The sequence below is a fragment of the Mus musculus genome, chromosome 2 (assembly GCF_000001635.26).
Source record: "Mus musculus strain C57BL/6J chromosome 2, GRCm38.p6 C57BL/6J".
Taxonomy (NCBI): domain Eukaryota; kingdom Metazoa; phylum Chordata; class Mammalia; order Rodentia; family Muridae; genus Mus; species Mus musculus.
Genome location: NC_000068.7, coordinates 126,298,341 through 126,550,800, shown reverse-complemented (window position 1 = coordinate 126,550,800; position 252,460 = coordinate 126,298,341). Strand labels below are relative to the sequence as shown.

At 41.9% G+C, this 252,460-nt stretch overlaps 1 protein-coding gene, 1 long non-coding RNA gene and 1 pseudogene across 9 annotated transcripts; all 3 read left to right on the top strand.

The window, feature by feature from the left end:
- The first annotated feature begins 4,859 nt into the window (after window positions 1–4,859).
- On the top strand, window positions 4,860–29,600 carry Gm26697. 3 transcript variants are annotated; one of them, XR_003954058.1, is made up of 5 exons: window positions 4,860–5,433; window positions 5,825–5,995; window positions 6,858–7,073; window positions 8,374–8,575; window positions 20,039–20,935. It is a non-coding gene; the product is annotated as a predicted gene, 26697 (long non-coding RNA). The 3 variants fall into 3 exon arrangements; XR_866700.3 differs by lacking the exons at window positions 5,825–5,995; window positions 20,039–20,935 and adding an exon at window positions 28,707–29,600; XR_866699.3 differs by lacking the exon at window positions 5,825–5,995.
- Window positions 29,601–50,131: 20,531 nt separating this feature from the next.
- Window positions 50,132–229,828, top strand: Atp8b4 (ATPase, class I, type 8B, member 4). 6 transcript variants are annotated; one of them, XM_006499495.1, is made up of 29 exons: window positions 50,132–50,155; window positions 50,699–50,917; window positions 61,357–61,421; window positions 70,115–70,173; window positions 88,080–88,193; window positions 91,067–91,165; window positions 92,497–92,558; window positions 116,856–116,928; window positions 123,374–123,444; window positions 126,571–126,653; window positions 136,356–136,514; window positions 145,405–145,493; window positions 147,414–147,610; window positions 153,005–153,213; window positions 157,953–157,999; window positions 161,395–161,560; window positions 166,952–167,140; window positions 171,973–172,088; window positions 174,971–175,135; window positions 176,206–176,317; window positions 178,531–178,636; window positions 188,898–189,045; window positions 191,850–192,033; window positions 192,562–192,785; window positions 207,763–207,846; window positions 213,179–213,424; window positions 219,801–219,939; window positions 225,396–225,526; window positions 227,710–229,828. In XM_006499495.1, exons 3-29 carry the CDS (start codon window positions 61,391–61,393, stop codon window positions 227,989–227,991), a joined length of 3,585 nt encoding a protein of 1,194 aa, XP_006499558.1. In that variant the 5' UTR covers window positions 50,132–50,155; window positions 50,699–50,917; window positions 61,357–61,390; the 3' UTR covers window positions 227,992–229,828. The 6 variants fall into 6 exon arrangements, with proteins under 6 accessions (XP_006499558.1, NP_001346904.1, XP_006499561.1 ...); NM_001359975.1 differs by lacking the exons at window positions 50,132–50,155; window positions 50,699–50,917 and adding an exon at window positions 50,954–51,190; NM_001080944.3 differs by lacking the exons at window positions 50,132–50,155; window positions 50,699–50,917 and adding an exon at window positions 59,248–59,320.
- Window positions 158,176–159,027, top strand: Gm18332 (predicted gene, 18332; annotated as a pseudogene).
- Window positions 229,829–252,460: the final 22,632 nt, after the last annotated feature.

Sequence of the window (252,460 nt, the reverse complement as noted above, 5' to 3'; positions counted from 1 at the left end):
TGTTCCTCATAAGTCCAAGATGGTTGCCTTAACCCCTATGGGATGTGCTTTCCTGGATCAGTGTCAGAGAAACACAATCATTTTTTTTTTCTTAGAAGTTTTCGTTTAAAAATTTTCATGACTGGATTATGTGTTTATCCCAGAACCAGTCCTCTGTGGGTACTGGAGAAGAGAATTGCTGGTTGGTTTAATCTAACCAAAGCTCACCCATAGAGCTGGGTGTATCTCAAGTTTATCTAAAGCAGTGGTTCTCAACCTTCCTGATGCTGCGCCCGTTTAGAACCATTCCTCGTGCTGTGGTGACTCCCAACCATAAAATCATTCTCACTGCTACTTCATAACTGTAATTGTGCTACTGTTATGAATCAGAATGTTAATATCTGATATGCAGGATATCTGACATTTGACCCCACAAAGAGTCGAGACCCATGGATTGAGAACCACTGGTCCAGATCATCTGTTGGAAACTTTAAGGTACTATGGCAAGGGAAGACAGGCCTGGAGAGGGCCGGCTGAGGGGTTGAAAGTGTGTGTGAACCTGAGTTTGATTCCCAGCAGTTTGTCAGAAAGCTCATGACCGCCTGAAATTCCAGGATCTGGTACCTCTGGCTTCTGAGGGCTCCTCCATGCAAGGACACAGACACAGACCCTGGGACACACATAGACACACACACTGACAATATATATACCTTAAAATCTATGTTGGGGGAGACAAAGGGAAAAAAACTCAAAAGAAGAGTAGAGGAGAAAATGAACAAATCCTGGGCTTGGGGATCTTCAGCCCAGTGACTTTAACTTTGAGCCCGGAGTAACCTTTGCTCCCACTCCTAGTTAATTGTTCTTCCATTTAATCGTGTTATCACATTAAAATGCCATGAACTTCGTAGCTTTGAGTAAACAGAAATTAATTTCTCATAGTTTTGCAAAACTGCCAAGTCCAAGCTCCGTGTCTGAGGACAGGATGTTTTTCACAGATGCCACTGGAGTCTGTCCTTATTCGGGGTAGGGCCTGTCATGAGCTGCTTTGCAACCTGTTTTATCAGGACACCAATCGCATGAGGGAAGATTCTGTCCCAATAATCACCGTGTCCCAATAATCACCCTTTGGGGTTGGGTTCAGTTTGATTTGGGGTGGAGGAAGCCCAAACACTGACAGACTTCCTGACAAGGGTCTCTCCTCTCACGGCTCTGTGGTGCACTGCACTCGGTGATGTCAGTAGCCTCGCCCTGATCTCAGTCCTTTTCTTTTCTCCTTCTCCTTCTCCTTCTCCTTCTCCTTCTCCTTCTCCTTCTCCTTCTCCTTCTCCTTCTCCTTCTCCTTCTCCTTCTCCTCCTCCTCCTCCTCCTCCTCCTCCTCCTCCTCCTCCTCCTCCTCCTCCTTCTTTTTTTTTTGGCTTTTCGAGACAGGGTTTCTCTGTATAGCCCTGGCTGTCCTGGAACTCACTTTGTAGAGACCAGGCTGGCCTCGAACTCAGAAATCTGCCTGCCTCAGCCTCCCGAGTACTGGGATTAAAGGCGTGCGCCACCACGCCCGGCTTCTGTCCTTTTCTATACATGTCTTTAGCGACGTTTAGATTTGTCCGGCAGTCTAGACTATCCCTTGCATGAGCTGACTCTCTCCGAGTGTTATCAGTGTTTTAGTACATTGAAGGTCTACTCATGGTAACTCCATTAACGCATATTAATTGAGACTGCTTTATAAATAAAATATAACCGGCAGTGGACATTTAGCAGTGAACTCAGACTTAATTCCAGTGGCTTCTTTCAGAAGGACCTCTAACGAGTCTGATTTAGGTCCCATCACAGCGCCATGTGTATCCTTCTGCAGCCTACGCCTTACCTCTGTTCCTCTGGACTCCACCCCTCTTCATCTACTGCTTTCGTCAATGCTTAGATTTCTGCACTTCTCAGCCCAGGAGCGTTTTAAAAATAAATCTTGGGCCTCAAAAATAAAATAAGCAGCTTTAATTTTGTTTTTTGTTTGGTTAAGCCTTCCACTCCCTTCCCAAAGAGCATATTTTAATTATTATTTAGTAAACTACATTTCAGTAGTAAAATAAAATATACCTGTTCAGTACACTTAAAATGGTTATTTTATGTTATGTGTATATTGCCACAATAAATGTTAAAATTGATTATGTATTACACCAACATATAGAGCCCAGTGGTGTGTATGTCTAATCTTCCTCTAACTGTGCAGAAGGCAGAGGCACAGCTGGGAGCTCAAAGCCTGCTGAGTAACAGGAAGCTGCTATTTCAAGTACAGATGGGAGGAATTAAAGTAATTTTGAAGGTGGAAAAACACACGCGTTTTTGTCTTAGCATGCATACAGAAATTTTTAGAAAGAAATATTTTTTCTGTATACTGTCCATTCTGAAGTATAAATTTAATACTGAAATGTAATACAGAGCCCAATTTTGGGCTTTCCTTAACTCCCATGTCATGTCTGCCATGTTACAGAGGTTCTGCAGGGTCACCTCTTCAGTGAGCTTTTAGGAAGATGGGAATTAGGTTCCACCTCAACCATCCTTTCATGTCTATCAGTGCTCCTCACTTTTGTCATCAAGGTTGTAGACCCTATCAGAATTTTAATGCAGTTCTTCACAGAAATGGAAAAATCAACAAACAAACAAACTTTAACTGGATGTGGAAACACAAAAGACAGAATAGCCAAAATAACTGTAAACAACAACAACCCCAAAACCCAAACCAACCAAAGAAAATTCCCCAGTTGTCTGAGCTAACATGCTACTTGACTTTAAGTTATATTACAGAGCTGTAGCAATAAAAACAGCATGATGCTGGCATGAAAATAGACTCAGTGATCAGTGGAAGAGAACTGACGACCTACGTATAAGCCATGCCCATTCAGCTACTTGGTTTCTGACAGAGGCCAACAACACACACTGGAGAAAAGACAGAATCCTCAACAAATGGCGCAGATTGAACTGGGTAGCTACATGTAGAAGAATCCAATTAGGTCAGTCTCTCTCCTTCTACATAAAACTCAACTCCAAATGGTCCTCAAGAAAATCATGCACCCTGAATCAGACAGCACGTGAATATGCTTCAACCTGCAGACACACAAAGGACTCTCTGAACAGGATCCCAGTAGTGTGGGCCCTAAGACCAATGATTTACAAGTAAGATCACATGAAACTAAAATATTTTGTATAGAAAAAGACACCATCATTCAAATGAAGATGTAGGCAAAAGAATGGGGGGGGGGAGCGATTATCAGTTACATATTTAATTGAGGGCTACTATTTACATATATGAGGAACTTAAAAGCTTGAACATCAAGAAGACAAACAACCCAGTTTTGAAAAAGGATACAAAACTAAACAGTTCTCAAAAGATGAAATACAAATGGCTGAGAAATATTTTAAAAAATGTTTAACATCCTTAGCTGTCAGGGAGATAAATGCAACTTAAAGCTACTTTGAAATCTCATTTCACCCCAGTCAGGATGACTATTATCAAAATAAATAAAAAATAATAAATAAATAAATAAATAAAGCATGCTGGGATGCATGTGGGGAAAGGGGACACTTTTTCATTTTGGTGGGAGTGTAAATGGGTGCAGTCATTATGGAAACAAGTGCGGCTTAAAAAGCTAAAAATAAGCCTGGCTGTGGTGGCAGACACCTTTAATTCTAGCACTTGGGAGGCAGAGGCAGGCAGATCTCTGTGAATTCAAGGCCAGCCCAGTCTACAGATCAAGTTCCAGGTTAGCCTTGGTTACACAGAGAAACCCTGTCTCAAAAAACCAACCAGTTAACCAACCAACTAAGACTAACAAAAACAAAACAAAACAAAAACAAATCCCCCAAACAAAACAAAACAACAACTAAAAAGCTAAAAAGTAACCTACCATATAATGTAGCTATGCCACTCTTTAGGACCATGTATGCATGGTTCTAAAGAAACACTAGCTCATCCATGCTTGTTGAAACCTGTGACTAGATATGTCATATATTCAGGAGGAGAACTGACTACCATTACTTTGCTAAATGGACATAGTACACCGGCTTCTAATGACTTAGTATTATACTGATAAGTGAGTATGCCTCTCAACTTGCTCCAGAGAAACGTCCATCTTCAGTAAACTGTGATTAACACAGGGACCTAAAAATGGTCAAAGTGGAGCAAACAAGAGGCTCAGGGATCATTGCCAAAGAGGAAGAGGGAAGAGGGAAGAGGTGGGGGAGTACTGTAAGCAAACAGAGTTTTCTGTACACAACAGGGCAGTTGTACGCATGAATTCCCAGTAGTTGAGGCATCAGGCACAAGAACCACACAAGCTCAAGCTACACAAAATCCCAGCACTGAGTAGGAAAAGTTTTCTGACAAAATCCAATATCCCTTCATGTTAAAGGTTCTGAATAAACCTGGACTGAAAGGCACACATCTCAGCACAAAAAAGGCTGTACAGGACGAACCTACTGCCCATGTTCAGTGAAAATGTCAGTCTTTCCACTAAAATCAGGAACAAAGCCAAAGGTGTCCACTTTTTCCACTCTCAGTCAGTTTAGTCTTTGAAGTCTTACCAAGAGCAACAAGACAAGAGAAACAAAACAAACAGGAAAGAAAGAAATCAAAACTGCTAGGTGTAGATGAGATGATCCTGTATATAGGAGACCTCAAAAAATTCTACTAGAAAACTCATGGAACTAATAAACATTTTCAGCAAAGAGGCAGGATACACAATCATCTTACAAGGATCAATACACATTTTATATATCAGTGATAAGCATACTGAGAAAGAAATCATAAAAATTATTCATAAGGACCTAAAAAACAAAGACACAATGTAGCAAAATCACTAAAAAAAAAACAAAAAACAAAAAACAAAACAAAACAAAAACCCCAAAGCAAAAACAAACAAACAAACAAACAAGAGTCAAACCGAGCCACCCTTAAATAACCCCAACCAAGGGCAGGAAAGGTGTTTTTACAAGAACTTCAAGACATTGAAGAAAGAAATTACAGTGAACAGTGGATGGTGGAAAGATTTCCTATGCTTGTAGACTGGAAGAATTAGTATCATAGCTTACCAAAAGCAATCTTCAAATTCCATGTAGTGCCTATCAAAAGTCCAGTGACATTCTTCACATTATTGAATAAATAATCTTTTTCGAGAAAGTCATCTTAAAAATGGTCCTACGTTAATTTTAGGTAAACATAATACAATAAGGCTCCTTGGGGCTTTATTAACCTGGGTGTTCTTTGCCCTTCTTCTTTGGTGACCTCTGTCCCCATTCCCTAGTTGAAATTCCTCCCCCGCTTTTTTTTCTGTTTACCCTTCACATCACCTGAACTCTGACATTCGCACCCCACTGCTCGCTGCAATCCCTTTATACTTTCCTGGTTCCTGTGGTTCTCCATATTGTAGTCACATCTGAGGACCTAGAGCTAGTGGCTGCCAGCAAGTAAGAACATGCAATGTTTGTCTTTATGGGTCTGTGTTACCTCACTTGGTATAACATTTTCTAATTTCATCCATTTACCTGCAAATGTTGTTTCTCTTTAGAGTTTAATACCATTCCATTAGGCTATTTGCCATTTCTTAGCTATCATGAGCAGAGCAGCAGTGGCCATGACTGAGTGAGTGTCTGTAGAGTAGGAAGCTGAGTTTTGAGCATACGCTAAGGAGTTACTCAGCTGGATCTTGTGGTAGATTTATTTTTAGTTTTTGAGGATTCTCCATACTGATCTTCACAATAATACAAGTGTATGTCTGTACATACATGTCTAAGATATAGTTTGTATGTGTGTGTGTGTGTGTCTGTCTGTCTGTCTGTCTTTCTCTCTCTCTTAAAGGAAGTCATGCTACTTGGGCTGGTAATCCTTCCCACAAGAACCACAGACTAACAGAAATCCCAGAACCAGGCATGAGAAACCTCCCTCAAATAGTTGGTCAGAGTAGCCCAAGTGACTCTCCAAACAGTGCAGACCATTGCTATTGCCCCTGCGGCCTCTCCAAAGTTGAAGGTGAGTGCCTGTTGCTGAAGACACCTCACACTTAAGACAAGGACCCAGTAGCTGGATTTAACCTGAAAGATCCCCTTCTGCAGTCTAGCTTCCATGGCAGCAGAGAATACTATAACATTACCAAGGGAGGGAAGCAATTAATTGTCCTGCTCAGCATTGGTGACACCTATGGGCCACGACAATGGCCAGCCCAGCGTGACAAGTGCAATAGGTGTCACTCACATGTTGGTGGCTGCTGAGTCCTGCACAGCTTGGTCCTGGAAACTTGATTGGGGTGACCAGAGACCAAAGAAAGGACAGACACACGTACAGGAAAGCTGGGGTCAGGTGGGCTGTGATCACTCGGATGGAAGGGCACCAACTACAAAACAACCAGCACCTGAGTGTGTTTACTATGTACAGCTAGCTCACGGGGAGGGGCAGCTAGTCTCCAGAGGAGGCCTCTATGGGTGAGCAGTCTCAGGCTGTAAACATCTGGGAGGAAGAAGTTGTAATCCATGCTTTCTGGACATGCTCTCAACATTTGCATATGGAGAAGCCTTCGCCAGTTAGTTCCCTTGAGTCTGAAGCATTGGTCCTTTCAATAATACACACTTACGTAGGACTTCATACGTTCCTTATGCATTCACCTGAGACTTCCTCAGCTCCTTACACGTGGTTGCCAACAGCTGTCTAATTGGACGTAGGGTCCCTCACAGGGAGGGAAATCAGTCTTATTACCTGACGCTTAGCTAACTTCCCAGGGCTAGATAGGTCATGGATCTTATAAAAGAATCTACTACCTCCACTTGGCTAGACCAGAATGATTCCTTACGATATGCTCAGTCTTATCCTTACACCCTCGTATATCCCTATACCACAGGTAAATGTAGCTACCACGTCTATCAAAGAAGCTTCTCTTTACAGCGAATGGAAAGCACAACTGGACATAAGGCAGAGATCAGTGGTTGGTGGGGGCCAAACGGCTACATCCGCAGCACGGCACCTGCATCTTTGACTCAGGGGACATAGCAGAGGAGATCTGAAAGATTGAAAGAGCTGGAACATCAGGGAGTCTGCTGAAAGACTATCTTTTCAGGTATGGCTACAGAAGCAAGACCTAAACCATGATAACATTAATAGACATGCTAACACAGAAGGGGGGAAAATCACACAGGGTCTCATCCCTAGACAGAGAACTACAGTTAACTAATGAAAACATAGTCGCAAAACCCCAAAACGGACTCACCAGGTTATATTATATATTTCTGCACATGTACACATGTCTATAATAATTGTAATAATAACAGCAATGAAGGCTATCAATTTGAGAGTGAGAGGGACATGGAAGGAGCTGGAGGGAGAAGAGGCAAGAGGGAAAGTGATGTAACTACACTTTAATTAAATGTATAAAACATTAATATGGAAGCACAAGAGTTTCCAAACCAATCTTGAGCAAACAAATACTGCTGGAGTTAGTAGCATACTTGATTTCAATTTAAAGTACAGAGCCACATATTGTAGCAACAACTGCATGGTCCTGGCACAAAAACCAGACATGTAGATCAGTGGAACAGGAGAAAGGACTCAGATTCAAGGCCATGGACTGAATCCACATGATTTTTAACAAGTAAGCAAAAGCAAAAGCAAAACCAAAAACCAAAAGAAAAAGAGAACAACAGCAACAACAATAACCACCACAACAAACAAACCACACTGGAAAAGAGGCAGAGTCTTTAACAAATGCTGCTGGTCAAATGGATAGCTTCATGTATAAGATTGAAACTAGATCCACATCTCTCACCCTGCACAAAAATTTACTCCAGATAGATCAAATGTCTTAAACCTAAAGCCTTACATTCTGAAACTGCTGTAGGAGACACCAAGGAAAATGATTCAAGACCTAGGCAGAGGCAAGGAGCACCTGCATGGGGCGTTGCACTCAACAAATGGTTCTCATGGAAACAGCTTATACTCAGCAAAGGAGGCAGATGCAATGGCAGAGGTGGCCCACGGAAGGAGAGAGTATTCACCAGTTATCTATGTAAGACGTGGTTATTATTCAGAATATGCATAAGAAGCCTAAATACCGAGAAAACAAGAAGTCTGATTTTAAAAAATGGATTAAAAGAACTTAATGGAAAATCCCCAATGGAGAATTAACAACTCCCATAAACATTTGGAAGTTTTCAATATCTTTAACCACCAGGGGAATGCAAGGTAAAAGTACTTTGAGGTTCTGTCTCACTTGAGTTAGGACAGATCACCAAGTAAACAAATGGCCATAATGCTGGCGTGAATGTGGGAGACGCAGAACCCTCATCCGCTCTTGGTAGGAGCATAAATTGGTGCATCCACTATGGAGATCTTTATGGAGTTCTTTCTTTCTTTTTTTCCAGAATGCTGAAAATAAAACTCCTATGTGACTCAGCTGTTCTGCCCCCATGAACATACCCAAGGAACTCCACATCCTACAGAGATATTTATTTACGGTTACTACTGCACTATTCACAAACCACAAGGAAATGGAAGCAGCTTAGATGCCCATACACAGTGAAAACGTAGTCCATATCCACAATGGGATTTTATTCAGCTATAAAGGTAAGGCAGCTATGAAGCTAGCAGGCTAAGTGGATGGAACTAGAAAGTATTTTAAGAGAGGAAGCTGCTTCAGAGAGACAGAGCCCACATGTTCTCTCTCACACATGATCCCTGGCTTCTAGTTTTTACACATGTGCGTTGCGTGGGAAGGAGTGTGTGTACGGACAAGAAACTAGAAAAAGGCCGTATGTGTATGTGTGTGTGTGTGTGTGTGTGTGTGTGTGTGTGTGTGTGTGTGAGAGAGAGAGAGAGAGAGAGAGAGAAGACACTAGAAAAAGACTCTCTCTCTCTCTCTGTGTAAGAGAGAGAAAAGACACTAAAAAAGACAGAGAGAGAGAGAGAGAGAGAGAGAGAGAAGAGGAGGAGAGAGAGGGGGGCTCTTTAAACAGGGGTTGCAGAACATAAGCACATGTTGGTGAAGAAATACTGGGGGTGCAAAAGTCTAAGTCAGGAGAGGGGCAAGAAAATGGAAGAGAGGCAGTGATGGGGAGGGTCAGCCATAACAATGTGTGAAAAAGCCATCAGGAAACCTGATACTTGATAAGCTGATTCACAACACTTTCAAGGGTGGTGCCCTGTGCATAGGGATAAAACTGCTCCCAGAAGCCATCGGCTATGAAACGAAAATCCCAGTGCCAGAAGTGAACGACCACTCTAAGAGCTGTTGGTCAGGGAGGTTGTCTGAGGCTGTCAAAACAAGACAGGCAATGAGGGGATGCTGTAGGTTGCCCAGCAGAACTAGAGAATGAAATCCTATTGCTGAAAACACCATTATGTTGTGGCTCTCGGTTACGGAGAAAGGCAATTGCAGCAAGCTTGAAAGCTTCTCAGAGTGCCAGAAGATGCTACACAGGCCGCTGAGGGAAACCCACCAAACACAGGCGCATACAACTGTGGGTCTTGTGTGCAACAGTACTGACTAGTCAGGGATGATAGGAGCCATAGCAGCAAGTCTGTTAGGAAGTAACCAACTGCTTGCTGATTGGATGTAGGCTTGCTCTGGTACTTAAATCCAGTCAGAGCTCATGGCTGTAGAGGTCATAGACTCTATGAGAGAAGCCACTGTTTTGATAAATGAACCTGATATGCCCATCAAATTGCTGTCCTCATGATCATGTTTATGCCCATAGAGAGTGCTGTGGTTAGCTTTGATGGAGACGTTTCTTTAAAAAATAAAATATTAAGATGGCTTTCTATTTATTTATTTTACTCTGTGTGTGTGTGTGTGTGTGTGTGTGCGCACATGTGGGGGGCAGGGTGTGCCAAGTTGTGAGTGTGAATGAAGGTCAGAGGACTGTGAGAGGTGGTTCTTGCCTTCCACCATTTGGACTCCAGAAATGGAACTTAGGTTGTTGGGGTTGACGCAAATGCCTTCACCTTCTGAACCTTCTCGCCAGCCTGAGAAGGTCCTTTTTGGCAGTAGGCAGTGGGTGGAGACTCATAACTGCTCAACACATTAAGAACAAGTGACTGTTGGAAGCTCAGCTGTAAATAGAAAATCTGCATTACCCCCTCCAAGGCCTGTGGAATGTTGCAGACAGGGCAGAAAGGACGTGAGAGCTGGCAGAAATAAGGAAGGGCTGGAGTCCATCATGTGGACTTCTAGGCATGGCACGGATGAGGGATTCTGAAACTTCCTGAATCTGTGATCACCTGCATGGGTCCTGTCAGGCTGTCGGGGTGTGTCATGGCACCCCACCTCTCTCTGAGGGTTTGTAGGTAGTTAATGGTTGATGTAAGGGTGAGATAGATTTTCTTTGGTGCTGGAATCACTGATTCCATATCCGAGTTCCTGTAAACCAACCCTCACCTATGATCAGTAAGCATCATTAAGAAACTCATCAGGCCATTAAAAAAAAGACATGGAGGGCTGGAGAGAGAGATGGCTCAGCAGTTAAGGACACTGGCTGCTCTTGCAGAGGTCCTGAGTTCAATTCCCAGCAACCACACAGTGGTTCACAACCATCTGTAATGGGATACAGATGGTATCTTCTTGTATGTCTGAAGATAGCTACAGTGTACTCATAAAAATAAAATCTTAGAAATAAAAAAGACATGGAAATAGAAGAGAGTTAGGTTAGGAAGGGAATTAATGAGAGTGGGAGGGGTTAAGAGAGGGCGAGGGGTGAATGTGCTTGATATATTCCAGGCACTTGTATGAAAAGGTCACACTGAAGCCTACTACTATGCATAATTAATATATGCTAATAACATTTAAAAGTAGTCATGGTTTGGGTGGATGTATTCTGGTCTCCTACAGCTGTTTTTTTTTGGGGGGGGTGACAGGGGTGGAATATTCTTAGTGCTTCAGTACTTTGCTTCCCTTATTAAATTAGTTTATGATTACCTACTATATTTAAAAAAAAAAAAAACGGGCTGGTGAGATGGCTCAGTGGGTAAGAGCACCCAACTGCTATTCCTAAGGTCCGAAGTTCAAATCCCAGCAACCACATAGTGGCTCACAACCACCCGTAATGAGATCTGACTCCCTCTTCTGGAGTGTCCGAAGACAGCTACAGTGTACTTACATGTAATAAATAAATAAATAAATAAATAAATAAATAAATAAATAAATAAAACTTACATGTAATAAATAAATAAATAAATAAATAAATAAAACCCAACAACAACCAGGATTTGGGAGTTCAATGGCAACGACAGTAGCTCAGATGAGCCTGAGAGACCCATAGAGGCTCTGAGGGGATGCGTGGATTTGGAGGATGCAGAACCTGCAGTTTCTCCCACATAGCTGAAAACAGCAGGTCTCATGGGAAGATGTGTTTAAAACATGGTCTCATGAAATTGGAAGGAAAGATGTCAGAACAGAGCCACACTTAGAGCAGAGCAATGAAACTAAAAACCAAGAGACAGGTTGGGAGCGAGGTTTCAGTAGGCCAAAGAACATTTGGTTGCTGAGTGGGGCAGGACCCTGCCCATAGCAATGAGCCGCTGCTGTAGCTGGTGCTGCTAGCCCTGATGTTGGGGGTGGGTGGGTGAGGTGGGGTTTGGGGCATGACTGGGGCTGCCTGCAATAAGTACGGTAGTCCATGGTCATACCTGGGGAGCTAGTGTAGAAAGCCGGAGGAGCATTAATTGCAGAGAGGTGTGCAGTGTCCTGGAGCTGGCACAGATCCCTCCTCCAGATGCTCAGCCACTTCACAAGATCATCCCCTTTTTGGGCAGCAGAAACCTTGAACCAGACCAATGACTTACTGCAATAAGTATTTGCATGTAAAGCTGTTTGGGAACACACACACACACACACACACACACACACACCCCTCACACATACACACACACCCCACACACATACACACACACCCCACACACATACACACACACACACCCCACACACACACAGTTTGCAAGCCTCTTTGATGAATAAATGTGCAATGGAAAGGTGGGAAAGATGGCAGAAAGGAGCGGCACATAGGTGGTGGCAGTGACAGGTGTGTGAACTAGGCTGGGAAGGACTCGGCCTATTGTCGCCAAGTAAGGCTCAGTAGGGCAGGCAGGATATAGTATGCAGCAGCCTGGAGCTCGCATAGGGTCTGCCCTGCAACACTTGCTGCCCAGCTGCACGATTGCCTTGGCTCTGAGCAATGGCAGGATGTCTGAGATGGAGAACCATTCATTTTCTGGATTAGGTCTCCTCTGAAGACCTCCATGGCCCGCGCTGGCACCAGAGACCATGTTGACATCTGTGGCCTGTGCTTTGACTGACTGTTATGGTCAAGGAAACTCCTATTGCAGTGATGCCAGTGGCTGCAGACTCATAGTTGAGAATGAGAGACATTGAAGGCTTCTGTTACATTCCCCACTCCTCACAAAAGAAACGGTATAGCTAGGAAGCCATTGAAGAGAGTCCTTAAAAATTGTGATAGGGTTGCAGAAGTGTAGCTCTTCACAGTTGATGGTTTCTGGCAGGGGTTGGGGTGGGAATGGAGAAGAACTCAGTTATCTTTAAGGGGCTAGTCACTGGGAGTATGACCATGCTCCAGTGTATATGGGCAACACAAATTGGACTTTGTGTATTTTTTTTTTCTTTTTGGTGGGGGATGCACAATGGTTGGAGGGTGGACCTGGGAAAATTGCAAAGGAAATTGGGCGTGAGCAGAGTGTAGTGTGTGAAATTCCCAGATAATCAATAAAAACATGTAGACAAAAACCCTAGGATTTAAACTTGGTCCATTTTTTTCTATTTATTCCACTAAGATTTTTTTTTTTATCATATATAGATATTTACTTGAACTTTATTCTATTTAGGTATTTTCACATTTGTTTTTGTCCCTAGTTACATAGTACCTCAAACAGGGTCAATTGGAAAAGCAGGAGGCTTATTTTGGTTCAAAGTTCTGGTCAAAGGGTGTAGAGTCATTAAGGGTAATGTTCTTTTTGCTGGAAGAGCCCAGGGTATCATCACATGCCAGGAAACAGGGATTGCACTTCTGCATCTTGTCTCTCACCCATTCTCATTAAAACCATCAGGAGCTAATCTGGGACTGTATTCTGATGACATTGCCTTAGGCTAAAGACTCCACTCTACACACCATAGTCTCTACCTCCTTAATACCTTACACTGGAAATTAAATTCTCCTTTAAGGTAGACAAAACTTATTCAAACCATAAGCATGTAATATAGAGCTTGTTCCATATTCCCTCACCTCTTTCAATTGAGAATTTTATTTAATTTCATTTGTTTAGATTTGTGTTGGAATCAATGCATTTTTCTTCTTATTGAATTATTACTTTAAATGTGTACCATGAATCCTTATATGTAGGGTGTCAGCTATTTTTGCAACTATTCTTTTCACTCAATTCAAGTTTACACATGATCTTTTATATTAAAAGTAAGTTTTGTTTAAGGAAGGAAGCTTTGAGCTTTCCTGGTCATACTTTCTTCAGACGCCAATGGAGGTCATGAGGAAGATCACCAGGGATCTCAGTGCAATTACAGTTTAGGGGTGAGCAGGCAGAAATGTGGCCCTCTGTCCTATCCAATAAAGCTCTGAAATTCGCAAAAAAAAAAAAAAAAAAAAAAAAAAGTAAGTTTCTAGCCAGGTGTGGGAGTGTACACTTAGCACTTTGGAGGCTGGGGCAGGTGGATCTCTGTGAGTTCAACGTCAAACTTAGTGTACAAAGTAAGTTCTATGCCTGCCATCTGGACTACACAGTGAGACCCCATTTAAACAAAGCAAAGCAAACCAAAAACGTCTCTAGGCAGAATGATTTTTTTTAACAGAATCTCACTACAAATGTCTCTGTGCACAGAGGGCAGCGGGCAGCTTGAGTGAGTCAGTTCTCTTTTTTCATCGTGTGTATCTTGGGGCCCAAATTCAGGTCTTGTGGCAAAGGCCTTTGCTCACTGAGCTCCCTTGCTGCTCCTAAATTCTATTTTTAATATGAATTTGTTTTAAAGTTGATAATTATCGGTTAGTTTTTTTCCCCAAGTCTCAGTGGGCATTTTCTATGTGTGCGTTTGGTTTCCCCTCTCTAGTTCCATAAATTTTTCTTGAAATACTTTTTGTGTTGCACGCATATAAACATGTGCACATGTCTGAGTGTACACACACAGAGGCCAGGATAAGATGTCATTGTCTCCCTCTACTGCTTTCTACCTCATCTCCCTGAGACAGGGTATATTAGTCAGGGTTATCTGGAGTGGCAAACTTATAGAACAAATCTCTCTATATATAATATATGACATATTACATAATATATATTGTATATGACAAATATACAAAGGGAATTTATTAGAATGGCTTACAGGCCGTCATCCAGCTTATTCAACAATGGCAGGCTATGGATGGAAACTCCAAGAATCCAGAAGTTTCTCAGCCCATCAGCTGGATGTCTCAGCTGGTCTTCAGTAGATGCTGGAATTCTGAAGAAATAGTTTCTAATTTAAGGGGAGGAATGGACTTGCTAGCAGGGAGAAAGCAAGAAAGCAAGGAACAAAAGCTTCCTTCTTCCATTCCCTTATTTGGCTTCCAGCAGAAGGCATGGCCCAGATTAAAGGTGTGTCTCCCTGCCTCAGGATCTGGATTTAAGCTGTGTGTGACTTCTTACCTCGAAGGTTCAGACTAGAAGTGGATTTACCCACTTCTCTCACAGGTGTGCACTCCATTTCTGGATTGTAGTTCCTGCCAGATGTGGTCAAGCTGACAAAAATAGCCATCCCACAGTCTCTCACTGGAATGGAAGCTCCCTGTTCCAGGCAGACTGGCTGGCCAGGGAACTTGTAGGATCCTCTTGTCTTCTTAGCCTACGATGCTGGGGTGACGGACACACAGCCAAATCCATTACATTTCTCCATGACTTCTGGGATTCAAACTTGGGTCCTCAGGTTTGCAGGTTAGAACTCCCACCTACTGACGTCTCCAGAGCCTCTCAGATACATTTTAAAGCATGTAATTCTTCATCATGCAGATTTTCTTCTTCATGGGTATCAATAATATGAATGCTTAATCCATCTTTTCTGCCTATTTCTTGATTCAAACATATTCTCTGTGGGTCCCTTTTCTCTTTCTTTACCCCATATTCATTTGTTTGAAATTTTGGTTTTAATACCTATATTAGAATTTCATTTTATAAACCCAGTTTTTGTTAAAACAATTTGCTTCTTGAACTCATTATTTTTAATTACTATTATTGCTGAAACTAAGAAACTCCTCTGCATAGCTGTTTCCTACCACATGAGTGGTCTGAATCCATGCCAGAGATTCTTCAAGGCTTAGGGGAGCTGGTGTGCACCCCACACTTCTAATATTAACATTGTAGTAGGAAAACAGGTCTAGTTCTGGTCTCAGGAGACAGAGAGGTCAGCCTTTTAAGATCAGCCTCCAGTAGTGATGCTAGGAGCTCTTCTGTCCTCAGGACCAGAGCTTGCCTCCTCATCTCTACTGTGTTTCACTCTGCTGACATGACCCAGACTGTAATAGAGACTAAATGGATACCAGGGCAGACCTAACCAATTAATCACAACATCCTCTCATTCTCCCTCCAAGCACGTGTCGGAATTATGATTACAGTTCTTGGCATTTCATCAACCTAACTTCTAATAGTGGCTCTGTCTATCAACTACATTGTACTGACCCAAGCTTTAAAAACAGCACACTATTTGTTATTCATTTGTTTTGGCTGGGCTGCACTCAAAACTAAGGCCTTCCCCATAGTAGGCAAGAACTCCATTATGGCTCCTATGCTATTTTAAAATTAATTTTATTTATTTACATTCCAGCCACTGCCCCCTTACCCCCGTCCCACAGTTCCTCACCCCATTTCCCCTCTCCCTTGCCTCTGAGAGGGTGTTTCCTCTTCTGCCTCTGTGTATTCCCTTTCTCTGGGACCTCAAGTCTCTCGAGGATTAGGCACATCTTCTCCCACTGAAGCCAGACCAGGCAGTCCTCTGCTATATATGTGCCAGGGGCCTTGGACTAGCCCGTGTATGCTCCCTGGTTGGTAGCTCAGTCTCTAGGATCTCTCAGGGGTCCGGGTTAGTTTGAAAGATCCTGACAGAATGTAAAAGGTCACGGAACCCTGAAATTGGCAAAATAGATTTCACTGTTAGTAGAACTAGCTTCACTGATTGAGAAAAATAGAGGTGCACAATGCTCTGGCTGCTCCTCAAACCTGTGTGTCTGCCAATGTTCTGACCGTTCCTTGAACCCAGGTGTGTGCCCACTGATGCACCTCACTGCCAGTGTTTGTGATATTGGTTGCTGCGATAGAGTCGGAAAATCTCCCCAGCAACCACAGTCAGGGCCAATCTGGAGTTGCTGCACCTTCATTAGACTCCTTCCTTGTTTCCCTCCCATATCCATTTCTTGAGGAATCAATCATTTTAGAATAGACATTGTTTAGATTTGGAAATCCCCTACTCCCCTCTTTTCCTTTTCCCCTTAAGGACCTATAAGAACTGGGACCCCTTTTCCCTCAGGGTCTACTCCTCTACCCCTGTGTGGGATATGAGTCATCCCCAGAGCTCTGGCTTTCCCTGAATAAAGCCTCGTGTGATTTGCATCAAGCTTGGTTTCTTGTGAGTTCTTGGGGGTCTGCTATTATCTTGAGGCCCGAGTGAGGGATTCCTCATGGAGTCTTTCAAGTTGAGACTGATGATCTTCCTATGGGGCCATTCTCCCCTTCAGCTCCTAAGAGGAGAGGTTCTCTTTCTGAGACCCATGGTAAAATATTTATGGATGAAGTGATATTGGTCACTTGAGAGAAAATTGTAAATTATGATATTTTTGTCCCATGCAATTTCAGTACATATCATTCAAATACAAGAGCATTATTGAATTACAGTTATAGCACTTGAGGAAGCTGAAATTGATGTACTTTTGATACTAAATTTAGCATACATCATTGCTCACATTCCTACTTATGCCAGTGATGTTTGTCTTTGTGCTTGCTACAGAAGAATACTTGAGACTGCATAGGTTATAAAGAACTAAACCTAATTTTTAACATTGCTCCTGAAGCTTGGGAGTCTAAGACAAGGTTCTGACAGTTGGATAAGGGCGGGGTCCTCTAGGAAGGAATGATGGATGCGCTGCCTATCTATATATTATAAATAAATAAATTCTGGGGAGAGGACACAGTCCACTTAAAAAACCAATAATAAAACCAATCAGAGTATATGTGAAATTTAACCAACACACACGTCTTCTGTCCTTAATCAAGAAGTCTTTATTTTTTTGACTCTCATAACATTGATATTTTTGGAGCCCAGGCCAGTTATTTTGTGGAATGTTCTTTAATTTTTGTTTGATATTAGACTGAGTTTTGGAGTTTAGCAGAACACCACAGAGGAAGCACTTTCCAGGTCTTCTATTGTGAGGTGCCTGCTCCCACATTGTCTGGTACTCAATGTGTCTCAACACATTGTTGGCTCAGATTCACTGGGAAGGTCCACTGTTCTCTGTGATTTCTATGTATTTCTGTGAAAATGGTGTTTCAGGTTATATACATATTCTTTTAAAGAGGGCTGTGTGTGTACAGGTGTTCGTGCGTGTGTGTGTGTGTGTGTGTGTGTGTGTGTGTGTGGTATGTGTGAGTGCAGGGGTGGCTATGTCATGGGACACATGTGGAGATCAGAGGACAACCTCGGGTGTCCCTCTCCACCTTCCACTGTGTGTTGCTATAGACACTAGGCTAGCTGGCCCACATGGTTTGGAGAGTCTTCACCTAGGTGCACTGGGATTGTGTGCCTTCTGGAGATTTGAACTCCGGTCCTCATGAGTGTCTGAGACAAGCGAATTTACTCACTGAGTCATGTTCTCAGTCTCACAAATTTTCTTTTGTAGACTAACTTTCCTAAGTGATTTTAGCTCCTTGTGATGATCCTTGCAAAGGTCAATTACTAGGCATTTTAAGGAAGTTACTGTTTGCTTAAAATGGTTTTTTGTATGTATATGTGTGTGTGGGTATGTGTGTGTGTCTTGTGTGTGTGTGGTATATCTGTGGCATGTGGATGAGCAGACATGGCAGAGAGCCTTTGGGGGACAGAGGGGAGGCGAGAGGGAATGAGTAGTAGGCCCAGAGCAGGAGTGGCGTCAAGGCATGTCCAAACCCTGAAAATCTCGATCTGAAATTGGCAGTAGCAGGATTGCTCCCCGATGCCCACTGACTGTGCCCCTGTGCACATAGCACATAGCTCTGTAACCCGTTTGCCTACTGGAGGAGGTCATGGTAGCCTGGTAGCTAGGTTAAATTTCTCCCCTTATAAGGTCATGTCCAGAAGCACCTGGAATTCCTTCTTACACAAGCAAGGCACCCTCAGTGCCCTGGCCCCAGCTAGTGATGTACGGTCACCCCCCAAAGGTTTAAATAGCCTTTGTTCTCCACATTAAATTGAGCTGTCTCACTGAAGCTGCCTCCCCGTTGTGCTCACAGTTTCTCAGCCCCTAGCTGGTCCCACCTTGCTTCCCCTCCCAATATTCACCAGTTGTGATCGCCAGGGCTATATAGGTGGGGAAGCAGAGCTTGAAGGGCAGACAGGAAGACACTGTTGTCTTGTTCTAGCACTCCCTGTCTTCTTCCCTTGGGGCAGAGGCTCCTGCCAAGCCTGGAGCTGGGCTGGACACCAGCAAGGCCCAGATCTTCATGTTCCCACTGCACTCCCAGCCCTGGGGTTACAGGAGTGCATGGCTATGCTGGGCTTTTATGCATGATTTGAACTCAGGCCTTTGAGCTTGCATAGCCAGTGTTCTTACCTAGTGAGTCATTGCCCCAGCCACAATTAGTGTATTTCTTCCACCCCTCCCGCCTGTACTCATTGAATCCTTTCTTTGTATTTTTAAGTACATATCTCTTACTTATGAGTATGCGTGTGTGTCTGTGTACATGAAGTGCTTGAGCCTGTGGAGGCCAGAGATGGGCACCAGATGCTCTGGAACTGGAGTTGCAGGTCACTATGAGCCACCCACTGTGGTGCCAGCAACCAAACTTAGGCTCTCTGTACTGGCTTTTAATTGCAGAGCTATCTCTCTGAGCCATTTCTCCAATGTTGCTTTTCCCTTTGCTAAATGACTGGTATTGACTTATGAATCTTTAAAAACATAGAATAGTAGAATGTTTTTTGAGGTGTCAGGGATCCAATCAAGGGCCTTACATAGGCAGACGCTTGACTATGGGACTGTGTCTTTTTAAAATTTTTTTATTAGATATTTTCTTTATTTACATTTCAAATGTTACCCCTTTCCTGGTCTCCCCCATCCCTCCCACCCCCCACCCCCTTGCTCACCAACCCATCCACTACCACTTCCTGGTCCTGGCATTCTCCTATACTGGGGCATAGAACCTTTACAGAACCAAGGGTTTCTCCTCCTATTGATGACCAACTAGGCCACCCTCTACTACATATATAGCTAGAGCCACAAGTTCCACCATGTGTTTACTTTGGTTGGTGGTTTAGACCCAGGGAGCTCTGAGGATACTGGTTAATTCATATTGTTGTTCCTCTTATGAGTCTGCAAACCCCTTCAGCTCCTTGGGTACTTTCTCTAGCTCCTTCATTGGGGACCCTGTGCTCCATCCAATGGATGGCTGAGCATCCACTTCTGTATTTGTCAGGCACTGGCAAGCCTCTCAGGAAACAGCTATATCAGATTCCTGTCAGCAAGCTCTTGTTGGCATCCACAATAGTGTCTGGGTTTGGTGGTTGTATATGGAATGGATCCCTAGGTGGGGCAGTCTCTGGATGGTCATTCCTTTAGTCTCTGCTTCACAGTTTGTCTCTGTAATACCTTCCATGAGTATTTTGCTCCCTCTTCTAAGAAGGATTGAAATATCACGCTTTGGTCTTCCTTCTTGAGTTTCATGTGTTTTGCTCCAGCTTTCTCTTATTGATCTTGGTTGCCTTCAGTGTTCTTTGTCAGGTTCTCTGTTTTTTGACCACAGTCTTATTTCCTGAAACTAAATATGTTCTAGTACATCTTATACTTCCCCTTCCTAACCCTGCAGCCAATTCCTTCTCCAAGGGACCCTGTACTGCTGCTTCTACAGACTCTAGACACCTGGGTTGGTGACCTTAGCTGCTCGTTGTACCCCCTAACCAAGGAAGGGGAAGTGTTTGTGTGGACCCCAGATCACCAAAAAGCCTTAAAAAAAAAGGCCCTACTAACGGCCAGCCTTTGCCTAACCTAACCAAGCCTTTCACTCTTTATGTGGAAAAGAGATCAAGAAAAGCCAGAGGAGTCCTTACTCAGACTTTGGGACTTTAAAAAAGGCCAGTGGCTTACCTATCCAAGAAGTTACACCCTGTTGTCAGTGGGTGGTTTTCTTGCCTGAAAGCTATTGCTGCCATAACACTGCTTGTCAAGGATGCTGATAAGCTCACTCTGGGACAGCAAAGAACTGTAGTGGCACCTCACACTCTTAAAAGCATTATCTGAAAGCCCCCTGACTGATGGATGACGACCAACGCTCCTGTGACACATCAGAACTTTTTGTTGACTGAACGAGTGACCTTCGCTTCATTCCACCTGCTGTCCCACTGTGTGAGACCGCACCTACTCATCACTGCGCTGACATTCTGGCAGAAGAAATGATCTGAAGGATCAGATCAGCCTTAGCCTGAGGGCAGTAGCCTCACGGTTAAAGGTAAGCAGAAGGCAGGGACAGCAGTATGGTGGTGAACAGAAAGCAAGTGATCTAGGCCAGCAGCCTCCCTAAAGAGACGTTGGCCCAGAAAGCTGAACTTGTGACTTTAAGACAAGCTCTATAAATGGCAAAAGAAAAGTCTACACTGACAGCAGATATGCTTTTGCCACTGTATAGAGCAATATACAGACAAAGAGGGCTGTTGACCTCTGCAGAGAAAGACCTAAGATGCTGTGGCTAAAAAAAAAAAAAAAAAAATCAGGTGGCAGATCTAACCGCCAAACAGGTGGCCCAAGGAGCAATGATCCTGGCAGTCAAGGAGCCTAAAGATTATTATGACATCAGAGAGACCAGCTTTAGATACACCACTGAGCACTATCAAGTTATGGACATTGCTTGACCCACCTGGGGGCCAAGAAATTCAAAGGTGTGGTTAGGTCCTTTGACTACAATGTTACAGGACTCTCTGACTTGGCAGAAGAAATAGTCAAAAGCTGCAAGGCCTGTGCTATGATGAGGTAAAATTTCTAAAAGAAATCTTCCCAAGGTAATGGACCTGCCTTTGTTGCCCAGGTAAATCAGGGACTGGCCAAGATATTGGAGAATGATTAGAAGTTACATTGTGCATGCAGGCCCCAAAGCTCAGGACAGGTAGAAAAAATGAATAGAACCATTAAGGGACCCTTACCAAATTAACAGCGGAGACCGGCACTAATGATTAGATAGCTCTCCTACCCTTTATGCTCTTCAGGGATAGAAACACCCCTGGACAGTTTAGACTGACCCCCCTATAAATTATTCTACAGGGGGCCCCCCTCCACTGGTAAAAATAGCCTCTGTACATAGTGCTGACATGCTGCTTTCCCAGCCTTTGTTCTCTAGGCTCAAGGTGCTCCAGTGAGTGAGACAGCGAGCGAAAAAGCAGCTCCAGAAGGCCTACTCAAGAGAAGAAGACCTGCTACATTAGACGTCTCCACCAGAAAACCTTGAGACTCTGGTAGAAAGGCCCTTATCTTGTACTCTTGACCACCCTACTTTCTACCTTTATGGGACCCCTTTTGATTTTGCTTCTGCTTTTAATTATAGGTCCATGTGTGTTAAATAGGCAAGTCACCTTTATTAGAACAAAGATTAGTGCAGTGCGGCTTTTAGTTTTAAGACCATGCCCTAAAGGATCAAGTATGTCAGGGAAAAGATAGTGTCTAGTTCTAAGATTAGAACTACTAACAAGAATAAGGGGGGAATGAAAGAGTAATAAACTCAGTGCTCCAAGGTATGCTAATCATAAAACAGATAGCGACATTCCTCCACCCACTCGCTTCCTGGGTTCAAAGAGTGTTAATTCAAAGAAAGTCACCCTGACCCACCCTGACCATTGCTAGAACCTGCAATGCAAATGTGCTATCGTTAGGGGTCCTTAGAAACTGTCTTGAGAAATAACCCTCACAATTACCAGGTATTCCTTGTGACATTTGTGACTTTACATTTCCTTGTGACTCTTAACTGGTATTTTTGGTATTTTCCAACAAGGCCCTCCCCACTTCCTTGAGTTGTGGTTTCTTCCTTTAAATACCCCCTTACTCAGCTACTTGGGGTGCCACAGTCCTCTACCCCTGTGTGGTGTATGACCGTGGGCCCGAGAGTGCTCTTGAATAAAAATCCTCTTGCAGTTTGCAGCAAGACCGTTTCTCGTTGGTGATTTTGGGGTGTCGCCTCTCCTGAGTCAGAACGTGGGGGAGTCCTCACGTTGTGGGTCTTTCAGTACCTGTCTATTAGACTCTGGTGTTTAGACATGGTATAAACATGCTAGAATGCGAGGCAGCTTTTAGAATGGGACGGTCACTGTGCTCAGTTCCTTCAAGGGACAAAGCTAGGAAATACAACATTTCTTATCACCTCGCCTAACACCACTGGAGTTGTTTTGTCCTCTATTCCATACCTTAAAAACCAAAACAGCCATCCCTTTTGGGAAGCCTGAAGCATGCTTGTATTTGTGTACTTGGCGTCTGAGAGTGCACAAGGTAGTTTCCAGGGATTCTTTATCAATAGTAACACTAGCAGCACACTCACCTTATCAGGTAACGTTGCAGGTCATTACGAGCCCCAAACCAAATATTTCCTTACAATATTGTGCCTAGGATATGCTCCGGGGTGGGCAGTTCAAAGCCTCACACTCAAATATTACATCCACTAAAGGTTTCCTGTGTCCTGAGGAACTACATTCCTCATGTGAGCCACTGGTGTGGGATGCTTTTAGATCCACGAGCTCTTGTGGGGTTTATTTTTGAATGCTATTTTTACTAATGATAGGAGAAATTCACACAGTGCATTTTGATAACGTTCAGTCCTTCCCCGGATCCTCTCATGTCTACTCTTACCTCCTTACTTCCCCTACGTTGAGGTTTCCTCTTTGTGTGTATGTGTGCGTGCGTGTGTGAGTGTGGTCAGTGTCTCAGGAGTCACACTGCTGAAGACGACCAGTTCTTCCTCTTCCCAGCAGCCATCCAATGGCAATGGCTCCTCAGTAGGTGGTGGCGGCTCATACTTACCTCTCCTCCCCGCTCAGATTTATCCAGTCTGGACTGGTGCCAGTCATTAGCACCACTGTCCTGCTCTCTATGAGTCCATATGTGCAGCTGCCCTGCTGTGTCCAGAAAACACTGTATCCTTGAACTTACCCACCACCTCTGGAGCTCGCCTTTTTTCTTTCCCCCTTTCCTTGTGGGAAGAGGTGTGGTATGAACATCCCATTTAGAGCTGAGCATTCCACAGCCTCTTATTCTCTGCACTCGTTGAGGGTTTGTACTAATTTCTGACTATTGCAAGGAAAGGCTTCTCTGATGAGGGCTGAGAGATCCTTCTATCCATGGATACAGTGGTAAGTCACCAGGAATCATTCGAATACTCTGCCCTTTCAGCAGAATAATAGAAGTAGCTTCTTGCCTAGGGCCTATGATCTGTCTAGCCACAGGCCCTTGGCACCTTTAATTGGGTTCCAGCTCATAGGACAGGCCTTTAGAAAGTGGTTGGCTACCATGGGAGTTTTGTTGAGCATGTCCACTGCTGCTCTGTTCACAACAGCTAGGAAATGAAAATAACCTAAATGTCCTTCAACAGATGGATAGATAATGAAAATGTGGCAATATGCACATTATGGAATAATATTCAGCTGTAAAGAAATCGGAAACAGTGAACCTTGCAGGCACGTGAATGGGACTGGAAGAGATCATCCTGATGAGCTAGTAACCCAGACCCAAATAGACAGATGTCAGAAAGACAGACAGATGTCACATGTTCCCTTGCAGAGGCTCCTAGTTTTGAATCCTTGCGTGTGAGTACATATCCTGGAGTCACTGCAGAAACCAGGGAGACGCAAAGGGACCCATGCTGGGTGGGGAGGTGGTGGGGCAACAAGGAGGGGAACAGCAGTGTAAGTGACCTGATGGGGGAGCAGGGAAAGCAGGGTGGCTGGGGATCTAATGAGGGTTGGGAAAGAAACATTCAGAAGGAAGGAGGAGTGTAAATGAACAGCAAGGATGTTTGAAAATGTCATAAGGAATCATACTATTGGCTATTTACTTAAAAGGAAAGAAATCCATAATACATGTAAGTTTGTGTATGAATAGGCATGTATAGTTTAAATTAGATTCTCTCGCCTGGGCTGATGGTGATTCCTCCAAGAGCCAAAGACTACCTAAGGAAAACCCCAACACCTGGCATGAGGAGCCATTCTTTAAGTTGTTGGTCAGGAATGCCTGAGAGACTCCCAAAACATTACCCGCTGGTGCTCTTGCCTCTGGTTGTCTCCCAGAGGTGGAAAGTAAGTCCCTTTTGTTGAAGACACCATGAACCTCTGTGGGGAGCGGGTGTGGCTGTAGTCCCAAGATGGTGCCCGGGACTGCAGCCAAGTCTTATGACTTGCACCTGACTTCCTCATACACCTGAAAATAAGCCACGTCCATCGTGAGAGCTGTGCAGGAGCACTATGACGCAAGATCAGGCCATTTGACAAAGGCCAATGAACTGAGATTACGCGGACTGGGCTGATTGGGCGTGGTTGAGGGGTTGCGATTGCGATTGGGGGCTAGAGAGAGATTCCTGCTTGCATGTTGAAAGGTTCCTGAATAAACTGCTTTGAGAAGAATGCTGTGTCGTCGCTCTTTTCTGCTGGTCGGAGACAGAAGCGACAAACCTCAGACAGGGCCCTGAGTGGCCCCGAGTCCCCAAGCTTGAACTGGTCTGAATACCTTTCCCTTAAGAACTAGCTTTTAAGCTACCAGAAGGCACCATGCAAGTTTCCAAAGAAGAAAAGCAACCAAAAGTCCTAATGGAGCTCTGATGCCTCTGAACCACATCAACTACAAGCATAGCACAATACCCACGAGGACGCAGTCATGGCGTGAGTGCCTTGGCAGGCAGCAACAGCTCTCCAGTTGGACTTAAAGACTGCTCAACAAGAGGAAAGTCATGCCTGACACTAGCAACCTTGCCAGCAACCCAGATCATGGATCCTGGAGGAGAGCCTGCAACCACACTTTACCAAACCAGCACGGTTCCTAACTACACTTTAAATATTTGTCCTTACATCCACAGGGAACTGTACTCCCCACTCCTCTTCAAGGGAACTTCTCTTTCAAGATCATCACAGAAAACCACAGCCAATCAAGATGCAGCCACGGCTCCGTAAATGGAAGAGCAGAAAGATTATAAGAGCCGGAAGTGCAGGGAATTTGCTCTGTCACTGTTTTCTAGGAATGTTAGAAACTACACTTGTGACTTCTCACCAATATGACGGTCCTAACCTGAGCTGAACAAGGACAACAGCAATAGACATGCTAATGTGGTTTGCTGGGAAGACCAGAGGCCTCGATACTATGCCAAGGACTACAGACTTGCCATAGAATGCTGAGAATGGGAAAAGCGGTCTTCCACAGGGAAGAGCACACCAATTGTTATTCAATCAAAGGAAAACATACATACTAGTAGCATTATACAGACTGAGCAGGGTGTAGTTAGGTATTTAGGAGTATACATGTATATTACATGTATATACACATATGCAACAATGTGTAGCAACAATGAATGATAAAAGAGGCCATGGATTTGAATGAGAGCAAGAGGGATGTATGGGGGCGGAGCTAGAGGCGGGAAGGGAAAGGGGGAAGTAATGTAGTTATACTATAATCTCTAAAAAGGGAAACAATTAAAATTATAAGTTGCTATAGGGAAAAATAGGCTAGGGATCTAAACAGAGTTTTTCCAAAGAAAATATAAAGATCACTAAGAAGGACCTCAAAAAATGTTGAACACCTTTAGCAATTAGGGAATTTCAAACTCAAACAACTTTGAGATTTTATCTCACCCCAGATAGCACAACTGACAGGAAATGCTGCCCAGGTGAGGGGAAGAGGACCTGGCATTCACTGTTGTGCAAACACAAACACAAACACAAACACTCTGAAAGTCAGTATGGAGAATCCTAAAAAAAATGAAAAACAAATCTGTTGTGGGAAATACTTAAAAAAAAAAACAACCAAACAACCAAACGGCCCATCTTGAGCTATACCCAGCTACTCTCTGCCTGCGGTCTCTCTGCCTCTAGGCTAGCCCCATGGGGCAGTCTGGTCTTCCCAGCTCCAGTTCTGGTTCAGTTCACTTACCTCAGAACTGCTTGTACCTTCTCAGCCATCCACCCCCTGCAGCTAGTTGTCACAAGTCCCCTTAACCCAGTAAATCAAAACTCTATGTCCTCATAATTAATCAGTCAGCTTTATATATATCAATAAATTCTCAATCCACAAGATGCCCACACAATAATTTCAGAGACAATTGATAATGATACAAGCTGCCCCCCTAGATTAGACAAGTTATCCCAATTATTCTACCCTTTTATGATACTCATAGCTACCTGTGGCTGTTTAAAGCTACGCGGAATCTGGATTGTCTTCCTCTCCCTCCATCTTCCTTCCTTTTCATACCTGTCCCCTTTCTGTTGCTAAAAATCCTTACCTGCCTTCTTTTTCCACTGCCCAATCACAGGCTTCTTGTTGTATATTTAAATTAATTGGGGGAAAATTCTGCTATGCAAATCTACTGTATGACCAGTATATGCCCAAAGGATTCAGCATGCTAGTCCACAGACACTTGCTTAGCCATGTTCACTGCTGCTCTGTGCACACTAGCTGGAGGATGGGAACAATCTGCATGCCTGTCGTCATGGATGGGAGTGAAAATGTGGTAACATACACAATGGTATACTATTCCTTCTACAGAAAAAGGAAATCTTGAAACTTGCCGCAGACCCTCTGGGTCTCTTTGCCTGCGTGGATCCTCTGGGGCAGGTGGGCAAAGCATCAGAGAGTGACAGACAGACCAACACTTGAGATTGTGTAGAATCTGAATGTATTGTGTCAGGTCGAGCATTAAACTTTTTATACCAAAGAAATAACAAGAAACCAGGCAAAATACAATCCACCAACTTACAGTGACGCAATACTAAAGGAATGTATACATCAAAAGAAGGTGGGGACCAGGCTGCTGTCGCAAAAGAAGGAAGCCAGGTGTAAACTAGTCTATTGTTAATCCCACCACCAGGGGTTCTGCACTAACAGACCTTATCATGAATATTGCAATACCCCAACACCCTATTTCCTGGGTCTACAGAAGAATATGCCAACTTGCTTTTAATGTGAAACTCACTATACCTAGCTGTAGAGAAGATCTCTGTCTCAGTGGGATTCCCTAGCTCTATTATTCCCTTGTTTGGGTGACAATTGCTACTGTCCTTGGTAAATATTTTGCAGACCAGTTCTGAGCTACTGGCTCTGTCTTTTGTAATGCTTAATTAGTAACTGAATAGGTAACTTCCTTTCTGGACCTTGGAACAATGGGGAGACGTAACTATAACAGAATTTAATCTTAAAAGGCATTTATAATAAAATATTAAAAGAGAGCTCATAGATCCATACACCAGACAACGTGGGAATAGGGTATGAGTATGTGGGTAAATGATAATGCCAAAACTCCAGGAGGTGAGTTTCTGTGAAACTCTTTGCCTCTTGAGTGGCTTTTAGGCTTCTCAGCCTGTCAAGCGGACTTCACTGGAGTGTGTGTGTGGCAGAAACTTTCAGGTAAATGGACAGACCCAGAAAAGACTATATTGACCCAGAAAGTCACATGTTCCCACTCTCCCGTGCTCCCAGTCCTCAGACATGAATGCAACACAGAATAATCACAGAGACTGGGGAAGTATAAAGGGAGCGCGTGGGAGTATGAGGGACAACAGACTATAGGGGATATGAAGGGGATATGGAAAATCGGGACAGGGGTGCCAATGGGGGCCACTACAGAAGAAGGAGGAGGAAAAGGCGGCATGCTTTACGCTGTAGTTGTTTGATAACGCCCCAAGGACTCATATTTTTTTATGTGCACCTAAATCATAGATATTTAAATGAAGTTATGCTACTTGGGTTGACAGTGTTCATCACAAGAACCATAGAATAACAACCCCCTCCCCCGTACCCTCTTTTAAGATATGCACAGGACTCCCAAAACAATACAGATTATCAGTGATGCCTCCAGGGCCTGAGGGTAGGCCTTTACTGCTGAAGACGTTAGTTACATCCGTAGGACATAGGACAAGCATGCTTTGAGCTGGATCTAACTGAAAGCCTCCTTCCTGTAACCTGGCTTGCATAGCACCAGAAGTTCTTTTGTGAGCGGCCAAGGGAAGGAAACAATTAGTCCTACCACCCCGCCGTGATGATGCGGAAGGAGCCTGGAAAATAGCCAGCATGACAAGCTAGGTATAAGGGAGCAATAAGGGCACTCACACGTTGGTGGCAACCAACAGCTGCCTAATAGGACTTTATGCCGACTTGACAGGAAGGAAATCATGTCTGGTACTGGAACTAGGCCAGGTTCCTGGGGCTAGTGAGGTCACGGACTTTAGAAGAGAATCTAGTACCACCAGTTTACTAGACCAGCATAATTCCTAACTATGTTTTAAATGTTATCTTTGTGCCCACAGATAAGCGCCTTCCAATCCTATTCAAAGAAGCTTCTCTTTACACCAATGCGGACCGTTACAGAGCACCACAGCTGGACATAAGAGGGAGACAATGGTTCCCGGGAACCCGAGTGCCCGTGGGCAGAGCATCATCACAGCTCCTGCATCTCTGGCCCAGGAAACACAGAGGAAGAGGTGGTGGGAAGACTACCAGGAAGTCTGCCATGAGACTGTCTCTCATAGAAATGGCTGCACAAACAGGACCAGAACAACGGGCAGTATCAGGTGAAATGGTAACGTGGAAGCCGGTAATCTCATGCCGTTCATTTCCTAGGCAAAGACCCACAGACAATAATTGCTAAGAGAGTGAAAATTAGCTTCTCCCTGAGACGATCCCCCGGAGATAGCCACCCCGAAGTCACACCCTCACAATCAACACACACAGCCGCAGCAGACTGTACTTACATATCTGCATGTCTCAATAGTCATCAAAGAAAAAGAGGCTGTCCATTTGAGAGCAAGGGAGGGGACAGTGAAAGGGTTGGAGGCAGGGGACGCGGGAGGGGTTGGAGAGAGGTTAGGAAAAGCAGGGAGTGATGCAATTACCCTTTGATTAAAATGGATTAAACTTAATATAGTAAAGTAATTCTACCCTCTGCCTGTCAGGGCACACTGTGTACCTTTTCCTGAAACTCACCAAACCCATTCGTTTCTGCATAAACGTCTTATATTTCCTCTTTGCAAGAACAATCACTTAAGCACATTTTATTATTTTTTTCTCATTTTTATTTTGTTGTGCAAAAAAATATTTTCATTCTGAATTCCTTTTATTTGTGTTTCTAACAACCAGTTTTGGCTGGATAGGAATGTTTGTTGGTTTTTTGATGAGAGAATAAAGTTAAAAATTTCAAAGTAGCCTCCAATGACTGATAAAATTTTTTTCCATTTTTTTTGTTTTGCATATACTACATCAAAAAGGAGGGAAAATATATAAGAAAGAAAAAGAAGGAAAAAGTCTGAAGCACGTTAGCCTTAAGCTGCATTTATTCCTATAGTCCACTAGATGGCAGTAACACTCCGATAATAGCGTTCCTGTGGGTCTGAAAAAACCGTGTGCCCGATGATCTGCTTGGAAAGATACAGCATAATTGGGACAGTATTCCTCCAGGCAGAAATCTTCTAAAAACATGTACTCGTCAGTGGTAAAGATTTAACTGTAAATTATTTTCATTCCCCAGTAACCTATTATTATAGTTAAAAAAAAGATTGCCGATGAATAAATTTATTATTGATTTGTGATTGATAGACTTTTAAATCTGGTAAGATGCTACCAACAGCAGAAGTTACAGAATAAGATTCACCAAGACACCCTTTTATACTTAAGATCTCAGTTAAAATATCTTATCTTCTCATTTTTACTTCAACAATAATCCTGTTATTGAAAACTAGTGGAAGGGGGCTGGAGAGATGCTTTAGCGGTTAAGAGCACTGACTGTTCTTCCAGAAGTCCTGAGTTCAATTCCCAGCAACCACATGGTGGCTCACAACCATCTGTAATTGGATCTGATGCCCTCTTCTGGTGTTTCTGAAGACAGCAACAGTGTACCCACATATATAAAATAAATACATCTAAAAAAAATCATTCCAACTGAAACCACAGTTGCACAACCTCTTCGCTGCCTCTTGTGGCCCTGCTAGACACAGGTCCCAAGGCCTTCTGTCCGCAAGCTCACGTCAGCAACAAGCAGGACCCACAATTCATCTTGCCTCATAAATGGCTTTTCTGAGGTTCCAGGGAGCCACTTACTGCCTGCAAGTTTCATGACACCCTAGGTCCCCTGTTCTTCATCCTGAAATTTTGTGCAGTGCCTTGTGTCACCTGCTTGGGTTCCCTGGGATGAGATGGGATGGGACATTTAGAACCCCAACCGGAAGAAATGCCAACACGGTTCCAAGAGACGACTTAAGATACACCATTTATTAGCACACGTGATGTGTTCGGAACCTTGTTTCCTTGGGTGTGAGTGAGGGCAGTCCTGGAAGGCTGCCAGGAGTGAGTGAGGGCAGTCCTGGAAGGCTGCCAGGAGTGAGTGAGCTTTGGAGGTAGAGCAGAAGATGTGGTGGTTGGAAAGATTGAACACCACTGATAGGACGAGAGCCGAAACAGCTCGCAACATTTGGGTATTCTCTGGGGCAATATCACCCATCTGAGGGCAAGTACTAAAATTATAGTTAAATAGCAAAGATGGATGTGTGTATTATGTCTTAAAAATCAACCCAATTTTGCTGAATGTGAAAAACCCGATTTCAACCCCCAAATTAGAAAATGTTCAGCGAAAGAATGGTTGTCTCATTGAGATCTATAGAATGTGGAGTTAGGCAAGTGTTTGGTGTGAGTGACTACACTGATTTAGTTGTTTGGTGTCTCTATTTATGAGTTCACTATAATAGTTATTATTTTCCTTTTCTTGAAAATATATTTTTTCTGACATAATATATTGTGATTATGGTCTCCCCTCTGTTTATTCCTCCCGGTTCCTTCCCACCTCCTCTCCAATCCATATTCATAAATTTATTTTCTTTTGGCTTCCTTTGTATACTTAGGACTCAATTTAATCTGACTCTTGACTCTCTGGTTTTCATCCATTTGTACCAATGACAATGGTGATGGTAACGGGAAATTCAGGAAGACTCTGGTGTTTTCCATGCTCGGATGAATAGTAAATAGAATGCAAAAAAATGAAACCACAACACACATAAGACAACCCTCCTAAGAGATAACACTGTTAGACTAGACTCATTAAACTTTCCATGAAACAAAAAACCTTAGCGTAACTGAAAGCCGTGTGGAGAGGAATTATCATCTACTCAATGAGATTAAAATCACGACAGCACTCACATTCTTTTCTTGGTTTTCTTAGTCCACTCCTAGGAGTGAAGATACAGGAAGATAGCAGGACATAGAGATGTATGGGCCCATGCCAGTAATTCTCTTTCTCTTATGACCATTAAACATATGTATATATCACTAGCTCTGGAATGTATATTTTTGCTTCAGACATGAAGCTCAACGGTATGGATCCTGTTAACTATCTAATAAGTCTTAGATGCCTTATAGAAATGTCAAAAGTCGTAGCATAAAACCCATCATTCTTTCTATCCCATGGCCACCATTCTTTCAGTCTTCCTAGCAAATTAAATAACAGAACGCATGCTAGGCATGGTGGGGCACACTTAACCCCAGCACTCAGAAAGCAGAGGCAGGCAGATCTCAGGCCAGCCTTATCTGCAGAGTGAGTTTCATTCCAGCCAGAGTGAGTCTCTCTCTCTCTCTCTCTCTCATATGTATTGTATATATGATATATATGAAAAATGTATCTTTAGCACATATACAATTTATTCTATACATGGAAATGCAGACTCATATTAGGTCATATCTTTAGACCTTGTCCTTGCCTGAGCTCCCAGCTGTCTGATTCGGTATGAAATGCCCTTCCAAAGACTCATATAGTATCAATGCAACAGTGTTTAGAGATGCAGTATTGTTACGTGGTTAGAGCTTGAGGCTCCAACTTTATCAGTGAACTCCCCACTGTTGAATTCTTGGTAGGGCACGCTCTAGAAGGGTATAGTGTGTATCTGACTCATCCTCTTTAGCCTCCTTCTCCTCTCCATCCCCCTCCCTTCATCCGTCCCTTCCTTCCTTCCTTTCACAGTTAGATAGTATACAATTTATAAAATATAATATAAATTTATTGAAAGCAGATTCTTCTCTCATACAATATACCCCAACTCAGTTTTCCTTCTCTCCACTCCTCCACCTCACCACACCTACCCTCCTCCCCAGTCCACCCTCCCTCCATCTCCCATCAGAACCGAGCAGGCCTCTGATTACCATCTAGGACAAAACAAAGCACAATAAGGCAAGGCAAGAGGCCTCACACTGAAGCTGGACAAGGCAACTGAACAGGAGGAAGGTCTCAAGAGCAGGTAGAAGAGTTAGAGGCACACAGGAGTCCCACAAACACCAAGGTAATAGCTACAACATATGCACAGAAGACCTGGTACAGACCATTGTAGGCCTGTGTTTGCTGCTTCAGTCTCTGTGAGCATGTATGAACCCTGCTTAGTTGATTCAATGGGCCATCTTCTCCTGGTGTCCTCTGTGCCCTCTAACTCTTAGAACACTTCCTTTCCATCTTCCACTGGAGTCTCTGAACTCCTGGGGGAGCGAGACCTCCAATTTAGACTCTGACTGCATAATTCCTGGCTGTGCATCTCTGCATCTGCTCCCATCTGCTGCAGCCAGAGGGAGCCTCTCGGTGACAGCTGGACAGGCACTGATCCATGAGTATAACAGAATATCATTAGGAGTCATTTCATTGATTATTATTTTTTGGACCAGTCATGCTTGCTTCTACACTAGGTCTCCGGGCTATGCAGTCTCCAGTTTCTAGCTGTGCCAAGCAGTGGCTTGGCTTCTCTCTTGTGGAGTGGGCCTGAAGTTAAATCAGACATTAGATAGTCACTCCCACAAGCTCTGCACCACCATCACCACATCATGTCGTGCAGTCAGGACAGACTGTTGTTTAAAGGTTTTGTGGCTGCTGTCCACGTTTCTCTTTCAGTAGGCTGCATAGTACCCTTCTTCATCAAAGATAGAACGTAGGGGTGAAGGCTCGACGCAGGTTCTACCTCTCCATGTTTCCTGAGCTGTTTGGATGTTGCCCTCAGCAATGGTGTCTGATTGTCAGGTTTGGGAGAGCAACCTTCTGTCCTAGCATCAGCCAAGGTTGTTTGGAGATCACCACGGGACCCCCTTGGTCAACAACAACTCAACTGAATGGAACTCAGTTCTACCTTTGGAAGCCTTGTCTGGCTATAAGAAGTGGCCATTTGAACCTCTGTGTCCCACATTACTAGGAGACCTCACTAGGACCCCCACACTAGGACCCCCACACTAGGACCTCTACAGATTCTGCTGTTCTAGGTTTCCACCCTCCCAACCCCCCTCAATTCCAGCTTTCTCTCTGCATTTTCTCCTTCCATCCTGTCTCTCTCTCTACCTGGTTCCCTCATCTCTGTCCCTGCTTGCCCCTAGCCCTCCCATAAAATCTATTCTATTTCCCCTTTGCTGAGAGATCAATGCATCTCCCCCAGAACCTTCTTTACCTAACCTCCCTGGGTCTACAGATTGTAGCTTGGTTATCATTTACTTAATGACTAATATCCCAATATCCGCTTATAATTGGATACATACTGTATTTATCTTTCTGGGATACATAACATACTTATCTTTCTAGGTATGGGTTAGCTTACTCAGGATGATTTTTTGCTAGTTCCCTCCATTTGCCTGCAGATTTCATGATATCATTTTTAAAAAACAGCTGAGTACTACTTCTTTGTGTAAATAAACATTTTCTTCATCCATTCATCTGTTGAGGGACATCCATCCTACCAAAGGACACTTGCTCAACTGTGTTCATTACAGTTTTATTCATAGTAGCCAGAAACTAGAAACAACCCATGTCTTTCAACAGAAGACTAGATAAGAAAAAATGTGATACTTTTACACAATGAAGTATTACTTAGCTGTTAAAAAAATGCAATCATGAAATTTTCAGGCAAATGGGTGGAACTAGAAAAACTAGAAAACTTCCTTAACAGAACACCAATAGCACAGGCACTAAGATCAACAATTAATAAATGAGACCTCATGAAACTGAAACGCTTCTGTATGGGAAAGGCCACTGACAATAGGACAAAATAACAGCCTACAGAATGGAAAGAGGCCTTCACTAACTCCACGTCTGATAGAGGGCTAATAGTCAAAATATTTTAAAAACTCAAAAAACTAGACATTAACAAACCAAACATCCAATTCTCTGGTTTTCTTTAAGGGATTTATTCATTTTCTTCACTTGTTTGTGTTTTCCTGGGTTTCTTTAAGGGGTTTCTTTATTTCCTCTTTAAGGACCCCTATCATCTTCATATAATTGGTTTTAAGGTTTTTTCCTTGTCCTTCAGCTATGTTGTAATATTCAGGGCTTTCTGTGGTAGGATAGCTGGGCTGTAGTGGAGATATATTGTCCTGGATGTTATTGATTGTGTTCTTATGGTGGCATCTGGGTTTGGGATGATTATAGGTCTAGGTGCTGCTGATTTCTGGATTGTTCTTTGTTGGATGGGCGTTTTGTTATTTAGTTTCTGTTTCCTTTCTGGATTTTCAGAGAGTATGTTGGCCATGTGTTGCCTGATTCAATGACCTGTTTGGCGAATGTGTTCACAGGGAATGCCTGCTGGTGTTGGAGTCTGGGATGCAGCAACAAATGGGAGGGAGGCCAGGCAGGGATGGTCAGGGGAATCCACAGGAGACCTGGGCAGGAGGAAAGGGAGGCCTCAGCTGATGATCTGTTCATCACTAGGGAGGAGCTTGAGAGACTGGTTCTGGGGGAACTGAGAGAGCTGAGAAGGTCTGTAGGCAGACTACCTGATCTGGCATGTGTGGCCTATGGTTGAGCAGTAGGTGAGGCCTGCGACATAACAATTAAGTAGTGGGGGAGAGAGGCCAGGAGAAGGTGGTCTGTAGGATCCACAGGGAATATGGGAGGGGAGGTTGTAGCTGGGGTTCTGTGACACTGCTAGGGAGGAGTCTGAGGAATGAACTCTGAGGGAATGGAGACAGTTTACATCCTTTTTAATTGAGTCAAAGAGGACTCAAATGCAGATGTGAAAGAAGTCGTGTGAGTAAATACTGAAACTGGATGCCTCTGCTGCCTACATGATTCAGTACCCCATAGAGTCATTCTGATACACCAGACAGATGCATCTACCTTACAGATTTGTGCATCTGTGGCTCAGGAAACATTGAGGAAGTTGGGGCGGGCGGGGGGGGGGGCAGAGGGCTTGTAGTAGCCAGAATACAAGGAAGTCTGCTGTGAAGTAGTCGTCTTTAGAAATGATTGCATAAGGAAGACCAGAACAATTGTAATGACAATGGGCATGCAATATGGAAGGGGTAAAAGCTCGTGGGTAGAAATCCCTAGGTAAAGAACACAGCCAATTATCGACAGCTGGGAAAAGCAGAATTTGCCTTTCCCAAGGGTGAGCTCCTCTATTGATTGTCCAATGTAGAGTAGTCAACCTTGAAACCATATACATATAAACAGTGAAAAAGGAGTCATCTATCTATCTCTCTATCTATACAAGAATAAGAAATTGCTATGCAATTGATCTTAACTCACTACTATAGGATATAAGATCAACAAATAGGATCTTATGAAATTCAAAACCTGCACAGCAAAATGAACTGTCAACACAGTGAGTCTTTGACAGCTATACATCTGTTAGAGGATCAGTGTCTAGAATATACAAAGAACTAAAACAACACCACCAACAAACAAATGACCAGGAAAACAAACCAATTAAAAATGGGCAATAAAACTAAACAGAAACTTCTCAAGAGAAGAAAATAAATGGCCAGAAATGACTGATCTTTTCATCCTTCTCCTTGGTATCTATGTGATTTAAAGGTACACAGAAAACATGTGGCCAGTGCTCAAAATCTGAGGTTTCCACACATCACTCCTTCCTACACTCCTCACTGTCATAGCAAGTTCATGGAAAGCCACAAAAGCTTTGAAAGACAGGAGAATTACAGGGCAATCTTGTGTATAATCATTTTTAAAAAAATTTGTTATTGGTTATTTTATTTATTGACATTTCAAATGTTATCTCTCTTCACAGTTTCTCCTCCACAGCCCCCCTCTCCCTGACTCTATGAGGTTGCTCCACCACCTGTTCACCTACTCCTGCCTCAGCACCCTAGCATTCCCCTATCCTGGGTCATCAAGCCTCTACAGGACCATGGGGCTCCCCTCTCAGTGATGCCCGATAAGGCCGTCCTCTGTTACATATGCAGCTGAAGCCATGGGGCCCCCATGTGTACTCTTTGGTTGGTGGTTTAGTCCCTGGGAGCTCTGGGGGTCTGGTTGATTGATATTGTTGTTCTTCCTATAGGGTTGCAAAACCCTTCAGCTCCTTTAGTCCTTACCAGAGCTTCTCCATTGGGGTCCCCACACTCAGTTCAGTGTTTGGTTGCATGCATTTGCATCTGTCTTGGTCAGGCTCTGGCAGAGCCTCTCAGGGGACAGCTATATCAAGCTCCTGTCAGAAAGCATTTCTTGATATCAGCTGTAGTGTCTAGATTTGGTGTTTACACATGGAATGGATCTCTAGGTGGGGCAGTGTCTGGATGGCTTTTCCTTTAGTTTTTGCTTCACTCTTTGCCCCTGAATTTTTTTTTACAGGAAGAATTTCTGGATTAATATTTTTGAGATGGGTGGGTGGCCTCATCTTTCAACTGGGATCCATGTCTATCCACTGGGCATGGTCTCTACAGGTTCTATCTCCCCTTTGTTGGGTATTTCATCTAATGTCCCCCCTGTTGGGTCCTGGGAATCTCTTGGGTTCCTGGCATTTGGGACTTTCTAGTGGCTACACCCAGGTCCCCCTCTCCCACTGCTACTCTTCTCCTTTCAAATTCCTGATCCTCTGTGCTTATCCCCATCTTCTCCTGTATCTGAACTGCCCCCCTTTCCTGTCCTCTCTTCTCTCCCTCTCAGATCCCTCTCTCCCTCTACTTCCCCCTTCTGAGTAGGACCATAGCATCCACACTTTGGTGTGGTCTTCTTTCTTCTTGGGTTTCCTTTGATGAGTATGTAGTGTCCTTCCCCATCTTTTTTGATAACTTTTGAGTCCATTGATGTTGAGAAATATTAAGGGCCAATGATTGTTGCTCCCTGTTATTTTTGTTGTTAGAGGTAAAATTATGTTTGTGTGGTTCTTTCCTTTTGGGTTTGTTGTGATATTAGTTTCTTGCTTTTTTCTTGGGTGTAGTTACCCTCCTTGTGTTGGAGTTTTCCATCTATTATCCTCCGTAGGACTGGATTTGTGAAAAGATATTGTTTAAATTTGGTTTTGTCATGGAATATCTTGGTTTCTCCATCCATGGTAATTGAGAGTTTTGCTGGGTATAGTAGCCTGGACTGGCATTTGTGTTCTCTTAGGGTCTGTATGACATCTGCCCAAGATCTTCTGGTTTTTAGAGTCTCTGTTGAGAAGTTTGCTGTAATTCTGATGGGTCTCCCTTTATATGTTACTTGACCTTTTCCTCTTACTGCTTTTAATATTCTTTGTTCAGTGCATTTGGTGTTTTTGTTATGTGACAGGAGTAATTTCTTTTCTGGTCCCATCTATTTGATGTTCTGTAGACTTCTTGTATGTTTATGGGCGTCTCTTTCTTTACGTTAGGGAAGTTTTCTTCTATAATTTTGTTGAAGATGTTTGCTGGCCTTTTGAGTTGGGAATCTTCATTCTCTTCTATACCTATTATCCTTAGGTTCAGTCTTTTCATTGTGTCCTGGATTTCTTGAATGTTTTGAGTTAGGAGCTTTTTGCCTTTTGTATTTTCTTTGACTGTTGTGTCTTCTATGGTATCTTCTATGCCTGAGATTCTCTCTTTTATCTCTTGTATTTTGTTGGTGATGCTTGCGTCTATGACTCCTGATCTCTTTCCTAGGGTTTCTATCTCCAGGGTTGTCTCACTTTGTGATTTCTTTATTGTTTCTATTTCCATTTTTTAGATCCTGGATTGTTTTGTTCAATTCTGTCACCTGTTTGATTGTGTTTTCCTATATTTCTTTAAGGGATTTTTGTGTTTCCTCTTTAAGGGCTTCTAGCTAGTATTTCTTTAAGAGAGTTATTTATATTCTTCTAAAAGTCCTCTATCATCATCATGAGATGTGATTTTAAATCAGAATCTTGCTTTTCTGGTGTGTTGGGGTATCCAGGGCTTGCTGTGGTGGGAGAACTGGGTTCCGATGATGCCAAGTAGGCTTGGTTGTTGTTGCTTATGCACTTGTGCTTGCCTCTTACCATCTGGTTATCTCTGGTGTTAGTTGGGCTTTCTGTCTCTGATTGGAGCTTGTCCCGCCTGTGAGTCTGTGAGCCTGTGAGCCTGTGAGTCTGTGATCTTAGGTGTGTCAGCATTCCTGGGAGAATAGCTTCTCTGGGCAGGATTGGGGTGTGGAGAGCTGTGGCACAAGGTTAGCTCTGGGAGCAGATGGAAACCTTGTGTATATGTTTTAATTGCTGTTCTATTGCTATGAAGAGACAATATGACCAAAGGACCTCTCTTCCTTACACTGTCAGAGAGTTAGTCCAGTATCTTCATGGCAGGCAGGCATGGTGCTGGAGAGGTAGCTGAGAGCTTATTTCTGATCAGAAAGTTACAGGTAGAGAAGGTGTGGGAAAACTTTGTTAATTAAGGGTGAAGTGTACTTAACCCAACTTCTGGGGCTCTACATGTAATGGCGGACTTCCTTTATTAGCAGAGCTTCTTCTCTGACCTTGTCTGAGAAACTCAAAAATCCTACACATATGCTGCTACTTGAGGATGTCATGTATCCTCAATTAGATTACAGGATTAATTTCTTTTTTCCTGATAAGAACCTGTTCAGCCAGCACCTAAGATTCCTGGAATGCTTCTCTGCTAATGAGGCATTTGGTATCCTATGCCCTCAACCAATGACCTTTGTTTATCCTGGTTGTTCCTACCCTCAGTCCCCCAAAACTTTATAATCCTTGAATCACCCAAAGTAGTGATTCCCAGTGTGGTCATTCACCATGTGTACTCTCAGGGCTTCCAACCTTACCCCACCCCAACCCCTGTTCATTGTCTCTGCTCCCAGTGCCCTCATGGACTGTATTGGCTGAAGATCCACAAGAGTAGGGAGACCCACAGAGAGAGAGCCAGACTGGGCTTGGCATGGCTTTTGAAACTGCAAAGCCACTCCCAGTGAAATACCTACTCCAACAAAACCTCCCAATCTTTCCAAACATTTCCACTGATTGGGGATCAAGCATTCAAACTTATGAACCTATGGGAACCATTCATGCTGCAGACCCTCTGGGCCCCTTTGTCTGCGTGGAACAGGTCTCTAGTCTCGGGTGGACAAAGCATAGGATGAGTGACAAACAGACGCACACAGGAGAGGTCGTGTGGAATCTGAATGTATTTTTCAAATCGAGCATCAGACTTTTTATGCAGAAGACAATAAGGAAGTTGGGTGACATATTCGCAAGGTACAAATGAGGTAACCGGAATCTTACATAAAACAGAGGAATGCAAACACAAAAGGTCTTAATGGGAATCACCCCGGGTAGAATTCATTGATAACAACTGGGATAAACAAGGGCTCCACCTAAGATTCACTAATCTTAGAAGCCAGGGTCAAGGGCTTCGTGCCCTTGCCATAGTTCCTATTTTAGTCTATTGTATAGTCCACCTTCCCCTTAGGCCATTGTAAATACATGTTTATGGGTGTTATTTCAGTATAGTTCTAAGTATCTATTCTGGTTTCTCCTTTGGTCTGAAACTTCCTTCTTCCTAGTGATGGTAAATTCCTGTCTAAGGGACTGACCTAGCTTTTATTCAAAGTGATAGTGTAATACCAGAGGCTATTCTGAATGTCACTGTCTAGCTCACGGGCGTTCTAGGACTGTTGGAACACTGGTGGAAGGCTTTAGCTATGTCAGAATTCAATCTTAAAAGGCACTTATAATAGGAAAATACTGAAAGAGAGCACGTGGATCCATACACTAGACTAACTTGGGAATGGAGAATTAAGAGAACGCCAGACTCCAGGAGGAGAGCTTCCTTGGAACTCTTTTTGCCTCACGAACAGCTTTTAAGCATCCCTGCCTGACAGGCTGACTTGACCGGAGTACCGTGGCACATACACATTCAAACCACCATGGTATGTAATCACTGTCCAGAGCAAGTGAACATTACTGAAACACCAGAATGGCTTCTATAAATCCTGAGGTAAGTGAAGAGAGAGGTAGACCTATTTACCTGTACTCCAGGATGGAGTAGGTGTTGCCAAAGCAATCAACAGGGTCAGAGTGTCCAGCAGCTGCTCCTTGTGTGCACTGAAACATCACACTTGCATCAATAGTTAGGAATTGGAGCTCTACATTCAGGGCTGGATTAAATAACATGGCTCCACCTTGCACTGGAAACAAATGTCTGAGGATTAAGGAGTTTAATTTTATTTTTTATTGGTGAGAATTTAACATTTGCTTAGAGTCCCTTTGAAGCTACATCTTCATTCCTTCAACAGGGCAGAACACTTCCTGACTGGATAGGAGGATTCCTTTCCTTCTGGGGCTCTGCCCCAAGGGCACTGAGATTCATAACAGTTTTATGTTTGTCAGATTTCAATTATGAAAACCTAAGAAAATGTGTCTAAAAGGCTGTAGACTCCTTGCTTAGTGGAAAACATCTGTTCATTTTGTTGCCAGGTAAAGTCCCTGTGAGAATCCTGGCACTTGATTTCTAGTTTACTCCTATGTTTCTTTGAACCTTAAAGATGGTCTAGAGCATCCCTAATGAGCTTGTGACAGGTCAGTTGAAGCAGGATTCCCAGACTTTTCCTACTCAAATCAGATCCCATTCATCTGAGAAATTTTATACAGCTCCAGGCATGCTGGTATACAAAATAGTTATACAAACCAAATATTCACTGATAAAAAATTGTAAAGAAGCTTAATTTAAAAACAATTATTTCATATACCATTTACTAAAGGCAAACTTGTTTATCATATGATATACTTTTCTTTTTTTAAGATTTTATTTTACGTATATGAGTACACTATAGCTGTCTTCAGACACACCAGAAGAGGGCATCAATGGTTGTGAGCCACCACGTGGTTGCTGGGAATTGAACTCAGGACCTCAGGAAGAAGAGTCAGTGCTCTTAACTGCTGAGTCATTTTTTCAGCCCCCCCATGATATACTTTTCTATTGCCGTGATAAAACATCACGCCAACTTATAGAAGAGTTTGCAGTTTCAGAGGGTTAGAGTCCATAATGGTGGAGTGAAGACACAGTGGCAGGAACAGGAACCTGAGGGCTCACATCTTGAACAGCAAGCAAAAAACAGTGAACCAGAACTGGCAAAGTCTTCAAACGGCCTCAGCCCACACCCAGGGACATACTTCCAACCAGGCCACACCTCCTAAACATTCCAAACTACACCATCAGTATTGGGGACCAAATATTTACTCGCTTGAGTCTCTGGGAGACATTTCCCACACATAGGCATCAGTGTTACTTTTGTACAAAGAATAAAGCTTAGCTGGATTCAAATGCTAAGAACAAGTGTTGAACGCTCAGCACTAAGCGGGGTATTCACATCATCCCCTTCAGGGCTCCTGGAAAAGAGGATGGACAGAATGCAAGAGCCAAACGATAGGGAGGAGAGAACCATGAAATACTGTCTCACGGGCACGATGAACTCTCAACACCTACTGTTGCTTTCAAGAGGCCTGCCTAGGGCTGGTGAGATGGCTCAGTGGGTAAGAGCACCCGACTGCTCTTCCGAAGGTCAGGAGTTCAAATCCCAGCAACCACGTGGTGGCTCACAACCATCCATAACAAGATCTGACTCCCTCTTCTGGAGTGTCTGAGGACAGCTACAGTGTATTTACATATAATAAATAAATAAATATTAAAAAAAAAGAGGCCTGCCTAAGATGGAGGCAGCCAACATTCAGTAATAGATGTTGAAAGAGGTCACAGGGCCCCAGCCAAGGAAATGAATGTCAATTGAGCACGGTTGGAGGAGAGGAAGCCATTATCTTCAGTTATGTGGCAGTTGGTGAGTTACTTAAGCTCTAGTGGTTAGCTTCACATCCATGTTCATCTAAGGAATCCTGGTTGAGCCCAGTATTTGATTTTAGTTGCAGTGTGAAGCCAATGTTAAAACTAAACATAAAAATGGCATGGGAACTTGGTGGAAGGAGGGATGAGCTGGTGGCTTATGGGAGGAGGATTAGAGAAGACAGAAGGATGGCTGTGACTAGAATATTATGTACATATATGAAATGTCAAAGTAAATTAATGAAAAATCAAAATTTAGCTGCATGCTTGATATGTAGAACATTTTAGATCTTATAAACACCTGACTGGTATTTTAATTTTATAATTATTATTGCTTATAATACTGCCTCAAATAAATATGTAATAGAAAATGGCAAAATTACTTTTATGGTCACTTTAGACATTGCTGGACATTCTGCCCTAATTCTAAGTAAAAATGTTGATTTTTTAAAAATGATACTCAACAGCATTTTAATAAGCACTTACTATTTAGTGTGTGTGTGTGTGTGTGTGTGTGTGTGTGTGTGTGTATGCATGTGCTTGTGCACATGTGGAGGTCACTTCTCTCCTCCCACCTTGCAGGTCTGGGGAGTATGCTCAGATTGTCGGGCATGGTTGCAAGCCCTACCTCAGAGGGTTCAGTGTCTGTCCATCATGGTCTTGAATCATAGCATCATGCAGCAGGCATAGTGCAGGAGCACGGAGCCGTGAGGCCACTTCTCCATTCATACATGGGAAGCAGAGAGAGCTACATGGTGTGTATCACTGAGGAGGAAATAAGAACTAGCCATGATCATTTTTTTCTTGGAAACTAACATGACCCTCTTTGTCATAGTTTGAATATAAAGTGTACCCCAAAGGCACATCGTACGCTGAGGGTGTAGTCTGCAGCTGGGGGACCCAATCTCTGAGAAGAGATTGGATCATGGGGGCTCTACCTTTACTAATGGATTAATTCACTGAGAGTTTTGTGATTTGATGACATTATAGAATGTGGTAGAAGCTTCCAGAGGCTGGAGAAAGTAGCTCACTGAGCACACCATTGGAGCTGTATCACATTTTAGACCCTTTCCCCTGCCTCTCTGCTTCCTAGATGCCATGAGGTAAGCAGTCTATTCTAGCCCATGGTCAAACTAACATGATATTCTGCTTTACCATAGGCCCAGGAACAGTGCTAACTCATATATATCTTCAGCTTACACATTTTATGAACACTGTCACCCTCAGATCTCCTTTAGGTCCTGGCCCAGGTTACACTTTGAACAATTTAGGGAGAGGCAGGAGACTGCAAATCTGGCCACTTAGGCAGATGGGAGATTTTCATAGCAATATTGTGTATTGTCATTGTTTTTACTGCACCTGTTGTTCTTTTTCAAATAGTTACTGCCTGGGGTTACCTTGCACATCTTGCAGAATTATGCTTTTTTCAAGAAGAGAACTGGGGGCTCTATGGCAAGTCAGGTCTTAACATTGGTTGTAACCCTGTGACCGACTGCAGGAGCTATCTGTTAGACACATGTTTTTTTCTTATTCTTTCTTTCTTTCTTTCTTTCTTTCTTTCTTTCTTTCTTTCTTTCTTTCTTTCTTTCTTTCTTTCTTTCTCTCTCTCTCTCTCTCTCTCTCTCTCTCTCTCTCTCTCTCTCTCTCTCTCTCTCCCTTCCTTCCTTCCTTCCTTCCTTCCTTCCTTCCTTCCTTCCTTCCTTTGTCTCTCTCCCTCTCTTTCTTCACTCACTTTACATCACAGTGCCCCCACCCTGTTTTGTCTCCTTTGTTATGGGAATGAAGCCTAATGGTCAGTGAATCTTGATAAATGAGAATATACCATCCTATCTAGCATCCTAGCACGCTAAATTTTGCTTAGCTCTAGCAGGCGTGGTCAGCACAGTACTTACTGTTCACGTGTTTTGAAGGCAGCACCTTTGGCTAAAGTCTACTTTCTGTGACTTCATGTGTCCTAAATACTTTACAGTCTCAATTCTATTACTTTGAATTCTTCTACATCAGATACAGAACTCAGTTTGGAAAATTGTGAAGAATGTATAGAATGTCTGGGAGATATGTTCTGATAGCAGTTTTTCTTTTGAAACTGAAGTTAACCTTGTTCTTTTCCAGTGCCATGTGATAGCGTGGGGATTCTTCATACCTAGTTGTCCTGCAAGACAGGCCAAAGGGCCCAGAGGGAAAGAGAAGAGCTTTGTTAAAATTATCTGACTCTGGTCCTCTTTCTGGGATCACAGCCTGCTGAAGAGAAACTAGTTTCTCTCTCTCTCTCTCTCTCTCCCCCTCTCTCTCTCTCTCTTAAAAGGGTGTCTGACTCCCCCTGTCTCAGATGGCATGGACTCTCAGAGCCTCAAACTGATCCTTCTTGGATCCACTTTCCCATCTTTATTTTCTGGCAAATGCTGCTATGGCTGGAAGGAATTCTTTTTATTTTATTTTATTTTATTTTATTTTATTTTATTTTATTTTATTTTTGTAAACCTTTTATTGATTCTTTCATACCATGCACCTCAATTTCACTCTTCGCCCTGTCCCCTTTTCCCATTGTATCTACCCTCTGCCCTTGCAACCTCCTCTCCAAAATAAATAAAATAAAATAAAATAAGAATAAAAAAAATCTTGTTATGGAAGCTGCAGTGTGTCATAGTGTGTCCCACAGTGTACCCTTCTGTCCACATGTCTTTACTTGCAAATGTTCATCGCAACGAGTCATTGGTCCATGTTAAGGCCTCTGGCTTCTGCTACACTATCTATATTGGATCTTTACAGGGCCTCCTCCCAGATATCTTGTTGTTGCACTGTGTCATGGAGATCCTGCAGCTTTGGATCTGCAGGAAGACCAATTCTTTCATGAGCTCTGACAGTTTGTAGATGAGGTAGATATTGAGGTGGGCCAACTCAAAGCCTTGAATCTGGCCTGGGAGGCAGCTGAATTGGTCAGCCTGCCAGCAACCATGAACTCACACCATCAGGGTGAGTTCTCCAGCCCTGTCCCAGCTAGCTTACCCAATCCAACAGCTTGCAACAGGCAAGGTCAGCTCTCCTGCTCTTATGCCTTTGGGGCCAGCTCAGCCTCGACTTCACTACCAGGACCTTGGCAACAGCCCAGGCTGGGAACTAACCAGAGCCTCCTCATATCTGCCACTGTAGTGGCACCAGTGGCAGGTGCTTTGGTGGCTTTCTTTGGGCCACAATGGGTCTGTGTGGCTGGGTCAGGTGCTTGGCTGTCTGTTTTCCTTTGGGATCAGGGCAGGCGCTGGAGCGCCTTTCTTTGGGCTGCCCCACAGTGTGGTTGGGGTGAGTGCTTGGGTGTCTTTCTTCCAACCTCCCCCTGGAAGGAATTCTTATGATGTCAATTCGTAAAATTCTAGGCTCAAATTCTTTCCTGTACACGTATATTCAAAGAAGACACTGTTCGCCCTGACTGGCAGATATACCATATTGGGAATTGCTTCTCTGTCTGGTGCCAACAATCTTATTTTAGAATCCAGTTTTGGCTACAGAGTGGATGACTTTACCAGTTGTCTAGCCGTCTCATTTACAGCTGTGGCCTCTGGTTTTGGAACACAGAATGCACATAAAGGGGCAAGTTAAATTCCAGTCTCCTGGCTCTCGTGAGTGGTTTGTGTAACAAGAAGCTCTAGCTTCATCTTCTGTTTGCTGCTCATACACTGAGGAGATCAAAGCCCTCGAGAAAGGACCAGATTGCTTTGTGAGGGATTTTAAGCATCCAGAAATGCTAATATATATTTAAAAATTTAAATCATATTATATCAATCTCTATGTAGTGACAGATTTATATTATTTTTAGATTCATTTTAATTTCTGCAGTTTTAATAGAATAGGAAACACTTAGGTCCCTAAGTCTAGATTCCTTTTTTTTAAAAAAAGATTTATTTATTTATTTTTTATATAAAAGCACACTGTAACTGTCTTCAGATGCACCAGAAGAGGGCGTTAGATCTCATTACGGGTGGTTGTGAGCCAGCATGTGGTTGCTGGGATTTGAACTCAGGACCTTCAGAAGAGCAGTCGGTGCTCTTAACCACTGAGCTACTTCTCCAGCCCCTAAGTCTAGATTCTTACTATAGACTTAGCTGTGAAAGAGATGTCCCATACTTACGTTCTCCTATTTTTTTTTCTAAATCGAGTAATAAGTAAAATTCAGCTGTGCATCCTTTCATAGAAGGTGGAAAAATCCCATATAAGAAATCATACTGCTGCCGGGCGGTGGTAATGGACGCCTTTAATCCCAGCACTTGGGAGGCAGAGGCAGGCGGATTTCTGGGTTTGAGGCCAGCCTGGTCTACAGAGTGAGTTCCAGGATAGCTAGGGCTATTCAGAGAAACCCTGTCTTGAAAAAAAAAAAAAAACCAAAAACAAAAAATCATACTGCTAGTAACTGGTCAGTTTATATTGGCCAATGTAAGGAAACCTATTGTGTTTCACAAAAGATTAACCCACCAATGGGAACTGATTGTTAAGGGAACTGGATGATAATTTGAGTGTGGTGGCTTGAATGAGAATGGCCCCTAGAGGCTGACATGTTTGGATGTGTGGTTGCCAGTTGTTGGAACTGTTTGGGAATGTTTAGGAGGTGTGGTCTTGTTGGAGGAGGAGGTCCCTGGGAGCTGACACTGAGGTTTTAAAAAGCTATTCCTTCTCCAGTGTGCTTTCTCTGCCGCATGCCTGTGGATCAGATGTGAGCTCTAGCACCATGCTTGCCTGCCCACCTCCATGCTTCCCACCATGATGGCCATGGACTTGCCCTCTGAAACCCCAATTCACTTTTTCCTGTGGGTTGCTTTTGTCATGGTGTCAGCAATGAACAGTAACTAAGACAGTGAACTGTGGTCCAGCAGCCCACACCAGATCACACACAAAAGTGAAGAAGGCTAGACTTTCGAGCTTAAAAAAATTAGATTTTTAGATATTGAAATGGTTATTGTTGTCGGGTGGTGGTGGCGCACACTTTTAATCCCAGCACTTGGGAGGCAGAGGCAGGCAGATTTCTGAGTTGGAGGGCTACACAGAGAAACCCTGTCTTGAAAAAACAAAACAAAACAAAAGGTTATTGTTATGTGTGACTTCAAAGATCTGATGTATCTGTTTCTGAATGGGATGGTGAACTGGTTTCAATACAAGAGAAGTTTATGTGTAGGACAAGGAAATGAGTTGTGTAGGAGAGGAGGGGGGGATGAAGTGGGGTGAGAAGAGAGGTGGGGGTTTGTGGGTAGGGAGGAGGTGGTCAGGTGCGCAGAGAGGATGGGGTCTGTGGGTAGGGAGAATGGAGTGGGTGGGCAGAGAGAATGGGGTCTGTGGGCAGAGAGGGGCTGGTGGTGGGTCTGTGAACAGCAGTTTTCTGGAGTACAGGAAGAAAATAATAAAACTTGCTTATTCTTATTAATCCCACTTTCCCTTCTCCATCCCTCCCTTCCTTTTTTCCCTTTCTTCTTCTGCTCTTCCCCCTTCTCTCTCTCTCCACTCTTGTTCCTGCTCTCTTTCATTTTTATTTTTCACTAAGGTCTTGCTATGAAAGCCATGTTGGGCTCAAATCTGCAGCCCTTTTATTTCAGTGTCTGTGTGCTGGGCCTGCAACATGTCCCGTCTCTCTGGCTGACCTCACCCCCTTGCTGGTGCTACTTTATATGGACAAGAGATGAAAGGCGACCTCCCGGGAACCTTGGTCTTAGAGCTGGGGAGGCATTTAGTTGGATCAGGATGTAAAAGCAGGAGCTGTGGGATAGCTCATAGCACAGAAGCCTTCCTTCTCTTCTGATAACGCTCATGTGGCAGTCACGGAGAAGGTTCGGGAGACAGTAGAGGCGACTTGTCACATAGGAATAATTAGTTATGTGACAGGCGCTGGGTGATTTGTGGCTTATTTCCCTTCACTTCACAGCACATGAAATTTACATACTAAATCAATCTTTAATTCATGTTACTTATTTGTGGTACATTTCACATCAGCTTAATGTTGACACAAATTTTGAAAAAAAAAGAAAAAAAACCGTTATATTGTTCTCAGCCTTACCACCATGGTGCTGTCAAGTGATGGGCATGGCCACACAGTTTACACCTCAGCCATCCTCTTCCTGTGGTGCTAAGGCCGCTGCTGCTTCCCTTGTCTCTTCTGGTAACTGTAATTACTGAACTTACAATATTGGCCAGTATTGGGTTTGAAAGTGGTACAGAGGCTATGCTCAACCTACTTTTCATTGTAAAGTGTTTCTCATTTTAATCCCTTTAAAGAGATTACTTCTTTCCCTAAGTTGTTTCTGGTCTTCTGTGGTATACAAAGGACAACCATGGGTCTTTTTTTCTAGGTGTCTGAGTTGTGGAATGTGTAAGAGGGAGGGATCATGATTTTTGTCTATCTGGCTTGCCGTAAAAGCCAGGGAGCCCAGGATGATGCTATTAAAGGATGGTGGAGTTGAAGCACTAGGGTATCACAAGGGACCAGCTTGCTCTGGTTGTTCAGACAGGATTAAGCATGCTTGGTTCCAGCGCTTAGCTGGCAACTCTGATGCAACTTCTGGGAACATTCTCCAATGACTTCAAGCATGTTAGAAAGGAACTACACCCTTCTTTAAGAAAAACAAAACAAAACAGAACACTAGGTTTGAAGACACTGCACATTTCACAACCAGAACCTGGAGGAGTTAAGCTGGAGCCGACTTGGAAGCCTCCTCCCCGGGGACCAGCTCTTGTATCTAAAGATGCTGCACAGGCTGCCAAGGGAGAGAAGCAATTAATAGTCCCACCTGACTTATAAAGCCTAGGGGCCACAACAGTGACCAGCATGGCAGAAAGAGCCAGTGGTGCAATGGTGACCCTTACATCTTGGGCATAAACAATAGCAATCTAATTGGACTTAAGAACCTCAGTAGGAGGTAATTCAGCCTGGTACTGGAAACCAGTGTAAACCTGTGGCTAGTGAGGTCACAGACCCCAGAGGAGAACCTGCTGCTACCATTTCCCCAAACCAGCATCATTCCTAAGTGCATTCTAAAACTTTAACCTTACACACACAGATAAGTGTAGCTTCCATCTCCCATCAAAACACTTCTTTTTGCAGTAGATGGACATCATCACAGAAATCCACAGCTGGTCAAAATGCAGAGAACTGAATGTGGGGTGCCCGACCTCACTTGAGACATCTATAGTACAACCATCACACCTAAGACTCTGGGAACATCTCAAAAGAGGGGATGAAAAAATCGATAGAGCCGGAGGACCAGGACATATATATGCTGCGAGGCTGTGTCATTTATACACGACAGGGGAGCTGTACCCACGAAATCTTGACAGTATGGCTGCCTAAACAAGACCCACGCAACGACAACAGCAGCTGACATGTCAATGTGGAGGGGAAAAAATCTCACCGTACCCTGCCCCTAGATAAAGAGCTACAGACAATTAATGGCTGATGAGAGATGAAGACTCTATCTGCTCCAGGGACCTGCTCCCTGATAGCTTATCTAATCCCAGGTGGTCAGTCCTAAACACAAACACATATGAGCAACACTGAATAGACTCAGCAGGTTGTATTTAAACACACATACCACACACACCAATGATAATCGATAATAATTAAGGAAGAAGAGATCACGAACTTGAGAAGGAGGGGGGGGCGTAGGAGGAGCTGAAGAGGAAGGAAAGGGCTGGGTGAAATGATGTAATACAGTACCCACGTGCGCAAGTCACAAAAATATGTGCAGAAAAGAGAGCCGCAAACTACCAGGTATGCTGGCACACACACTTTTAATCCCTGCACCCAGGAAGCAGAGGCAGGTGGATCTCTGGGAGCTGGAGGTCAGCCTGGTTTGTATAGCAAGTTCCAGGCTAGCTAGGGGCTATCTGGTGGTGGTGGTGGGGAAAGCATCACAAACTGAAATATTTTGTTTTCATTTAATCCCACTCAATGAACTGGAATCCCTCAAAAACTGATCCCAAACTGAAAAATTAAAAATCTATTTCCCATGAAATCGACGAAAGGGTTAACCCTGGCATCCTCTGCTTTGACATTAAGTAAGGATGTTGGGAAAGAAGTGTTGCATTGAGCACTAAAGGCTGCTTGTGCCTGCTTAGCTTTCATTCCTGAGAGAGCCCAGTTCCCTCTGTGATGTCTCCCCATTGCCGATCGTTTAATCTCTGGGAAAACAGGTGGCATCTCCAAAGATGCTTGCTTATCCTTCTCAGTCCAGGACAGCTAGAAGGTTGGCAAGTAGGTGCTGTAGCCAGCTGGCTTTTCTTGTGTTGATCACCTCTACCTTGATTTCCACAGAAGAAGCCATCCTCCGGGAACACTCTCTTGGGAGTCCCCTTTTGTTCAGCCTGGCTGTGGTAGCAGGTTACAGTAGGAGGAGATGCTCCTCAGGGCTCTCAGACTCTTTCCAAGGAGTGCCTGCCCCTCCTCCGGCTGGGGAAGCTGCTTTCTTGATGTGACAGCATCCTTTCCTGAGGACTGTTGATTCTGGTTGCCACCCAGCAACTTCCGGTTGTGGTAAGTGGTCAAGGGTATGTGTGCGTTCGTGTGTATGTGTGTGTGTGTGAGCACGCTCGCACCAGCGTTTTGCTTTTTTTTTTTTTTTTTTTCTGGGAGTAGAACTTTTCTAGGATGGCCCCCTAGAGAGTCATTTTGTTTTTTTGTAGTTACTGGAGCTTCCAGTCCAGCGCTGCTTTTGCGTGGGTGTGCTTACCCAGTGGATACTTGTTCGGTCTAGCTGCCTTGCTGGGAAACCCCGTTTCTCAGGGCGAAAGTTAGGTCCAGGTTGAGGTGAGTTGGTGGGACCATTCCCCGGCGAAGGAGACAGACCATGTGGTGTTTGCTCGGGACTTGATGACATTTTCTTTCTTTCAAATTCCTCTTTTGGTTTGCCGTTTCTATCTGTATGGTTGGGCTTTCGTAAATATGTATTGTTTGCTTTGTCCTAAAAATAATTTTGGGGGAAATCAGTTGAGGATAGGAGATAGGACATTTTCTTTTCATTGTGTTTGAGATTCAGGTTTTTATTCTGTGAATCTCACGTGTCAAGTGCTGGATGGGAGCCTAGTAAAGGGCACCTTGGTTTTAGAGTGTTGGGTAGCAGGTTTCTTCTGCACAGCCCGGGGTCTCCTTTATTGTGTGGTTAATTCATGCTTCAGATGTACGGTTCGCACTGGCCTGTGTTTCTGAGGCTCGAGGGATACATTTTCAGTGCTAAGGTTTGTTTGAGGAGAAAATTTGATCCTTCGGCTGTTTTGTACAAAGACATGAGAGAGTTTCAGGTCTCAGGTTAATGACAATCTGCTTGAGGAAGAAACTGGTGAGAAATGCTATTTGGGGATTGAAATGTTTTGAGAAAAGGATGAGGAAATAGAGAGATTCATGTGGGGTACACATGCCTACGCCTACAAACCGGCCCTTCTCTCTGATGTGGCTACAAGCAAACTGGAGATGAAAACTCAGGGAGATTTTGCTTGGGCTTATTTACTAACGCATTTCGTATTGTTTGATATTGTATAAATGAATCTTTAAAAATAGACCAAGTGATATTTTCTAACCTTTGGGAGATTGTGTGTGAGTGTGTGCTTGTACACAGGAGTGTTTTGTTCATGCACAATCAAACACGTTTTCATTAGTAGACAATACTTGAAATAAAACATCTTTTTCTTTTAACCTCCCTCCCCACCCTCCACTCTTGAGACAGAATCTTCCTGTGTAGCCTCAGGTGGCCTGGAACTTGCTGTGGACCAAGCTGGCCTTGAACTCACAGAAATTCACCTGCCCTGCCCAGTGCTTAGGCCACCCTCCCTCCCTTTCTCCCTCCCTCCCTCCTCCTCTTCCTCCCTCTCCCCCTCCCTCCCTCCCTCCCTCTCTCCTTCCCTTCCACTCTCCCTCCCTCCCTTTTCTCCTCTAGTCTCAGCTTCTGAAATCAAATGTACCTTCCAGACACTCCAGTGTAACACGTTGCTTCTGTTTAAGGGTGTCTCCTGGAAGGCTAGCAGAGAGAACAGCAGCTTCGTAGTTATGGTAAATATTTTACATGTCGGTAAATACATTTGTAAGTGAGTATTAGACATTCTGAGGGCTCTGCTTTTCCAGAAACACGTTTCTTCCTTACTCTGGGCCCCTTCCCTTTCCCCGATTTACTCTCTAGACTGCGGTTTCCTGAGGTCTCTCCTGTGCCACGCCCTTCCCGAACCGGTCTTTTAAGGGTGAATCCTCCCTTCACTCTGTCATTGCTCTTGAACCGGCTCATTCTCCTCAGCTCCTGGTCTTTCTTTCCTCTGGTTCTTCCATTCACCCCCGGGGCTTCAGCTCTTGCTCATACGCCTACCGTTCCACGCCTACACATTTGTCCATTCTATTTGGCTTTGAAGATGGTGGAGAGGCTAATGTAATCAGATTGGATTTATCACCGTCCTTTTCTGTTTCTGTTTCTGCCATTCCATGTCCTCCTCTTCCTTGACTGCTGCCATCATAGTCAATGTCATCTCCATTCCCCTAGTGTTCAGGGGCCTAGTCGTCACCTGGGCCCTCTTGGTTCTGACCCCAACATAAGGATCACACAGACGACAGTGGCGAGTTAGCCACAGAGACACTGCATGTAACTCTGCTTTATGAGTGCCGTTGTCCTCAAGACTCTTTCCGTGTGCCCTGTGCTGTGACAGTAATCTTTCAAGCACTTGGGCATGGGCTGGACAGGTGAAGACGCAGGTTCAGTTTCCAGCACCCACAGGACAGTTTACAACCATCTGACATTCCAGTTCCAGGGACTCTCATCCCCTTTTCTGGCCTCCATAGATATCAGGCAGGAACGGGTGCACATGCATACATGCATGGAAATACTCACACACAAAATTAAAAAAATATACTAAAAATGAATAAAAATGTAGACAGCAGACTGGCACAGGGAGACTGAGAGAACAATGGCAGTGGGCGAGGTGAGCGGAGTTTAATCAGTCAGCTCATATAGATCTTCCCTGTCTCTCTTACTGGCAGGGTTAACCACAGGTTCTCGACCATGCAATACTGTGTCATTTCATCTATAAACTGGGGACAATGATGGCTCCTTCTTTAGAGTTCTGGTGAAGACTGAATGAGATAACACAAGCTGAGGGTTCAGCCTTGGATCCAGTGTGTGTGTGTGTGTGTGTGTGTGTGTGTGTGATATCACAAAGCGGTCTGCTTATATTATATTAAGCGTGTAGCCATTACCAAACCATAAGATGGTAAATCCTCTCTCCCTCCTGTTGTTCACCTCCTGCCAGTGTTCTCTCCCCGCCCGCCCACCAGCTTCTGCTTCCCTTTCGTTCCTCTCCTGTCCTGTCCTGTCTTGCTGCCTTTCTCTGCACAGCTTTCCTGCGTCTCCTCTCTCTTCCACACAAGCCTCCCTGCCTCTGTCATCTTCCTTCCTCTTATTGGTTCCCTATTTGGAGTTCGTCTCCCCACATTTGATCCTGCTAACCCCTAACCCCTGTTCTCCTTCCTCCATTTTTGAACTCGGCCTGTCAGCACGGGCTGGTCAGGAGAGACAAGGATGGATTCCTTTTGAAGCTCACAGACTGGGGAAAGAAGAGGTGGACACACAGACGGATCTTGGGAATAGTGAATACAGAGATGGTGGAGATGAAAAATAGAGATAAATATTATATAAGAGAATAACTTACTGTTGAGACATGGTGATTAGACAGTTACTTACACATTTGACTGCGCTAGACATCACTTCACACACACACACACACACACACACACACACACACACACACACAGAGGAGAGCACAAAGGGTTCACTTCTGTGTTTGTACACTGTGTGACATCTATGTGCACCACGATTGTGGATAGCTGCCACTGAAACCGAATGTGATGGATACATCACCTATACCTTCCGCCCTCTCTCACACTCAGCTGAACTCACGCAGGGCAGAAGCCTGGTTTTTCCCTTTCTCTTTCTGGTTTCATTTCCCATGGTTAAGATTCATTAGAATCGCCCTTGTTCAGAGCGTTAGAGGCTCCAAGGGCCTGCCCTTGAACTTGGCAGATAAGGTAGACTACAGCTTGATGGCCAGGTCTCCATGTCCATGGGAAACAGGATTAATGAGAGCTTTGCTTCTCAGCTCTGGGAGCCTGGGGGCCGAGGGAAACGACGATCGAGAAAGAACAGGCATCTCCCTAGCCTTCCAACTTCAGGCCTCAACGCTTTGGGTCTCAAGGTTCACCCAAGCACACATCTGGGAAGCAACCAACCTAAGGAGCAATAGGAAGAGAACCTAGGGAACAAGTAGTGGAGACTGAGAGATGTGTAAGAAGAGGGGAGGGGAGGGGGGTGTAAGGAGGAGAGGGTGAGCTAGAGAGGAGGAAGTGGGAGGGGCACTCATCTTTGGAGAGCCCTGCCTGTTAACAATGCAATAGCTGGAGGAAGCCATTACGTGTTATCGAATCAGATTGAATCTTCAGAACCCAGGCTGCTCAAAGCAACATCTGTTTCTTTAGCTCACCTAGGTTGGTCAGTACCAAGGCTTAGAGAGACTCACCTTAGGTTCAATAGTCAGGAACTCTCTATACAGGATTAAACTTCCCCTCTATACAGGAGGGAAAGCAGGAGTTCCAGACATCAGAGGACAAGCTTCTAATCACCCCTGCTTCCAGGTCCTGAGCAGCTTGGCAGTCCTATGGCCAGAAAAGACCTTTTTGTCTTGTGGACTTTGGACAGCACTTTAATAGAACACCAGAAACAGATATATCTTTCTGAGGCAGACAAACACTAGTTCAGGACATGTATGACACATAGTAAGAATGACAGTTTATTAGCGTAAAAACGTGTAAAACAAGAGGGTCAGATGTTCACTTCAGCACGCCGGTGTGTTCTTTCCCCGAAGGCTTCTGTGGGAAAGCAATTTATTACCAGCAGGTTGCTTGGTGAGTGTGGAATTGGAGCAGGGGGAATTGCCTGTAATAACCTAATTGCTGAATAGACTCTAATCATTAGAGGGAATTTCCAGTTTAATCCTTAGCTTAAGGCACAGAGTCACCCATGCCCAGCTGTGACCACTTTCGTCCTGAGGAGAGACCTCCTTGCCAAATAGCTATATGGGCAAGGGTCCTTTTTCCACCCAGCTGCGTTCCTAGATGTCTTGTTTAGTTATTATTTCAGCCATGAACTATTTATTTTCTCTGTATCAGTTGGCATCCTCCTTTGATTTTTTGTTTGTCTGTTTTTGCATTTATTTATTTGTTTGTTTGTTTGTTTGTTTTTCCTAGACAGGGTTTCTCTGTGTAGCCTTGGCTGTCCTGGAACTCACTCTGTAGACCAGGCTGGCCTTGAACTCAGAAATCCACCTGCCTCTGCCTCCCAACTACTGGGATTAAAGGCGTGCTCCATCACTGCCCAGTTTATGTATGTATGTATGTATGTATGTATGTATGTATGTATGTATGTATGTATGTATTTTTAAAGGAAGGTTATTTTTGTGAGTTTTTTTTTTTAGGTTTTCAAAACCTAAACTTGAAATGGAAAACCGAGATGGGGGGGAGGGTGAGGGGGAAAGGGTTAGAGGCACAGCTTAGTGTAAAACAACCAACCAGCCAACCATGTGTGTCAAGGAAAGAAAATCCTTTTTGACACATAATTGTGTTTTTTTTTTAAAGATTTATTTTATTATTTTATGTAAATACACTGTAGCTGTCTTCACACACTCCAGAAGAGGGAGTCAGATCTTGTTACGGATGGTTGTGAGCCACCATGTGGTTGCTGGGATTTGAACTCTGGACCTTTGGAAGAACAGTCGGGTGCTCTTACCCACTGAGCCATCTCACCAGCCCAATTGTGTTTTTTTAATGTACTTATTTAATTTTAAATGAATATATACACACATATGTGTGTGTACATGTTAACTTTCTTCTGTATTTTCACACTCCCCTTTCATTCACCCATATATGAGTGTGTGTGTTTGCATACCTATATTTACCTGCTGATATCAGTCTTCTATGATCTCTCTCTTATTTATGTATTTGAATTATCTGTCTATATCAGTCTTCTATCTACCTTTGTATGTCGATTAATCATCTATATATCATCTATTTAAAGATCATCTCCTTGTCTATTGATAGCTATTGGGGTATTTATTTGTATCAATCTCTCTATCTGCCATCTATTTATCTATCATATTTATGCTATTAGAACTTTTACAGGAGGGAACCACTGATCTTTGCATGAGGTGAAGCCAAGGGTAAGATATGATTTATCCTATAGTAAAAGACATTTTACCATTTTATATGATTTGGGGTAGTTTTAAAAAGGGTATTTTGGAGAGTTGAACATGCAAGACTGAAAATGCCCAGACCTGGCTCAATGGCTTGCTGGATAAAGCACTTGCTGTGTAGCAGAGACCATGAGTATGGAGGCTCAGAGCTTGCAGAAAGCCTGGTGTGGTAGCATGCATTGGTAATACCAGTGTTCCTATGGGAAGGCAGGAAGTGACGGCAGTAGACTCTCTGAAAGTGTGTATGCTAGGTAGTCTGGTTTATGCAGTAGTGGATAAGAGATCCTGTGTCATTCAAGATGGAAGGCCAGCTCTAACATTAGAGGTTGCCTTCTGACATCCACATGTGCACCGTGGTACACTCTCACACTCATGTGTCTGAACACACACACACACACACACACACACATTTAAAAAAGCATGAGGGTATTTCATCTCTTTTGATGGCCCGGTCCTCCTATATACCGCTATCTCCTATCTCCTAAACACCCTAACCCAGGCGAGGAAGAGCATCAAAGGATGAGCACATTTTGGTGAGGAATAGGAAGAGTATTTATAGGAATTATTATATAGTATTAAAGGGAGTTTCATTTTCTTCAAGTTTGACTGACGTCTGCTGCACTGGCTGCAGTCTTCCATAGACTACGCCTGCTTGGGCAGTGTTCCAAGGGAAGGATTGGATTGGTGGAGATGGGCTTAAACGTGGATTCTTTCTGGCTTTGTTATAATTCTGTTTTAGAGATTAAAGCCCTCAAGTCAGGAACGACTGAGGAAAAAGTTTCTAGAAATCATTCGGTAGTTTAATTCCCACAGCAAGGGTGATGTCACATTCTGAGTTATGGAGCAGAGAGTATTTTTATAAAAGTAAAAATGCTTAGAGTTGAAATGGATATATTCACTATCTTCAAGATAAACGACTCGGAGACACTTTGGAAGGAGACAGTGAGAAGCTGAGAGTGAAAGTAGAAGGCTGTCAGGGAATGAAGAAAGTGCGTTCCTTTAAGCCTCATCTATGGGCAATCTTGCAAGTGAGAAGAACTTTCAGGAAGATGTAAAATAAGAGAAGAGGAAAGCTGTCCACATGCATGTGGTCCACGTGCTCTGCAGTCCACAGATGCTTTTAGCTCCATCCTTAACAATGGTTATCAGTTAGCACCACTCTCTCAGCATCTAATGAACCAGTAAAACAGAACCTGTCAGATTAGTCCCCAGGGACAATTCTCTTGTCTTAACAAGTTGGCTTAGACACCTTGATTAGTCGTTTTCTTCTGGCCAGATGGGGCACCAGATGTCATCCTCACGTTCTGTGTTCTCCCTCCTGACGCCATCCAACGTCTGCTCTGGCTCCTTTTGGTACCTGCCTCATGAAACAAAGAAGTAATTATGAAAAGGCTGTATGTGGTGGAAATATCTGTAATCCTAGCAACCAGGAAGCTGAGGCAGGGGGATTGCTGTGAGTTTGAGGCTAGTCTAGGATATATGGCAAGTGACAGACCTTCAGATCCTGTATCAAAACAGACAGACAGACAAACAAACAAACAAATAAACCAGAAAAAAAGTCCTGTGGGTGAGGACTGATTTGCCTATGTATTTTTTCAGAGGAAAGACTAACATAAAGAAATTTCTTTGTATTCTAAAAGCATTCTTTGATTGCTTCTGGGGTAGAGATAGTCGTTGACTTTAGCTGTGTACCCATCAGTGAGACCACCAGGCTGAAACAGATAGTTCCAAACCCATGGCTACACAAGTGCTCCTGGCTAAAATCAGAGAGTCTCCAAACAAAAAGAGGCATGACTGTGGGATTCAGGAGGGGAGCATGGTAGGAGTGAGCAGGAGATAGGGAAGGCTGTGGTGACCAAATGCACTACTTATGTGCTTATAATTGTCAAAGAACAAATTTAACTGACAAGAACACTCCTCCTGACAATCTCCTTTTAGCTGGAGGGCCCGAGGTTCTCCTCTAAGTTCTGGCTACTCTTCCCTTCTTTCCCATGCTCTTCAACTTGCTATGACATCAAATGTGCACTTATCCTGCTTGGTCCTAATCTGCTTTCAGGGTGTTTAGGAGATAGCCATATATGAAGGGACAGGGGCGGGCAAGAGAAATGAAATACTCCCAACCCTCAGGAGCCTCAAACAGATGATAGATCAAAGCCACTCTGGTGCTTGAGCCCTAGAAAGAATAATTGCTAAAAGGGGAGGGCCCTTCAGCATGTGTAGGTCCATGCTCCATTTCTTAGGGAAATAGAAAGCTTCGTTCATTCATGTTCAATAAACACACAGAATAGCACTGTGAGCCAGGCATGTGTCAGATATCAGGAACAAAACCATGGGCCAGATGAGGAGGTTCCCATGCCACTGAAGCTTGGGAAGTAATGAGAAGGCCAATGTAGTCCACAAATACAGTCTAGAGTGCCATCGACTCCGAGAGGAACAGTACCAGGGTTTGTGGGACACATAGGAAGTGGCTTGTGGAGGAAGTGCCATATGAGTTAATATGTGAGTTGAAGAGGGTGGGGCCGTGGTTACATGGCTATACTTATAGGGAAGATGACTCATGAAGGTCCCCAGATGGAAAAGAGTTAAGCTGAGCATTTCTGAAGTGCAGACACGAGGAGTGAACAGAGGATTGTGGAAAGTGAGGGAAGGAGGGAGAAACCAGGTAAGACCCATGAGCAGAAACAAGATGGTAGAGGTCTTAGCTGATGTGTTAAATCTTTCTTTCCTGAGGCTGATGTGAGGACTTCTGGGTTTCTTAGCAGGGTTATGACCTGATGCCATTCCACTTTAACGAGGATGTCTGTAGTTTTGATGTGGACACTGGTCTATAGCTTCCCAGGTCTGGACCAAGACAGGCCTATGAGCATAAGCACAGAGGAAGAATGGTGTGTGGTCAGCTGTAAGGTCCTAGATGATACCCACCGCCTAGGCAGGGATGCGGGCAGAGAGGAGGCTTTGGAGAGATGGTCTGGGCAGTCTTGGAACTGATAGCATGGAAGGTGTACAGGAGGGAACAGGGGGGTTTCTAATGTGTTATAATTACTCCTGATTCTAGTAGCACATGGCAACAATGACCAATCTTTGTGCTTAGACTCATCAGTTTTATTAATCTGGGCACTAGGAACGCCTAGATTCCTACTCTCAGCACCTCTTTTTTTGTCAGGCACCCCCCCCCCCCGGGAGGTAACAGGGAGACAAATGGATGGTTTCTGGCATTTTGGACACCAAGAGATCGGTATTAGAACCTTGGGGATTGATGCACTTCCCTTTAAACATCTTTTTTTTTTGTAACTGCTAAGCCAAACGTACTATTCTTCCCCTTATTTGGTGTCCGTGCGGCTGACCACACGGTACTTCTTTCAGTACACTCCATATGTTCTGCATGTAACTTCTCTGGGCAGGAAGCAGATACATCATTTCTGTTTCTAACCAACAGAATGCCGCCGATTCCATACGCCTGCTTGCTCTGCCACTTGTTTGCAATGCTTCATGTGCTCATTTCCACAGGTTGTGAATGTTGTGTGTAATCTGTTTGTGCATTGGCTCACTTTAGATCTTTGATAGGGTTTATCTCATAAAAAATTAGGCCACACACAGGAAAAAAAAGATAATAATGGTATTATTTTAGTGTGTTGGGTAGCAACTAAGAGAAGAACATATATATAGATAGGTGAGTAGAAAATTTTGGGTTGTGGTGAGTTGCAGCCTGGTTAGCAATTCCCAATTCCTAGTGTTTGTGATAAGTTAGAAAAGTTGATTAAAATTGTTTGCCAAATCCAGTGCACACATATGTGCTTATCAGGGGTTGCCATAAAGCCTTCACTGAGAAGTTCAAAAATTTCACTATGATGTAACATAGTCTGCTAAGAAAAACTGACAATAGACAAGTTAGCAGGGATGAGAAAACACTATGAGTTGTTGGTGACCAGCCAGTAATAATTCTGGATTCCAAGATGAAGACGCAAAGACAGATGCTGAGTCAACAATCCATTTTTGTGGGCTGTTTCACTGAAGCAGAGGGTGCCATATAGCCATTTGATTGGACAGAAATGGTCTGAGCCAACAAAAGATGATGTAGTAGAGGATGCCCACAAAATCTATCTGTCCAGATTCTTCTTGGCTCTCATTTGTGACATTTTCCCCCATTGGGGCATGGAACTGGACGCTTTAAGCAGTGGCATAGGGGGAATCTTAGGACCTATAATCCAAAAATATGTCAGAGAATTTCTTCTTGGACAGTGCTATGCAGCACTATGGTGGGGATGTTTAGGGAGAGCAATTTAGCTTTCATGGCTACATTTGAGGGAAAGGGTCTCTGGGTTCTCTGACCATCCCTAAGGAGGAGGAATTCTCACTTCTGAGACTTCTTTGAGCAGCAGGAAAGAGGAAAGGAAGGAGGTCAGAGGCAAGTGTTGCTTCGAGGCCTTCACTTTGAAGTATGTTTTTTTTCTGAATCCCAATATATTTGTAATACAAACATGCATTTTTTATGGCACAGAATTATTATTATCTGGTTTGATTTAAGTATTTTAATGTAGACTTATTGTTCTTTATTATGTCGCAACTTGTCATCTAAATTTGTGTAGAAAGACCATTGAGGAGGGTTAATATAAAGGTACTGAGCATCTTTCAAATACTAATCTCTCTCTCTCTCTCTCTCTCTCTCTCTCTCTCTCTCTCTCTCTTTCTCTCTCATAGGCTGACACCCATGACGTGGTGAAAACTCAGGGTGATGATGTTCTGCAATAAGAAGAAGCTACTTGGTAAGGCTTGAATTCTTTAGATGACACAAAACAATAGGAACTGTAATCTTATTTTATAATGGACGTTTGATTCATTCCGAAAACACACACACTGATTGGAAGTTAAAAAAGCTTCCACAATTGAGTATACCCGTGTACCTCTTGAGGGCTTATGAAACAAAATTCAGAAGTTTCTAACATCTCACTAAGTTCCTTTGTGTGTTGCTGTGGTTGCTCTCTGGGAATTCCCAGCCACCTTCTGATCTCTGTCAATTTTCTTAACTGTGGCTGCTTCCAACAAGACCTGGTGTTGCAAGCCTTTGTTATGTTAAGACCGTGGTCCAAAATCCAGGTCTAATTCTATCAATATTTGAAACAATTTCTGTGTACACATGAATGTAGACATGGAAAAAATGGGCAAAACTTTATACATTAAAATGAGGATGTGGGGGGAGAAAGAGAGGGTGGCAGGGAGACTAGTGCTTCATTGGGAGGGAAAGCACATCTAGAGTACTGGACTTGGTGAAGGAGGCCTGTACCTGCTGTCTCTCTGTTCTTGTACCTGGGTGGATCCACCAATAGTTTCTTAGTCACCTTTGCAGAATAGCATTCACCATCTCCACCCTCCCAACTGCCAAGCCTTTGTCATTGGTGAGGCAGGCTCATGCTTCAAATCTGACCTCACTGCATCATCTCCCTCTAGCTTTGCTTCCTTATGTGTAAAGCGAGGCTGGGAATGGCACGTACTTAATAGCATTGTTTTGAGGACTCCTGAAATAATGCCTGTGAAATACCCTAATTGTATCGAGATTTTAGCAAGTGCTCAAATCAGCTCTTGTTATTACTGTTATAGCAAACATTAAGTCTCCAGTCATGAATCATGTATAGAAAACAACATAACAGGGGCTAAAGATTGTATTTGTAATTTATAGTATCTAGTCCAGGTATACCAGAAGGATAAATTTGCTGTGAAGCTATAGCAGCCATAGAGGGAATAAAACTTCCAGTAAATTGAATTTTTTGACTCTTTGGGCTGGATGGACACATTTGCATTGGCTTATCAAAGAGAAAAACAAACCCCAACCCTTTAGCACCTGTTTGAATCACCTTACTTGCTTTTCAAACTCTTTTGTGAGGACACACACACACACACACACACACACACACACAATTGTGGGAAGATTTCTTTTTCTGGCTTTAATTCTCTTTACTTATCTATTTAAACGCCAGTTGATCCCAGAAGCCACCAGTCACTGCTGCAACCCAACAGGAGCACTCTGCTTGGGGCACATCTCTCAGTTGTATCAGGCTGTGTCCCCGAGTCAAATCAGAAACTCTGGAGGTTGGGCTCACTGATTTAAAGCTCTACCGCTCACCATCCTTCTCTGTGTTTAGATTAGGTTTCCAACCAACAAGATTTTGTTGAAAGAAAAAAAATTAAGGAAGAGAAAGGCTTAAGTGATTGATTTAGTTTGAGGGAATATTGTGAAAGTACCTCCCTAGAACTCCCCAAACCTAACAATCTCACCGCTTAAATAGATACTTCATGATTGGAGACATTCTTTGGTCTTTGGATGCACTCCAAACTAACGTAAGAATCTCAGCCTATGTTGTCAAGGTTTTACACAGGGTCCCCAGGTTCTCCGTGGTATGTCATTATTTAATGACTTCAGCAGAATACAACTAAGTGTCTGAACAATGTCTTGAAAATCACGTTGGCCAGAGGAAGAACGCACTGTAGGTAACTGACGGACTGTCGTGTTTATTCCATCTGTGTGCACTTGAGGGTCCTAGAAGGACCTCCCACTTCTCCATCTTATGATTGGTCTGAATGGTGTTCCTGCTCCCCTTAGAGCCTAAGGCTGAGTGTTTAAGATCTGCTCACAGACAAACTGGTTAAAAAGAGAGGTCTAACTGTCTTGCTTACTTTTGCTGGCTGGAAGTGAGAGAGAAGGAGTCTGTAAAAGAGCCCAGATTAGGAAGATAGTAACCATGGCCTTCAAGGACTGGCAGCAGGGTTGATGATCGATCATTAGCCAATTTTCACTGGAAATGTTTAGAAAATTACTTCAAGGCCATCTTGGGCGACAGTGATAGCAGCATTTGGATGACTCTCTTTTACCTCTTTTGTTTTTATTTATTAAAAAAAAAGACTTCTTGTATGCATTTTTTCTTGAGAATTTCATACATGCGTATAAAGGACTTTTGAGATAATTTTCTGTTTAAAGGTGCACCCCACACTTCCTAGTTTAATGATCACCACACAAAGGCAATGCTTTGCTGAGAAGTCATAGTTAAGGAAAGGCTCCGAGCTAAAGTGGGCTTTTAGCAGCTGCAGGCCCAGCCCTTGTCTCAGCGCCTTGGCTTACCTTTTCCCACCTGAGGGCTTTTTTGTCTTTTTAATTTTTTTCCCCTAATCTGACTCTCGTTTTATGGGTCCTAAAATCTTATGTACATGAAGTAGCATCTTAATTGTAGTTAAGCAGTCCAGGCAAATAGTGTTCTAGAGGTCCCTCCCCCAGACTGTATTGTGCCTTCAGTGATTGACACTGTGTCTGGATGCTTTGAAGTGTGTCTTCCCACTTCTACTTCCAAGCATAGCCAAAGTATTCTTTTTGAAACTGGGAGTGGATTTAATAAATTATTAGCCTCATCAGATAATTACTTTTTGGGGTTAGGGTGGGATTGGGAACTATACGCTAGCTATCCCTTGTCGAGGTTGAGTGTGCCATAATTTTCACTCATTTCTAGGGCCACTTCTGATCCTTATTTGGTCACCATGGAGAGTGAAACACACACAGGGTGCAGAGATAAGGGCTCTTCCAGCACTGCATTGCTAATCTATTTGTTTGAGGAAAACATCACATATTATTAGTTTTTGCAACTTTGGGGGAGTGAAGATTATTTTATTTTACTTTATTTTTGTTGTTGTTCTTTGTTTTAAACATATATACATATAATTTTTACATATGTACACATGCCACTGTGCATGTGAGAAGGCCGCAGGATATGTATATATACATATATGTATATCTTTATATGTGTGTGTGTATGTGTGCATGTATGTTTGCGTATGCTTGGTGCCTGTGGAGATCAGAAGAGAGCATTAGATCTCCTGGAACTGGAGTTACACATGGCTCTGTTTAGCAATATTACTGCTGTGAATTAAACCCAGGTCCTCTGCGAGAACAGCAAGTGCTCTTAACCACTAGTTATCTTTCCTGCACCAGAGAGTGAAGACTATTTCTGTCATCTACATGGAGTAGGACTTTGAAAGCATTCCCCATTTTTATATTCTGCAGTGGGTTCAGAACCAAGTCTAAGAGAATTCGTCCTCTTCTGTGGTACCTTCTGGAATCACTAAGATACTTCTGTCACCTGCCTCTGTTACTTTTCTCAATGGCCACAAAACATACAAACCTAGTTATCAGCTTGACGTGTGTCATGTGGGTCTTACATTCAGCCAGCAGCATGGCAAAGCAGCTCACTAGCTGTTTTCTAGGATGGCCAATTCCAAGTGCAGGTCACGTAGTGTTCAGCGTAAGTGAAGTTGAGCAAAAACAGCTGGGGTGATTGTTTGAAGAACACCCAGCTCACTTATTCATCTGAATACCCCAAGTACATTCCTTGATTTAGTTGGAGGAGCAGAAAATGAGGGCAAACGTCCTTCTGGGTCGTTTGGGATGTTATCCTATGAGCTGTTATGAAACATCTCTAAAAGCTTCACCCTCATGTTATTTATGTCAAACAATCAGTTCTTTATAAGGCGTTATTAGAAATTAATGTCTGAGTCATGAACTATTTTGCTTTTCACGAGAAGTGTGTTTTTTGGTGGTTGTTATTAGCAGACTGTAAATAAAAATCAATCGTGGGGCTGGTGAGATGTCTCAGTGGGAAACGTGCTTGCAGCACAGGCCTGGTGACCTGAGCTTGGTCCCTGGTACCACATAAACCTATGAACAGAGAGCTGTCTGCACAAAGTTGTCCTGTGGCCATCTCACGTGCACTGTGGCCTGTGTACACAGACACGTGCACATACACACACCATATGCAATAATAAATAAAGCTGAAAAGACCACAGACAATTTGACTGTAGAGCTGGGGGCTCACCTTGAGCAGGCACTTGGGTCATGGCTTTGATTGGCCACCAACTTTGCTTCTGTACCTTCTATACACCACATTGCTATTGAATTTTAAGCTGTTATTATTATTATTATTTCTTTTGCTACACCTTCTTAAGCGATTGGCTTGGAGATGATCTTTTATAGAGATCAGCAAGCCTATTTTTCTGAGTTCTGATTGGAATCTGGTGGGCCTTTTACTTTGAGGACTAACATCTTACTCTGGGCCAGATAAAGTCCTGCGTGATATGGCTGTTTTGGCTGGAATCCTGTAGAGATGGGACACACTCAGGTCTCAAGAGAACAGCATTGGAAAGATGAAAGTGAAAACTAGTTAAGAACAGATCAGGGAGAGAGAGTCAGTCAGTTGGGAGGCAATGCCATACGTGTAGTACAATGGATTTGAGTTCAACTGTAAGCTCCTGCAGTGCAGTGCAAGTCGGCAGAAGCAACTGAAGCCAAAGAATAAGATGGGACCAGAAGATTGGAACAACTGACAGTTAGTTTGAGGTCAAGCAGTAAAATTCAGTGAAAAGCTGAGAGAAGCCAGATCGAATCTGTCCGCTTGGAGAAGAATTGGAGTCAGAACAGTTGAGTGAACCAGCTAGGTAGAGTTCAGGAAGAAAAGATATGCTTATTCAGCAGTAAGCCTCTGCGATGACAATTACATTAGGAGAATAAAAGTTGATTTTTCACGTTGAAAAAAAAAGTCCTGCATGTTTGATCCTTTCCTTTTGTTTATTCGGTTATACTCCCTTCTTGGTTTTCTTTTCTTTTCTTTTCTTTTCTTTTCTTTTCTTTTCTTTTCTTTTCTTTTCTTTTCTTTTCTTTTCTTTTCTCTTCTCTTCTCTTCTCTTCTCTTCTCTTCTCTTCTTTCTTTCTTTCTTTTATAATTTCCTTCATCTTACAGTTTGGATATACATTTAAATCAAGTTTTTTCAATTTTATCTGTTCTAGTTCATTCACTAAATGTATATTCCAGGGGGCTGGAGAGATGGGTCAACACTTGTTGTTCTTGTAGAGGACCTGGATTTGATCCCTCGCTCCCTTGCTCCCACATGGTGGCTCACAACTGTAACTCCAATTCTAGAGGACCTGATGCCATCTTCTGACCTCTGTAAGCTTCTGTGTGAGGATGATACACATAAACTCACATCAGCCACACACACACACACACACACACACACACACACACACACACACACACACACACTCCAGTTCCAGAGCACCCGATGCCCTGTTCCAGCCTTTGCAGGCTTCAGCATGCAGACGGTACACACAAACTCACACTCGTACACACACATACATATAAAAGAGTCAAGATTTTTCCAGGTACTTTATCTTCTTTTCTTTCTCTCTCTCTCTTTTTTCATTGTTCATATTGTCCTGCTTCTGTTTCATTGATACCATGCATTCCTACATATATTTAAGACACTCAGTAGAATTAAAAAGAAAGTTTAACCTATTCTCCCACCTGCCCCAGTATCTTCTTCTCTTCCCCTTGGAACATGCCTTTGAAGTGGTAATACAATTTATCATTCAAACCTGGATCCTTTCTGCTAGTGCTGAAGTTGTACCTGGGACCTTATGCGTACTGGGTGAGCTCTCTACTGTTGGGTTACATTCCAGCTCCAAGCAGAGATATTTTTGAGAACGAAAACAAACATGCAAACATGTTGCATGCAAAACGGCATTGTCGCCCTGTTTATAACACACTCCCAACCCTTGTATCTCTGTCAGGATCTGAGTTTGCCCTTGGCCTCCGTGGGAGGAAAGCTCTTCTAATGTGATTGGCTAGAGTTGCTTCTATTTTTTTTTCTCTAGTCATACCGACTCCTTTCACTTTCTAGTTTATTATCTAAGCTTTCTTCAAAATTAATGGCCTTCTCCCAACAATACTTTTCCTCTTCCACACATATTTTCTGTAACTTCACTGGGACAAGGGAAGGCATCTGCTTTAAGTCTTTTATTAACACATGCTGACCTACTCCCTTTGGAGCCAGAAAAATTTGGTGATTCATTAAAAATTTGGTGTGGGGTGCTTCTGTAAATCCTATATTCCCTGGTGACCAAACTCTTTTTATCACTGAAACCATACCTGGAAACAGGAAACATTCAGGTTTAAATCATTGCATGTCAGAGAAGACACTCCCAGCGGGAATTCTTACAGGGTATTTGTGTCTAGCTTCCTCTTCCAGGATAGGACTGCCCTGTTGTATACCATAGCAACATATAGAAGAAAGCTAATTTTTGCAAAGATAATTGAGGCCTAGTGTAGCCAAGCTAAGGGCAGAGACCTGTAAAGATTTAGAGTCAAAGCCAGAATGTTTTAGAGTTTAATGAAAAGATACCAAAATCTTCTGCCAGAATCAATTCATGAAAACTTAGTTGGTAAAGACAATAATCACCAAAAAATTGTAGACACAATGATTAAGACTCAAGCCCAAGGACTTAGAAGCAAATGGAGGGCTTCCTGGATCTAATCAGGTCTTATGGTGTGTGGGCAACATCTGATTGTTTAGGGAGAGCTGGTGGGAATCTATTAGAATACAACTATAGAAGACATATATGGCTCAGCCAGTGAAGGTGGCCTGAGTTTGAATCCTGGACCCATGTAGAGGTAGGAGGCGAGAGTACACAGAAGTGTCCTTGGACCTCCATACTCAGGCTGTGGCAATGCAGATGTCTCCCCATACCATACGGTCACATGCAGAATATTAACCAGATTGAAAACATTTTAGAATGTGGCTATCTATAATTCTAGGTGGATAACTCCTTGGTTTGTAGGGTTAAGGTTGTGGTGTTGGAATAAGTACAGTTTGGCGCTCTTGGATGTGGACCACACAAATGTGGACTCTGAAGATGACAGTTCCCTGGTTGTGTATCATCTAAGCCAGGGCCAATTAAAATTTAAATGAGTATGTATAATTTTTGACTTGGAGCTGAAGCCTCTAAGTCTCCTGTAGTGTGTTGATGGCCCAGGTCAACTTTTGCCGTTTGTAAAGAGCCCTTTGTACACCCTCACAATACTACTACTTTTTTTTTTGGAAAGAAGTGTTTTCTTTTTTCCTTTTTCTCTTCCTCCCCCCTCTTTTTTTTTTTTTTTTTTTGTGTTAAGGTAGCATTGCACAAATGAATCACCTCAATATTTTAAGCCTCACTCTCCAAGTACTACTTTGGCTTTTGTCTTTTTTTGTTTGTTGTGGGACAATTGAGAAAATGAAATGGCCAAGCCTTTAGAGCCAGGAGTGAAGTTTCTCTTAGGTGATTGGTTGCTTGTAAAGCTGCTTCCCAGTGACAAGAAGGCACACTCAGGGGTTGTGAACTGATCCCATCAGTCCAGTCTTGCTCTTTATCAGCAGCTAGAAGACGCAGGCTGGACGGCAGGAACAACTACACAAACTTGACTTTCCAGGCAAGAAGAGAACCATACAGGTGGATGTTAGATGAACAGTGCACCTCACAAGTGACTTAGTTAGTCATATCTATATGACTTTATTTGGCTATGCTGTATTTTGTGGTTTTGTGTGTGTGTGTTGAAAGTAATTTTCAAGGTATGTTGGCTTTTAGTGAATCTTTCTCTTCTAGAAATGACATGACTCCTTAAGAGAAAGGGTTATAGACTTCGATTTTTAAAAACCTTCTTTTAATAAACCAGAAACTTCCACTTCAAAGGGTCTTTGTGGAGCTGAATTGATGTACACTAGAGAAATAAAATGTTTTGTTTTATGGATTTTATTAAAGAGGAAATGCAAAATATTGTAGCTTCTCATTTTGAGATAAAAATGTGTGTGTGCATTCTTAGGTGTTTGTATGTGTGGTATGTGTGCATTCTTTTGTGTACGGGTGTGCAAGCACATGCATTCATGTATATGTGCATTCTTGTGTGTTTGTATAGTATGTTTGCATTCTTTTGTGTGTGTGCAAGCATGTGTACTCATGTGTGTCTGTATGTGTGTGTGACCATTCTTGTGTGTAAATGCAAGCACACAATGCCACAGTACCCATGTAGTGGTCAAAGGGCAATGTCCTTTTGTTTTCGCCCTGTTTGAGGCAGGCTTGCTGTGATTTTTCTCTGCATACACCAGGCTAGCCAGGCTGAGAGCTTCCATGGATTCCCTTGTCCCCGCCTCCATCTCCCTGCAGGGGTTTTGAGATTGTAGAGACCTGTGTGGTGCATCCAGCTTTCACATGGGTTTGGGTCACTCAGGTCCTCCTGATTTTTTTCCAAGACAGAGTTTCTCTGTATAGTCCTGGCTGTCCTGGAACTCACTTTGTAGACCAGGCTGGCCTCGAACTCAGAAATCCACTTGCCTCTGCCTCCTGTGTGCTGGGATTAAAGGTGTGCGCCACCACACCCGGCTCCCTCCTGATTTTAAAAGTCCTGTTACCCAGGGAAACATTTCCCCAGACCCATTTAGAACTTTCTAACTGGTTTGCAACATTCAGGTTGAACAGAAACCTACGCCCTCCAATTCAAAAGAGAAGAACTCAACAGAAACCAAAGTGACTCTAGTTATGTCACTTTTACAAGTTATACCTGTTTCTATGGGTTTAACATTAAAATTCATACCTTATTTTTCTTTCTTTTAGAAGTGGAGCGGGTGGTGAAAGCCAATGACCGTGACTACAATGAGAAGTTCCAGTATGCGGTGAGTACACAGCACAGCATGTCGGGGGCAGCCTTGTTCAGGGCCAGCAGTGGGATTCCTGCCTTCAGAGAGCCTTACAGCAATGAAAAGCTTTCCTTGTTGGCCCATCTTACAGGTGCTGGCTGTACTGTGTGCTTGCACACATATTTCTCCTCTGCTTTAACAACTCCGTGTGCAGGGGAAGGTGATAAAATACATTCTTTCTCAAGAACTTATGCTTAGCTCATTTTGATGTCCACTTAGGTAGTAGAATGTGCTGGAAAAGCCTGAGCATAGGCTATGAAAGTATTGGTCGATGAGAAAGTGAGAGTCAAGGCTGAGGATCGATGGGATGAGTTTGAGGATTTTCTTGAAGCAATTTTTGGGAAATGTGGAAAACATATGCGGGATGAGATTCCTAAGTGCTGAATGACTGAGTTTATGAAGCAAATAGTGAGATCCATTAGTTCAAGTGTTCAAGTGTTCACGGAGGCGTTGCCTGTGGAGGGAGGGTTTTGGTCAAGGAACACTAGTATTTCATTTCTATTGGCAGATCATTGGCAGAGTATTTAAATGCACCAGCACTGCAGTTTGGTGCTGTGGCACACTTAGCAGAGGTCCCCAACAGCTCTTCTTTTATCCTGTGTGGTAGTCATATAGATCTGTAATCTAAATTTGACTCTCTGTGTAGGTTTCCACACACAGAATCTGGAACTTGTTTCTATGACTGCTTTCTTTCTGTGAAAGAATGTACTGAGGCTCTGACTTTATTCATCAGTTTTGTAAGTGGAATCAAAGCAGCTTTGCCTTGGGGAAGGATCCCTCTTTCAAGATGATGGCTATGCTTCTTAGAAAGGAAGGGCAGGGTGACCTCAGGCGATGAATGTCACTCTGTGCAGTGACATATGGACACCAGCAGACTTAACCCTGTACCCTCACATCCCTGCTTTAGGTAATCCTGTATCTGTAGAGGATAGCTCCTTAAAGCCTTGACCATAAGATCCCAGTCTGCTTGTCTGTCTATCTGTCTGTCTGTCTGTGTAGGTCAGAGGACAGCTTGTGAGAACTTGCTCTCTCTTTCCACCTTGTGGTTCTCTGGGTAGAACTCAAGTTGTTAGGCCTTGTGGCAGGTACCTTTATCTACTGAACTATCCAGCCAGGCCATAGGTATATATTTTTAGATTTCGGGGAAAATCTGTAAATATATATATATATATATATATATATATATATATATATATATATATATATATATATGGATAACTATGTATTTAAGTACCTACCTACACTCAATTATTTCAATGTATAACAAGTACTTTTACTCCATGAGTATAAGCAAAATCTTATTTTATAAGATTATACAGCTTTCTTCTCTGGTATTTTTTCTGTAACCTATGAGGTATTTCAATCATAATTATATGGAAGATAACATTACCCTCTTGAGCCTACCACCCAGGCAGAGTAAGCATTAACAATTTGCCATACATGTTTGAGGTCTGTCCTTTAAAACCAATAGTATATTAATGATGTAGAAATGATATGAACAAAGCTACAAATGTGTGGCTATGTTTTTTGTTGGTTTCCTGCTAGCACCAAGGTGTTATAACGGTAACCTGGGGCCTGAGCAGAGTCTACATGGCTGCCCTGTTTTGGACTGAACATGTATCAAGAAGCAAAATCCATTAAGCCCTCAGAGCTAAGGACAACAGAAGCTTAGAGTGAGAAGCTGCCAGTGTGGGTTATAGAGATTCATTTCTAGTGGGCAGTGGACAAGCTCAGAGGGACTTGAGGTGTCTGGCCTTTACTGGCCTCTCTAGCAGAATGTGAGCTGTAGCTCTCTCAGTCTCATTAGGGCTAATTAAAGGCAATGACCTCATAGAGCTACTGTGAGGACTAAGGCATGAAAGGACACAGTGACTGTTCGTCTCTGTACATGTAGGATTTGAACCTATGACTTTTTACTAACTGGAATACCCTTTTAGCTAGGCAACTCCCTTAGGTGTTTGCCCAGTCTTACCCAGCTTTAATGGAAGTGGATTTGGAGGATCCCAGGAAAAAAGAACATATTTATTGGAGTGATATTCCCACCAAAACACTGAGAAGAAAACAGAGTAAACTCAGTCCTCTTATGGGAAAGATGATAGGAGAAATAAGAGTTCTCAAATGTGGTGGAAAGAGCACTTGAGGCTAAGACGGGAACTAGTGTGAACCTTTTCTCCCAGGACTAGCTTGTGAGCTGATTGGTTCCTCTGAGAATCATGTATTTCATCTACATATTGTGAGGAATTTTCTGTTAGGGTTGCTTACTTAAGGATTAAATTAGATCACTTCAACAAAATATTCGATAATAGGAACAATTCTATCACAGTGTTTCTCAACCTTCCTAATGCTGGGACCCTTTAATATGGTTCCTCATGCTGTGGTGACACCCAGTTCTGAAATTATTTTCATTACTACTTCATAACTGTAATTTTGCTACTGTTATGAATTGTAAATATCTGCATTTTCTAATGGTTTTGGGCGACCAACATCAAAGAGTCGTTCAACCCCCCAAAGGGGTCTTGACCCACAGGGTGAGGGCTGCTGATCTATCGGATGCTTCTTGTGGGCCAGCCTTAGTTATAGATTTTTCTCTTAAACCTAATGGAGCTGTGGACGGGTTCCACAGTGAGTTTGGGAGTTCCTGTAGGGCAGTGATGCTATCACAGTGGTGCTAAGAAAACACGGAGAAACTCATTAGGCCTGTGAAGCACTCACAGTAGATATCATGTTCCCTGATGTAAGACCGTGAGATGCCTTAAGTCTCATGACAAACCGTGAACACGATGCAGTTGTGGAGAAGGGAGGGTGTCACACGACAAGAGCTCAGTGGCTGTGGTAGTGGAGTTTCCTCCTTGGATGAGCCAATTTGAAAGAATGCCAACCCAGTGAGGTACTTGCCAGCTTCCTGTTCTGTGCAAGGCATCAGCAAAGGCAGGACATTTTCCATCAGCCTCCCTGTGGATCGTGATAGACACTCAGTGGATAGTGAAGGCAAGGATGGTAGCCATGACTGCTTAACACTCACGGTGCTTCCCAACTAAAGGCTGTGGACCTGCACATATTACTAAACTACCATACTCACACATGTGATCTCCTGACAGCAAGTACTTTCGTCGTCTTGTTTTATGTGAGAAGACATCGAGGTACGGAATAGTCCATGTCAGTGACCTTCTCAAACGTACATAGAACAAATCTGTTGGTACTGCTGTGAGGTGATTAGCATATATTTCAGTCTTCCAGAGCATCCACTCAGATGAAGGAAATGGAGCAGTGTCTACTAACCCATCGCAACCAAGAAATTTGATGGTGGGAAGGCTGAGACTGCATAAGGCTGGTTTCCACAGTCTATGATTTTGTGTATGATTAATATGTCTTTCTTTTGAAAAGTCCTAGAAAACAAACAAACAAACAGAAAAACAAGTGTAATAAAACAAAACAAAAATCAACCTCTCTCCCCAACCAAACTTGCCCATTCTCCACCTCCTCCCTTCCTGTCATGGACCCCGTGGAAACTGGTGATTTGTTTTTATTTTATTTTATTAAAAAGTAAGGCTAACTATTTCATTTTTATTTCAATTCAGGCTCTGATAATGTTAATGTTGGCAAGTTAAAAACTTGTTTTTGGAAGGTGCTGGGAATTGAAGTTGGGACTGGGCTTATGCTAGGCAGTACTCTACTACTGAGCTATGGCCACAAGTGACCTTATTTTTGTACTCTAAAGATGAAGAAAGGTAGAGAACTATAGATTTTTCAAAACAAGTCCATACAATGTGCCTGTGTTTCTCTGAGACCAATTAGCTCAGGAATAAAATGTCTTGTGGATATATAGATGATTTATTGTACTTTTAAAATAGAGATAAAAATAAATTCTAAGTTCAGTATTCCTAGAGTGCCTGCTCTCCACCTAGCAACATGGACATTTGCTGCTTTACTTTACAAAGAAGATCTGAGACAGTGTCCAAACTGAACACAAAGCTCAAAGGGATTAGGAATATGTGAGGATATGGGTGCTGGCTTCTTAAATGACTGCAAAACACATGTGCAAGGGAGCTGTTGGCTTATGATAGCGGTGTGTTCTAGGCCAGTGGGATTATCCAGCAAGGGAGTACAGAGTCTGCTTCCCAACTTCAAGGAGCGCATACATCTACACAGAAAGAGAAGACCAGCACACCAGAATAAGCCAATAGTGAGAATGGAGAGGAGAGGCTAAATTCTAATTGTGTTATGGGGTCTATTACATCAGGGAGAGGAGAACGCAATGTTAGCGAACATTTTGGAGGAAGTTTTGATAGAGTAAATGGGAAATGATCTCAGTCTCATGTGCTTATTTGGACTCTCAGTGTTGGGAAGGACAACACTGAGCAAGGGTCAAGTGTGCCATGTGAAGTCACTGCAGTCCAGGCAGGCGAGATGAAGCTGCGTGAAGAAGAGTGTCACGCTGGGCATGTGATGCACGCCCATTGTTCCAGACCTCTAGGGCTGAGGCAGAATTTCTGCAAAGGCAAGGCAGGCCCTGTAGTTTGTATATGGGTGACAGACTCCTAGTAGCTGGGGAGCCACCAAATAAAATAGAGTTATTCGTGGCCTACAGATTAAATAAACTGCAGCTTAGTGCTGAGCAGAACCCTGGTGTGGCAAGAGTTGTAGATTTAGAACTTTGTTGTACTTAGGAGGAGATGTGCGATATTGAAAGAAAAGGGGAAGTTGTGGTGATGGCTGGCTGTGCAGCGAGGGGCAGACACTTGGGGCTGATGAGACAGAAGGAAGGAGGGAGCCTGCGGAGGGGAGGGGAGCAATGACTGAGGAGAACAGGGAAGAGTAAGGTGGAAGTTTAGGGAAGGGAGCAGCTCAGGAAATGGGTGGCTAATTGGTTCTAAAGGTGGGCTCCAAGGGGACTGAGAGCTACGGGGAAACCCTGTTGATCACGACCAGCTGGAAGACCTTAAGAAAGTGATTTTAATCTTCCTCCTCTTTGACAATCCATCAGGCTATACATGGCATGCAAAATATTATTTCCAAATTATGGTGCCTTACTTTCAAACTCATCACTGACCTTAGGATATATTCTATATTACCCAGCCATAGACTGTCATTGTCTAGCAGTGTCCTCTACATCTTAGGAATGTAGGAAACTTTGTATGAGGTCAGACTTTAAACATGGAGGTGCAACTTTACAGGATTAGATGCACAGATTACTATAAACTTGGCATGTTAAATGCCAACAAATGTTAACAACATTGCAATGAATATAAAATCATACAAACCTTATATACACAGGAAGTATCACAGGCTCGATTCACTGCATGATAAGATTGGAGAGGTTCTGATGGTCAACATCATGCACCTAGCGTGTAGTTGCTGTACTAAACACAAACTTGGTTGCATTGGTAAAGATCTTGAAGGCAAACATGCAACGGTCACATTCTTCCAACTATCTAGCACATCTCTCAAAGAACACATAATAACACAGAAAAATCATTCTTCAACCCTCCTAATGCTGTGACCCTTTAATACAACTCCTCATATTATGGTGACCTCCAACTGCAAAATTATTTTTGTTGCCTCTTCATAACTGTAGTTTTGCTACTGTTACGAATCATAATGCAAATATCTGTGTTTTCAGATGGTCTTAGGTGACCACTGTGAAAGGGTTGTTTGACCTCCCAAAGGGGTCTCTACCTACAGGTCAAGAACTACTGATGTAGAGGTTCATAGTCTAATTGAACTTTGTGACCTGGTCCAAGACTCTGACAGAACTTGACCAGTGCAGTTAAGTCACACCTGTAGGGAATGCTACTCTTATGATTAGCAACTACATTTGGGTTCTACTTGCTCAAGACTGCCTCAGCAGCCACTGCAATGTGTCCCGTATAAAGAAGATATCTGGTTCCTCCCACGGATAGTCATTGGGAAGTTGTACCCAGGGACTGTATTGAATTGTGATAATGCAGCAGGATGATATTGTGTGGGTTGGGAGACATCCTGCTGTGTTAGCCATGAATCACCCCTTTTGTAAAGTAATGTTTTTGACTTTAAGTTACTTCACTTTATACGTCCAAGTGTCAATGTAGAAGGGTTCCTGTCATTGTTGTGACTGGATAAATAAATACCCGAAAGAAACAACCTAAGAAAAGAAAGCTTTCTTTTGGGCCATAGTTTTAGAAATCTTAAAATATTTTCTGTGAGATAATATACAGTTGGAATTAGAAGAATTAGGATAGGTGATCCCCGATGGTAGGATTTCAGAGTCCTGTTAGAGGTTGGCTGCTTCCGGATGGATTTCAGTTAAGACTTAACAACTGAAAAGACGCAAGAGGAAGAAAGGTAACCGCCCCAGTGAAGAGAACCACAAATTCAGTTTTCTTTGTAGTCACTGCCCTTATGAAACAGGGCAAAACCATCATGTGAAAAAAGTGGGGCAACTTAGCAACAATTTTGAAGCTAACGGGAAAACCACTCTCTCCAACCGTCACCAAGTGGTTTTTCATCATGTTTTGCAGTTTTATCAGCTCAAACAATATGGTTCTATGATCAGATTGCTAAAATCACAGTAACTGTCATATCTTATATTTTGTAGGTTGAAGATCAATCAAAATATTCATGCAAAAATCTGGTATCTAATTCAGTATCTAATCAGTAACTAATTAGGAAACCAATGCTTAGATTTTGTTGTATTGTTCATGTGACTATGTTTCTTCTTTGTAAATATTTATGATAAAATATTTTGAAATATGTTTAAGTAGTGGAATGGTTAAACCAAGTGCATTCACATATACCTTGTTTATTATACATACTGGTTTGTGGAGAGAACCGCTGAAAATATACTTCTAAAAAGTTGTCATTTTTGTTTTTTGAGACAAGATCTTACTGTGTAGCTCAGATTGGCCTGGAACTCACTATGGAGACTAGGTTGGTCTGAAATTCACAACAATCCTCTTGTCTTAGCTTTCTAGTACTGAGCATATAGTTATGAGTCAGTCTCCTCCCCGCCCCCCGAATAATCCATTTTTTCATAGACAAAATAAGCTATTTAGGAATTAAAGTTCAGTTTTAATACTTCACAGATGAGCTGGTTCAGAACTAATTGAGTGTTTATGTGTCTTTGTGTGACATTACTGTTAATGACATAGTAGTTGAAAGGGTTAGTGCGGAGCACTCCCCAAAACATTCTGGCTCGATGAGTGGGACGTTCTTTGAGGAATCAAGCTCAGTGTAGCAAATGTGTAGACTGGCAATTTAAATCTGTAGCTGCTAACCCCAGGAAAGGTGTCTCCAGTGGCTCTGGTTTCACATCTCTTCCTGGTTGTGAGCTTAGGAGTCCAGCTGTAGCTGGTCAGGTGCCATGGAGATATGTAGGAGAGGTGACATCAATTCGCGTCAATTACCAGAAAGTACAGAGGCAGAGGATTGTTTTGAAGCCGTGTTTCTGTGTTTGGTTATGTGCATTTGTGTGTGGGCATGTTCACATGGGTGCAAGTGCCTGCAGAGGCCAGACAGAGTGATTGGATCCCTCTGGCCGGAGTGAGAGGAGCTGTGAGCTGCTCTGCCAGGTCCTGGGAACAGAGCTCAGATCCTCTGTGAGAACAGCACACCATCAGAACGGCTGAGCCATCTCCCCAGACCCAGAAGATTGTTTTCTATAAGTGACAGGAAAAGCCTGACAGGCCTCTCCAGTGCTGCCAACTTAGCTCATGTTCACTGAATCTTAGTGGGGAGTTATTTTCTAAACCTTTCCCAGCTAGCTAGCCTAAAGAATTCTAATTCTAACTCTAGAATTTATGATTTATAGAAGTGTGTTTATAACCTTCTAGAGGAAGGGGAGCCACTAACCCTAAACACTTTGCAGTCTTTGGATAATGCGACTAATCGATGTGTATTCACTCCAGGAGCTATCTTGATTTATAAGGATGTTTTCACACAAGTATATAACACACATTGACTGTGTTTCCTGCCAGGTTTCCTACCTTTTCCTCTCTCCATGTTAGCCTCTTTCCTTCCCCGACAGGGTCACTTCTACTTTCATGACATAAAAATAATTTTGTATGTCTATATAAAATGTAGGAATCACAAATGATAGAAAATATACAATATTTGTCTGAGTCTTAATTCATGAAATGTGATAATCTCCAGTTGTATCCATTTTCCTGGAAACAACATATGTTCTTCTGAGATGAGGTCTCACTAGAGAGCCTTGGCTGGCCTAGAACTCACTATTTATATCTGGCTGGTCTAGAATTCAGTATGTAGACCAGGCTACCCCGGAGTTCACTATGTAGGCTAGGCTGGTCTTGAGCTTTCAGCAGTCCTGTCTCTGATGACAGGTGTCTGCCATCACGCCCAGCAGGAGAGTTTCATTACTCTCTGTCAATCGAGGCAAATACATATTTGTTTGCTTTATTCTCCTCTCTTCTTGATACTTTCCATTTTGCCTTTTGTTTGGAAGCCAAAGCAGAACAAATATTTCTCCTAGTTCATATGACAATCTTCTGATACCTGTGAGTGAATGGCCAAACCCGAGTCCCAGAATAAGCACCTGAAATTCCATCTCTTTTCAAAGAGCTTCTGTCTTTTTTTCTGTGACTGCTTGTGGTAGAATGTTCCAGAGTCAAGCACAGTATTCTAGACACTGTTTGACTAGTTTGATGTGGAAGAGGAAGTGTTACTGCAGTGGATTTATTAATGAGGAGGAGAGAGTGGCAGTCTTTTGGAGATAGTTGACAGTAACCTCCCACTTCTACTAATAGTGACAGGGATTGACACTCTGTCATTAAGTCCCTTTTGCTATTGTGTCCTGTGCAGGTTTACCGAGCACGACTTCCGGGTCTCTATCAATAGCTACACTATGGACCAGTTGAATCAGCAACTCTGTGGGTGGGGTCTAGGCATTTTTAAAAGTGCCAGGATTCTAATGACCAATCAGGGTTAGTGATCACTGGTCTAGGACTGGGGAGATGGACTAGTGGAGAAAGTCCTTGCCACACACACAGAGCACTAGAGTTCAGATCCTTAGCACTCAAAAAAAAAAAAAAATTGCAGGCACGCCTGGTGGCTGGCCTGTAGTCCCAGGGCTTGGGAGTTACAGACGGAGTATCCATGGAACATGCTGCTAGCTAGACTAGCCAGATCGGTGATCTCTGGGTTCAAGTAAGAGACCTTGCCTCAATATATAAGTTGGGGAGCAATGAGAAAAGACACCCAATGTTGAACTCTAACCTCCACATCATAGACACACATGCATGCATGTTTGTTCACACACAGGCACCTATACACACATGGACAGACATATATATGATGTATACCACACACATATGCATAAACAGGAATCCCTGATCTAAGTGAGGATTAACACTATTTTTTAGACATAAGTGCTTCCCTTTTCAGCACTAGAGAGTTCCTTACAGATCGTTCTTGGCCCATGGATAATTTCATCTTGTTTACTTACAAATTTTAATTTCTATAACTTACTGAGTTTGTCTACGTCCTGACATTTGTATAATTATATTGTACTACTATTGTATTTTTTTGTCATACCAAGAAATGCTTTTAGAAAATAAACATTTACTGAAGTTGGCCTGGGTGCATAGGTTTATAATCCCAGGAGGGTGAGCCTGAGGAGTAGTTAAGAGTTAAAAGCTTAGAGGCAGACTGCTTGCATGGGCCACCATTCCAGAATGAGAAAACCTCTAACAAAAGGCAGAGCTGAGCCCAGAGACCTCCGTGTTTCACCTCCTCACTGCCTAAGAGGCACTGTCTAATTTGCAAGGCCACTGGTGATCCTTACTGGGAGTGACACAGAGCACATGCTACTGGGTTCACACAATGCCTCCAGCATTGATTCTAGGTCTATTATTTATTAATTTTACACATAATGAGTATTTTGTCTGCATTTATATCTGTGCATCACGTGTGCCAGTGCCTGAGGAGGCCGGAGGTGTCAGAATTACTGAAGCTGTAGTTAGAGCAGGTTGTGAGCCTCCATGTGGGTGCTGGGAATCAAACCCAGATCCTCAGCAAGAGCAAGTGCCCTTATCCACTGTGCCGTCTCTCCAGCCCCCTCCAGCATCGATTCTAAACACAGCTGAAACCTCAATGGATTCTTCCTCGTGTGTGTGTGTGTGTGTGTGTGTGTGTGTGTCTGGATGAACTTTGCTTTCTAACTCTTACCACAGTTACAGTAAGTTGGGCAAAAGACAGAGAAGGCGAGCAAATACACCAGAGGAGATGAAGGAGGGAAGATGAGATGAGAAAGGTTTGGCTACTGTAGCCAGTACAGTATCCCATTTGCTCAGTCATTTAGGAGGCACTGGGCTGGATCTGGTTGCTCTGATCCTGAAGTGAATTTGTGCACTGGTTGTTATTTATAGTGGGCTCCCGGTGATACTTGGCTGGATGACTAGATTTCTCCTCTCCTCTCCTCTCCTCTCCTCTCCTCTCCTCTCCTCTCCTCTCCTCTCCTCTCCTCTCCTCTCCTCTCCTCTCCTCTCCTCTCCTCTCCTCTCCTCCCCTCCCCTCCCCTCCCCTCCCCTCCCCTCCCCTCCCCTCCCCTCCCCTCCCCTCCCCTCCCCTCCCCTCCCCTCCCCTCCCCTCCCCTCCCCTCCCCTCCCCTCCTCTTCTTTTTTTCTTCTCCTTTCTCTCTCTCTCATTCTCTCTCTCTCTCCCTCCCTCACCCCCCCCCCCCCATCTTTAGATGGTTTCTCTGTGTAGCCCTGCCTGTATTGGAACTAGCTCTTTAGATCAGGCAGGCGCCACCAAGCCTGGCTTGGATGGTCATCTATTAAATAAATAAATCAGTCCCCATGGTTCTTGGTTATGGAGCCTGGTATGTGGACTTCGGTTCATGTCTTACAGTATCCATCAGAGCAGCCTCCACATAGACTCCAAGAAGACATGGTCTGCTCAGCACTCACACCAGGTTCCTACTGTGTCTCTTATTGAATCTCTGAGCTAGCGCCTGACTTTTCATGCATGCCATTAGGCAATCTTATTGTCAGGCCTGAAGCAAGGTTAGGGCAGTGTCTTATCTAGCCTCAAAATTTGGTGAAAATTCATTAAACCTGTGCATGCCATGAACACAAAATATTGAAGAATGACATTTTATTTATAAATTATAATAATTTATAAATTATTTTAATGATACAAAAAAAACCCTTTAAAGTCCTCTGACTCCCTCCCCTCACCAACCTAGATACTTTTCTGTTCTAATTTCTGACCCAGTCCTCTGTTTATCCCCTTCTTCCCTGCACTTCTTTGCCAGGCAAAGTACACCCAACAAATAGGATATTGCCTAATCCTGCCTGTGAGGGGGCCTTGGACAGAAAGACCAGGGTTGTTACAGGATCAGGAAGAACCGGAGTGGAGCCACAGAGTTCTGGGGGCTTCCTTCTAATGCCCAGCTCCAACCTTTGAGGGCATCGCTTGAGGCTCTGTTATTTATGTAGAAGCCCGAGGTGAGAAGAGTCCTAGGAAGGATTATTGCTTCGAGTGCCCTTCCTTGTTAACCTGACTCCTCCACTGTGCCTTTGTTATTCTCTTCAATGCTGAGATCCTGAAGTTTGGCCCAGTTTCCAGACTGCACAGCAGTGTGCGCAGGATCTGTTTGGTTCTAATAAAAATCAACTTCGTGTGGACTTTATGCTCCCAAACCTCTCTGGAGTTAGGAAGATGAGCCCAACTGAGCTAGCTTTAACATCAACCCGATGCAGGGCCTGCTTTGCTCCCAGAAGGCTCTGAAGCTCTGAGATGGACTGTGGCCAAAGCCAAGGGCCTGTCCCTAGTTGAGGCTGGATATGTCAGCAGGAGGCACAAAAACACCCTGGCAAAGCAGAAGCAAGAGTCAGCAGACCAGTAGCAAAGCTCCCAGAAAGGGTCCCTGAAGCCCAGTCTTACTTTACTCTTTCTTGTCTTTTGAACCCCGCCCCTTTATAAATCAGTGGGAATTTGAAGTACTTTTTCAAACGTCACAAAAGAGAAGTTAACATTGCGTTTGGAACTATCTAAAATGTTTTAAGTGTCTATGCACCTGGACAGACAAACAAAAGAAGTAGTGTGATTAAATTAACCTCAGAGGAGAATGTAATCTGTTCCCCTGGTAATTGTCCAAATTAGTCTTTTGTCGATAAATCATTATTCATAGGACATTACTAGTTCTAGTATAGGCTTTCAGATGCTGAAACACTAAACTGATGCCTGAGGGTGGAAAAGGGAAGGTAGTTGTCATGGCTGTCTGGCAGCTTGGGAAGGGCTCTTCTTGACACTGCTTGGATGGGAAATGATCTCCCAAGCAGCGTGATGACACTGGATTCAGGCTGAAAGTGACGGCTCGGGCTGATTGAATTAATGTGAACCTTTCGCTGCACTGCACAGATCAGAGGATCCTTTCCCAAGAGGCAGTCTGGGGATTCCATATTTCTGATTCACCTGCACAAACACAGTGTTTTAACATGGGACTCTATGAAGTGTCCTGTTTGGCCTCAGCCCTCAAAACAGCTCTCAGCCTTGGTTTCTATTTCCTCATTTGTAAAAAAACGGTGTGGAGACACTCTGGCTCCCTAGATGGTCTGAGGATCATACACTGTGCTTGGCACATGGCAGGCGGCAACACCTCTCATCTGTGGTGAAACTGTCACCCTGAGAGCCAGCCGTGCTCTTCCATCCTTCCTGTGGTCTTTGTCTTTGATCTCAATAGAGATTGCCCAACACAATCCCCATTTGTGAAATGAAACTGAAACTCCAGGTATACCCATACACAGATAACAGGTATTCTTTGCTGTAGATACAATACGTGTGTATGGACAGACACACACACACAAGTATACATGTGTATGTATCACATAATCCTACATATATGCACATATGTGTATACATGTAAAAATACTTGTATGTATATATTATCCTTACCATAGACATACATCTATAGTAAAGAAAATCTGCATTAAGCATGAGTTATCTCAACTTTAAGCTTTTAGCTAAAATACACCTAAATTTTTTCTTTTTTCTATTTTTTTTTGTTGTTAACACAAGGGATTCTTTTGCGTACAGTCTCATCAGGTTAATCTTTCAAAATAATATATTTTTATTAATTCTTTGAGAATTTCTCTAATGTATTTTGACCATATTCACCCCTCACCCTTAGTGACTTGAGGTCCTGTTAACTAGGAGAGTCGTGTGAGAAGGCTCCCTAAGGTGAACCTTCTGTGCTGGCTGCCAACGTTTGCACAGCAGGGGTCACTTCATTAAATAATGTCACCAGTTTACAAGTTTCTTTTCTGTTTATTCCTGCCTTTCTCCCCCACAGATAGAACGCAGCCTTACTCTGTGTATAGATTTCTGTCTATATTGTAGTCTAGGCGGCCCTTTACAAACAGGAGCTGAAGAGTGAGTGACTGTTAGGGGTGGCGTTCCCACAGCTCCTTCTCCCTACAAAAGGACATTTTGCTCGCAGCCTGGACCCTGGCTGAGGAGAATGCTGTGATGCTGCTGGTAGCCACCATCTCTAACTCCCTCTCCACACAGCCCCTTCTGCAGCGTGTGTCAGTGCATTCTCACTCTCCATCTTCCCATTCTGAGCCCGGAGGAATCGCACCAGGCAACATTTGACTACCATGGAGGAGCTTTGGTATCAGAGAGGCAGGTGCCACCAGACCTGACTGTGCAGCCATGTGCCCCACCGTGCATCCTTTGGAGAAGCCTTGCGTAAATGTGGGTGTTTCACATATTTCCTGAGTGGTACAATTGTCTTCTGGCCACTTCCTCCTTTCTGAAAAGCAGTCTGTGGGTGGGCACAGCTCTTTGCTTTTAATTCCACAGTTTAGAGATTCTTGTTCCCTTGGCGGGGTTCTTTATTTCCCTGGAATGTAGAGTGGATCATAGCAACACGACACATGAGTTTTCCTGTAGCAAGAAGAGGTAGACATTTGTATAGTTGTCATGACATACAAGTGTCTCATCAGACGAAGAAAGCGGTCTCCATAATGTTGAAATCATGGGACTCTTACAAAAGCTCCCGGGGGTTGGCTTGTGGCATTCACAGAAACACACAGTGTTTCCGACAACCCCTGAGCTATGGAGGGCTACACTCCATGATGCAGGTTACACTCTGTGATGCAGTCAGTGTGTTAGGCATGAGCAGACATAAAGTCATGCCTTACACGGAACAGGAATGAACCTCGAATGTATTAGTAATGCTTATGTTTGATGTTAGGTTGGAGGAAAAAAAACCCCTCAAACTAACTTAGACCGTAGCAAATGTGAACACAGTGTGGTGAAAAAGCAGGTGGGGGATAGTGGAGCCTCGGGGAAGGCCTGCTCTAGTTGCTCTCTCTCTTTTTAGATTTTATTTCTTTCCTGTCAGGGTCTCAATACAAGGCTTCAAACTCACTAAAGTTCCAGACTGACTGGAACTTTCCACCTTCTTGCCTCCACCTCCTGAGTGCTGAGAACGTGGGTCCCACCATACTCAGCTGAGAATGTGGGCATGTCCCACTGCACTCACTGCTGAGAACCTGGGCATGGGCCTCCATACTCATGTCCAGTATATATCTATATATACACACACACCACACACACACACACACACACACACACACACACACACACACACACACAGACACACACACACACACACACACACACACACACACACACACACACACACACACACCACACACACCCTAGCCCTGGTTTAAGTGAATCTGAGCCTGACCCGGAAGTTGTAGATGGGAGTTGAACTCTTCATGATGGAGCATGTGTTGGAGGTGATTGAGAAAAGAGTCAAAAGTACCTGCTGCGTACAGGATTGGGTTTGGAGTATAAAAAGCGTGTGCGTGCATGCGTATATGTGTGTGTGTGTGTGTTTGTGCATGGTGCATTTATGATGTGTGCGATGCATATATATGTGTATATAGACAACACACACACATATTGCTGAGATGTCACACATTAGTTTTGCTTCTGGCTGAATTGGCCCCTCTGTTGTGCTGTGGCATTTGGGCTGAGGCCTTAATGTATGGATGTAGCCATCCAGGGCTTTCTCTTTCCCATTCGTACTGCACAGGAAGTGTTTGAGATAGTCCTGGTTCACCATGAGCAACGAGCAGAAGCAGACTCAGGTTAGAAGAGTAGCAGGAACAAGAAATACACACTTGCTGGGTGAAGTCATAGACTAGAGTTTTTCTTGTTGTGTCAGAATTTGTTCCATCTAGTACATTGTATTCAGGAATCCCTTTGGGGTTATTTCAGGAACCTCTCATGAAATCCCATGCTTGTATAAATATATTGACTTAGCAAAATACTTGTAGTTCAAGGTCTTATCTCCATGATGGTCCTCTAAATATGTGTGAGCTGTTTCCAGGGAACCCCCAAGGAAGGTCCCCAAGGCTTTGGTGTCAGTTTAGCAGCACTTGCTGTGGGTTTTTTATTTTATTTTTTTATTTTATTGGCTCTGTTACGTTCAGCAATATAGTTATATGGCATGTAAGAATCCCATTGTCACAGCCTTCCAGGTTGCTGGCATTTTCTTCAGAGGCATTACCTGTCTGTGAAGAGCTTTCTAGTATCACTTTATTCCTCTGCTGGAGTGGCCAGTAGTGAACGGATAAAGGCTCCTGGTCACTGAGCTCCTGTTTGAAGCTGAAAAGAGGGTCTAGTTATCCACTCTATCTGCATTGCTCCTCGACAGGGGCAGTGGGATTGCTCTCACAGGGGACTGCCAGGGGGCTCTGAGGAAGTCGTAATTGTACACCAAGCCAACAGCCACTAGGACTGGAACTGAGGCTCCATGAGGGAAGAGGGAGATATACTGTTATCTTCAGTAAGAAGGTAGCAGAAGGCTGGGGATGGGGAGTGAGGCAAATGAGAGCTGATTACTCTGTAGAGTCAGGGACACTGCTTGTGCTGGAAAGCAGCAGCAGCAGCAGCAGCAGCAGCAGCAGCACAGAGGTGAAGGGGGTGGAGGCTCCACGTGCAGAGTCCCCATCTGGCAGCTATGGAACCTTGTGTAAAATATTCTCTTTGAACCTTGGTTTTTCCTGTAATGGAATGGAATAACTAGTACCCATTTCACAAGAATGTTCTAAGGATAGAACAAGTTACCAAAGGTCAAGTTCTTAGAACTCATGGCAAGTGCTTGGTAAATATTAGCTGTCACCACCACCACCACCACCACCACCACCATTCACAGTTATTCTCTATACCACCAACTTGCTTAAACCTCTCATCACAGCCAATAAAACACCCCTCATCCTTACTCTATTGATTCTGTATTTCATCAAGTCTTATTATCTCAATCTTGTTATGTTATCTTTGTGAGCGAGATAAGCCTCAGGGGAACATAGATAAATAGATTTATGAGTGATTAAATAAAACATTCATTGTATCTTCAAAGAGTCATACAGAAATAAATATAACATTGAATATCTAGTATATAGAGAGTATGTGTGTACATATACACATGTGTGCGATATACCTTTATTTACTTACTTATTTTTGAGGCAGGGACTCTCACAGGCTGTAGCTTGACAAGTAGGCTAGGCTGGCTGTCCAGTGATTACAAGTGCACCTTTCTCCCCACCCCCATTTCTATACATGGGCTCTGAGGGTGGAAGTTAAACCTTTGTGTTGCAAGGCAAACGCTTTAATAACTGAACTGTTCCTCAGACCCCTGCATTTCCTATAACAACAGAATAGAGAGCTTACACCAATCTGTAGAAAGGCCATTGGCTGTGCACCAGGCTTTATTATTTCAGTAATATTTTCTTTTCCCATGGTCTTGTCCTTTTAAATGTATTTGTCTTTATCCTTATAAGAATACATAAATCACATGTATTTGAAATTTTCTGATGGCACAAAGAAGGAATCATAAGTTAACATGATAGTTTAAGGACACATGAAAGACTTTTCATATTAGTATTAAAAGTAAATACTTAGGGAAGAAAGCCATATAGTGGTAGCTCCTTTACAAATGACCTAATGGTCATTTCAGGTGATTAAAACTCAACATGGAAACACAGTGAGGTGCGGTTTCCAAAATGCTAGTGAAATGCTAGGGTGACTTAATAGAAGAGTCCAGAATACATGACAGCTAAGTCCAGTTCTTGAGCCATGCCTGTGCTTAGTATTTGGATGTAGGCACTGTGTCTTAACACAGATGTAGAGAAGCTGGGATGGATTCTGAAGAGGGTGGCCAGGAAGGAATTGCTATAAAAGGTCATGGAGAATCTTTGAGGTTTGGGGTTGTGGGTCAGAGACAGAAAGTGTAGTGTGTTCTGTGAACAGCCTTCAAATATTGGAATACATCACCGGGAAAGGCTTGGTCTAAGAACCCTGAGGGACAAGTCTTGGCACAGAGCAAGAGATTACAGTGAGGTAAAATTACTTTTTCTTTGTCATAAAGATTGTTTCTGGTAATTCCTTTCCAAAGTAAGGACAGGCTGCCTTGTAAGCAGTGGGTTTCCCACCCCAGAAGATCTCTTGACGTAGAAATCCCTTGTCATTTTCCCAAATGGATCATACTTTGGGGAGGTAGACCAGACTGATCATCATCTATGTGCTCCAACATGAGCTCAGGGATCCTCAAGCAGCAGAGTGGGTGCTTCTGCAATGTCTACCAAAGACTGGGCAAGAGGAGAAACATCTCAGAAGCCAACCTGTGTGTGATAAGCCGTGACTCTGTGGGTCATACGACACTCAGTCTTTTTTTTTTTTTCGCCTAGTATTAAGACAATGTTATCTTGGGAAATGGAAAGGTGTTGGGGCATGGAGCTTTGGACTTCCTAGACAACTAACTGTTCTATCTTGTTCTGGCATGATCTGTGCTCAGCTTTGTCTGTGTAAATGTTATAATGGACAATGCCTCCCTGCAAGTTAACATGATGTTATTTATTTTTCAGGACAATCGTATCCATACGTCCAAGTACAACGTTCTCACATTTTTGCCAATTAATTTATTTGAGCAGTTACAAAGAGTGGCAAATGCCTACTTTCTTTTCCTTCTGATACTACAGGTAATCTTTAAGCTGTATTTCTTCATTAGCTATTTTTTGAAAGTATTATATAATTCCAAAACACATGTTAATTTACTTAGTTAAATTGTTCATGATTGTATAAGACTAATATTACTAGATTTTTTGTGTTATTACTACTTTTTTCTCTTAAAAACAAGGCAGGGCTGAGAATAGGTAAACCAAAAACTGCATTTTTATTGACTTAAGACACCTAGGTCATTTTAATATGTACCTTTATTTGAACTATGTAAGAGCCTCAATTTTGTTTGAATCATATAGAGGTCTGATAATTGCTACTCATGGCCTTCTTCCTTTCCTTCTCCTTCTCCTACATTGGCGGAGTGGGGTTTCACTCCTAAGACTATAAAGTTGTGGAACTGACTTTGTCAAATTTCCCTTTAATCTAAGAACAATGATACATTGTGTGCATTTATAAAGGAAATGATGTTTGATACATCATTTCACTGTAGTGTAACTATTTTTCAATCATTCAAAGGGTTTATTAGTAGTCTGTTTAACTAAAATTGGGCCTAAATGGAATTTCAACTTTCATCAGTGTTTTGGGAAGAAAAGGGCATATATCAAGAAAGAGTCAAAACCACCACAATAGTTCATATTAGCCAGTGACTTATTTCATTTTTGTTTTGTATGATATAATTAGATAGAATTGGTAGATCCAGGTTAGGTTGTGTGCTGTGTTTAAGAGCTATGAAGATGACTCTAACATGTGAGATCTAGGTGAAGTGCTGTGTATGATCTTGAGTTGAATACTGTATGTGTTAATATTTTGATTGTAAATAAAAGAGATCTATATTAGCTTCAGCAGAAGATGAATGTATTCCAAGATGTAACTGAATTCGCAGACAGTAGCCACTGCAGTAAGATATGACTTTTCTGTCTCTGTTTTCTTCCACATTGTCAGGTCCTACCTATCTGGCAGTTTAGCCAGCTTCACAAGTCCTCCAACTCCTATGAAGAATGAGAGAGGGAGAGGGAGAGGGAGAGGGATCGAGGAGAGAATCACTTTTTTGTTGCTATTAGCTCTGATTGCAGCTGTCTCCTAAGTCAGTCACTGTTGGTCAAGGATTTCCTGCAGTTATTTTCTTGAGCAGATGTCAAGACACTGGCCAGGATGAAGTCAATGCAATAAACCTAAAAGAACTGAAATTAGAGGGTTTGAAATATCCCTAAGAAAAAAGATATATTTAAAAATAACTGTATATTTCTTGTGCAAACAAAACAAAACAAAACAAAAAACAAAAAAACAAAAAACAAAACCAAAAATCAGATTAGACCATATCAGACCAGACCAGACCATACTAGATGAAACTGACCAACCAAAAACACTTAATGAATGAACAAATTGCTCTTCATGAAAGGAAATATAGCCCAGGGTCTCTCCTTCCAGTGTCAGAAAATTGCTTTTGGCTTCTTGATGAGGCCTTTCACAGCATGTCAGAATTTGGAATTTATTTTTCTAATGACATCCTTACTTAGAGTCTCAGGCTTTTGTTCATACAATTTAATATTTGGAAGGGACAGTTGAGATGCTCTGTTTAGTATTTTATTGATGAATGTCTGGGAGCTGTGAAGGGGAGATGATGTGTAAAGCGATAGATCAGCAATCGGGGAGCAATAGTGGGGTCTTCTGCTACTCACCCAGTGTTTCTCTAGGAACCTTTTGCTTTGTTTTTGTATTGTGTCTCTTTAAGTTATTTTTATTTGAACTAGCATGTAATGATATTCATATTTATGAGCTATAGTACAATTCAGATTATGCATACAGTATGTAATGGTCAAGTTAGGGTAATTAGCTTTCTACATCCTTAGGCATTGATCATTACTTTGTGTTGGGGAGCCTTGACCGTGTATCTTCAGGTTGCTTATTTGATCTGTAGTCACCAAATGTGTTGTAGGATGCTGAAACTTACGTCTATTAACACTCAGGTTTTTTTTTTTTTCTTTTTTGAGGTTTAAGGAAGTGCACAGAATCTATTATATACAATCGATTTAGGTTTGAATTATTTGTCAGGCTTGATCCACCCCCCCACCCCCGCCCATGAGAGTCTCTACTGGACTGCTCTCTGCCTGACAGTCCTGAAGCAGATTCCCAGTGAATCCGATTTGATTAAAAAACAAACCAAAACACACTTGTCTAATAGGGTCATGTGCTTGTTACTAAGTCTGCCTTAGGTAGAGGCACACAGGGATAGTGTGGGAGTCAAAGAGACCCAGGTACATATTTTAGCAGTCTTTGTGCTTGCTAGGATTTTCAATGCCTTATATGCTTCAGTTATAAAACTGGGATAGGGAAATAAGGACATGATATTAGTTCTGACTCATTCACAATGTATTCTGTGCACAGTCAGGAAAGCATTACTAATGTGAATACATAGCCCATGAGTTTGTTCAAATCATTCTAGCATAGAAACTAACTCAAAATTTCAGAGCATCCAGTGATTTAAGATGCAGATACCCGCTAGCCCCTTTCTAAGGTAGATGATCAATGGCTCTCTGGCAAGTGTTATGAAGAGAGATTGGTAACTTCCTAAAGACTGAGATGAGAAGCTGAGGCACCAGTGACAATGCCACAGCCAGCTGAAAGATGTGTGTTGGAGAAAGAGCTCAAGGAGCCCGTTTTTAAGTTTTTATTTTTAATTTTAATCAGTTTGAAAGTTGGCATAAAGGTATTTCTCAATGTGTTTTGCAATTGAATGCATGTAATTGAATCATCTTAGCTAGTTTACTTTTGTACGAATAGCCGATCATAATCTCATTTATTTCTATAAGTCTTATACAATTAATTGACAAAGTTTGGAAGATGATGTACTTCTAATTTAAAAAATCTTAAACGATGGAAAATGTTGCTTCAGCTCATTCCAGAAATCTCTTCCCTGACATGGTTCACCACCATTGTGCCACTGGTCCTGGTGATCTCGATGACGGCTGTCAAGGATGCCACCGACGACTATGTGAGTATTCATGCCTGAGAAGGCTTGGTGTTTCCCTTTAATTGTATTTCTACCTTTTCAGAAACAGAGACCTAGCCAGTGGGGCTAAAGAATAGTCAAGGGTGAGACAGAGAGGAAGGCTTGTAATTAATTTATGTGATGCTCCTTCACAGTTGTTGTATGCATAATTTTTAATAAATCTATAATTTGATGTGAGCCATCTAAAACTGGCCATACACAAGTGTATAATGCACTTGCTTAATGTGGTATGTGTTCGTCCCCTAATGAAGTGCTTAATGAGTTTCAAGGTACACACTGACACTGTGACATCCAGGGTGAAAAAAAGAGAGCCTGACACAACTATGATGTATGTGTATGTGTGTTTTTGTATGTGTATGTATGCATGCATGTATCTATGTATACACATATATTTTGAAATACAAAAGGGAAATCACTTATTCTTCTGATTATGTCTATGAACTAAAGCTTCATGCCTCCGACATCACACCAGTTCATCTGAGGGTGTGCACTAACATGCTGAGATACCTTTGTCCCTGAGTAAGCTTATTGTCTCTTTGATACATGTGTCTCTAATTTGGGCTCTTGTTATTGGACCTTGACAGCTCATATAGAAGCTCTTATCTGAATGGCTTCTAGTTTCAGAGCCTAAAGGGAAGCTCTTCATATTTGCATTTTTCCTAGAGATAGAAGATGGTTGCTTTGCTGGAGCATATGAAGCAATATGAAGCATTATATAGTCTGACCACTTGGTCATAAAACATAAACCCTTGGCCAAGTGTGACTCAGCATTTCATTCTTATTTCTGTTTTAAGTGAGTGGTGTTTCATAATATCACTGTTAACAATTAGGATTTCTGAAGAATAAAATATATGTTGTTAAAAGTAATTTCTCGGTTTTTAAAACCACAGTGCAGACTGATCCGCTATAGCAAGTGCAGAGTGCCCCTGTGAGGGATAGAACTTGCAGTTCCTGGTGGAAGTTCTCAAAACTGTGTGGGTTTTCTCTGGACTACAAGGCAAATGGCGTGCTGTGTTCTTAGAAGCAAGTAGAAATGTGTAAGGATTAGAGTTGTGGGTCTAGCGTGCAGCATATGTGTGCATATGAGTGCACACACAGAGAGAAGATTCCGGTGGTGATGTGTGTGCCAGGATGAGATGTAGGGAGGTGAGCATTGATTACGTGTATGGGACTCTGCTCCAGGTAAGTGCAAGCTGTGCTCATATTTGGACAGTAACATTGTCTAAATAGACTAACTCGAAATATGCCCAGTGCTGCTGTTAGGATTGATGAAGTGTGACTTAAGATAGGTCTCTCTTAAATTTTTTTTTCAGTTCCGTCACAAGAGTGATAATCAAGTGAATAACCGGCAGTCTAAGGTGCTCATCAATAGCAAGTAAGAAATCCGTTCTCTGGCCTGCCTGCCTGCCTGCCTGCCTGCCTGCCTGCCTGCCTGCCTGCCTGCCTTCCTTCCTTCCTTCCTTCCTTCCTTCCTTCCTTCCTTCCTTCCTTCCTTCCTTCCTCCCACCGTTCCTCTGTTCCTCCGTTCCTCCCTCCCTCCCTCCCTCCTTCTTCCCTTCCTCCCTGCTTCCCTCCTTCTTTTCTTTTTTCTTTTTAAAGATTTATTTTATATATAGTGTTCTGCCTGCATATATGCCTGCAGGCCAGAAGAGGGCACCAGATCCCATTATAGATGGTCATGAGCCACCATGTGGTTTCTGGGAATTGAACTCAGGACCTCTGGAAGAGCAGTCAGTGCTCTTAACCTCTGAGCCATGTCTCTAGCCCTCTTTGGATTTTTAAATGATTGGTGGCTTTCTATTTTAATTATATGAATATTTCTGTCCTTTAACTTATTGGAAATTGAAGTATATCTTGATCATCGTTTCATGAGTCTTTTTCACACCTAGCAAATTCTTTGGGAGTTTCTTTTGTGGAACACAGACATGTATTTGATATTATAGTACCAAGAAAGTAGCAATGATAGGTTTTTATATGCCTCCTATAGTTGATTTAGAATACATTATCCATAGTCACATGGATTTCCCTCGTATTTAATTTCATGCATTGATAAATACCATCCATGGAAGCAGAACTAACATCAGCAGTGACTTCAGACACGAGTATGTTTACCCAAAGAACAGGGAAAACACTAGAGAATTGGGAAGGAAAACTCCAAGCTCCTTTCCAATGTTTCTTTTTATCTTACTTACTTTTTTGTATGGACCACTTTCCATATCTTTTAAATTTTTAATGAATTTCCTAGCTTATGAAGTAATAGGTTCCGTGTTTTTAGACATGTATCATTTGTGTGATTCTCCATCTTCCTTGCCCCCTTTCCACTGCACCCTCTCACCTCCAGCATCCTCCTGGTCCAAATGTTCTACCGCCTTCCCCAGTATCCTCTTTTAAAGGTTCTCTATTTTTCCAGCCTCATGGGCTCCTTTCTCATTTTGTGGGCTCTAGTCCAATTTACTCCCATCTTGACACACACATTTAAGAGTTATAGGCTAGGATCCACATATGAGGGAGAATATACAGATTTGTCTTAGCCTGGGTAAATAGAATGTCCCGCTGAGAGGTGCCTCAGCGGTTAAGAGCATTTGTTCTTGAAAATGAGTTCCCAGAACTCACAACTGGCAACTCACAACTGCCTGTAACTTTAGCTCTCAGGGAATCAGATGCCTCTGACCTCCAAGGACACCTGCATTCATATGCACACACACATAATTAAGAATAATAAAACAATTATTAAAAAGAATGTGTCTAGGGTTGGAGAAATAGCTCAGTGGTTAAGAGCACTTTTCATTGCAGAGAACCTAAGGTTCAATTCCCAGTTAATTCCAAGGGATCCAGTGCCTTCCACATGTACCAGGTACACACATATGTGTACAGACATACATGTGCACAGAGCAAAACACTCTGACACACAGAATAAAGTGAATATTGAAAAAAACACAAAGAAAATGGTTTCCATTTCCAACCTTTTTGCCTGCAAATCACATAATTCTATTTTTCTTCTAGGTGATATGAAATTCCATGTGTATATGTACCTGTCTTAGTTAGGGTTTCCATTGCTGTGAAGAGACACCATGACCAAGGCAACTCCTATAAAGGACAACATTTACTTGGGGCTGGCTTACAGTTCCAGAGGTCCAGTCTATTATCATCATGGTGGGAAGCATGGCAGTGTGCAGGCAGACATGGTGTTGGAAGAGCTGAGAGTTCCACATCTTGATCCAAAGGCAGCCAGGAGGAGGCTCGCTCCTACACTGGGCAGGGTTTGATCACTCCCTCAAAGCGCGCCTACACAGTGACACTCTTCCTCCACAAGAGCACACGGTATTCCAACAAGGCCACACCTATTCTAACAAGACCACACTCCTCTAGTGCCACTTCTCATGGGTCAAGCATATTCAAAGCACTACAGTACCCCATTGTCATTGATCATTGATGATGATCATGGATATATAGAGTGATTTCATTTCTTAGCTCTTGTGAATTTAGCAGTATTAAACATGCCTGTGCAGATATCTCTGTGGTAGCACACAGAGACCTTGGATATATGCCTGAGTGTGACAGCCACGTCCTACAGAAGCTCTATTTTCAGCCTTCTGCAAAGCCACAACATGTTTTCCCTAGTGATTGCACTAGTTCACACTCCCATCTACAGTGAGCGAGAGTTCGAAACCTGCATCCTCATTGGCATCTGTGGTCATCTATTTTCTCCATGGAGGCCATTCTGACTGGGGTGAGATGGAATCTCAAGGTAGTTTAATTTTGCTTTATTCTGATGGCTGGAGATATGATACACTTTTAAAAGTGTCTACTGGCTGTTTGCATTCTTCTTTTAAAAAAGCATTTCTTCAGAACAGTGACCCATTTATTGATTAATAGGATTTTTGGCATTTAATTTATAACATATATGCAATTATTTGCATATTCATGACATTTACCCCCTTTCTGAGGCAGAGATCACAGGGATTCCCCCCACTCTGTAGGCTTTCTGCTTGTTCCATTGGCAGTTACTTTCTGTTTTACAGGAACATTTTAATTTCATGTTTGCTATTTGTCTGTCGGTTCTTGGGACTGTTTCCTGTGCTATCGGTGTTCTATTCAGAAGTTTGTTGCTTATGTCTGTGTCTCTAAATGTTTCCTCTGTGCCTTGCTTTAGTGGTTTCAGTGTTCTTGGCTTTAAGTTATTTAAGAATAGAATAAATATTGAAAAAAAAACCCAAAGAAAATGCTTTCCATTTCCAACTATTTTCATGCAAATGTCATTTTTCTTCTGGGCTAAATGAAATTCCATTGTTCATATGGACCCCATTGTCATGGTTCATTGATCCAATTTCAAATGATCATTTTTGTGCATGGTGAAACATATGGTTCTCTTTTCGTTCTTCAGGTGGATATCCAGCTTTGACAACATTATTAAAAGGCTGTCTTTTTTTTCCCCCCAGTGAATGTTTTTGGTTCCTTTGTTAAAAATTGAAGTGAGCATAGCTGCATGGGTTATCTATGGTTCTTTTATTATTATGTCCCATTAGTTTACATAGGTGTATTTATGCTGCTAACATCACACTGTCTTTATTACTATGGATCTGTATTTGAGGTCAAGTAGTGGGATGCCTCTGGTGTGTTCTTTCTGCTTAGAAGTGCTTTGGATAAATGTTTCTCCATATGAAATTTGGATTTTTTTTAGGTCTGTGAAGAATGTCACTGTGACACTAGTGGATCAGTAGATTCCTTTTGGTGGGATAGTTATTTTCCCAGTAGGAATCTTGAAAATCCAGGCCATGGGAGTGTTTCCATTGTCTTGTGTCTTCTACAGTTTTATCTGCCAGTACCATAAGGTTTATCTTTAGCTCTATCCCTGTATACTTTTGAGTTATCATGAATGGATATTTTTCCTGATATTTTTTCAAGAAGTCTGTTGTCAATGCATATAAAAACTATTGATTATTTCATATTGACTTTGTATCCTGCTAATTTACTGAAACTATCAGCTTCAAGAGTTCTTTGATGGAGTTCAGTGGATTCTTTGAAGTATAGAATTATATTGTCTGTCAAATGGATAATTTGACTTCTTCATTTTCAGTTTTTACTCTCTTTATATTTTTTTCTTGCCTGAATAAGACTGAAAAGAAAGAGCACCCTTGTCCTGTGCCAGTGTTTAAAGGATTGGTGTGATGCTGGCCAGAGGCTTGCCATATGTAGTCTTTAGTATGCTGAGCTGTCTTCTGCATAATTTTGGTTTTGTCGGGGCTTTTCTCCCCCTCCTCCAGGCAAGGTTTTTCTGTGTAGCCCTGGCTGTCCTGGAACTTGCTTTGTAGACCAAGCTGGCCTTGAACTCAGATCTGGCTGACTCTGTCTCTTGAGTGCTGGGATTGAAGGTGTGCACCACCACTGCGCTGCAGTCATCAGAGATTTCTTATCAAGAAGGTTGTTTAACTTTGTCAAATGCCTTTGCTGCATCTATGAAGAAGATCACATAATTTCTGTCTTAAGTCTGTTAATATGGTATATTACGCTTTATTGATTTGCTATGTTGAACCTATCTTGTATTCTTGGGACAAAATTATCTTGCTTATGATGAGTACTCTTCTTAGCGCACCCTTGAATTCAATTTATGAGCATTTTGCTGAGGTTCCTGTCCACTAGAGAGATTGGTCTGCAGCTTTCTTTCTTTGTCTGGTTTTGGCATCAGAGTTATAATTGTTTCATAGGATACATTTGATTGTGTTCCTTCTCTATCCTATAGGAAAGTTCGAGAAGTGTTAGTATTAAATCTTTCTTTTATATATATATATTTTTTTAATTAGGTATTTTCCTCATTTACATTTCCAATGCTATCCCAAAAGTCCCCCATACCCTTCCCCCCACTCCCCTATCCATCCACTCCCACTTTTTGGCCCTGGCGTTCCCCTGTACTGGGGCATATAAAGTTTGCACAACCAATGGGACTCTCTTTCCAGTGATGACTGACTAGGGCATCTTTTGATACATATGCAGCTAGAGTCAAGAGCTCCAGGGTACTGGTTAGTTCATATTGTTGTTCCACCTATAGGGTTGCAGATCCCTTTAGCTCCTTGGGTACTTTCTCTAGCTCCTCCATTGGGGGCCCTGTGATCCATCCAATAGCTGACTGTGAGCATCCACTTCTGTGTTTGCTAGGCCCTGGCATAGTCTCACAAGAGACAGCTATATCAGGGTCCTTTCAGCATTGAAAAATTTGTAGAATTCAGCAGTGAATCCATCCAACCCAATGTATGATAGCGTTTACGGGACCCAGTCTTATGCAGGTCTTGTGCAGATAAAGACAGCTGCAGGGAGTTCATAAGTGCAATGACTACGTCCCTTCCAGAAGACATCTTTGTGGTGCACATTTTCCCTATCCCCTGGCTCTGACACTCTTTCTGCCCCTCCTCTGTGATGTTTCCTGATAGGCGCTTACACTTTGTAGTTGAGAATCTGCAACAACAATAAAACCCCACACTACTGGGCTTAGTGTGTTGGTTGCTGGTACACACTGAGCATGTCTCTCTGTGCCTTCTAAATGGAAGAGTGGGACTCTCGATCCATGGGAGGATTAATGCTCCCTACACTGAGCTACGCCATCTTACTTTGATTGGAATGGAGACTTTTGGTTTACACACTGGAGAAGACAGTGGGATCACATATTGTGGTCACACCATTGTGATTGCAGCATGTAAAAAGATCTTGCATATTTGAAAGAAAAACTTGAGGAGAAGAATCTTTCTGGTTTTCAAAAGCAATGTCAATGAGACATTCTTTCATAGATTTAACAATGAATTCAGAAGTAAAGAAATGGGAATAGTTTGGAGTGCTATTTGGATTCAGTGAAAGCACAAAAATAAAATTCATCTTTACCTCATGTTGCTAATTCACAATAAAAATATTTCAGAAAGTTTCACTCTCAAAAAATTAATTGCACTTTTCAAACCATCTTGGCTTGGCCCTTTCTTGGGCAGTTTCCCTTTGCCGGCTTTGTAGACAGGAGGATTTGCTTGCCAAAGGGCTGACTTCTGTACACAGGCTGCAAAGTTGTTATAGTTATTATAACAATTTTCCATCATAGCCAATGACTATGCTGCATAGATAGAATTTTTAAGGGTTGAGTTTCTAAAGGGCAACTATTTCCCCAAATGAGGTGCATCTTGATATAATAGGGTGTTGTAACGCTTTCAAAGTCTGCACATGGAGTTTTTAGTAGTAGACCTATTTTCCTTTAAGGTTTATATAACACAGAGAACTGTGAAAGATCCTTCAAAGCGCCTCTCACACAATATTGAATCCAGGTTTGGTAAAGGAGGTTGACACCACACACCCCTCAGCAAACAAGGTGGGAATCCAGCTCTTTCCCCCTCACAGTTGTCCTCTGGCCTTTTACTCTCCCTTGTCCTCCAGTGTCTGGTGCACAGTGTGTCTGGCCCCATTGTCTTTCCTCAGCATCTGGGGCTCATCATGTGTGTCTCCCCATTGCCCCTCAGTAAGGCTCGAATTGTTCTTGGCTCCAATTGGATCCCATTCCTGTTGTAACCTGATTCTCTTATTATAGACAACAATGGGACTTACTCATGCAGCAGGCCCTATTGTATCTCTCCTTTATAAAAAGTATTAGATTGAGGGTTCAGAAAACCCAAGCCAAAACTCCAGAGATCTTGGGGGGTGGTGAGACTATTAACTTTAGAAATGTAGTCTTGTTTCAATCCAAGCTCAAAGATTGTCTATACTGAAAAGATGTTTTTTGATAGTATTTGGTTGATTGCTCACTTGCATCAAGGCTTCTTCCTAAAAGTTTCTACTATTGGATCGTTCTGCCTTCAGGTCCCTGAGATATGCTTAGTGGGTTAATTTTCTCCATGAATTTTAAATTAGCAGATGAATGGTCTATTATGGATAGAAATGTTGGAATGTTAAGCTTATGAATGAAACACTGAAGTTACTTTTGACCTTGCTTTCTAGATCCAAGTTAATTTATATTTGACACATTCTGTTGTTTTGTGTCCCTTGTCTTTGCCTTTTCTGTTCTATTCCTCTGTGCAACGGTCTTTTCAGATACAATTGTGATTGTATTACTATATTCTACCATGCTGGCAGCCTTTCTAACCTCCAACCTACAGAACTTATGGGTGTGGTCTTATTTAGAATAAAATTGTTTACTTTTGCAGGTATAATTTAGATGTTGAGGTAAGATGACCCTGGATCAGGGTATATACTAGACTCAACCACAGATATCTTGAGATAGAGAAAAGAGGGCAATATGGGGGCGGAGGGAGAGGGACAGGGGAGGAGGAGGAGGAGGAGGAGGAGGAGGAGGAGGAGGAGGAGGAGGAGGAGGAGGAGGAGGAGGGAGCAGGTAGCAGGCATTCGACCTACCTAGCCCCACAAGAAGGGACTCAAGGGCTACTGGAAGCTAGCAGGGAAAGCAGACAGACCTACCCCCTTTTCCTGAGGGATTCCATTCTTGCGCACACCCTGCTAACAGACCATCCTACTCCTTTAAGCCATGTATTCGGAGTGATTCGTTCCCTCAGTCCAGAGAACACTTAAAGCAGGCCAGTGACTTCTAAATTAGACCTAAAGACAAAAGAAGCTTGGAAATGTCCTCGCTGTTGAGATGAGTCGCAGGTGCAATTGACCAGTTACTAAAATAAGGAAGTGCGGGGAGATCCCAGGAGACGGGAACTGAATGTTGCTGGGGGAACGGAATGGACTCCAAAGGACGGAGGAAGAATTGTGCTCCATGCCAGATGGGCAAACTACCAGGTCTGCCTGGCTCTAGACGCTGGCATGGAGGGTAGAGATGGCCCGCGGGGCCTGCACAGACCTTGCCTTCCGAGCAAGGCGTTTTGAATTGGCTGGTTGACAGTTTGTGTTCGCCCCTGGCCCCATCTGGTGTCCTTGTCCCTCCCAGGCATGTGTGTTCAGATTGGCCTCCCCTTCACACTGCTAAATTTAAGGCTTCATTTAGAATCAAATGCTCTCCTGGCCGGCTGCCTGAGGAGTCACATGTGGAATGCTGAGGCACTTAGGCAGGGGGATGAGGCCCTTGCTTTGGGAGAGGGGGTCTGGAAACCATATGAACTGTAAATAGTTTTAGAATATAAAAAATATTAAGTCTTCTGCCAGAAGGAAAGAATTGTTCCCCACTCCCCCTTCCTTGACTTAGTTATTAAGTGTCTGTTGGAAATTACTGGCCCTGATCGCACAGTCTGTTTACTGTCTCTATCAGCCGACAAGGGGCGTCAACTCTTTAAACACTTGCACAGTAGAACTAGGATCTGAGATCATAGAGCCCACACTTAAACTGCTACGTGCCTGATTTTGGAAGGAAATTTGCTTTCTTCCATATAATTTTTCCCACTGAAAGTTTAATGAAACAAATAATACAATATATATGTAAAGATATAAGAAAAAGACAAATTAAAACTAGAAAACAGGACGTGCACTCTTTTTTCCTGTGCCCCAGGATACACAGGTTCTAAGCTGCTTCTGGCCCCAGGGACAGCTCAGTGAGCGTCCTATTTTCTTGGTTGTCATTTTGCTTTTACACCCAACCCTTCATTACAGAGGGAAATTCCAAAAGGCTTTTATTTTCCTTGTGCGTTAGTTCCCTTGGCTGAGGGGCTGCCCTCTTTCTGCTCTCAGCCTGGCAGGGGCAGCCTCTCTTTCTGTTTTGGAGACTAGCTGCTGATTCTTCAATCTTCGCTTTCTTCTTCCTTTCTCTCCGGACTGCAGCATGTCTCTTCTTGCATCTCCTTTTAAGGACGAAGACCAGGGAACTTTGGAGTTGAGAGACAATGAAGGAAAATAGTATTCAACAATCATGGCAGAGAACATTTGAGAACAGTGGCTATTTAAAACTGCAGATTTGAGTGTTTTTGTTTTTCTTTTAAACTTTATTTATTGTAATTTTTTATTTCTAGAAATTAGAATATAACTCCATCAATCTCCCCCTTCCTGTTTCTCCCTCCAATCCCTCCCAGGTACCCACCTATTCTCTCTCAAAGTTATGGCCCCCTTTTCTTTAATTGACTTTAATTTTTAATTAAATTTTATTTTATTTAAAAATTTTATTTATTTTATTAAATATTTTAAGTTTTCTTTATTTTTTAAAAAGATTTTTATTTATTATTATACTTAAGTACACTGTAGCTGTCTTCAGATACACCAGAAGAGGGCATCAGATCTCATTATGAGTGGTTGTGAGACACCACGTGGTTGCTGGGATTTGAACTCAGGACCTTTGGAAGAGCAGTCAGTGCTCTTACCCACTGAGCCATCTCACTAGCCCTTAAGTTTTCTTTAATTTAAATGTAATATATATCATATATGTGTATCATATATTCATATATATATGTATATGCACACACATATGTATTTACCAAATATATAAATATAACCTAATCAGTGCATATAATGTTACTTGTATGTATATCATTTTGGGACTATCTAGTGTTGAATAATCGATAGGGAAACTCTTCCTTGGGAAAGACTTTCTCTTTCTCTTAGGATCTCTTAGTTGCCTATAGCCCCATGTCTAGGGTTGGGGCCCATGAGATTCCTCCCTTCCATGTTAGCATGTTGGCATTGTCTCCATTTAGGCAGTATGTTGTTGAGGCTTCACGGTGTAGCTTCCATGACATTTTTAGGAGACACAGTCTGACATCTGACTTCCTGTTTCTCTGGTTGTTGCAATCTTTCTGGCCCATCTTCAGCCTCTCATTTCCTGAGCCTTAGGTGGGAATGTTGTATTGGAGATGTATCTATTGGGACTGGGCTCTACAACTCTGCATTTTGATTGGTTGTGGTTTCCATATTGGTCTTTATCAGTTACAAAGAGTCGTTTCCTTGATGGGAGATGAGAGCTACACTGATTGTGGGTATAAGGACAAATGTTTAGAATATAGTTGAGGATTATGCTGGCTTAGTAAGGTGGTGGCTATCAGTTGGGGCAGGTGGCACACAGTCACTTGCTTCCAGCATTTTGATCAACTGTTTGTTTGCTGGCTTGTTTCCATTCTTTAATGGATTCTGTTGCAAAGCGAAGTCTCTTTAAGGAAGAACAGAGGCATTATTAAAATTTATTACTGAATTCATTTCCAGGAAGTTTATGTGAACTCACTCTCATGTCTGAACTGATGAATGCTGTTTTCCAACAGCATCACTGTGACTTTGAGTATCAGCTTCTTAAACATCTGGCTGTTGAGTGTGGAGACCCACCTTGCACACCCCATTTCTTTCTTTGTTTTTTTCAAATTTTAGTTTTATTGCATTATGATGAGAAAAGATACATAATTTCAATTTATCTGAACATTTAACAACACATTTTGAGTAAATAGATTGACATCACATTCTTCTTTCCCTTTTGTACCCCAACTCCTTCCTGAGAGCCTCCCCTCTTCAAAACCTGCAATACCTTTCATTTTATCATACTCTTTAAAATTTATAAAGTATTTTAACAATAAAAATGAGTATTATGAAAGTTGTTTGATATAAAACAACAATCAATTGAACAGTCTTATGTAGATGCTTGTCTACAGCAATACTGAAAATACACACATTTTCTCAATATAAATTTTAAATAACTTCAAATATATTAACTGTATGATATTTTAAAATAATATATCTTTATTAGTTTTTTAAATGAACATAAATAGATAAAGTCTTTTTATTTGTTTGCTTGTTTTGTTTTTAGTAGAGCTTAAAATCTTGGCTCTTACTGTGGTACAAACACAAAATAAGAACACTTTTTGGACATTGGAGTTCATTGTAATAAAGCTGTACTTAAAGGATTTTACCTCCATAGTAGATAAGCTAAGAGCTGACCGTTCTGCTGCTCCAAGGAATGAATTGTAGGCATGAGTTTTGGATACAGATTTCCTGCTGTGGTCAAAGCTATTTGACTTGAGTGATTGTTGTCATTCTCAGCCCGCAGGGAACAGGTTACATTCATTTAAGAAATGGGCACACCCAATTTCTAGTGATTGTGTTTTCGAACACATTTATTAGCTCTTATTTATTATTTTTTTTGTGTTACTTGCCTATTTATACTCATCATTTAATACTGACCTGTATTTCTTTCTATTCTGCTAGGAAATATATTTTAAATGTTGTCTTCTAAAGGAATTCCTCCAGTGGGAAGCAATGCTGGACACTAGGATGTCACCTTGGGAATGGACACTGCTCCCATTAGCATCCTCCTTATTTCCTTTCCACAAAATAGTACAGATAAAATATATTTCTATTTTAAAACTTTCCCACCCACTTGTACTGGCTAGTTTTGTGTCAACTTGACACAGCTGGAGTTATCACAGAGAAAGGAGCTTCAGTCGAGGAAATGCCTCCATGAGATCCAACTGTAAGGCATTTTCTCAATTAGTGATCAAGGGGGAAAGGCCCCTTGTGGGTGGGACCATCTCTGGGCTGGTAGTCTTGGGTTCTATAAGAGAGCAGGCTGAGCAAGCCAGGTGAGGCAAGCCAGTAAAGAACATCCCTCCATGGCCTGTGCATCAGCTCCTGCTTCCTGACCTGCTTGAGTTCCAGTCCTGGCTTCCTTGGTGATGAACAGCAGTATGGAAGTGTAAGCCGAATAAACCCTTTCCTCCCCAACTTGTTTCTTGGTCATGATGTTTGTGCAGGAATAGAAACCCTGACTAAGACAAATTGGTACTGGGAGTGGGGTATTCCTGTGACAACCTGACCATGTTTTGGGGAGGACTGTGGAAGGACTTTGGAACCTTGGGCTAGAAGATCGGTGTTAAGTGCTCTGTCGGATGTTGTGTAGGAGCTTGGAAGATGATGTTGAGAATACTGCAGAAGATGGAGCTCTGGTGTGTGAAATTTCAGAGGGAAAATTAAAGACTTTTTTCAGGGCCATTCCTGTTTTGATTGTGAAGATTCTGTAGTTCTGGTTAGCTGGGGCTGAAGAATCAGCTGTGATTAACAAGATACCAGTACTACTAAAGCAAAAACTTTGCATTACTGGGACTATTGATGCTGGTTAGCTGGAGCTAAGAAATTAGCGGTGATTAAGAAGAGACCAGCATCATTGAGGTGACATCTTCTGGGAAGTGTTTTCTGAGAGCACAGTGGCTGCGTTCCAGATATAGCCAAAGTTGTACCTTGTGCTGTGGCTGGACTTGGTAATGTGTAAGGGTCACCCAGGTGGTACTGGTTTTGAAGACATGAAGGAGTTGAGCAGAGCAGCTGAGGCTTGGCACTGTGAGAGGCCATGGAAGGCCATTGGTGAAAGTGCAGCCTCAGTTGCAATTGATGGCCCAGGACTGAAGGGGTCATGCAGTGTTTTGGAGATGCCAGTACCATGAGATGACCACCAAGAGCAGCAGCAGCAGTGGAGTACAGGCATCTGGAGCCTAGAGGATGACGTGTGTGCTACAAAGGGCATGGCTGGAGAAGTGACCCAAGCCCTTGGAGGAGCCCAGATTGTGAGTTGGATCCCAGACATTGGATGGTTGGAGATTGACTTTTGCTTTTGATTGTGACTGTGCCCTGATATTTACCCTCTTGAAGGAAGAAACTGTTTTAGTGGAGCCCACAGTTAAGAGACTTTTAATTGTAAAAAGACTTTGGATTTTAAAAGAGATGGATATTTTAAAGAGACTGAAATTTTAAGAATATGTAAAGACTGTGGGACTTTTAAAGTTATTTAGATCTTGGGGATGAATAAGATTGTAAGGGTTGAGGCTTACTAGTGATGTTTTTGTGTGTCAAGTTGACAAGGGGTCAATTGTACTGGCTAGTTTTGTGTCAACTTGACACAGCTGGAGTTATCACAGAGAAAGGAGCTTCAGTCGAGGAAATGCCTCCATGAGATCCAACTGTAAGGCATTTTCTCAATTAGTGATCAAGGGGGAAAGGCCCCTTGTGGGTGGGACTATCTCTGGGCTGGTAGTCTTGGGTTCTATAAGAGAGCAGGCTGAGCAAGCCAGGTGAGGCAAGCCAGTAAAGAACATCCCTCCATGGCCTGTGCATCAGCTCCTGCTTCCTGACCTGCTTGAGTTCCAGTCCTGGCTTCCTTGGTGATGAACAGCAGTATGGAAGTGTAAGCCGAATAAACCCTTTCCTCCCCAACTTGTTTCTTGGTCATGATGTTTGTGCAGGAATAGAAACCCTGACTAAGACACCACTCTTTGCCACTGAAAGCCTCTGGCTGGTGTAGTCTTTGTAGGACCACCTCTGGCCACACCAGAACACTGGCCTTTACATAACTACAGCGTGATCTCTCTTTCTAGCCCTCCATCCACAGGGGTTCCCTCATGTACCACCCTAGGTAGACATCTTCCCAGTGCAGTTCTAGGCAGGTAGAATGGTCACTAGAGTCTTTGTGTGATGCTGTGGCAACGGCCAGTGCTGCCACAGCTCACACGCACATGGTGAAGTCAGTCTTCTTCCGCATTCCTTCTTGTCAGCCTCTTCAGATCTGGCTGATACCACGTTGGGTTTCTCCCTGGCTGGGGTCAAGCTCGGCCAATAGTGAGTGCTCTGTATTTGTGGAATTCAGTAAAATACACTTACTTTTTTCAGCTATCAGGGTGCATTCAGAGACAGATTATCTCACAGGCACCGGAGACTGAGAAGAATTGTAATCTATCTTGTAGGAGATACAGCTTGACTCTCTGAAGTGAATTCTTTATTTTAAAAACCAAACAAACAAACAATGCTTTTATTCTCTAACCTGGTATGGTTTGTGTTTTAACCATCCACCCTGCCCCTCACTTCTTGCTCTTCCTTGTATTATCTCTGTTATAATGTCACAGGGTCTTGCCAGCAAGAATAGTTATATGAAACTATTTCTCACCTTTACTCCAGAGCTAAATAAGTACACGACATGCATGTCTACATACATAGCTACTTCACTTAAATCTCTACTCAGCAAGTATCTCCCAAACTCACAGGATGCTAGGCGTGGTTCTATATGTTAAGAATATAGAAACAAGAAACCAGACACAGCCTTAGCTGTGTAAATTTCCAGAGGGAAAGACAGTTTAATGGTTTAATGTAATTTCAGGTTTCCTATGCCCAGTGGGAGGCGCCACACCCATGCACATGTGGTCAGCACCAATTGGACTTAGGGCATTAGTTACTGGGTTGAATGCCCTGGGAGGGAGTTGGAAGTAGATCACTAGTGCAGTGAATATAATGGCCTCTTGCTAGAAGTAGGATTTGTCCCAGATTGGAAATGATCTGGGTGATCGTAAGGTCTCCATCAAGGTGGGGAAACTGGGATAAAATGGAGTTCTGAGAGACAAACAAAAGCCAGCTATTGTGTTTATATTTTAGACAGGGTCTTGTTCTATAGCCCAGGCTGATCTTGAGTTCACTATGTAACCTAGGCTGGACTCAAACTTGTGGTTATCCTCCTGCTTTAGTATCCCAAGTGGTGGCACTACAGGCCTGAGCCACTGTGCTCAGTCAAGAGCCAATTCTTATAGGAAAGAGTGAAGAATGCCAATTTCAGTTGTATGTTATATGTCAGGAGAGGCCATGGAGGCTTTTCACAGGAAAATTGTAGGTATAATACAGAAATTTCTCTGGTTGCAGCATAGATACTGGACACAAGAGGAAGATAAGTTATGTCCAGGTGAGATGGCAATGTCATAGACTTTGGTTGTGTCAGTGAAGGCTTTAAGCATAAGTAGGTTTGTCTGTCTATCTATCAATCTATCTAATTATCTATCATCTATTATTGATATATCACCTATCCTCTATTTACCTATCATCTATCTTTCTATATATCGATTAATCATCTTTTCCATGTTTCAAAAACCAACCAATAAATCTATAAAGCATCTATTTATGTATATTTTATTTACCTGTCAATTAACTATACTTATCAATTATCTCTATCATCATCATCACCATCTATTTTTCTTTGTTGGGGTTTCAAACACACAGACACATAAATAGAACAGTACAGTGAATCTTTACCTATATATTACCTCTTGATAGCTGTCATCAACTTCTTGATATTTTGTGTTTATCCTCATGTTTTATGATTTTTTAAAAAATCCTTTTCCTTCATCTATCTATCTATCTATCTATCTATCTATCTATCTATCTATCTATCTATCTATCTAATGTAAGTACACTGTAGCTGTTTTCAGACACAATAGGAAGAGGGCATCGGATCTCATTGCAGATGGTTATGAGCCACCATGTGGTTGCTGGGAATTGAACTCAGGACCTCTGGAAGAGCAGTCAGTGATCTTATCTGCTGAACCATCTCTCCAGCCCACATTTTGTGTTTTTTAATGATTTAATTATGTATGTATGTGCGTGTTTGAATAAGTATATGCATATGTGTGTGTATGTATATATGGGTATGCCAGAAAAGGGCATTGGATCCCTCAGTACTGTAGTTAGACCTGTAAAAATATATTTATATTTATTTAAATATTTTAATTTATTCAGATTATTTTAATTATTTATTTAAAATATTTTTAAAAATATATTTACCCATGATTCTATATACTTACCAAACTAGCAGTAATTCTATATATCATCTAATACTCATACTTTTAGACATGTTTTAAAGGTAATAATGAAAGGATACAGTATTTGTTTGGATGTGCATGAGCATCCAGTGTGTGTGATCAGGAGTTCATAGCTCATTGCTGAAGCCCTGAGATGAGAAATGAGGGGAAGAAACATGCTGTGGTGATGTTAGTGGCTGCTTCATCATTTTTTCCCCAAGACTGTGAAACCAGAGGTCTGTTGAGAAATTCATTCATTCTGTAGAGGTGAAGAATGCTGGAAGTTACTAAGGGTTCAAAGCCAAATATAAAGTTGAAAGCATCTGAGCACCTAGGGTAACAGTGAGGGAGTCCAAAATTCAAAGAAGATAGGAAGAGCCCACTAAGGATCTCTGTGTGTGTTAGTCATCTTCTATTGTTGTGATAGAATACAGGAGAAAAGAAAATTAAAAGACAGAAAGGGTTATTTTAGTCCAAGGTCAGTTGACTCCATTGTTTTGGGACCTGGAGTGAGGTTCAGACAATCTTGACAGGGTACATGCAGGATGAGACTGATCACTTTGTCACTGAGAAGCAAAAGTAGGGCAAGGGTTATGGTCTGGATCCTAATTGTCTCCTCAAGATGCTCCCTCAGTGGTCTAGCTTACTCTTATAAGGTCTCATGAATCAATTTCCTCACTTCTCAGTGGTACCACAGGCTGTGGCCAACCCTTTAACAGTGGGTCTTTGGTGACTGCTTTGAAAGCACAGCAGTATAACTAGTAAGTAAAATAAAGCTAAGGGCAGTCAACTGTGATGAATAAGACAGACATGGGGACTGACCACACAGTGTCACTAGAGAGTCTGTGATTGGACTGGGGACACATTCCCCATGGGAGGAAACCCAGGTGGCCAGCACGCACACACAGGGAGCACAAATGGCCCTTTCAAAGACTTAAGATAGAAATCAGCTTGTTGTCCTTATGATGAAGTGCCCCGTGACAATAAACACAGTCACAGCTATTAGTTAATGGTTGTTCAGTGGCAAATTCAAGTGTATGTTTTGTGATCCTGCAACATGCACGCTTTTTAGTTCAATTTTACATAATTTCTGTCAAAAGTAGGAAGCCAATACTTTATCCTTGCAAAGTTTAAGAAATAAAAAAAAATTCCAGCTTCTAATCCACATTAAACAGAATTTCCTATTTTCAGGTAATCAAGATGGCCCCTGTGATGTTACCCTCTGCAGGCGGAGGCCTTTAGTGACGTTTTCTAGTTTTTGTTTAAATGATTTGTTATGATTTGTTGTCCATACCCTGGAGACATGAGCTTGAACTCTGTTTCTTCTCATAACAGAGGTGCTGAGGATACAAAGCGGATGGTCCAGTGGGAGGGAGAATTATCTAGAGATCACCAGCCATGTGATTTATCTCGGCAGTGCTGAGAGAAATGCCAATGATGTAATGGTTGAAGGCTCAGGGAAAAAGATATTTTACTTATGACCATAAGTAAATCCTGATTGAAGTCATGGTTCTGAGAAGACAAGTCTGGAGGGATCAGAATAATAAAGACCAGGCATATGCTTTTCCGATGAGCTCACTGTACATGGGGGCAGGACACTTGGAATATCTTGAGGACTGAAAGTTAATATATCCCTTATTAGACAGTCCCTCGGCTCTATCAATTTTTCTCGCTGGGCTACTGATGACAAACGCGTGGCAAACACTTTACTAGTGAAGTCATTGTTTGAAAGTGCAGGTACTCTTCATTGCGGGCTGGAAGAGTATCCATGCTTTCCAGGTATTAGAAGACAAAGATGATTTACTTGTGTCTGTTTAGGAACCAGATTTATATTTCCCACTATTTCCTAGGTTATTTGGTGAATATAGTTGTTGCTAATAGCCCTTGTAGCCCTGGTACTCAGCATGATGTCTAGCTTACAGTGATTATTCTGGCCATAGAAGGGTGGTCTTGAATTCATTAATGGAGGATGACATCACATGTAGTCTTGGTGGTCACTACTCAAAAATTTCACCCATATGTTATCCTGTTTCTGAGGAGTTAACAGGATAGGCATCACAGTTTATTTTAAAGTGGATTAATTTTTTTCTTAGAAACTAAACTAAACTTAGAACTAAATCTGACTGTAGATCTAATAAGTGGCAGGGCTCATAATCTCTTGGGGTTACTTTTACTTAGGCTTTGTTTTAAGAAATTAAAGGTGTTGTTTCCAGAAACGTTAGGTCCCAAGAGCAGAGCAAACCATATCAGACCACCGAGCGGTGCTTTGTATCATCACTGCTGGGATTTCACATTTCTACTTAACACTTTTCATATATAAATCTATAATATATAATCTGCTTGTCTGATAGCTCTCAAAAATTTAGTTAAGACTGTTATCAGAGGTAATAGAAAATGCAATACCGGTCCTTTATCCTGGAATTACAACATTCAGAGCTCTTTCCCGAGAGATGTGTCAATCACTTCTTGTTCGCTGATGCCTGTGGCTGTGCTGTCAAAGGATTCTGTCTGAGCAGCTCTGCTTTGTCTGGTCAGTCTAGGGCATTTCCCTCAGTGTTAACGCATGCTAGTAAAGACAATAATATTCCTCTGAAATGAGTTTGATTTCCTTATGGCCTTATTATGGATTAATCGGATTTATGGAAGGTAGAGGGGCTCTGGAAATATTGATTCAGAGAAGTTTCTTTTGTATAACATTTGGTAGCTTTATTATTCAGGCAGAACTAATAAGTGAAGGCATCCGCTGGCTTCCAAAAGGTAAGGCTTGATATTGTCTGCATGCTTCTGCCTCTGAATAGTACCCAGTAGGACTCAAGAACCAGGCAGGACATCTACGTGGCTGGTTGCTCTTCTCAGCAATGTGTTAAACCATCTGCACCATAGCACTACAACTTTTACTTTTCTCTGCTTTTCCTTTCCTCCATCCTTGGTAAACTCAGTGGGAAAGCCCTTCAGCTGCTGACCATGGTGACCCGCTCATGTGGTTTTCGCCACGGTGTGGCTAAGAAAAGGGGACAAAAAGGAGGGATGTATCCGTTTTCTTCAAAAGAAGTAGATTGCAAAGATACGAGTGTCAGGTTCATTCTCAGCGTTATGAGGCCTCACACATCAGTATAATTATAGTGGCTTGAGGCAGGCCAAGCTATCCATTTTATTCTAGCTCATCTCTGACAGTGCTGGGGTTGAAAAGAATCAGAGCCGTCTGCTATCTAGTGAGCATCTATGTCAGGAGACCATGGCTGCATGATATCCTCCGACCAGATGGTGTTGAATACTGGGACTGTGCACCATCACCTTGCTTAAATCCTTCCAGCTTTTCAGGGCCCACTCTCCTTTTAAGCAGGTAGGATATGCTTAACACAGAAAGAAAAGTAAATAAATGGATGCAGAGTTATATGGTATGACTTTTATAGCCAAAGTTGGGTTCTAGGTGAAGCCTTGTCACTTACATGTAATCCAAAGAAAGCTTTCATGGGGCTAGAGAGATGGGCCAGGGGTTAAGAGCATTGGCTGCCCTTCTTGAGGACCTGGGTTTAATTTCCAGAACCTACGTGATGGCTCACAACCACCTGTGACTCCAGTTCCAGGGGACCCAGTGCCCTTCTTTGGCCTCCTTGGCCATTGTATAAATGTAGTACACAGATATACATGCAGCCTGAACACCTACACACATAAAGTAAATCAAAAGAAGGATTTATTATTTGTTTTGCAACAAATTGACCTATAAATGTCAACTTATGTAATAATGAGAAACCAAGCTGTTTGACTGGGTACAGGGTGGATATGAAGCATTGCCATCTCTCTGGTTCCCTGAGTTTCCATTCACCAGTGGCAACTGCTCAAGCGTCTCTGGAATGCCTTCATGGAGGCTTTCAAGGCTTGAGTGATGGCTAGTTTTTATTAAATTAATATAAACTAGCATCCCCTGGAAGGAGGGAAGAACTGTTTTCATCAGACTGGTGTGTGGGTGAGTCTGCGGGAACATCTTATTGATTAATGATTGATATGGGAGGGCCCATCCTATTGTGGGCAGTGCCATATCTAGACAGGTGGTCCTGGGTTATATAAAAAAGCTGGCTGAACAAGCCTTGGGGGTCCACCCAGGACCAGCATTCTCCCAGTGGTCTTTGTTTTAGTTCATGCCTTTAGTGAAGGAAGTGTAAGATAAAACAAATCCTTTTCTCCCCAAGTGTTTGGTCATGGTGTTTATCATAGCAATAGAATCAAACTGGAAGTATGTTAAAATATGTGTGTAAGCAATGACCAGCATGGCAGATAACCCTAAGGGTACAGAAGTGACATATATACCTTGGCAGGAACCAACAGCTCTCTAGGTCCTGCTCAACAAAAGGAAAATTGTCTCTAGCACTAGAAACCTGCCAGCTACCCAGGACTAGTGAAGCCATGGATCCTGGAGGAGACTTACAACCACCACTTTATTAAACCACCACAGGCCTTAAATATACTGTAATACTTGTCCATATACCCACAGAGAAGTGTAGTCTTCACTCCTCCTCAAGGAAATTTCTCTTCGCAAAAAATGGAGACCATTACAGAAAACCACAGTCAAATGCCCAGTTGAGAGCCCAAGGCAATGGAAATATCTATAATACAACTTTCCCACCTAAGGCTCAGGGAACACTGAAGAAGAGAGGAGTTGTTTGTAAGAGCCAGGAGATTAGGTCGTCTGCTGTGAGACTGTGTCTCCTAGGAATGTGAGACCCATAAAGTCTCACCAACATGGCTGCCTAAACAGGAGCTAAACAAGGATGTCACTCATAGACATGCTAACACGGACAGGGGAAAGCTCACACAGCCTCATTGGTACATGAAGAACTGCAGGCTACTAAGGAATACCAGAGTAGGAAATGCTGTCTTCCCAGAGAAGAGCACAGCAACTGCTTATCCAAAACCAAGTGCTCAGTCCCGAAAAACATACATGTGAGTAATGCTACACAGTCTGAGCATACATGTGAGCAATGCTAACATAACATACATATGAGTAGTGCTAACATAACATACATGTGAGTAATGCTACACAGTCTGAGCAGGCTTTATTTAGGAAAATGTATGCATGTACATATACACATACATATACTACATATGCATATATATATATGCGTGTAATAACAATTATGGAAAAGAGAGATTATGAATTTGAAAGAGAACAAGGAAGGGGGTCTATTTGGAGGAAATAAAAGGAAGGGAGAAATAATATAGCAAAATCTCAAAGAAGAAAAGAAAATTTAAAAAGAAAAGCTTGTGTAGGAACACCCTTGTCTCAACACCTGGATCCTACCACATAGGTGTGGGTCTAGACACACCTCTTTTAGCCTAACAATGGAAATGAGATCCTGTTTCATGTCAGTGCATACAGACCCATCATCATCTTCTTTTGGTTACATTATTCTTCTGAATATGCATGTAGTACAGTTAATTCTGCTGAATACATATAATCTGTGATAAGTAAGCATTCCATGGTAATATTTGTAGTTTCTAACTGGTTTCTGTAAGTAATGCTGCAATGAACCCCCTTGTATACTCATGTTTAAACTCCCATATAATCAGCTCCTTAAAGAGGGATGCCTATATCAAAGTGTATGGGCATCTGAATTTTATATAGATATTTCAAATAGAGTAAATATTCTAACTTCTGTGAACCCCAGGGTCCTGTATGATCTGAGTGGAAGCAGGATCCAGCTCATGCATGGTCATGAGGATTAAGGGAGATAAGATAAATATTAATAGTCTTACTACATGAGACAAATCTAGATGTAAAACTATTTACATTCAAATAGACTAATAAGCTGTAAAGTTTAGTATCCTGCATCCCAAGTATCACAAAGGATGTGCTTACACATAAAATAATTTGCTGTATCTGAAGCTCAAATGCAATGGAGTGTCATTTGTATTTTATCTATGACTCCCCACGTGAAAGAATCTGTGCTCAGGGGTGCAATAAGTAGGTACTAAAAAAATGTGGATTGCTAGAATTCATGTTGTATGTTTAGGGAAATGGTAATATTTAATAAATGTTCTTTTTAGAAATATTGGTTTTTTTTATTCCTTAATTTAGTTAGCAGTCATTCAAGAAGATATATTGAATGGCATCTGACCTAGGCAGTTGCTTAAGTTCCGATGATACAGTGCTGAATAAAAGTGTCTCTGATCAGGAGATATGTCTGTATTTCCTAGTGCTGGCATATGCTGCATACTAACGGAACCAAGCTTAGTGTGAGAGGGCTGATCGGCTAATTAAGGGAGAACAATTACATTTTCCTTCTCTAGTATTCTTTTTCTCCTCGGCAAATCCCCCCTCTTCTGCCCTGGAGTTAGTATCACTAATGGGAAACCGGAAGCATTCTTTTGGTCCCTTTTACCATCGAAACTTCTGCCCTTTAGCTTCAGTCATGGGTCGGAGTCTTGCTTATGGGAAACTCTGGAGCCAAGAGTGCGGTGCAGTACTGCTGGATGCTATTTCAATCTTAGGCTTGAAAACCCATGGAGTTTCCAGCTAAGTCTCCAGCCCTCAGCATACTGTGTCTTTGCCAGAGAAAGTAAGTACAGACCAAGTCATAACAGGTTTTGGGAGAAGTTGCCATCACCCCCTTTAGTTAAACTCTACTCCCCATGTTCTGAAGGGTGGGGTGTCCTGAGTGGTTCCCTACACCTTGTCTACTTGTTATGGTTCTTAAATGCCACCTGTTTCATGGGATCTTCTGGATCTAAATGTTGTGACTTTTTTTTTTTTAATTTTGGATTATTTTTGGATTATTTTACTAAGGTAAAGGAGATGTTATTATCCCATCTGTTTTAGAAACATCTGGTTCAAGGAAGACCTAACTAGATCGTATCTAAGTATATGGTGATTGGGAGAATGGAGCCAAATCTTGAATTCTGAGAATCTCAGAGCAATTAAGTCAACTTATTTCAGAAAACTAATAGGTTACAACTCCTATGCATTTGGAAGGGAACAACTAGGTTGAACAATGTCAACTCCTTGGGGTTGTGTTGTTTTCACAGTGCACAGGCTATCTGGTGTCTCCTCAGCAGAGCCCGGATGCAGGATCCCTTGAGACAGGAGCCTGGGCACCTCTGCAACATGCACACAGTCACAGCCGGGAGCACCAGTACCCACTGCTTCAGCTGCCACACGAGCTGAAATCTCACAAATCCATCAATACTTTGAGGATGATCTTTTAAGCAAATCTCTTCCCTAAGCTGCAGGGGACATTGCATTGCTCTCGGTAGTGGTGGCAGCAGAAAGGACAAAGAAAAGAGCTGGGTTCAGAACACAGTAATTTTGACCGTTTGTGAGTGTCCATTGATTTTTGCTTATTTGGTAGCAATGACCCTTAGTGTATATTGGATACATGTCCAAGTTTCTATCTGAGTAATGTTGTATGTATTTTGTAAGATAGAATAAAAACAACAACAACAACAACAACAACAAGACAATGTGCAAAGCCCTACACTTCCGTTGGCACTATACACATTGATTCTTGCGTAGCAGCTTAAATAGAGGATGCATGAAGACCTCTCACAAAGCCCACGGTTTTCCAATGACCCCAGGCACCTTATCTGCAAAAACTCTAATAGCAAGCATGGAGTTGCGTTTTTCCCCATCTAAAGAAGTCTACTTTGTGTTTCTTCATAAGACTCTAAGTCTATCCCAGTCTTACGTTATAAGGGGTATGCTCTCTTCTTGTTGGGGCTCTGCCACTTGTCTGGCAGAAGTGTCTGCTAGTTCGTGGTGTAGGTTGTTTCAGAGGGAGTTGGGTGAGGCTATGCTCTCAGGGGGAGGTAGCACTTACAGTTTCCTGTGGATTCTTACAGAGGGTATAGCATAGAAGTAGGAGGTGTAGAATTTCAAAACAAAACTTAAGGTCGTCTTAGCTTCCCAAAACAGACTTTCGATAGGGACCCCAGAACATTTCAGTAGCAATGTAATAACCATAAGCTACAGAAGGAGTCCTTCCCCACTCCATCATATCTCCAGAAGACAGTCCCTGAGAGATGCCACTGATGTCCAAGGGAGGTGTTCCCAGGAGAAATAACAATACCCGGTACCTTAAAGAGGAAGACAAGTGAGGGTCACAAGCCTTCCTGTTTTCTCAGCACACTGAGCTAGACAGAACACTGAAAAGTATGGTACTGAAAAAAAACATCAAATTTTGGCTAGAGATAAAAATGCTGCAGCTGAGAAACTTCCAGAACAACATGTACTTGGATCTGCATTAAAGAACAGTTCTTTGAGCCTTTTAGCCAAATGACCCAGCAGGGTTGATAGTGTGAGGCAGATTTCACAGATGTATAAATATTTAAATCTATTTTCCATCCTATAAAGCAAGTAGATGGGGCTAGTTTTGAAAAGCCTCACAGCAGAATTCACCTGGCTGCCTTGACTTACTGGGGACACCTATCTTGCTCTAGCATCCTTCGTCTCAAAGGAGGGGTTTCTAAGAAGCAGGATGAGAACTATCAGTGTTGAAAGCAAAGCTGGTTTACATTTCATGGAGTTTATGAAGGCAGGGTCCATCCGTTGTCACAGTATCCAGCCGCTGGTCATCTGTTTCTGTAAGGCCTGTCTGGCCCTGGGCAACCCTGACTCACTTGTAACTCCGCGGCTAGACCCAATAGCGCAATCGCCTTTCATCGCAACCCTTTCTGATCTTGCTGGAGAGTGGGCATGGGATACCATTACAAACACAACCTTCAAAGAAAGCTTGCAGCTTGTTGATCTCTGAGCTGCTGGCTTAGCCTGTCAGATGCCACCCCAGTCACATGGCTTCTGAGAGAGAGTCGTGCTGTTCCGGTACTTACTAGCTGAGAGACCGAGGAGGACGTAGCTAGCTGGGTCTTTTGAGAGACCACAGCGGCTGTATAAAAGTGGCATCGAGTTGGGATCATGGCATTTCACAGACCCTCAGCCAAGAGTTCGGCATCTTGACCTTTGTCTACCTGTGTCACTGCTCACTGAAAATCTACAGACAAATCATTTTACGTCTCTAACACCCACACTCTTTGTTGGTTGTGAATTCATCCTTTAATTTCCCGTCTTCTCAAAGTCTCACCTGATTCTTCTAGTCTGTCATGTGCTTATGGTTATTTCTCTTGACTCTACTTTTTATTCTACTCCACTAGTGAGCAAAATATTTCTGTTCTCTTCTCAGACTGCAGAATGAAAAATGGATGAATGTTAAAGTTGGAGACATCATTAAATTAGAAAACAACCAATTTGTCGCTGTGAGTATTCAAATTATATGACTTGATCATAGATTAGAATAACACACATTGAAGCACTGGCAAATTTAGTAAACCCACAAGATTCTAGAGTAACCAAGGAGGGATCACCATTATATATTAGTACAAATTCTTAGTTATAGATACTTTAAAAGAGTGACTTTTGGTGACACAGTGACTTGGATAGTGCAGAGAGGTTCTTTCTTTCTGCTCTCTGAAAAAACTCCCAGAAACGCAGAAACAATCTAAGTCAATGTGTGAGTTATTTTTATAAATAAGAGTTTAAAAAATGTTGAGTACCCTAAAAAAGGTTTTCATACATTTAGAATGTTATTTCTTAGTGCTGCAATTAGTGTTTTTAAACTGCACCACATTTGAAGAAAGCACACTAAAGGTAAATATATGTTATGATTCTAAATTGAAAAAATGTGAATTAGTGAGTTTTTGAACATCAAATGCATTATAATTTATATTTGTAAACAACTAATGTTGTGGTTTCTTAAAAATCAATTCAGCCATTGAAATGTAAACAGGGAACCACAGTTCAAGTTAAATTTAAGGTGATACAAATGTTGCAGATCAGAAACTAAAAATTCAAATTATTATAGTGATTTTTATGTATTAGGTCATTTATGAAAATTTTTGTGTTGTATGCTGAATCAAGTTGTATTCTTTATTAAATTTGAGATATTTTATGATGGAAAAATATGGCCCTAAAATCTCTTTAAAAGAACAACAACCCAGTTGGGAGTGCTTGACATTCAACCTCAGAATCGCCCTTCTACTGCCGTACCATCTATGTGCTCCAAGTGCAGAGGAGCATGCGCAAAGAGCATGCGTGAAGGAGCTTCCGGGTAGACAAACCATTTGCAGATGAGTTCACACTTCAAGTGGCTAATTCTCTGGCAACCCTAAGATTTTGGAAATTAGCCGGGAACCCAAACAAAACTAAGCAAGATGTTGTCAGGACACCCAAAGCAGGTCTCAAAGTGCCTGTGTGGTTTGGGCCCCTTGGAGACTCGGGATGGTCTGCCAGGTTCTCATTTATAATCAATTTACTTTTATTTCATGTGACTTAAATGACACGTCTGGCTTATTTTCCACTCATTAAAGATTAGGAACATGACAGTAGGAGGTAGCACCTGTCAAAGAACACCCTGTGTAGGTGAGAATGAGGTAGATTGTTAAAGGACCTGGCCGGAAGTCAAATGTCTGTTTACTGTCGGCAGTGCCTTCTGTGAAATAAGTCCCAGGAGGCAACTATAAGAATGCGTTTTGAATTCTAATTGTTCTAAATTCAAATGCCTGGTATGTGGTTCCCACATTGGACACAACAGATATCAGGGTACCAAGGCTCACAATCCTCTCATCTTTCTGATGGAGGGATGGCACCAAACCCACACTCTCAATACCTTAGAGCCCTTCACTCTCTTCCCGCTCTGGCAAAGTACAAGCAAGACTCTTTGGTCCACAGTCCCAAAGCTCAGGCTCTGACTGTGTCATCAGTGAAGAGTTAACGAAACCTTCCCGTTATCCTCTGCCCGACTCCTGCTTTTTGGTTCAAGAGAAGAAAAGGATCCACAAATCCTCAGAGGCACCACAGTGCCTCTTAATCAAGAAGCACTTCATGCAAGGTTTCTATGTGCAGCTACTCCACACTAGGAATAGTTTCCGAGGCAAGCAAAGCTTTTTCACATGAAGGGCTGTGATTGGCAGAGAGGACTGGTGTGGTTCCCTGCTGCCTGGAGGCAGGACCTGCCCGTGGGCCTTATGTCCCTATAGAGACAGTCACAGATCTCTAGAAAAGACCCATTTAGGACTTTTTATTCTGGAGTAGGCCTTAGGAAGCCCACGTATGAAGATAATGACCACAGGCTAAGACTATGCCACATACCAATATTACAATCCACTTGCTATGGGTTAACTAGCTTACTGCTCATCTTGACCCAGTGAGGACAGTTTATGGACTGTTTCATTATTTCCACCTCGTAGACGGTAAGACAAAGGCAGACTCTCTTCAAATAGCTTGCTAGTGGAGAGCCAAGAGTTGAATCAGGAGCTCTCACTCTGACCCTAACTCCTCAAGCGCTATAGTCTGTTTTTCTCAGAACAGTTGCTTTTAGTCGGGGTTCCTGAATAGGAAACTCCAGGCCTGGCAATTGGAAATCAAACGATTTGTTGTGTCTTCGTTTTAGTGCATCTCTATCTGTTCAAAGTTAGAACTTTCAATCCATTTATACCTGTTTATCAGTAAATTCTGGACAAGAACTAACACACCTCCTTGTCTCACCCTTCCTCCCTCCCTTCCATCTTCCCCCTCTAACTCCTTCCCCCGCTTCTGTTAATTCAAGAGCACAGAATTTGGAGCTGAATTCTAGACCTCCAAATGTTGTAATTCATGTCACAATGAGGTCAGCATGCATTAGGAGAACCTCACAAGCTTGCTGGAAACACATTAGAGTTCTCTGTTACCAACCACCCTTTTCTCATTCTTTTATAAACAAGTTTTTTTTTCCTGTGTGTGTGTGTGTGTATGCATGTGTGTGTGCACACATATGAATGCAGGTGTGCTTGGCTATGCTGGTGGATGCGCTGGAGACACGGAGGAGACACCAAGTGTCCTCTTCTATTCTTCTCTTTCTTCCCTTGAGACACGGTCTTTCACTGGACCCGAGCCTGCCGTCGTTCAGCGAGGCTGCTGGTGTGCACGTCTCAGTGGTCTGCAGCATTGGGACTACAGGGTACTTGGTCCGACCTGGATTCATGGCTGCTAGAGATCTGAACTCAGGTCCTCATGGTTGCAATGCCAGAATTCCTAGGCACTGTTCTTAGACTCTTGTTTTATTTTCAATCATTTTTTTAATTGAAAAATTTGATCACAAAAGCCAAGCAAAACAAAATGATATAACCAGTGCTTAGTGAATGATTTTTCAACATACCCTTGCTTGGTCTGAAATTTTAAAGTTTGAGTTAGTATGTTATCTGTAATCACACCCCCTTTCACTTATGACTTCATTGTGAGCTTTGACCCATGATACACTAGTTTTTAGAATTGGTATGTTGTTCTGAGAGTAAGGATAATGTGCATGACAGCCAAGACGAAGAGCTCTGCAGTCTAGAAAGTCCTGGGAGCTCCCAAAGCGATGCTCACAATCGCCCCACAAATGCATCTTTCCCTCTGTTATGGCTCTGGTATCCCAGCACTCACACACCTGGATGTTCTGAACAGCAGCAGACAAAACAGACATACCGAGCAAAGCATGTCTGAGAAACATTTCTGTTTCTCACAGATGTCATCCTAGAACCCAGGGGCCACCACAGCAGAGTACTAGTCTTGATCAGGGCGGTGGCATTTTTCTAGTCCCACAACTTAATCCTGGAGCATTTTCAAGGATGATGCCAACACTCTAGTCTCAGGCTCTTCAAGTGGGTTGTTGACACTCACCATGACCTCTGATGGCCTCTGCTGGATATAGGGGAGTCCCTTTCCCTTTTCCCTCACAGATTTGCATAGGCAATGAATTGATTAAGTTATGAGAGTGTTTTTTATAAGTTCTTAAGAAATTTCATGGCTGTGGATTGATACTATTCCTCAGTGTTTTCTTTTCTTCTTTAACTTAACGAACATTTACACCCAATGAACCCTGGAGACAATGTATTTGGCTCTGAGGCCTCAAAGATATCCAGTAGATTATTCTCAAGTTTCTTCGGATGGGAATACTGCCTTTAAGCTTCCACTGGGTATCTGCTCGGGTTTTTCTCTTGCCCAGGAAGGCTGGGGGAAAGGTGTTTGTGTTGGAGCATGCTGCATGCTGCTTCCTATGTGGAGTCATAGCTGAATCCTTCCACCAATAACTGATAAAAGAAAAGACTAGGGGATAATGGAAGGTGGCGTTGGCCTGGTCCAGCTAGGCATCTGGACAATCACACTTTCTCTCCCTGTTGTATGTCTCTGCTATGGCCTCTCGGTAGTTTGCTCACACTACTAGCCCACCACCTCTGACAAAAGCTTGACCAAGGACTAGCAAGGCTATTGCTATAATTCTTTGCCCGTTCCCTTTCAGGATTATTGCAGAGTGCCTTAGAAAGTCTAACTCTAACTGTGTGCTAGATGCCTTTCACAACTTACTCTGCTGGATGGACACCATCAATCTTGTTCTCCCACACACACTCTTTAATGATAACTAAAAAAAGCCTCCAAGGAAGATGTTAGCAGTAGGGAAGAGAAGAGGGTGTGAGTGAGGAGAGGAATGGTCAGCGATATCAAAGGTGACATGAGAGGGTTTAGGAAGAGGTAGGAGGGTAGGTTTCCAGGGAGACAGAGTAGGGAAAGTTAGACAGGAGGGTTAAGGTACTCCCGTGTTCCAGTCTAAGTTGGGTGAGTGCTGGTTAAGAGACCTTAGCCACTAGGTGGCAGTGGAACCTTAGTCGCTTGTCTGAGGTTGAGGTGGCTCTGCCCCTGGTTTACTGCAGAGGAAGCATTAAACACAGCCAGATTCAATATTGAACAGTGACATTGCATTACCATCTACACAGAGCTCTGAGGAAAAGCTACACCAGATACCAACAGGCATCTTTATCCATGCACCATAAAGAGTTCTAATTATGCATTATTACAATAAGGAATTTTAGCTTGTGTTTAAAGTTATCTTTCTATCCTTAAGATGATAGCCGTAGCTCCAAAGGGCATTCACCTTTACCGCTAGCATGCCGTCTGCCAGGACATGGTGAAACTGGAACATATGACCGGAGATCAAGGCGAATCTACCCCCCAGCACAGATTCTTTTTTTTTTTTTGGGTCAGGATTAGGTGAGCGTTAGTGTAAGAGTGGGCCCCAGATGGACATATTCTCTGAGGGGGTTTGCATGGAACACACCGAGGGGCTCACAAAGCAGTTTCTGCCTTGACTGGCTTCTGTGGTGATTCCTTCAGAGCTGAGAGAGTCACCAGGATGCAGGGGCGTTTGTTCCTCTGGGAGCTATCATGGAGCCTTCATTTAAACAACTCTCATTGTCCCCCCCGCCCCCCGTTTTTGATAATTTAAACAACCCAGACAATTAACTGAGTGGGTTGATTTTGAACTTAAAATCTAAGACTTGAAGATAAAGCCATTATAATGTCTTTCTAAATAAAAGATTTTAGAGACTTGGACTGTCAACCTTTCAGATACACGTAGAGGTTTGTTAGGCTAAAGTTTCATAAGTTGCTGAAACTTAGGTCAGTTCTTTTTAGATGAATCCTCCAGAATTACATTTATTTTTAAATAAGAATTTTAATTTGAGAAAAAAACAAAACCAGCCAGAATTCTAAAAGTGAACTGTGATGTATTTTCTTCCTCCCCCTTTTGACATCTTTAGATGTTTTATTCAGTAAAATGTAGCAGAATTTTGGATCTTATTTTAGTATTTTTTGGAGTCTAACTGGGACATATTACCTTCAAAACTTGGTTTTATAGCACTGGTCACCACTGCTCTTTTTTTGTTTTGTTTTGTTTTCCCAATATAACATTTCTATTGATTCCCTGGAAATTTCACATCACGCACACTGATCAAACTCATTTCTCAGTCCTTCCACCCTTATGATCTCCCTTCAGGGAGGTAAAATAAAAAAAGTAAAAATAAAAATGAATAGAACCCCCTTAAGCCCAATTTGCGTTATCTGTGAACTCACTGGAGCATGGTCAAACTGTGACACCTGCCTCTCAAATAGGACTGAGCCCTTCCCGGCCGCACTCACGCCAGCCGTCAGCTGTGGAGAGTTATGCTTCAATGTCACCATCCACTTGCAAGAGTTCATTTTGGTGGCTTCCTGTCTAGGAGATGGCTCAGTCATTAAAGCCTAGGCTCACAACCAAAACTGGGTTGAAGTCTTTTCTAAAGCGTCATTTTCCAGAGCACCCTCTGCGCTCTTTGAGTGGGCCCCACTTTCTCTTGTCTCTCTCGTGTTTTACTCTTTCCCATTGCTGTGTGGGCCCCGCTTTCTCTCGTGTTTTACTCTTCCATCGCTTCCTCATCTCTTCGCCTTGCGTCCATGTTGCTCTTGTTTACTTTCATTTCTTCTTTTCTTTGGTTTTCCTTCTGTTTTATCCGCGCGTTCTCACCCTCTTGACTCCTTTCCTGCTTTAAGCGGCTCAGACACCAGCACACAAGGAGGGTTAATTCGCTCATTTATTGGAAAATGATCTCTGTTTTTCATAAGAAATTATTAAATCCAGAAAAATAGAATTCATATATGACTTTCGAAACTGGCAACCCAGATCACTAGTAGTTTGCACGTTGCCAGGAGACCTGCTCATACCCTGATGGTCCCAAAGCATGGGCACACAGAGTGGGAGGTGGTGCCTCCCTCCTCAGTGTTGCCAGGGCTATGAAGGAGGGGTGATGCATGGAGGAGAGGTTTCAACAACCCTGATTCTTACCTGTCCCTCTGTATTGGTTTCTCAACCAGGCTGACCTGCTGCTCCTGTCGAGCAGTGAGCCACACGGTCTCTGTTATGTTGAAACAGCTGAGCTTGACGGGTAAGTACTAAACCAGAGCGGCTGCTTAGGCTGTTTAACCTAAACGTCCTGAGCGACCAGAGGTGCATCTTCTGCATTTCCTTGTAAAACATAGAAGTCTACGTTGTAAAGTCCTTTGTTGTTTACTTGGCAGTAATTCTGAATTTTCCTCCTGAATTTATTTGGAAAACCCTGACTTGTCTCTTCAGCGTATTTTCTTTCAGAAACGCTCGGCTCAGTATGTGAACATGAATAATTTTACACCAGTACACTGCGGTGATGTTCCTTTTGGGGATTTTGTTTGTTTAAATTTAATTTTCTAAGGAAAATGAGAGAGTGGGAGTAAAGGCTACTGAGAAGAAAGATGGAGACTGTTTCAAAAGGCAACAAACACACACACACACACACACACACACACGCGCGCGCGCGCGCGCGCACACACCCCTCAGAGAGATGACTATGATGCTGCTTTGACACTGGCTTTGAGAGTCCAGCCACCAACCTCTTAGCTGTTCTGTTTTAGAGGATCCCATTATCTGGCTGACACCATTGACTGCTCACACTGTATAGGCACCATCTACCTGTATGCACACAGCTCACACTGTATAGGCACAGTCTATCTGTATGTGCACAGCTCACGCTGTATAGGCACAGTCTATCTGTATGTGCACAGCTCACACTGTATAGGCACCTTCTATCTGTATGTGCACAGCTCACATTGTGTAGATACCATTTATCTGTTTATGTGCAACTCAGGTGATTCGTTATGCAGTCCTGATGTAGGTACTGTGTGAGACCTACATACAGACCATGAAGCCAAGGCTCAGACAGATAGGTAACTTCCTCAAGTTGATAAAGAATAAAGGCAGGACTCAACTGGGCAACATAGAGCACACAGTTTTATCAAGTGTTTCCCAAGTTGTTGCCATGTGGAGATACTGGAGTAGCTCATCTTGTAAAACCCAGGTTTGGGAAGGACAGGTTTAGACACAGATAAAGCAGTGTTAAGAGGAAAAGCAGCAGCACTGAAACCATTCATACACTTGAAAAGAGAGCTAGCCTCAAATCAATTGTCCACTCTCTCTTGAGAACCTAGAAAATAGCAAAATAAATTAAATGCAAGCAAGAGCAAAATTCTACAAACCTGACACAAACTCGGCCAAGTAAAACAGTAGAACATGGTTGATCCTTTGAAAACATCAATTAATCTGCAAACCTCAAGCAAGGCAGACAGAGAGAAGGAAGGGAAGAGACAGATGAGCGATATCATTAACAAATGGGGAGTCAACAATATACCCCCCAAAATGCCAGCTGGATCATGAGAAATTGCTATAATCAGCTGAACACACGTACATTTGACAACATAGATGAAATGGACCATTCCTCAAAAAATACAGACCATGCACTCACTATGAAACAAATTACTAAAATAGCTTTATAGCTAGTAAGGAAATTAAATTCATATGTAAGAAGTGAAACTAAACATTTTAGGCAAAAAAGGGAGAAAGACTTTGAGGTTTGGGCTACTCAAAGAATTGTTAGATCTGACATAAGAAGAGTTAGTATAGAGAGTGGGGACTTAGCTCAGTGGTAGAGTGCTCGCTTAAGCAGCAAGTACAAGGTTGGTTTCTCTAGAGATAAGGGGCAGGGAGGAAGGAGGGGGGGGGGGACACTGGATATCATCAAATTATCTTTTTAATTAGTGAAAAGCCCTAAGAGGAAATAGTAATGAGTTACTAACATGTAGAAACTATTTGCAAGGTATCTACCTGAATCACCATGACTATATACAGATGCTTTACAAAGTTAAAAAAAAAAAACAAAAAACCAATCCTGTTAGGAAATAGGCATTTTGTAACACTTCAATAAACATTTGACCAAGAGGACACACAGTGGGCAAACAAGCACATGAAAAGTTACCCAATATCATTAGTGACATAAAAATGAATACCACAATGCTCTGTTACCACAGATCTGTCAGATCCATGAGCACCAGCAACAGTGACATTTCCCAAGCTGGCAGAGATTTGTCTGGGAGGAGTCGCTCTCATGTTACCGGAGGGAACATAAAGTGCGATGCTCATTCTGGAAAAATAATTTGTTGGTTTCTTAAAAAAAAAAAAAAAAAAAAAACAGACATAAAAGTACCACACAACTCAGCAATTTCAAACTAGCAAACCGGACTTCTTTCTATTCAGAGAAATGAAAACTTAACATTTCCATAAGCTGTATAGTGAATACTTACGGCACATGCTTTTCTTACATCACAAAGGAACAATTCAGAAGTCTTTCAAATGAATGGTCAAGCAAATTGGCGCATAGTGGGATACTGCTCAGTAACAAAAAGAAACGACTTATTAATAGACGCAATGACTAGGCTGGCTGATTCTTCAGAGGATTGTGCCAAGTAAAACCAGCTAATCCTAAAGGTCACGTGGTTTCATGGAAAAAAATTAACATTTGTTGAAGAAGGGATGAGGGGAGAATTCTGAGGAAGCTGGCATGATGCTCTCTTTAACTCGACATAGAAGAGACGGCCATATGGTCACCGATGGCCAATGGCATCTGCTATCTAACGGATGTGTGGTCCTGTTCAAAGAAGAGCAGCTCTTTGTGATCTGCCCAGCTTGTTAGTTGTGCCAACAACCCACAAGGGCTCCTTGAATTGATACTCTAAGAAGAAAGAAGGCTGCATTCTTTTCTTCATTAAAATCTCAGTTACTGTAAAGGTAGCCATGGCTGTCCTTTGCAAACAAAACTCCATAGAGAGCAGACGCTGGAGTGATACAGACCTCCATTTGGCAATGGTGTTCCTAGTACCAGTGTGTTTTATAGCTCGTATGGTATGTGTGAGTAGGTTCCAATGAGACTGTATTTCTTATGTTCTGTGTTCGTTTGAACATAAACTCGAAGCAGATCCCTGTGTTGCTACACAGATGCACCATGGATAGAATGCCAGCTCCAGATCTGGAGGCGCTGCCCACTTGCTTTGCTGAGATGGTATCGGGGGTGTGAGAGACATTCAAAGCCACGTGCTGTGGGTCTCCTCATTTAGGTTTTGTGTTTATTGCCCCTACATGGTTGCTTTAGTAGGTGATTGTTGGATTGTTTCATAGAAGGGTTCATGTCATGTCTCTCATTTCACAGGGAAACAAACCTGAAGGTTCGTCAGGCACTACCTGTCACCTCAGAACTTGGAGCAGACATTAGCAGTCTTGCAGAGTTTGATGGTAAGTGCTTTGAATGGACAGAAGAAAAATCTGAGATCCTGTGGTAGTTTGTGTGGCCTTGTTGGAGGAAATGTGCCCCTTTGGATGTGGGCATTGCCACCCTTCTCTTCACTCCCTGGAAGCCAGTCTTCTCCTATTAGCCTTCTTCTTGGCTACTGCTGCACTATGCCTGCTAGTATACTGCCATGCTTGGATGATAATGGACTGAATCTCTGAATCTGTAAGCCAGCTACAATTAAATGTTCACCTTTATAAGAGTTGCCTTGGCCATGGTATCTGTTCACGTAATGAAACCGGTTCAAACTAAGACAGAGACCATTTATGCTTCCTTCCCTTCCCTTCCCTTCCCTTCCCTTCCCTTCCCTTCCCTTCCCTTCCCTTCCCTTCCCTTCCCTTCCCTTCCCTTCCCTTCCCTTCCCTTCCCTTCCCTTCCCTTCCCTTCCTTTCACTTAGTAAGAGAATGTAAAATTCTTCAAGCACTGATATCTGTCATTTAAGCTCATGTTAAAGGCAAGCATGGCTTTATCAAGCCCCCACCTAGCACCTCCTCATGCCTCCTTTTGTGGGTCCCATTCCCTCCTGCCCACAGTGCCCTTCCTTTGGGCCTTCTCTTGTGGGTCCCATCCCTTCCTGCCCACAGTGCCCTTCCTTTGGTAGTCGTTTGCCTCCTGGATCTCAGCGCAGATTTTCTGAGGGTAAACAGGTTGGCATTTTAGTTCTAGCCCTAGGTCTGGCCTTTCATCCAATGGCTCTGTAACAAAACCCAGAACTTAGACAATGACTCCTAAAGACAGAGCTCCTAAAGTTTGCATAGTGACATAATGTCTTGAAACATTATCACCAAGTTATAGTCAGCCATTAGTTGCCATATATTTTAGACAATGGTTTTATCGTCATTACCACCAGCACCAGCACCACCAGCACCAGCACCACCTCCATCATCACTGCATTGAACCCAGGCCCACCTCTTCAGCAGGTTATTGTGTCTACATGCTTCTGGCTGTATCTTGTGCTAACATTATTTTAAGGTTCACTGTAGGTCTCTAGGTCCTACCTCCTCTAGATAGCTGCATTTCTTTGTGGTCATGATACCTTTAAAAGTAAAAAAAAAAGAGGCACCAGTTGTAGAGTTTTGCACATCATGCAAAACTGAGGGAGACTGAGGCTTTTCTGCCATCCCTCAAAAGTCTTTTGCATTACCAAGTTGCAAGTTTGGTTTTGGATATCATTATTTTCCCATATAGGTTGGCTTGACTTTCTGGAGTCTTATATGAACTTAAGACTACCCTGCTGAGGTGATTTCTTTGGAGTTTACTGAGAAATAATAAAGAGAAATGGTCTTGGAAATGCACCTTGAGTTAAAGGTCAGGAAGTTCATATGCATCTTCTCCAATACACATTTCAGAATGTATACACATTTCAGAATGTATACACATTTCAGAATGTATAGGGTCTGTGCTTGGCATTTGCTTGTAAATTCTGCCTGGATTATGTTAACGTTTTAATCTCTCTTAATGACTGTTACTGTAATAAATGTTTATAGGAAAATACTCTTCCAAATTAAGATTTAATCTAGAGGAGTAGCCAGGAAACTTTGAATAGCCCAAGAAATATTTTGATTATAATTAAACAAATTACAAATTTTCTAATGATGTAATTTTTTTCAATGAGATGTTACTGTTATGTAAATCCAAGGAAAGTAAATTGTATTCACAAATCAAAATTCTTCTTAAAATACTGTGTTGACTCTTTATGGAGCCCTAAAGAGGCAATATAAATATAACTTGCCATTACTCAATTCTTCCGTGGCAGAACTGTACCTTTATATCTTCACCAGCCTATAATGAGGCACAAATCTGCCTCTTCAGGTTGGAGGCCACATCTCCTCTTTCCACTGACTTCCTAACTCTGCTTCTCAGGATCTGTGTATTGTACCTGACAACTACTCAGGCCAGAGACCATGCTTCTCTTGCCTCCTGCACTTTAAGCCTACTATCTTTAGACCCATGCCTGTCACCCAGGCACATCCTCTCTGCAAACTCAAATAAGTACCTGCAATGATGAAGTCAGAAGTCACAGCATGACTTCACCTAGCTAGGATCACCTCAGCTGCCTCACAAGCAAATCAGGCCTGAGTAACCCCCACTAAACTTCAAACCTCACCCAGCTGCTCCAGAACCAGCCAAGCTTCAGTCCCAGCAAGCAGAGTCTTAGATACCCACTCAATACAGCGCCATCAGAGACCCACACCCAAGGCTGCAGCTGATGAAAGATGTGCAAACCAACGTAAAAACCAAGATTAGGCTGAGAAGTGACTCAACGGGTAAAGTGCTTGCTGCATGAACTTGACTGAGTGTTAGATCCCCAGAACCCACATAAAATTCAGATGGCAGTGGTGGCCCACCTCAAGCCCAGCATATAGGAAGCAGAGACAAGGGATTCTGTGAGCAAGCTGGCCAGCTAGACAAGCAAAGATGGTGAGCTTAAGGTTCAGCGAGGGACTTTGCCCACAAACATATACCTGCACAGATGCGAGCACACATACATTCACACACAGTACACATACATGGTCCCAAATGAAAGCTATCTGGACAAAACTCGAGAAAAATAATTGAAAAAAATATATTCCAAGAATGTCATAGAGGGCATGAACAAATTCCTGTAGGGATTTAAAGAAAGACAGTGATAAGGAGGTGAATGGATTCCAGAAGTATACACACAGACAGATGCTAAAATCAGGAAGTCAATACAGTATATGAGGATAAAATTCAGCGAAGAGATAGAATTGCTGGAGAAAGCTCAAAATGAAATTAAGCTGGGAATGAATTCCACAGAGAGTGCAGTGGGAGGTTCATGAAGGCATGGTAAGGAGGAGGGACATCAGGCCCCAGCCTATCACTGGAGTTGGAGTATTCAAACAGCGAAAGTGAATGCTTAGCACCTGGAAGTCGGCAGAACAACACAGCCTATCACCATCACTCTTGGCAGACTATTGCCATCACTGTTGGCTGACTATTCCATCACTGTTGGCTGACTATCCCCATCACTGTTGGTTGACTATCCCATCACTGTTGGCTGACTATCCCTATCACTGTTGGCTGACTATCCCCATCACTGTTGGCTGATTATCCCCATCACTGTTGGCTGACTATCCCCATCACTGTTGGCTGATTATCCCCATCACTGTTGGTTGACTATCCCATCACTATTGGTTGACTATCCCATCACTGTTGGTTGATTGTCACCATTGCTCTTGGTTTCTTACCAGAACCAGACAGTAAAACTCTAGAGCTGAAGACACCATGTATCTGTTTATAAAACACAGAACAATAAAGCTGGAATTGAGCAGGAAGTTTCCTCTCTTTGGCTCATGTTCAAAGCACTAGAAGGTACCAGAAGGTGTTGGAAGGTGCTATGAAGCATTTTGGGGAAGACAAATCGCCAATGATCTTACCCAGCTGTAGATTATGTATACAGCAATACTTACCTGTGCATAAACACATGCCCACTGGTATGAGAGTATTCTGAGGGTTATCAACCACTTTTGGATGAATATGAGATCTGCTTCATTGGAAGGAATTCATGCTTGGTAGTATAAACTTGGCTAAAAGCTAGGGAGGTCATTGGCTGTACAGTGACTCAGCCACTGAAGCTTTGGTAAATTGGACATGTAGTTAAACCACCTTCTGCAGTGGGCGACTGTCAAAATTGAGATTTGGAACAGATATTTACCAGTTTATGTCCATTCATTCTTTTGTTCATTTATTTGTTTGGCAAATGTATATTTCATACAATGCTAAAGAGTCTGTGGGCTCGTCCCAAAGAGGCCTTTAATTAGGTGATTGCTAATGTACTCAGGCCCGGAACATGATGTTGATATAGGAACAAGCACTCACTGTATATTATAAGTTATCTTTTCAAATACATGCAGCCTTTGATGCATTTGTGAGACTGGCATATGTGTATGTAGGCAGATATGTGTGTGTGTGTGTGTGTGTGTGTGTGTGTGTGTGTGCGCGCGTGTGTACATATGTAGGTATGTGAGCAGATGAGTGTGCTTTTGTGTTTGTGTGTGCGTTGGGTGTCTTTCTCTATTGCTCTTGTTTGTTTGAGGAGAGTCTCTTACTGAGCCTACCCAATGAATCACATGAGCTGGTCTCTGCTTCCCAATAGTGGGATTACATGGTCACATGCTTCCATGCCTGTTTTTTTTTTTTAAACTTGGGTGTCAGACATCCTAACTCAGATCTACATTCTTGTGCAGCGAGTGCTTTAACCTTTGAACCATCTCCCCAACTTCATCTTGCTAGCCCCTGAAGGAAAAATTATCACTAACTTTAATTTGTACATAGGGAACCTGAGACTCAGGTAGATAGAATATTGCCTATGTCATGTGACTATTAAGTAGAGGAGTCAGAATGCAAACCAAAAGCTGATGGAAAATCCTGTTCTAAGAAAGAACACAAAACCATGGGCTCTAAACTACAACCTGGAACAGCATTAGACACAGAGGGCAGTGTATCACAGCTTAGCTTATGAGGGGACAGAAATGTTTAAAAGTAAGGTAAGCTGATTATGAGAAATCAAACTATCTCTATGTTTATTTCAAAATTATCAAAGTTCTCAGTGCCTTAGAATTTCGTCAGGATAAAGAATTTAGAGGTACTGTCCAAACACAGAGTAGGAGCAGGTTTTGGTAGATTTTCTGTTTATTTGAAAAGTTCCCATGCAAATAAATATTTTATCCATTTTAAATATCTGAAAAAATAATATGTAGTCTGTTGAACTTTATAAGAAAATATGTAATTTGATCTAATAATACTATAGTAATAAAGCATTTTAGTTTGACTCGGCTTTTCATGGTGTCTTATGGGAACCAAACAACATTTATAAACAAATACATGGAAATATTTGTTAATTGCATATTTGTAAACCAGATGTTTTTACACCTTGGGGGAAATCCCCTAATATACATGTGCTTGAATGTGTTCAAGAATCTTTTGTATATTGTTACTGACTGAACTGTGGTCTGTGTTTCGCAACTAGTGACTGTTAATACCATTTCTAAACCAGAGAAGGGTTGACTCTTTCGTTAGGAATCTTTGTGTATTTTGTGGTCTTTTCTGTAAAGAACAGCATGTGTGTAATTCAAACAAAGAAAAATGACATCTCTTGTTGGTTAAAATACACAAATAAGTAAATAACTGAGTTAATAAATACATGGGCTTGGTTAACACTTTGTGACTTTACAAAACTTACCTGAAAACTCTTCCAGTCAAGTGGACAGAAGTCCAGTCCTACACAACATAGCTTATACATGGGCCCATGGATCTCATTAACAGACATGAAGGACAATTTCCTTTTGACTGGTGGTACTAATATGGCCGTTGTGGTGTTAATGTTGGATGGCTTCTCAGTGTTGAGAAGGTTGTACAGGGGCTTGGCGTCCAAGAACTCAAATAGAATCATTTGGCTTTAGAGACTGTCTTTTTAAGGGAAAAGGTTATGACTGTCTTTTTAAGGGAAAAGGTTATTTCATTCATCAGCCTAACAGTAGTGGGTAATCGCCTAAATATTGAGAATTTCTTGGCTAGGGAAACTCTTGACCAGCAATAATGGCACCCTATCCAGTGTGCAGCCTGACCTGTGGAAGAGTTGCAGTGGACAATCAAGAGACATCACTAATAATATGCAGAAAAAGTAAAGCTAATTAGTTTTGGAAAATCTTGGGATATTTTGTACTAAAAATTTTTATTGGTAAACTCCATATTTCCTCTTTGAGTAAATAGTTTGAGAGACTTAACAAATTGGTAGTTAAGCAGTAATCCAGCAGGCTGAATTTGGAATTTAAAAATGCCAAGGAAAGTTCAAAATAAGAACTTGTAGATTTTGCTCAGTATAGGTTTCCCTGTGCCGTTATAGTGGATGAACTATAATCGATGTCTTTTCTTTAGAGGGGCAAATGAGATTAACTATTTTGATTATGATTACACTTTATGATTGAGGCTGCCCCCAACAACGTTTTATCATTTCCAGCTAAGATGACTATGTGAGAAATGATCCTGTTTCCCCCGAATGGCTTTCTCATACTTTGCAGCCATTTCCCATATCTTCCTCGGATGGAACTAAAAAGAAGAAAGCAGGACCCCAGGGCAGCCTCTCTTGGGTCTTAGGCTTTGTTGGTGGAAAATATTTTTGCTGGTTTCTGATAAGGTCACTGCCTGTTTTCATCATTCTACCTGGCTTATGTTACAGTTGGGTAATACTATTTGGTATTCAAATCCCAATTTCATGATTCCTGTCAAAATATACCTACCTTTTAATTTATCATAGATTTACTGTCCTCTCTCAGCCTCTTTCCTTTTGAAAGAAAATTATGCATCTGAGTATTTTATTTGCATGTATATAATGTATATACCATGCACGTATCTGGTGCTCTTATATGTAGAAGAAGGAATCAGATCCCCTGACACTGGAGTTAAAGCTGCCATGAGGGGCAGGAAACCGATATGTGTTCTCTGTAAGAGCAGCAAATGCTCTTAGCTACTGATTATCTGCCCAGCCCCTACAACTCCTTCCTTGAAACCGTTTTTGCTTGTATGTTTGTTTTTTTTCCGAGACGGGGTTTCTCTTTGTAGTCCTGGCTGTCCTGGAACCAAACCATTTTTTTTAAAAAAAACTATGTCTCCAATAATGTTTCCAATAAATATTTTTAGATTTTATTACATAGACAGTGCGGTAAGTTGTGGGAATGTGTGGAGATGAGTATAGTGTTTCCCACAAAGGAAACTGGTCAACCCTTTGGAAAGAGAGGAAGAGAAATGGGAACTTTCATATTTTATGCCAATAGAACTAAGAAATGGGGAGCAGCATTTCCTTTTTTCGTCGGGTAAAAAAAAATAGTTTGGCTTTGTTCCCAATGTTTCATTGTGATGGGCCCCTGTGTTTAGAACTTGGAGAGTGGGGCCATACTCTTAGAAAGCTGTGCTGGGATTTGGCCTCCAGAGGCTCGTGTTAAACTTGGCCCTATAGTCCCTGTACAGAAAGGCACCCTCAGCCTAAAACCAGATGAGAGCAAGTCTTCTTGCTGGATGTAGTGAGCCAAAATGTTCAAGGTTGAATTTACCTCCTTGTCAGCCTTTGCTCATGACCATGAAAATGATCAAACAGACCTGGCTCTTTATATTGTTATTGGCAAGGACATGTATCATGTTGTTTTTTTTGTTCAAAGTACATTTTTTTTTTGAACAGTGGCCAAATTTAAAGTTTGGGAAATTGAGTCTTGGGTGAAGAAACTGGAATAGACTTCAAGGGCTTCTGTCAGCCTGTTATTTGTGCAGGTTTTGTTGGTGAGACCTCCTCAATTCAAGGCTACGTGAAACTCGGAAATAAAAGTTATTGGTCAAGGAAAAGATGATCACAAAATCTGAGAATTTAGAAAAAGCCTCTGGGGCCACAGCAGAGTTTTCCAAATGACTCGAATCAGTTCACATCAGTTTTAATTTACTTTTAAATGAACAAATAAGCTATAACGAGAGCTAACCACAATTTAGCTACTTGGTCATAAAGAAACCTTGTGCAGGTTGTTTGTCTCTTTGAAATCCAGGCTAACAGGCTTTCATTTAGTATTGGAAATCTGGGAGGGCCCAGAGAATGACCAAATAGAGGCACTTTAGGCCAACTCTTTGCTAATTGGGAAATGGTAGGGGGGGGGGCGTAGAGAGGGTTTCCCTTTGGTGTCTTTGAAATAGGAACAGCCTGGCTGGTCGGGAGTGGTCAGGCCACTTGAATTATAGCTGCATCTCCGTCTATGAACTCCAAAAGGAGAGCAGTATTCTAGGAAGGACAGACATTACAGGAAGTCTCTTCAGTATCAGAAGGTGGCTTGGGGAGAGGGTGGGGCCCTGTCTGCTATGTTTCAGCTCTTAAGTCTCAGTGCCCAGAAGGCACAGTGCCCAGATCAGTGTTACTGTGTGGGGTGGGACTTTAGGATGTGTGGCCTAGTGGGAGGTCATTCGCCACGTGTGTCCTTGAAGGGCACTTACTGTAGGAGAAACTGCTTTCCACACACTCCTTCCATAATGTGCCACCACAGACTTCAAGTATCTGGATCAATTGATTCTAAACAGAAGTCTCCAGAGCTGTGAGCCCAAACCACTTTTGACTTATTTCTTTATTTGAGATTGTCAGGTTCTTAGTACAGCAAAAAAGAAAAAAAAAAAAAAAAAAAAAAAAAAAAGCTGACCTAGATTCCATTTTGGCTTCCCTGGTCTCCTCGACCAATGCTGAAGGTTGACTCCCACCCCCACACCCCCTTTCTTATTTTCCAAACTACCATTTTGGCTTCTGGTTTTAAAATGCACTTTGTGACTTGTGAGACAGTAAACTCGCAAGATGCTCGGTGATCTTACCTCTGATTCTGACCTGAGCTGGGTGTTTCCACCCTCTCTCCTCTTTCCTCTTTCCCTGTCTCTTTTCCTTTTTCCCTCTGTCCTTTCCCAGCATCCCATTGTTCTGTAGCTTTGCAGTCATCACTTCTAAAAAAGTAGCCCATTTGTTTGCAAATGTATTTAATCTAATACATCTTTAAGTTACATCTTGTGAAGGGTCCATGAAAATCATTTGTTTCCCCTTTCTGTCCAGACAACCCAACCCTGAATGTGCCTGCTCTGCTTGAAATAATTAATAGAGTGAACCAGTTCATTGATTTGGAATGAGCATTCCCTTTCTTGGGGTTATAAAAACAAGCAAACACAACAACAACAACAAACGCCCCAACGCTATCCAAAAGTCCCCCATATCCTCCCTCCCACTCCCCTACCCACCCATTCCCACTTTTTGGCCCTGGCATTCCCCTGTACTGGGGCATATAAAGTTTGCAAGACCAATGGGCCTCTCTTTCCACTGATGGCCGACTAGGCCATCTTTTGATACATATGCAGCTAGAGTCAAGAGCTCCGGGGTACTGGTTAGTTCATAATGTTGTTCCACCTATAGGGTTGCAGATCTCTTTAGCTCCTTGGGTACTTTCTCTAGCTCCTCCATTGGGGGCCCTGTGATCCATTCAATAGCTGACTGTGAGCATTCAAAGGAACATATTTTGGCTAGGTTGAGCAAGCTATGTGGTGTCTTTGAGAGTCCACAGAACTCTGAATCAAGTCAACCCAAGAGGCCTAGGGCCCTTGGAAGGAGTCTCCACTTCGGGAATAAATGAGTCTGTTTCCTTAGCGTGTGGTTGCTAGGATCCCAAGTCCTTACTGTGAACATAGAAAAGTGTTTAACTTTTGTCATGAAGCTGAAACTGTGGCATCGCAACCCTTTCGGCAGTTCACAGAACAGCGAGAAAAAAAGTGGACATCGACCATTTTATACTTGTGAAAGGTCATTTTGGTATATCCTAAGAGTAAAGATGAGTACTTTTAAAGATTTTTAAGGGAAAAAGGTCTCACACACATTGTAGGCTCTGTTCTTATCTGGTCAGTATAGAGAATCTTGCTTCAAAATATTTGATGTATTTTATGATTTTTTTTTTTTGCATGTTGTAGCTTATTTTCCTCCACCACAGTCTTGCATGTGTAACAGCATGTTTTCTGAAAGAGAAGGACAATCAATGCCTTGCATATCAACAGCAGGGTAGTAAATAGCATGGTGGGCTTCTGAAGTGAGCTCACAGTGGGTCTGACGGGGCTGCTTATTTTCCAGGGATCGTCAGGTGTGAGGCGCCTAACAACAAGTTAGACAGATTCTCGGGGGTCCTCTCTTGGAAGGACAGCAAGCATGCCCTCAGCAACCAGAAGATAATCCTGAGAGGCTGCGTCCTGAGGAACACCAGCTGGTGCTTTGGAATGGTTCTTTTTGCAGGTACAGTGTATAGACTCGGGCTATCTCTGTGCCATCCCTTCCCACCAAGTCCCTGGTTCTCTATGGATGTGAATGTGCACTGAGTTTTTAATGAGTGCTGAGCCTTGGCTCCTGAGGTGATGCCAGCGTGTGGTACTCCCAGAGGAGACAGCAGTACTCTGAGTGTAATCCATGTGGTCCCAGTGTGTGGGAACCAGTGACATGTGGAATTCATTCGTAAGGAGGCTGAAGCCTTCAGTCTCTGATGGTATCTGCACACCCACTCTTCTGTTTCTTTTTCTTTCACCCCATCATAGAAGCCTTGTCTGCCAGTCTATATAATCAATGTGCCCTTAAAAGTGAAGATCAATATGAAAGAAAGCCCCTCTTTCTGTTGCAGGCCATATTGCTTGTCATTTGAGAAGGTCAAGTGGCTCATTTGAGAAAGTTTTCTTGGAAAGCAATCATTTCTGTTTGTCACCAGAACAGATGAGTCTGAAGGCTGCACTTAATGGGGCTAGGAGGGATGGAGGGAGGGAGAAAGGGAGAGAGGGAGGAAGGAAGGTGGGAGGGAGGCAGGTAGGAAGAGAAATTCTCCCACTCTTTCTTCCCCTCTATTTTTTCTTTTTGTTTATTCTTTTCTCATACAATACATCTGGACCACAGCCTTCCCTCTGTCCACTCCTCCCAGTTCCTCCCGAACCTCCCTTCCTCCCAGGTCCATTATTCTCAGTTTCCCTTCAGAAAGGAGCAGGCTTCCCAGGGATACCAACTGAACACAGCATAACAAGATACAATAAGACTAGACACAAATCCTCACATCAAGGCTGGACAGGGCAACTTGGTAGGAGGAAAAGGGTCCCAGAACAGACAAAAGAGTCAGAAATATCCCTGCTCCCACCACTAGCAGTCCCACAAAACGTCAAGCTAAGCAACCATAACATATATCAGAGGACCTAGTGCTGGCCCATGGAGGCTCTGTGATTACTAGTCCAGTCTCTATGAGCCCTGCTTAGTTGATTCTGTAGGCTGTGTTCTCCTGGTGTCCTTGGCCCCTCTGGCTCCAACAATCCTTCCTCCCCCTCTTTTGTGGGGGTTTCCCAAGCTCTACTAATGTTTGGCTGTGGGTCTCTGCATCTTCTTTGATCAGCTGCCAGAGGAAGTCCCCATGTTTATTGGGTTAGGCACTGATCTATAAGTATAGGGAATATTACTAGGAATCATTTCATTTTTTTAAAATTTTGCCAGTTGTGTTTGGTTCTATCTAGCTTCCTGGCCATCCAGGAAGTGTCTGGGATAGTCTCTCTCTCATGGCATGGGCCTCAAGTCAGACTAGTCATTGTCTGGCCACTCCCACAAGCTCTGAACCACCATTGCCCCATCACATCTTGCCAGCAGGACAGGTTGTAAATCAAAAGTTTTGTGGCTGGGTTGGTGTCCCAATTCTACCACTGGAAGTCTTGCCTGGTTACAGAAATGATGGGTTCAGGCTCCTATCTTCCATTACTAAGAGTCCTTGCTAGGGTCATCCTGTTAGGTTTCTGGAAATTTCCACTGTACTAGGCTTCCACATTATACCCCTAATGTCCCCCTCCCCAATTTCAGTCATCTTTCCCCATCTGATCCCTCCTGCTCCCAGTCCATCTATTCTATTTCCTTGTCCCAGGAAGAGCCACTCATCTCCCTTAGAGCCCTCCTTGGTATTTAGCCTCCCTGGGGTCTGTGTAGTGTAGTGTAGTGTAGTGTAGTGTAGTGTAGTGTAGTGTAGTATGATTTTCCTTTATTTAACAGCTAATATCCACTTATAACAGAGTATGTATCTGTTTTGCTGGGTCTGGGTTACCTCACTCAGGATGAGTTCTAGTTCCATCCACGTGTCTGCAAATATCATGATGACTTTTTTTTTTTAACATCTGAATAGTACTCCATTGTATAAACGAACCATATTTTCTATTCTTTGGTTGAGGGATGCCACTGTTGTTTCCAGGTTTTGGCTATTATGAATAAAGCCACTATGAACATAGTTGAGTAGTGTCCTTGTGTTCTACTCACAGGTTCATTTTCTAGCCTTTGATTAGAAAACAAATTCTGCTTATTGTGATAAAATGTGCTTTATGTCTGCTGATTATATGTGTAACTGAAACTAAATTGTTTTTCTTAACTGACTTTCTTTAACAACAACAACAATAACAACATCAATAGCAAAAATGCTCATTAAAGGCTAAATGTATTCTGAAACTAGAACACGTCTTCCTAGTTGCTGCTAAATACCGTCAGCTGTGGGTCTGAGCATTGCTTTTGCTCTCAGGCATTGTTGTGTGTAAAGACCCAGCAAATCTCTAGAAATGAAGCAGAATCAGGCTTTTTGTCTGAGGTTGAACCTCGTAAACCATGATTCTTTTATCAGATGCTTTTTTTCTTTTTATAATATTTATTTACTTTTACTTAGTTCACTTTACATCCTGCTTGCTTCCCCCCTCCCGGTCACTCCTTCCCACAATCCTTCCCCTATCCCTTCTTTCCTTCTCCTCTGAGCAGGTGGGGCCCTCCTGGGTATCGCCCCACCGTGGCACATCAAGTCTCTGTGAGAACGGGCACATCCTCTCTCACTGAGGTCAGACAAGGCAGCCCATCTAGAAGAGCATATCCCACTTACAGGCAGCAGCTTTTGGGACAACCACTGCTCCAGTTGTTTAGGAACCACATGAAAACTAAGCTGCACATCTGCTACATATGTGCAGGGAGGCCTGGCAAAGGACACTGTGTCAATAGGACAAAATGACAGCCTATGGGTTGGGAAAAAAACTTTACCAACTCTACATCTGATAGAGGTTTAATACCCAAAATTTACAAAGTTCTCAAGAAGCTAGACACCAACAACCCATACAACCCAATTAAAAAATAGGACACAGAACTAAACAGAATACTCAACAGGGAATCTTGAATGGCTGAGAAGCACTTAAAGAAATGTTTAAAGTCCTTAGTCATCAGGGAAATGCAAATCAAAATAACTCTGAGATTCCATCTTTTATCCATAAGAATGACTAAGATCAAAACCTCAAGAGACAGCACACGCTGTCGAGGATGTGAAGCAAAGGGAACATTCCTCCTCCATTGCTGGTGGGAGTGCAAACTTGTACAATCACTTTGGAAATCAATTTGGCCATTTCTCAGAAACAGGGAATAGTTCTGCTTTAAGACCCAGCTATACTCTTGGGTATATATCCAAAAGATGCTCTACCATCCCACAAGGACTCTTGCTCCACTATGTTCATAGCAGCTTTATTTGTAATAGCCAGGTGCTTTTTGCATTGGTGAGGTAGATAAGTCTATGGTTATTTATGTCATAGTTTCTTCTGTCTTGCAGAGAAGTAAAAAGGCGAGCTTACTCATACATTTCCTCTACTTTCTGTTAAAGAGCATGGAGATCTCAAAATGGTCTCCCCATCTGAAAGGTCTTTTGGGAAACATTCTCTTGTTCAATCCCTGTTATCACTGACGTGGGGACACCTCATCCCAGGGATGGGCTGTCATTCAAAAGCTCATTGCATTTGTATAATGTTGATCTGAGTGACTAGCACAAGACTTTGAATCATATATGCTAGGACAGCTGTGGAGAGCCACCTCTGAAGGTTAAGATCTCCTTCATAAGATCGTCTCTGGAGAAATCCTCTTCTATTAATGGAAGGAGGTGTGTTGAGTAGAAGTTTCTAGAGTAGGGGTCAGGCAGATGTGGGTTCAGGTTGTTTAGATGCCCCAGGTTCTAATCCTAGGTATAAGACTTTCTATGCTCTTCCCTCTGTGGTAGCATAGGATAATCATGAGCACACTAGAATATATTGCTCAGGTACAATGATGATGGGTGTGGAAGAGGATGCTTGACGGTATTTTTCCCATGCCCACTTCTCGATTCTTTTATCCACAGTTCAGAGAACACTGACCACTCTATAGGCTGAGCTAGGAAAACTCGACTATTCTCTGTATTTGGGGAGGAGAGAGTGAGCTCTCTATTCTTTTATGATATGTCCTGGGTGTTCACTTTTAGGGGACCTTGGTCAGGTGGACATTTGTAAAGCCTGCATTGGCTTTAGTTAATAGAGAGCTTAACTAGAATACTGGCAAGCAGAGGAATTCAGAGTTGTTTTTGTCCATGTCAATGCTGAATAGATGGGTTTCATGAGTACCCAAGTCTTAAGACATTGGGACAAGAAACAAGTTCTAGTTGGTTCTTAGATCTTGTGAAAACTGAATCAAAAATTAATTATTAATCCTTCTTATTTTTTCTTGTTTTTTTTTTTTTGAGACAGGGTCTCTCTGTGTAGCCCTGGCTGTCCTGGAACTCACTCTGTAGATCAGGCTGGCCTCGAACTCAGAAATCCACCTGCCTTTGCCTCCCAAGAGCTGGGATTAAAGGCGTGTGCCACCACTGCCTGGTCCTTCTCTTATTTTTAAATGCTACTTGTCTACATTGATAGGAGGCATGGAGATAGAGTTCAGAGGCATGGTTCCCTTTACAAACCTCTCATTCCTAAGTTGAACCCATATGGACACCTGGCCATGCTTCTCTGGTGGGTCTCTTTTGTGCTCAAGATGAGGTCAAAGCTTGTTTCTGAGGTAAGGGGCCATACTCACTCAAGGAGTCTGTAGGGTCCGAAGCCATCTTGGTGCAGATAAAGTCTCTGTGCTCACTGTCATTCATTTGCCCCATAGGTCTTATCTCCTCACTTTCCAGCCTTCTCTTTGCTTTGCCGGCTGGTACCTGTGGTTGAATATAAAGCCATGATATTATGGCTTCCCTTAATTTTTTTTGTCTTGATGAGTCATGAAAGAAATTAAAAGGAGACAAATTATTAAATCCTAAGTATTTATTCACCAAATATACATCTCTATGTAGTTGTTTCAGATTGGTTGGGCCCTTCCACATAAGATCACTCTTGCTGTAAAGGCTGTAAACCTATTGTTCCTACCTTTAGGATCCAATAATAACTCTCCTTTCCCTGTATCATTGCTGGCTTAGGTGGAGAAACAGTTTGATAGCTATTGAACCTGCCTTGCTGTATTAGTCTTCTGCTTCCAATGTGCCCCTCCTCATATGTTGTAGAATTTCTACATAAATTCTTCTATAATTGTTTTTGTTCGGTGATTTCTGTTAGGATCCTGAATGAGGTACAGTATTGAATATGCATTGGTTTATTGTCTCATATAGTTTATAAGTAATAATTCAGAGTGAGAGCTTTAGAGTTAGATATATTGAGATTAAGTTCTATCTCTGGGCTTAGAGAATGTATAGAATGTATAGAATGAGAATTTGCAGGAAAGTTAAATTCCTTAGGCCTGTTTCATTATTGGTGAGCTGAAGATTATTGTATCTAATTTATTGCCCAATAAGCACTAGCTGACTCTGCCTTCTCCAGGGATGAGCCCCCTGCATGCATATATATATAATGTTTGTGTGTGTGTGTATAGATGAAGACACAATGAATTTGAGAGGGAGTGGCAGAGGACACACGAGGAGTTGGGAAGGAGGAGAGGTAGAAATGATGTAAATACAATATACTTCTAAGACATCCTTAAAATAAAATAAAAGTACATTTGCACAATGCCCAAAATATAACAAATGCTAAATTTACTAGATATTTAATTATTTACTGAATGCCAAGCACTTGCTAGGTACTCTTCATTTCCTAGTGCAATGTTCATTGATTAGGGATTAACTGTAGGAAAAAGCCAAATACATTCTCTTTATTCATGTAGCTTTCGGTCTTGTATAATAGACATTATTTGATATTATTGATATGTTGATCCCAAATAATCATGGTGGTGGTTCTATAATCTGAAACACAGGCGAGTGCTGATCAAATGAATGTGTACTCACTACAGAGTTAAAATGGAGGAATGTGATTAAACACGAACTTTAGGGAAGGCTTTCTGAGCTGAGATATAAAGACCAATATAAATAAAGCGAGGAGCTAGGAAAGTAGAAGAAAGTAGAGCATACAAGGAAAACAGAGAGCTAGTACCCCAAAGGCAAACTGTGGGCCAATGTGTGGTGTAAGTGAGGTCAGAAAACCTCCAGAGCTCTGATGGCGAGCAGAAAGCACAGGAGATGCTCCCGGGAGTGTGATGGGAGGTTCAGGAGCAGCCGGGCAGTGTAGACCTTGAAGTTTATGTGTAAAAGTTTAGTCTTTATCCCAAGCCCTTTAGGGAACCCAGCAAGAATGTTTAAGAGGAAGAATAAATAATTAATATTTAAAATACATATATGGGGAGCATAGAGTATTGCCTATGGTATTTGTAATGCTTGTAAATGGACAGTAGGTCCTTAAATGAGTGCACCATTGGGGTGGGAGGTGCAGAGGAATGCTGACTAGTATTCAGGACAGAGCAGATGCAGGGAGGCGAGGGTACCAGGCATTTTTGTCATTTATTTATTTATCTATTTATTTATTAATTTTATACTCCAGATTTCATTACTTACCCCGTCTCCACAAGAATGTCTCTACCCCCCCAGCCCCCACCCTACCAGACCTCTAAACTCCCTGTCTCTTGAGGGTTAGGTGCATCTTCTCTGAACCCAGACCTGGCAGTCCTCTACTGTATGTGTGTTGGGGGACTCATATCAGCTGGTGTATCCTGCTTGGTTGGTGGTCCTGTGTCTGAGGGATCTCTGGGGTCCAGGATAATTGAGACTGCTGGTCCTCCTACAGGATTGTCCTCCTCCTCAGCTTCTTCCAGCTTTTCCCTAATTCAACCACAGGGATCAGCAGCTTCTGTCCATTGGTTGGGTGCAAATATCTGCCTCTGACTCTTTCAGCTGCTTATTGGGTCTTCTGGAGTATGGTCATGATAGGTCCCTTTTTGTGAGCACTCCATATCCTCAGTAATAGTGTCAGGCCTTGGGGACTCCTCTTGAGCTGGATCCCACTTTGGGCCTGTCACTAGACCTTGTTTTCCTCAGGTTCCTCTCCATTTCCATCCCTGCAGTTCTTTCAAACAGGGACAATTATGGGTCAAAGTTTTGACTATGGGATGGCAACCCCCTCTCTCACTTGATGCTCTGTCTTCCTGCTGGAGGTGGGCTCTATAAATTCCCTCTCCCTACTGTCTGGCATTTCATCTAAGGTCCCTCCCTTTGAGTCCTGAGAGTCTCTCACCTCCCAGGTCTCTGTTGCATTCTAGAGGGTCCCCCCCAACCTTCTATCTCCTGAGGTTGCATATTTCCATTCTTTCTGCTGTCCCTCAGGGCTTCAGTCCTTTTCCCTCACCCAATAACAGATCAGGTTCCCCTCTCCCTCCCACAACCCCCATCCACTTTCCCTCCCAGGCCCCTCCTTCCCCACTTGTGATTTCTTTCTTTTCCCTCCCAAGTGGGATTGAGGTGTCCTCACTTGGGCCCTTCAGCTTGTTGATCTTTTTGAGTTTTGTGGACTGTATCTTGTGTATTCTGTACTTTTTTTTTTGGATAATAACCACTTATTAGTGAGTACATACGATGCATGTCCTTTTGGGTATGAGTTACCTCACTCAGGATGATATTTTCCTGGTCCATCCATTTGCCTGCAAAGCTAAAGATGTCCTCATTCTTAATAGCGAGTAGTATTCCATTATGAAAATGAACCACATTTTCTGTATCCATTCTTCTGGTGTGGGACATCTGGTTGTTTCCTGCTTCTGGCTATCACAAATAAGGCTGCTATGAACATAGTGGAACATGTGCCCTTATGGCATGATGGGGCATCTTTTGGGTATATTCCCGAGAGTGGTATTGCTGGGTCTTCAGGTAGATCTATTTTCAATTATCTGAGGAACCTCCAGATTGATTTCCAGAGTGGTTGTGCCACTTTGCTATCCTACCAGCAAAGGAAGAGTGTTCCTCTTTCTCCACATCCTGGCCAACATGTGCTGTCACCACTGAGTTTATGATCTTAGCTATTCTAATTGGTGTAAGGTGGAATCTCAGGGTTGTTTTGATTTGCATTTCTCTGATCACTAAGGATTCTAAACATTTCTTTAGGTGGTTCTCAGTCTAGATTCCTCTTCTTGTGAATTCTCGGTTTAGTTCTATATCCCATTTTTTGATTGGGTTGTTTGATTTTTTTTTTTTTTTGGTGGTTAGCTTCTTGAATTCTTTATATATCTTGAATATTAGCCCTCTATCAGATGTGGAGTTAGTGAAGTTTTTTTTTTTTTTTCCCCAATCTGTAGGTTGCCAATTTGTCTTATTGACTGTGTCCTGTGCCTTATAGAAGCTTTCCAGTTTCATGAGGTCCCATTTATCAATTGTTGATCTTAGAGCATGAACCACTGGAGTTCTGCTTAGGAAATTTCCCGTGATCCCAATGAGATCAAGGCTCTTTCCTGCTTTCTCTTCTATTAGATTCAGTGTATCCGGTTTTATGTTGAGGTCCTTCATTCAATTTGACTTGAGCTTTTGAAAGGTGACAAATATGGGTCTATTTTCATTTTTCTCCATACAGACAGCCAGTTAGACCAGCACCATTGACTGAAGATGCTTTATTTTCCACTGTATATATTTTGGCATCTTTGTCAAAGATCAAGTGTCCATAACTGTGTGGTTTCAATATGAAGTGACTTTCTTTATGTCTGCTCTCTAGTTTGGGTTTAAATTATATTTTGTCAGACATTAGAGCAGTAACAACTGGTTGTTTTTTATAGGTTCCTTTCGACTGGAAAACACTTTCCATTCTTTAACCCTAATGTAGTTTCTGCCCTTTGTGATCAGGTGTGTTTCTGGAAGGTAGCAAATAGATCTTTCCTTCTTTTTGAGTAAGTATACTAGCCTGTGCCTTTTGATTGGGGGAATTTATAACTTTAATAGTTATTATTGGGAGATACGTATTGATTCCTGCCATTAGATTGATTTTGTTTCAGAAATGTTACTCTTTTACAGGTCCAGACACTAAACTAATGCAGAACAGTGGTAAGACAAAGTTTAAAAGGACAAGCATTGACAGACTGATGAATACCCTAGTCCTCTGGGTAAGTTTCTGTCAGGATAATGAGTACTCTTGTGCTGTGGACGAATCATTAAGAGGTTGACAAGTACTCTATGACTATGGGTGAGTCCATGACAGGTTGATGCATAGTCTAGTGCTACGGCTAAATCATTGATAGGTTGATGAGTACGTTAAAGATATGAGTGGATCACTGACAGGTTGACTAGTACTCTAGTTCTCTTGGTGAGAATAGTATATTTGTCTATCTGCCTGTCTTATCTGTCTGTCTGTCTGTCTGTATTTATGTATGTATTTTATCTGTCTGTCTGCCTGTCACTTATCATCTATCATCTGTCAATCACAGCATAAAGTCACTGGTGGTACCCTTGGTTTTTTGTGGTAGTAAATAAGATGATCCCCTAAGGACTTTTAAGTAGGGTATTTAATGCCAAACATCATTAATTTTAGTGGTTTAAAGTAATTCCATTCAATTAATTTGTAGCACTAACTATTAAAAGAAGAAGACACTATGATATAGATACAAATTGATAGTGTATGGGGGACACATGGTTCAAGTTTTCTCTTATACCTAGTTTTTCTAATAAACCTTCAGTAAGTTTTTTTCAACTTCCTCTTCATATTCTCCTACTCCGTTTATGATAGTGAAGAAGCAAATAGTTGTAGATATCAGGAAGTCTTGCTTGGAGAAAAAAATGTACACATTCCTACTCTGTAGAGCCTTTTCTGCCTCTAGAGTGGCTCCTGTGAGCTCCTGATACAGAAGCAGAACAAGTCACCACAAATTCGTTCCCAAGACACTGCCTTTAGGTCCCTCATCTGTGACGCTGTGGGTTTGGACTCGGTACTGATGACTTCATTGTCTCTCTGATGTACTTCCAAAATGTTTGCTTTTCTAATTCTGGTAGAGATGGTGCTGTTAAAATCTGGTATACATTTTCACCTTGCCTCCCACTTATTTCAAGTATTTCAAAAAAACAAAGTATCTACATCATGAGATGTTTTGGCTCCTCCCCACTCCCCTTTCTTTTCTCTCTTTCTGTCCGTATGTAAGGATTTGCAGACATATCTATAGCTAAGAATTCTGACAGGCATGAGATGGTGAAGGGAAGCATCAGTCAGTGTATTAGTGGCTTATCTTGTTGCTGTTGTCAAATGCCCAACAAAAACAATTTAAAGGAAGAAAAATTTGGTTTGTCATACAGTTCTGGGGATGTAGTCAGTCCTGGCAGTGACTGCGTGGCTGCAGGAGCAGGAGGCAGCTGATCACATTGCACCCACAGTAAGAACCCTGAGAGAGATGGATGCTGCTCAGGTGGCTTTCTCCTTTAAATACTCTGGGAACACCTGCTGGGGTGTTGCTGCCCCCTGTAGGTGGGTCTTCCCACTTCAGTTAATCCAGTCTAGACAATCCCTTACAGACTTGCCTGTAAGCTTGTTTCCATGGTGATTCTAAAGTCCATCAAACTGTCAACTATGGTGAACCATTACAGTACATTGTAGCTGGACCACAGATGTAAACTGGGCTTTCCAGGGCACTGAGGTCTCACAGTCTTCTGACTTCAAGCATTGAAATATGTGATTTGTCACAGAGTAAGGGTATGACGATAACTGGGAGACAGGGTCAGCCTAAACATGGTCTTTTCTGTGCTTACCCTTTTATTTTGTTTTTAATCTGTGGATAATGGCTGCATCTGCCTCAGAGAGAGTTAGTGAGAGAATTAAGTGAGAAGTGGATGTCAGATATCTAGCCATACCTTGGCCATAAAATGCTAACTTTTATTCATATGCCTGGTTGTAAGTAAGAAAGGGTTTGTATAACTTGATTTTCAAACGACAATTTCTTATGGGAAATGGACTTGTAGTTAGTCACTTGTATTGACGTGACTAATTTGGGATTCATATTAACCTTAACCAAATTTCTATACTTCTATTGTTATTTCAGATTTTTGGGTTTCTGGTATGCTTGGGAATTATTCTTGCAGTAGGAAGTTCAATCTTGGAGAGTGAAGTTGGGGACCAGTTCAGAACTCCCCCCTTCTGGAGAGAAGGCGAGAAGAGCTTCTTGTTCTCTGGATTCTTAACATTCTGGTCATATGTCATCATTCTCAACACGCTTGTGCCCATTTCATTATATGTGAGGTGAGCTGCGGTTTACACTGGGATGACGTCATTTAGTTGCTCACCCTGTGTGTGATCTGCTAAATCTGTTAGCAATAAGGCAACTTGGCTCTTCAATGCTGTTTAACGTGTACATTTTCATATCACAACAAATGCATTTTATTTTCTTCTTGATTAGTATGGTTTCTTAGAGATGTGTTTCTTTGGAACATATAAACTGAGCTATAAACTCATGGAATATGATCAGTAAAATTGAGTTGGTTTAAGGTAAGAAAAAGAAAAACCCAGGATGTCTTGAGATGTGGCCTTCCAGCCATTGGTCTGCCTCAGATACTTGGATGCAGGTGCTGTCCTACCACTCACTACTCCTGTAACATTGGGAAAATCACCTCACCATTAACTTCTTAAGCTTCTTCACTTTAAAAAAGTGGGCAAAATATAAGTCCTATCTCATAGGATTATCTGAGGACTCAATGAATGTCTGGCATACTCTAAAGCTTAATGAGTAGCAGTCTCCCTTATTTTTGGCAGCATCATAAATAAATACAGAAAGGACCCAAAGTAAGGTAGGTGATAGTACCTGGCTATTGTAGGTAACTATGGTTCTTAATTCCCACTATTCTGGTGTACAGTTTCTAGATCTAGTTTCACAGAGTGATATTAAAATGGTCTGTCATTGTCTGTATCAACCTTCAACTTTGTGTGTGTGTGTATGTGTGTGTGTTCTCTTTTCCTCTCTGTGAGTGAATATTTGTTCTTTTGTTCTTTCTGTGTGTTCTCTTTCTCCAAACATAAGTATGTTTTCTTCTCTCTGTACCCATTTCTCTTTTTTCATACATGTATGTGTGTGACAGAGTGTGCTCCACAAGGTTTAGGTAAGTCTACCTGAGACATTCTCTATCCCAATCCTACCAAGACTGAGTCAGTCCCCAAGATCCTGGAGCGAGGACAGGCTTGGCTGTGTGTGTTTTTTTTTTTTTTAATGCTTGCCATCAATACTAACAATATACAAAGCCACCAGCCCTGACTCTCCTCTAATTATGACTAACTTCTCTTTTCTCTTTCCAAAAACTAAGCCACAGTGAAACAAAGAAAGTTAATGAACAAAATTCACTCTTGTTTTGGATAGTGGTAAGGAAACTGAAATGTCAAGTTGTGGGAAATTGACTTGAAGTAGGGACATGTGGCCACAACACCACAAATTGCTCCGGGCAGTCTGGAGCTGTGGGCAGCCTGGACTCTGTGTAATCTGTATTCTACTGGCTCATCTTCAGTACTGAGAGTCTCTTATGCTTGAATCCCATTATAAAGCCTGCAATAAATGCCATTCTTTGCCAGAAAAGCCATGATCAACTTTGTTGATTTCTGGATTCCTTTCTATTAAAAAAATAGCACCCACCTTTGATCCATGTGTACATTAATCATTTATATCTGATCTCAGTACAGTGCTTCATTGCTTAAAACTAGTCTTTTATGCATTGCTTTTTATTATTTCAAAATCGCTCTCTGCCATTCTATAATCTGACATGAATATGAGGACTTGCCACATTCCATAGATGGCTATGTTTCCTTTCTTTTTTTAATGTCTTGCATGAGCCACTAAACACACTTTATCTTACTTATGTATCCCCCAAATCTTCTGAAGTAGCTCTTGCTGAAATGGGGAGTTGATTCGTTCATGGATTACATAGCTCATTAGATCAGAATGAAGATCTAAATCTGCACTGCCTGACATTTGCACCTTGTTTCTCCCCTGGCTCTAAACTGTGTGATTTGGGACCGGTGAGGATAAAAAACTGGGGTTTTCCTCTCTCTGAATAACTGATCTTGATCTCAACTTGAGGGGAAAGCATTTCAAGAAATTTCAGGCTGTTTGGTCCTAAGTGCTCAAACACTCTGATACAGGAACACGTGTGTCTATGATGAAGACTGAAGCCCCCGACCCAAGCCCCCATTAGGCTTTTGGATAAGGTACAATACATAAACTAATGCCATATGGTGAAAGTCATGATTTGCTTTGAACAGTTAAAAGTTCCAGGTGAGCAGAGACATTTATTCTTATATTTTCATGCTGTCAGTGTGTTTATGCACTTAGAAAGATCCAGCCACAGGTTATGTGTGTATGTGTACTTGTGTGCGTGCATGTGTGTGTATGTCTCTCTATGTGTGTGTGTGCATGTGTGTGTGTGTGCCTGTGTATGTCTCTTTGTGTGTGTGTGTGTGTGTGTGTGTGTGTGTGTGTGTGTGAAAGAAAGGGCTGCATGTAGTACGGCCACTCCCCTAAACCCTCTCTTTCTAAGCAAAAAGGAGATCTATCTTCTTTATAGGCTATTTTTAGGCTCAGGAACATAAATGCATTTTGCAGATTCCCATTGGCTTGTAGTGCATCATGGGAGAATAAAAAAGACTGCTACAAACCTGCTTTGAATTTACAAGGAGCTACCAGGTTTGCAGACAATTCAAAGCTTTGAGTGATTTTTGCAGAGTGGCCCTCCTTTCAGGGCCAATATGTCTTCCAGGATCCTCAGGAGATGCTCAGGACTGCTGGTCATACTGAACATTACATGTCCATTTCTCCTGTTTTATGCATAAATATTTATAATGAAGTTTAACTTACAAATCAGGCACAGTAATAGATTAACAATAAAGTGAACAAATGTAAAAATTATAATCGCATAGTACAGTAAAAGTTATATAACATGGCTTTCTTGTTTCAAGGTATTACATTGTTCTGTGTGTACCCTTGTGTCTTAGTCAGGGTTTCTATTCCTGCACAAACATCATGACCAAGAAGCAAGCTGGGGAGGAAAGGGTTTATTTAGCTTACACTTCCATACTGCTATTCATCACCAAAGGAAGTCAGGACTGGAACTCAAACAGGTCAGGAAGCAGGAGCTGATGCAGAGGCTATGGAGGGATGTTATTTACTGGCTTGCTTCCCCTGGCTTGCTCAGCTTGCTTTCTTATAGAACCCAAGACTACCTACCAGCTCATGGATGGCACTACCCACAATGGGCCTTCCCCACTTGATCACTAATTGAGAAAGTGCCTTACAGCTGTATCTCATGGAGGCATTTTCTCAACTGAAGCTCCTTTCTCTGTGATAACTCCAGCTTGTGTCAAGTTGACACAAAACCAACCAGTATACCCTGCTTTGATATATGATGATATAATGTCAGAAGGATAGGATGAAGTGTGGTTGATGACTTAAGCATTGTGATAACATTACCTGGACACAGACACTTCAGTGCCCTACTAATAGATCTGGTAGCTAAGATGGCTGCTATGTGGATAGTGTATGCTGAGGAATGTATCAGCTAAGGGTCTATCACATCTCAGGTGTGGTAGATCCAGGCAGAGCAGGATAGGATGGGGTAACAGTTCACCCTTTGGGAGCATTACACAACTTAAAGCAAAAATTGTTTAATTTTGGAATTTTCCATCAAATATGTTTTGGATACAGTTAATTGTGGGTAACTGAAACTATAGGAAGTGAACCTTCAGTAAGGGGAGATTATTGCGTAATACCATAGTGAAGGCCAGGTTTGCATTGCCTGTAACAGATGCTGGGATTCTGGTTATTGTGTGTGTGTGTGTGTGTGTGTGTGTGTGTGTGTGTGTGTGTGTGTGTGAGTTGGGTTAGTCACTTAATCTTGCAAGCCATAATTTCCTAATTGGTGAAGTTAGAGACTAGAGGGCTAGAACCTACTCACTTGACACGGTCTGCCTGTTTAGGACAGGTTGGATGATGGGTCTGAACTGTTATTAGTCCTAACACCTCCCCATGTAAAGGAATAAGGAAACAGTAAGCTACTCTGCAAAAACCCGAGCCAGAGTGGCTAGTTAGGGATGCAGGGAGAGGGGCAGAAAAGTAAAACACACATTAAAATATATAAACACATGCAGAATTAAGATCTGTTCATCTTTCTCTCATAGGGTTTTATGTTAGTCATTGTGTGGTTTTAGTTTAGGGGAAACTCAGAGATGACCTGGTCTCATGTTACTCTGAGAGGGAAGTATTGTGCCCAGCCTTTAGAACTAGATGCACAGCATTCAGAATTCTCACACACCATCTAGCCCTCTTCCTGTAAAGATAAGAAATCCTACTCAGATCAGAAATAAATTGTAGGTCGGTGCTATTATTGGTGCAATTTTATGTTCTTTCAAATGCTCTTATTAATATACAAAGACATGAATTGAAGTTCAATGAGTAAAGACAGGACTAATTAAACTAAAACAAACCAATTCAGAAAAAAATCATGCATACAAGTGATTATAAACCTAGGCATCCAAAATGATATACACCCCTGATAGAATTCAGCTAAGTATCTGATAATGTGAGACACACACACACACATACACACACACACACACACACACACACACACACACACACACACACACAGGACTTTAAAGTTTTTTTTTTTTAGATCAGCAATAATTAAAAAACCTAGCCTATCAATAACAAACATGATGTCCAGGAACAAATCTGTCCTGCTGTGGTATGGAACTATATAAAAATAAAGCAAAACTGAATATGTTACAATATAATACCTTTAAAATGGGATTTCTGGGAAAAAACCATATTCTTATCATTGAGGCTGCCCTTAATTTTATGAAATACAGTTTTTTTCCAAGCAGTTAATACAATAGAAGCCTAAGAAAATCCCTTAATAAATTTCTATGAAAACTGATACCTCACATTGCAATAATCTTTTGGGCACCCCATTTGGCATCATAGATGACAGACATTTGGACTTAGTCCTTTGGCCACAGACTTCCCCTTTCTGGAGTTTGAATGTATAATCCATTACTGCACAAAGACTGCACTCTTCCTAGTAGACGGACAGTGACAAACTGTTTTTAGCCAGGATTGATCACGGTTTGTTTACTGCTTAGTGGAGACTTATTGCTGACTTCTTTTGAAAGTAAAACCAGATCAATGTCTCAGGACACATTTCTTCCAACTAGATATATGCCAAATATCTTCCAACTAGATATATGCCAAATATCTTCCAACTAGATATATGCCAAATATCTTCCAACTAGATATATGCCAAATATCTTCAGTAAGGAACCATTTACTCTGCGATGCAGATTGAGTTTCAAGTGAATGTGCCACAGAAAACACTCTACTGGGCTTTTTTAATAGAGAGAACCGCAGGCCCTTGCCTGAGGCTTTCTGATGAGCCAGCCATATCACTTTATGATGCTGAAAGGAAATACCTTGGGCACCAAGGTTTATGGGCAGATTTTCAGTGGAGGCATTTCTGAAGATTGCTAGGACCTAAGGACAAAGCACTTATATATTTTTGTTTTTAAAAGTCTTGAGGATTTTGGCAAAGCTTTGCGTGTTCATGTATTGACAGGTTCTCTCTGTCCTTTCTTCTTCTCTTTCATGTTAATGGACCACAGTGTGGAAGTAATCCGTCTGGGACACAGTTATTTTATAAACTGGGACCGGAAGATGTATTATGCTTCGAAAGCAATGCCTGCTGAAGCCCGGACGACCACTCTAAATGAGGAACTGGGCCAGATCGAATATATCTTCTCTGACAAAACAGGAACTCTCACCCAAAACATCATGACTTTTAAAAAATGTTCCATTAATGGAAGAGTCTACGGTAAGGGAATAGTTTCTCTTAATGATACCAAATAAATAAGTAAATAAGTAAATAAATAAATAAAAAAACATCATTCAAAACTAATATCCCCTTGCCCCCCCTTACCAAACCATCATGGCTTTCTTGTTAAGCATTGCTATGATACTTGACAGATAATGGACACCCATAAACTAGTTATTGCACACATTTGAAAGAATCTGATGAAACTTAGCATCTGTTGCCATCCATGGTAGACTGTTCCCTTTGATACCCTGTTCTGTGGATTTGTTCTGTAACTGCTCTGGAGGCCAAATTCCCTGGTTGTGCCCTAGGCAGTGTGATTTATCTTGTTAAGCCAATGTCTTTTGCTTCCTCCTCTATTCCCTGTGGGATCAATGTTAATATATGTGTTTTTGAGGATTTAGTATTTCCTGAAATGCACATTTCCTAGGGCACCTTCACCACTAATTTCCCCTTTGGATTCTTCTGTATGGATAAAGAATTTGTATTTGGGGATCCAAGCATCCTTTTTGCTCCTGGTCCATCTCAAGCTGGCATTGCCTAGCTAGCAGACAATTTCTTCTGTAGAAAACAGGGAGGCCTGGTGGGACCTTTGGGATAGTCCTCTGGATCTCTTACCTTAATTCACGGAGGTTATTCATTTTGCCAAGGAGTTCCAAGAGAAGGTAACTTTTCTTTGTCTCCTAATGAAAAGGAAACTTTATCCCTTGTCAAATAATTTAAAGCAGGATTTGACTTTGAAGGAAAATAAGGGATTGAAAAAGTCACTATGCCATGCTGACCTCCCTCTCATTGAATCCTATCACCATCACCCACCCATGCAGCAATGATGCCCTCAGCTCTCCTGTATCACTAACTATCCTGCCTTCTTTGGTAGTGGACATGGTGACTTCCGGCCTGAGCTTTCTTGTATGTCTTACATCCATGTCATGCCTACTAGAACCATTACTTAAAATTTATGGACATTATTTTTTTAGTCTAACAATACTTCCTTGACCTAAATAGTGGTGTAAGTAAAAATATTTTGAACATTGGGGGGATATTTTGAAATTTAGAGATCCATTTGATTCATTTTAACCCAGTGATATGATTTCTAAGAAGCAGTCTGAAGTTATTAGACATGTGGACAAATAACCATTTGTTTGGATGTTTGTTGTGGGCTACTTTTGGAGAAAACTTCTTGATATCTTCAGGTAGAGATTTCAAGATCTTTGTAAATTTGCATATTTTAAAAACCATATGAAGGCTAGTAATTTTCCTCATAGACTATAGGAAAGGAACAGAAAGGGTTAAGTATCCTCTTTTGGTCCTAATTTATATATGCATTATAATTTCTATCATATTTATACCCATAAAACATACTTCTTGCACACAACAATACTTTTCAGAAGTGCTCTTTTGGGTACAGCTTAACTTGATTTGAGTCATAGATCTGGACTTTGGGAAATGTTGACTTTTCACTCTGACCTATTGACTTAGTTTACCATGGTTGTGATGAAACACCATCACCGAAGCAACTGAGGGAAGAAAGCATTTATTGGCTTACATTTCAAGATTACTGCTTATCATCAAAGGGAGTCAGAACCTGGAAGTTTCTGCTTACTGGCTTGCTCTTCATGGTTTCTCAGCATGCATTTTATAGAACTCAGGACCACCAGCTCAGGGATGGCACCACCCACAACTTGGTGGGCCTTCCCACATTAATTACTAATTTAAAAAAATGCCTCACAGCCTTGCTTAGAGACCAATCTTATGGAGGCATTTTCTCAGTTGATGTTCCCTCATCTCAGATGCCTCCAGTGTGTGTCAAATTGACATAAAACTATCCAACACACCTATCTACATCTTGTTTCTGTAATCAGAATTATTACATCCTTAGACTTTTAATGTTTCTTCTGTTTCATCTCTAGCCCTGCAATGGGCTCTCTTTTGGGGGAGGAGGGGGCTTGTTAATACAAAGACAAAGTTCTTTCTCTTCTTTCCATCATTTAATTAGAATGAATGCATTTGTGGTCATGATAGGACCATGACCATGTAACTCTGAGATTTATATTTTAGGAGGTTGGCTAGGATCATTACAATCTCAAGGACTCCTCCTGCACAGCACATGAAAAGCATTCATAACTTAGACCTGCACTCCAGAAAAAACACAAACAAATGTTAAATACTGTAACATGTGAAAGAAAAGACATGGGTATAGATTCCCATCATGCTGACTTCTTATAATATAGTCCTCCACTTCTAACTCTGCTCTTCAGCTCATCCATAAAACTTGAATGAAAGTCTTACTGGTACAAGCTTGTAAGTAATCCCGTCTGGTTCATGTTGATGCAAATACTTTGCTACTGTAAAAAGGGAATCCTAGTCAATAGTATCAACCCTTCAAATACAAAGGGAAGTTTAGAAAAATACCCAGATTTCCAAATCCTTCCCAGACTGTGCCAGCTGGGAAACAGCTGTTCAAACATGGGAGCCTGTGAGTGACATGCCACACTCAAACCACAGCATTCAGCCTTTGCTTCCTACACTATGGTCATTTCATGATCCACAGTGTGTTTCATGGAACTTCAAAACTTCCTATAATTTTCAGCACTCGTAGTGTGCTTCAGGAGTCCAAAGTCTCTTTAAAGACTCAAGGTAATCTTGTAACTGTGACACCCTGCAAAACAAAGTATGATTATATACTTCCAACATACAGCAACAGAGAGCAAACATGTGCCCTCTTTGGCAGCATGCATAGCATCTTCATATATTATATTAGCTAGTTCTCAAGGAGGAGGTTTCCAGATCAGTTCCAGTGTCTGACATATCTTCAGCAAGTAGGGTTTTGCTTTCATGTTCTAGGAGGTAACCAAGGGCAATGACAATCTATTGTCTCACTAATCTCTTGGACTCACCCTGACCACCAGATCAAAAGGAGGTTTTTCCCATGGGAAGTTCTTTCTTTCTTTCTTTCTTTCTTTCTTTCTTTCTTTCTTTCTTTCTTTCTTTCTTTCTTTCTTTCTTTCTTCCTTCCTTCCTTCCTTCCTTCCTTCCTTCCTTCCTTCCTCTCTCTCTCTCTCTCCCTCTCTCTCTCTCTCTCCCTCCCTCCCTCCCTCTCTCTCTCTCTCTCTTTAAAAGAATTATTTATTTATTTTATGTATATGAGTACACTGTAGCTGTCTTCAGACATACCAGAAGAGGGCATCAGATCCCATTACAGATGGTTGTGAGCCACCATGTGTCTGGGAATTGAACTCAGGACCTCTAGAAGAGCTGTCAGTGCTCTCAACTGCTGAGCCATCTCTCCATCTCAAGCACTGGGGGTTTTGTTAGTCTATGGCTCTTATAGGAAGCACTATCATCTAGTGGTGCCTGTCTTGATTTTGTTTGCTCATTTGTTATTGGTTCTTTAGGAATTTTGTGCACTGCATTTTGATAATGTACATCCTCTCCCCTGACTCCTCCTAGATTCATGTCAGCTTCCCTGCCCACCTGTTTGGTGTCTTCCCTCCATCTTTGCCTGTCAAGTGTAGCTTATGCTGCCCATATGCTTTTGGATGTGTGATCTTTACTAGAGGATAGTATACTTACAAGAGGCTGCACCCATAAAGAAAATGGACTCTCCCTCCCTCTGCCAATAGCTTCTTAGCGGGGACTGTGACTTTGTGTCCATCTCTCCCCGTCCCCCACACACTGGCATTTTGCACGGCCTGAGACTGTACAGGTCTTATGCATGGTGTCTCAACTGCTGTGATATGTGCCTTTCTGTATCCAGAGAACAGTTTCTTTGTAGTCATCCACTTCTTATGACTCTTAGAGTCTTTCTATCCCCTTATCTGACATGATCCCTGAACCTTGGAGGGATGGGATGTGATATATATGCTCCATTTAGCATTCCACAACCTCTTATTCTCTGTTCCTTAATCAGTTGTGGGTCTGTGTTAACCACCTCTACTGCAGAACAATGTTTCACTGATGGGGGTTGATTGATGCGCTAAGCTGGGGCCACATGTCTCACCATTTTTATTTTTTAATGTCTACTTATTTACCTTTATCTTAAGCATAAGCACCCCTCTAATTAATAGCAATTTATAGGGCTATACATATTGTGCCAGTATTTGAATTTATATTCTATCTAGTAATAATGCTTCAGGAAAGAGTACACTAATTGGCACTGAATATATATAGATTAGATAGATATAGATATAGATATAGATATAGATATAGATATAGATATAGATATAGATATAGATATAGATATAGATATAGATATAGATATATGACCTGCACAGTCTCAGGCCATACAAAATGCCAGTGTGTGGGGGGGACAGGGAGAGATGAACACAAAGTCACAGTCCCAGCTAAGAAGCTATTGGCAGAGGGAGGGAGAGTCCATTTTCTTTATGGGTGCAGCCTCTTGTAAGTATACTATCCTCTAGTAAAGATCACACATCCAAAAGCATATATAATATAATGTATATGATATATATACACATGTATATTTATTAATATATATGTATATTTATTAATGGAAAAGAGGCCATTAATTTGAAGTAGGGAAAGATGGAACATTCGGGAAGGATTGGAGGCAGGAAAGGGAAGGGGGAAATGATGTAATTATATTAATCTCTCCATAGTATAAAAAAACCAAAAACCCCAAACTCAAACAAAACAGAACACTAAGTTTATCCTCTAAAATTACATGTTTAAAACTAGTTTCAGTTTTACTTACTGTTTATTTTCAATGTTTATTTTAGCAGGTGAAGTGCTAGATGACCCAATCCAGAAGAAAGAAATAACTAAGGTATAGAAGAGATACATTTCATTTTTTTGTTTCAGTTTTAAATGGTATATGATTTTAAAGTATACACTTTCTTAAAGGCTATCCACTATGAGGCATGTAAAAAAAAAGAAATAAATTTACATGGTTCAAAATTTCTTCTAATCAAGGTTTAACACAGTTTCCAAATCTTTAGACTTGTGCATGGACTCATCTTCCTGTTCAAGTGGCTGGAAGAATGCAGGTCTCATGTCAGAGTCTCTACACTGACAGGAAATATGACTGAAGACAACATTGTGAATGCTGTGATCTTTGCTACCTGCTGATTCCCAACTCTTGTGACACTTATGCTTTGCTCAGTGTGCTCCTGAACTGCAGCCATGTGGACATAGGACCTACCCTGATTCACATGGAAGGCGACACTAAAGGCTTGGGCCCAGAGAGCCAAGGATTTGCAATTGGAAATACACCCCACCCCCAAGCAAGCCAAGGCACATAAAACATACCCCACCCCCAAGCAAGCCAAGGCATGTGATTGCCACGTCAGGTCAGAAATCCGTCACCTCCTCAAGAAGCAGTACAGGCCACATTGTCATCTATGTGCCTACCAGAGGCTGACTCTTTGAGCTGGTTGAGCTGAAAGTCTACCCTATTGGTCATGAGCCCTGGGTTAGGGGAGGGTTGACGGTGGGGTAGACAGATAAAGCCTGATAGGTCAACATGAAGAGTGTGGTCCTTGCTACTGCATGTGCTGCCCAACTACAGGATTAAATATGATGTTAGGCTCTGTGTATTACGGAAGGGGAAGGACAAACAGCCCTGGAGACCCTGCAGCTGATTTGAGTAACAGCCAGAGCTGATTCAGAGTGACAAGAGTCACAAGACACAAGTCCTTGAAGAGAGCAAACCACACCGAGGCAAGGCCCCTTGGTGCTGGAGGCAGGCAGCTTGAGGGCACCCATGATAAGGAGGTATCTGATTCATGCTCACAAGCTCAAGCTCACAGTTCTCCCAGGAACCCAGTGTTGCCTCTGGGAAGCAGCTTCAGTGGATTTGCCTCATCATTGGTTGGCTTAACACGCAGCAGAAGCCCAACTGACAGAAACACTCTTGGCTCTACAAGGCTGAGCACCAGTGAAGGCTGCTGGCTCTCTACAGCCTGCTCTTATTGCAAGTCCCTAACCAGGGCTCCTCCCTGTCCCACTTCTCTTTTCCCCTGTTACTGAATAGTTCACCCAGAGCCCAGGTCCTGGGATTTGGAATTAGCTCCATGTCCTACATTAGGCTCTGGGGCCTGGAAGGGCAAGTTAGCCCCACAATGTAGGATACAGCCTTGCTGCCTGGGTAGCAGGATTTTACCTATTGGAGATGTCTACTTGGTGGGCACCAACCCATCTTGCCATTGTACCTACATGGCTGGCTTCCTGATTCTGCCTTCTCTCCTAGCAGCTGTCATCCTGGTGAGGCTAGGTCTCTGTACCACACCAGGGTCCCAGCTTGGAAACTCAGAAGGCACTGGGCTCTGGTGCTCTAGCCATGGTCAACTGCCTTCACCTCTTGTGAAGAAACCCTGCCTATTCTTTGTTCCTCTTGGGATAGAGATAAACTCAGGGATCTGGCTGCTATGCTGGAATGGCAACAGGGTGTCTCAGTAAGAACAGGATGACAGGCTGCCAGGGTCTCACAGACATAGTGGAGAGAAATGTTTGGAGTGTCCCACTGGCATGCAGACCATCCCAGTTCACCCAAGCTTATTGAATGCTGTTGCTACAAGATTCCAAAGAGCTCTGGACCTTTTTGCCATCAGTGTTGGGTCAAGACACTAGTTAAGTCTCCTGTGTGCCAAGGGGGTGGTGAATGAAGTCAATATTGCTTCAAGCTCCAGCCCCAAGCATATATTCTTTTTAAACTTCTGTTAGATGGCTTTGTAGGTGATTTAAGCTATATAGTGATGATGTGGCATCTGCCTCCTGGCAGAGCCTAGCTTAAGCCCTGTAGCTCCTGTAAATACTAGATCAGTGAATAAATAAAAGCGTTCTAAGGCAGAAAGGAATGTGCTGCCCAAAACATCATTTCTTCATCCTGAAAAAGGACAGATTGAAACTTTTGATGAAAACAAGAGTACATGATAATAAGCATTCCCCCCCCCCCCCCACATAAAGTAAGGATGGAATGCAAGGGGATTCTGGACATGGCAGGGATGTGTCCAGGTAGTTGTACTTTAGTGTCTCTATGTGATGCCCATGGATTCAGACCTTGGAGCCAAAGAAAAGGAAGCCCAGCCACAGTGTGAAGCTAGATGGTTAACTGAACAAATACTGCTCGTATGATTTCATCTTTGGAGGGGATACTTAATTTTAGTTACAAAGTCAAAGGTCCATGTTATCAGCCCTGGATATAGGAATAGAGTGGAAAAGCAGAGAGCCAAAGCAATTGCATGGTTGTCGGGTCCTTATAAACTGAGAAGTTGAGAGATAGTCTGCCGTGAAGAGACAAGGACATTTCATTACTTATTAGACTGTCATAAAGTTTCTAAACTTGAGGTTTAAATGTCTGAAAGATAGGGCATGACCACATGAAATCAACAAAAAGCCAAAAAGTGGAGATCAGGTTGGAGTTATTAAATGGAAAGAAGTACACAGCGAATGTGCTGTGTGGCACTATTCCTAAGGATATGAGAACAGAGGCCTCCTTAGGTCAGAATGGGGAACCAACGACAGACCAAATGATACCACCAAATTCTATCTTGGTTAGCCAATGAGTTTAATTGGGGTTCCTTAAAGCAAAATGGATGAGGGATTTACAAGGAGCAGAGTAGCTCAGAGAGCTGCAACACCAGAGTCCATCTTAATGTGGCAACCACCCACGATAGCTGGAAATGTGCACATCCTACACGAAGATCAGTAGGTTGGGGAGTGTCCTTTCTAGGTAGCTCTGTTGGTCTGAGCCTTCCCAGGGAGCTTGGTTGATCTCTACTTCTTCCAGGAGGTGTTTCTGGTCTGAGAGTCTCCTTTAGGGGTTACAAATGTCCTTACTGCTTGTATACCTGTGGAGGAAGGAGTCTGTTGAATCTGGTTGGCTTCAGGGACTTCCTGAAGCTATTCTAAGTTGTTTACTCACTGAATTTTAGGATCTTCCTTGCAGGATAAAATGTTTCACCCCACCTCCACCTTTAACATCTTTAATAAACTTCCCTTAAAGATGGAAGGCTGTACTCTGCTACTCAAGAGCATGTCAATGTCTACTAGAAAAATTTTTAGTTTTAAAACAATTCAGATGAATTACTGATTGCAGATTTTTTTTTAAAAAAATTAAGACAGATAATGGCAACCCATGAAACATGCAAAGGTTAAAAAAATGGAAAAGACAACTGATTATTTTTGGAAAAAGTTTGTTTTGGTGGTGTTGTTCTCTTGTAGGAAAAGGAGGCTACGGACTTCTCAAGCAAGTCGAAATCAGAAAAAACACTGCATTTCTTTGACCAGAGTCTAATGGAATCCATTGAGCTGGGGGACCCCAAAGTCCATGAATTCCTTCGCTTACTCGCACTCTGCCATACTGTAATGTCAGAAGAGAACAGTGCAGGTAGGTGCTTGAATAGTGAGCCTTTGAAAAAATGTAGCAAAGATAAGTATTAGTATGCAAATTGAGAGATTTCTGAATTAAAGGTAGATTAGACTATTCCAAGCAAGGTTTTATTTTCTCCAGATTTCTGTTTGTTTTTTATTCTGAATGCTTTTCAGAAACAAGAAAATTTATTTTTATTTGTTTTATTTATGTGTATGAGTATCTTAGCTGCATGTATGTCTGTATACCATTTGTAGTGCCCATGGGTGAGGGCCTCTGATCACCTGGAACTGGAGTCATAGACATTTGTGTGTTGCTCTGTGGATGCTGGGAATTGAACCTGGGTCCTCTGAAAGAACAACCAGCATTCTTAATTGCCAAGCCATCACTGGAGACCCCATAAAAATAGTAAAGAAAGAGAGACAGTACCAGTGGAAAGCTAAAGATCCAAATATGTCCTTCAGCTGGGATGAAATGCCTCTTAGGATTGAGCACCACACTTGACTGTGAAATTCTAGCATCCAGAACTCATAGGGAGGTGCAGTTCACATAGCACATGTCCATGGATGGAGCTGACCATACAGTGGGGATAAATCTACATAAAACACCGTAGTCATCATGCCGATCGGAGCCTTTTACATGCTACATGGTTATTTGGAGCTCAGGGTTTATAAAATACAGCAAACCCAGCTGGCTTACTTTACCTTTGATCCTGGGAGGCCACTGATGATACCAGAGAGTCAGCTTCTTCCTTCAAAGTCTAACGGTTTTACCTGTGTTGTTTCATTTTGCTACCAAATATTAAGTTAAAATTACTACCCAAGGAAGTAATGAGTGCTGAATTAACCCATTCTTTAGATTTTAATTGCTTTCAAGATTCACATAATTATATTTATGGCTTTAATTGATCTTTATAATATTAACACCACAAGGAATCCTTGTATTCCCTTCTGGGAATTGCCTTAAGGAAGTTTCTTTCATTTCTGCCTTTTGAGTTTATTTCATTTCCCAAACCCTATTTCATTTTAATAGCACTCCCTGTTTTCCATTAATGTTAGGATATTCTTTAGATCTCTTTGAGGATATTAATTATACTTAATTTGAAATTTGCTTTTGTTTCATCCAGTAAGCTGCATTTTATTGAGTGTTCTCTCTTTTTCGCTCTCCTCTGTGTCTCTGCCTCTGTGTATCTGTTGTCTCTGTCTGTCTGTCTTTCTCTCTCCCTCTCTGTCTGTAGGTCTTTCCCCTTCCAGCTTTCCCTCCCTCTCTCCCTTCCCCATTTCCCCTTCTCCTTTTGCATCTAACTTTCATGTTGTTCTTAAATGTTTGGTGATTTATGGTTGTCTGTTCCTCTTTGCGTGAGAGGCTTTCTGCTTGGTGAACGTCATTTATTACCATCGTCTGTTGCTCAAGTTCATCTGGATAAGGCCGATCATGTAACTGGTCTTCCGGTTGTGGGGTCCTCTGTTCTGGTCACCAAGGTTACCATCTGCCAGGGCTTTTCTGAGAGGCAGAATTGCATACAAATTCCTTGTCTTTTCCCCCCACACCCCTGACTCTGTGGAAGTCTGACACTACTGCACCCATTCACCTGTGGTCTCTGGTCCCTTTCCTGATGTGGCCTGAACACAGATAGTATTGCTTCCGCCTGTCATTCGGAGTAGGCTGGCTGGAGACGGAGCACAGTGGCACAGGAGTGCCAAGTGAAATTTTTCAGTGAGGTTACTAGTGAGGTCTCCCAAGATGCTGTTCTCATGAGTTCACTGAGTTTGGAGACTCTATGGTGCTTTGCCTTGCCTCTGCTTTCATGTTCTTCTGCAGATGTTTCTCTCTCTTTTTGTTTCTTTATTGATCAGACTCTCATTTTATCTTTCAGAGAGTTCTCAGATTTGTAGATTCATTTTTCAATTCTAACATGTTCAAAATTTACATTGTGCTGTGATTCAGTGCATCAAAGTATGTGCATGCACAACATATACACACTTATACACATGGTAGCTTGGTAAGATTCGACACTTACAAATATCCCTAGAGACACTGCTTGGATCAAGGCATAAAGCTCTTCCATCAGTGCAGAGGTTACTCCTGCCCTTTTTATTCAGTTCCTGTAAACTCTAGCCCACCCAACCACTGCTAAGGCTGCCATCACTAAAGATGAGTTTGTCTTCTTGTCCTCCGTTTAAGCAGAATTGTCCAGTATACACTCCGGGTTATGTTCTGGTATCATGCCAGTATCTCTGTTGTTAGTTTCTTTTTCTTTTTTTATTAAGCACCATTACCCTGTATGAACACACCACACCCATTTCCAGTTCTCTGTTAATGATATTAAATTGTTCTAGCTTTTGGTTGTCACAAGGACTTTTTATGTCTTTTCAAAATTCTTTGTTTAAAAACATTGGGAGCAGGATGACTAAACACTTAAGAGTGGAAATTGCCAGCTCATCATGGAAGGAAGGATATGTTTAAACTTCTAAGAAACTGTTCAACTGCTCTCAAAAACATTCAGGTATCATTTTATATCCCTGCTGTGTGTGCATGAGAGTTCAGTCACCTGCCTTCCCACCCAACATTGCCTGTGGCTGCTCTTACATTTTAGCCATTCTTAATGCTGGCTAATGCTTCTTGCCACCAAAAAGGATTTCTGGAGAGAAAGGAGTTAGATATTTGAATGATTTCAACCTTTTCTATCTCTGTCTCAAGACACTAAATTCCACTGTCAGGTTTCTTCTTAAGGAAGTGAGAGCTTGCTTTCCTTTCAAAGCTTTTGTTGTGGGATATTTTGCCCAAGCTCACGTGAATTTGTACATGCTAAAGAACACCAAATAAATAAATAAATAAATAAATAAATAAATAAATAAATAAATAAATAAACCCTTCTGTAGAAATGTCATGTATGGAGAAGATGAGAATACAAATCCAACACTAAAAGTTTAATAGTTAAAATTCAGCTTATGGTGGAGGATATTGCTGCAAGCTTGTGGCATTTGGCTCATGGGGAAGTGGCTTGGAGACACTGTGGTTTTCATCTGTGCCAGAGTAAAGTTTCAGAACAAGAGAGAGGGAAATCCAAGACTTTAGGAAGATTTTTTTTCTTTTCTTTACTTTCTTAGTAAATGACAATAAAATATGTTTTAAATTTTAAAACTCTTTTTTTTTGCCTTATTGTACCAATTTGGAAATTTGTTGAAGCTTGATAATAGCTTGGTATATGATTCATTTTAATAAACATTTAATAAATACTAGAAATGAGTGCATATTCTATAATTTGGGGATACTGTATTCTAACCATATACATTTAACAATTACATTCAACAATTTTTAAATTATATTACTCAAACTTCTATTCGTTTGTTTTTTTTGTTTGTTGTTTATTTAGTGAGAGACTGCTTTTCTATAGCCCAGGCAACCTTTGGGCTTCAGCCTTCTCAGTGTTTTCTTAAATGTATTATTTAGATAACTTGATTTCTCAGCTAATTAAAATATGGCAAGAGCCTCTAATAGAACAGCACACTTGTATGTTGATATTTGTAGTTCTACCAAAGCTTGCTTTATAAGGCTATATTTGATAATACTTCAGACTGTCTTCATTAGATCACAGCCTGTATCAGCATCCCTTGTCATTTTTGTTTTAGAATTCACTGTGATTGTTTGCTCTACTTCCTAGGTGTTTATACCTTAGCTTTTGTTAGTTTTCATTTATCTCTTCACTTACATTTGGACACATCTCTGGTAATCATATGCTTTAACATAAAAAACCAAAACCAAACCAAACAAACAAACAAAAAACCCCCAAAAAACAGCGTAGACAAAGCTAAGGCCAAAGAGAACAATCGATCTGTTCTCCTTTGTCATCACTACACTTAAATACTTAAAGCTCAGCTGTTAATAACATCTGGAGTCCTTTTCAACTATCTTATTTTGTCTTCTCTTTGTCCTACCTTTCCTTTCTTAGACTCTTCTTTCTTTTATTTGTCCTTTCATAGGTTGAGCCCCTTTGATTCCTGCTACTTTGAAAACAATGAACCTTTATTATTTTAGCAGTTAACGTTGGGACTTTAACCTAAACTCATGAAAGTCTAAGGCTTCTTTTGAGTAAAACAAAGATCCTTTAATAGCATCACTGCTGCCCTGGCACATGCACCATTTTCACCATGCTTTTCATTCTTTTAAAACCTCACAGGCGCTAGGTTTATAACTGTGTTTGATGTTTGTGTGATTCGCTCATTTGTATCTGCTTTATGTTCCTTAACATTTGTTTCTTCTTTTATCTGTAAATGATGTCTGTCTGTCTGTCTATCTATCTATCTATCTATCTATCTATCTATCTATCTATCTATCTATCTATCCATCCATCCAACCAACCATCTATTGATCTGTAAATGTCTATCTCCTAGTGGTAAATTCATAGCTTCCCCATTGCTGGTAGAACCATGAGAGACTCTGAAGTAACTATGTTATTACTGCTCCTTTTCTTTTTTTCATTTTTGAGACAGAGTCTTGCTATATTCCCCTGATTGCTGGTGTTCACTAAGTAACACAAGCTGACCTCAAATTCACAGAAATCTTCCTGCCTTTGCCTTTTACCTGATTCAGTCTTCCACTTATAAATGTATACTCAAGAATGTATGCAGGGAAGTAAGGTTTTCTTTTTCACAAGGAACCCATAGCACACCCACAGTTTACCCACTAATAGAAAAAACAATTATATAACAATTTATCTTTGAACACTATAAATGGAAAGTATTGATTGATCTATTAATGCCTACCTCTTCTGATTTATTTTTCAAACATTATATAATTTTATGTAAGTGTGGTTACATTTATTTTTAAGGCATTTTTAAGTCTTTCTTCATATTTCATTCTTTCCCTCTCCTCTTAGCTCCACTCCAGCACACACACTATTAAGCAACAAGTCTTTAACATCTTGTTTGATCCTTTACATTTTGGTAGAATTTTATATATTCAGTCTCATAAAAGATCATTAGTGACTTAGCAAAGGAAAGGTCAGACTGTGTGCTTCCCCACTCCTTGTTGTTTGATCTCTTTCTAATGATCATTTCCCCTCTTTCAGCCATGGGTCCCACCAGTATAAAAATGAGAATAAGAACTTAAGTAATCATCACTTCTAAAGGTTTACCTTGAGCTTCCTGTGAGAATCATGTGAGGATCATATTACAATGTTTTAGTTAGAACCTCTAGTCACTGAAAGTGAAGACCTACGGTCTACCAGCTAAGAAACTTTTATCACAGTGGAGAGACAGACTCACAGTTGGACAGTGAGTCCAATAGCAAAGTGTTTAGAGTTGATGCTGGAGTTATTTATTAAAGAATGCATTCGGATTAGCACTGGAAATACGAACATGAATTATTACCCTCAGCACAGAATGTGTTTGTCTCTTTCCCTTTTAGGACAACTGGTTTACCAAGTTCAATCGCCTGATGAAGGAGCTCTAGTTACTGCTGCTAGAAATTTTGGGTTCATTTTTAAGTCTCGAACTCCAGAGACAATTACAATAGAAGAATTGGGAACACCGGTGACTTATCAGTTACTTGCCTTTTTGGATTTCAACAACATCCGGAAAAGGATGTCTGTCATAGGTATGTTGGCTAGCTGCAATGATGATGATTATTATTATTATTGATCTTCTGATGCTTCTGTAGTTATGCTGATGCTTTTTACTGATTTGATTCTTAGCTATGTGCTACATTTTTGGTATCTTTATGAACCCCTGTGATCCTCAACTTAGTCTCAAAAGTATAGTGATCTGTGAATAAAACTCAATAAGAGCTTCTTACATGCCCAACATTATTCTGAATTCTCTATCCGAAGTAACAGTAGCACATGCTATTATTTTTATGCACATTTTATAGATAATAAAACCAAGATACTGAAAAGTGCAGTGACGTACCTGAGTCCAAAAGCTGGTGACACCGTGGGGAGTAAAACCTAGAAGTGTGACCGGAGAGCTTAATTCTGGCTCAGAAGAGTTTCTGAACTGTGTAGTTTTGCTGGTTGTTGTGGGCATTGTTGGTGGTTCTCATGTCATTCATTATTTCTGTTTATCCCCATTGCTGGAGATGATAGCTTATTAAGTACCACACTACATCCATGCTTTTATAACTCAGTGTTAACCTTTAGTACTGTTTCAGTGTTGTCAGATGAGTCACATGCCCCCTTTCCAATCCTCTTACATCTCTAAGCAGGCTTTTTTCTTTTTATCTTTAAAAATTATCTTTTTCTTAGTTCTTTGAGAATTTTATATAATGTGTTTTGATTATATTTACTTCCTCCCCAATCTCCACTTAGATCAACCTCCTCCTTCCCTACTCACCCAACTCTGCATCCTGTTTCTTTCTTTAACCTATCAAGTCCAATTTATGCTGATCATATATTCTTGGATATGTGGCCTTCCACTGGAGTGTGGTCAACTTTCCAGGGGCTACTTAAAGAAAAACAGACTCTTCCACTTCTAGAAGCTGTCAATTTCAAATAGTTCCTTGGCTAGGGAACTTCATGTCCACCCTCTTCCCACTCTGTGCTGGGATTTGGTCTGCCTTGAGCTTGCACAGGTTTTCTGTATGCTGTCTCAACTGCTGTGAGTTCATATGTGCAGCTGCCCTGCTGTGTTCAGAAGATACAGTTTCCATGTAGTCACCCACTGTCTTTGGCTCTTAGACTCTTTCTGCTTCCTCTTCCATAGTCATCCCTGAGCTTTGGGATGAGGGATATGCTATAGGTGTCTCATTTAGGGTTGAACATCCTACAATCTCTCATTCTCTGCATCTCGACCAGTGTGGGTCTCCATGCTAATCACCATCTACTGAAAAATAGAAGCATCTCTGGTGAGGGTTCTGGCACCAGTGTATCACCCTCACTTATGACACAAGAAACTAAACTAAAAGATTTTATGTCATTTGTTGGAGAGTATGGCAAAGCACACGAGTTTTACACAGCTACTCAGCTGCAATGAAAATAACTAAATCTGGGGTTGCCTTTCTTAAGGTTGGCTATGACCTTAGACATAACTCAATGGTAAAGTACTTTCCTGGGATGTGCAAGGCTCTGGGTTCAACCTCCAGCAGTGAAAAGTCAAAACAACTACTCCTAAGATAAAGGTGGCCTCTTAATTTCTTGGTAGTTCACTTGTTTTTGACTCTTCCATATTTTTGATGTACTAGGAAAATGGTTCCCAGCTTTTAGCCCCCATTAGAATAAGCTGAAAAACGATTTACAGATCACTTGGCTTTGGGAACTGGTTTGTGAATTAGTTCATTGGAGGTAGGATCTCCAGCTTTGCATTTCTGATAAGTTTTAAGTGATGCTTATGGTACTCCATAGGGGACCACAGATGGAGAAATATTGCTCTAGGATAACACTTCCTCATTGTTAGTCATTTTCCATTGGAATATTTGAGATGTTTCTCAAGCCTGTATCAGTTTTTGTTATTCTCCAAATTCAGAGTTTCTCTAGAATTCTGTCAATGTTTTTCTAAATTTTCCTTTCCAAATGCATCCTAGAATTATCTGCAAATCTAGTGTTTACTAAACCACATTTTTTTCTGTATACAATTCTACTGTCCTTTCCTCTTAGTTACCATTACCATTGTCTCAGTTGGGGATCTTGTCACTACTTACTTGAATTATTGCAATGTCTTCTAAATTGCTTCCATTAAAGTAATACTCCATGCTGGCAATATGCTACTCTTTCTAAGGCATAGACTGATCATGTCACTACTTAAAAAAATGTTTGCTTCCCAGAATTCCCAGGGCAATGCTTCTTTGTATAGGCAATGTATATGATTCTCAAGGTCACACGCAAAGTGACACCAACCTATTTTTCTCTACTTTCTAAACTTTGTGCTCAAGCATCATCACAGCTCACAAGTCTTGGGATGCATTGTATTCCGTTATCCCCGGGTATTTGTTGTTTTTAAATGTATACCTACAACAATTCTTTTCCCTAATTCCCTTTTGCTGAAAATTCCTTCTCATCAGGTAATGTACAATTTAAATGTTGTTTGTTTTTCTTCTTTACCAAGTAACAACATCTTATAGTATTCTCCAGAATGCTTTGTTCACCATAGCAGTGGGATTCTGACTCCTGGGACTCATGGTTATCTCAGCTCATAGGCTGGGTGCTACTTCAGGTCAGGGAGCCTTATCTTTAGACTCTCTAGGGCCAAGTACCCAACAGGCACATGATATTTACAGATATTCATAAAATGAAATTCTACCTAATATTCTGTAACTTATGAACATCTTGGCTATTGCATTAAGTGAACTCCTACTATGGAATATCTATATCTATATCTATATCTATATCTATATCTATATCTATATCTATATCTATATCTATATCTATATCTATATCTATATCTATATCTATATCTATATCTATCTATCTATCTATCTATATCTATATCTATATATATATATATATATATCCATAATGGTAGTGTTCGGAGTCTTTACTGAAATGTAGTATGGAGAGATTGTTCTGAGGCTACTCATTTTAATTTTTTTTTAATGATAACAGCTGCAGGCAGCTCCCATCAGCTAAGAAGCATGCAGGCAGCTCCAGGTGTTGGCTCATTGTTGCGTCAGCAGGAGCTATCCTCTCTTTACAACCCCAGGAGAGGTGTGAATGGTCCTCATCTGGCTCAGAGTGGATTTTATTTTGCTCTAAGGGTGTTGACAAAAACCTAAGATTGTTCTGTGGGGAGAAGTTTGGCTCTTGCTCAGCATCGGTCACCATTACGGGCTGTGGGGAATTTTCAGCTTAACCGCAGACATCAGATGTCTGCCGTAATGGGTCCCATATGAAGAAGGGTAATGTTTAGCACAGAGTGGGGCTCCCAGGCTTTATTTTGGCTGCTTGGGTTTTAATCATTTAATCTTGGAACTCAAGAGGGACTCTGCTAGTTTGAGTCTAGGCAGGAAACATTCCCAGCCTCTGGATTGTCACGTGGCTTTTTCTATGGGGACAATACCTCTATGAGGGTCTGTCACTGCTGATGTCTCTTCCTCAGTCTCTATCTTTGTCAGGATTTCTTTTTTCTTTTTTTCTTTTCTTTTTTTCAAGACAGGGTTTCTCTGTATAGCCCTGGCTGTCCTGGAACTCACTTTGTAGACCAGGCTGGCCTTGAACTCAGAAATCCACCTGCCTCTGCCTCCCAAGTGCTAGGATTAAAGGCATGTGCCACCACTGCCTGGCAACAGGTTTACTCTATAAGTGTCAGGATTTCTATTCCTGCACAAAAACATCATGACCAAGAAGCAAGTTGGGGAGGAAAGGGTTTGTTCAGCTTACCCATCCACATTGGTGTTCATCACCAAAGGAAGTCAGGACTGGAATTCACACAGGGCAGGAACCTGGAGGCAGGAGCTGATGCAGAGGCCATGGAGGGATGTTGCTTACTGGATTGCTTACCCTGGCTTGATCAGCTTGCTTTCTTATAGAACCCAGGACCACCAGCCCAGAAATGGCATCACTCACAATGGGCCAGCCCCCTTCGGTCAGTGATTGAGAAAATGACTTACAGCTGGGTCTCATAGAGGCATTTCCACAATGGAGGCTCCTTTCTCTGTGCTAACTCCAGCCTGTATCAAGTTGACACACAAAACCAATCAGTACAGTCTCCCATTGTTGTTTCTTCCTTCTTCCTCCTCCTCCTTTTCTTCTCCTCCCCCCTCCTTCTTCTCCTCTTCCTCCTTCTCCTCCTCCACCACCTCCTCCTCCTCCACCTCCTCCTCCTTCTCCTCTTCCTCCTTCCTCCTCCTCCTTCTCCTCTTCCTCCTTCTCCTCTTCCACCACCTCCTCCTCCTCTACCTCCTCCTCCTCCTTTCTTCTTCATTTTCTACCTTATTGTTTGTTTTTGATGTGTCATTCATCAAGTTATTAATGTATGATTTCAATACTAGCATGTTTAGATTTTATTTGTGGACCAGAGCCCCTATTTAAATCAGTATTGTTTAAATAAAAGTTAATTTTTATAGTAGTTTGTTAAAAGTTATAGACTCTACTAATTAACAAACATATGAATTTCATTATATCATTATGGAAAAGTCCATTGCACTAATTTGCATATAAAGGTCAGTAATTCAGTACATAAACAATGACAACAAAGTATTGAATAGAGGCAGATGACAGATAACCACTAAAGCATAAATTGTAGCAGCCTTCAAAATCTGATGTAAGATAAAGAATGTTTAATTGTAAATTTCTAGGTGTGGTGCTTATCACAATTCCAGCACATGGGAGGTCTAAGGGTAGCCTGGGCTGTACAGTGAGACCCTATCATCTCCCTACCTATCTAGCCAAAGACCCTGAATGTTTTGGCCTTGGCAAACCTTATGTCCATTTCCAGATGGGCTAGTTTTCACAGTTTTCAATGATTTAATATACTTTCCCAAACTCTGCTACTTTTTAGTTCGAAACCCAGAAGGACGTATAAAACTTTATTCCAAAGGGGCAGATACTATTTTGTTTGAAAAGCTCCATCCTTCCAATGAAGACCTGCAGTCCTTAACATCAGACCATCTCAGCGTAAGTGCCTCTCGTCAGTTCAGCACGAGAACCCTTCTACATCCCAATGGTTAGAACTTGCTAACAAATAACAGCAAAGGGGTTGACTTCTGAAGTGGAAATCCACTGGGGAAGCCATTCCACAGAGGGCAGTCCGTGATGGCTGATGGTCTGGGAACAGGCCAGCAATCAGAGTTTTAGTACAGGCAGGTTATCACATCGGAGAAGCTACATGGTGGTGGTGGTGGTGGTGGGGCTCAGGACCCTTCAAGGTGCTTATTTCATGGCTGAGTTTCGATGGTGAAGGAAGGAAAAATGGTCTCTGGACCCAACTTTCCCTTTAAGACTTATGTGAGTCCCTCATGTGCTCTAGATGCTCAACCCACACATTCTAAGACTTGTCTAATTTTTCTCAGTAACTTTCTGGAGGGAATTCCTTTGTTCTCTCAAGGGCAAGGGACTGTGAAATAATAGGTTCATGTTGGGTTTGAACCTGGTATCTTAGTGTCATATTAATAATTTATTTGAGGTTCTGGTTGCAGGGAATGGTTCAAAATTCTTTGTTTGATGTTGTTTTCATTATAAAATGTCCCCTCAAGTCCTCTAAAAACATAAAATGTAAATGCTCTGCTGACTTTAAGTTTAAAAGTGATGCTTTAGTAATAATTGTTACAAACTGCTATTTTTCATTTTAATAGAGCATTCTTGATTTTTCTCTTAATGTTTTCCAGAGACTAAAATGGCCTTTTAGGTTTTTTATTATTAAAACAATATTGGAGTAATAACTATATGATTTTTGTCATTGCTCAAATGCCAAGGCACTAGAGCTCCCTTTTATATTAAAGTTTAATTTGGTAGTTTCTTTTGGGGGAGGGGTGGGAGAAGAATTGTTTTTAGGACAGATCAATGGGACCTGCTCTTTTCTACATCATATTCCTTTGGCTTCTACATTCTACACGTTTAGATTTGTATTTAATTATTGATTTTGGATAGTTTTATGATAGGGAAAGGCCTGTTCAAATGACCATTCTGGATTGTGTGTTTCACGACTAATTAGATGACTTAAGTCATCTGTCCCCTTTTCCAGTATCCTCTTAGAGTTGATTCTCCATTGTGCAGAACAGAGAGGGCATCAGTGGCAGTGCCCAGTGGGGTTTCATCTTAAAGGCAAAGACATGTTTGTGTGACTTGAGAAGAAAAAATGGGTTAAAGGCAGTAACTAGATTTCCAGACCAGAAGGAGATGCTGTGGTCTTAGAAGAGGGGGCTTGTAAATGTGAATGCAGTGGCAGAACTACTGCCAACTGTCTGGAGATGAACTCAGTTAATGTTCCCTGCGGTCTTCGTGGGTTAAAACACATCTTTGTACGATGCACTGCCTTTTCTTTTTACTAACTGGGGTGCTTCATGATTTCGCACATGTCTAATCACAAACCTGTATCTGCACCATACATCAGAACAATAGAGAAACCATTCTTAATGACCAGCAGTGCTGAAAGGAGCAGAGATTGCTATTAAAATGCTTTACTTGTAGTGTGGTGGCAGAAGTGACATGTGAGGTTTTCAACATTACCCCCAAACTCAATCTACTTGTTTCGAGCTAATGTCACTGTGTGAGACACATAACAGCCACTAATACCCTAATCATCACCCCTCTTAGAAGGATACCATAAGTATCATATGAGATTGTCCACTTACCAAGTGTTCTAGTTTCCTTAGCATATATTTCTGGGTCACAGTCCATCACTGGAGATAACAGGGCAGGAATTCAAGGCAAGAACCTCAACCACTGCTTGTTGGACCCCTCCCTGGCTCGCTCAATCACAGGCTCATACTTTCTTACATAGCCCAGAACTACCTGTCTAGGAATGGTCCTGCCCACGGTGGGCAGGACCCTCCTGCATCAGTTAATAATCAAGACAACCTCCTATAGATACATCTAAAGGCCAGTTTTATTCAAGTAATTCTCCAGCTGAGTATTTCCTCTCAGCTAAGTCTAGGCTGTGCAAGTTGACAATTTATGCTAAGTTAGGAAAAGTGTGGCCTCCTAATATTTGATTACTTATTTAAAAACTAGCTCCATAAAGTATAATTTCTAATAAATAATGAATGCTTGAGCTGGTTTGATTTGATGATGGTGTCTTCAAGATTTCAAACAACATTTCACTATTTAAAGATGAAACTTTAATATGATTAAGAAAGAAAAACATTTCACAGAAGAGTCTTAGAGTTAAAACCAAAGTCAGCCCTGAAAGCTCACACCTGTAGTACCTAATACTCCCATCTTTTCCCTTTCCTTTAAAGGTGATTATCATAACCACAAGGAGCAGGCCAAACTTACCCAACTATTTAGCATCTACTTATTCATCAGTTATTACTTTTAGCTTCTATTGTAGAAGTTTTCAAGTGTATGCAAAAGTTGGATTCATTGACTTTTCAGCAAGGATGCATACCTATTGGGGTGGTTGTGAAAAGGCTTGGAGAGAAAGCCTGCTCTAGTCTACAAAAGAATTTCCTCTTTTTGCCTGGTGAGCTGTGACTCCTCCAAGGACCTGTCTTCATCATTGAGACAGGAACACCTCCTACAAGCAGAAAACACTTGCTTCCAACTGTACAGATACAGTTGCTTTCAATACCACTTCTCTCTTCCCAATTAGGACACTTCAGCAGGCATTTTTGGCTGCTTTTAGGGGGAAAGCTGGTGTTCTGCAGGTCAAACCTCATCGACTTAACATAAATCACAACTATTCTTTCCCATGTCTGAGGAGGTACAGAGTTAGAGCCATGACAGCTATGTAATACTCTTGGGAAGAAATGTGTGAACAAAACGGTCACTGTGTTATGGGGACTTTCATTGTGCTTATTGTTGTCTACCTGTCCCTAAGATTATATCTTCTCTCACAGGAATTTGCAGGGGAAGGCCTCCGAACCTTGGCAATTGCTTATCGAGAGCTTGATGACAAGTACTTTAAAATGTGGCAGAAGATGCTTGAAGATGCAAATTCTGCCACCTTGGAAAGGGATGAACGGATATCTGGGCTGTATGAAGAAATCGAGAGGGATTTGATGGTATAAGTTTGGAAGTGTGATGCTCTATGCTTACTTAAGTTGTTTGCTAAATCATCTTACACATAGCACATGGTTCTCTTTCAATGGTGGGCCATGCTTTGTGTGCTGGGTTTCAGCCTACTATGTGTGGCCCCAGTGGCCAGTGGAACGGACTGGCTTTGCTAGCAGTAACTTAAGCGATGGAAGTCTTCCCAAAGTAAAGGATTGTAGACTCTTTATTTACCAACCCCCAGTTTATCTTTGATACAACATACTCATCTCCTCTCTCTGCTTTCTGATGCACATTTTTAGAGCAGAAGCAGTTGACAAAGAGAGCAGAACTATGGCTGTGAATGATTCCGGATCAGGAGACTCTGATGATGACTCAGAGTGGGGTCTGTTTTAGAAACCATTCTTGTCAGTGACCAATGACTTTGGTAGCTGAGAGTAGCAGGAAGCAGGTCTTGTCATTAGGGTGAAAACTGAACTTCTATTTCTATTCTCCACTTTGTATTAGAGCACCTTATGTTTGTTTGCTGAGACAGGGTTTCTTTGTGCAACGGCTTTGGTTGTCCTGGAACGCACTCTGTAGACCAGGCTGGTCTTGAACTCATAGAGATTTGCCTGCCTTTGCTTACCAAGTGCTGGAATTAAAGGCATGCACCACCACTGACTGGCTACCTGCTGGCCTTTTACTTCATAGAATGGCACCACCTTTTGCCCCTCAGTTTTTTGACTACAAGTTGAGAGCTTTCCTTTGGACCTCTCCTTTGCTGCTGAAAGTGAAGAAGCAGCCAGGGACTTCTTAAATTATTAGAGGAGTAGCGTCAGCCCATTTATGCAAACATGTCATCTGACTATACCATCTCCTGTATGTGAAGGATACCTCCCTGGGCCTTTGTTATTAAGTAGGCTTGACTTAGGAATTTCCTTCCAGGTGCCTACAAGATTGATTAATTTATGTATACAATAGGGTATTTACTACATCATCATCTCCTGTTCCTTGACCTTTAAACTCTGACTGAAACTACAGATGTTACACGTGTTCCTTGCGTGTATTAATGTAAGTTATTCTTTACTCTCCAATGAAGCTATTAGGTGCCACCGCTGTCGAAGATAAATTACAAGAAGGTGTTATTGAAACAATTACAAGTCTCTCACTAGCCAATATTAAGATCTGGATTCTAACAGGAGACAAACAAGGTAATTTGGAAATAGGTAATGGTGATGTTTGAAGAGGGGGAGTTAATTCTTTGGAAAAAAAAAGTTAATCAAAAACTTAAAGCAGTTCATTATTTTTCTAGTCCTCTATTTAAGAAAAGTAAAATCTTTAAAAAAAAAGCTTTAAAAACATATGAACTTATTATTTAAAAACTAATCAGAATTTAAAGTAAAAAGTAATGAAAATAATAAATAAAATATGTAAATAAAAATGCAAAAAACCCTTCAAACTAACAAAAATACCTTGCATAGTATATTCTCTGGTCAGCAGAGTTTCTGTACGGTAGCCACCCCTAGAGAGAAAAACACTCTGTGTGGTTTTCGTGTTAGCATTGTCCTATTGAGCTGTAGCAAGGGTCTGGAGGTCTCGTGTTCGCCTTCAGTAGGGAGCTGCAGGAGATCGAGATCTCAGAGTGTCGAGTGAGCTCCCCAGGCTAAGTGCACCAGCTGCTTTGCTGTGCCTTGTGGACACATTACTATGTTTGAACGACTATCATAGCCGGACCAGTGCACCTGGCTAAACTCCAGGATTGCCTGTGAGAACTGAACCACTTTTAGGAATGACCAGACACTAAGAAAGAAAAAAATAGTTTAATAAGTCTTTAATCTGTTGCTCATAATGAAAGTTTAAAATTTGATGCTGAGTCATTAGGAAACAGAAAATATTCAGCTAACCAGCATGCACTTTAAAGACTATATTCACTTTGTTAGGTGCCCTATACAGCATTTAGACGTTTGCAAATGTGATAAATCAATTTTCTATGGAACTATATATATATATATATATATATATATATATATATATATATATATATATACATATATGTACAGATAATGGGAATATACGTATGTGTGTGTATATACATATATATGTGCATACACACACACACACACACACACATGAGTATATTCCCATTATCTGTCTGTCTGTCTGCCTGTCTCTTTGTAGTTCTATTGATTTAACCTAGGGTCTCACACATGCCAAGCAAGCAGTCTTCCACTCAGCTGCATATCCCATCCTTCCTTACCTTTTATTTTGAGACAGGCTTCACTAAATTGCCCAGGCTGGCCTCAAATCCTCCACAGAGGCAGGCCTTGAACTTTGGACCCTGCCTGGGCCACCAGGCCTACCTACCACTTCTGTTTATTCTACCTAAATTATTAATTACAAAATTAAACAGCAGAAATTTGAGACTTATGGTACTTAAATTACATGAGACTTACTGCAGCTGACATGTGTTGTGGGTTCAGCTATTCAATTATTGCAAGTACCTATGAATTTACCATTATTTATCTGATTTCTTTGCTTTGAAATCTATACTGAGATTTCATTATTTGTCTGTTTTGATTTAGGACAAGATGAACAATCCTGTAGAACTAACTAGTGTTTCATGATTCTATACTGTTAGAATCAAATGACTATAAAATTAGAGCAGCCCTTGCTGAGTATGGTATACTCCTCCAGGTCTCTGACAGAACAGTAGCTCTGGGTGGGTCTTCAACTGATGATTAAATTCCAATTTTTTTCTTTTTCTGTTTCTTTTAAAGATTTTATGTATTTATTCTATGTCTATGAGAACTGTAGCTGTCTTCAGACACACTAGATGAGGGCATTGGGTCCCATTACAGATGGTTGTGAGCCACCATCTGGTTGCTGGGAATTGAACTCAGGACCTCTGGAAGATCAGTCAGTGCTCTTAACCACTGAGCTAACTCTACAGCCCCCTCCAATTTCATTAAGTGGGAAAACTATGAAAGGTTTCATGCATTTGCCTTCAATTATTAGTCTATCATATTAGGTTTGAATATTAGCCAAGTTTAGTATTTTGGCGCTCTAATGAAATTAATTGAGGTTTCTGGTAAACGGTTGGTTTTATATTTTCTCTTCATTATACCCTAGGACCTTAGGATATCTAAATGAGTATTGGTTTGGGAATCTAAAGGTAGTTTTGGAAACCAAATGAGACCCCATGGATTCATAGATGTGCCTATTCTCCAAGGGTTCAGTGAATGGCAAATTTGGTTATGGGTCTCAGGTCTTGGGCTTCTCTCCTGGCCAACTGTATCATATGATGCTTTGTGTGTTCACTAACATCCATGGAGCTGATAGGCTCTGAGGAAACACAGCCACAGTTCCAAAACTTTATGGAAAAGGTAACACTACTAGTAACAGAGGTAATCTTTCTTTGTGCCAGAAACTGCCATCAATATCGGTTATGCCTGCAATGTGCTGACAGACGCCATGGATGCTCTATTTGTGATAACGGGGAACACGGCTGGGGAAGTGCGAGAAGAACTCAGGTGCGTGTTGAAGGAAAGGGAGTCTGGGAAGGGGCAGGGCCGTGAGACAGTTCTCCCATTCCTGTTTCGGAGCACCTCCTTAGGCCTCAATCACGTTCCTCACCAAGGGTTGATATTGGCAACGAGGCATTGCCTTCGGGCCTCCAACATTTCCCAGGTGTTCTCAGGGAAGAATCTCAAGTCATGTATGTTGTGCTTTAAAATGTTCCTTGACAAAAACCTGGAAGATATTAAGTGACGATGAGTGGTGTCGTCACAGAATGTACGCTTTAAAAACCCGTTTCCTGGCTCCCTTCCATCTCCGAGTCAGGTCTCTGGGGTATGGAGTACTGGGATTAATGTTTAATAGGCACATGCAGTTTGTGATAAGATAACTTTCAAACACTCAGCTTGTAGGGGATAGCGTAGGTGGTCAGAATTGTGAGCGCTTATGAGAGGTGGCATGCTTGGCTGTTTGTACAGCTGCCATCTACTGCCAAAAAAACACAAGAGTGCTCATTGTCACTGGACATTACATTTGGAGAACTAATAGTCTTACTATCTATTCACTTATAATATTTATTTTCTGTAACTTAATTTGAAAAAAAAACATTAAAAATCTAAATAATTATTTTCCTCTAAAATTGAAAAAGGTTGGCTTGTAACAGTTTTGCTTGCTGCTTCTACGGCTTCTCTGACCAAAGCTTGGTGGGCAGGGAAGGAAGTCTTAGTTGGCATTGAACCTATTGATATCTGTAGATCGATGCTGCCACTGTTTCGACCTTACCCTGAGCAGAAAAGAAAAGGGTTCTCACGTGCTGGTGAGATGCTCTGACAGGAGAACATGTATGTCTTCGTCAAATAAAAAAATGGGAAACTGTTTTCAGTATTACTGATATGTATTTTAATTATTTGTATAGTTTTAAGAAAGATATTATTTTTTTATTAACAGAACACTGACCATGTTTTTATTGGAGTTAATGATTTCCAGGTAAATTTTGGGTCAGTTTTATGCTAGAATTCATGGGACCTTTGGGGAAATACTAATACTTTGATACTTAATTAAAATATTATTTTTAAAGAGAAATTGTCATTTATGTTCATACATATACATGTGTGTATCTATAATTCGGGAATTTCTATACAGTTTATAAAACCAATAAATCAAAAGGTTTTTTTTTCTCTCTATTTCCTGGTATAGTTAATTTGTATTTTAATTATTAAAATTTAAACAACTTTCCCCATCAACTTATACAAATAAACCTGAAATTTCAAAAGTAATATTCTCAGGCGTCATGGCTAGGCACTCAGGCTTTACATGTCTCTGTTTATTTTAGGGAAAATGGATCATGAGATCTTTTAAAAAAACCAACAATACAACTTATGGCACATGCATTGAATTTGTCCAGAGGCTAAGAGAAAACAAACAAACAAAACTCCACAAACTCAGAGCAGTGGTTAATGGTTGTTTACCTTCTACTCTTGGAAGTATAAAATTGCAAACAGGCAACAAAAACCTCCCAAAGAAGACATTAGCATCGGTGTGAATATCCAGGGATGGAGGCAGCATCAGTGTGAATGCCCAGGGATGCAGGCAGTATCAGTGTGAATGCCCAGGGATGCAGGCAGTATCAGTGTGAATGCCCAGGGATGGAGACACATAAGTGTGAATGCCCAGGAATGCAGGTAGCATCAGTGTGAATGCCCAGGGATGGAGGCAGCATCATCATGAATGCCCAGGGATGCAGGCAGCATCAGGGTGAATGCCCAGGGATGGAGACACATCAGTGTGGATATCCAGGGATGAGGGCAGTGGGCAGTGTCAGCTGTGGCTAAGCACAGGACCCTGTTTATTTTGTGTTAGGCCATGTTTAAAGAATCAAATATTTCCTTCAAAGACATCATATTTCACTGAAGGTGGATCTCTCCAAAAACAACTTGAGGAGGAAAGGGTTTACTTCATAATACACTTCCAGAAAAAAGTCCATCAGAGGGGGAAGTCAGGGCAGGAACTCAAGGGAGAAATCTGAAAGCAGGGACCTGTGAAGGAACCAGGGAGGAATGCTGTTTCCTGCCTTGCTCCCTGGCTCCCCCTCAGTGAGATTTCATACATAGGCCAGACCCACAGGGAACGGGCCTTCCCACGTTATCATCAGCAGAGACACTCTCTCACAGACAGGGCCAAGGGAACCGTTTAGACACTCAGTTTTAGAGGAACTCCTCTCCCCCCCCCCCCACGCCTCTGCTCCTTAAGACAACTTTATCTCATCTTTTGAGGCTTGAAGAAACTTTATTTTTTTTTCCTCTTAAAATACTCAGTAAAATTCCCAGTTGATAGGGTGTAGAGTGATATGCTGTACTTTTCAAGAGTCTAACTTGGAGTTCCAAACCAAGAATTTAACTTTTTCATTCTGTGTCTGGCTCCCTTCACAGGCAAGGCATGTTCTGGGTAAAGAGATGGCCCTATGAGTTCATAGGAAGAGCTGGAGAAGGAGCAGTTGAGCTTATACTCCAAGATTTCATCCAGCTACAACTGGCTGGCTACATAGATGTCATAGCTGTCATTTTATAGAAGAAATGTAGGAAAATGTGTGTTATTTATGGATTATTGTTGGGACCTTCCAATGGCCGAATTCTCCAAAAGGGGAAACTAGCAATGTATTTCAAATGTATAAACGTGCATGCTCTTACCCAGACACCTGATCTAAGAATTTCTTCTAAGGAAATAAATGAACAAATGCATGAATATGTAGCTGAGGAAATATTTATCCCTTCATTCGGTATAATAATTAGAAATAGCTCATATTAGTTAGGAAGAATTTTGTTAAATACTATGATATTGGCAAGCAATGAAATACAAAATAGTCAATAAAAGTGATTTTGCCAATCATCCATCCTGACCAAGTAGGTTTCATTCCAGGGACGCAGGGATGGTTTAATATACGGAAATCAATCAACATAATCCAGTATATAAGCAAACTCAAAGACAAAAACCACATGATCATCTCGTTAGATGAGGAGAAAGCATTTGACAAAATCCAACACCCATTCATGATAAAAATCTTGGAAAGATCAGGAATTCAAGGCCCATACCTAAACATGATAAAAGCAATCTACAGCAAACCAGTAGCCAACATCAAAGTAAATGGTGAGAAGCTGGAAGCAATCTCACTAAAATCAGGGACTAGACAAGGCTGTCCACTTTCTCCCTACCTATTCAACATTGTACTTGAAGTCCTAGCCAGAGCAATTAGACAACAAAAGGAGATAAAGGGGATACAAATTGGAAAGGAAGAAGTCAAAATATCATTTTTTGCAGATGATATGATAGTATATATAAATGACCCTAAAAATTCCACCAGAGAACTCCTAAACCCGATAAACAGCTTCAGTGAAGTAGCTGGATATAAAATTAACTCAAACAAGTCAATGGCCTTTCTCTACACATAGGATAAACAGGCTGAGAGAGAAATTAGGGAAACAACACCCTTCTCAATAGTCACAAATAATATAAAATACCTTGGCGTGACTCTAACTAAGGAAGTGAAAGATCTGTATGATTAAGAACTTTAAGTCTCTGAAGAAAGAAATTAAAGAAGATCTCAGAAGATGGAAAGATCTCCCATGCTCATGGATGGGCAGGATCAATATAATAAAAATGGCTATCTTGCCAAAAGCAATCTACAGATTCAATGCAATCCCCATCAAAATTCCAACTCAATTCTTCAACGAATTGGAAAGGGCAATCTGCAAATTCATCTGGAATAACAAAAGACCTAGGATAGCAAAAACTCTCCTTAAGGATAAAAGAATCTCTGATGGAATCACCATGCCTGACCTAAAGCTATACTACAGAGCAATAGTGATAAAAACTGCATGGTACTGGTATAGCGACAGACAAGTAGACCAATGGAATAGAATTGAAGACCCAGAAATGAACCCACACACCTATGGTCAGCTAAAACCATCCAGTGGAAAAAAGACAGCATTTTCAACAAATAGTGCTGGCACAACTGGCAGTTATCATGTAGAAGAATGCGAATTGATCCATTCCTATCTCCTTGTACTAAGGTCAAATCTAAGTGGATCAAGGAACTCCACATAAAACCAGAGACTGTGAAACTTATAGAGGAGAAAGTGGGGAAAAGCCTTGAAGATATGGGCACAGGGGAAAAATTCCTGAATAGAACATCAATGGCTTGTGCTATAAGATCGAGAACTGACAAATGGGACCTCATAAAATTGCAAAGCTTCTGTAAGGCAAAAGACACCATCAATAAGACAAAAAGGCCACCAGCAGTTTGGGAAAGGATCTTTACCTATCCTAAATCAGATAGGGGACTAATATCCAGTATATATATAAAGAACTCAAGAAGGTGGACTTCAGAAAATCAAATAACCCCATTAAAAATGGGGCTCAGAGCTAAACAGAATTCTCACCCGAGGAATACTGAATGGCTGAGAAGCACCTGAAAAAATGTTCAGCATCCTTAATCATCAGGGAAATGCAAATCAAAACAACCCTGAGATTCTACCTCACACCAGCCAGAATGGCTAAGATCAAAAATTCAGGTGACAGCAGATGCTGGCGAGGATGTGGAGAAAGAGGAACACTCCTCCATTGTTGATGGAATTGCAAGCTTGTACAACCACTCTGGAAATCAGTCTGGCGGTTCCTCAGAAAATTGGACATAGTACTACTGGAGGATCCCGCAATACCTCTCCTGGGCATATATCCAGAAGATGTTCCAACACATGTAAGAAGGACACATGCTCCACTATGTTCATAGCAGCCTTATTTATAATAGCCAGAAGCTAGAAAGAACCCAGATGCCCCTCAACAGAGGAATGGATACAGAAAATGTGGTACATTTACACAATGGAGTACTACTCAGCTATTAAAAAGAATAAATTTATGAAATTCCTAGGCAAATGGATGGACCTGGAGGGCATCATCCTGAGTAAGGTAACCCAATCACAAAAGAACTCATACAATATGTACTCACTGATAAGTGGATATTAGCCCAGAAACTTAGAATACCCAAGATAGAAGATACAGTTTGCAAAACACATGAAACTCAAGAAGAACGAAAACGAAAGTGTGGACACTTTGTTCCTTCTTAGAATTGGGACAAAACACCCATGGAAAAAGTTACAGAGACAAAGATTGAAGCTGAGATGAAAGGATGGACCATATTAAGACTGCCATATCCGGGGATCCATCCCATAATCAGCCTCCAAACGCTGACACCTTTGTACACACTAGCAAGATTTTGCTGAAAGGATCCTGATATAACAGTCTCTTGTGAGACTATGCCAGGGTCTAGCAAACACAGAAGTGGATGCTCACAGTCAGCTATTGGATGGAACACAAGGTCCCCAATGGAGGAGCTAGAGAAAGTACCCAAGGATCTAAAGGGATCTGCAACCCTATAGGTGGAACAACTTTATGAACTAACCAGTACCCCCAGAAGCTTGTGTCTCTAGCTGCATAAGTATCACAAGATGACCTAGTTGGCCATCAGTGGAAAGAGAGGCCCATTAGTCTTGCAAACTTTATATGCCCCAGTACAGGGGAAGGCCAGGGCCAAGTACTGGGAGTGGGGGGGTGGGAGGTGGGGGGTAAGGTTTGGGGGACTTTTCGGGTAGCATTGGAAATGGAAATGAAGAAAATACCTAATTAAAAAAAACAATAAAAAAGTGATTTTGCTTTATTAACTTTAGAAGATGGGTGACATATTTAGTTAAAAGTGAGATTATAAAACATGCATAGAATGATATGTTTTGCCAATACACTCACACACACACACACACACACACACACACACACACACACACACACGGCACTATACATGCATCCTCCTAACTACCTTTCAAGCCCTGGGAAGTATATGCCATGGTTCTAAGTAATGGAAAGGCAACCAGCTTCTTCTTTTTTTTCTCTTTCCTTACATAATTACTGAGTAGTAGTATTCATGCAAATTTTTACAATTGATAAAAAAACAACAAACCCTAGCTGGGCAGTGGTGGCGCACGCCTTTAATCCCAGCACTTGGGAGGCAGGGCAGGAGGATTTCTGAGTTCGAGGCCAGCCTGGTCTACAGAGTGAGTTCCAGGTCTACAGATCTACAGAGTGAGTATACAGAGAAACCCTGTCTCGAAAAAAACAAAAACAAAAACAAAAAACCAAAAAAACCCTCAAAACACCCTAAAAACACGTTTTACTTTAATGAGAAGAAAACTATTCAAAGGAAAATAATTACATCTAGGTGTAGCATCTCACACGCCCCGGGGTTACCTTGCTTAGCTGACTGGCTGGCCATGCTTATTCTAACTCAGACTTGGAGGTTCCATCATGTTTTGCATGTACCATGGAAACAATGTATGATAGAAAATTCTGCAGGCAGAGTGAATACCTTTCCAGAATGAATATGCTTCCTATGAAACTCGAGGGGAAAGAGCTCCTAAGGGGAACCATTGTTTGGAGGTCCCCGCTACATTCCCAGTCTTGGCGATTTATATCTAAGCCCACAGCCTTGGGGATTAAAATCATAAATGTGTGCCCTTTCATGTTCTTGTGCTATGTTTTTGAGTTCATGCAAAAAAAATGTGTTGAAAGAGAAGGATCTGAGGGAGGAGCCATTGGATGGACAATATGTACATGCTTGTAGTTAATCCTGTCCAATGTGTTTAGATGTCGTCAACATCGATGAGTAATGTTCATGCCACGCAGCACGCACATAACATAGTTGTTAGCCATTTTTGGACATGTGGAACCCTGATTGAGTTGGTTCCCATTGATGCTTTAGTGTTGGCAGCATGCCCACAGGTTTAAGTTAAGCCCTATGTTGGCCACAGGCCCACAGGTCTACAGTCATCCCTGTGTTAGTCTCATGCCCACAGGTCTACAATTAAGTCCTGCCAGTTTCTGAGGTTATTTCATGGATTCTGTCATTTTAACAGAGCATGTATCTTCTGCTGCAAGGAAAATAGACAATGAGGTTTTGATCAGTCAGACAAGATAACGCATCCAGTGTTTCATTTCTGAGCCACCATGTTTTGTTCTCAGAAAAATTCATTAAATGACCCAGCTGCCTCCAAGTACCCACGCAGAGACACTAGGACTCTATAGCCCCTCTCTAAGCAGTAAAATCTTTAATCACTGGTACCTCTTGTAAATGGCTCTTGGGGCAGGTACTGAAAATTAGCTGTGTGATGTAGGCTGTTTATAAGATATTGGCCAGTTAGGAGTCCTTTCGTGGAGCAGAACATAACACTGACTGTGATATCATAGAGTCATTAATGACAGTAGCGACCAAATAGGTTTGAATGCTCAAGTTCTGTTATCCCGAGTAAACTGTTTTAGTAGGTCAGGTTTCTTCTCATAAATTGTAACACTCTAAAGCATTACATTTTGACTTCTGATGTGCATTTTGGTGCACACAGTTCCCTGTTTTCAGGGGGTTGATCGCTCTCTGAGCCGGTCCCCGATTTCTGATCGACGATAAAGGATCGACGTCTTTAACAGTCTGTGGGGCAATGAACTGGAAGCTTGAACTAAAAAGTTCACTCACTTCCTTTCTTCCTCACTCTCTGAAGGGCGGTGCTGTCTCCTTCATTACTCTCTGGTGGCATATCTTACTCCAACCTAGAGATAGCCTGTGGCTGGCTGTATATGTAAAGCCATTTGTTTTGATAACCAAGAACTAGGAATTTGGAGTCCTGGATCTGCCCCGGACTAATCAAGTGGCCTAAAGTCAGATAGCTAATCTGTCAGAGGCAGACCCAAGTTTCCAAGGAACAAGCAAGCTCAAAGCTCTGGCCTTTTACCAAAGTCCAAATTATTTTCCTTTAAACATAATGTCATAATTTAAATCTATTTCCTAACAGATCTCTTTTACTTCCTGCATCTAGAGTGCCAGGAAAGGACTGAGGAAAATGGCTCATCCCTCGCACCCCCTCTCTCCTTTGCAGGCTGAATGCATGGCTGAGCACAGCGCTCCCTCCCTCCGCTGTAGTGTGTTCAGATGGTATGGGCTGTGAGTGCTCTAGTCAACTCAACCCTGCCTATGGTTCTGCATTACAGCATTGTACTAAACTGCCCTCATTACAAAGCCTAGAAGGCAGAGCCCTTCTTTTCACATCTGTTTGTATTCTGAGGTCCAGTAGAATGTCGGATGCCCACACACTGTCCATCTTCACCGAAAGGTACTATGTGTAGCTTTCTTCCTTCCTGATGAATTGCATTTGCAAGAACCAGCTTGTGTTTGGAGAGCTGAGTTCCAGGAAGTAAGAGAAAGGACAGCTATGAACACCCACCCAGGTCTTACAGTGCACTCATTCCAGTCTGGCAGGGAGTGAAGGCCTTGGAGGGTGGGGGGAGCATTAGCAATTTTAGCAGAGCATAAAAATTGTTCTTTTTCTGCCTGGAAAGGGACTTGTGTCACATGTTAGGGAGACATTGTTGGGGAAAGCTCCTAAATAAGTAGAATTTCAGCCAGTGTGTTCATGAACTTCACCCTCCCTTGGAATGTTTTCGTTTTGCAAGGGGGAAATAGAGGTTGAGTCATTTACACAGCAAATGGGAGCCTCACCAAACAGGAAACCCTGGGAGATGTTTTTTTTTTGCTTCAGTGCCTTCTCAAAGCCCAGTTTATGAGATCTGCAGTGCCGTCAGAGACACACATTCATGTCTGGTATCATTTCTCCCATTCATCAGATGGCGCTGCCAGTTTTCATGACCATGATGAGCGTTCATTGGGTTGCTTATCTACCGAGGACATTGGAGCCTTCTGCTTGCAACAGTAATCCTCTGTGCCTGCTCTGTCTCCTTCCCCACAGTGCATTTCAAACAGCCTTCTAACCTTACACATCCTTTTGTTTGTTTCTGCAAACTGCCTGCTAACTGTCTGATATCATCCTTGGAACCAAGGCTGAGTGACAAGTCTAAGTGCAGGCACGATTTTGGTCCCGGACAGCAGAGGGCAGTGTTGAGCCAGGAAACAAGGTGACCTGCCTTTGCTTCTGGGTCTGCTTTTGTAGTTCATACATAAACTCTTGGTGATGCATTTTTATATGCATCACTGTATGTTAAATAACTCAAAAGCTGAAGGCATAATGCTTGTTTTAATATGACCATTCTCTCCCATCAGAGGATCTTCAGCATAAACTCATTGTAATAAATGCTTTCCACACTGGGCAGGACATCAAGAAGACAGTTCATTTTGCCATAAGTCGAAACATCTGCTAACCTATTCTTCACTTTCTGTTTTCTTCTGGAATTCATCTATACATGTAGTGGTATATTCACATGCAGGGGCTGGCTTGGGCATCCTTCTGCAGGGGACATCTGCCGGTATTCCTATGATGGAAGCTACTGTGGTCATGCCAACAGACCTGTTATTTATAACCTGGTCACCCACAGGTCTTCTGGGTGGGAATTTACCTTCCTATTAAAGACATTATCACATTTTTTAGGAGAACAGTAGAATGCCAGTTCTAATGGGCTTATGTCATCATATAAGCTACTGATTAGGTCTTTAGCATTGCGAGGAATTTCTATTTGTAAAAACCCCATGTTTGGAGTTTGGAGTTTCTCACAAGGTCATTGTTATCATTTAAACTTATGAGGATTTTATTTTTACTTAAAATATTTTTCTTTTATTTTATAATAATAAATGGCATCATGAATCTCTTTCAAAGTTAAACAAAATGTGTTTATAAGTGGACTATTGTTTTCAGCCAGGTTATATAATGATGAGCGCATGCGCGCGCGCGCGCGCGCGCACACACACACACACACACACACACACACACACACACACACACACGTATGTACGTACGTCAGGAAGAAAGGGAGAGGGAAAAATGGAGAAAAGGAAAGAGAGAGGGAAGGAGGGGAGTGCTCTGTAATGAGAAGGTTTCATTCATCGCCTTTAGTTTTTGTTTAGCATATTGAAAAACACCGTTTTTCCAGAGAGTGGTTCTTTATACACCAAAGCTATCAAGATTCCTTGGTTAAAGCCAGTTTTTAGGTAGTGTAAAATGTTTGAGGTAGTTCTGTTTTCTCTGTGTTTAGCTGCCTAGTTCCTTGTGCTCCCCCAGCCCCTGCAGGATTGACATGCACTGCTGTCTGGCCTTCCCTCTGCTTGGTGGCCTAATACCTGGGCCTTACGCTGAAGAGTGGTAGCATGAGTTCATTTCCAGGCCGGCCTCTTGGTTCAGTTATAGACAAGCTCTGTGTGCTTTGTTATGCCTTTTTTTAATTCTCTTATTCTTTAAGGAAAGCAAAGGAAAATTTGCTTGGACAAAGCACGAGTTTTTCCAATGGACATGCAGTTTATGACAACAAGCAGCGGTTGGGGTTGGACGCGGGTGCAGGAGAGGCTGTGACAGGAGAATATGCCTTAGTCATAAATGGCCACAGTTTGGTGAGTTTGCCCGAGGCTGTTCTTCTCTTTTTCTTTACTCCAGCAATCATCTCTTTTGTGCTGCCTTAATGAGAGTCTCCTTTGTGTTTTTCAAACAAATGTCACTACAAGAGATAGGGCGTGCACAGGATTTCCTGTTTGCAGAAGGAAAGACTTCCAGTGTGCCTTTCAGACATCATTGTTTGAAGGATCGCACTGGATGTGAGGCTCTGGAGAAACAGTTCGCAGGGAGTCTATGAGTTCTGCCTAAACGGTTACTTCCGTTGCTTCGCAGAACGGTTTAAACGCTTTTGGAAGACGGTGGGGGATGGCGCAGATCAGTTTTTCAGTTACCGTTCTTGCGAAGGTTTGTGATTTGCGAGTCATAACCTGACCTTCACAGAATTACCACGCCAAATCATTGCCATTAAGATACCTCTGGTGGTTTTTCTAAATAGCAACGTTCTGCAGCAAAGCCAAACGATTTGATTTCATTAGGAAATCTGGCTCTTGTCATAATAGAATAAACTTGCATTGTACTTCTAACGCAGTTCAGGTTCCAAGCCCCAAACAAAACTCAACCGCTCCTCCTGAGTCTCTAATTAGAATACAAAAGCCCCGACTGCAGTCTCGTGAAATTATCATTTCTATGTACAAAGAACTTAATCTCACATCTTTCTTTGGCTTTGGTGCTCATTTTTCACTTTGGAGTTTGGAAAAAATGAACGTTTGTTCTTGAAGGCAGTTTCTTAGTGGACAAAAGAAGTTGGAGCTGAGTCTATTAGATTCCCCCTTGTGACCGTCCGCCTGTTAGCTCCTAGCTCTCTAAGCACTATCCAGCTGGATCCCAGACGCAGCAGAGTGCTGCTTCCACACCGTGGAAAGTTACAGAGCTCAGCTGCAGGCCAAGCTCAGTCAAAAACTGGTCCAGATGACATGAACTTTTCCCTTGCACAGATGAACACCAACTGAAAGTTATGTCTGTCTGCTGAGATCTGGAGTTGAGTGGCCTGGGCAGCTCGGTAGGACAGGATCCCTCCTGTATTATGCTTTTGACAGGCCCCTGGGCTTGAGGAAGCAGTGTTTGTAGGGCATGGGCTTTCTGGTGATAGTCACCTAGCCTGTCTTTTCCTCTGTTGAAAGAAGGCTCTAAGCTGGAAGCTCTTCAGGAGCCCTGTTTGCTTCAAAGCCCTGTGCTCATGAAACCATGAGATGTCCTTCTTCAGTTAGGGAGAATTGTCTGTATTTTTGCTAGTACAGTCAGGTTTTGTTTGCTTTCTTTTTAAATCATAGCTCCAGTTCTCTCAAATTCTGAAGCTTTTCTGAATGTATCCAGGTCTGTCTTCATCAAAACCCAAGTCTACGTTTAACTTGTTGATAATAAAGAAAAATGAGCAGAGGCAAAAGGGGCCATTCTGAGCAAAAGAGCCAGTTATATGCCTTGTCTTTCAGAACATGTGGTATATTTGAGAATGATGGTCCACAGTTTTCTGAGGCATATAGACTTTGATATAGAATTTTTCTGCACCAGAGTCACAGCTTTGGCCTCATTTACCCACCCATTGCCTCATACCATTTTCATTGTTTACACAGACTGGCCAGGTCACAGTGCTAGAGAGTGGCCGAGAACTCAGACATGATTGGAGCATAGTCCTTGTTTGGGAGATCACAGTATAGTTCTGATAGAAGTATGACAGATACTGCAAAAGAGGCATTAATGCAATGCCTTTAGAGCACAGAAATAGGCACGTTTAATTATTTGTTTAAAAAATAAACAGAGGAGACTTTCTGGCAGAGCGGATGTTATTGAGTAAAAATGCTAGCAAATACAAAGATATAAAGGCAGTCTTTTAAGTAGCAATGCAGCCTGATGGGAATTATAAGAGGACCTAAAGGTGCTACCGAACAGAGCCCCTGAAGATATGCGGGCCAAACTGGAGTGGGCTGCGAGTGTCTCACTAAGGGTTCACTCTAAATAGCTGTTACTCAACAGCAGACTCATGTTTTCTCTGAATGTGTCTAACATAGAGTACAACGTGAGATGTTTCTAGAAATGTAATTGTCCAAAAAAGTTAATTGGAGAGAATCATGTTCTCTTTTCAGTAATTGCTGAGGGTATAGAAAGGCTCTTGGTATGTGGAACAAGGGTAGGAATTGGTTGGGGAATCCTGACTGAGGCCCAAGTTGCCTGTCTCCCTCCTATTCAGGCTCCTGATTTCAGCCACAGTGTTTTGCTAGGGACAGCCTCTGCTCAGGTCCTTTTCATCTTGCCTATGCGTTGGCAGTCACAAACACTAAGTCTACAAAACAGTGCAAAGGACACTAGCAGTGTGCCATGTAGAAATCACCATGGTTGGCAGTTCATATCAGCAGGTTCTAGCTGTTGCTTCTATTGATTTTCAGTAGTTCCTAGTAGAACTTTATAGTAATATATATATTTTTTTAGACAGGGTTTCTCTGTATAGCCCTGGCTATCCTGGAACTCATTTTGTAGACCAGGCTGGCCTTGAACTCAGAAATCTGCCTGCCTCTGCCTCCCAAGTGCTCGGATTAAAGGCGTGCGCCACCACTGCCCAGTACATAGCAAGATCTTGCCAAGATGGCATGGTAACATATCAAGGAGGCACACTGAGGACATAGCTCTTATTTTTATGTTAAATTCCCTTGAAACTTGCCAACAGCTCAGTATTCATGTCTTGTTACTGATTCTGTAACCCTGAATTGATCAAGTAATGAAATGGTTCTGAAATGAAGTCAGTCAAGAACCATGCTATTTGCTTTGTAATTTACAATCGTCATGTGTTCTGTTTGCTTTGATGACACAGGCCCATGCCCTTGAAAGTGATGTCGAGAACGATCTTTTGGAGCTCGCCTGTGTGTGTAAGACTGTGGTTTGCTGCAGAGTCACCCCACTCCAGAAAGCCCAAGTAGTAGAGTTGGTAAAAAAGCACAGAAATGCTGTGACTTTGGCCATTGGTGATGGGGCCAACGATGTCAGCATGATTAAAAGTAAGAGGGTATTTTCTCAATGAGACATACTGCACGCATGGAGTCCTGCTTCAGCCTGTGATGCAATGTAATAGCAATGTTCATTCGTTTAATTTTACCATGGTTCTTATAAAAATTATACTTTCTGGGCAGCACTTACATAACTACTAGTACCTCTAAGGCATTTCTCTTCAGTTAAAACACCTGCATATTTCTTAGTTTAGAAAAGGGCATTGCTTGCCTTCTACAGTTTGAGAGGGAGAGACCACTCAGGGCAGGTAAAAGCAGCCAGCGCTTCGTTCCTAGCAGCTGGGGTTGGTTCCATCTTTGATATTTACAAGTGTAAAGTGCAAATTTCCAACCTTTACCCAGCCCAGTTTTCTCTTAGATAAAACTAGGATCAATACTTAACCATGTGACTAGTTCAGGATATATGTGAAAAACCATAATAATTATTATAGTTATACAGTTACAAAAAATGGCTAACATAAAAGAGGAATAAGTTTCTTAAAGATGCTGCAACTCTTTCTCATCTTCTTTTCCCTCTAGGTGCCCACATTGGCATTGGCATCAGTGGTCAGGAAGGACTGCAAGCAGTCTTAGCCAGTGACTATGCATTGGCTCAGTTTAGATATCTCCAACGACTGCTTCTTGTTCATGGAAGGTGGTCCTACTACAGGATGTGCAAGTTCTTATGCTATTTCTTCTACAAGAACTTTGCGTTCACCCTTGTGCACTTCTGGTTTGCCTTCTTCTGTGGCTTCTCGGCACAGGTAAGTAAAGTGCACCCTTATAATTCCTCCCATGAATGGCTCCCACTCTCCAGACTGTCTTACTGATAAAGAAAAGATACTTCTATGCCTGATCCAAGACAGTATAACCATTCGGTGATTTGAGTGCTGATGAGCTTTGAATCCAACCCACATAAAAATAGCTGGAATTTTTCTTATGTATAGAGTAACTAATTACAGTATCTTGCATATCTTTTAGCTTTTTATGAAATGTGTTGGTTTGATAACAGATAAGCCTTATGAAGAATTTTTAATATATATTTGTATTCTTTAAAAATCTCACACAGTCATAGTACACCCACCTCATTTGCAATTCCTTCCAGATCTGTTTCCTCTCCACCTCCCAAATTTATGTCTTAAAACCTTATCACTTGCCAAATCCAATTTGTGCTGCCCATAAACTTGTGGATGTAGGGCCATTCATTGGTACATGGTCAACCTACCGGGGCTCACAGACTTAAAGAAAACTGAGTTTCTCTCCACTTGTCAGTCATCAACCTCTAAAAGCTCCTTAGCCAAGCCGATGGGTGGGTCATGAGCACCTCTCCTGTATAGGCTAGAGTGGTGCCTGGCCTGATCTTTGCAGGCCTCATGCAGGCAACCACAGTCCCTGTGTGTTCATTAGTGCAGGGCCTTGTGTCCTGAGGAGACCGGTTTCTCACTGGCATCTTCCTCCTTTGTTCTGATCTCTGGCTCCTATGGTCTTTCTGTCCCTTCTTCCTCTGTAGTTCCTCAGGGAGATGAGGCGTGCAATAGATGCCCTATTTATGGCCATGCACTCTGCAGACACTCTACATTTCGATCAGTTGTGAGTTTCTGTATTAAGTGTCATCCACTGCACAGAGAAACTTTTTTGATGTGTTTTAAAAGCTACACTACCTGATGGGTACAGAGATAGGAATTTAGAGGGTAGTATGATATTTTACACCAAGGAGAAGTGGTTGGTGGTCAGACATTGGAGCCATTTTGATATCACTCTGGCCAGTTGACATTCACCTGTGGAGAATGCTGATATCATTGAAGCACCGTTTGGCATCCTTTGATCTTGCCATGCTGGCTGTTGTCAAGGCTTATTGACTCCACCCCTGGGTAGGACTATGGCATGTTCTCCCTTAACAGCTCACGTAAAACCTTCAGATATTATGGGAGCTAATAGGCTTCAAGGCCAGTTTCAGCTTGGTTCTTTCAAGTCCTTTTTCAGAAGTGTGTGTTGACTCTAGCTATAGGGTCTTCAAGTTTGGAAGACCACCAAGGGTAATGGAAGCTGCCTATATTATTTTGACTTACCTGATCTACAACTTTGGTGGAAATTTCCTATGTACTAGGGTTTTTTGTTTGTTTTTTTGCTAGATTCCATTTCATATAAACTCATGAAGAAATATTTTCTAAAATTGGCAGAACACAGAAATGGATTCCCTGCCACCCCAATGAGGCTGGATAGAGCAAGAAACATTCTAGGGCTTGCACTTAACCACTCTAAAGATGGAAACTGAAGTCCTTGTGTGTGGTCTCTGTTTCAGGGGTTCTGAGAGCTGGCTGTGAGGGCCACTGGGAGGTGGGGCTGGAATTGGCCAGGTTTGCTGTCTCTCCTCACTGTTTTTCCCTTGATTAGCACCAAGTGTAACGTGCTTTGGCTTCCCCTCCAAGTCCTGTTCTTCTAAGGACAATATGTTATAATGAGGCAAATACAAGGAAAACAACATGTTTGGAAGAGATACCAAGCAGTCTATACAGGTTGATAATTTATGTCGGGGGGACGTTCTTGCCTCCACTGAAACCATCTAGATGGCTTTGCTCTCCATTGCCATGTGCTGGAAGTGGAGATTTCCTCAGTGCCTAAAACCCACCTCTTTTGAAGAGAGCTGACAGAGATGCTTTTATTTCCATCCGGTCTTCTCCCGAGTGGCCTATCCGTCAAGGTGCCTTCTCTGTTCAGTCCTGGCAGAGGAGAGACTTACACACATTCTCCTGCATCTTTGAATGTTTGCTTGCTTAGCAGCAATTAGCTTCCTTCCAGTTTAGGGCAGGTGCTCTGTTGGCCTTCTGGGCCACTGCATGAAATGGAGGGAGTAATTCCCACTGACAGAGAACTCACAGTCTGGGAATGATTTTATTTGGAGAAATGTGAAACGGATGTTAAATCACTCCACCGTCACATTTCTCTTATTTGCTCAACCAGCTTTTTTTTATTATTAATTTTTTTCATAAATTATATTTTGCTATTTTCTCCTCCCCCAACTCCTCTCAGATCTCAATTCCATACCCACCCAACTTCTGTTCTTCTTTTCTTAAAAACAAACAAACAAACAAAAACAAAAAACCCAGACAACTCCTCCCAGAAAAGATCCAAAACAAAAAAATAAATTAACCCCCCCCAAATATAGTAAGACAAAATGCCCACCCCTTAAAACCCAGAATGAAATAAAAACTCCACAGCAAACAGACTTGGAGGGTTGGCCAACTATTCCTGGGCATGGAGCCTGCCCTGGAGTGTGGTTGATATGCCCAGTGATTCTCCATTGAAGAAAACTGAGTTCCTCTCCCAGTAGGTATCAATTGCAAGGAGCTTCTTGCTTAGGGGTGGGACATTATGTCCACTTCCTTTTTTTCTGTGTTAGTATTGTTGCCTGGCTTGAATATGTGCAAAACTTGCGCACACTGGCACAGTCTCCGGAAGTTCATATGTGTATCATTCCTGTTCTGTCTGGAGGACACCAATCACTCACCAGTTTTGACTCTCACAATCTTTCTCCCTCCTCTTCCACATTGAGCCCTGAGACTTGATGAGAAAAGTTAGATGAGAGTCCCCGATTTAGGACTGCGTGCTGCAGTCTCTCACTCTCTGTGCTTTGTCTGACGTGTGTCTGTGTTAACCCCCATCTGTTTTAAAAAGCAGCTTCTCTGATGAGGGCTGAGTGACGCACTGACCTTTGGGTACAGAAACAGGACACTAGGAGACATTGTCATTATATGTCATTATATAGGTTTTCTTGTAGGTCTATGGCCTATCCAGTCTGAAGTTCTTGGCCACTTTTGCTGTGTCAGGTATGGGTTCCATCTCACGGAGTGGGCCTCAAATCTAATTTTAAACTTAGATGGTTTTCCCTCTACTATCCAGCACCCTCACACCAGTATATCTTACACAGAGGTTGTTTTTGTGGGTCTCAGGTTTTGCAGTTGGGTCATAGTGATGAATTCCCTTCCTCCTCCTGAGGCATACAGAGAACATTCTGGCTCTGTGCATGCCAGTAGGATGAGGCTTCTGGTTGGGCCCCAGCTTGACTTTCTGTTTGATTATATGTAAGTGGCGTTTCAGCAATAGGACCTTACCATCATGTTGTGGAGAGCAAGAGTAGCTGTGGCAATGGGGGTGGGGGAGGGTGTCTGTGGTATCCTTTTGGCCAATGATTCAACAGGATGTAACCCCTTCTTGGCACTAGAGGTTTTACATGGTGGCGTAAGATGTTTTTTCCAGTATATGGTAATGACATTTAAATTCTTTCATATATGTATGCTTTTGGAAACCTGTCTTAGCATTCTATTGCTGTGAAGAGACACCACGACCAAGGCAACTCTTATAAAGGAAATCATTTCACTGGGGCTGGCTTACAGTTTCAGAGGTTCAGTCTATCATCAGCATGGTGGGAAGCATGGCAGCATGCAGGCAGACATGGTGCTGGAGAAAGAGCTGAGAGTTCTATATCCAGATCCTTCCCTCGGACAGCAGGAAGAGAGAGCCACTTGGTCTGGTTAGAGACCTTGAAACCTTAATTCTCATCCCCAGCATACACTTCCTCCAACAAGACCATACCTGCTAATCCCTCTCAAGTAGTGCCACTCCCTAATGACCAAGCATTCAAATATATGAGCCAAGGGGCCAGTCCTATTCAAACCACTGCAAAGCTTCTACTGGAATAGGTTTCCATATAGTTTTTTCATAAGGTTTAGTGAGAGTTATTCCTCTCCATATTCCCTCCTTGACCCTTCTCTCCTCTCCCCCTACTTAAGCCTATTTATTCTGGTTTTCCCTTTATCTCTCCATAACACTAAATTTTATTTCCTCTTCCTTGGAAGGACCCCCACTCACTACCCCCTGTCCTTTACTAGGTACCTAAACTCTCTGTTTATTCAGATGGTAGCAAACTTATCAAAAGTTTAAATACTGTCTTCCATATATAAGAGAAAGCACTCAATACAGTTAAAGAACTTATCTTGTGTGTGTCTGGGAGGAGGAGCCCAAGGACATTGGCGCACATGTGCAGGTAAGAGAACAACTTTCAGGAATCTGCTCTCTCTCGCCCACCATGTTGGTCCTGGAGTCAAACTCAGGTCATCAGGCTTCGGGGACTAGCATCTTTACCCACTGAGCTCTCTTGATGGCTCTCAGACTGCATGTTGAGGTAGCTCCTTTGCTCTGTCAGAGAGTTTAGAGGTAGGGAGTGTAAACTTTTATTTTATAAATAAAATAATGTGTCCTTGGGCTCCTCCTCCCAGACACACACAAGATAAGTTCTTTAACTGTATTGAGTGCTTTCTCTTATATATGGAAGACAGTATTTAAACTTTTGATAAGTTTGCTACCATCTGAATAAACAGAGAGTTCAGGTACCTAGTAAAGGACAGGGGGTAGTGAGTGGGGGTTCTTCCAAGGAAGAGGAAATAAAATTTAGTGTTATGGAGAGATAAAGGGGAAACCAGAATAAATAGGCTTAAGAAGACAGTGAGTTCCTCAACGCCTGGAAGTCAGTGGTGGCATGGTCAGGTGTGCCACTCTTGCCCTTTTAGCTCTGTCCACTCAGCTTGAACACGCTTCCCCAGGGGTCCTACCTTCTAGAGTCATCTGGAAGCTTGATTTTATCTTCTGTCAACAAGTGCTCCAACTCAGCTGCCACCAAGGGACAAATAAACGTAAGGTGGCTCGGTGAGATTTCCAGCTGGATTGCTGGTTTAACAGAGTTTAGATAAAGGTTGGATCATGGCTCAGTCTGCAGGGCATGCCTTATCCTGACTCGTGATTGCAGCCTACATTATTTTCCTTGAGTTTAGTGTGTGTGTGTGTGTGTGTGTGTGTGTGTGTGCGTCCATGTTATTGTTAATAGCTGTAACTTATTTTAAAAGCACTCAGTCCTTCGGGGGTTTTAATAAAGATGAGTTGTCCCTCCCATTTGAAGCTGTGTAAGTGTTGGCCCTGAGTACTTGAGATGATATTTTCTGATGACAATTTATCATTGCCAGGAAGATACAGAGATATGTCTCTTTAAAAAAATCCGTGTAATATGGAAGCAATTATCTTGTCAAGGCTGGAAGAGGTTTGTCAAATAATGTAAGAAAATATACAGTGAGACTTTGGAAAGCGATGGGAGAGACTGAGGCTAATCTTGGGGCCCGATTGTGTCACAGGTTTGGATACCCGAGGCCTGTTTCCACAAGGCAGGAGATTTTGTCTGCCTTTGCCTTCCAGATGTGTCCTGTAGAAACCCAGGGACAGGCTGATGTTCAGCCTTGGCCCTTCTACCCTAACCTACTAATGAATCTCTGCTAATTATACAGACCAACAACTGAAGAGCTAGAGCTATATACCTCCTATTTATCTCCCAATGCGTTTTCTTCAGCAGAAAAAAATGTTTTTGAGAGATGGAAGAAGTTATACAGCTTTTCTCTCTGCAACTCACAGCACACATGAGGATATACATTTCTAAAAAGGCATCTTATGTGTTGTTTGTCATCTATCTATCTATCTATCTATCTATCTATCTATCTATCTATCTATCTATCAGCAGTTCTGGTGCCTGGTTCATGTTAGGCAAACCAAACCCCTTTATGACATTATTTGTAACTTATCACATGCTAGACTCTGAATTAGTTTCTTGGGCTCCTGGATGAAAAATGACTCCAGGAGCTGACAGGTTGATAGGATGGGGCTGGGAACCAGGATGTAAGTAATTACAGGTCAATGTTATGAAGCACTGAGATGTAGTGAGTCATGGTACTAACAAGGGGCCTGGAATCCAGCCCTGGAATGAGCCTGTGGGAGAAAGACTGTTGTGGTGTTTCAGTCCGTGGATGCTCTTGGCTTTCAAAATGCTTCAAGCTGGTGTCTATCACCTGGGAAAGTAGGTCCTAAGGTGAATGGTGGAATTCACTACAAGGGATGGAAGTGGGCAGATAGACAGGCATCCTAAAAGACCTGCCACCTACCCCAAGCTGATTCCTCAGGATCAATCAAAGCTGAGCAGGCTGAAGTCAGAGGACAGGCACCCTAGCTGGGGACTGCAGGAAAGGGGAGCGGTGCTTACTGGCTGGGTGGGGCCACAGCCATTGAACAGGACTTTGAACTTCGTGAATTTAAAGGATGATTTAGTGATTGAAGGCTGTCACAGAAAGGGAGGAATCTCCAAGTTCCTCTTCTCAAATGACTCCAGCTTGCATCAGGTTGACATAAAACTAATTAGCACAGATACACTGAAAAAATTTTTCTTCCTTCTTGTGTGAGAGCTTTCCTGGGGAGATACGTGTTCACTCACAAAAGAAATGGAACCCACAATGGACCAAAGTAACAATTGCAGTAATGTCCATCCTGGCGAACCAACCAGTTTTCCTTGGGGTCACTAACAGGAGTGTGAGTAAGGGATTACTTACAGGGTCAGAGATGACATACAGGTGGCTGTGTGTGTCAGCACAAAGCCACATGGTGGCACTCATGAAAGCTGTGACCCTAGAGCACTCTGCACAGCTTGCAGGCAGCATGAATGGTCTGAGTGTCTCTTTTCTGCTCAGTTGGTCAGGCTCCTCCTGCTGCTGGGCCTTTTTACTCATTTTATAAAGCTGGGGGTGGTGGGCTTCTAGAACCTTCCAAGTTTAAGCTTTTTCGAACGTGTAATGCTATGTTTAGCTCTTGAATTTCATGTGTCCCTCCCTGCCTCACTACTGGGGTGCCTAGAGTGCTGCCGGTATACTGCTCAGGAGAGGCAGAGCAGAGTCTGTAACAGGTGGTCCTCAGTCCATGATTTCCTGGAGTGGAAAACAATGGAGTCTGGGACTATTGCTGTGGTTTCTGCCATTGCTGGTGTGCCACTGGAAGTCCAGAACAGGGGACCTTGGTCAAGCTTCCCCTGAAGGGGGACCACAAGCCAGGCAGAAAGGGGAAGGCAAAGCCTGGGACAGCAGTAGAACCTGGTTTAATTCCTGAATGCATGCTGAGAGTATAGGGGGACTCTTTACAATGAAGCAACCCCTACCCTTTATGATCCTTGATGAAGAGGTGGTTCTTGCTTGTTCAAACTGCTTTATGTGACAGCTAATGTGAAGGCAAATACTTTACTCAAGGTAAAACAGGAGTGCCCAGGAAGGGAAGCTCATTGGCTGACCTCTCAGGGCATATCTAGATACCTCATTAGCAAGGAGAACTCCAGGGTTTTATGCTAAGTGACAGATTGTCATGGTCCTCTTAGTGGAGATTTGGTAGTTTTTTGTTCCAGAGCAGGTAGAGGTAGGCAGATAATGGCTCCACTCCTACCATTCTGTCTGTCCTCAGCTTAGTACTACAACAGTGCTTCCAATAATAGACAAGGCTGCCTCAGGCTCTTCTGCCTGCTCTTGGATCCCCTTTCCCTACCTGGACTGCCTGGTTGGGCTTCAGTGGGACAGAATGTCTTGCTGGGACTAGATGCCCCAAGGTGGGGTAGCTTCCTCTTTACTTAGGTGAAGAAGAAAGGGTAATGGGGAGAAAGATTTGTATTTCCTGATAAATTTCCATATGAGTGATCATGTTGAATAATTACTATAAATAACCTAGTATTTGATGCAAAACTATTTCTGAATACACAATGAAATATAAATGAATGAATGCTATCAGGATGGTCATTGGGTAGGAGACAGAGGTCCAGATTTTAATGTTTGTATATCCCTATAATAAGAGACTCTGAAAGATTCTCTCTCCACATTTCTATGACATCAACAAAATGGACATTTTATTTCTGTTCTGCTAGTGGGACTCATGCAAAGATTTTGTTTGGTTTTTGAAAACAGAGTCTTTTGTAAACCAGGCTGACCTCAAACTCATGATGTAGTTGAGGGTAACCAGGACCCCTGTTTCCTGGGTGTGGTGATTGCAGGCCTGTAGCTCTACCTCTGGGTTATATAGTACTACAGGTTAAATCCAAGGTTCTACACATACTGTGCAAGTGTTCAACCACTGAGTTGCATTGCCAACCCCTATGTAAGACTATGCATGGGAGAGGATGCTTTCATTGTCTTGCTTACTACATCCAGTGCAGTGAGCACTGACATCTGTGCTCCCTTTGCTAAAAGTCCCTCATGGGAAAAGATCTGGCCTGCCGGTGGAGAGCTTGCCTCCAGGGAGTGCGCTGACCCCAGGACTCAGGGGAGATCTCCATTTTCTCTCCGGTGACTGTCTAAGGTGGGAGCACTCAGGAGTACACAGGCTGCAGAAGTGGCAGAGCAGCTGGGACAGGGTCCTTCCAGCCTACATCTGCACCCAGGAGGTGGGGCCTTTCTGCAGCCCTCTGTGCACTGGTCTTGCCAGGAGAGAGCTGGTTTCCCAGGAGTGCTGACACAGGCTTACAGACTCATAGGAGAAACAAGCTCCAGAGACAGCAAGAACATCTAACACCAGAGATTACCAGATGGTGAAAAGCAAACACAAGAATCTTACCAACAGAAACCAAGACTACTTGGAATCATTAGAATCCAGTACTCCTACCATAGCAAGTTCTGGATACCCCAACATACCAGAAAAGCAAGATTTGGGTTTAAAATCATATTTCATGATGCCTGTAGAGGATTTTAAGAAACATAAATAGCTCTCTAAAAGAAACACAGGAGAACACAGCTACACAGGTAGAAGCCCTTAAAGAGGAAACACAATAATCCCTTAAGTAGTTACAGGAAAACACAACCAAACAGGTGAAGGGATTGAACAAAACCATCCAGGATCTAAAAATGTAAGTAGAAACAATAAAGAAATCACAAAGGGAGACAACTCTGAAGATAGAAAACCTAGAAAGAAATCAGGAGCCATAAATGCAAGCATCACCAACAGAATACAAGAGATAGAAGAGAGAATATCAGGTGCAGAAGATTCCATAGAAAACATTGACACAACAACCAAAGGAAAGGTAAAATGCAAAAAGTTTCTAACCCAAAACATCCAGGAAATCCAGGACACAATGAGATGACCAAACCCAAGGATAATAGGTATAGATGAAAAGGAAGATTTCCAGCTTAAAGGGCCAGTAAATATCTTCAACAAAATTATAGAAGAAAACTTCCCTAACCTAAAGAAAGAGATGCCCATGAACATATGAGAGGCCTACAGAATTCCAAATAGTTTGTACCAGAAAAGAAATTCCTTCCTTCACATAATAATCAAAACCCCAAATGCACAAAACGATGAAAGAATATTAAAAGCAGTAAGGGAGAAAGGCCAAGTAACATATAAAGGCAGACCTATTAGAATTACACCAGATTTCTCACCAGAGACTATGAAAGCCAGAAGATCCTGGACAGATGTCATGCAGACCCTAAGAGAATACAAATGCCAGCCTAGGCTACTATACCCAGCAAAACTCTCAATTACCATAGATGGAGAAACCAAAGCATTTCATGACAAAACCAAATTCACACAATATCTTTCCATGAATCCAACCCTTCAAAAGATAATAAAGGGAAACTCTAATACAAGGAAGGAAACTACACCCTAGAAAAAGCAAGAAAGTAATCTTTCAACAAACCTAAAAGAGATAGCCACATGAACAGAATCCCAACTCTAACAACAAAAATAAGAAGAAGCAACAATAACTTTTCCTTAATATCTTTTAATATCGATGGACTCAATTTCCCAATAAAAAGACATAGAATAACAGACTGGTTATGTAAACAGGACCCAACATTTTGCTGCATACAGAAAATCCACCTCAGTGACAAAGACAGACACTACCTCAGAGTAAAAGGCTGGAAAACAATTTTCCAAGCAAATAGTCCCCCCCAAAAAACAAGTTGAAGTAGCCATTCTAATACCAAATAAAATTGACTTCCAACGCAAAGTTATCAAAAAAGACAAGGAGGGGGGGCATGTCATACTCATCAAAGGTAAAATCTTCCAAGAGGAACTCTCAATTCTAAATATCTATGCTCCAAATGCAAGGGCAGCCACATTCATTAAAGAAACTTTAGTAAAGTTTCACATTGCACCTCACACAATAATAGTGGGAGACTTCAACACCCCACTCTCATCAGTGGACAGAGCATGGAAACAGAAACTAAACAGAGACATAGTGACTAACGTAAGTTATGAAACAAATGAATTTAACATACATGTATAGAAGATTTTATCCTAAAACAAAAGGATATACCTTCTTCTCAGCACCTCATTGTACCTTCTCCAAAATTGACCATATAATTGGTCACAAAACAGGCCTCAATAGATACAAGAAGATAAAAATAATCCCATGCATCACCTCGGGCTAAGGCTGATTTTCAGTAACTCTTCAGTAACAACATAAGTAATAGAAGTTGAACAACACTCTACTCAATGATAACTTGGTCAAAGAAGAAATAAAGCGAGAGATTAAAGACATTTTAGAGTCTTATGAAAATGAAGCCACAACATACCCAAACTTATGGGACACAATGAAAGCAGTACTAAGAGACAAACTCATAGCTCTGAGAACCTCCAAAAAGAAACTGGAGAGAGCATACACTAGTAGCTTGACAGCACACCTGAAAGCTCTAGAACAAAAAGAAGCAAATACACCCAAGAGAATTAGATGTCAGAAAATAATCAAACTTAGGACTGAAATCAAACAAGTAGAAACAAAAAGAACTATACAAAGAATCAACCAAACCAGGAGCTGGTTCTTTGAGAAAATCAACAAGATAGATAAACCCTTAGCCAGACTCAGTAAAGGACACAGGGGCAGTATCCTAATTAACAAAATCAGAAATGAAAAGGGAGGCATAACAACAGAAATTGAGGAAATCCAAAAAAATCAACAGATCTTACTACAAAAGCCTATACTCAACAAAACTGGAAAACCTGGATGAAATGGACAACTTCCTAGACAGATATCAGGTACCAAAGTTAAATCAGGATCAGATTAATGATCTAAACAGTCCCATATCCCCTAAAGAAATAGAAACAGTGATTAATAATCTCCCAAACGAAAAAAGCCCACGACCAGATAGGTTTAGTGCAGAGTTCTATCAGACCTTCAAAGAAGACCTAATACCAATAATCTTCAAACTATTCCACAAAATAGAAACAGAAGGTACTCTACCAAATTTGTTCTATGAAGCCACAATTACTCTGATACCTAAACCACACAAAGACCCAACAAAGAAAGAGAACTTGAGACCAATTTTTCTTATGAATATTGATGCAAAAATACTCAATAAAATTCTTGCAAACTGAATCCAAGAACACATCAAAACAATCATCCATCATGATCACATAGGCTTCATCCCAGGGATGCAGGGATAATTCAATATATAGAAATCCATCAACATAATCCACTATATAAGCAAACTAAAAGAAAAAAACCACATGATCACCTCATTAGATGCTGAAAAAGCATTTGACAAATCCAACACCCCTTCATGATGAGTCTTGGAAAGATCAGTAATTCAAGGCCCATACCTAGACATAGTAAAAGCAATATACAGCAAACCAGTAGCCAATGTCAAACTAAATGGAGAGAAACTTCAAGCAATCCCACTAAAATCAAGGACCAGACAAGGCTGCCAACTCTCTCTGTACCTATTAAATATAGTACTTGAAGTCCTAGCCAGAGCAATTAGACAACCAAAGGAGATCAAAGGGACACAAATTGGAAAGGAAGATGTCAAAATATCACTATTTGCCAATGATATGATAGTATCATAGATAGAAGTGACCCCAAAAATTCCACCAGAGAACTCCTAAACCTGATAAACAACTTCAAAAGAGTAGCTGGATATAAAATTAACTTAAACAAGTTAGTGGCCTTCCTCTACATAAAGGATAAACAGGCTGAGAAAGAAATTGGGGAAATAACACCCTTCATAATAGTCACAAAAATATAAAATATCTTATATCACTTATATCACTAAATAAGCAAGTGAAAGGTCTGTATGATAAGAACATCAAGTCTCTGAAGAAGGAATTTGAAGAAGATCTCAGAAGATGGAAAGATCTTCCACCCTTATGGATTGGCAGGTTTAATATAGTAAAAATGGCTATCTTGGCGAAATCAAGATCTACCGATTCAATGCAATCCCCATCAAAATTCCAACTGAATTCTTCACAGAGTTAGAAAGGGCAATTTGCAAATTCATCTGGAATAACAAAAAACCTAAGATAGCAAAAAGTATTCTCAACAATAAAAGAATTTCTGATGGAATCACCATCCCTGACCTCAAGCTGTACTACAGAGCAACTGTGATAAAAAACAAAAAATGAAAAACAAAAAACAAAAAAGAAAAAACCCAAAAAAACTGCACGGTACTGGTACAATGACAGACAGTTAGATCAATAGAATAGAATTGATGACCCAGAAATGAACCCACACACCTATGGTCACTTGATCTTTGACAAAGGAGCTAAAACCATCCAATGGAAAAAAGACAGCATTTTCAACAAATGATGCTGGCTCAACTGGCGGATATCATGTAGAAGAATGCGAATTGATCCATTCTTATCTCCTTGTACAAAGCTCAAGTCTAAGTGGATCAAGGATCTCCACATAAAAGCAGAGACACTGAAACCTATAGAGGAGAAAGTGGGGAAGAGTCTCGAAAATATGGGCACAGGGGAAAATTTCCTGAACAGAACAGCAATGGCTTGTACTGTAAGATCAAGAATCAAATGGGACCTCATAAAATTGCAAAGCTCCTGTAAGGCAAAGGACACTGTCAATAAGACAAAAAAGCAACCAACAGATTGGGAAAAGATCTTTACCAATCCTAAATCCAATAGAGGGCTAATATTCAATATATACAAAGAACTCAAGAAGCTAGACTCCAGAGAAACAAACAACTCTATTAAAAATGGGGTATAGAGCTAAACAAAGAATTCTCAACTGAGGAATACTGAATGGCTGAGAAGCACCTAAAAAAATGTTCAACATCCTTAGTCATCAGGGAAATGCAAATCAAAAGAACCCTGAGATTCTACCTCACTCCAGTCAGAATAGCTAATATCAAAAACTCAGATGACAGTAGATGTTAGAGAGGATGTGGAGAAAGAGGAACACTCCTCCATTACTGGTGGGATTGCTAGCTGGTACAACTTCTCTGGAAATCAGTTTGGCAGTTCCTCAGAAAATTGGACATAGTACTACCTGAGGACCCAGCAATACCAATCCTGGGCATATATCCAGAAGATGCTCCAACATGTAATAAGGACACATGCTCCACTATGTTCATAGCAGCCTTATTTATAAGCCAGAAACTGGAAAGAACCCAGATGTCCCTCAACAGAGGAATGGATACAGAAAATGTGGTATATTTACACAATGGAGTACTATGTAGCTATTAAAAACAACGAATTTATGAAATTCTTAGGCAAATGAATGAATCTGGAGGATATCATTCTGAGTGAGGTAACCCAATCACAAAACAACATACATGATATGCACTCACTGATAAGTGGATATTAACCCAGAAGCTTCGAGTACCCAAGATACAATTCGTAAAACACATGAAACTCAAGAAGGAAGAACAAAGTGTGGATATTTGGATCCTTCTTAGAAGGGGGAACAAAATACCCATTGAAGTAGTTACAGAGACAAAGTGTGTAGCAGAGACTGAAGACCATCCAGAGACTGCCCCACCTGGGAATCCATCCCATATACAACCACCAAATTCAGATACTATTGTGGATGCCAAGAAGAGCTTGCTGACAGGAGCCTGATATACTTGTCTCCTGAGAGGCTCTGTTGGTACCTGACAAATACAGAAGTGGATGCACACAGACATCCGTTGTATTGAGCACAGGGTCCCCAATGAAGAAGCTAGAGAAAATATCCAAGGAGCTGAAGGGGTTTGCAGCCAATAGGAAGAACAACAATATGACCTAACCAGTACCCCCAGAGCTCCTAGGGACTAAACCACCAACCAAAGAAAACACATGGTGGGACCCATGGCTCCAGCCACTTATGTAGCAGAGGATGGCCTTGTCATTCATCAATGGGAGGAGAGGCCCTTGGTCCTGTGAAGGTTCTATGCCCCAGTATAGGGGAATGCCAGGGCCAGGAAGTAAGAATGGGTTGGTCAGCAGTGGGAGGGAGGAGGAAATAGGGTTTTTTTTTTTTTTTTTTTTTTTTTTTTTGGGAGAAGAAACCAGGAAAGGGGATAACATTTGGAATGTAAATAAAGAAAAGATCTAATTAAAAAAAAAAGAAAGAAACAATCTGAATATAATATAGGAGTAACATGCTCATTTTTTTTTCTGGGAATACTTTAGTGGATTCATCATGTGTTTGAACTTGTAATAAGCCATTAAAAACTTGGAGAATGCCATGGTAAGCCACTACAAGAGTCTGGTGTCTCCCATGTGTCTGGTATTGTGTGTTGCTCTAGTATGCTGCCTGTATTATCTCATCTCACCCTGACTGACACACAGTGCGGAGGATATGATACCCCTGCAGAGATGAGATAGAGCTGACCATGCTAATGAATGCCTTTAACCCCAGCTCATGAGAGCCAGATTCAGGAGAATAGCTTCAAGTCTGAGTCCAGCCTGGGCCCCCTGTCTTAAAAACAGCAAGAAACAAATCAAGCAAAAAACAAAAATACCTGGAGATAAGGAGGCAGGAGTTAGAGAGGCCACAGGCCTGGATCAGGGCCAGGCTCATATCTCTGCCCTTGACCTCTAAGTTACTTAGCCCTGACAGCTGACAATGAATGTTTTCACTCTGTGGACGGTGTTTCTCATGGACATCTCTTTATCCCTTCTTTTCAGACTGTCTACGACCAGTGGTTCATCACTCTTTTTAACATTGTTTACACCTCACTACCCGTTTTAGCCATGGGAATGTTTGACCAGGTATGTGGTTTTTGCTGTATTTGTTGCTTTCTTTCTCTGTTGACTTCTTCAGCTGTGGCCAGCTAGCTTTTAAGTAGAAGGCTGATCATGGGAAGATTCCCAGGAATGCAGTTTTTAAAAGAAGTGTTACATGGGTCACAAGGCCTTCTGGGTCCCTTACCTTGCCCGCTGCTTCTGCAGAAAGGTTCTCCATCCAAGTTTGCCTCTTCTGTTCTGAGGAACTTACATCTTGCTGTGCTGATTTAAGGTCCTGGGAAGTCATGCATGAACTTTTCCCCTTTCATTTGAGTCCAGCATTTCTCAAATTTCTGTGATTTGAATCTTTTAAAAAATGTCGTAGTTTAAATTAATTTTTTAAGAATTTCATAAACACATACAATGTATTATGTTCACATTTACTGCCCCCAACTCCTACGTCTTCCCAGATCTATCCCAACACCCCCACTAACCCTCTTAACTCTAGATCCCCCCCTCTTTTTAATGACCCACAGAATCCAAATTGTCCCACCTATGTATATGTGGATGTGTGGCCACCCAGTGGAGCAGGGTTGACATACCAGGGACAGCATTATCAAACAGTGGCTCTCCCTACCTTAGTAGTCATCAGCTGCCATCATGAACCCCTATCCTATCCAATCTGAAAAGGTGGCTGGCTTGATCTTGTACAGAAAACCACAGTCACTGTGAGTTCACTAGGGCAGAGACCATACCATGTGCAGAAGAAGCTGTTTTCTCCACCCTTCCCCTTGCCCTGATCTCTGGCTCTTACAGGATTCAACCCCCTCTTTTGGGACAGTCCCTGAGCCTTAGAACAAGACATGTGATACTGAGATTCCCATTTATGGCGGCCTGAAGCCTACTGTAGACATTATCCTTTGTGCTTTGACCAGTTGTGAGTTTCTGTATTAAACATCATCCACTTCACAAAGAAGCCTCTCTCATGAGGACTGGGACGTGTATGAATCCATGGATATAGAAGTGCATGTTTAGAGACCAGTTTGATACTGTCTGTGTCCATTTATCAAAATAAAATTAGTAGGTTCACCCCCCGCCCCCCCAGGACTGATGAGCGTACCAGCTGTGGGCTATTAGACAGATGTACTGTTCCAACATGAGGTGCCGCCCCTGGACCAGACCTTATCCAATCAGGAAGTATTTAGTTACTTTTATGGCATATGTGTTCCTGTTGTACCCATGGGTGTATCTTGCCAGGCTGTTGTTGCAGCTTGAGGGTTTCACAACCCGGTAAGACTGTTGACGACTTTCCTCCTTTGGTGGCCTGCGGAGAATCTTCTGGAAATATGAGTGTTAGCCTGCAGGGAGGAATCGTCCTGGTCGGAACCAGCTTGATTTTTCCATGTTCAATGACCAAAATGTGTGGTGTCTTCAGCAATAGGATCTCACCCACAAGGTTGTGGAGGGGGTGGAGTCAACCAAGAACAATGGCAATATTTTATTCTGGGCTTCTCTAGGATACTCCTGACCAACAATTCCATGGGAGGTATCCCAGGCCTATTACTTGGATCTTTATTTGCCAACTTAGGGTTTTTGGGAGAAGTATTATTCCCTAAGAAGGGTAATTCTAAGTGTGTGTGTTTCTCTCCCTCGGCCCCCTCTCTCTGTATAAAGCTTGTAAAACAATAGGTTTCTATATGGCTTAAAACTGTCCTAGCGTTAGACACCCCTCTTCCCACCCTCTCCTCTGCCCACCCTCCCATCCCTTCTCCTCTTAGACTTCCCTCTCCATCACTCCTCTTCTCCCTTCACATTACTTGTATTTCACTATCCTACCTCCTTAAGATCGCTCTTCCTCCACCAAGGGCTCCTCTCCAGTTTCCTGGCTTCAACAGTTACTACAGGCTAAACACACAAATCGAAAGAGTCAATGTTGGGACCCACAGGTCTTTCGCTTCCTTATGTAACTCTACCTTTCCTGTTCCCCCCTTTCCTCCCATTAAATGTTAGATCATAGCTTCCGTAGCTTTCCCCAGCTCTGATCAGGTCACACTGACCCTGCAGTCTGTCAAGAGTTGACGGGTGACTTGTGTGATTCTTAAAGCACACACACTTGGTGGGGGCGAGGAGGGGGTGTTGGGGGTAGCTTTCTTCTTCTGCTGCCCAGGACAAAGACAACTTTGAAATATGTCTGCTTTCCAAATAGTGCAATATGGAAATTCCTGCCATATCCTTGAGAGTCTATAGCAGTTAAACACAACACAACAACAAACAAACAAACAAACCTACCAACCAACCCTATGTTCAGGAGACTTTAAGGCCTCTCTTTTAGCTTTGCATCATGCTAGCCATGGTGGCTGAATGAAAATGAGGGCATGACTGCTCCAAGGTGTGGTCGAGGAGAAGGGTTTTATTGTCAATATGAGGGAGAGAACAGCCAGAGAGGCATCTGGGAGACTCCAGACTGAACTGGGTCATGGAGGTGCGTTGAGGGAAAGCAAGAGGGTGGGGGAGCACATGGCTGAAATGCCAGGTTTGTTTCGGTACGAGAAGCTGTGGGAAAGGAAGCAAAGCCCCGGGGCTGGAGAAGTTGAAGGTAGGACAGTATGAGAAGTTCTGGGAGGAGCCACAGGTACTGAGGGAGCCTTGTTCTGGGTTCCTTTGAGGCCTGACAGTGGCTAATGCTCTCCCGGTTGGTTCAAGTTTTGTCCTTTCCCCTTCCAGCATAGTTAACAAGGCTCTTTCTTCGAATGAGGCTTATTCTGAAGGCCACTCTCTGTCTGGTCCTTTCACGAAGCTGTTGCTCTAGCTTCAACCATCAAAATGCCTCTGAATTCACGCACTTCGTGGGGAGGTGCCATGTTAGCCTCTGGCAGGTGGAGAGAACCATGCAGGGTTAAGGAAAAATGGGCAGCACATAAACTGTCAGCACGGACAGTGGAGCCTCGTTGGCCAGCGCAGAGCAGAAAAGAATCCCAGAGCGCTGAGCGGCCCATCTTAGGGAGGCAAGCACACACAAGCCCTCGGTCATGGAGAGGAAGAACATGGCCTTTTGTCTAGTGTTTATGTGTGTGAGACAGAAGGGGGAGAGATCAGTTACAAGAGTGGCGCTTCATGGTCCACTCTGGTTTGGAACGCACTTTCTGGCAAAGGGGGAAGTCTGGCTGCCTCTGGGGAAGTGGAGACCTAGCCAGCAGAGTTTTCCATGGCACAACTAAAGTGTAGTGCTTTTTGAAAGTTTTTTTTTTTTCTTTTAAAGTATTTTTGAGACCAGCTTTTCTCCGATCTGTTATTAGAGCTGTTTACTAGGCTCCGTCTTCTGGCCCAAAGCTATCTGTTGCACAATACCCATCCTCGCACTGCGAGGTCACTCCCTCCTCCATTCTCTCTACTTTGTAGTTGGTTCCGAGTCTCCTGTCCATATGTAAAAGAGGGGCATCTGCACAAAGCACCAAACTTCAAAAGACCTTAGACGTAAAGGATTAAGCACATGCTATTCCAAGTGCTGGTGTTTACAAGTGTTTCTTTTCCTGGTGCTTTGTAGCTGCCCACAATGTGGAATCAAATAGTAAAAATAAAGCAGTTCTGGGAAAAAAAAAAGCCAAAACAGTTATTGTGCAATTTGAAAAAAAGCAAAGCAAAACAAAGCACAAGGAGCCTCCTTATTGCCATCGAGTTGAATGGCTGCTCTGCTCTTTTCTTGGTTTGTCTGCCTTGGCCTTTAAGCTGATGGCAGAGTCACGGGTGCTGGGCTAGACAGCCCCAGGGACTATCTGTGGTGTCACTCATTTTGTCTGAGGGTGAGCAAGCCCTGGGAGGTTCTATCTAGACCCAGATAGGCCAGCCAGTCTGCCAGTCTGTGGCAGAACTAAGACCACCACACACTCACTTGAGTTTGGATTGCTACATTTTATGACCATTATTATTGTTTTATTCGTGTTATGTTAGCATAGATTATTGGCTGTTTAATATGAGGAAAGAACATGGCAGAAACATCTCTTGACCATCTATCACAGCTCTGTGTCTCTGTGATGGAGGCATTACCATTTGCATTTCGGCAGATGAAGAAACCAAGACTCAGGTTAAAAAACAACACTACACTGCCAAATCAATCTGTTGCCAGACTGTGTGCTTTTAAAGCCTGTGCAGATAAAGACACCAGCCACCAGGACAGGGAGAAGGCACACTCATATCCAACAGTTTCTCCAGGAAGGACTTCTTTCTTTAAGAACGTATCGGGTTTCACAGAATCCCGTTCTATACAGTCTAAGCGACAAAGATGAGGGAGAAATGGACTTTCTCCAGAAGTCCCCATCTATGGCTGCCACTTGTCCACCTGTGGTCTTCTGTTGTTTGTTTGTTTTGTATTGTTTCATTTTGGTATTTTAAAATAGTTTCTTTGTGTAGTCTAGGCTGTCCCAGAACTAGCTCTGTAGACTAGGCTGGCTTCGAACTCAAAAGATCCACCGACCCTGCCTCCGAGTGTAGGGATTAAAGGCATGCACCACCACTGCCTGGCTGCTCTTCTGTTTTGGTCCAGTCTCCGTCCTTTGGGTATTGGCCCTTGGTTTTGGTGCTCACAATGTGGACATTGACATCACTTTGCAGCTAGCCAGAAATGCAGACTCTGCTTCATTGACTCATATGTTCATTAAACTTTAGAAAACTCAGTTAAGTCTTTTTTCTAGAACTTGTGTGGCTGCTAAATGTGGAGCCTCTTATTCTGTCTGGTTCTGTCCCCTGAGCTGTTGGCATTTACTACTGAATTCTCACTGGGTAAATCCCTCAGACACTAAGCGAGCGTTCAGGCTCAGCCCTCTTCCCCACTTTGAACATCACGTGCTCTTCCTCCCGTCTCTCATTGTTCCTGCTCGCCTCATCCCCAAATTGCCAATTCTAGCTCCTCAGCTCTCTGCATCCATCTCCAGGTCACTACCACACACCCCATTAGCAATTTCCTTCTGGTCCATGACTATACATAAATGTGCTGGAATCCTGGAGCTTGAATCTTTCCAAGATGGCATCAGTCACAGCCATCTTTTCTCTACATCTGGGATGTAGATGTAGAGAAAAGATTTTATTTGAGTTGAAATAGGTGCATTGAAGTTCAGTCAAGTCCTAGCTCTGCTATAGACTGGTGTGACCTCTCCTCTGTCTCTCTTGGGGATGAAAGCCTCTGCATAGCAAACTGGGGATTGTTTATAATAGGGTGGGTTCTTCTGGGAATAAAAACCAGATAATGTCTTGTTTCTTCCCAGGGACTAGTAGGTAACAGAGCATGCTTACAACGACCTTGTCTATTTCTAGGGATAGGGGATACAGGGCTTCTCTGACTCTTCCCCAACACTCCTTCTCTGAAATTACACTCTGTTTCCAGGACATAAATGAACAGAACAGCATGGACTATCCTCAGCTCTACGAACCTGGACAACTGAATCTCCTTTTTAACAAGCGCAGATTTTTCATCTGTGTGGCACATGGAATCTACACCTCATTAGCCCTTTTCTTCATTCCCTACGGGGCCTTTTACAATGTGGCTGCAGAGGACGGGCAACACATTGCTGACCTCCAGTCCTTTGCAGTTACCGTGGCCACATCATTGGTCATTGTGGTCAGCATACAGGTAACCCTGTTCCTTAAAGCACTTCTGCTTTGGTTTACATAAGTCGAAGTTCACTGTCAGCTGATTTGGCTTCTTAAGGGAGAAATGCGTGTGTGTGTGTGTGTGTGTGTGTGTGTGTGTGTGTGTGTGTTTGTATTTATGTGCAGATGCACTCACCTTTGTCCATGCAGGAGGAGGCCAGAGGCTGTGCTCTGCCATCATTTCTCTACCTTATTTTTTGGGGATAGGGCATCTCACCAAACCTGGAGCCCCCATTTCAACTAGATTGTCTATGTGCTGAGCCCCTGTGATCTGCCATCTCTGCCCACCCAGCACTGGGGATACACGTCTGGGTTTTTACACAAGTGCTAGGGATCTACTCCCAGATTCAGATCCTCTTGCACACACAGCAAGTACTTTATCCACTAGGCCGTTGCTCCAGCCCCAGGATTTTCTTGAAATGAAGTCAATAATCTTTAATAAATAACAAGATGTGATGAATTAGTATTAGGAGTTTATAACGTCTGTGTTTATAGAACCACAGCAATCTCTTATTTAAGTTGGGTATTGTGTATAAAGAAAAGTGATTAGGGACTGACTGGAGGTGTGGCTCAGTGGTAGAGTGATTGTCCACTGTGCTCAAGGCCATGGGTTCAAGGCTAAGTACTGAAAAACTAGTAGCCCAACAGAGTGACACATGCCTGTTTTCCCAGCACTAAGAGACTGGAGCAGGAGGATTGCTCAAAGCTGGGCTACTGTCTAAGACCCTGTCTCACACTGTATATAAAAGAAAAATAATAACAATAAAAAAGCCATACTTCTATTCCCTTCTTGTGTTTGAAGAGGAAGCATTTCCAAGAATAACAAATGTTTCCTAGAATTTCAGACTTAATAAGTCCCAGGTTTTAAAGTGACAGCTAGAACTTATTTGGCAATACACTTTTGATCATTCAAGAGGCTCAAATGGCCCATCAAGAAGACACTTCTGAGTGGGGAGTCCTCCATGTTCTGGGCTGGGCTTTGAATTGTTTTCTAGTGCAGTTCTGGTTAGATTCTGGTGAATTAGGATTCCTGAGAACATCTGGTCCATTAACACCTGCAGCACCTGACTGATGTGGTGGGTGATCTGACCTCTGTGGTTTGTTTTTCATTATTGAGCAAATTGTTACGAACAAGAGGACATCGTTGTCAAAAGTTACAGTCGTAAGTGGCCATTTCTTGAGTATTGGGTAAATGAGGGAGATGATAAAAGGGAATTTTCTTTCTACTGATCCAATCATAAAAAAGAGTTTGTCAGGGTGTGTCCAACCATTAGAAAAAGAATAACTAAAACTGACTTGTTTTTTTCAGATTATATCTGCAGTCTTCAGACACATCCATGACTAGTTTTCAAATAGTCTGAGAAGCAGTTTCCTGGGCTGAACCTAGGACAACAACTGATTTAGCTGTGGGCTGTGGTCTCTCATGAGGTTCTGAAGTCTTCAATAGCAAAGCCCTGTAGGGGAGACTCACACAGAACTCCAGCTATAAGTGTTCGTATAGGAAATTTGGAAAGAGCAGAAAAGTACAGAGAAAAATGAATATTCACCCACAGTTTCCATAGTGATGTTAACGTAGCAAAAATAAGAGAAATCAAATTTGTGTAATTTTATAGCTTTGTTTCTCTCTGAACTTTGTCTCATGTGTATGTATCTTGTTTTAGGATTATTCTCCAAAATGTCCCTTTTCACAGTTGCAATGCTTTAGCGTACAACATGCCACAATTCATCAACCAGGACACACCGTTAGACTGCTTCTCTTCTTTTCACTTTAAACAGTAGTAAACTTTCGTAAAGTCTAATTCTAGATGCTTCTTTATTGCCTTCAAGTGCGTTCTTTATTGGTGTTTCATTTGGTTGTATATTTGAGACAGGGCCTCACTGTCTACCTTGAAACTCACTATATAGACCAGACTGGCCCTAACTCACAGAGATCCACCTGCCTCTGACTCTCCTGTGTGCTGTGGCATCATGCCTGGGCAGGCTGTATTCTTCAAAGGAAAATTCTGAGTCCAAGGAGATATGGACGTTTGATGTTCTTTTTATCTCATTGCAAACATCTTCCCAAATGGATTATTTTCAGCTGCTGAATATAAAATACCCTCCTTAGCCAGGCCTTCATGGATAACAAATTGTTACTCTGAATTAGTTCACAATAAATCCACAGCTTTCGGTTGCCTGGGAAACAATTGATGTGCATACACACACACACACACACACACACACACACACACACACACACACACACACACACACACACAAATCAAGTTCACAATTTAAGCAGGTTAATTTTAAAAGGATGTTATCCTTTGAAACAATTGTAGAGTTTCAGAAGTGTTGACATTGCAGAGGCAGTGCCTGTGTCTGCTCAGCCTGACTTGTTATGTGTGGGACTACACATGACCACGAGGTACCTGTGATGGTTACAAGAAATGATCATGGATACAGAATTATCCCTTAAGCTGTAGGTGTGGCTCAGACTTCTGTAACTTATCTGTTAGTAACTTCCTCTATTCCAGTGTTCAACACAGGATTCCACAGGGTAGTGCTGTCATGTCGCTGTAGTCTCTGACCCCTGATGGCTTTGTGGCCATCCTTCATCTGTGATAACTTTGAGGAATAGTGGTCAGATCATTTGTAAATGCTCTGCAGTTTGCATTGTCTGATGTTTCCTTGACAGGAAATAGGCTGTGGACTTACAGGGAGAATCATAACGAGGTGTCCTTCATGTTTCTTCCTCCCTCTAAGAGCACAGTCACTCTGTATCTGGGAGTGCCATGTGTACACATCACATTCTCCTTGGATATCTGTCAGTTGATGAACGTCTGGGCTGATTCCATTTTCAGCCTGGGAAGTTGTACTGTAGCATGCAGGGTCCAAGCACTAGGCAAGACTGTTGTTTCACTCAGAAGTCTACAGAGTGTCACTATATAAGCTAACTAGCAGGGAGGAAGGTCCCCAGTTAGTTAGAAATTGACTTCTGTATGTACTGCCATCAAAGTGCGTGGTGTTTTCAACAATAGGGTTTTATCATCTAATAATGGTGGTCAGCCAAGAGCAGCGGTGATAGTCTGGTTGTTTGGGGGGAACCTCTGAAGACACCTTAGCCAATACCTCACAGGGTGTGTTTCATGTATGACACTGAGATTTTTGTTTAGTAATCCATGTCTTTTGGGAACAACACTGTCCACCCACACAGGGCATCCCTATCCAATCTCCTCTTTAACCTGTTCCCCCATCTCCTGTCACGCCACATGCATTCCCTTCCCCCTTTCGTGAACATTTTCTAGGTTTTTGATGCTTATAGACACCCTAAATAAAACATACAAATCTAAAACTGCAAAGCTAGGATTCACATTTGAAAGAGCAAGCAGCCATTGTCTTTCTGGGCCTGGATTCTTACCGAGTCTAATATTTTCCAGTTATGTCTATTTTCGTACAGATTTTATGGTTTCATCTTTCTTTACAACTTAGCATAACTCCATTGTTTATATGTACCACGTTTTCATTATTTCTTCACTGGTTGATGGACATCTAGGCTGTTTCCATGTCCTGCTGTTGTGACTAGGGCAGCAACATTCACAGCTGTCCAGGTACCCCTGCGGTAGGATGTGGACTCTTTGGGTATATGCGCAGAAGTAGTACATACAGATCAAATAGCTTCACTTCTAGTTTTCTTGCACAACTACCACACTGATTTCCATAGTAATGACACCAGTTTACACTCCTACTAACACTGAATAAGGTGTCCCCCTTCCTGTGATCCTCAGTAGCCTTTGTTGACATCTGCTTTGTTGATCTTAGCTATTCTCAATGGGGTGAGCTGGAAACTGGGAGTATTTTAATGATAACCAAACATTTTACAGTCTTGTTCTAGATCTTTCTTCATCCACCTCGAATGAAACAAGATTGGAACTTTTTTTCTTCTAGTTTTTTAACTTATTTTTTTCTTTGTATTGAAATAGATTTTTTCCCTCACACAATATATCTGGATTACAGTTTCCTGTCCTGCAACTCCTCCCAGTTCCTCCCCATCTCTCCTCCCGTCTGGATCCACCTCCTTGTCTCTCATTAGAAAACAGACTTTTGAGAGAATATCATATCATATCATATCATATCATATCATATCATGTCATGTCATGTCATGTCATATCATATCATATCATGTCATATGATAAAACAAAAACAGATCAGAGCTGTATTCATGTGTATGTCAATCATGTTGATTTAGAAGGCCTTGTTTCCTTGGTGTCCTCCAGCCACTCTGGGCTGTACACTCTTTCTTCCTTCTTTTCCAAAGGGCTCCCTGAACCCTGAGGGGAAGAATTTGATGACGTCATTCCATTTGGTCAAGTGTTCCCAGGTCTTTCACACTCATGTCTGCTGTGGGTCTCTGTGTTTATTCTCATCTGCTGCAGGGGGGGAGCTTCTCTGATGCTGGCTGAGCAAGCCCTGCTATATGAGGATGGCAGAATGTCATTAGGAGTCGTGTTATTGCTACTTTTTAGCTCTTCTATAATAGTGGTATTTGGTTTTACCCTACGTCTCAGTGCTATCTAGTCTCAAGCAGTGTCAGGTGTGGGTTCCATCTTGTGGAGTGGGTCTTAAGTCAAAGCAGATATTGGTTGGTTGTTCCCACAAGCTGTGTGTCATCATTTCACTAGCATATCTTGTAGCAGGACACTATTGTAGGGTCTGTGGCTGGGCCCGTGGTTTGAGGCTGTTGTGATTTTTCTTTTTTCCCTCTGTCTTTACTCTCATCCTCAATTCTGGCTTATAAATGACGGCATGTTTTGTTTCAGAATGCTACTGACTGATACTCCTTTAACATAGGTTCTGAAGTTGGTTCAGAAAGAGTAGTTGGATGTTAAAATTTGAGCTTAAACATCCTTTATCTTTGTATTTAAACACTATATTAAGTGAGAATAAGACTCATCAGCTAGAGCTCCTCCTGCCCCATCACCGCCCCTTGTCAACTTTATTGCTACATTTCTATAGCCCAGTTTCACTGTGGTAGATAGATGTTGGCTGATTCTTTTTATATTCGGATAGTGCCTTCTTGATCTAAAAGCTTATGTTCTTTATAAGAACACCACCAGAATGTGATTTGTTTTTTTTTAACTGATTTGTCAGGGATTTGAACGGTCCTCTCAGTCTGAAAATCTAGGCTACTGTTGGCTGAGGACAATTTTCTTTTAGCATACCTTTGATCGGCACATCTTTATCTACCCTTTATTTTGTTCAAAAATCCAAGTAACTGTAATTGGGCTTATGACTCAGATAGCTACAGATTCACAAAGGTTTCTCGGCCTGTGCTCCCTGTTGTTGGCACTTGTTTGTTCCAGGATACACAGGCAGCTCTCACCAGTGGGGATTTCCCTTTGGTTTTTCTGTTTCATGCTTTAACATCACAAGTGGGTTTTATCCTCAGGGTTGTTTGTGTCCCCTTAGGAAGTCCCCTGCTGCTTAGCGGTCCCCCTAGAGCTTCTCAGTCACACTGATTGGTTCTGTTTCAAGGGGAGAAACCCACTCTTTTAGCAGGGCCCTCATTTTAAAATGTGGATTATGATTTCTTTTCCTTCTTATAACATGGACCAGGCTATTTTCTTTTGCAGGTGATGAAATGACAGGTGGTGGAAGAAAGAATTTCAGGTTTGGGTTTACTGTCCTGGTTGCCCAATACATTAGATAATTAGCAGGTCTTGACCAGGATGGACTGCAGGGCTGTCTTCAGGTGTAACGGTCCTGGAGTTCATTATCTTCTGCTTCTAGTGTCTTTAGTGCTCACTTCAACACTTTGGAGGGTAGCAAACTACAGTGGGAATAGAACATATTTCTGTGTCTACAGAGGGATGTATTTATGCTGCAGATAGAGTAGGGGTCTACAGTCCTTTACCTGCATGTCTCCTGAGGCTTCTGAGGTGTAAATTGCATTACAGCTGCCACACAAGATACAGGAAGGGAAAAAGGGATGGGGGACACATTCCCACACCACACAGATTGTATGATAAAAAGTCAGAGATTCTTCTTTTCTGTGACTTGAGAAATACAAGAAAGGGGTCATAGGAATGAGTTGGGATGGTTATATCAAAATATCACATAAAATTATTAAATAATAAAACTCTTGACAGTTCCCCTTCTGAGGCTGTTTTAACCTTGGCAGATATAGTTGCCCATATACCTAAGTGCTGGACACTTGTCTAGCACTGGCCATTTGGGTGTGTACAGAAGTGGAGGTGTGTGGTTGGTCCAGTAATCTTCGTGTTCCAGAGCAATCCTGGAGGCAAGCTTCTGTGTACACCATCTTTTTTTTTTTATGTCTAAAAGGCCTCTCTTTTGGCATTTGACTTTATTTGCAGATAGCCTTGGACACGAGTTACTGGACTGTGGTTAATCACGTCTTCATCTGGGGCAGTGTTGCCACCTATTTCTCCATTTTACTGGCCATGCACAGTGATGGTGTCTTTGGAATCTTCCCACGCCATTTCCCCTTTGTTGGTAAGTGATCCTTCCTGTTGTGAGGCCTTGTGACACACTCAAAGTCCTTTGCCTCTATGACTTGTTTTTGTGTCATGTGGGGCTAGAAATGGTCAGCACTCTTTTTTTCTAGGAGTTGATTGGTTCACCCGAAGACTTCCAGACATGAAAGAGGTTCTAAGAGACTGCTTTTTTTTCCTTGCCGGATAGATCTTATAGCCTCCCTTGGTTAAGATGCAGTAGGCTGTTCTCTAGAAGACAAGGGTCATTGCATGTGTATTTACAGCATGAGAAAAGTTGTTTTTTATTCTAAAACAGGGAAGGGGAAAAGCCAGCTCTCCTTATACCAGGTTACCACCAGCATATCTGCCAGAGTTCTACAGACATCATCTGCATTTAGATGAAAGAGAAGTGATTCATAAGTTAGCGCTTTCTACAGATTTCTGAGCATCCTTCTAGAAGTGGCCAGAAGACTGGATAGATATAAGGGTTTAAAGGCCAGCTCCACCACTTAACAAATTGTGTGGTGTTGAACAAATTTTCTTTCCTTTCCATGATTTAATATTTATCTATTAACTGGGTTATTAATCGTTCCTATTTTCAATAGAAAAAAGTGAAGATAAATGAGTTATTACATATAGAGCATTGGGATGGATCCTGGTTAAATAAACACTGACTCTGATGAGAGTTGAGTGTTTGTCTTGGTTAGGGTTCCCATTGCTGTGACAAAACACCATGTCAAAAGGCAAATGGAGGAGGAAAGGGTTTATTTCATCTTACATATCCTGACCATAGTCCATTATGAAGGGAGGTCAGGGGCAGAGGCTCAAGTCAGGAACCTAGAAGCAGGAACTGATGCAGAGGCCATGAAGGAGCATAACTTACTGACTTGCTCACCATAGCTTGCTCAGTCTACTTACTTATAGCACCCCAGATGACTATAAGATATAAGTGGCACCATCCACAATGGGCTGGGTCCTCCAATATCAATCATTAATTAAGCCTGATAAACAGCTTCAATGAAGTAGCTGGATATAAAATTAACTCAAACAAGTCAATGGCCTTTCTGTACACAAAGGATAAATAGGCTGAGAAAGAAATAAGGGAAACAACACTCTTCTCAATAGTCACAAATAATATAAAATACCTTGGTGTGACTCTAACTAAGGAAGTGAAAGATCTGTATAATAAAAAACTTCAAGTCTCTGAAGAAAGAAATTAAAGAAGATCTCAGAAGATGGAAAGATCTCCCATGCTCATGGATTGGCAGGATCAACATTATAAAAATGGCTATCTTGCCAAAAGCAATCTACAGATTCAGTGCAATCCCCATCAAAATTCCAACTCAATTCTTCAACAAATTAGAAAGAGCAATCTGCAAATTCATCTGGAATAACAAAAAACCTAGGATAGCAAAAACTCTTCTCAAGGATAAAAGAACTTCTGGTGGAATAACCATGCCTGACCTAAAGCTGTAGTACAGAGCAATTGTGATAAAAACTGCATGGTACTGGTATAATGACAGACAAGTAGACCAATGGAACAGAATTGAAGACCCAGAGATGAACCCACACACCTATGGTCACTTGATCTTTGACAAGGGAGCTAAAACCATCCAGTGGAAAAAAGACAGCATTTTCAACAAATGGTGCTGGCACAACTGGCGGTTATCATGTAGAAGAATGTGAATTGATCCATTCCTATCTCCTTGTACTAAGGTCAAATCTAAGTGGATCAAGGAACTCCACATAAAACCAGAGACACTGAAACTTATAGAGGAGAAAGTGGGGAAAAGCCTTGAAGATATGGGTACAGGGGAAAAGTTCCTGAATAGAACAGCAATGGCTTGTGCAGTAAGATCGAGAATCGATAAATGGGACCTCATAAAATTGCAAAGCTTCTGCAAGGCAAAAGACACCGTTAATAAGACAAAAGGGCCACCAACAGATTGGGAAAGGATCTTTACCTATCCTAAATCAGATAGGGGACTAATATCCAATATATAAAAAGAACTCAAGAAGGTGGACTCCAGAAAATCAAATAACCCCATTAAAAAATGGGGCTCAGAGCTGAACAAAGAATTCTCAGCTGAGGAATACCGAATGGCAGAGAAGCACCTGAAAAAATGTTCAACATTTTTAATCATCAGGGAAATATAAATCAAAACAACCCTGAGATTCCACCTCACACCAGCCAGAATGGCTAAGATAAAAAATTCAGGTGACAGCAGATGCTGGCAAGGATGTGGAGAAAGAGGAACATTCCTCCATTGTTGATGGAATTGCAAGCTTGTACAACCACTCTGGAAATCAGTCTGGCTGTTCCTCAGAAAATTGGACATAGTACTACCAGAGGATCCTGCAATACCTCTCCTGGGCATATATCCAGAAGAGGTCCCAACTGGTAAGAAGGACACATGCTCCACTATGTTCATAGAAGCCTTATTTATAATAGCCAGAAGCTGGAAAGAACCCAGATGCCCCTCAACAGAGGAATGGATACAGAAAATGTGGTACATTTACACAATGGAGTACGACTCAGCTATTAAAAAGAATGAATTTATGAAATTCCTAGGCAAATGGATGGACCTGGAGGGCATAATCCTGAGTGAGGTAACCCAATCACAAAGGAACTCATACAATATGTACTCACTGATAAGTGGATATTAGCCCAGAAACTTAGGATACCCAAGATATAAGATACAATTTGCTAAACACATGAAACTCAAGAAAAACGAAGACCAAAGTGTGGACACTTTGCCCCTTCTTAGAATTGGGAGCAAAAAATTGGAAGGAGTTACAGAGACAAAGTTTGGAGCTGTGACGAAAGGATGGACCATCTAGAGACTGCCGTATCTGGGGATCCATCCCATAATCAGCTTCCAAAAGCTGACACCATTGCACACACTAGCAAGATTTTGCTGAAAGGACCCAGATAGAGCTCTCTCTTGTGAGACTATGCTGGGGCCTAGCAAACACAGAAGTGGATGTTCAAAGTCAGCTATTGGATGGATCACAGTGCCCCCAATGGAGGAGCTAGAGACAATACCCAAGGAGCTAAAGGGATCTGCAACCCTATAGGTGGAAAAACATTATGAACTAACCAGTGCCCCGGAGCTCTTGACTCTAGCTGCATATGTATCAAAAGACGGCCTAGTTGGCCATCACTGGAAAGAGAGGCCCATTGGACTTGCAAACTTTATATTCCCCAGTACAGTGGAATGCCAGGGCCAAAAAGGGGGAGTGGGTGGGTAGGGGAGTGGGGGGGAGGATATGCGGGACTTTTGGGATAGCATTGGAAATGTAAATGAGGAAAATACCTAATAAAAATATTTAAAAAAAGAAAAAAGAAAATGGACTGTACACTTGTCCACAGGCCAAGCTTATAGAGAGTCCTCCCTCCCAAATAACTCTAGCTTCTGTCAGGTTTACATAAAACAAGTCAACCACAGTATTATTATGCAAGAAATTGTGACTTGACTATGGGGGCATCATGGGAGAATTCGGATGTCTGATGGGGTATCAAGGAACCCCTAAAATTTCTTAAAGTCTTGAAGTTACATTTAATAAAGGGGATACATCCAGTGTTCCTGTGTTAAGGTCCATGCTTCAAAATGAGTCTGCCACCATCACTGACTCGTACACAAGAACCATTAATACACTTTCCAAGAAGTTTGGAGATCTCGACTGCAGGTGACTAAGTAAGGAACAGAGATTTTCTGAGTTCACCTCAACAAATTAGAAAGGAGTGATGCTCAGAGCCAGTCTTTTGGGCTCAAGCAGGCAGCATAGTACTTTGAGTACATTCTCTGATTACCTCAGCCTAGAAAACAATTTCTCATGAGGTCTATGTCAGAAGGGCCATAGGACTGATTTTGAAGTGGTGGTCTTCACAGAGGCCTGGCTTCTGTTTCCATCCAGCTGTGTGCGTAAGTGTGGGGACACTGTTTTTCAACTTTGTCCATTCCTTCACATACAGTAACTGCTTCAAATCCTAACAATCTTGCTCAGTACACCACATTAATACTTTGTTTACCAAAAGATTCCAACCATGTAGAGGCATGTTGGTTAGTCATCAGAACATGCCAGTTAGGAAAGGAAGGCTCAAGAACTGTTTTTAAATTTCAGTTTATTTATTTACTTTTGTGTTACCAAATCTCGAACATTTGGTGCATTTCTAGTCTATGTTAGACCATTCTAACATGCGAAATGGGACTGCTTCCCCTGCAGATTGTAGTTTGTGTGTGGACTAATCCTTTCTATTTAAGCATATGCCATCCCATGAATTAATTAATTACTAAGATCCAATGAAAGTTTACAAAAGTTAGATTAACATTGGAGTTTTCTTAAAGAAAGAGAGAGAGAGAGAGAGAGAGAGAGAGAGAGAGAGAGAGAGAGAGAGAGAGAGAGAAAGGGAGAAAGGGAGAAAGGGAGAAAGGGAGAAAGAGAAAGAAAGAGAGAAACAAAAAGAAAAAAAGAAACGTTTTTTTCCTTAGTAACCAGGAGCAGGGAGTGGCGTGGCTTTAAAATGAAGCCTGTTTTTCTCAAAGTTGTCTGTGGGTAATGAGCTTCAAGGAGCTTAAAAAGACATTTAATTGATTGAATCAAGTTTGTTTCTGCCCTTGGCTTACAACAACTGGAGTTGGCTGCTCTTTGGTAGACAGATTTACTTTCCAAAGCTAGAAAAAGCAGACATACCAATCAGTTGCCAAACTCTTATACCCAAAGCCCATTTGAATGCTGTTAACACGGGTACACTGGGATGCAGGCCTGGCTGGTTGAAGGTATCACGATGAATCCCTAGAAAATGAACAGGGGCAGGGATGGTGTAGTCCCACGAAATCTGCCTGCCTCCCTTTGCTTCCATGATTAGACAAACAATAAATATGTGAGAAATGAGGGTAAAGTCTGGAAGCTGGCTCCAGGCTTGGCAGTGAGTTTCTCTGGCCTGCCCTCTCTCATGTTGGGTAGCTGACTCAGTGTTCACAGGGGAACTCTTCTCATCAAACTAGGAGCCTCCAGGATCTCCTCAGATCTTTAGTTCAGAACCAAGGGAGCATCAAAAAAATAGCAACTTCCTTTTGAGGCAGCTTTTCTGGGCTGGTGCCTAGAATTTCAAAGGTTACCCTTGTGCTAGATGTGGCGTTTCCTTATGACACAGGCAGTCAGTGAGGTCGTTGTTTGCGAATAGGCCTGCATCAAATCATTGATCAGGAACAACTCTAAATTGGTCATGGATCGTAAGGTTGAAAGAAAGGAACCCAGCAAAGCTGGAAGGAGTCTAGGTGAGGGAACGCCCCATCAGGTTAGCACTTCCCCGGGCTTTCCTAATCGTGTCAAAGATTTGTCTTTAAATGCAGATAGTTATCAGTTTGATTCATAACCACTAACTATAGCTGTAAATTAATTTTTGTAATTATTGAGATTTTATGGTGATTTGGAGTTTTATAGCCAGGATGTCTATGTCTCTAATGGCAGGAAATGCACGGCACTCCCTGAGCCAGAAGTTTGTCTGGCTTGTGGTTCTCTTGACAGCAGTGACGTCAGTCATGCCAGTGGTGGTGGTCAGATTTCTGAAGATGTATTTATACCCAAGCCTGAGTGATCAGGTATGTTTGAGATACTGTGAGTACTTGAAGGATGGCTGGTGGCTTTCATGAATGACGTCCTTCTCTTTCCAAACAGAGGCACAGGAATGACTAAGGGAATTTTCCTAGGTCCATGGTATCATAATAGAGTAGATGATTCTCTCCCCCAACACGCATCTTGACCATACTAGTCCTGAATGTCAGTGAAAAGAGTTGGATTGGGCTATCAGTGGGTATGGAGTGATGGATTAGAAGTACTTTTACCCCTGACTCACTGGAATCATTTTGGAGTATTACTGTAAGAGAAGGGCAAGCTACCGGGAAAGCTAAGGGTACCATATAAGGAATCTGGACAAATGATGTGAAAGGGTCTCATCATTTGGATGGAAATAGAGTATTGGCTTGGGAAATAAGTGAGACCTGTTACCTGAGGAGCAGAGACTAAAAGGGAACAGCAGATCGCTGAGTGGACTGGGAATGCAGAGATAGAAGAACAACAGAAAGAGCGGGGTATATAGAGAAGCCTGGACCAGAGATTAGAATAGATCTCAATGGCTCCTAGGAGACAGGACAAACACAGCAGTGCTGGGCTAGGCTGAGACTCATGGCAGAGAGAAGAGAAGGAGAGGGAGACACATTTTATCATCCCACAAAGAATGATAACATTTGTTTGTAGGGTGAGGGAGGCCAGACCAGTGAGGCCCAGGGCTCTGAGCTTTTCTTACCATCATGTTTCTCACATTCTGGGGCATGTGAGTCACAGAATCCCCGTGTCGGTCCTTTTGAGTTGGTTCTGAGCTGAATCCATCCCATAAACTGATGGGCAATCTGAGGATGCCCATTTTTCTTGTGCTAAGGATAAATGTCATATTTTGCTTAGTGAGCATCCTCAGACCTGAAAATTAGAATGGATCACTTACTTAGGCAAAGCCTCTGGTTTCCACTCACTTTCCTAGGGAGAGGGAAGGCACATTGGGACCTACCCAAGTGATGTTTAGGTCTTATTTATTTATTTATTTATTTATTTATTTATTTATTTATTTGAGAGCTGTTGTTGAACGTTGATGGGTACATATACCCTGTCAGGTTTCGGGACATTACCTAGAAGCAGGAATCTGTTCCTCTGGGTCCTTCTGCACCCCCCCCCCCACAATGTTTTCCTGAGCCTCTGATTTTGGGGCTGTGCTGGAGATGTTGTTTAAAAAGCAACACCTTCATATTTGTAAATTACATACACACAGAGACATATGCAGAGATACACATACAGACATAAACACACACACACACACAGACACACACACAGAGACATACACAGAGATACACATACAGACATAAACACACAGACTCACAGACACAGACAGACAGACATACACAGAGATACACATACAGACATAAACACACAGACTCACAGATACACACAGACACACAGACATACACAGTGATACACATACAGACATAAACACACAGACACACAGACATACACAGTGATACACATACAGACATAAACACACAGACACACAGACATACACAGACACACACACACAGACACACAGACATACACAGAGATACACATACAGACATAAACACAGACACAGACAGACAGAAAAACAGACAGACAGACATAGACACGCACACACACACACATACACACACACCCCAAACCAGAATAAATGAAAAGCTCAGAAGTCTCATGATAAGTTGACCTTCCTTAAGAGGGAGAACATTCTGAGTCTAATTTCTGAAAATTTCTCCTAATTCAGTTACTAGTGACTGCAAGATCTAGAGAGCCTCTAAAAGGGAAAGAGAGGTGAAAGACGGGGTATTGGGACTATAGACATAACATTCTATACAAAAGTATGCTCAAGATCCCGGGCTCTGTTCCCAACACTGTTACTAAAACAAAACAACCCCCTGACCCCCCAACTCACCATATGGCCCATGAAATTGAGTCAGTAATGAATTTTATCGGAATGTTTCTTGTTTACACGAGAACGGGAAAAAATTGATTAGTGTCTAGTGTCCTCTTTGAGGTGGAGAATGTTACGGCTTTAGGCTTAACGTTTCCTTTTGGAGTAAAGACAAAGATTCTCTTGTTGTAGCCGTTCAATTAAGTAACAAAAATGGCTTCCGTTTTACTCGGTGGCTGGGTGTCTGGAGTCTAATGCTTGGGTTCACGGTTGCACTGTGGCGCTCTTTCTCTCCAGATCCGCCGGTGGCAGAAAGCTCAGCGAAAGAAAAGACCCCTGCGAAGCAGAAGGCCTCAGACCCGCAGGTCGAGCTCTAGAAGATCTGGATACGCGTTTGCTCACCAGGAGGGCTACGGAGAGCTCATCACATCTGGAAAAAATATGCGAGCGAAAAGTCCAGCCCCAGCATCGGGGCTGGAAAAGAAGCTTTATAATAACACGAGCTGGATTGAAAATTTATGTAAGAAAACCACAGACGCGGTGAGCGGCTTTAGTCATGATAAGACAGTGAAATTGTGAGTCAAGATAGACTTGACCACAAAGCCGTCTTTTCACCTCATCTGGGGCTGAGCTTAGGCAGCTCAGGGGCCAGGAGCAGGGCAGATCACATTGCTTAACTTAAATCCATGGCCTCCAGCTGCCAACGCCTGTCAGATAGCGATGTTTTCTGCAGGATTCCAGGCCAGATGGGCACTGTCCAATCTGTGATTCTGTAGACCAAGGCCTCATGGGACAAGTACAGATTTTATTAACTTAAACACCAATCCATCCGAATTTTGAATCTTATTTATGGAAAAAAAAAAAAGGCCGTAAATTAGCATCTATGTTGGATGGGTCTTAGGTATGTAAAAGGTATGTTCCAATGATGTGTTTCAACCAAAAACGCATGTCAACAGATACACCACGTACGTGAAGAGTGCCTTTCCCAGATGCAATTGCAGAATTTAAAGTATGTGGTGTGGTGCTCTCAGATCGAGAGTGAGTCTTTCTCTAGACTTGAGCTCCCCTTGCCAGGATAACAAAGCCTTACATGCTCAGAGAATGCATTAAAAAGTCCGTGGGGTTATCTGTTTACAAACAGGGACAAAAGCAACTGAATGTTTCTGCCGAGGGGGCTGCTAACATGGTTAGGTTTATAGAGAGAGTGTTCAGACTGTTCCATGTGGGGACAAAATACAGTGGCTCCTCTAATGTCCCTAATGTGTCAAGGACTTGTGTGACAATGTCAGTAGTAATCCGTTGCATGTTACATGGATGCAGACAGAACCATCAGCGTGGTAGAACACTGCCCTTTATTGACAGTGTTCCATGCAGGCCATGGGCAAATGCTGCTGACAGATCCCATTTAAAAACTTGAAACTTGAAAGTCTCTACAGGCAGTCTCTACTGTTACCATTCACTCAGGCTTAGGCCATTGAGACTCAGTTCCTTTTAGTGTCTAGCTGTCCTGTTTATGGCTCAAACATCTAAATGTATAGATATATAGATGAAGCTGATTTTTAAAATAGACATTGCAGCCCAATTTGGGGATCTGTAGACAACTCACTAGGTTCTGTATTCAAATTGCTGCTGACACCCACTTACCTCCGTGATGGGGAGGTAAGGTGCCTTTCCTGAGACTCCTCTACAAAGTCAGGACGCACTACCTACCTCCCGTGGTTGATGACTATCAAGCACACATTCTCAAACCATCAGAAACACAACTCACATACGAATGTACTCATCAGGCTTTAGCTAACTCATCATCAGAGAAGCAGAGGGGAGAGACTTCAGGACCTGGGATGCCAGTCGCCAGTGGGACTGTCAAAGAAATGAGGTTGCTAAGTATGATAGAAAGCAAATAAAACTGTAGACTGGGGAATAGATTTATCTACAAGGAAATAAACAAAACCAAACAAAACCAACCAACCAACCAACCAACCAACCAAACAAACAAACAAAAAGTCATGTTTTCCAAAAATCAGCAATTAGCTCTCTAGCCTTCCTTCTCTGGGTTCCCAGGCAATTGCTGATCAACCAAAACTACTTTGCACAAAGAGCTTGTTAATCTTATGTGGTCTTGATGGATGATGGGCTGGGATGGTGTTAATAGGTCAGTGTCCCCTGCCCAATGGGTCTTGATTTCTAAGCCTAATGTTTTCTAAATGATACTCAGTGAGATAATCGGTATGCAGTAGCCTACTACCTAGAGCCTTTACCCATAGCAAATGCTTGTCATGATTCCTTTCTCTATACATATCTACCTAGAAAAAAAGGTAAGATTTTCATGTCTAATGATCAGCTAAAGTGTGCTTGTTTATGTTTTATAACAATTTTGAAGACTTTGGATATTTCCAGTAAATGTTTTACCATCGTTGGTGTTTGGTGTTTTCTTTCTTTCTTATTGGGAGCTCACTGGGGAAACTTTTTGCTATGTCGTGCTAGCTTTCTCAATTGAGTTCTCTCTCTCTCTCTCTCTCTCTCTCTCTCTCTCTCTCTCTCTCTCTCTCTCTCTCTCTCTCATCTTTTCCTCTACTTACCCCCCGTCCCTCCTTTATATGTCTGGAAAAAATATATGTCCTTTGTAGCACTGGAGTCAAGAATTAGATGAACCAAACGGATTCATGTGCAATACTAGAAATGGTCAATTTGGCAAGTTCAGCTCAAATTTTAAAAGGTCATTTATAAACAGATAGTTCAAGAGAATTGTGGGAGAAACATTTTATTAGTTTTATTTTGGTCTTATGCAAATTTGGAGCTGAAACGAAAGGATGGACCATCCAGAGACTGCCCCACCCGGGGATCCATCCCATAATCAGCCACCAAACCCAGACACTATTGCATATGCCAGCAAGATTTTGCTGAAAGGACCCTGATATAGTTGTCTTTGGTGAGACTATGCCAGTGCTTGGCAAATACAGAAGTGGATGCTCATAGTCATCTATTGGATGGAACATAGGGCCCCCAATGTAGGAGCTAGAGAAAGTACCCAAGGAGCTGAAGGGGTCTTCAACCCTATAGGTGGAACAACAATATGAACTATCCAGTGCCCCCAGAGCTCGTGTCTCTAGCTGCATATGTAGCAGAAGATGGCCTAGTCAGCCATCACTGGGAAGAGAGGCCCCTTGGTCTTGCAAACTTTATATACCCCAGTTAGGGGAACACCGGGGCCAAGAAGTGGGAGTGGGTGGGTAGGGGAGCAGGGCGGGGGGAGGGTATAGGGGACTTTTGGGATAGTACTTGAAATGTAAATGAAGAAAATATCCAATAAAAAAAATTGGAAAAAAAACCCAAATAAACACACACAGCCTACTTTAGATACTGAACCATAGGGGATCATTTTAAACCCGAATGTGGTGGGTGAGATGTAATTAAAATAAATTCAGTTTTAATTTTACATAAATGTATCAGATTATTTGTAGAGTCTCCCTTTAAAAAATATATTCAGAACTTAAGGTGGTAACCTTGACTTTGGAAACCTCAGGAGGCTGAGTTTGAACTGTTACAGGCAAGAGCAAATTGTATTTCCCTCGGGTGGGTGTGCAATCTTTGCTGCTCTCAGGGATTTATACCAAGGAAGGAAAGGAGAGAAAGAAGGTAAGGAAAGTGAAAGGGGGGGAAAGATGGAGGGGGCAGGCATGGTTTTATGTCTCTTGAGATGGCATGATTTTTTTATTAGATATTTTCTTTATTTACATTTCAAATATTATTCCTTTTCCTGGTTTCCCCTCCCCTCTCCACCTGCTCACCAACCCACTCACTCCCTCTTCCTGGCCCTGACATTGCCCTACACTGGGGCATAGAACCTTCACAAGTCCAAGGGAGATGGCATGATTCTAAGAAGCAAATATGATCAATGTCTTGGAGGAAAAGAAGCCACAGGCATAGAGACTTATAGAACAGAACATCTTCACGTCCTGTGTGTGCTCAGGAAAAATCTTCTGCAGCAGAGCCAGGAATTCTGGCTTCTCATACCTGCATCTTGCTGCTGACACCTAAGGAGCTTTGTAACCTCATTCATCGTCTGGGAAGTTGGACAGTTTTGTCTCCAAGGTCCTTTCTCCTTTGCCCATTCTGCAACCCATCCTGGTTCTCTGCACTGCTATGTGCCATTGGCTTTGATATTCAGGAGTGTGAAGAGGGGAGGAGAAAGGGGGCAAGCAAGTGAAATCAAACTGGATGCTCTCTTGAGGATGGGGCCTGATCTGTTTGTGTTCATCTAGAACAGTCCCTTTCTTAGCTCTTGACAGAGGTGCTGTTTCTATGATGGTGCCTCTCCCAGGTTTTGCTGAACACATACCTCCCTTCCCTTTCTTTGCTACCATTTTAATATCAAACATACTCAGACCAGAAGGTCAGATCCTCCCAGAAAGTGAGAGAAAGACCATTTAAAAGTATCTCTGCCTTGTCTGGAGTCAGGTTAAAAACAGCGTCCAAAGGCCACTCTTCAGGATCACAGAGCACAGGGTAGTGTGCGCATGTCTTCAGACAGTGTTTTCTGGTCTGTGTAGCCAGTAGTGTTCAGCACACCCATGCTCAGACTGATTTTTTAGCAAACTGAGGCATGGCCAGTCGAAGAGCTGAACTCCCTTTGATATTTCACAGAAAGGCCTGTTCTGCAGTCAGTCACAAGAGTACACACACAAGAGAAGCAAACACATCTCAAAGGAAAAAAAGAAATTTTAGAAAGAAAGAAATTTTAGAAAAGATAAATCAAAAAGCCTTACCTACTATTTTACCACAATAAATTGTATCACTTTGTATGTATTTAACCAAAGTCCCTAAGATTGATTAAACTAGTAATAATTGTTGATTATGTCTTGAAATGATTTTGTCTTGAAGACTAGAGGATTAAAAGAGAATCCAGAAGCTGCGACTTGTGGAGTTTGGTGGGTTTTACGGGTTGTGGGTTAGATAACCATGAGGAGCTGTGATTTCCAGTTTTGTACCAACATCTGGCGAAAGGTCTGCAGTTCACTCTGCTGCGTCACATACAATTCCTCACCAGGAAATCACAGACTTTTGCAATTCTCAAAGCCAGGCCTTCTGCAGAACTGTCTGGAAGCCAGAGATACATGGCCCTTGTATTTCAATGGGCTCATTTCGACAGACTTGGAGGCTCGCTGTGTGAAAGTCTAGGTTTACAGTTAAGACTTAACCAAGAAGGTGACTTATCTGCCCTGAGATTTCCAAACTCCCTGGGAGATCTATTTTGAAATTGATGCAGAATGTAAAGCAGCTTTGAGATGCAGGCATAAATACCCAGAGTACCAAAACCGATGAGGTGGCCTGAAGTCTGTGGATATCTCAATTTGACCTCCATAAAGCTTAAAGACAAGTTTACATTTTTAATGAATTACCGCTCAGGAAATATACATAAAAATCTTATTGGATCAGCATGCAGGTGGTTACCTTAATTTGGAAATAAAACAACGATCCATCTGGTTGTCTCATTTTGTCACATATATGTCCATACGCCAGTGTTTGAGGCAAGCACTAATGATGACATTTGGTGGCTGATGGTTTTATTCTGACTCCTGTTGTGGTCATCTCTGTGTAGAAGGCAGCATTGTATAGGTATTTAGTCATAAGTCAGAACACAAAATACGGATAGAAATAATATTGACTACATATGGAGCAGCCCCGGAAAGAATTGTTTTTAATCAAATTTTTATTAGAAAATTTAAATGTACATAATGCAAACTGATGAAAGATGAAAGATCAAGATCAAAATGAAAATTAAAACCAGTTGGAACATTTGAATGTACAGACGTGCAAAAAAACCAGACTTCCATAGCATTTTCATAAGGATTACTAATTAGAAGAGGAAATACTGTCACAGGGAGGCCACCAAAGATGACTACTCAGACAGTTTGAGCCAGTGGAAAGTCTTTATTCCAGCCAGCTGGGGCTACATTCAACTTTTCGAGTCCTAAGTGTGGCCCCGAGTGTCCAGAGCATGGGGTTTTGAAGGCAAACAACAACAACAACAACAACAACAACAACAACAAAACAAACAAACAAACAAACAAACAACCCAAAACACATGCTGGCATCTTTCTTGGTAGTTACAGGGAGCCTCACAGAAGCAAGTAGTCTAACAGAAACTTAGATAAACAGTCAGCCGGAGGGGTTTTTGTGCAAGAAGTCAATTTAACAAAGGCTAAGATAAGCTGTTGGCTAGAAGGGCTTGGTTCCTCGCAGTTTAACAGAAGCTAAGATAAATTAGCTGGGACATCTTGACCTTTTGGCTCCTAAAATAGTTTGGTAATTTTCCATGGGATTTTCCATCAAGGAGATAGGATTCTAGTTAATGGCCTCAGCCAGAATACAAGATGGAGGAACCTCTGTCACGGTACAAATGGAAGTAAATTTGAACAGCAATTCTTAACAGAACAGAATTGGGAATTTAAAATAGCTCTTATAGTCAGATGCTAGCCTCACCAAGCACAGCCTTTTAGGTTATAAATACAGGATAGAAAACATCAAATGAGATTTAATTACAGAGTAATTCTCTATTGGAAGTTATCTTTTCCCTCACACAGGTCCCTGTCTATTTCCTGAAATCTACCCTTCCTCACTCCCACGCAGATACACACACATAAAAGATTAGAAGCTCAGATCCTCACATGCTGTTTGTCTTTCTGAGCCTGGGTTACATCACTTAATATAATATTTTCCAATTCCATGCATTTTTTTTTGGAAAATTACATAATTTTATTTCCTATGGCTGAATTAAATTCCACTGTGTCCAAGTGTGCCACATTGCCATCCTCCACAATACCAAGATGAATGTCCAGGATGACTCAGCGTCCCTGCTGCTGTGACCAGAGCAGCAATGGATGTGGATGAGCAAGGTTCTGCTTTTGCTTTCATGAGCCAAGGTCTTTTGTGCTCCCAAGTGAATTTTAAAGTCACTTATTCTACGTCCCTCAATATGAAGTTTATATTTTGATGGAAACTGCTTTGACTCTGTAGGTTGTTTTTGGTAAGATGGCCATTTCCACAGTATTAATTCTTCCAGTACAAGAGGATAGGCACTCTTCCCAGCTTCTAGCAAAAATTTTTAAATTTCTTTCTTTAGTATTTTAAAGGTTTCATTGTAGAAGCCATTCACTTCCTTGGTTAGGTTTATTCCAATGTATTTTCTGAAGAAACTTTGAGTGAGATTATTTCTCTAATTTCATCCTCAGAAGAAACCAATGTTTGCCATTGTTACATAGGAGGGCTACTGACTTATTTTGTACATTCATATTCCACCATTCTCCTGAAAGTTCTTTATCAGTTCTAGATGCTTTATACTGGTGTCTTTAAGACCTCATGTAGGAAGCCGTACCATCTGCAAATGCTCTCTGACTTCTCCCTTTTCTACATGCATCCTTTTTTATTTGTTTTTCTTTTGTATTGCTCTAGCTACAACTTCCAGGTTTCATTAAATAAGATTGGAGAAAGCACTTTTATCTTGTTACTGAATTTAGTGCAATGCTTTTAGCTTTCCCCCATTTAATATACATATTGATCAAGGGGGAAAATAACACTAAGTTGTAAATGGAGAGGAAACAGCAGTATGATCTAAGGGGGGAGTTCATTAAGATCAGAGATGTTTATGAGGAAGTGGAGCAACAAGATGATGTAAGGGAGGGGAAACATTCCATCCCTCAGGGAAGCTGATTAATCTCAGGAAATAAACAAAGAGCCCCAGGAAGTCCCTGAAACTGACCAGGTTTACTAGGATCCCTCCTCCCCAGGCATATATAAACTGTGGGAACTGCTGGGAGGCACTCTCAGACAAGCAGAATTCCCAAGAAAAGTGACAGATTACCCAAGCTGTCCAAAAGTAGTGGATATCAGCCCATATCAGCCCTACTCCCTGGGAGAAGCAGAGAGCAGCTGAGCTGCTTGGAAAGGACACTCTACAAGCTATTGCACTGCCTCTAGTCTGCTCAGTGTGCTCTCAGTTTCTAGCTTTTGTGAGCCATCACTTATGCTGGAGAGGACTTTGATGCTGCAACTCTCTTTGAGTCATTTCTGCCCCTTTCAGTAACTCCCCACCCATATTCCTGTAAGAAACACCAATAAAATTCATCGGCTTACCAAGTTGGACTTTGGTGGTATCTGTTCTTTGGTTTGTCATTGGGTTTATCTGAGCTGAATATATGGGCTTCCCCCAACAAGTCTCCCCAGAAATAGTGTCACAGAATAGAGCACAGCTTTTGAGAATCAGTTCTCTCCTTCTACTTTATGAAGTCAGTAGTATCCTCATATATTAAGCAGTTAAAGACAGCAACAAAATTATAGATACACTTCCCAGATAATCATAAATGTAAAGTTTGTCCATAACACAAACCAAACACAAGAACAAATCAAAAAGACCTTTCTTTGAAATCAAGTTGGCTTCGTTCCAGAGCTGTAGGAAATGTTTTAACACACATAAAACAGTAAATAAAATTCATCACGTATTCAATGACAAAAATCACATGATCATCTCAATTGATGCAGAAAAAGCTTTAACAAAATCTCTCATCTTTTTATGATACAAGTCCTGGAGAAGATAGGGATGCAGAGAATATCTCAATAAAACCTATACCATAGGGATGTAGAGAACAGATCTCAATAAAACCATTGCCAATATCATGATAAATGGAAAGAACCTTGAAGCATTTTCATTAACATCAGGAACAAGACAAAGCTGTCTAATCTCCACCACTCCTATTCAATATAGTACTTGAGGTCATAGTGAGAGCAATAAGAGGGGGAAAATAACAAATAAATATTCATTTATTACAAATAATAATAATAAACTCACCACTAGACTGAAAGACTTCTACAGTGAAAATTTAAAGGTCTTAAGAAAAAATTAAAGACACCAGAAGGTAGAAAGACATCCCACGGTAAATATAGAACTAACATTTTGATTCAATGTAGTACAAATTCCAATTCCACTCTTCACAGGTATAGGGAAAAAATCTTAACATTCATATGGAAGCACTTCAGACCCTAGATAGCCAAAGGAGTTCTGAGCAAAAAGAACATTGCTGAAGGCATCATTACACCTGACTTTAAGTTATACTACAAATCCATTGTAATAAAAACTGTATTACTGACTCAAAAATAGGCATTTATCCCAATAGAATAAAATACAGGACACTGATACAAGTCTACACAACTACAATCTGATATTTACCAACAACATAAAGAGTACAGATTGGATAGCCCAGCAAAATAGCTCAGTGGGTATAAGTTTTCCTCCCTCCTCTATCTTATTAGATAACGTGAGAAATAGTGGTAGTTCTTCAGAGTTTTGGTTGAATTCGGTGGTAGACTCTGAGCCTCAGTGGATTTTGGTTGGAATGGGTTTCATTGCCACTTCTACTGTGTTATTTGTTAGAGACCTATTTAAATTGTTATATCATTTGGTTTAATGTTTGTAGTTCATATTTATCTAGAAATTGATTTATATCCTCTTATATTTTCCAATTGATTAGGACAGAGCTTTTAAGGCATGTCCTGATAGTTTTCTGAGTTCCTTTCTTTTCTATGATGATTGGAACACATTTCCATTTCCTACTCTAATCTTATTATTTTGGATTTAATTTTATTAATCATTCTCCTTTGATTAAATTGTTGGAGGGTTTATCAATTTGGCTTATATTTTCAAAGAAACATCTTAAGTTTTATTGATTTTGCTTATTTATTTAACTTCTGTTTTATTATTTTCTGCTCTGATTGTTATGAATTTTGTGAATCTACTACTTTGGGGCTTGTTGCTTGCCTTTTCCTGTCTTAGGATTTCTATGGCTGTGATGAAACACTGTGACCAAAAGAACTGGAGCTATAACTTCTACCTTAGGACTGCCTTCATCTTATCCCATTGGTTTTGGAATGTTGTATATTTGTTTTGTTTAACTCTAAGACATTTTCTTTTCCTCTTTGATTTCTTCAATGACACATTAATCATTCAATAATGTATGGTTGGTGTCTGTGACTTTGCATCGATCCCAGAGTTTCTCTTGTGTGGTTTTCTAGCTTCATCCCATTATAGTCAGATAAAATAGAAGAAGTTATTTAAATTTTTGTATATTTATTGAGATGTGCTCTGCATTTCCCATAGATGATGTGTCTTAGGGAAAGTTCCACTGGCTCCTGAGAAATATGTATATTTTTCAGTGCTTGGGTTGAGTATTCTGTAAATATCTGTTATGTCTGTTTTATATATTATGTTATAAATCTGAGAGTTTTTTTTTTTTTTTGGTCTGGATGATCTATCTAATGGTGAGAGGAGGATATTGAAGTCATCCACCAGCACTGTATTGAAGTTAATCTGTGACTTTATGTTTACTGATATTTTAATTTTATTTATGTTTATGTGTGTGTGCACATGCATGCCTATGTACATGTATGCCCATTGGATCTCCTGAAACTTGAGTTAAAGGTGGTAATGATCTGCCATGTGTGCTTTGATACCCTAATCTGGGTCTTCAACAAGAGCTATAGGTCCTCTTAACCACTGAGTCATCTCTGCAACCATGGGTCTGCCTCTGTTTAGTGCATGCACATTTAGAACCGTAATGTTCACTTCTGAGATGACTGAGACAGGTTATGAGGTAGGTGACTTGTCCTCTTTCATACAAATCCACTGTCATCTGACCACCTACATCTCCTTCCTCTTCTGACCTAGCCTCAGTCATCTCTTACTCCCCTTTAAAAGAATTTTAGCTGATGCTCCTGCACTGACAGGGCATCATGTACTTTCTACTAGATGCAAGAATCTCTTTACAGTCAACTGATACCTAGCATCCATCCTTGGCCTGGTTTCCCAGTGATGCTGGGCTTGTAAACTCAAGATAGCAGGCAGCTTGACTGTAGAGTCCCCATGCTGAGGAAGCTCCCCCTTTTCTTGGCCTAAAGCCCTTCCTTACCAGCACAATGTACTTCCTGCTTCTGCCTATGAGAAAAGACAATAAGTCTTACATTTATTGACTTCCTGTAATCTTTAAGGTAGTTCTTTTCTGTGTTGGAATAGTTCCTAACCTGAAAAATGTCCTAATCGTTCTTGGGGATTCCAGCATCGTTCCTTAAGGCTAACAAACAATGGAAATCAGAAAAAAACAAGGAAAAAGATGGTGGTTGAAAAACGTTTCCGAATCCAAGAAAACTGGAATTTAAACAAGAAAGGAGTGTAGTGTGTGATCCCCAGTGTTTTTGGAATAAAAGAGTTTATGTAAATGTGCCATCAACAAAAGAAAGCCTGCTTTGGCATGTTAGGGCAAGAGGAAGAGCTTGAGGATCATGGGAAGTTTTGGTTTTTAATTGATCCTCAGAAGTTTTAGAAAGGGAAATCACTGTGAGAGTCATGAAGAAAATGGAATTGTAGGAAAGAAATGGAAGTATATTCACACAGGACTCCTGGGAAGAGGAGAGAACCAGGCTGTGACTGTCACTTGGGAGGCCCTTAACTCACCTGAAGGACTCTATAGCCAAGATGCCCTTTCCAGGCCTATTTGCCCACCAGGAAACCAGGGAAGGTCATTGGTCAGGTATGAGCATTGCTAAGTGCAGAGTACTTTTACATAGAATCCTAACAACTCCTAACTAACAGTGAGGTAAATATCATCATTCCCCCATTTTCTAGTGAGACAAACCCTCTATAGGGTAAGTAACCTGCTCAGAGACATATGATGGAGATGCTGGGCATGTCTTGGCATGTGCCTTCTCTGGTGGCGTGTACTCTCAAATGAATACCATCTCTCATAGACCATTAAGGGACACACTCAATCTTTTTAGTTCCTAGTGCATTAATTTGGGGACACAAATATGCATATGTCTCTTGAAGGCTCTGCATTTTATCTAATTTTCTGGTCACTTTTTAAATTTAATCTTTACAACCCATGATTCTTCAAATGTTATTGTATTTACTTTCATTTCTGCAAAAGAAATACAGCTCTTGCCTTGGGACAGCACTAGACAAGTTGTCATTGTCAGTGAAGCCCTGGGGTTTGAGGTTCCTACAGACAGAGAAAGGAAGTCTAGCAAATGACCTGAACTCTGCAGGTTGCCTTGCTACATAGCATGTGGTAAATTCCTCAGAATTCACTCCCCTGTAGTTACCTAGTCCCAACGCTAAGCCATTCTTTGCAGTTTCACATTCCATCATGGTCAGCCTTCAGAAGTATGTGTGGAAATTCTAATCTGGTCTTGATCCCTCTTGTCCACCAGCCTTTCTCTCAGTGTATATGTGTTCTGTGTGTATGCTACCTGGCTTTGGCAGTTGAGAGAATTACTATGGCCATATAACTTTATTCCAGTTTATTTTTAAAACCATCTATTTTAATGTGTATTTATTGTTGTTATTAGTTATTTATTGTTGTTGATCTCTTACTGTACCTAATTTATAAATTGAGTTTCATCACAGATATGTATGCTGGCTAGTTTTATGTCAACTTGACCCAAGCTATAGTCATTTAACCTTGGTATTGCAAGTCATTTACTATAGAATTTCTCCACATTTTTCTATCCTGTTCATTCTGACCAGTGTTGTAACCGGTCGCTACTCTTTTCCCCATGACTTATTTCTCTATACAATCAAAACAGAAATATGAGCAAATATGAGTATATTTGCCGGGTAGCAAGTCACAAAGTATTCTCCCACTCCCTGGGTATTATTTGAATATGAACAGCATCTTCAAGCAAGAATGCCTGTGACCTTATAAGCAGATATATGCTGATTAGAAGTTAAGGTGTGCTTGCCAACCTCTGTGTGAGCTTCTGCACCAGCTTCAGTGTGTGTGTGTGTGTGTGTGTGTGTGTATACCTCTGTAAGCACACCTCTTACACATGCACTAATTACCCATTTTCAAGCCTGTTTTCTCCTCCAGGGAAGAAAGACCTATAGGAAAGGACCAGTGCCTCCTTTGCCTTTGCCTTTTCAGTGTATTGCATGGTTGCTGGCATAAAACCTATTGTCAAAATACTTGTTAAATGAAGGAATGATTATGATTCAGGCTCATTGTTGAAATAAGAGGCATTGACGTGGTCTTTCTGGCAATGTTAGGCTTGGAAAACCCATATGCAAATTGACCAAGAATGTTGAAATATTTTGCGCTGACCACATCCTGAGGATAAATTCTATAGCTCTGTTGATTTAAGCATTCTGAGTGTGTAACTGTCATGTGGGGGAAACCCCACAGCAGTAACTGAGCCCTTAAAATACCTCACTGACTAAACTACATGCATAGAAGGCTTGTTTTACCATGTGCGTGGAATGTCTATTTTAAATGTGTTTCAGCCTTTGGGGATTTAGAACGGGTTTTTTCCCCCTTTCTGAATAATAGAGGTTTTCCTTGGAAATGACTTTTATATATTTATATTTTCCTGAGCCTTGGTTGACTTCATTGTTTATATTTTAGCAGTGTAATTCTATGCACTCACGCTCCTGAAAGTCTTTGAATACTTTGGAAAATGAGGTGGGGTATAGCTACATAAGAGATATTGTTTTGTCACAAAGTTTGGAGGCTCGGAGGGGAAGTGTGTAGAATGTCTCCCCTTCCCCACTGATGTCTATCAGTCCATCTATGGTCATAGACTGATCACCCAATACACTATTGCTTTTGTTAATTCATATAGACAGTTGGGAATCATTCCCTTAAAGACTGTGACTGTATCATTTCTTGCCCCTCCCCCCAATAACTCAATCATGGCACAAACAAAACAAAACAAAACAAAACTGTTCTTTCTAACTCCCAAAGAATTGCTGAGCTCTGTATTACGGGACTGTAGGACAAGCAAGGGTCACTACAAAGTAATAGATTCTTGAAACGTTTAATGAATGAAGGAACAGAATGCATAACTGAGACCAGTCAGATGAACAGAAGCATATCAAGATTTAGTGTTCAGGAAGGAACGAATCATAGCGCAGGATCCTTTTGGACAGTGGAAATGGCCCTATAGTTTGACTCAGGAAGAATGCTTAGGCCATTAGTAGAGTATTGGATCTTGAATATTTGACTTATTTTTTTCTGGACATAATTCCTTGACTTGTCAACGAGAGTGAATAATGGGGCCAGCAATAGTAATAATAATAGTATTAATAATCCTCATTCCATAGATGCATAGATAGGTCAATATATAGATATAAATCATTAAATATAATTCATCACATAAACTGACTCAACAACAGAAGCCACATGGTTGTCTCAATAGATACAGAAAATGCCATTGACAAAAATCTAATATCCCTTCATAATAAAAGTTTTGAAGAGGCAAAGAATTAAAAAAAACCCTATTTCAACACATTTAGGGTTATATATGCCAAACATATAGCCAACATCATGATAAATGAAAAACACTTGAAGCATCCCCCCCTCTTAATAATGTAGTGTTTGGAGACTTAGCAAAAAGATGAGAGAAGAAAATACAAGGGATGCCGACAGGAAAGTGAGAGTTAAAGGATTCACCATGTAGACAGCATGGTTCTTTCTTTCCATTAAAGACTTCACCAAAACAAACAAACAAAACAAAACAAAATGAAACTCCTAGAAAGCTGGGCATGGTGATACACACCTTTGATCCCAGAACTCAGAAAACAAAGGCAAGTTGGGGCTCTATGAGTTTGAGGCTACTCTTGTCTATATCATGAGTTCTAGTCCAGCCAGGGCTACATAGTAAGACCCTGTCTCATCAACAACAAAATACTGCCAAGATACAAAATTAATATACAAAAATCAGGAGCCTTCTAACATATCCATGGCAGACACACCAATAAAGAAATCTGAGAAACTATGCTGTTCACAACAGCCTCGGTGACAATAACAGCAGCAGCACAAACACTGTAGACTCTAACCTAACCAAAGAGGTGAAGGACCTCTATAGTGAACACATTAAAACATCAAAGAGGAAATTGAAGGTGACAGTAGAAGCTGGGAAGACATCCCATTCTCATGAGTTGCAAGAATCAATACTCTATCAACCCCACAGGTTCAATACAATAAAAACTCTAGTGCCATTATATTCACAGAAAAAGAAAAGTCATCTTGAAATTAGTATAGAAGCACACACAGAAACAAGGATAGCTGAATCAATCCTGAATAAACAGAATACCATTGGAGTGAGCCTCATTCCTGATTTTAAGGTAGTATCACAGAGCCACAGTAGTAAAAACATTATGCCATTGGCACAAAAACAAATGGATGGATAAATGGAACAGAACAAAGACTCAGGGTTGTACAGATGGTTCAGTGATCAAGAGTCCTTGATGTTCTTGCAAAGGATGGATGTTCAGTTCTCAGTGTCCACATTAGGTAGCAAACAATAACTAACTATAACTCCAAGTCTTGGAATCCAGGACCCAATCCTAGCTACTGTGAATACTGACTTGCATGTATGGATAAACACACACACACACACACACACACACACACACACACACACACACATTAAGAAGTGGTGGTGGAAGTGGTGATGTATCTGGGGAATAGGGACAATGAGAGGATAAAGGGAAGAGTTAAAATTTAAAAAATTTTAAAAAATTAAAAAATTAAAGATGAAAGAAAAGGTCCTGTGAAAATCTAATAGTTTGTAAGTCTATTAAAAATGACCATTTTCTCTCTTGGAGCATTCCTACAATGCTATAATCACAATAAATTAAATATAGTTCATTTCTTTTATTTTACCCAAAGACATAACTATAGATTGTTCCTACCAAATCAAAAAAAGTTTCAGAATTTCATACATGTAAATGTTTTTAACCAAACACACCCCTTCCCTCCCCTAATTCTTTTCTTTCTTTATCACCCCTAACATTTTTTCCTCCCAAACTGATGTATCTTTGTTGTTGTTGTTGTTATTGTTATTGTTACTTTGTGTTTTTGAGTTAGGGTTTCTTTGTGTAGTCTTTGCTGACCTAGAACTCATTCTATAGACCAGGCTGGTCTCAAACTCTGCCAGGCTCTGACTCCCAAGTGCTGAGATTGCAGGTGTGCACTACCATTGCCCAGCTGATGTGTCTTTTTAAAAACTAAGTATTTTAAAGTATGAGTGGAGGTAGCCATCATGAGTAGAAAATAATAGCCTAAGGTGATTAACCAACAATCTTCATAAGTTGTTGGTTAGGGAATCCTCTAAGGCCTTCAAGCAATTGTAACTTATTACCAATGTCTTTTATTGATTGTCCATAACAAGTAGATGTTAAGAGCCTTTTGCTGAAGACATGTCTACATACTTGGATGTAGGACATTGAGAAATCAAGCTGGATCTTGGGTAGAAGTTTCCTTTCTGTTGTCTGATTTTCATAGTGTTAGAAGGGGCTGTAAAAGCTTCTGGGAGGAAAGTCATTAGTGGTACCCAGATGTGGACCCAACAAACTACAAAAATGGCCCACCTTACAAGGTACATTCCGCAGTGAGATAGTGGCACGACCATTATGAAGGTAACCAATTGTCTTCTTACTGGATTAAAGGCCTGATCCACAAGACAGAACTCATGTCATGTGTTGTACACCTGTTTAAAATCCTTTGGTTGGGGAGATCATACTATTGCTGCTTTGCTAAATAGACATTATGTCAATATTGCCCTCTAAATAATTACATTTATATCCATAGATTATCACTGGTCTCTGCCTTCATCGGCGAACGTTTTATGACAATGTACAGATTAATGCAGAGACTAAGTTGGCCAAAGGGTAAGGATTAACTGACTGTGGCACCCTGAATCCTAAGCAGGACATCTGTATCATCCCATGAGGTGATCATGGCTCAGGAAACATGTGGATGGAAAGAGAGGATGGAAAAATGTTGGAACCAGAGGTTGAGAACAAGTGTGATAAAACTGTCTCTTGAACATAACACTTCCCTCACACTCATGATCTCACTGCAGCTGTGGTTACCTGTGTGAGATCTGTACAAGATGGGCTGGCCCCATTTTGTCATGCATGGGGGAGGGGCTCAGAAGGCCACATCCCTCACTGTAAGACTATGGGAAGTAGTGGTAGAGGAGTGGAGAATCATCTTTGATGCTATGGCCAGTGATAAAGCTCAAATGTTTCAGTAAATAACCCCTCATCACACTCCTGCAAGCAACCCTAATTCAGTTCACTGGATCAAGAAAGAGATCAAAGTGGGAGGGTGCTTATTGGGAAAAAGAAGTGTTTCAATGGAAGGGAAGGGCAATGGGAGAGGGAGGCAGTATGAAGTGGCCCAAACTCAGTGTGCTCATATATGAGATTGTCAAAGGAAAAAGAAATAAAATGTAAGTAAGAGAATGAGTATAAAAGAAGTGTATGAAGTAGTCTATCAGGAGTAGATGTTATAATTTAAAAAAAATAGTATTTGAAACAAAATGATAATTAGCATTTGGGAGTCAAGACTTGACATCTATGAGGTAAATATGGGGAATTTTGGAGGCAACATGTGGGAAACATAAACCAGAGAGTCTGGTACAAGCACAAGCTGAATACGTAGAAGCTTTTACCTCACTATTCCTATAGCATCAGTATAGAACTCAGTTATAATTGGTGCCAAATTGCTTATATCCTGTGGGCAGGTCTCAGAGAGCAGGGATATGAGCCAGCTGCACTTGGAGTCTAGGCTTGGTGGAAGACAGATTGGGGAGAGAGACCTGGAAAGGCATGTGAGCTTTGCCCAGGTGGAAGAAAATAGCCTTTATTTAAGTTATTTCATCCTCTGGACACAGACAGGGTAGTGCTATCAAGACCATATATGCATTCTAGTATGGTGGTTATTTACACATGTGTCTACACTCCATGTGAGTACAAGGAAGAAAGTATATTATTTGAATTATGTACTTAAAATAGTGGCTCTTAGCTCCATGAAGACTTGATGCAGAATTCTTAAGAGTGTCCATTCTGTAGTCTCAAGCTGGTCCAGTTAAATTGGATTGGAATTGCAGGGTACGAATTGGCTTGGGTGTTGCTGAATTTTCAAACGGTCTATGCTCATTCACGAATCCAGGATAGGAAGAATTGTCTTAAAACTTCAGTCACACATGACTAAGTGTGAATTCAAAGGGTTAGATGGTTGTATGGCATGGATTATTCCAGAAGGTACATGGAGCTAGATTTGGGTCCAGAATTTCAGTACTTCAGCTTCCCCTGGCTTTGTGCCCTGCAATGGAGGGAGGCTGTACTCTATAGTTCTGCAAGGCCTTATGTTTGTGACTTGGCCAAACAGATGCTGATCACTCTACTCTGGAGAACCAAGAACAGTGGAGTCGTATGGGAAAACTTTTTGCTTTTCTTCTCCACACTCTCCCGTCTTGCTCATGCCAGAGCTGCCCAGGGTGTATCAGAGGAGCCATGAAGGACATTTGAAAAGTGTCCCCCTCCTTCTGCAAAGTCCTGGCATCACCAATCTGTGTTTATCTGAACACTAATGAACGCAATGTGCCTGTTTTATTAGAAGCACATTGTGGGAGGAGGCCAGGGCGTCTCCCTGTACCTGGCAGCTGAAAACAGAGCTGTCAATTCTACCTCACCTGTCCCCAGAGCTGAGCCAGACACGGCCCCAAATGCTTTCCATACGTAAGCCTTTGTGAAGTCTCCTATGGACATGGTACAGAACGAGCCACACATGCTGTTTTGGGACAAGGTAACTCAAACCACATGCCTGGAGGGGAATCAAGGCAAATATGGTTCTCCAAGAGGCAAGAAATAAGCAAGTGGCAACTCCCCATCTGAGCCAGAGATTAAGAACACTGGCCAGGAACTGGCCCAGCTCATAGAGGAATCACCAATGCCAGTTCTTAAAGTTATCATGGAGGTAATAAGGCTACCTACGTTCTCTCTATTCATTTTCATTCTTTAATAAACAAGCAAGTGAGCTGGGTATCAGAAGGAAGAGAGTACACAAGTGTGGAATTCCCTTTGAGATCTTAGCTTCTCTGTCTGAGCTTAGGGTCAACAAGTGCAATGAGACCTCCCCGGTGCCCAATCTTTGAGCTCCTTCCTGGGATTGGAGGTCAACTTCAAAGAGACATGCTGCCTGCACTGGTCGGTACTGGTGCAGGCTTGCCTCACAAAGCCTTATCTTTGGGAGGGTTGTTAATTAGAAAGAAAGGTGAAACATCAGCTTGCTGAGAAAAAGGTGTCCCGCACAGAGTCAGAGTCCCCAGAGACTTCAGAAAACTGTTTCCGAGGAGTTTGCTTCTTTGACGATTTGTAAAAATTACTTTTTTTCTGTGATGTATTTCAATGGAGCTTTAGTTTAGCATGATGCTATGGAAAGAACTCAGAATAGAGTCTCACCCCACCCCTCTCAGTTAGTTGTTACTAAGGTAATGCCAACATCTAACACTCTTGACACGGAGCTTCATCATCTGTGAAATAGGAAGCCTAGTTATCTTGGCAAAGATCAGATATTTAAATAAGTTCATTAATAAGCTCCCAAACCAGGTTCTAAATGTCCCATTACCTCCTCTTCTAGCTCTGCTTGCCTTAAGCAAGTTAATAAAGTTATTCTCCCTCTGCCTCTCTCTCTCTCTCTCTCTCTCTCTCTCTCTCTCTCTGTGTGTGTGTGTGTGTGTGTGTGTGTGTGTGTGTGTAGTTATGCCCATTTTGTAAAATGGTAATAATAATTGGACCCACATCATGGGATTGTTGTGAGTATTAAAGAGGTGGTGCTTGTGAGAATCCTGCTTGTGAGAATCATGGTTGGTACCCAACAGAGGAGAGAGTTCACATTTGCTATGCATTACAGCTCCTAGTGCAGTGGCTGGCATACCACACACGTCAATGACTGCTGGTTATTATGACTACTAGGACTATTATTCACTTAGCTGAGGGAAGGATGTCTGTCCAAATCTCTTATTTCCTCACTCTTGACCTCCTGGTATGATTCAGACATAAGTCCCCTGAGGTGTCATTCAGTTCCGAGGGGTAAAGAAGGGAGAGCTATGAGGATAAATGAGGAGAGAAAAGATGTCATCCTGGCAATTCAGACCCCATGGGGTGCCCATCCCGGGACCAGCTGACCTTTCAACCAAGAGGAGAAACCACAGCAGCACTCACTTTCCCTTGACTCCTAGTGAGTCATGCTAAGTCATTCCCTTGGCTCCCAGTCTGTGGGGAAAGATGTTTGAAACATAGCTAGAATCATAGGCTCTGATTAGACCAGAATGTTCTGATGTGGTTAACTGGAGGAGGTAAATGTCCTGGATTCTAGGGGCCTTTATTCACCTCTGGTATTTGAAGAGGCTGGGTACAAGTCTCCAAGACAAATACCCTTCCTCTCTAGGGCCAGAGGGAAGGCAGGGGGAGAGTTTCAGTTTGGCTCTTGTGCATGGTTGCTAATTTTCTCTGAAATCAGCTCATGACTTATAACTCTAGACAAATGCTTTTGGTGTACATTCTTCACTCTGTAAGCATCAACTGGCTACTATGTACCAGCTATAGTGTTGCTATACTGTCATAGGGCATCTTAAGTAATTATTACATAATATTTAAAGCCTGTAATGTAAGTGCCACCAGATCTGATATATGCCTAACAAATGGGGAAATCACAAAAGCCTTCTTGGAGGAATGATGGAATAAAACTACTGGTCCCAGAAAGTGACCCAACAGAGTGAAAACTCCACTTCTTCTTACAAGTTTCTTGGGAAGATTTCTCACTCATTTTGGGTCTTGATTCTTCTACCTGCTGTAGCCTCCCCCAGCCTGGAGTAGACTGACTTTGACCTTGCTGCCACTGAGAATGAGACCACCTGGGGTAAAGCCTTCCGACCTAGATGGCTCTATTGTTCTGTCATCTGCTGCTGCTCTTCTCCAAGACACTGGTACCTGCTGAGAGGCCCTTGAGATATTCCAGAAACAGCAGGTCTGAGACAACATCCGGCAGATGGCCTACAGGCTGGTAACAGGCATCAAGAACGGATTGTCAGAGGATGAGCCTCCTGTCTTTATAAGTACAGACTCTTAGTAAACTTGGGGCCTTGAACAGAAATATGTCTTGGCCTCCATTATTTCTCTCACCGTTTTCTCCCATACAGCTCCTGCCTCCCACTCAGGAACCCAGTTAGTGTGGCTGCAGGCAACTACAACCTGCAAAAGAGACAATGGTACCTTTCTAAAGGATTCTGTTTGTAGACTGATCAAGGTAACAAAGTTAGACTATCATGGCAATGTGCCAGGAACAGAGTTAACAAAAGGTGGCCACTTTTGTTGGTGATCACCTGTATATGCCTTCACATTCCACATGTTTTCATCTCAAAGATGGCTGCATCTGAGCCCAGAATCTGATAAGCCTGCATTTGAAGAGTTCCTCTGTTGCCTGAGACTAGTTGGAATCCTGAATATTCAGCAGTACATTTAAGAAGAGATCTCCAAGCATCTCTGAGGATGTCCAAGTACACTCACTCTTGAGTAGAGGCCTCCATTGAGAAGTTCATAGAGTGCCTCTTCTGCTTCGGCTTCCTAGACTTCCAGGAGCTATTCTTCTGGGCCCATTTCCACTACTTGGCTGCACCCTAAATTTAGAGGGGAGAGGAAAGAGATTATGCTGTGTAGTCCCATTTGAGTTCACAGGGTGGTGGCTTCTGGGGAAAATTCTAGAGTACTCTCTGGATTAAGAGCTCCTGTATGGCGGGTGACCTCTTCTCAGGTTGTTCACTGAGTGCCAGAAAGGAGTAGAAGGCTTGAGTCACATGTGTCTTCTATCTTCTGTCATTTCCATATAAAATGATCAAGATGGCTGAATCACTCCCAAGGAGAACAACACCATGTCCTTAGTCTCCTCGGCTTTGTCATCTGTTATGAATTTTGTGGGACTTTTGTCTCCTATTTTATGAGCTCTTTCTTCTCTCCTAGCTGTGCCACAGCACATCTGTACTGGCTAGTATTATGTCAACTTTACACAAGCTAGAGTCAACCGAGAAGAGGGAGCCTCAATTGAGAAAATGCCTCTTTGCAAGATTGGGCTGTTGGCAAGTCTGAGCAACATTTGTAAGGCATTTTCTTAATTAGTGATTGATGTGAAAGGACCCAGCCCATTGTGTATGAGGCCACCCCTGGGCTGGGGATCCTGCGTGTTATAAGAAAGCAAACTTGGCAAGCCATGAGGAGCAAGCCAGTAAGCAGCACTCTTCCATTATCTCTGCATCTGCTTCTTCCTCCAGGTTCTTACATTAAGTTCCTACTGTGACTTCCTTGGCTAATGAACTATAACTGTAACATGAAATAAACCCCTTTCCTCCCAAGTTGCAATTGGCCATGGTGTTTTATCACAGCAATAGAAACCCTAACTAAGACAACATTTCAGAAGGAAGCCAAGCAGAGACTTAAAAGTGGTGTGGGTGGAACCATGATCAAGAGTGAGATTCATCCTACACATCTGTCCCATATTCCGTATGCGGCTCATCAATTTCAGTTCTCTCATGGTCTTTACAGATTAGGCTTGCTATTTTGTTTATACTGTGTTATGATTCCGACTTGCAAAGCTCCTTCCTACCCTGCTGTGAGTCCCCAATATAGAGAAACTCTTAGAAGTCAGGGCATTTATGTTTTCATTTTTAGGTGGTTCAAATTTCTTGTAAACATGCTCTCAAAGGCTGAATATTGGTGTATTCCTATGTCCTGGTTAGCTTCTTGTCAACTTGACACAAGCTAGAGTCATTTGGGAAGAGGGCCTTTCTCTCAATTGAGAAAATGCCTCCTGTAATGTTGCCCGTAAGCAAGTCTTCGGGCTGTTTCTTGACATAGCAGAGTCAAGCCCACTCTACGTGATCCCAACTCTGGACAAATGGGACTGAGATGCATAAGAAAACAAGCAAGTCACAAAGAGCCAGTCAGTAAGCAGCACTCCTCCATGGCTTCTGCCTCCTGCTTCCTGTCCTGGCTCCCCACAGTGACGAAATTACAAACTCTAATGAAAAAACAAACAAACAAAAAATAAAAAAACCTCTTTTCTATACAAGTTGCTTTTGGTTTTGTTTGTGTTTTATCACAGCAATAGAAACTGTGACTAAGTCACCTAATATGGAGGTCAAATATTTTAAAATTTATTTATGTTTCCTGTTGATAGGTACATGATCTTCATTCCTAAGATGTGATATATATGAGGCAAGGAAGTGGGCTTTAGGAAAGCGAATAGCCATTAAGACACTTCTGGGTCAGGTCAAAACTTTTAGTGAGATATAGGGCAAAGGTGTGATTTGGAGGATGTTGTGAAGTCTCCCTCACCTGTTATGAAGTCATAGAGAAGTCCCAACCATAACCATTGTCCCCAGGTTTCATAGGGTTCCCACTACTCTCCAACAGTCACCAATTCCATGACCATTTTCCTGAAAGGCAAGAAAAGTGAAGATCCCATCCTTAGTCATTACAGATTTTATTGTTCCCAAAGATGGGTTTCAGGCTGAGTTCATTTGGGCTGCTATAGCCAAGTACAAAAGAATGTGTGGCTTGCAAATCATAGAAATTTATTTTACACAGCTTGAGAGGCTGAGAAATATAAGATCAAGATGCTGTCAGACTTGGGGCCTGATGAGAACTCTCTCTCTCTCATATTCACAGAGACTTTTTAGTATGCTCTCACATGAGGGAATCTCTCTGTAAGATCACCACTCATCTAGTTTCAAGCTCTCATGACCTCATCACCTCCAAAAGCTACATCTCCTTGTGCCGTTTCTTTAGGGGTTACAACCCCAACATATGAATTCTGGGCACACAGACTCTCTGGCAAACTGTGTTGAGTAGGAAAAAGAATGCTGCCCCAGAGGGTCAAACCTATCACCTCAAATATTAGGAAACCCTTAGAAATCCCAAGCCTTTCTGCTTGATTTCTTCTTGTTGAACAAAGGAATTATCTGTGTAAATCTTGATCTCTTAGCAACGATGTGGCTTCCCAGTGCTATCAAGGCCGAATCTAGTTTCAGATGAAATTATGTGCATTGTAGCATATGGGAGAGGATTGTAAAAGAACATCAAAGAAGGGTTTCCAAATGCCTATAGGAAATCTGTATTTCCTCTGCCAATTGATTCATTGGCTTTGTCCAAAGCATATGGAAAATGAGCCCTCCGATGGGAGCCTGCCTTCTGACATCTGTGATGAGTGTGTAGCCTGCAGGTTTGGAGAAGACCAACTTCGTGGTTCTCTTTACAAATCAGGGGGAGACTGGCTGGATCAAAGAGAAGTGAACCGGCTGGAGCAGCATTCCACAAGGTGCCTGAGCTAAAAAGAATCCACTGTTAGTTCTTGTGAAGGATGAGAACTAGGGACGCAGATGCTGCAGAGCAGGCTATGGTCTCTCAATACAAAGCATACCACCAACACCTGGATCTTTAGGAACCCTGGACTCCTACAGGCCTCTTCACAATCCTGACCTCTTCAGGATGAGCCCCTGGTGAGATGCAGAGAGCAGTTTTGTCTCTATATCTATTTACACTGCAATTCAGAACACCAAATTTTACCATTTTCTGCTTGGAATATTATTGTTTCACTCTGTAAAAGGGAAGAATAACATCTGCTACCGTGGAGATTACATATTAATACAGTGGTGAAAACTGTGTCACAAAATGAATTTCCCAGCCCGGTAACTTCACCAGTTCATATTCAACTCCTCGGTTGTCTAGTGTGTGCTCATATCATATTGTCTGCATGGCTCCAGTGCCTGTGATTGACATGTAGGTATTTTATTCTCGTTGGCTTTCACTCGTCCTTGCTTTTTCTGTCCCTGTTCTTTCTCCTCTGTATCTCTGTTACTCATCGACCCCACCTCCTTTACACGTCCTTTCCACTTTTCTGATGGCTGTCCTGGTCAGTTTTGGTCCTTGTCTTAGTCAGGGTTTCTATTCCTGGACAAAACATCATGACCAAGAAGCAGGTTGGTGAAGAAAGGGTTTATTCAGCTTACACTTTCCACATTGCTGTTGATCACCAAAAGATGCAGGACTGGAACTCAAGCAGGTCAGGAAGCAGGAGCTGATGCAGAGTTCATGGAGGGATGTTCCTTACTGGCTTCCTTCCCCTGGCTTGTTCAGCTTGCTTTCTTATAGAACCCATGACTA

Coding starts and splice junctions, on each gene's coding strand:
- Atp8b4 (XM_006499495.1), top strand. CDS start 61,391: ATGATGTTCTGCAATAAGAAGAAGCTACTTG. Junction 91,166..92,496: donor AGGATGCCACCGACGACTAT/GTGAGTATTCAT, acceptor TTTTTTTTTCAG/TTCCGTCACAAGAGTGATAA. Junction 123,445..126,570: donor GAAACAGCTGAGCTTGACGG/GTAAGTACTAAA, acceptor CTCATTTCACAG/GGAAACAAACCTGAAGGTTC.